Source organism: Mytilus edulis, chromosome 7 (assembly GCF_963676685.1).
Source record: "Mytilus edulis chromosome 7, xbMytEdul2.2, whole genome shotgun sequence".
NCBI lineage: Eukaryota > Metazoa > Mollusca > Bivalvia > Mytilida > Mytilidae > Mytilus > Mytilus edulis.
In genome coordinates this window covers 79,394,960-79,683,317 of record NC_092350.1, presented here as the reverse complement: position 1 = coordinate 79,683,317, position 288,358 = coordinate 79,394,960, and the positions used below count along the sequence as shown (strand labels likewise).

The 288,358-nt window shown below is 31.9% G+C and overlaps 15 protein-coding genes across 24 annotated transcripts; 9 read left to right on the top strand and 6 right to left on the bottom strand.

Annotated features, from left to right (window-relative positions):
- Positions 1-3,167: 3,167 nt before the first annotated feature.
- LOC139482303 (probable splicing factor, arginine/serine-rich 6) lies at positions 3,168-10,970 on the top strand. 2 transcript variants are annotated; one of them, XM_071266106.1, is made up of 6 exons: positions 3,168-3,326; positions 5,216-5,227; positions 5,893-5,933; positions 8,258-8,353; positions 9,314-9,495; positions 10,386-10,833. In XM_071266106.1, the coding sequence occupies exons 1-6, from the start codon at positions 3,206-3,208 to the stop codon at positions 10,687-10,689; spliced, it is 756 nt and encodes a 251-aa protein (XP_071122207.1). In that variant the 5' UTR covers positions 3,168-3,205; the 3' UTR covers positions 10,690-10,833. The 2 variants fall into 2 exon arrangements, with proteins under 2 accessions (XP_071122207.1, XP_071122206.1); XM_071266105.1 differs by lacking the exons at positions 3,168-3,326; positions 5,216-5,227 and adding an exon at positions 6,706-7,079 and having other exon boundaries at positions 5,887-5,933; positions 10,386-10,970.
- An 11,445-nt stretch (positions 10,971-22,415) lies between these two features.
- On the bottom strand, positions 22,416-33,717 carry LOC139482347 (elongator complex protein 4-like). Its single transcript, XM_071266200.1, has 10 exons — positions 33,435-33,717; positions 31,775-31,810; positions 30,996-31,117; positions 30,060-30,173; positions 29,584-29,699; positions 28,667-28,791; positions 27,571-27,728; positions 26,598-26,697; positions 26,080-26,186; positions 22,416-22,841 (listed from the first exon to the last, which is right to left on the bottom strand). The coding sequence occupies exons 1-10, from the start codon at positions 33,559-33,561 to the stop codon at positions 22,725-22,727; spliced, it is 1,122 nt and encodes a 373-aa protein (XP_071122301.1). The 5' UTR covers positions 33,562-33,717; the 3' UTR covers positions 22,416-22,724.
- A 72-nt stretch (positions 33,718-33,789) lies between these two features.
- On the top strand, positions 33,790-57,585 carry LOC139482346 (F-box only protein 47-like). 2 transcript variants are annotated; one of them, XM_071266199.1, is made up of 10 exons: positions 33,790-34,048; positions 40,019-40,222; positions 45,064-45,237; positions 46,325-46,401; positions 51,415-51,601; positions 52,247-52,417; positions 53,340-53,498; positions 54,408-54,550; positions 56,179-56,338; positions 57,322-57,585. In XM_071266199.1, the coding sequence occupies exons 1-10, from the start codon at positions 33,961-33,963 to the stop codon at positions 57,420-57,422; spliced, it is 1,464 nt and encodes a 487-aa protein (XP_071122300.1). In that variant the 5' UTR covers positions 33,790-33,960; the 3' UTR covers positions 57,423-57,585. The 2 variants fall into 2 exon arrangements, with proteins under 2 accessions (XP_071122300.1, XP_071122299.1); XM_071266198.1 differs by having other exon boundaries at positions 33,943-34,057; positions 57,322-57,560.
- Positions 57,586-65,173: 7,588 nt separating this feature from the next.
- LOC139482344 (lipopolysaccharide-induced tumor necrosis factor-alpha factor homolog) lies at positions 65,174-72,299 on the bottom strand. The gene is made up of 4 exons (XM_071266196.1): positions 72,172-72,299; positions 69,162-69,279; positions 68,147-68,333; positions 65,174-67,141 (listed from the first exon to the last, which is right to left on the bottom strand). The coding sequence occupies exons 2-4, from the start codon at positions 69,262-69,264 to the stop codon at positions 67,030-67,032; spliced, it is 402 nt and encodes a 133-aa protein (XP_071122297.1). The 5' UTR covers positions 69,265-69,279; positions 72,172-72,299; the 3' UTR covers positions 65,174-67,029.
- A 361-nt stretch (positions 72,300-72,660) lies between these two features.
- On the top strand, positions 72,661-87,978 carry LOC139482343 (syntaxin-7-like). The gene is made up of 11 exons (XM_071266195.1): positions 72,661-72,752; positions 74,528-74,610; positions 75,406-75,468; positions 76,199-76,268; positions 77,205-77,292; positions 80,613-80,687; positions 80,942-81,013; positions 81,873-82,004; positions 82,814-82,886; positions 84,913-84,995; positions 86,604-87,978. Exons 2-11 carry the CDS (start codon positions 74,538-74,540, stop codon positions 86,694-86,696), a joined length of 822 nt encoding a protein of 273 aa, XP_071122296.1. The 5' UTR covers positions 72,661-72,752; positions 74,528-74,537; the 3' UTR covers positions 86,697-87,978.
- Positions 87,979-93,272: 5,294 nt separating this feature from the next.
- On the bottom strand, positions 93,273-99,037 carry LOC139482302 (testis-expressed protein 52-like). The gene is made up of 3 exons (XM_071266104.1): positions 98,917-99,037; positions 97,512-98,086; positions 93,273-96,583 (listed from the first exon to the last, which is right to left on the bottom strand). Exons 2-3 carry the CDS (start codon positions 98,059-98,061, stop codon positions 96,285-96,287), a joined length of 849 nt encoding a protein of 282 aa, XP_071122205.1. The 5' UTR covers positions 98,062-98,086; positions 98,917-99,037; the 3' UTR covers positions 93,273-96,284.
- Positions 99,038-99,237: 200 nt separating this feature from the next.
- Positions 99,238-115,340, top strand: LOC139482301 (NK-tumor recognition protein-like). The gene is made up of 3 exons (XM_071266103.1): positions 99,238-99,369; positions 102,938-103,944; positions 112,184-115,340. Exons 2-3 carry the CDS (start codon positions 102,960-102,962, stop codon positions 114,382-114,384), a joined length of 3,186 nt encoding a protein of 1,061 aa, XP_071122204.1. The 5' UTR covers positions 99,238-99,369; positions 102,938-102,959; the 3' UTR covers positions 114,385-115,340.
- A 10,215-nt stretch (positions 115,341-125,555) lies between these two features.
- On the top strand, positions 125,556-129,655 carry LOC139482300 (proline rich transmembrane protein 1B-like). The gene is made up of 4 exons (XM_071266102.1): positions 125,556-125,662; positions 126,389-126,684; positions 126,990-127,115; positions 129,385-129,655. The coding sequence occupies exons 1-4, from the start codon at positions 125,653-125,655 to the stop codon at positions 129,535-129,537; spliced, it is 585 nt and encodes a 194-aa protein (XP_071122203.1). The 5' UTR covers positions 125,556-125,652; the 3' UTR covers positions 129,538-129,655.
- A 6,051-nt stretch (positions 129,656-135,706) lies between these two features.
- LOC139482299 (uncharacterized) lies at positions 135,707-143,235 on the top strand. Its single transcript, XM_071266101.1, has 4 exons — positions 135,707-135,828; positions 139,395-139,891; positions 142,302-142,418; positions 143,065-143,235. The coding sequence occupies exons 1-4, from the start codon at positions 135,810-135,812 to the stop codon at positions 143,218-143,220; spliced, it is 789 nt and encodes a 262-aa protein (XP_071122202.1). The 5' UTR covers positions 135,707-135,809; the 3' UTR covers positions 143,221-143,235.
- Positions 143,236-147,591: 4,356 nt separating this feature from the next.
- LOC139482342 (lipoxygenase homology domain-containing protein 1-like) lies at positions 147,592-222,901 on the bottom strand. Of its 7 annotated transcripts, XM_071266187.1 has the most exons (51): positions 222,554-222,742; positions 220,506-220,650; positions 214,592-214,729; positions 214,152-214,309; positions 211,803-211,949; positions 210,991-211,164; positions 208,812-208,977; positions 208,163-208,407; positions 207,427-207,562; positions 206,589-206,724; positions 205,614-205,716; positions 192,900-193,032; positions 192,115-192,507; positions 191,452-191,699; positions 190,993-191,128; positions 190,249-190,406; positions 189,581-189,619; positions 187,407-187,564; positions 186,245-186,318; positions 183,890-184,083; positions 183,278-183,470; positions 182,209-182,223; positions 180,444-180,604; positions 180,055-180,141; positions 179,010-179,361; positions 178,534-178,688; positions 177,876-178,009; positions 176,362-176,510; positions 175,858-175,962; positions 173,201-173,309; positions 172,574-172,761; positions 171,925-172,100; positions 171,395-171,511; positions 169,036-169,071; positions 166,120-166,282; positions 165,130-165,284; positions 163,905-164,117; positions 163,320-163,482; positions 162,953-162,985; positions 158,806-159,002; positions 158,200-158,389; positions 157,737-157,897; positions 157,027-157,113; positions 156,102-156,225; positions 155,477-155,707; positions 154,969-155,148; positions 154,468-154,603; positions 153,925-154,092; positions 153,324-153,439; positions 152,367-152,558; positions 147,592-151,673 (listed from the first exon to the last, which is right to left on the bottom strand). In XM_071266187.1, exons 2-51 carry the CDS (start codon positions 220,642-220,644, stop codon positions 151,492-151,494), a joined length of 7,743 nt encoding a protein of 2,580 aa, XP_071122288.1. In that variant the 5' UTR covers positions 220,645-220,650; positions 222,554-222,742; the 3' UTR covers positions 147,592-151,491. The 7 variants fall into 7 exon arrangements, with proteins under 7 accessions (XP_071122288.1, XP_071122291.1, XP_071122290.1 ...); XM_071266190.1 differs by lacking the exon at positions 189,581-189,619 and having other exon boundaries at positions 222,554-222,744; XM_071266189.1 differs by lacking the exon at positions 162,953-162,985.
- LOC139482298 (putative leucine-rich repeat-containing protein DDB_G0290503) lies at positions 197,301-203,145 on the top strand. The gene is made up of 2 exons (XM_071266100.1): positions 197,301-199,891; positions 202,112-203,145. Exons 1-2 carry the CDS (start codon positions 197,752-197,754, stop codon positions 202,210-202,212), a joined length of 2,241 nt encoding a protein of 746 aa, XP_071122201.1. The 5' UTR covers positions 197,301-197,751; the 3' UTR covers positions 202,213-203,145.
- Positions 222,902-225,575: 2,674 nt separating the features above from the next.
- On the bottom strand, positions 225,576-241,871 carry LOC139482297 (uncharacterized). 2 transcript variants are annotated; one of them, XM_071266097.1, is made up of 8 exons: positions 241,775-241,871; positions 237,853-239,246; positions 236,869-237,032; positions 235,817-235,984; positions 234,491-234,626; positions 233,262-233,378; positions 232,389-232,541; positions 225,576-229,143 (listed from the first exon to the last, which is right to left on the bottom strand). In XM_071266097.1, exons 2-8 carry the CDS (start codon positions 239,216-239,218, stop codon positions 228,350-228,352), a joined length of 2,898 nt encoding a protein of 965 aa, XP_071122198.1. In that variant the 5' UTR covers positions 239,219-239,246; positions 241,775-241,871; the 3' UTR covers positions 225,576-228,349. The 2 variants fall into 2 exon arrangements, with proteins under 2 accessions (XP_071122198.1, XP_071122200.1); XM_071266099.1 differs by having other exon boundaries at positions 236,869-237,020.
- A 96-nt stretch (positions 241,872-241,967) lies between these two features.
- Positions 241,968-250,084, top strand: LOC139482296 (uncharacterized). Its single transcript, XM_071266096.1, has 3 exons — positions 241,968-242,029; positions 247,306-247,511; positions 249,140-250,084. The coding sequence occupies exons 2-3, from the start codon at positions 247,359-247,361 to the stop codon at positions 249,953-249,955; spliced, it is 969 nt and encodes a 322-aa protein (XP_071122197.1). The 5' UTR covers positions 241,968-242,029; positions 247,306-247,358; the 3' UTR covers positions 249,956-250,084.
- Positions 250,085-252,983: 2,899 nt separating this feature from the next.
- LOC139482295 (E3 ubiquitin-protein ligase TRIM22-like) lies at positions 252,984-255,965 on the bottom strand. The gene is made up of 2 exons (XM_071266095.1): positions 255,881-255,965; positions 252,984-254,692 (listed from the first exon to the last, which is right to left on the bottom strand). The coding sequence occupies exons 1-2, from the start codon at positions 255,914-255,916 to the stop codon at positions 252,998-253,000; spliced, it is 1,731 nt and encodes a 576-aa protein (XP_071122196.1). The 5' UTR covers positions 255,917-255,965; the 3' UTR covers positions 252,984-252,997.
- A 17,084-nt stretch (positions 255,966-273,049) lies between these two features.
- On the top strand, positions 273,050-284,489 carry LOC139482293 (uncharacterized). Its single transcript, XM_071266094.1, has 6 exons — positions 273,050-273,120; positions 273,551-273,660; positions 274,755-274,915; positions 278,665-278,831; positions 281,943-282,115; positions 284,019-284,489. The coding sequence occupies exons 3-6, from the start codon at positions 274,832-274,834 to the stop codon at positions 284,057-284,059; spliced, it is 465 nt and encodes a 154-aa protein (XP_071122195.1). The 5' UTR covers positions 273,050-273,120; positions 273,551-273,660; positions 274,755-274,831; the 3' UTR covers positions 284,060-284,489.
- The last annotated feature ends 3,869 nt before the right edge of the window (positions 284,490-288,358 follow it).

Genomic DNA, 288,358 nt, shown 5'->3' with positions numbered 1-288,358 from the left:
AAAGCACCAGGGGAAAAACCAGAATATTTAAATTCAGTTTCCTATATTTTTTAGGATCACTGTATTTGTCAAAGTTGAAACGTGATACATTTTATAAATATACATTAGACTAAAAGTGTGTCTTTCTATTCTCTTCGTTGTAATCATTGATTTAATTGTACTCAAATAATTGTAATCATTTTGTAATCATTGTACCAAATTTAACTTGTGATTATTCTGCCTGTAATGGGTGTCTTTAATTGACAATAAAATATATTTGATTTGATTTGATTTGATTTGTAGACCTTGGTAAATGGTGTTGTTGATATAGTTGATCTCTGCTTTCTTAAATTCTTTTTTGCACTTTTTTTGGAAGCTCTTGTAGTCATTCCACTGCTTAGATCTCTTAGCGGGCTTATAGAGTCTTATTTTGCGGTTTAACATTCGTCTTAGATTTCTGTTGATCCACGGCAGCGATTTTCTAGATGTGCATACCTTTGACCATGTTGACGGGGTGTATTTGTCAATAATTGTGAATACAGTGTTGGTGAAGGTTGACCATAGTTCCTCTACTGGAGTGGCGGTTTGGGATTCCATAGTTGTTGAAAGTTGTTCCATTTCTTTGTAGATTGAGTCCCAGTCGGCTTTGTTGAACATGTATTTCTTACGCTTTGACTGTTTGATAGTGTGGAATTATGTCAAAGTCTGTGACTACAATATCATGATCACTGATGCCAGGAATGCTAGTTGAAGATTTACATAGTGATGGGTTATCAAGTTGTGAAAACAAGGTCTAGTATCTAGTTGGTTCTCTTTGTACTTGAGTAAGCACCAGATCTATGGAGGTTTCTAAAAGTGTTTGTTGTACTTCACAGTCTTGAGCGCCTGGTTTAACTACGAGGGTGTCCCAATCGATGTCAGGGCAGTTGAAATCCCTTGCTATGATCATTTGTTTATATTTATTACCGTCAGCAAGTTTGTTTATTGACTCTTTGAGTTTGATGATATCTTTGAACCAAAGCAAGACCGTAGCTACCCTTGAGGCAAGTGAGGCAATTGCCTCACTAAAATTTCGACACTGATTATACATATATATAAATATAATAGTCATTTGTTGTTCTGTCTCAACCTTGATTTCTATAACTTGTCATCATTCCTTTTAAACTATTCTTCCTGGATATAACTCAGCATCTCAACGGGTGATGTTTCTCAATTACATTAACCTAGTAACGATAATCATCATGCATCTCTAGTAATAAACAGGCTCTTGCAGAAAAAGGAAAAGCGACACTGAAGGTAAAGAAGGAATAATTCTAGTAAACTATTTTTGTGAACAGAGTCTGAGTATTGCATATGACTTCATTAGTACAATCCAAAAAAGATAAGTAGACTGACAAATCAAGTACTGGTCTTCGGAAGGGGGTAGTCCTGTCTGCGTATTCATTTCACGAACTTTAATCTTTCTCTTTACAGATAAATAAAATATAAATAATATGAAACATGCATGGATTATAGTTTTTATCCATGTTTCTTTAACCTTAAAAATTGAAAGAATATCCCACATTCCTATTTGATATTATTGAGGAATGGTAGAACCTTTAACACAGGATTTCGTCTTTACTTATTTGGGACTACGGAATTTCGATTCTTTATATTCGGGGTTTCGGAATCGGACACCCCAACCCCTAACCCCTAAATTTATAGATTCTGGAAGTAAAATACCACCAACTATTTCCAGAAATAATTGGAAATTACGGAGCTACATGTAAACGTCAAAAACTCCATTCCAATTTCCCCTGTACCATTATCAGACTTACTCAATAGATAGAATCATATACCTGTATCTTATCTCATTCTATTCCTAGTTTGTCTACTCTTTGTCAACATAAAAGCGAGTTTAATATTTTGTAACTGCGACTGTATGATGGTGCTTACAGGAAAGCTTAATTCCTTTTTGGAAACGATGCTGCTAACGAATTGCTGATGGAGAAGGAATTGGAAGAAGACATTGATCACTGTGTTGATGATAATGTGCTACCTTTAGAAACACAGACTGCCCGGAAACGACTAAAAACTTGGAAAAGAGCATGCATGCCGGTGGCGAGAGATTGTGCGGTCTTGTCATGCTCCATGTTCATCGCGATACTAATATATCAGCAGACCAAATTATGATTCTGAAACGATTTGACTGAACCGGCAATAGAAAAATTTGGCAAACTCTACTGAATCGATGCATGTTTGTTCTATGTTCTGACAGCAGACTCAAATCAGTGATATTTGGATGATTATCTTACATATAAATTTAAATAAAGTTGTTAAAAATTCATACCTGCCAACTTTTCAAAATGCCCATGGGGGTTTTACGTGCAAGATGGATCCCATAGTTCTACAAAACCATCAAGGGGGCCTTCAAATATATTTTAGTGTTGTTTTTTGGCTTCTTCATACTAGTACAAGCCTATAGCCATTATAAAATTTATTGTTTTGTTTAAATTGTGGACAAAATTGCTCTCTCAAAATTTCCATTTGCCATGGGAGCCTCCATGGGGGAAATCCCCCACAAATAGTGACAGTTGGCAGGTATGAAAATTTGGTGTTAGTAAAACATGTAAAAGTCTTAAAATATGAAAAAAATTATACAAAAAGTGTCCAAATTCAAAACATTATCAAACTCTCTAAAAATGCCTAGAATACAGGATTTTGCACCATTCATTTCATACCCTCCAAAAATTATTTTGCCTCGCTAAAATAAGATGCCTAGCTACGTCCTTGCTTTCATATATTTTTTTTTTAATAAAATAAATCTCTGTAGTTTTACTTTTGTCCAAATAATTTCACATTCAGTGACAAGCTCAACTTTTTCATCGGATACCAAGTTTGATTTAATACCTGTAAATCCAAGGGAGTCTCGGTCATTACGGTGAAATATGTAATTCTCTGGAAAAACTGCACAAGATTTTATACAGTTTTTCTCTGGGTTTAATGCCTTACATTTAATAATATCCTTAAAGTGCTTTGAGCAGTTTTCATTAAACTTTGGTGACTGATTTATATCTATTAAGAAAACCTCCCTGTAGTGTATTTTCAATGAATTTCTGATATGACAGGGAACATTATATTTTGAGGATGCGACAGGCGTAATGCGTAAACGGTACGAGTTAACTCCAGGCCGAGCTGTCTCGCACCTTATCATTTCATCCGGGCATTTCACCAGAAAGAAAGAAAGATGTCGCGGCGTGCAGAAGGCCAGCTTTTTATCGGTAGATTAAGTAAATCTACCAGAGTAAGAGACATGGAAGATGTTTTTGAACCATATGGACGAATGACTAGATGTGAAGTGAAATACGGTAAACGCATAAAATCTTTACGTTCAACCCTGAACAAAAACATGTTTTCGCCGATAATGTTATTCAAAATGGCGGCATTCATATTTATATTGTTTGTTTGTTTAAACGCCGTTCACTTGATCATGTTGATGCATCATCCAATATATGAATGCCACTGTAAAAAAAAGTATATTGAATACTACTAAAAAATATTTCAATGATATCGCAGTAGTTTGCAATTTAAAACAAACATTTACAAAAAGCCGAGCGTGCAGTAGTGCCAGAATAATTTTGCCATAATTTTTGTCAGAATACATTTTTGGTGCTACCAGTGTCCAGCTGAATATTTTTGACATTTTGTATAATAATTTGCTGAAGTTTTCAATAACATTGATTTTCAGATTATTCCTATGAAAGAACATTCAAAACAGATAGTGGGTCTCACTGGGGTCTAAGCGTGATGCGATTTTTTGTAAGCGTGACACGTGAAAGTCAAATTATTGTGTCGTTAAACGGGAAATGAGGTCTTGCGGGACCTGGGAAATGACAAAAAAATGAGAATTGCTTACATACATAGTCAGGGTTTCCCCTGGGTCAATTATTTTTTTCGCCACCTCTTTCGCCAAAACAATATGTTTTTCGCCACTTTATTATTTTTTTCGCCAAGTAACATAAATATATTTTTCCTGTTGTGCCCTTTTGTACTAAAAAGTAATTTTTACAACAAAACAAAAGCTTTTATCACATGAAATTGATCCCTCATTTCATGTGCAGTCATTACATTGAAGGGTTACTCTCATTCGAGGGGTTGTTCCCAGCCTTTTGGATAGATTTTTTCATAACGGCAGTTTTCTTTTCTTGACTATCGTAAATGAAAAAGTTGAGACGTACAACTATGCTTGAAACACGTGCATGTGTCACTCAAACGACTTCATTAAAGTCAAAGGATAAAAGGATTAAAGTTTTAAATCGGAGATTTTTCTTGCTTTTGAACAATTTTTGTCACAACAACAGCTTTCTTTTCAAAACTATCTTTAAAGGGAGAGATGTCAAAAGTTTGCTTCAAACACGTGCGTCGCAAAGATGTAAATTAATTCTGTATGTGACATTTATAGCGGAAGCCATTGACCATATCCTTTTGTGAAACAATTCAATCAACACCTTTATTAATTAGTCCTTTGTTGTCGATAGCTATAAATGCAATCAGCTGATTATTGATTTTCTGTCTAAATCTTAATGAGGTCAAGGTGAATTCCGAGTATTGTCTGATCGGGTAAAGTCCGAGAAACTCGAAAAAAAAGTAAATAAACAAGATGGAGGAAAATAAATCGGTTTATATATTTCTTTCGCCAAATTCTTTCGCAAATGACGAATTTTTATCGCCACAATTATTATTTTTTCGCAAATTGCGAAAATGGCGACCGCCAGCGGAAACCCTGATAGTGTAAGCGGGATACGTGAATCTGACATAACAGTAAGCGGGATCCGGGATCGGGACCCCCCAATGAGACCCCCTGATACGGATCCAGGTATAAGTTTTAAACTTCTAATGATCTGACCAGTTCAATGTTTTCTTTTTTGGCATCAATCCACAACAATAATTTTAACCACCTTGACTACCCACAGGGATAATATACATACATGACATATATACATGTACATAAACTTTAGCTTTTCAATGTATATAATACATTTCAGCTCGTTCCATACTTTCTTTGACATCATTATCTAACTTTTTCTCTTTATGCATGTCGCTGGTAATTTTTTTCTTGTGGAAAGATTGCACTATGTGAAATGTTGTTGTCATGTTGACAGATTACACATGTGAAACGAAAACAAATAACTCTAATTATACCTTTTACATATATAATGACAATGTTATTAAAGTAAGCTCTGCTTTATATTTACAGGTGCTGAAATGGGTAAGACAATTACAGAAGATAAAAAAATGTTACAGCTGACTTTATAACAGAATTATAGACATTGTTGTCAATTACCTATAAAAAGAAGATGTGGTATGATTGCCAATGAGACAGCTCTCCACAAGAAACCAAATGACTCAGAAATTAAACAGCTATAGGTCACCTTATGGCCTTCATCAATGATCAAAGCCCAAGCCCCAAAACCATAATTTTCAACTTTTTTGTACCAGTTGAATATGATGACAAAATAATATTTGAATTAGGAAATTATAATAACAGCTATCATTATCATGTGATCAGGTGTTAAACATTTTGGCTAACCATTGAGTGAGACAGCATAAAAGCAAGTCAAGGAGATCAAAAGGAAAAAAAATAGATCAGTAGATGTTGATGATAGACAACTGTCCTAATTGAAAGGTGAAGGATTTTGTCATTTAAAAAAATGCAGTATTGTTTGTTCAACAACAGGTAGCTTTTTTCCTATCTACATATTTTCAGTGAATTGTACCTAAGATTTAAGACTAAGGAAACAGTATTTTAACCTTTAAATTTACTTACTCCTACTGAAGGGAACTAAAAATCAAAATATCACTGACATGACTGGTTTATATTTGTATAAGATATTATTACATTATGTATTGTATTTTGTGCCTATTACATTTTAGCCTATGGATTTGTTGATTATGAAGATCGTAGAGATGCAGAGGTAATTTTGTCTTTGGTTCTCAAGGGAATAACTGGTTTTAGCATTTTTATACAAAGAGGCAAAATCATTCTTAGTATAATTGACTTTTAATGATAGGTTGCTCTTAAAAGCTACATTTAACTCTACTTGAAAACCTTTGAATCCATATATATAGGTACATGAGGATGCACAATTACATTAAAAACATACCTCTTAAAATTCACAATTTGATATTGAAAAGTGGAATCTTTTGTGATCATTGGATATCTGTTAATACATTGTAGTCTTTTGTGTAAAAATGCTAGAGCAAAGTCTCCATTTTTTGCCTTATTTAAATTTTGTGGAATACATAGTAAGTAAATGCCTCGAGAAAACAGGTGATACATTTCTTCTTATTTTGAAATTACAATTTTTTCTTCATTTTCTTTAAATTTTGAAGTGATTGACCTGGATGAAAAGATAAAAAGTATTTGCAATTACATGCTTATATGCTAAAATTTATCTGTTTTCAGGTACACTTTTATAGGTTGTTTGTTAAGATGTGTAATTCATTTAAGTTATAAATCTTTGCATTGAATTAAATGTTTTTATATAGATATATGACAATAAGGTTCTTCATCTATACATATTTAAAAGAAAAGTTGTTAGTTCTTTGAAATATTACTGTTTAAGCTGTTGTTAAAAGCAAGGATAAACTTTTCAAATGATTTTTTGTCAACATGTTTATAAATAGATGAAGAAATATTAAAAACATTAGAAATACATGTTTGATAATAATTTTCTGCAACATTAGCAGTGTGTCCTATCCATGTGACCATGACCAGCGTCAGTCCTGCCCAATGAACAGCATCCATGCCAAACCTTAAAGGAAGACCAAAAAGCCTTCCATGATAAATGTTCGTCTGTGGTAGACCATGTTGCCTTCCATTTGAGCCATGGCAAAGTTTAGCTCCTTCAAAGACTGGAGCCTTAATACCTTGTTTTAATCAGTCCCAGCAAAACCATTCATTACTCATCGACCAAACCATGGTACGATTCAAACCATCCAATCAGGTGTTCAGAAACTAACCATCCAATCAGGTCGACCGAACCATGGTCACATTTTGACCGAACCAAAGGTCATGCCCCCAGTGTTGGTATCCATAGAACCAGATCCAGGTTTAAACAGTATGTCGCTAGTTTTATATATATCAACTTTTTAATTTCTTTCTTTCTTTAAAAGATCAGTAAATTTTGGTAAAAAGCATCAGAAACTTTAAAGAGAATTTTATGATTTTATAAGTATGTCTTATAAATACAGAAATTGGCTTGTTCTTCTTTTAGTTTTATAATTAAAGAAGTTTTTGCTCTCAGTTCATATATTGAAATCATTTCAAGTGTTGAATATCTTTTAATTTTAGTTTTTAAATTTGCTAAAGTGATGTCATTTACATAACTTGACTGTGTAGAAATTACATGCCAAGAAATCAAAACAGATCATGTAAAAAAAATTAAAATCCATGAATAATTTTATTATGTAGCTTATAATTGATATGGAGGAGTACTGCTACAATACAAACTGACTCTAAGATATTCACCAAGAAATAATACAGATAGCATACATACATGTATCCATCTCTAGGTTAAATTTTAGCCAATTTCTGTATGACAGGACTAAAAACAGATGCCATAACAAATTTAGAAAACTAAAACGTTCTTGAAGAAAATTTAATAACATTTTTTTCTTCAATTATTTCTTCTCTTTCCCTGCACTATCGTCATGGTTATGTAGATGTAATCTTTACACAGAAGACATATTACATCATAGTTATTTATTACAGATGAACACAGAAATCATTATGCTTATTATTTGCTTTTGTTTCATTTATTCTACATTTTGAATGTTCCCCTTATACAATATTTATTGAATTGGATTTGCATGTTCAGTCATACATGGTTTGCAATACAATTTATTTTGACTGACATAAATCAGACTTTTTTTCAATATCTGATGTGCATTGATGCATGTAATTGTCCGTTAATGGAATAAAAAATAATTTCAACTTTCTGACATTCATTTATTTTTATTTCAACAAGGAATTAGTTATTTTTATTTCAAGATTAATCAAATGGTATTGTAGTGGGTAATGAAAAAAGTTGTAACAAGTGTTTTTCATTTACATCATATACAAGTTAAACAGTCTGATACGGTTGTGCTTTATCCCCATTTTTCGGTGTAATGGAAAACCCTGGATTGAGTGTTAGATCCCATTTTGATTAATAACTGAATTAAATAAAAATTTCTCCCTTTTGATAAAGTATTACTTTTGTGAAGAAAAACTAAAACTTGTACATTTCTTTTGCAGGATGCAATTAAGTATGAAAATGGTAGAGAGATATGTGGCTCAAGTATTATTGTGGAATGGTCGAAAGGAAGTCCTCGTCGTCCTGTTGTCAGTAGGGTAAGTCACTTTCACCTGAAAGATTCTGGACAATAAGAGAAATTGCCTCATAAACTGACCTTTCTTACTAGATATCTCAGGATTAGAGATGATGTTATAAATTAATCGCTCTCCACAAGTTGGTAACGAAAAATCTCAATTAAATAAAAAATCAGATCTGTTGATACTGAGGCATTTATTGAAAAATGAATGTGTGTTTAATCTCTACATCTTTGTCACATCTTTTATATTTATTACACCAGTATATATACATTACATTATCTCTTATTCATAAGATTCTATTTTCTCTTTTTTTGTCTGATGTGTCAACTCATCTTCTAATCTAACTGTTGCTTATACAGTGGTTACACAAATTTTAAAACATTCTTATTTAGTCTTATTTTACCATTTAAGTCGATTATAACATAACATATAGTCTTAAGTATAAGCTAAGATAAGATAAGATAAGAATTTTATTAATCTAATCAAGAACCCATAAAGGGCATCATTTTACAACACAATATGATTGGAAAAAGCAAAACAGAAAACTAATACCATACTATAACGTTATGGGCAGGATCAGAGCCTAACATAACATGTGTTTTATATAACTATTACATTAAATCTTATAACAATAAAATATTAAATTATTTCATATATTTTGTTTACATCTGGATCTTATTTCTAAACTTTTAATAATGTAATTTCCTAGGCACATGAGAGTTGGTAAATTTATGAACAGCCAGAAATATTTCTTATCATTAGTATATGAAGTTTTGAGTAAATTTACAAAGTTTTAAAAGGCTATGACTTGGCATGACGATAAATTCTGAACGTAGTTGACCTTTTGCTTGAATAATCTGATGTCATATTGAAATGTCGTAATGTACATATTTTCCATAAATTTTGTTTATAATGTGATTGAAATTAAACTATTAACAATTAGAAAGTAGAATTTAACCAATACAATCTTTATTTTAGCAACAAGGCTATGATGAGTGTTACAGATGTCACAGAACTGGTCACTGGGCCAGAGATTGTCCTGATGATCGTTACTATGGTTTCCGTCGACCTGGTGGTAGGAATGGTGGTGGTGGAGGAGGAGGAGGGGGCGGTGGTGGGGGTGGCAGATATAGGTCACCATCACCCAGGAGAAGGAGAAGGTACGAACAGTCATAAAATGGTCTATGACATACAGTCAAAAAATGTATTTATAAATATAAGGAGATGTGGAATGAGTGCTAATGAGACAAATCTCCGTCTAACTCAAAATTTGTTAAAAGTTATCCATTATTGTTCAAAGAACAGCCTTCAACACAGAGCTTTGGCTCATTCTGAACAGCAAATTTTTAAGGTCCCCAAAAAAATGACTAGTGTAAAACCATTTAAATATGTAAACCAACTGTTTAAACTATGCACAAAAGGAGAAACAAGAAACCATATTCATGAACAAACGCAACCACTGAACAACAGGTTCCTGGTTTAAGATAAGTGCAAACAAATGCAACAGGTTTGAATAGATGTCTATAAAAATTCTGTACATGAGCATTATAGATAGAAAATTTGTTAACAAAAATGAAACTGACAACATGACCAATGATCAAAGAATACGAAAAACATGCAACATTAAAATTATAAATATGCCTAGTCTGTAGTGCAACATCTGTCACATGAATTCAACAAGCAGTTTAAGTAATTACTCCTACACACAAAAATATCTAAATACAAAAATGATGTAGACAAACTGTAGATACAGTTGACAAATATTCCATCAAAAGAAATTTTCTATCATATATATATGCATGCTGTTCAACAAATGAAAGTTACATTTCACAAAACTTTACATCTCATCGGATGATTTCGAATTTTAGTAAATAATTCATTAGCTCTTGGTTAAGAACCTGCTACCCAAGTTTTCCAATATCATTCTGCCCAAAGAACTTTTGACAAAATGTTTTTATCTTTTATGGGAAAAAGGTATAGTTCTTACTGGTTTGAATTTCTATTAAATCAGTACAGGTATATTTTCACATCAAATTCTTTTGATTATCAGATCCCGATCTAGGTCCAGAGACAGGAAGAGGAGATCATCTCGTAGCCGCTCACGCAGCAGACGTAGGTCAGGGTCCAGAAGCAGCAGAGATCGTAGTCATGACAGCAAAAGGAGGAGAAGTTCAAAAAAGAGTGAATCTCGTAGTAAATCCAGATCCAAAAGTAAAAGCAGGTCTAAATCCCATAGCAGGTCTAGAAGTAGGTCACCTCTTGAGAATGTCAACAATGGTGGAGAAGATAGGTCACCCTCAAGATCAAGGTCGCGGAGTAGAAGCAGGTCAAAGAGTGTTGCGTCAGATAGATGATTTTATTAGGAGTTGTGAATGTAACAATCTTCAAAGTGCAGAGATGAAATGTGAATTTTTCTATGTTTTAAACACAAACATTACAAAGATGTGCAGACTGTTGTTTTTATTATTATGTAAATACATATCTTTTAGAAGTAATAATGTTTTACTTTTTGAAACAGACCTAGCTTGTTATGGTTTTACATATGTAATTTCCCCATGAAGTTATATAGAGAAATGAAACATTTGTGGTAACTTTTCAAAATGACGACTTTCATTGAAACAACAGAAAAAGAAAAAAAAATTGTATTGGATTTCACTTTCCTGAAATAACATTCACCAGGTTTCTTATAATCCTGGCAAGAGGTTGTGCTTCTGATTTTTGACCAGGTTTAATGTGTTCGTTAATTCTCTGACAATCATAAAAATCTGAAGTAAGAGCAAAGATAAGCTTGTGCAACAGTTAAATGTGTCGGTTAGGTTGATGACTTTGGTGATACTCACATTATAGATCTGTCTGAGCATGTTTAAAGTTAAACATAGGCCTATATTTTGGTACACATATTTTGTCTTCGCTATAGCCAGAGGGTTTACTGTACATGTAATGTGCAATTGGGAATAGTTCAAATGCTGTAATGGACAGGTTTTTGTCTTGCAGCTACTTTTGTTGCAGTAAGCACACACAAGGATTATTTGCAGTCCGCATCATAAACTTTATGTATAAAGCTTTAATACTTCAGAACATAGAAACCTGGGATGCTTGATACTTTGTATGAAGATACTTCATCTGTCATACATGTATATCTTCCTTTTATGGTTCAGTGCATTGCTAGGTGGGTACATCTCAGTCTGGCAAATTTTATCTGACCTTGACCTCATCAGGGTTCATTGGTCAATGTTAAGTTTTTGTGTTTTTGTCTTTTAATGCCCCAATCATGGGCATTATGTTTTCTGGTCTGTGTGTCCATTTGTTCGTTCGTCCGTTGGTTTGTCTGTCCTGCTTCAGGTCAAAGTTTTTGGTTGAGGTAGTATTTGATTAAGTTGGAAGTCCAATCAACTTGAAACTTAGTACACATGTTCTTTATGATATGATCTTTAGGATTTTAATGCCTAATTAGAGATTTTACCCCATTTTCACGGTCCACTGATCATAGAAAATAATGGTGCAGATGGGGCATTAGTGTACAGAGGACACATTCTTGTTTTCAAATATTTTAAGAAAAAGGTCGACCACATTTGACGTATGTTATAACTGTTAGGTGTACAAATCTGTCTGACAGTATTTATCTGAATTGTCACAGATCTTTGAACATGTTGAATTTAAGTTATAGTTGCAGTAAAACCTTTATCATATTGAAAAACAGACGAGACATTTAGTGTGCGTACTGTATATTACCTGGAAAGAACAGCAATTAATAAGATATTACACAACATTCAAACCAACACAGATTTAGACATTTAAACAAATCTTTCAAATCATGCATTGTACAGGTATCAATCATTGGGTCATGTAATTTGATACACTGATTGAAACTGACATCCTAATATTAAAAGAGCATTAGAACTGATTTGAAAGAGAAAATAAGGCAATGATAATGTATAATGGGGACTTGTCAACATCAAAACAAAGTGTTTTGAACAATTCAGTATTCTATAAACCGTAAGTTTACAGAAAATGAACAGATTAATTATATTTCATGTCAGTTGAAAAGCGCTGACTACTGGGATGGTGAAATGTCAACCGGAAGACAAGTTTTAAACTAATTTGATGTGTGCACAAACCACAGTTTGAAAAACGATTGGAAATCTGACAAGAAAGTAAAACTGGCCCAAAGACGGTAAAATATACTGACTGACTTAAAAACGCAACACTCATTTTGTTTCCCAATCATGTTTAATCCTTTTAAAACTACTTTCCATTTTTAGCTCACCTGACCTGAAAGGTCAAGTGAGCTTTTCTCATCACTTGGCGTCCGTCGTCCGTAAACTTTTACAAAAATCTTCTCTGAAACTACTGGGCCAAATTTTTTACCAAACTTGGCCACAATCATCCTTGGGGTATCTAGTTTAAAAAATAAGTCCGATGACCTGGCCACCATGGCTAAAAATAGAACATAGGGGTAAAATGCAGTTTTTGACTTTTAACCCAAAAACCAAAGCATTTAGAGCAAATCTGACTTGGGGTTAAATTGATTATCAGGTCAAGATCTATCTGCCCTGAAAATTTCAGATGAATTGGACAACCCGTTGTTGGGTTGCTGCCCCTGAATTGGTCATTTTATTAAGGAAAGTTTGCTGTTTTTGGTTATTATCTTGAATATTATTATAGATAGAGATAAACTGTAAACAGCAATAATGTTCAGCAAAGTAAGATTTACAAATAAGTCAACAAGACTAAAATGGTCAGTTGACCCCTTTAGGACTTATTGCCCTTTATAGTCAATTTTTAACCATTTTTCGTAAATCTTATTAATCTTTTACAAAAATCTTCAACTCTGAAACTACTGGGCCAAATTTAACCGAACTTGGCAACAATCATCTTTGGGATGTTTAGTTTAAAAATTGTGTCCGGTGACCCGGCCATCCAACCAAGATGGCCGCCATGGCTAAAAATAGAACATAGGCGTAAAATGCAATTTTGGGCTTATAACGCAAAAACCAAAGCATTTAGAACAAATCTGACGAGGTTTGATTGTTTATCAGGTCTGCCCTGAAATTTTCAGATCGATCGGACAACTGGTTGTTGGGTTGCTGCCCATTGGTAATTTTAAGGAAATTGTGCAGTTTTTGTTTATTATCTTGAATTATATTATAGATAGAGATAAACTGTAAACAGCAATAACATGTAGCGGAGCTAATCAGTAGCCAGGACCCCAGGCTAGTAAAAATTCCAGTCATTATCACATCACAACAGGGAGTAAATTGATAATGAACTTATGCAAATAAAAGCACATGGTAATTAATCTAAATATATAGGCATTTGGGAGGGGCTTATATGTCAATCATCTGTTGATACCAGTGTCCAGCTGTTAATCCCTGACCAATAGATAAATATTGTAGTCTTATCTTATTGTTTTGCAACAAAAATAATTTATATAACATGGAAGTGAACAAAGAGGAAGAAAAAATCTAAATTGAAAAAATCTACAAAAAATGAAATAAAATTAATATATGGTAAAGAGTGGGAAAGTATTTTTAAAAGCCTCTGACTGTCTGTATAAATATCTTCTCTTTGGTCTTATTCATTTAAATACAGTTTTATGCATTTTAACTAATTTTCAGTTTATGTGTTGGATTTTCAAGAAGAGTGTGGTCTAACTCTTGATCTTTTTATGAACATGTTTTTTGATGCACACTTTTAATGTTCTAGCTTATTTCAGACAGTTTATTTCTTTCTTTTTTTTTAAATTCAAATGAAAGTTATTCTTTATATATAGAGAATAATGATGTTAAACATTGATTATATGCAGCTGGTCAATCTTGTTATTCTCTTATCTTAAGACTGTCTGGAAAGAGGCGGAGCTTTGTCTATATTTAATAACTACATCACAGATGTTGGTCAAATCTGTGACGTCAGACTCCCGCCAAATGCCAAGTTAGTGTTGGACAGATCACATGTAATGCAAAATTTACAGCATTAGAGCATCAAAGACACAAAGTGTGTGGTTCTATTGATATAGTAATGGTATCAGAACACTCCTGGGGTGTTCCCAGTGGAATTTTTGTATTTATATTGTCTTTATAGGGGTTCTAAGGGGGAAATTCAGTTTTTAGGTCATTTCTCAGAACAATTTTTCATGAGAATTGTAAGGAAAAAATGAAAATAGAAACTTAATGATTACCCCCTTTGGCCTGACTTTGATATATATGATTAAAGGGTGTATTTTCTACAATACCGTGTCCCAGTTTTTGGATAATTTGTTTCTAAATGAATTTATAGGTCTTCAAAGATGAAAGATGAAATGAGGTTTGGAACCCAGCAGTTAAATCAATATATCTTCTTACTGGAGGAATATATCAAAAATCTAAGACACGGTTTTGTTGATTGTATATGGTTGATTAAAGGGATGAAAACAAATTTTTACTACCATTTGACATGAAACGTGAACGTGCTGCAACCAGACAATTTGACGTCAGAAACTCGTCTTACTGTCCTTTTGACAATGATACCGGTAGAAAGGATTTGTTGAAGACTTTCAATGATCAGATCAACATGAAGTGACAATAGAATTCGATTACGCATGCAATGTCATTTGCGAGACAAACCTACGGCCGCAACGTCAACTGCTAATCACATTGATGAATGTCATTTTGCACAGATTTATGCCATGAATGTTCTTATTAACTGAACTGCCAAATAATCGACTGCAGAAAAACATTTTAAGCCTTCAAGTTTCAACCGCAGAATTGCCAAAACCCGTTGTTACGAATGGAAAAAACGGAACAAAAAACGTGCCGAACAGAAGTGGTTGACCTTTCTGATAATCATTTCGTTCGTTTGATACAAGCAGTCATTGCTTTTGACGGTTACAAGTTAATTGGTAATGGGGTGCCAGGGTTTCAGTGTATGCCACTATATTTGAACGTCGAAAATGACGTAATCAATTCAACTTTCGACATGGCATTTTTTTTTATAAAACATTGAAGTAATGAAAGATCTTTCTGTTCACGAGTTTGTTTACAAAAATAAAGAATAATCTAGTGTTGCGTTTCTAAAGTAGGTCCGTATGAATAAAAGAACAAGTCGTTACGAAGAGGAGCACTGTTGGTTCCAATAGGAATGCTGAAAATCTATTGAAAAACAAATTAAATAAATCTGCCAAATGTATAACGAAAACAGAACAGTTTATGTAAATTATGGTATCCACTTTAGCGACAGAGCATCTTGTTTTTCATCTGTGGTTAAAAATTTAAAAAGGAGCAACGAACAGAACTACGATTGTTAAAAAGAGGGGCAATAGATACAAGAGGAACAGTCGCACTCATAAATCGAAAATAAACTGACAACGCCATGGCTAAAAATGAAAAGGACAAACAGACAAATAATAGTACACAAAAAACAATATAGAAAACTAAAGACTGATGTATTCGATCCTCTTTAGTAAGTGTACTATCCAAGTGAATTGTAAATACGTATTTCTAATCAAAAAATTAATGTTATATGTGATTTAAAAACAAAGGCGGTCATGTTGGGGACCGGGCTTTGTCTGCCGGTACAACACCTTAGTTATAATATTTAATAACTAATTGTGAAATAAAAGAGTCTATTGCTGCTGTTCATTTATGAAATTTACAGGTTTAACCTTACTCTATTACTTTTAAGATGACAGTCAAAACTAAAAAAAAAATGGAATAAAAATTAAGGGGCAATAACCCTAAAACACCTAACTGATAACATTGGAAATAAGTTTTAAAAAATGTAAGAGGTTTCTAAAAATGTTAGCCTGGGGTTTATAGTTATCATCTGGCTGATCACTGTTGAAATAACACTTTTAACATAGTTCCTGTATATTTGCATGTAACATATAACAGCCAAACAAATAAAGAAGAAGAATAAATGTTTTAAGGGCAATATTAAATAACTTCAAAACCGGTTGACAGACTTTCTACAATTGTCAGGGAAGATACATCTTGTCATACTGATCAATTTTGGTTTGTACATTTGTTAACCTAGCTCCTACAATTTTCAACACAACACTCAACAAGAGGCTGTCAGAGAGACAGCAAACAGAATTTTCCTGCAGATGTCGAACCCTGAACATTTGAGCAAGTATAGACGCACCATTTAAGCTTAAAACAGCTCTGAATTTAGATTGTGATTGAATATTTGATACAGTATGGGTTTGGGACACAAAATAAATATGGTCGAAGAACTGAAAAATTTGAAATTTGACATTTACCTATTCAATATTGTCCAATATCCAAAATCTATGTACATTGCTAGATCAGCATATCAAAGAACCCCAAGAATTATTTTTTTGATGAAATACTTCTTTGTTTAAACATATTTATTTATAGTGGATTGGGAAACAAGTTTTTGCAACTTATACTAATCCCTTTCCATTTTGCAGGTGAGAGTGCTGCCTCAATTGTAGTGGCATTAGCCTGCTCTTTTTCGTAATCTACAAGGGTGTCTTTTACGTGCAAGAGATATGGCTCTCTCTTAACACAGGTCAGCAATTTATCGTCCCCTTCCGACGGACTATCATCTTTCCTTAAGACCATACTTGCAAATGGTGTCAAAGGAGAGCCGAAAAATTCAGTCCCTGAAATTTTCTTCCCAGACGGGAATTGATCCAGGAACCTTTATGATGTAATTAGTAATGATGTTATATTTATTTTTTAATTATAATCAAATATAATTAATAGTTTTCAAATAAATCTGTCACTCCAATGATTGACAATTACCAAATGGTGTGTTATCTTGAAAAATCATTTTAAAACACTTAGTATAATCAAACTTTATTTGTTAATCAGTTGTTATTGGATTTGAACTGGCTGTCAGTTACTGCGAGTTCTCTCAGATCTGTACTTAGATTATGTTGTTATCGGATTTGAACTGGCTGTCAGTTACTGCGAGTTCTCTCAGATCTGTACTTAGATTATGTTGTTATCGGATTTGAACTGGCTGTCAGTTACTGAGAGTTCTCTCAGATCTGTACTTAGATTATGTTGTTATCGGATTTGAACTGGCTGTCAGTTACTGCGAGTTCTCTCAAATCTGTTCTTAGATTATGTTGTTATCGGATTTGAACTGGCTGTCAGTTACTGAGAGTTCTCTCAGATCTGTACTTAGATTATGTTGTTATCGGATTTGAACTGGCTGTCAGTTACTGAGAGTTCTCTCAGATCTGTACTTAGATTATGTTGTTATCGGATTTGAACTGGCTGTCAGTTACTGAGAGTTCTCTCAGATCTGTTCTTAGGTTATGTTGTTATCGGATTTGAACTGGCTGTCAGTTACTGAGAGTTCTCTCAGATCTGTACTTAGATTATGTTGTTATCGGATTTGAACTGGGTGTCAGTTACTGAGAGTTCTCTCAGATCTGTACTTAGATTATGTTGTTATCGGATTTGAACTGGCTGTCAGTTACTGAGAGTTCTCTCAGATCTGTACTTAGATTATGTTGTTATCGGATTTGAACTGGGTGTCAGTTACTGCGAGTTCTCTCAGATCTGTTCTTAGATTATGTTGTTATCGGATTTGAACTGGCTGTCAGTTACTGAGAGTTCTCTCAGATCTGTACTTAGATTATGTTGTTATCGGATTTGAACTGGCTGTCAGTTACTGAGAGTTCTCTCAGATCTGTACTTAGATGATGTTGTTATCGGATTTGAACTGGCTGTCAGTTACTGAGAGTTCTCTCAGATCTGTTCTTAGGTTATGTTGTTATCGGATTTGAACTGGCTGTCAGTTACTGAGAGTTCTCTCAGATCTGTACTTAGATTATGTTGTTATCGGATTTGAACTGGGTGTCAGTTACTGAGAGTTCTCTCAGATCTGTACTTAGATTATGTTGTTATCCGATTTGAACTGGCTGTCAGTTACTGAGAGTTCTCTCAGATCTGTTCTTAGATTATGTTGTTATCGGATTTGAACTGGCTGTCAGTTACTGAGAGTTCTCTCAGATCTGTACTTAGATTATGTTGTTATCCGATTTGAACTGGCTGTCAGTTACTGAGAGTTCTCTCAGATCTGTACTTAGATTATGTTGTTATCCGATTTGAACTGGCTGTCAGTTACTGAGAGTTCTCTCAGATCTGTTCTTAGATTATGTTGTTATCGGATTTGAACTGGGTGTCAGTTACTGCGAGTTCTCTCAGATCTGTTCTTAGATTATGTTGTTATCGGATTTGAACTGGCTGTCAGTTACTGAGAGTTCTCTCAGATCTGTACTTAGATTATGTTGTTATCGGATTTGAACTGGCTGTCAGTTACTGAGAGTTCTCTCAGATCTGTACTTAGATTATGTTGTTATCGGATTTGAACTGGCTGTCAGTTACTGAGAGTTCTCTCAGATCTGTACTTAGATTATGTTGTTATCGGATTTGAACTGGCTGTCAGTTACTGAGAGTTCTCTCAGATCTGTTCTTAGATTATGTTGTTATCGGATTTGAACTGGCTGTCAGTTACTGAGAGTTCTCTCAGATCTGTACTTAGATTATGTTGTTATCGGATTTGAACTGGCTGTCAGTTACTGAGAGTTCTCTCAGATCTGTACTTAGATGATGTTGTTATCGGATTTGAACTGGCTGTCAGTTACTGAGAGTTCTCTCAGATCTGTTCTTAGATTATGTTGTTATCGGATTTGAACTGGGTGTCAGTTACTGAGAGTTCTCTCAGATCTGTTCTTAGATTATGTTGTTATCGGATTTGAACTGGCTGTCAGTTACTGAGAGTTCTCTCAGATCTGTACTTAGATTATGTTGTTATCGGATTTGAACTGGCTGTCAGTTACTGAGAGTTCTCTCAGATCTGTACTTAGATTATGTTGTTATCGGATTTGAACTGGCTGTCAGTTACTGAGAGTTCTCTCAGATCTGTACTTAGATTATGTTGTTATCGGATTTGAACTGGCTGTCAGTTACTGAGAGTTCTCTCAGATCTGTTCTTAGATTATGTTGTTATCGGATTTGAACTGGGTGTCAGTTACTGCGAGTTCTCTCAGATCTGTTCTTAGATTATGTTGTTATCGGATTTGAACTGGCTGTCAGTTACTGAGAGTTCTCTCAGATCTGTACTTAGATTATGTTGTTATCGGATTTGAACTGGCTGTCAGTTACTGAGAGTTCTCTCAGATCTGTACTTAGATTATGTTGTTATCGGATTTGAACTGGGTGTCAGTTACTGCGAGTTCTCTCAGATCTGTACTTAGATTATGTTGTTATCGGATTTGAACTGGCTGTCAGTTACTGAGAGTTCTCTCAGATCTGTTCTTAGATTATGTTGTTATCGGATTTGAACTGGGTGTCAGATACTGCGAGTTCTCTCAGATCTGTTCTTAGATTATGTTGTTATCGGATTTGAACTGGCTGTCAGTTACTGAGAGTTCTCTCAGATCTGTACTTAGATTATGTTGTTATCGGATTTGAACTGGCTGTCAGTTACTGAGAGTTCTCTCAGATCTGTACTTAGATTATGTTGTTATCGGATTTGAACTGGCTGTCAGTTACTGAGAGTTCTCTCAGATCTGTACTTAGATTATGTTGTTATCGGATTTGAACTGGCTGTCAGTTACTGAGAGTTCTCTCAGATCTGTTCTTAGATTATGTTGTTATCGGATTTGAACTGGCTGTCAGTTACTGAGAGTTCTCTCAGATCTGTACTTAGATTATGTTGTTATCGGATTTGAACTGGCTGTCAGTTACTGAGAGTTCTCTCAGATCTGTACTTAGATTATGTTGTTATCGGATTTGAACTGGCTGTCAGTTACTGAGAGTTCTCTCAGATCTGTACTTAGCTTATGTTGTTATCGGATTTGAACTGGCTGTCAGTTACTGAGAGTCCTCTCAGATCTGTTCTTAGATTATGTTGTTATCGGATTTGAACTGGGTGTCAGTTACTGCGAGTTCTCTCAGATCTGTTCTTAGATTATGTTGTTATCGGATTTGAACTGGCTGTCAGTTACTGAGAGTTCTCTCAGATCTGTACTTAGATTATGTTGTTATCGGATTTGAACTGGCTGTCAGTTACTGAGAGTTCTCTCAGATCTGTACTTAGATTATGTTGTTATCGGATTTGAACTGGCTGTCAGTTACTGAGAGTTCTCTCAGATCTGTTCTTAGATTATGTTGTTATCGGATTTGAACTTGGTGTCAGTTACTGCGAGTTCTCTCAGATCTGTTCTTAGATTATGTTGTTATCGGATTTGAACTGGCTGTCAGTTACTGAGAGTTCTCTCAGATCTGTACTTAGATTATGTTGTTATCGGATTTGAACTGGCTGTCAGTTACTGAGAGTTCTCTCAGATCTGTACTTAGATTATGTTGTTATCGGATTTGAACTGGCTGTCAGTTACTGAGAGTTCTCTCAGATCTGTACTTAGATTATGTTGTTATCGGATTTGAACTGGCTGTCAGTTACTGAGAGTTCTCTCAGATCTGTTCTTAGATTATGTTGTTATCGGATTTGAACTTGGTGTCAGTTACTGCGAGTTCTCTCAGATCTGTTCTTAGATTATGTTGTTATCGGATTTGAACTGGCTGTCAGTTACTGAGAGTTCTCTCAGATCTGTACTTAGATTATGTTGTTATCGGATTTGAACTGGCTGTCAGTTACTGAGAGTTCTCTCAGATCTGTACTTAGATTATGTTGTTATCGGATTTGAACTGGGTGTCAGTTACTGCGAGTTCTCTCAGATCTGTTCTTAGATTATGTTGTTATCGGATTTGAACTGGGTGTCAGTTACTGAGAGTTCTCTCAGATCTGTTCTTAGATTATGTTGTTATCGGATTTGAACTGGCTGTCAGTTACTGAGAGTTCTCTCAGATCTGTTCTTAGATTATGTTGTTATCGGATTTGAACTGGGTGTCAGTTACTGCGAGTTCTCTCAGATCTGTTCTTAGATTATGTTGTTATCGGATTTGAACTGGCTGTCAGTTACTGAGAGTTCTCTCAGATCTGTACTTAGATTATGTTGTTATCCGATTTGAACTGGCTGTCAGTTACTGAGAGTTCTCTCAGATCTGTACTTAGATTTTTTTTGTAGTCTGATTTAGATACCCTGCCAGGTCCGGTCTGCATCTTCGTCAGATGTTTTCTGCTTTGCATTGATCTGACGAGTTCAGCATTTTATAACTGACTTACATTACTGTCCAAGGTTAGGGAGAGGGTTTAGTCACAGAAAACTAGTTTAATCTGTCACATCTGTATTTGCCTGTCCCAAGTTGGGAGCCTGTAGTCCAGTCCTGTGGTGGTTGTTGGTTCAAGTCTGTCATATTTGTTTTTTTTGCAAATTGTTTTATGATAATTTGGCTGCTAATTTTCTAAAGTTGTCCCCAGGACCTTTTAGCATCATGGTAATGTGATGCTATCTGAATTGATTTTTTTTTATAGATTGTGTTATGGATGTGATGCTGTAATTTTTAGAAACATGATGGTATTTTGAATTTCCTTTTTTACCAATAGCTAAATGAAATATCTTGGGAGAACACTTTCTCAATTGAGTTGTTTCATATTTTTAATGTCAGGGCCTTTTACAGCGGACTATACAGTATGGGTGTTTCTCGTTGTTGAAGGCTGTACCAGGCCTATAGTTGTTTTCATCCACTTCACTTAATCTTTGGTGGATAAATGTCTCATTTGCAATCATACTAAATCTCCTAATTTTTATATTTACTAAGCAAACAATAATGATTCAATCAATGCATGAAAACAACAACAACAAAAGATTATGGTAATTCCTTTTTTGTGTTGGAAGATAAACTTTTACTTAATCTAAATAGGAACAACCTATTTTTTGTCACTGTTCTCTATGGAATTTGTTTTTCCCTCAAAGATATAAAGAATCATTTTATTTATTTACACAAACTTTTACAACTTTTATACAAAACAAGATTGTCTAGTGCTTTATCAGATGTGGATCCAGGAATTTAAAAAGGGAGCACCATGGCAACATTAGAGTTAGGACCTGTAAAAATATGTATTAACCATACATTGTAGTTCCTTACTAAAGCAGCCCCTGTTAATGTCATATTTGTGGAAGGGAATAAATGAATAAAATAAATAAAATCTCAACAACCTGTCCTTTCAATAAATAAACCATTTAATTGTGTACTGCTTTGTTTTTTATAAACTAAACAGTTTCAGTCATGATGTCTTTTATTATCTAAACAAATGATGGAACACAATACCATCCAATAGCCACCATTTCTAGCACCTAAACTGAGTACTGGTAAATGGTAAATCCAGAGTTGCTAGATTTTCTATAATAATTAAAACTGTCATTCCAGAAAACTGTCATTCCAGATGACAAATCATATCACAAGTTTTGTCTTTAAGCAGACTCAAGTTTATCCATGTGGGTTTAGCACCAATCCTATGGACAGTTAAATCAGAAGTCTATTTTACTTTTGCCTGTGGAACCACATCCTGCTGGAGATTTTTTGTACACTGGATCTTCTTGAGGTCTACTGGCTGTTTCTGATAGCTCTGGAGGAAGGTGAAGTTTCTTTTAAAAGAAATAAAATTAAGTAATAATAAAATCAGAATTATAATCCATCAACAATTACTAAATCACTTGTCTTTATTTATGAGAAATTGCTCATTTTGAAAGTGGAGCCATCTCACAAACTGTGGATTTGAATTTTTCGTGGGTACCAATTTTCATGGATTGGAGAAAATTGATATTTTCAATAATATTTGATTACATTGATTTGACAAAATCTGTATACAAGCCTTCATAATATTTGCACTGCATTGAAATTGGATTTTTTGATTCACCTGTACTCCAAAAAACACCAGAATTTTTATCCAAAAAATAAATAATGAATAAACAGCATGTTGTTGAGATTCAAGAAACCATGTGATATAAAAAAAAAAATGCACAGTTTCTGCATATCTTAATGGCCTTTTGTGATACAGCTTTTCAGAGTGAAAATCTGAGTTTTAAACACAGATATTCATTCCTCGACTAACAATAACCAATTCCATAGTCTAATTATATTCTATGGTTCTTTGTTCTTTGTACATGTTACAGCTTATAACTCAATTAATTCTAAAGGCAGCATGTCCCATATCCTTTAATAGATTAAGTACTGTAAATACTGTAAAAGCACAAATTTTCGTGGGGGATTTAATTTCATTTATTTCGTGGATATTCTTATCCACGAAATTAAAACCCCAACTAAAATTTAACTGTAGATTTACATTATTTTATGATCTGACTAAATCTTATTGACATTATATAATTGATGAACATAAATGCAGACAATAAAATAAATAGGTTAATTGATTAGAAATCGATATTCAAAGGTTTTCTTTAAGTCAGATGATAATCCTAATCCTTTGTTTGTACAGTAATTAATAATCACCAAGAACTGTCAATCAATGTCATTTAACAGTCTAATGCGTCTGTAATGCCCTCAAGTTGTAATACATTTACTCTACAATCATTGTCCTTGGATAAAACATCAAAGGTGTGTAACAGCCAATTAGTGTGTGCAGGTTACAACACTTGATTAGGGAGCTACCATTTGATTTTTATGGGGGGGGGGGGGCTAGGATGAAATTTACAAAAAATAGGCAGGACAGGAGTTTTGAGTAAAAAAAAAGGCAGGATGAGACACTTGCAAAAAAAAGAGTCAGGACGACAATTTAGGTAAAAAAAAGTCAGGATAAACTAAAAAAAAAAAGGCAGGACCGAACAGAGTGAAAAATAAAAAGGCAGGACAGAGATTACAGCTAAAAAAAAAATGCAGGACAAAATTTTTCATCCTAGCCCCCCCATAAAAATCAAATGGTAGCTCCCTTAGTGCTCACTTTGACGTGCAAATTTTAACCCCACGAAAATTAATGTTTATACAGTATAGAAATTAATGCCAAGTTTTTATTATTGCAAAAAATGCAAAAAATGCGACAGAGTTGTAAACGCAATAATTTAAACTCGCATTTTGAAATATTTTATATATTTTATATATTCATGTATTTGGTTTTGATGTTATATACATATGTTATATTTGTTATTCTCGTGGGATTTTGTCTATGTGTGTTACATTTTAGTGTTAGGCCACACAAAATTAAGTAGTAGTTCTTTGGAAAAACCGCACCTAAATTGCCGAAATTAAAATAAAAAAATAAAAATAAATTTCCCGCACCTCACCTGCCAAAACCAAAAAATAAAAATAAAAATAAAATTCCCGCACGTCGAAAATAAATCCGCATTTTCGACGAACTCGATTCCGGTATTAAAAAAAAATCTTTATCAATTAAGCAATTGAAAATATGCAGTGTTTGTCATTTGTCAAGCATATTTTTGATTCTGATAAAAAAAGTTGCAAAGATGGAAAACGTGCTGATTGTTTCTGTGGTGAAACATTCAGACAAAAATAACAACAAGGCATACATATTAAAAAATACGACAACACAAACAAAATGTCGGACATTCAGGGAACTATATCAAGAAGCCATTGAACGATGTAGCGATGCACAAAGTGAGATTATTAATATTAAAACTATACAAATAAGTAGGTCGAACAGTTTCGATGATTCTAGTATCGAAATATCTGACGAAAATATGGTATGGTCAATATGTAATGACCTAAACTTTAAATATGTGCAGTTCACAATTGATGATGGATCTACTGCTACTAAAGATGCATCAAATTCAAAACCAAGTGGAATTAATGCATTTTCGGTACTCATGCTTGATATTTAATTGTAAAGTAGCACTAGCTAGAACCCCCAGTTTCCACTGTGCTTGGATTGACTGGTTAGTGATCCATATGCATAAACACAAAACACACATCATGCAGTTATGTTACAAGAAGCTAGCTAGCATACTACAGAGGGTGTCTAAGGACCAGAAGGTGCATATACTACAGATGAAAGCAGTGCATATTAAACGCAGATAGCCACATAAAGTTCATGCATAAAAAAATATGTTCAAAAGTGTATATTTGTGCAGTGTTAATTATACAAACAACAAAACAAAATGAAAAAGAATGCAGAAAGTTGAAATACATATAAAAAGGGAGATAATTTAATTATATCAAATTATGTCCCCTTTCAATTAAGTGAGTTGAAAATTCAGTTGCTTTTTTTAGGTAAAAGATATAAAAATTGAGAGAAAAAAAATATCGCTCGCTCCATATTTCTTCAAAATTTGATGCGAAGAATTTAAAAATATAAATTTAAATTTCGCTCGCTCGCCCCATTTATTTTGGGTAAAATCTCAAAGAACTATTAATTAATTTGGTGTGGCCTTATGTCGTTGTTCTCCTCTTATATTTAATGCGTTTCCCTCGGTTTTAGTTTGTTATCCCGATTTTGTTTTTTGTCCATGGATTTATGAGTTTTGAACAGCGGTATACTACTGTTGCCTTTATTTATATGAATTAAACAGGATTTTTCTCAAAATCATGAAAATTAAAATCGCATTTGAGTCTAAAATGACAAAATCGCAATAATAAATGCAGACAATAATTTCTGAATTTACAGTAATAGTTGTTAGTAAAAATTATATATTTTGAACAAGAAAAAGTTTTAATATATGTCTTTTTGGTATTTTTTTTTTCTCCTGTCTTTCCTTTTGTTTTGGCTGGGTTTTTGTGTGTGTGATGTGACTATATCATCCCTTGAATAGTAGCGACACCGCTGAAATTGACAGGTTTTAAATGATAATAAATATCCCTGATAAAAAGCTTGGATATGTGAAATGGTCTGTCTTTCTACATATTTACTTAATTTACCTCTATGGTAAATTTTTTCCGTCTAAGTTTGAACCCTAAATCTAATGTGTCTGGCATATGGCATAATAATGAGTTGAGTCGTGGTAACTGGTGAATTTTCAACAAACCTGAAACAAACAAATATGATCTTAGATTTCTTCCATGTGATATAGATATAAGTAGAGTCGATAAAAAGATTGGTCAGATGGCACTTCTATTACATGTAATTGGTAAAAGTCAGTTGAGAAAAAACAATTATAGGAAATAATCATTTAAATATTTATCCATGGTAGGAAAAAATAAAAATTGCCTGCAGATCCAACTACCCCCTCCCATATATTTATTTTTGGAACAGCCCTGAATATTTTTTTTTTCGCTCTTCTGTTTTTCTTTTTGTAAAACCGATCTTGTCGATATTTTCGCAATTACAAAACCATCATAAAATTCAGAATTTTCAATTTACAACAATTAATAAATGCTATTTTTAAGAAGGTATTTTTATTTCCAACTTTCTGATAAGAAATCGTAGAACAACTTACCATGATATTCTTTACAAGCAGGATTTTTTTCTGAACCAGCAAAACTTTCCAGTTGTATTACTGTATCACATAATTTTCTTAGTCTACCAACATATGCAGGCTGTAAAAACAAAGTATTCATTTATTTACTGTTGATTCATTTATTTTCAGTAAATTATTGTGCTCGTAAGTTGTATGATTGCAAGGCCTGGCCTTGAAGGCATAAAACTTTGCTCAGTGCTCAGAGCACAAAAATCATGCTCGAAACATGAAATCAAGCGTTTTGATTGGTTGATTCTTGAGTCTGAGTACAAAAATTGTGCTCGAAAGTTTTATGACCGCAAGGCCAGGACTTGTGTTTCCTATTAGGATTTCCTTGATATAAAATTGTTAATTACAAGAAGTTTAGGAACTAAGGAATGCTTAAAGTACAGTTGAAGTCATCCCTTCAAGAGTTTATAGGACATCATCATGAATTGTTGACCTTGATTGGTCACAAAATTTTTTTTTTTCTAGCTTAATTTATGACTTATGCCCTTAATTTTACTTACAAAAAAACATGTGTCACTGGAGGAGTAGGAACTGTTTACCTATTTAAAACACTCAAGTTTAATCCTAGTTTTTGGTGGGGTTCCTGTTTCTAAATCTTTTATTTTTGGTGTTGTGTTTTGTATATTTGTTTTTTTCCCAACATTTTTCTATTTGACCATGATGGCTATATCAAGTCTAATAAAATAAAATATTTTTAGTGTGGTTTGTGTTACTCAGTCTAATCTATAATTTTCTTTGTATTGTTTTGTAGACAGATGTTAATTTGTCTTTTTTTTTTTCATTTTATGCCAAGACTTGTTAGTTTCTCTTTCACTTATGAGTTTTGCCATCACTTTGGTATCTTTCACCCCTATTTTACTATTCTATATTGCCATTTTTTCAAGTCTTAAACTTATTATTAAAAGGATGACAATTTTCTTGTACAAATAACTTTATAGCTTACCTGAAATAAATGTGATGGAACAGTTATCATCATCACAGCAAAGGCCGATCTAAGTAAAGCTCGACATCCATATAGAAACCTGGGAAGTGAGGAGTCAAAGTTTTCACCCTTCATTCCTCCGTTCTTTCCCCACTGTGGTGAACCAAGGGAATGAATACCTGGAACAGAAAAAAATCACCAGATTAGCAATTGGCTGACAAAAAGCCTATCACTATGTACTGGTATAACAAAAATCAAAGTGCTTAAAAGCACTGAACGGTAAAGTAAAGATTTCTTCAATTTATCAGTGGGAAGTAAAATTAAATATTGCATTGGTTGGTGCTGATTTAACAGCTATTCTAGACAAAGGAAGTTAACTCCAAATTTTATAAAGATGAGGTTAATAATGACATAATTCATATTTTTAGAACAGATATTAGATTCCTGCACCTTGCAAAAGTTATGTAATTTTTTTGACAATTGAAACATCATTTTGTGCCTTGAATACTTCAGCATATACATCAAAAAGTTTCTGGAGGGGAATGTTCATAGATAGTATGTATAGAATGTTATGGTCAATGCACTATATGTTGTGTATCAAAAGAGGTAGTGATCAGCCTGTGAAGATTTAGATATCAAGTCAATGTCTTTACCTAAAAATCTGATAGAAAACGATATTGAAGCCCATCCCCGGCTGAATGTACACCGTTTAATTTTCTAAACTAAACAGACAAAACATTTAAAGCAGGAGAGATTATAATTTATCCCTTCTCTCCTATATGTGGTGAACCAAGAGAATGGATAATATAGCACCTGGCTACAATTCTTTATTAAACTATATATAGTGTTTAGTGATTTAAAAAGGTGTGAGTCTTTCAAGGGACACATGTGTAATATGCCATCTCCAACTAGTACAAGCAGAAACAAAGAATTCTATGTTTAGGTATCAGACAATCCCAAAGTCAGTCCAATATAAAGTATGGTATTAAAATAGATGGTGCATATTTTCATGATCAGAATCTATATTTATAGATTTCTGTTCAGACTTTTTTAAGGAGTTGATTCGTTTCAGCAAGTGTTGTTGTTATAACTTGAAAACTGAAAGCTTCAAATTTACCAATTCTAAGAATATTTCTTTTATCATGTTGTGTAGTTGTTGAAAATTTGCCATCATCTATCTTTTGTTTTATTTTCTCCAGCAGCAAGGCATACTTTTCATTCATAGATATTGACGATGAAGAACTGAAATAAAACATCCTTCTAATAAAAAAGTCAATAGAATTTTTAAAGTTTACAATACATTGTATAATTCAATGTTAAGAAATTAAAGAAAAGTATGTAGTTTTAATTACACTTTATGAGAAGTTATTGAAATTACTTGTTTAAACAAGGAATTATTTGAAAATAGAAACATTTAATAGCTAAGTTATTTGTAGAGTATCTATGGTTTTGAAAACAAAAGGGACTGCTTTCGCTGTAATCTCACCCAAGGGCAATACCATTTGAGGAGATCAAACCAAGAAATTTCCATAAGTTGATAATTGTCCTGACTAGTGAATCAAGTGTATGTAATGAATACAATTCGAGCCACATTGAGTTAGAAAATGTCTCAATATTAGTGACTTCCTACAGACCTTTAGGACTAGCACCTTTAAATCTGGCTCAGTGTGTGGGATTAATACAAAGTAGGATAACATTCATTTACTGGGGATTCTTTAAAATTTATGGGATACCAATTTTCCAGGATTTGGTTTGTTCAAGTGAACCACAAATTTAAATGTTCAACCAAATACCCATTTCCATAGGCTTGTTTGCAGACTTTCGTAAAATCACAAATTTTCAAATATCAATGAAAATAGAAAAAAAATCTTGAATCGTCGAAATATCATGAAAATTGGTATCCATGAAAATAATTGAACTCTACATTTTCATATTTCATTTGTCACTTAATGTCACACTACAATTAAACAATCACAGCTTTTTTAATTTTTTTTTATGTATGATGAAAATTATGGTCGATGCTTTTTATCATACCATGTACATAAATCTGCTTCAGATATTGTAGAATGATCTATGCTGTTAGTCAACTCAGGGTCCATGGTCTTTGTTAAATCATAATAATGTCCAAACTTTATAGATGTTGGGTTTGACTAAAATAAACAAAAGTAGTGTGGCATCTATGTTAATTTGATATGATATGGATATTGAGTTAATTTTGAAATAAGTTCTTGTTGAAACTTGTTTTAAATTAGGATTTTCATTATGGGCACATCTTAATTTTGATTCTGAGCTTCTGGTTTAAAAATAAAGGAAGAATGTGTCCAAGGGACACAGATAACCCAGCTTATAAATATATGGGAAATTCAGAAATTTGACAATTTAAAAGAGACATAACTTGAGATCTGACAGTGAAATTGACATAAAAAACAAAACACTACAAATATTGTTATTTTATATAATTAATAAGAATTTGAATTCAAAAGCCCAAGGTTTGCTGCCTTTTAATTTACCTGGTATTTAGGAAGATGTTGATATCTCCATGCTATTTTCATATGTTCATCTGATTGGTTGGTGGCATCCTCTGGTGGCGGTCCTGGATCATCAATGATAGGAGCAGGTAACTCCTTAAAAATATCATCAATAAAGTTTATCAGTGGACTTTTGGGTCTAGTCTCAAATACTAAATACAAAGAGAAGAAAATTTTCCTATTAAACCCCAAACTCTGTAAAACAACATTTAACCATATTGGATGCACGAATTCTTTATAGTTTACTATGTGGTATGTGTTTTACTCATTGTTGAAGGCCCAATGGTGACCTATAGTTGTTAATTTCTGTGTCATTTGGTCTCTTGTGAAGAGTTGTCTCATTGGCAATCATACCAAATTTACTTCTTTTACTATTTACAGGCTATTTCAAAATGTAACCAAATCCTTGTAAAATATGTTGAATATGGACAAGCATGAATTTCAAACCCTGTGTTATCCTCAAAAATTAGCATTACAAAAACAATCAAAATTACCATGTTTTTTTACATCTTTTCAAAATCATATAATAAATTTGCAATAGCTTTTCCCAAAACACATTGCATCATAATTTTTTATGAAGATATACATGTAGTTGCATATGTGTTTGGAATAACATTCATCAGGTACACCTAAGACCAAAAGTTTAGGAAAGATCTGAAGCATTTATGAGCATGAATCCATTGTTTATGTTCTGGTAATTTATAGCCAACTTAGGCCTTACAGTGATCTATGCTTGCATATATTCACTTCATTTGTACTCTGGTGGATATCCTAGGTTTCACATTAGCAATCATACAAATCTCCTCATTGTTATATTGAACAGAGTAGTCAAATTCATATACTGGTAATCTTAGTTAAGGAAATTAACACAATTTATAAACTGAAATCAAGTCAACATATAGCTGTATAAATACTTACCTTAAGGATTTGCTGAGGGTCTCTATCTGCACTTGTTAAATGCAAACTATGTCCTGTCATCACAGCTTCAGAACAGAAATACTTTAACATTAACCTGCCATAGTTACCATACGCATCTTCCTCTGGTAATAGAAAATTTATTGAGTGTTATGATATTTGTATATTTCAGATGATGGTAGAGCATATATTTAGACAAAGTACAGTAGCTAATGTTCAACTTTTTTATTACAAACTGACAGAACAACAGAGTATGTACCTGTCTAAAGTCAGGAGCCAGTAATTCAGCGGTTGTTGTTTGTTGCTGTATATCATATCTGCTTTTTCATTCATTGATTTGTACTTTTGTCCTTTGAATCATTTAACATTTTTCATTTAGGGACTTTTTATAGCTTACTATGCAGTATGGGTTTTGACATCATTTGGTCTGTGGTGGAGAGCAGTCTTGTTGGCAATTATATAACATCTTATCATTTTTTATATAGATGCATCAATATCAGATGGGGTTATTCCATACTCAACTGACTGTAACTTTTAAAATATCAGAAAATCTTAGTCTGGATGTACAGTAGATTACTCTAATTACTAAATACTAATTAAATTAAATGGATGAATACTATTGAAAATACTTATATGCTGTGCTCTACATGTACAGTTTATTAGAAACTGTACATTAATGGATTATCTAGTATCTATCTCATAACAACCTTTTTGTAGTAGAGCTATGTGAAATGAATGAGTGATGCTGAAAAGAAATTTACTTAATGGAAAAAATACTGTACCAAGTAAAAAGACTGTTCCTACTGCAACTCCTCCACCTGAAAACAAAAACAAATTCCACATTTAATTATAAACATTATACATTTATTCAATTTCAAGTCATACCTAATTCAAACTATAATTAGACAAACCACCATTTCAATTCATAATTAGGATTCACTATCTAATCAAGTATGAATCCCTTCAAATACTTGTGAAGTTTAATTTTAGATAAAATAGAGAATGGAAACTGTGAATTTGTCACAGAGACAACAACCCTACCAAAGAGCACATATTATTTGTCTGACATTAAATCTGGACAATCTTATAATTTAAACATTAACTGGTTAATGCTTACTTTTTAAGAGGAAGTCAGCGTGCCTGGTGAGAACTACTAACCTTCCTTAGGAAAAATAACTATACTTGAAGATTGGAGTTGAATGAAACTGCCATCTGCATGATCGGAACTCACAACCTCAGTGTTGACTAGTAAGTGATACAGTAGTTCAACATAAAAAACTCAGCCACGGAGGCCAAAGTAGCATTTAACATCCATGGGATGTTTAAGCCATACCCTGAAAAGATATATCCTCCATGGGATATTGTCAACACTATGTGAAGACATGAAGTCCATAGTTTTTTTTTTGGAATAAATTTTATTTATTAAGCATTGTGATATATATGTATATATGGTTATTTTAACCTGTAAATGTATTATGCTATATATATATATTTATGTACGACAGGCCTATGAAATTTTGAATACAGGTAGCGTGCTAATTGTGATAACATTCATTAGAGTAAGAAGTACTGTTTGTATTTAAAGTCGTGCAGAAAATTTATCAACAAGGGTGTAGACCATGTATTTATGTATGTGAAGATTAATCTTCAGTATATAACAGTTCATGCATTATATGTATGTATTGTTCATATTTTAATTATGCAATTCTCTTTTGTAGATTGTATGTTATTTGAATGAACTGATGCCATTTGTTGTAGTAAATGATACGTTGATGACGTTTTTTCGCCGGGAAATTTGAATATTCTGACACGAATGCAACTGAAACTGCGTAAGGGTTCTGTTAATCCACAAATCAAAATATGCATGTGATAGAAGAATAATTTCGGAAGAAAATGGGGGCTGTTGTAAGGTATATAGTAATTTATTAATATTTTTAATTATTTTTGATCTAAAGTAGGGAAGGCAATTCAAGATGGCGACTTAGATCCCTTTAGGTTTTTTCAGTATATGGATATGGATAGTAAACTGCACATTGCCAGAAAACAAAGAAATAGTGATGGAAACGTTAAATACGTTAATAAAGTAATGCAAATAGACAGGAAATAATAGAAAATAAATTAAAAACATTGATTTACAAAATTTTAATCTGCTAACCGAGTCCCTGTGGTTTCAAATACTAAGACTCCTGATCTCCAGTTACAAATAAAGTATCCATGGACAATACATTTTTAAGGGTATGGACGATATGGCGGTATGGGCGATGCATCCTTTGGACATAATGGAAGTGTGGCTGTCATGTCTCGAAGGCACAGAGGCCACTCTAAACTTGCATGCACAAATGGTAATATAATTTCAGACACTGAGAGACATAACCATGATAATATCTCCATAATTTTTCGATCTTAATATATTAGCTCATTCCATTTTATTTATTATCTAACCTATTATGCTATCTAAAGAAGGAATGCCTGTTGAAATTAGCAACTGGTTGTTGTACAAAGATGGTTTTGCTCCAGGAATTTGAAGTATTTTTGCTTTAGATTTCTTTTGAAAACTTGTTGATGTCATGATTTTGACAGAAACATATATGGAAAACCAAAAGATAGTTTATGTAGACGACTGTTTTTCAATTTTTTTTCTCTTTTATAAAAATTATCTTTAACTGTAAACCATGTGTCAATTTTTATGAAATCATCCAATTCAAATTAAGTCCCCTTGATTGCTACTCGGGTTTTTTCGGTCAAAATTAAGAAAACACTCGAGGACAAAATTGGGGGAACTCTTTAGTGAAGAGGTAGAAATATTCATTTGTCAACAAGTGCCCGTTTTCATTCTTTAAGTCTTTTAGATTGCTTTAGAAATTAATTTGGATAAATTATTGAAATGTCTTCATTCTTTATCCTTTCGTTGTTAACAGAATTTTGAAGAAAAGCGCACTGACATATCACTCTAAGGACTTTGAAAAGAATGATCAGAGGCAAAGCAGACGATTGCGCGCGACTGTCACCAGACGACACTTTTGGAAACTCAACAATGAATTTGGATTCCATCAGAAGTAAGACGTGTAAGACTGTTGACAGCATTTTTCTTGTGATTTCTTTACTTTGTTCATTTATTTATTGCTTGTTGATTAGAACTTTATGTTACATTCATCAATATTATTTATTCGGGATCGGTTTGGGGACAGAACGACCGGATACCTTGCGGAAAACATTTTGTGTAGTTTTGCCTCCAGCAAAATTTAAAAAACTTTCCACATTGAAATGAGGCAAGCGCTAACTGATTTATTCATGAAGCCATAATTTGAAGGTTGGACATGTTGCTTTTGCATGTTAATAAAATTGAGAAAGGAAATGGTGAATATGTCAAAGCGACAACCACCCGACCATAGAGCAAACAACAGCCGAAGGCAACCAATGGGTCTTCAATGTAGCGAGAATTCCCGCACCCGTAGGTGTCCTTCAGCTGGCCCCTAAAATATGCATAATAGTACAGTGATAATGGACGTCATACTAAACTCCGAATTATAAACAAGAGACTAAAATTTAAAATCATACAAGACTAACAAAGGCCAGAGGCTCCTGACTTGGGACAGGCGCAAAATTGCGGCGGGGTTAAACATGTTTATGAGATCTCAACCCTCCCCCTATACCTCTAGCCAATGTAGAAAAGTAAAAGAATAACAATACGCACATTAAAATTCAGTTCAAGAGAAGTCCGAGTCTGATGTCAAAAGATGTAACAAAAGAAAATAAATAAAATGACAATAATACATAAATAACAACAGACTACTAGCAGTTAACTGACATGCCAGCTCCAGACCTCAATTAAACTGATTGAAAGATTATGTCTTCATCATATGAATATCAGGTACAATCCCTCCCGTTAGGGGTTTAGTATCATACTATCATAAAATATATGAGAAGAACATAACCCGTGTCATGCCAACAACTGTTTTTTTAGAAATAAATGTGTTTAGTTCCGATGCAAAGACCCTATCAGTGAATCAATGTTAAAGCCAAAATATGCAATCTTTAATGACCTGACAACAGTATCGTAACTATATCCCCTTTTAATAAGTCTATTTAAAGGTTTTGTTAGTTTCTGAGGAGAATACTGACATTTTTGTGCTTTATAAAGAATATTTCCATAAAATTTTGGATGTGAAATACCTAATGTTTTATCATCAAAGACACCATCATATCTTCAAATTTGTTGGAAAGCATATGATAAAGCCGCTATAATTGTACACAGCTTAAAGCTGCTTTTAACTTAGATACAAAGTTGCAAGGAATTGCATGATCCTTAATTAGGGCCTCGCCTTTAGGCTGGTCGCCCTATAGTGATCAGTCTGTCCGTCCGTCCGTCTGAAGTTTACGAAATAAAATGCAAAAAAGAAGAATAAGTCCATAAAAATAATGTTTAATTCATTCATTAATGTAAGAAATACATCATTAATAATTAGGGCCCCTCTTTTAGGCGGGTCACCCTATAGTGATCAATCGTCCATCCGTCCGTAACACTTTATCTTTGTGTCCGCTCCATATCTAGAGAACCGTTATGATTTCATACTTTATACCTTACATGTTTATTAACCACCACCAGAGGGCGTGTCATGATGTATGTACAACTTACTAGGTCAAAGGTCAAGGTAAAAAAACTGGTTTCAGTTGACAACCCTCACAGTGTCCTGTGGTGAAGATCGTGTCCGCTCTATATCTTGAGAACCATTATGATTTCAAAGTTTATACTTGACATGTATATGAACCAACACCAGAGGACGTGTCATGATTTATGAACGACTGCCTAGGGCAAAGGTTAAGGTCAAAAACTTTGGTTTCAGTTGACAACCCTGTGTCCTGTGGTGAAGATCGTGTCCGCTCTATCATGTCTATATCTTGAGAACCATTATGATTTCAAAGTTTATACTTGACATGTATATGAACCAACACCAGAGGGTGTTTCATAATTTATGAACCACTGCCTAGGGCAAAGTTCAAGGTCAAAAACTTTGGTTTCAGTTGACAACCCCATGTCCTATGGTAAAGACTGTGTCCGCTCTATATCTTGAGAACCGTTATCATTTCAAAGTTTATACCTCAAATGTATATAAACCAATATCAGAGGGTATGTCATAATTTATGTACAACTTCCTAGGTCAAAGGTCAAGGTCAAAAATGGTCAAGGTCAAAAACTTGGGTTTCAGTTGACAACCCCATGTCCTATGGTAAAGATCGTGTCCGCTCTATATCTTGAGAACCATTATCATTTCAAAGTTTATACTTGACATGTTTATAAACCAACACCAAAGGGTGTGTCATAATTTATGTACAACTTCCTAGGTCAAAGGTCAAGGTCAAAAACTTTGATTTCAGTTGACAAACCCATGTCCTATGGTAAAGATACAAGTTTTTAATGCACATTATTCACAGCGGGGCCCACAGAGATGGCTCCCATCTCAATGATATCTAGTTACTTTTTATGAAAAACTGTAAATTTGGTTAAATTTATGCAATTTGATTAAAGAAAGGCCTTTTGGCTTAAAGCACAGTGATATTTTCCGTGGAAACAGGGAAAACTGGCATTTTCATGAATATTTGATTTCTAGGTTTTTCAAAAGTCTGCAGACAAGCTTTGTAATTTGCTGAAAATTTGAATTCATGTTTTGACAAAATCTGTATACTCCATTAATAATAGCGAATCCACAGTATTCAAATTTGTACTGTCAAGTCTAAAACCAAGCATAACATTTATCGTCTCGTATTGTGTTTTCAACCGTCTTACGTCTTCGACCTAATTCTATTTTCACTTCCCGTATGCTGCGCATGCCCGTATGACGTCATATTCGGCTGCTATACTTAGTAACAATAGCAAATGATACAACGTGTAGTGAAGATTTTTCAAATAAAGTTATTATAAATAAGTATTTATGATTTTTTATTTGATAACACATTTTTGTACCCTTTCACTAATACTAGTTTTAATCGGTCTAAAATAAACAAATTTTCTAAACTAATGGCAGAGGTCTTTTTGCAGGCAAAGTTAACTTCAAGGTCATTAAGTCACATGACTGTCAGGTGGTTAGTTGTAATACTTAAAGTTAAATTCAATACGGAAATATGCATGCTCCTTACAGCTTTTTACCGAAAAAATTAAATATCAGTTAATTTTTATTTACAGAAAAAAACAGTCTGTCAGTGGAAATTACAGACTACAGACAATACTCACCAACCTCACTTCACAATGCATTAACCAAAGTATTTAACAAAAACATGAATGTATAGAAGACCATGCAAGGCTTTCAAAGTCAGGGCCGTAACTAGGGTTCTTATTCAGGGGAGGCAGGGTTTTTGTGGCAGCCGAGTGAGGCCCCCAAGAGAGGGGGTTGGGGGCGCAGCTCCCCGCCGATTTTTTTCTCTCAGTAAAATGATCTAAAATGGCTAAAAATGACCCTTTTTCCTTCGATTTCCTTACATTAAGAAACTTCAGTATTGCTTGAACCTGGAAGCAATTTTTATGCAAAACAAAGTTGATATTGCTGTTCGGGGACAGTTGTCTTGATCCGTATTGAAAGCTGTACTTTGACCTATCTATAATAATATAGATTAACATTAAATACATTATGACCGAGGATTTTTTTCTCAATAAAATCAGTGGCTAAAAGTTAAATGACCCGTTTTCCTTCGATTTCCTTACTTTAAGAAACATAAGGATCCTGGAAGCAATTTTTATGCAAACAATTATTATCTGTATTTAAAGATATTTTTGTTAGAAATCAAACTGGTAAATTAAAAAAACATAAAAAGCAAAATCATTGAACGCACTTGATATTTTTTTTTTTATTGAGGACCTTGAATTTCAATATTAGTGAAAGCTGAACAAACATGTATATAACTACAACCAGGGACTTTCTATACTAGTATATACTTAGTATAGAAAGTCCCTGCTACAAGGAATGGGAGTATTTAACTACTAAGGCATTGGCCATAATGTTCTCGTACGAACGGGAGATGTTTTAATTCATTAAATCATCAGTTTGATCGCCTCTAACACTTTGATATAAACTTTGGTATCAAATTTATAACCAATTCCGGATTTGTAGGACATGTAGTTTCCGACTTTTACCTGTTTTTTAGAAAGGTCGAAAACACAAGACGCTTGTTTTTGTCAACAAAGGTGTCATCGATCTAATGAACTCAAATAAATAAATAAATTAAAGATCGAAATATATTTCCGATACAATTGTTATTCAATGCACATGACGTATCAAAATATTAGGTATGTCTGTGTTCGAACATATAAAAGTGAAATTCGGAAAAATATGTTAGTAGGTCGAAAATACAATACACGAGGATACATGAAATTAACTCCATACATGTTTGTACAGTGGCATCCATATTGAAATCCTCAGAAACCTTTTACTACTGGTATTTATATGTCTTCAGTAAATTGTTACAACGGTTGTTGTTCAATTTTTTTTAAACTTTAAAGGCACAGTAGAACTGCCTTAATTCAATGTATAACAGGATGTCATTCATTTCTGTTCATGACAAGAATTGGTCAAACTTTTGCAGATTTGTACATGTCAAAAAAGGTGCAAATATATCGCATAAGGGCAAGGTTTTTTTTTATTTGTTGGTTATGGATTGTAAATGAAATTATTTTTAAAGCAGTAAGCCAGTAACAACAAATTATTCAATTAAAGGGATGCTTTTTATGTCCCCCTCCAAAGCGGGAGTAAAGTTAATTTTACGTGAGGACTTGTTGAAACCTCTATGGAGTCCTTCAAATTTTATATGGATATTTCATTTAGCTCGAATACTTTAATTCCTCATTTATTATTGAAGCTTGATTTGGAGTTTTTGAAGAAATTTAGCTAGAATCGCTGTAGATGTCACATTTTAAAATAGATCTTCCTCAAACCTTGATCCTATTTTTCATAAGGCTTATTTTCAGAAAAAAAATAAACTAGACATTCCATGTTTTTTTTTAATTCCCTCTCATCCAAACAAATACATTAACCCTAAAATATAAATAAGAATGTCTCCATAGTAACTTTTCCTGAAATTAAATTTATTTCAGCATGTTACAGAAATGATTCTAAAAGAATAAAAATCTAAATTTAATGTTGTGTGTAACTGTATGGTAAACAAAACTGACCTTGAAATCCCAAATGGTGTAAAATACGCTAATAATTTTGCTGAACAAAACTTTTTTATATTAGAACTTAAAAGTCCCATTTAACATTGTTTAATGATAAGTTTGCCGTGTTTTTTTTAAATAGTTTTGTAACTTATTTATAGATGAAATGGACCCAATCAAATGAAAAAAATCTCAAGTTAAAGGTAACAGATATTCACAAAAAATTTGAAAGTTAGTTGTTTCACAGATTGAAACTTTTCTTGCCCATTTGGATACAATTTGCTGGACACGGGATGAAACCAAAATATCCTTGGTTTTTTTTTGGTGCTATATGCAACATTGTTTGCAATATTTACTATGCACCTTTTATGAGCATTATACCTTTTGGTCTGTGGGTCCATTCATCAGTTAAACACAGTTTGTTCTTCCGTCTGTCTTTCCTGCTTCAGGTTAAAAGTTTTTGGTCAAGGTAGTTTTTTTATTAAGTAAGTCCAATCAATTTGAAACTTACTACTACACATGTGCCCTATGATTATCTTTCTAATTGTAATGCCAAATTAGAGTTTTTAACACAATTTCATGGTCCACTGAGCATAGAAGATGATAGTGTGAGTGGCCTGCGTCCTTATACATAAAGGACACTTTCTTGTTTCACATGTTTTTGTGCTACAGCTTTATGCTCATTATCCACTATATTATTATGTTTCCTAAAAAAAATAAAAAAATAAAAAATAAACATGCAAAGAATGCATGAATTAGCAGATATATTTTAAGGTAAAACAGACCACGCAAAATGAGTTGTTATGCCAGACACTACAAGTCAGTCTTCTGCCAAATGTATTCTATAGAAAAGGATATTTTAAACTTTTTTTTTTTTTTTCAGACATGGATATAAAAAAGTTCTTACCCTGTAAAAAACTAAGAAGATCAAACAGACTTGAAGGAAAAGAAAAAATGTCGCCAGAAATTAAAAAAGACACCCTGTTATCTTCACCAGATGTTAAAGTTTGCATGAAGTCTGCAGCACTTGGATACTTTGATTTGCTTCCTTTGGAACTTAAATTTTATATATTGAGATATATGACAGGTATTTATGAATGAATTATTATATGAATATTATGAAATGTATGTTTTTACTCTTTCTTTTTATCATTCAGAAAATGGGGAAATAAAAAAAACTTAGAAAAGAAAATGTACACATCATATGACATGTACTAGCAAAACCAAGAAAATAAATGTAGCATCTTAAGCACTGGTATTAAAGAGATAATAGTAACTGCAATTACGATTATCCCAATATGGCGACGGTAGATATAGGTAAAATCTTTACACTCATTTTTCTTAAATGTAGCATGTTTTTGTCAATAGTTACTCAGCTGCAAGGTTTATCTATACCATTTCATCATATTTGAATCGTAACGGTGCACTGGAATTGTCTAAGCGCTTTGAAAATAGCCGTTGAAAAATTCGGGATGATAATCGTAACTCGGAAAAAAGATAATCGTAATTATGGTATTTAAAAATAAAAAAGATAATCGTAACTGGAAACTGTTTTATTGATATTGACACTAAAAACGTATATCTGATAGCATATTATGAAATTATGGCGATGAATTATTTACGAATCGTCCCAACATCTTATGACATTTCTTGTTATGCATATATAATGAATTGTTCTTATGAAAACAGCTACATACTAGTACATTATAAAATTGGAAGGGTGAATAAGCTTCAAGAAATTTGGAAATGGGAAAACACGAACTTTGTTAATATACAGAAATTTATTGAACTAGGTATGCCACAAAATATGTGAATGAGCGATGGAAATTATGATACATGACAATAATTGTCAGGCGACACGCATGTGTCATCATACATCAGATTTCTGATTAAGACAGTAAACAAAAAATAATTTATCCTGAAGTAAATAGTAAATATAGTTAATATTGTTTACATTATTTTTTTGTAAGTGGTTATATGTGCTATTTCTGCCCCCGGGAAGCCACTGCTGATTTAATTCTAGAACATACCCTATTATGCCATAACGAAGTAGGAAAGACATTTAGTATTCGTCAAAAACCGTTTGATGAGAAATTAGTGGCTACAGTTTTCATGTCACTTCGATCATTTTTCATAAATGATATCACAACTTAAAAGTTATGATGAACAAGGGATAACTTTGAAAAGTGTTTTACAGTGTCATTTCTTTTATAGCTGACTATGCGGTATGGGCTTTGTTCATTGTTGAAGACCGTACGGTGACCTTTATTTGTTAATTTCTGAGTCATGTTGGTCTCTTGTGGAAAGTTGTCTCATTGGCAAACATACAACATCTTCTTATTCATATTAGCTACTTCATGACTGTCACTGAAATTTCAGTATCTCAGATATAAACTATAAACAACACAAATTCAATTTTGAATTATGATAATATGACATCCTTAAAACATTTAATGCTATAAAAGACTAGAGAATGTTTGGCCCTAAATGGGATTCTTTGTGTATTATGAAATTAAGTAACGTGGAGTTCATTGACAAACATGGATTTGTGTTCTTTTATAGTTTGGTTAAAAGCCCGAAAATCAAAAAAATAAATTGATGTAGCTTTAAATTTTCTTACAAGAAATACTTATTCAAAGAATGACTGCAAAGATGAGAATAAAATAACGCTTATTCCGCAAAATTAGAAACAAACTTATTAAAAATTAATAAATACTCGGTATATGAAAAGTATGCTGCATACATATGCATGGAAGATATTGTAGAGAAAAATATTGAAGGTACTAAACAAGGAACATTTTTGTATTTGCATACTTGCCATATAATTAGTACTTTTCTATTAAATGAAAACATAAATTAGCCTTTCCTAATTTTCATGCATTTTTCTGAAGCACAAAATATTTGTTTTATTGCGAACCCTATCCTAGTTTTCCATAGATTCACCTGCAAGTTACCTGTCCATTTAAACTTTTGGCAGTTCTATTGTCCCATCTAACAAATACAACAGGTATTGTTCTCTGTGTAGTTTATTCACTCAGACCTTTAAATTTCTTCTAGTAGAAATATATCACTCATTGATTAATCTACCTGAGTAAAAAATTGAACTGTCAATGAAGAAAAAATACTTATACCAATACTAAGTAAGGACTCACAAAACTGCATGTGGTGTTGTATTTATTCGATACCTGGAGTAACTCGTTTTTAATGTGTTCAATATTACATTTGTAATACTGATTCAAAAATTAAAAGTTGATTTCTGATCAAATATTCAATATTTTTGTGTGTTTGATAAATAAAAAAATGAATATTATTATTTTTAAATTAAGGTCTTCATAAACATAAGTCTATAAATGAACAACAACAAAAACATGTAAATTCATTGGAAAATACTAAAAAATGTGTCTGAAATAAACTTTTTAGTATTAAACCAGATTTTATATTGAACAGATTGAAAATATATTAATGATAATATTGAATAAATACAATATTGCATACAGTTTATGTGAGTTATTAGAAGTATTTCAATAAAAAAGAAGATAATTTTTTGGTCAGGTAAATTAATCAATGAGTGATATATTTCTCCTAGAAGAAATTTAAAGGTCCCAGTGAATAAACTACACAGAGAACAATACCTGTTGTATTTGTTAGATGGGACAATAGGACTTACAAAAGTTTAAATGGACAGGTAACTTGCAGGTGAATCTATGGAAAACTAAGATAGGGTTCGCAATAAAATCTATAAAAATCTTTGTAATTAAACCAGTTCCGACTGTGATAATCTACATGTTTGGCCCTTTGATGTAATTTATCAATATACATATTTGTGGTTTTTTTTTCGTCTGTCAAATGCTTCGTAAGACTATAGGTAAGGCTAATAAAAACAAAAAATAAAAGTAACAATAAACAAAAGTAACAAAAAACAAAAGTGACAATAAACAATAGTAACAATAAACTTGTAACTATTCTAGATCCTTTACCATCCACACTGTTTAAAGAAACGTACTAAAATACATGGGAATTTGATCAAAACATTTGAATTTAATTTTTAAAATCATATATCAGTATAAAATAGAAAAAAGTGAATCCAAAGGAAAAATATGGACGGCTGAATTTATTGATAAGAACTAAATCATCAGCATATAACAGATATGATATATCATTATCATTTAACTTGGTTGGTTCACATGTTGAGTCAAAAATAGATGGTAAATCATTAATATATAAAGAAAATAATGTAGGGCTTAAAATACACCCTTGTTTTACCCCAACTTAGGATGTAAAAAAATCAGTGATACCTTCCGAGATCTTTATCAAGTACAAACCCTCTTTATACATATCTTTCATTATACTAAAAAAGGGACCATCTATGTTGTAATAAGACAATTTGTAAAAGAGGGCATCTCTATCAATAGTATCAAATGCCTTCCTGGAATCAATGAAACAGGCATATATCTTTTATGACATATGAAAATGTGGTATGCGTGACTTTTATTTTGAGCAATGAATTGAAAGGATTGCACTTTTGGAATATGGGATATAGCTTATCCATCCTTTTTCTCATCAATTAGAGATATATAGGTAAATTTATCCTAGATATTAACCTGTAAGTTTCTTCATTTATTTTTATATGCGTTAATGTCATCGTTTAAGTGAGCATTTACATTTTTAACACACAAAATACCATTGAAATGCTGAAAGACACATTTATTATGTTTCGGTTACTATTATCATATAAAGAAAATTACGATTATCAAAGAAGAAAAATACAATAGAGTTACGATTATCATCCCGAATTTTTCAACGGCTATTTTCAAAGCGCTTAGACAATTCCAGTGCACCGTTACGATTCAAATATGATGAAATGGTATAGATAAACCTTGCAGCTGAGTAACTATTGACAAAAACATGCTACATTTAAGAAAAATGAGTGTAAAGATTTTACCTATATCTACCGTCGCCATATTGGGATAATCGTAATTGCAGTTACTATTATCTCTTTAATACCAGTGTTAAGGCATTACAGCCCTTTAAAGACAATTTTTCTGAATTTGTTTAGTATTAAAACTGCTGAATCAATTTCAGCAAAACATAGGCTGAATGAGATTCAGAATATGTAGTATAAATTTTGTATTTTATTTCCTTGTGCGTTGCTTTTGAGGAAAATGTGACCGATATAAAGGACATTTGAATAGAACTTTTAAGACACTCATTAATATATATTGAAAAGTTTGAAAAGCAAAATTATCATTGTGGAAAGATTTTAAGCAAAAAATAATAGGTTAGCGATTCAGGCTCTTGAGAGACTCTTGTTTTCAAAAGTGTATAGAATATTTTTATCAACAGGAACAGATATTTTGCTTCAAACAAAGTTTCCAGAGTTACTAAAAATAAAAAGATGTGGTATGAGTGCCAATGAGACAACTCTCTATCCAAGTAAAAAATTGTAGGTCAAAGTATGGCCTCAAAGCCTTGGCTTAGTATAAAACAAATCAAACAGGAAAACCAAGGTCTAATCAATATAAAAAATGAGAACCACATTAACAAATGACAACCACTGAAAAAAAACACTTTTAGAGGGAACAAATATATTATACTGAGTCTGCACCAAAAAGTGTTTCAACTACTAGTCCGAAGACCAATATCCTGACATTTTTCTTATTGATCCAAACAAATTTTTGCAAAAACTTACAAGACCGAATGAAATTTTACTAGTCTGGGGCATCGGACTAGTGGCTAACCGTACAGACTGAAATTTATGTTGACATGACAACACAATAATAGAAAATCCAGAACTCCAGAAATTCATCAAAATTGATATGTTTCAGCATAATGTGATTCTTTATATTTGTTACAAAACTTTATAGCTTTATATTGAGAGCAATATGAACATTTATCTCCAATGTTATTAATAATTGTTTATTATTGCAGTTGAGGATATAAGCCTCCTAGCTTTAGGCTCAAAAGCCATGAGAAATTTGGTAGAAGGTTTCAGAGTTTTGTCCCCAAGTTTGACCAACAAAGTAATTCAACAGCTACATGCATCAATTCATCCACTGCCAACAGAAAAACTAGGGGATTTTCTGAGGACGTTTAACAGACAGGGTAATTATTAAATTTACAAGTAGCATTATCTTTTTTCTTAATTTCTGATCTTGTACAAATCATTGATAAGACAGAATGAGAGCATTCTGATGTGAATTAGTTAATAAGCAGAAAATACAAGACTTTAAGTCTGGTTAAGTGACTAGGGATTGAACTCTTAAACTTCCACACTGGAGAAGAGTACTTTGAACCATGACCACTGGGACAGTTATTTAAAATTTATAGAGACCAAGGGTGCGCTCGGTTGGCGTGTTCTGAACAGGTCCTCTCTGTTCTGAATCCAGATGTCAATCAAACGAAATGGAACCAGATGTATCCCATTGCTAGTAAACTCTGCCTTAAGAAAACTCGACCATAACAAACTCTGCCAGCTGGTATTTATATAAAAAAAAAAAAATTGAACACATCAGCATTGTAGATTGTGTTTCTTGTTGTTTTTGTTTAATCTTTTATTTTATTTTACTGAATTTATTACAGTAATATATACAAATTTATGAAAGGATAGCAAATAATTTGAATTTTGAGTGGCCAGACATAATTGCAACTGGGTTCACTTTTCCGTATGCTGGATCTTTTGGCCTTTCCAAACAAAACATGACATTTTTAGTGTCCAAATAAAAAATACTGACAAAGTTGTCAGATTATCATTATACGAAAAAGACATCAGACGGCCACTATAAAGTGTTATTCTTACAGAAAAAGAGTGTTTTATTGCATATTTCCCTGAAAATATTGCTTATATGATCAAGTACCTTGATATAGATTTAACCAATAATTTGTATAGTCGTACTATGCAAATCCTTGATTGAACAGATTATCAATTTGCATATTTCAAGTTTTTATTTCAGTGAAAGCTAAAGATTATTGTATCTATCTTTTTGTTCCCTTCTCCACCATTTTGAATTCTGTCTGCACTTAATATCTTTTCGGCACACTCGGTACATGTTCAGAACACAGTTCTGTCTTGTTTTATTCAACTTCCGGTTGATTCCATGCATTCTGATCGTCTGGAATTCACCAACCAAGCGCACCCCATAAATAATTTAACTACTTGGAACATAATCTGTGATTTTACAATATATTGTAGGACTTCTGGTCAAAAGAACTACTTGTTTATATGCCACAAGAGAGAGACTGAAAATAGTCAATGAATATCTAACAAGGGTAAGAAAAATACAGAGTTATCTCCCATATACTTGTTTTTCTTTAAACAGGTTGAGAACTCTAGATTTCCTGACATCAGAATATATTTTCATACTTATTTCCCAAATAGATCGTAAATATTACCTTGAAAAACTGACCAATCGACTCAATGAACTACAATGCATTGTGGGCTACTACAAACTTATTATCACTCAAAAACATGGGAAATAGATGGGAAAACTGTCAATTTATATAGTGGTGGGACTCTCAAAATACATATTTGTGTTCTGCGAATATGTTTAATGTAAAATATATAACATAATCTTCAATTTGCATGCTCAGATTAAAAAAATATTGTTTTTTGACTTCACAATTCAACTTTCTTTTTTGCCTTGTAAAATGTAGTTGAACAGGTTATGGCCATTGTTATGCATTGTACCTGTGCATTAATTGCACGTGAAGCAGTGAAATTTCAAATGAAGTGACTACTGTCCAGTATAAAAATCAGAGTGAATGTTATGTTAAGTGGCAGAAAATTAACTTAGTCAATTTATAAGTAAAATGCAGACAAACAGGATTTTTTTAACAAATTTATATCTGGATTCTATCTTATGATCATAAACAAACTTCTGTCGAAGTTTGTAAGAAATCAAGGATAGTTTAAGAAAGTAATCAAAATTTCAAAAACTTTAACCACAAAAAGAATATTTTTGGACAATGCTGACAACGAAATGTAGGATCGCTATGTCTCGCTTTTTCAACAAAAACTTCAGGGAGGGTTAAATCAATTATGTATACTTTTTGTTCATCGATGAAATCTGCTTGTTGCAAAATTTTTCCCCAAAAATTCCTGATAGGTATTTCTATCGTTGCTGTCGTTCTGACTTGTGTGCAATATCTTTTGAATTCTTCAGATCATAGTTGGTGCCGTTTTGCCTATTTAGACTGTCTAAACATGCTTATTTATACAAAAATCGTTTTACAATAAATAAATATGAAACATAGATTACAAGCCATAATTCATTCAACTTAATATTGTTGCATGAAACTTTTTTTCTAAATGGGTTTCTTTGACCACTAGTTTACATGTATTCCCCTGCTTACATGGTAAAGTAGAACTTCATAGTGATTGCCCTTCCGTCCAACTGTCAGTCTGTGACTCCGGCTGTCCCTCCGTGCGTATGTCAGTCCGACTGTCCTATTTATTGTCCTGTACAGTTTCAATTTTGTATCTTCAACTCTGACCCATAACCACTTATCATAATAAAATGAAACTATATTATATTCCTTACAATATGAATACCAAATAAATGCCAATTTTGCACTTTATACTTTTTTTTCATCAACATTTTCTAGAGATGCATGTGCTATGGTATTGCTTTATACAGGTGTATTCATATTGTATCCGTAACTCCTCCTAAACCATTTATCATGATTTAATGATTTTTTTTTCTTATATATTTTTAGCTCACCTGGCCCAAAGGGCCAAGTGAGCTTTTCTCATCACTTGGCGTCCGGCGTCGTCATCGACCGTCGTCGTTAACTTTTACAAAAATCTTCTCCTCTGAAACTACTAGGCCAAATTGAACCAAACTTGGCCACAATCATATTTGGGAAAAAATGTGTGGCGTTACCCGGTCAACCAACCAAAATGGCCGCCACGGCTAAAAATAGAACATAGGGGTAAAATGCAGTTTTTGGCTTATAACTCAAAAACCAAAGCATTTAGAGGAAATCTGACACGGGATAAAAATGTTTATCAGGTCAAGATCTATCTGCCCTGAAATTGTCAGATGAATCGGTCAACCCGTTGTTGGGTTGCTGCCCCTGAATTGGTAATTTTGAGGAAATTTTGCTGTTTTTGGTTATTATCTTGTATATTATTATAGATAGAGATTAACTGTAAACAGTCATTATGTTCAGCAAAGTAAGAATTACAAATAAGTCAACATGACGGAAATGGTCAGTTGACCCCTTTAGGAGTTATTGCCCTTTATAGTCAATTTTTAACCATTTTTTGTAAATCTTAGTAATCTTTTACAAAAATCTTCTCCTCTGAAACTACTGGGCCAAATTAATCCAAACTTATCCACAATTATCTTTGGGGTATTTAGTTTTAAAAAATGTGTCCGATGACCCTGCCATCCAACCAAGATGGCCGCCATGACTAAAAATAGAACATAGGGGTAAAATGCAGTTTTTGGCTTATAGTTATAACTCAAAAACCATAGCGTTTAGAGCAAATCTGACATGGGGTTAAATTATTTATCAGGTCAAGATCTATCTGTCCCAAAATTTTCAGATGAATCGGACCACCCGTTGTTGGGTTGCTGCCCCTGAATTGGTAATTTTAAGGAAATTTTGCTGTTTTTGGTTATTGTCTTGAATATTATTATAGATAGAAATAAACTGTAAACAGCAATAATGTTCAGCAAAGTAAGATTTACAAATAAGTCAACATAACCGAAATGGTCAATTGACCCCCTAAGGAGTTATTGTCCTTTATAGTCAATTTTCAACAATTTTTATAAATTTTTTAAATTTTTACTAACATTTTCCACTGAAACTACTGGGCCAAGTTCATTATAGATAGAGATAATTGTAAGCAGCAAGGATGTTCAGTAATGTAAGATGTACAAACACATCACCATCACCAAAATACAATTTTGTCATGAATCCATCTGCTTCCTTTGTTTAATAGTCACATAGGCCAAGGTGAGCGACATAGACTCTTTAGAGCCTCTAGTTTTTTAACTCTGTCACTGAAAGTTTATCTTATGGGTAATTGTGTTTTTTCACGGTTGTTCCGTTGCTGTCTTGTTGACGAATATCTGAAATGTTCGTGTAATCATCAATGGGTTCAACGACTTACAGAAAAGAGCGCTGACTTACCGAAAAGGACCGAAAAGGACCAAAAAGAACCGAAAAGGAACCGAAAAGGAGATCGAAGTTTTTTTGTAATGGAAGAAAATTAGCAAATTGCAAAATTATATAAGTCTATTATATTTTTCACAAAAGTTTATTCTTAGGTTTTGAAACCTTATACTGCGACAGGACTACATATAATAACTTACTGTACATGTGAAAAATTATAGGTAGGGTCGTTTTTTGTGGAGGTGTGCCTAAATTGGCAGAAGTTAGACAATACAGATGCCTATCTTATGGAATAGAAAACATAGAACAGACAAGAATTTTATCACGGTGTTGTTTACAAAGCGAAAGAAGCACGTCATATTAGAATTTAACTTTAAATAATAATCAATAATTATATGAATGCTCATTTCGGTTCTTTTCGGTTCTTTTTGGTCCTTTTCGGTTCTTTTCTGTAAATCGTCGCTCTTTTCTGTAAATCGTTGGACCGTCATCAATCATATTAAGCTAAATTTCGACTAAATTCAAACACTGGTTTCTTCACAAAGAAACAACTCTTTGTTAATCTGAGCATGGAACAAATACTTTATATCACGGACTGTAAATATGAATGCACAAAATGAAAAAATCTTAGCAAAATTGTACATCCCACAATTCAAGAAAAAAAGTGTTGTATTCCAGTAAATAACATGTGTTCTCAGATAATTGTAAACACGTATTACTCCATCATGCATTGTTACTCATTTAGTTGATTGGTCAAAAAACCCAGGTAAAACATATTTGCGTCATACGTAAATAAACAATTACATGTGCGAGTACATAAGTATGCTAATTTATGCATATCCATATAAGGTAGTGTTCCCGACCTGTTAAAGTATATATAAGGTAAATTGAATTAAGAATCTTGTACACCAACTTGATTCACAAATAATTATATAGGATAGCATATAAAAATAAGGAGATATGGTATGATGGCCAATGAGACAACTATCCACCAAAGTTCAAATGAAGTCAGTGTAAAATAGAAAAAAACAAAATAACAAAAATTATCAGTAGACAGCTCTCAGTCTCTCACAAGCAAAGTACCCTAAAATGTAGATTTTAAAGGCATATGATACACTGCAAGCACAGGGACTCATTCTACTGCTTCCACACAGCAATAAACCCAGATATCAATACAAAAATATGGAGATTTGGTATGATTGCCAGTAAGAAAACTATCCACCAAAAATGTAAAATTTATATATTTACTTGAGTGACATTATAACGTATAAGGATCAGTCTTAGAAAAGAGGAATATGAAATCTGTGCAGAGCATTTCCTTGTTATATGCAAATTCTTATATTGTTATAATGTCAAGTTGGTATACCAATTTTATCTTTTTACTGCAGTCTGAAATATTTGAATTTTTATTTTTTTTTAATTATTTTTAAAATTATTTTGCATGGTTTATAAGATTGGTATGTTTCAAAATGTGATTGTTGTAATTGATTTTGATCAAGAGGCTTATAAGGGAGAGAAGAATATCAGCAATAAACAAACAACAATATTTTTTGTTATTTATCAACATATAAGCACAAGATTAAAAAATAATATGTTTGTAATATGTTTGTTATATTTTTGTTGTACATGTGTACAATTCTAGCCAGAAAACTTATATCATAGATTTTTATCAGCAATGTTTTTATACCAGTTCAATAATATGTGCCAATCAATTATTTAAAAAAAAAGTAATGCCCCTTAAAATGTTAATTATATTGAAATTTGCATTGTAAGCACTCTCATATATGTACAATTTTTGCCATTTTTTTTATTATCAAAGTTAACATCAGTATTATAAAAATGTCACAGACAGTTTTCATAATAATCGATGATTAAATATTTTTGATAAGTCATATCCTTTAGAAGTATTCAATATATCTGAAAAATGCTCTCAAGTCTTCCATTTTCTAAGATATTTTTTTTTATAGATTGAAGATAAATATTTTTTTATACTTTGACCTTGGTCAGATCAAATTTGGCAACATGGGAGACATTAAAACTTTGTTCATTTATTTAAATGTATGATGGTGAAAATGAATTCACACATAAAATAGTACAAATACAGAGCTTGATATTTTCTTTTGCTAACATGTTTAAGTATTTATTTTTCTTCTTTTTCAGATGATGTGTGGAAATGCTTGTAAATGTGAAAAGATGTCCCGCTGTATATCATTGACATGTTTTGGTAAATTCCTACACACTGTAATAGCTGGATGGGACGATTCAGAATGTGTTAGAACATTTGACATCCTTAACAGTCATACTGCTGTCAATAAAAATGTTAAAATGATTGTCAACTCAAAACCAGGTACTTTGAAATAATTTGTATCTTTTTTTCATAACAAGTTGAAATCTCATGGTAAGGGCTGTTCCATAAAAACATACATCAGACCCTGGGAAGGCATATTTAATTTGTCTCTATGTGTGGGGTACGAAAGACAATATTCTTGGTCATATAAGTTTAAAATGTTAATCTCCAAAATTGCTTCTATGGGGAGTTTACTCTTTTTATAAAGTTCCTTACTTGGGTTATAGTTTTAAATGGAAAAATCTGAAAGAGGGACCGTCTCTTTTATTTGAAACATCTTTCTTAAGTTTTACGCTATACCACAAAAGGGCAGCAATATTTAGTTTTTTATCTACCCTTCAGTCATTTTGGCTAACAATTTCTGCAGTTCCCTGATTGTTGTTGTCTGTATCTATTTAACCTGGACTTGTGCTCTAATTATACATTTGTAATAAAAAAAAAAAGCACAATATTAATAAATTAATATTCTTAGCAATACTGTTGATATCAATATCCAGTATCAGAATAATTATTCCCAGCCTCAAAGAACAACTAGAGATAAATTTGGAATTTCATCAGATTATTTTTTTTTAAAGTTTTAACCAAAAAATAAAGCCACTTGACGCACATGTTGACTGAATTTAAAATGTGTGTGTTTCTTTTCAGGTTTACATAGCAGATGTGAGTATGAAATCAGATGTTACTTCAGGAGAATATTTTTAGACCACTGTCAGTCTATAAATGAAAGAGCTTTCTGGTTGACAAGAATCTTGAAGCCCTGGCCAATGGTTCACCAGTCTAGATTATTGTATATCCTGTATGGCCCAACATTAGAAGGTTAGTCAAAGTTTATATGGCATTACTCTGCATAGACTAAAAATAGTGTTTTGACTCCAAATGGGACTTTATACAAAACCCATTGGAAATATAATAAAGAAGATGTGGTATGATTGCCAATGAGACAACTATCCACAAAAGACCAAAATGACACAGACATTAACAACTATAGGTCACCGTACGGCCTTCAACCATGAGCAAAGCCCATACGGCATAGTGAGCTATAAAAGTATTTTGAACATTAATATTTTATAAATATTCTTCAAAACTGAGCCTAGTATAAAGAATATATATCTTAAAGCAAAACCTCTTTTCAAAAAATTCATTTCTAATAACATAGAATTTCAAATTGAAGTTTGTTTCCTCCTTTTGGGGATGGATGGTTATAAAGACTTGAGGAATATCAGTTAGCGATTCTGTTAAACTTCTTGTTTGATTCATATAAATGTTCTTCATCTGTAATTGTTCTATATCGAAGTTGATTTCATAGGTGGAAATGTTCGCTAATTAAAATAACAAAAAGTTGATTTATGAAGTTAAATGATAAAAATTATCTGTTGTTAAAGAAAACATACTACAATGCAGTTAAAGCTTGTTAATATAAGACAAAATGAAAAATAAAATAAAAGCATGCATCTTTAGTCCTTAGGCCAAATAAAAAAGTATGCGTGGTTCCAGTTACATCTGAAAAAAAGTTAGGGTAGGTAGGTAGGGATTTTTTTTATTTTATGGTTTTTTTTTACATTAAGTCTATGGGAGCAACATTCTAACTTAACAGTGCTTAATGAAAAATGACAATAAAATCTTTAGGGTAGGCTATTTTTAAGCCGAAAAAGTAGGGACGGTAGGGTTACTGGAACCACACATATATTTTTATTTGGCCTTAAATGAATTTTAATTGATGCTATATTTTTATTTTCAGATGAAATATTATGGTATGAGTTGTGTGAGAATACACCTATTGATTCAGAACAGTCAGCTAAACATTTTGGAGAGCTAGCTAATGCCTTACAGATCTTACATTGTTACCCTAAAGAATGGTCAGAAGACAATATAATCAGTGTTCTTGATGAACTCACAAGTGAGTCTAAGTGTTAAGGTAGTTCAAAGTTGTCTTAATCTTCAATGATAGATTTTTCTAACTTCTGGGTCAATTTTGTTTCAATTTGTTTCAAATTTCAATATAAAAATTGGGGTTCAAAGGCCTTTTTTATTTAAAATACTTGAAAATAGTTGTTTACAGGAAACTTAATTTCTCCCAATTGAGAATACATTAAACAATATAATTGGATACATTCAATGAGATTATTGTTTTTCTATAATACATCCTAAATATCAAGTGAAAAAAGGGGGTCACAGGCAAAAAAATCAAGAAAACACAAATTGTCTTATCAATTCAGTATAATTATCTGCCCTTGATTTTATATACATCGTATTTGTCTTATTAGATTTTTTTCTGTCAAAATATTAAATACACCTTAAATAATAAAACTATTATTATTTTTTTATCAAGTTCTAGATGTTTTGTTGTACTATATTGAATAATACTTGATAAAATATATTTAAACCAAAAACAATTTTATTGCAACATGCCCAGAAAAGACACATGTTCTTATAAAGTGTAAAAATTGAAAATACCTCATTCAAATTGTATATCTAATTAAAGAAAAGAACAAGTAATCATTCCAACCATTTATAAATATTACAAATTATTCTGTCATGATATTTCATTTGTAAAATGAATTGTAAAAATATGACAAAGGGAGATAATTTATTACTTTGTTATACAATTCATTGTAATTGTAGTAATATTCATTGATTGCAATACTTCATTAATAATGGGGTAATTTTTCAAACACTTTGACTAAAATAGATTTGGCTCGTTTAATTGTCATAAAGTTTTGAAAAAATATTTTATTTGATCTGTTTACAAAAATATAAAAATTGTGAGAAATTTGAACCATACAATTTATAGGAATTTCTTTTTCAGGTTCACCAGATGAGTGGCTTGCAGAGAATGTTGCACACTTGCTGATATTGTGTGGTGATGTCATAACGTCAAAAATGTTGATTAGCAAAGCAATTAATGGTAGAATTATGGAACTGTCCAGCATAACAACATCTTTCTGTGTGGTAGGTACCTGCTGACGTTGATGTATATTTTGTATACAAAGAAGGGGACATAACAGTGTATTACTGTCCGTCTCTCTCTGCCCATAACACTTTTCTGTTGCAGTTTTTTCAACGATTTCCAAGCCAAATCATTTTGCTATCAAGCTTCATCTGGTTATGCATTTCTTTGTGACAAGTTTTCAGTTCAGAATGCATATTTGTCAAAAAATGACATACTGGTATGGAAGGAAGGCTTTGAATTATTAGTAAAGTTCTCATTTAAAAAATTCTAATGTCATTAAAAGTTAAAATAAATAAAAAGATGTTACATTCCATACGAAATTATGAATCCTATAGCTAAAAATTAGGGATGGCAATGAGTACTCAAGTACAGTTTTAGTACTCGCATACTCGTTTGGCCGACATAAATCTTGAGATATTTCTCTTCACATTTTCACTCTCTTTAGTTCCGTTGAAATATCCCCTTCATAATACTAAATTAAATCAATTTATAATATGAATATGTTTATGTGAGGCTACTATTTGGTATAGTTGTACCAGCAAGTCCCTTCCTTCCAAGGGAATGTTTTCACGTGCACAACTAGTAACAAAAAATAATAAAGAAGTCAAACAGTCATTCGTCTGAAATTGTTGGCCAGATCATATTTCTAAACAAGAACAAAATCAAAGTGACCTGCGCTAAACCCTACGCAACTGATTAGAGATATTTTTAACGGTGTTTGTACACAGATCAACACTTTCAAGGATTAATAATCAACGCATCACAAGCAGTAAATATACCTTTGTTTGTTAATCAAGACTTCTATGTAAATGTGATTGGTATGAGATGTACAATTAAATTAATTTAATTACTCTGTATTGGAAACTATAATTGTATAATTTACAATTTAAAGATAGGCGATAGTACGAGAGTGAGCGCCAACATTCAAACCCAAAAGTCTAAAATAAACTGACAACGTCATTGCTAAATAAAAAAGAAAGTCCGACAATGATAGTGCAAAAAAACAACACAGAAAAGTAAGACTGAGCAACATGAAAATGCACAAGTAATTTGAAGTCCAATATTGTTGTTGACAAATTAATGAACAAGTCGTATTATAAAAAATACCAACTCCTCAGAAACAGATGATATATTGTCTACTCTGTCAGACTTTATTGCAATTTCATTCATGAACAAGTACACAAACAATAATTGCTATTATAATTATTATTTATAGGTTATTTGGAGAAACGGCAGTCGGTAATTCATTGTTTAATATTGACAGTACAAAATAAAATGAGGACCAAGCTATGTTTGTTGTTCGTTTGTCTTTCGTTTATATGTTTATGCAAGGTAATAACAAAACCACTGCATCTGACTTAAAATCTAAACTTTTCAATAAACATTTAAGATTCATCCGAGTACTCGTGAGTACCCGAGCATTAGATTTCAAATCTTTTCACATCCCTACTAAAAATATATTTATATGAAAATGATATATTTTTGAGTCATAGATCTGTTTTTGCTTTTTATTTCACAAGTATGTTGATGCAGACACTACCACAAAACAAAATCAGAAGCCCTATAAGAATACCAAGTTTTCATTTGATGAATTTTGTTTATCTTGTATGTTTGCAATTTTTTCCAGGTATGTGTGAAGAACAGTTTTAGTCTTTCATATGTTATGACAATGATTCAGAATATCTTGGATGCAATGGACAATGGCAAGAAGAGGCTTCAGTTCTTCAACAGTGTCATGGATATGTTTAGGGAACTAATTTTAGACATGCATGAATTTTCTGATCCAGGTATGAAATTCTTATGGGAATAATTGTGACTTTACTGTAAGTGTTGCTCTGCATCTAAATTTTGTGCAGTTCATTTAAAATTCTGACCCAATTGCAATTCTTTTGACAAACCAAACTGTTCAACTGATTAAAAACTTTTATCAAAACCACAGTCAAGTCATTCAACCCTTTTGCTGATGAATCTTGGTTTAATTTGGATTTAAACCTTAGACAGCTGGAGTCCTTGTTTACATTTTGTATCTTTCCTGCTGTTAAACATTGCGAACAAAAATTATTGTCCTCCGCTCATGCTTTTGCGGGGGGGCATAGAAATACAGAGCGTCCATCTGTCCGGTCTTGTAAGCACTCTCACAGGTACAATTCTTGCAAGTTTTTTTATAAACTTAATCTAAATGTTAATATTAGTAATACTTGACAAGTTCTATAATGGTGGCCTATCAACTTTAAAAAAAAAATACCTATTGCCTGACCAGTATAAAAAATTGTCAATACAATTTGTTTTACTGGGTAGTTAAATGACCACCTGTTGATAATAGCTCTCACAATACCTATTGTACAATTTAAATGGACAAATTGTATTGACAATTTTTTAAACTGGTCAGGCAATAGGTAATTCACTACCACAAAGGTCATTGGATAAGCACAGTAATAAAAAGATAAAAGATAAGAAGCTATTTAGTTATTGCCTTAGTACCTTGTATAATTAAAATGTATAAAAAGCCGGGGACATACGAACTCTGTCTTTTTTTCTTTTCTTTTTTTTCTTTTTTATCGTCCCAGATGAAAGTATAAACATGGAAATTCTGTTTGTTGAAAACAGTGCCAAAATCAAATGAAATATACTGGTTTCACTGGAATTTGAAATAAGGAATCTTATTTTTATTAAAGACTTTGGAAGAATTGAAGCCAGACTAGTATACTAGTTTGCCATATAATGCCTGTTTATGAACAGAAACAACTGGATATTTCCTCTTTTTCTTCAGAAGATACACATGGTAATGACATGTACTATATGGTGACGGCCTTGGCAGAATTTACAAAGAAAATCATTCAGCTTGCTTACAAAAATTCCATCACATTGTGATAAAGGAGGTCGAGAAACAAAAATAGTGGGTAAAGCATCGAAACAGTTTCTTTAACAAGCCAAGTTGTAAAAAAATTTCTTTACAGGAATTTAGAAGAGGTTTAGTCATTGGAATCAATCTTGAGCTGGAAACCAAACAATGTTATTCATTTTGAACTGAAAATGGAAATAGATAGAGTGCTAAACATATACAACTAAGAGTATTATTGTATCTACTCTAAAGAGTTTGTGTAAAAAGAGGCATGGGAAATAGAATGGCTTTTCCCTCAGTCAAAGACAACTGTCTTTTTTATTTGCTGGAAAAAAGAATAGACAAAAATATTGATGAAATGTAATGTGATGCTGAATAAGGATTGGAAAGTAAATGGTGAAAGGAATGGTCCTTTATGTTGGATGTGTAAAAATTGAATAGTCTGAAATTAAGTGTTTGTTACTTTTGTTTTGGGCAGAAGTTAAAGTACGGAATTGGAAAAAGCTTTTTGAACATCATGTGTTTTTAATTGGGTTTATTTAGAGACATTCTCAGTCCAAAGAGTGATATCTAGTCTGTATTTTAATCAAGTTGATATTTGTGTTCACACTGTTGGTATTTTTATTAAATGTGATAATGTCAAAGATATCTGTGATAAGACTTTGTAAATATATAATTGTTAATGTTAAAATACGATTGTTAATGTTAATATATAATTGTTATTAATGTTAACATACAGCTAGTTGTTATTGTTTTTAATGAGCAGTTATATTATATATATGTTTATTTCTTGTATGAACTGTCACTGATGTACTGACTTTAACAGGTACATTTACCCCTCTTAAACCAGCTTTAACTTCAACATATGATCAACTCTTCGATTCTTCCTTTTCCTAAAGTTGGACTATGATTTACATTGTTTCACTTGTAAAAGAAAGGTTTTTTTTTGCCCATAATTTATGCAAAAAACGCACACAAAACTATTTTATCAAATTGATATTGCCTTATTTCCTTTCTTACAGTGCTTATCCAGTGACCTTTGGGGTATCACAATAGCAACGGCTAAAACAGTTTACCAAATTGCAGTTTGATTTCTTCTCCCACAAACTAATCAACTGGTAAAATATTTTAGCAGATTGCTCAAGTGAAATGTTGTTAGTATGAAGTGAGTGCTGTAAAATCAAAAGTAATACTTACCATCCAGATCCAGTTAGTTGATATCTTTGTCATTCTTTTCAAACAAAAAAATGACTTACTATAGTATGAGTCACTTAATAAGAAGGTATAATTTTGACATGGAAACTTCTATCATAAATAGATTTTGTAAATAAATAGTTCAAACCATTGTTTTGTAGATGTATATTTTATAACTTTGTCTTCTAAGACAAAGTTATTGGGTAATTATGATTCGTATAATATTTTCTATACAAATTACTGATCTGCTGGCATTAAAGGGAAATAATTTTTATTGAGTTATTGTACACTAAAAGATTGATACCTTATGATGTTGCCTACAAAAAAATCATCAATACGTCTTGAATGAAAAATATTGAATTGCCAAATTAGGAGGAAGTTGAAGGGTACAAAGGTTTTGCCAAATACTGCTTATAAGTTATCTTGTGCTCCATGGTCATGATGGTAGAGAATCCTTAGTACTTTGAACAATGCAAAGTTTTGCAAAACAGCTGTTAATCTATAATTTTACAAAATCAATAAAAATGCATGTCAAAATAAAATTACTGACTACTGGACTGGTGATACTTTCTTAATTTACAGGGGAATTTGTATGATTTATAGAACTTTGAATGTGTTCAATAATAGGATTTTAACAGTTTTTTTTTCAAAATTTTAATCATCTTAAAAATAAATTTCATTGTTCTTAAATTCAAAACAGAGGATAAAAGTTTAATAATCATAGAAATAATGTTACAAACAAATTAAATAAGGAAAGTTGATATTTGTCAGACAAAAATTGTGACAAAATTTTGCTGATTTTCAGTAATGTAAATTATTTCCCTTTAATGGTAGCAGATAAGTAATTGCTTTAGAAAAATAAATCCAAATTACAATTATGCACTAACCTGTTGTTGGAAAACGCAGCTATAAATTATACATCTACAAAACAATGTTTTGAACTATTTATTTATAAAATCTATTTATGATAGAAGTTTCCATGTCAATATTAGACCTTCTTATTCAGTGACTCATACTATCTTAAGTCATTATTGTGTTTGAAAGAATGACAAAGATGTCAACTAACTGGATCTGGATGGTAAGTATTACTTTTGAATTCACAGCACTCACTTCATACTAACAACATTTCACTTGAGCAATCTGCTAAAATATTTTACCAGTTGATCAGTTAGTTGGAGAAGAAATCTAACTGCAATTTAGTAAACTGTTTGAGCCATTGCTATTGTGATACCCCAAAGCTTACTGGATAAGCACAGTAATTGAGTAAATAATGCAGTGTTATAATTTTTGGTAGCTTGTTGCTTTATTTCTTGATATTATTTTATTAAATTATGTGATGTTCATAAAACGTTATTTTTATTTTTGTTTAATAAAGATTTGTACTTTTGATATATTGCCATGTTATAAGACCTTGCTAGCAAACCACACTAATATTTGACATCTTGACTCCTCTTAACAAACAACTACCAATAAAATTGAGAATGTGTCAAAGAGACAACAACCTAACTATAGAGCAGACAAATGGGTCTTCAATGCAGCGAGAAACTCCAGCACCTGGAGGAGTCCTTCAGCTGGCCCCTAAACAATTATGTATACTAGTTCAGTGATAATGGAAAGTCATACCAAACTCCAAAATATACACAAGAAACTAAAATTAAAATTCATACAAGGCTAACAAAGGCCAGAGGCTCCTGACTTGGGACAGGCCTGGTTAAAAAAAATTGAGATCTAAAACCTCCCCTTAAATCTGTAGCTAAAAAAAAACAAACAACAATATGCACAGTAAAACTAAGTTCAAAAGAAATCTTGAGTTCGTTGTCAGATCAGATCACATGGTTCATTATGCCTGACACGGTACAGACACAACAGTTACATTTTTATGTGAGCGCAATTTCCCCATTTGCCTATCCAATGCTTGTGTTGTGAATTGACAAATTTCTGCACAGTCCAGCTGACCTAATGTTTTGTTTTTTAAGACTTTGGCTAAAATTGGTTTCAGAAAAAGATTTCCATACAGTCACATTGACCTATTGGTGGCCTTTCGGCTGTTTTCTGCTCTTTGGTCAGGTTGTTGTCTCTTTGACACATTTTCCATTTCCATTCTCAATTTTATTGATGGTTAAAAAAAAAATTAGTAGATGGCAACTGATTGTGACCTACTACACTAACCTCACCAAAAACTTAGGGTGAACAATAGGTGCTCCAGAACAGTAAGTTGTTCCTTCTAAACCAATTGTACTTAGTGTGTTACTTAAAGAAGCCAATTGACAGTTACCATTCACAATCAAGGGATAAAAGACAGGATTTGGCTACAGTATGTGTATCATCCGACACCAAGTCCACAACAGTCCACCAAATCATGACTGCATCCTTTAAACTTTCGAATAAATGACTTCAACTTTATCATTTGTAACCATCAGTTCAATAGCAAACTTGTAAGCATCAAGAGAAGAAAAAGATACCAAAGAGATATTTTAACTGATAAGTTAAAAACAAACTGACAACATCATGGCAAAAAACAAAATACGAAAAAAGCACAGCAAAACATAGAAACAATAGACCAAGAAACAAGAACCTCACGAAAGACAGGGTATGATTTCAGGTTGCTCCAAGAGTTAAGGAAATTCTGCTCTACATCTGGCATCAGTCATCTCACTACAAAAGGAAACGAATACTATATTTGCAGGCACTGTGGCATTGTTGCTTTACAGAAAAGGAAAGTTCACAATAGGAGAATTGAAATCTCTTTGTGGGGTAAAATTTATGTTCAAAACTAACTCTAATTGTCAATTTCTGAAAGTAGGTCCAGATATGATGAAGACTTAACTGAATCTATAGTATCCTTTATTTCATGTTCTATAGCAAATATAAACAACCGTCACCAAACTCTGAATTATTCACTGAGAGAACTGAGTGAATTAACCTCAATTTAACTGGTCAAGTAAGCTCTTCATTCTTACAGGTTTTCTATAATTTTCTACATAGAAAATGTCAATACCAAGTCAGGAATATAACCGTTGTTAAACATTTGTTTAATGTGTTAAGCTTTCGATTTTGCCATTTGTTTAGGGACTTTCCGTTTTGAACTTTGCTCCAAGTTCAGTATATTGGTTATTTTACTTTTTAGAAATGCTTGTGTAAAGGGGGAAAAAAGTCAAAAGTACATTCTTGTTTAAGGCCAGATGCAGCCCTATGGGTGTGGAATGTTCTTGCTGTGTTGAAGACCCATTGGTGGCATTGGTCTTTTTTCTGCTCTTTGGTCAGATTGTGGTCTCTGATACATTCCCTGTTTCCATTCTCCGTTTTATTATACTATTGTAAAAGAAGAAGGAGATGCATCTTTTGAATTTTTGAGTATGCCCACCTTATAGGTGGTAGTTTTACAGGAACTCTCATAAACTTCAATTACTGATAAAATAGAGGTTAACCAGATGCTCCGCAGGGCGTAGCTTTATACGACCGCAGAGGTTGAACCCTGAACAGTTGGGGCAAGTATGGACACAACATTCAAGCTGGATTCAGCTCTAAATTTGGATTGTGATTAAATAGTTGACACAGCATAGGTTTCTGACACAGAATGAATGTGTTCTAATGAACTTAAAAATTTTTGTTTTCTCCTAGAGCAATTCACTATGCTGTTGAATATTAATCCTCTCAAAAAAATGTTTGAAGAAATTTTCTTTTTTATTTATGAAATTTCAAATGAGAAAAATTGAACCCAATTTTTTTAATCACATTCCCCTTTCCCTTATTCCAAAACTAATCTCAATTAAAATTTCTAATGGAGTTTGCAACAATAACTACTCATTTAAATACATCATAAAATATTAAGATGTAAAAAAACTGCTTGTTATCACTGAATGGTAAAGATTATTTTAATTTATCAGTTGGTAGTAAAAAGTGAATATACATTGTATATTGTATATAACAAAGATTTAAGTTGATTCTGGACAAAGAAAGATAACTCCAATTAAAAAAAATCTTGCTATTGCACAATATTTTGCAATTAGATATTTCTTGCTTACTATTCTGGACAAAGAAAGATAACTCTAATTAAAAAAAAAATTGCTATTTCACAATATTGTGCAATTAGATAGTTCTTGCCATTGCACAATACTGTGCAATTGAAAAGACTTGCTATTGCACAATACTTAATATAATAATTTTGGATCCTGATTTGGACCAACTTGAAAACTGGGCCCATAATAAAAAATCTAAGTACATTTTTGGATTCAGCATATCAAAGAACCCCAAGATTTCAATTTTTGTTAAAATCAGACTAAGTTTAATTTTGGACCCTTTGGACTTTAGTGTAGACCAATTTGAAAACAGGACCAAAAATGAAGAATCTACATACACAGTTAGATTTGGTATATCAAAGAACCCCATTTATTCAATTTTTTATGAAATCAAACAAAGTTTAATTTTGGACCCCGATTTGGACCAACTTGAAAACTGGGCCAATAATCAAGAATCTAAGTACATTTTTAGATTCAGCATATCAAAGAACCTAACTGATTCATTTTTTGTCAAAATCAAACTAAGGTTAATTTTGGACCCTTTGGACCTTAATGTAGACCAATTTGAAAACGGGACCAAAGGTTAAGAATCTACATACACAGTCATGACAGTTAGATTCGGCATATCAAAGAACCCCAATTATTCAATTTTGATGAAATCAAACAAAGTTTAATTTTGGACCCTTTGGGCCCCTTATTCTGTTGGGACCAAATCTCCCAAAATCAATACCAACCTTCCTTTTATGGTCATAAACCTTGTGTTTAAATTTCATAGATTTCTATTTACTTATACTAACGTTATGGTGCGAAAACCAAGAAAAATGCTTATTTGGGTCCCTTTTTGGCCCCTAATTCCTAAACTGTTGGGACCTAAACTCCCAAAATCAATACCAACCTTCCTTTTGTAGTCATTAACATTGTGTTTAAATTTCATTGATTTCTATTTACTTAAACTAAAGTTATTGTGCGAAAACCAAGAATAATGCTTATTTGGGCCCTTTTTTGGCCCCTAATTCCTAAACTGTTGAAACCAAAACTCCCAAAATCAATCCCAACCGTTCTTTTGTGGTCATAAACCTTGTGTCAAAATTTCATAGATTTCTATTAACTTAAACTAAAGTTATAGTGCGAAAACCAAGAAAATGCTTATTTGGGCCCTTTTTGGCCCCTAATTCCTAAAATGTTGGGACCAAAACTCCCAAAATCAATACCAACCTTCCTTTTGTGGTCATAAACCTTGTGTTCAAATTTCATAGATTTCCATTCACTTTTACTAAAGTTAGAGTGCGAAAACTAAAAGTATTCGGACGCAGGACGACGACGACGACGACGCCGACGCCAACGTGATAGCAATATACGACGAAAAATTTTTCAAATTTTGCGGTCGTATAATAAAATGCTTGGCTTGAAGCTTGCAGAGGTCAAAACCTGAACAAGTGGGGTAAGTATGGACACAAACATTCAAGCTTCTTGTTGCATTGAAGACCCATTGGTGGTATTGTCTGTTGTCTTCTCTATGGTTGGGTTGTTGTCTCTTTGACACATTCCCCATTTCTATTCTCAATTTTATTTTAAGCTTGATACAACTCTGAATTTGGATTGATTTCTGCAACAATGAATGTTGTCTAAGAACTTCAGAATTTGAAGTCATTGCCTTTTATGGTCTAATATCCAGAAAATATAAATATGTGTACATGGATAGTTTCAGGATACCAAAGACCCCCAAGTATTCAATGTTGATAAAATAAAGGAAAAGTTCAATTTTGGACTCTTTAGACCTCAATGTAGACCAATTTGATAATAGGGCCCAACATAGACTCATCATATAAAAATAACCCCAAGTGTTCAAGACTTTGAACTTGGTCTAATAAGCAATGTATACACTATTAGAAAAGTGTTGATTTTGGTCAATTTTTCCTAAATGGTTGGGGTCAAAACCCTAAAATTGATCCCAATCTTCCTTTTTTGGTGAAGAACCTTGTGGTATAATTTCATTTAGATCCATAGACATAAACTCAAGCTACTGTCAGGAAACCAGAAAAGCCTTGTTTTTCATTCCATAATTCTTAAACAATTTGGGTCATAATCCCAAAATCAATCACAATCTTCTTTTTGAGGTATGGAACCGTCCTTGTGGTAAAATTTTTTAGATATCTATTCTCTTATACTCAAGTTATTGTCTGGAAATGAAATGTCTTTGGAGGATGACAACAACATCAAACCATTATGCAACCACAAAAACTTTGCAGTTGTATAATAATTCCGAGACATGCAGAATTTAGCAGACCAGTAATAGCATGTTTGTATGGTCATTTGCCAATAAGTTGTAAGGAATAAGTGCAAAGAATGGTTGGCCAGAGAGTATAATGTATCTAAACTAGATTCAAATGCACTTGCCAGGAGTCTGACAGGCTAGTTATACAGTAGATGAATGGCATAGACCACTCAGCCCCTCTATTGAAACAGAATCTGGAATTTCAAAAGCATTTGATGCAGTTTTCTATGTATGTTTTCTGGACTACTTGGCAATGGTGTTTTTACAATTAATTTTTTGTTAAAGAAGTAAATAGACTGAAAACATTTTTTTATTAACAAAAGATGCATAGTACATTTTCAACTTTTATAAAGAAAACTTAACAATAGGCAATCAATAGTATCATTACAATCAAGGCATTATAAGGTAATATTAATTGAAAGTGTTACAAAAATTATATTTGACCCTTTTACTCCCCCTGGAACAACTTTTATTATGTTTAATAAATAAAGTTCCCATGGCAATTTTAGTCATATAAATTTGTCAAATATAAGCATTATTTTCCTTTAAAGTTATTGAAATTTTTGCTAAAAATAGAAACAGTTCACACAACTGTTTTTATTAATCTTTACTCAATCGTATGTATCTTCTAAAAGTTTTGTTGTTCAGATAAATTGTTATCTACTTTTGTGTTCCAATAGCCTTTTTATTAATTCGGCGTTTCAGAATCTAATGCATTCTGGGTAATATTTTCAAAAGCATACACCAAAACACAGTGATTGGTTTAAAACTTTCTAAACAATGGAAATTCAACCAATGACGTGACGTTATTTTCATTTTGGTCTACGAACAATGAGATTACTCATAGTCCTCTAGATTATAAAACAGCTAATTACCCTAACAGACCAGACCTTGTTATACAGATCAGTTTGTTAGTTTTTTCCGTCACAGAGACATAAACTTTCTAAAAAGCAATTTGTGCAACTATCAAGTTTTCAAATTTTTTAACTACATTTAATTTTTTAAAGCTAAAACGTATGATACTTGTATTCATTTTTCACTGAAAATTGGTTAAAACACACATATATATATATATATATAATTCAATTATGGATGTAACATGACTTCTGATTTGCTGACATTGTTTTGTTTATCAGCTCATAGACATAATTTTGTCATCTGACCATGACGTCATCAACTTTTTTTCATGATTTACCCCGGCTTAAACTGGAATTTAGAATTAAATTATAATGAATGACTAATATTTTTTCTGTCTATTCGAAATAACACAAAAATGTGGTGCACACTTTAAAATAACCCACTAGACATGTTATTCAGTGACTGCACCACATTTTTGATGTTATTTTTTCATAGACAAAAAAAAATATTACAGTAATTCCTTAAATCACTATAAACTTATAATGCCTTGTGTGGGCTGAAGCTAATTTTGTCTATAATTGACAAAGGGAAGCAGTTTGTGTAAAAGTGTGTAAAATCAGAATAAATACAGAAATTTACAATTGAACTGCAGAGTTTATAAGAACTTAATTAATACAAAATAAGATAAAATTTTCTACTCAATTTAGTTCATATGAGGACACAAATTCATGCCTTAATGTCATTTTAAGAATTTTTAAAGACAAAAAGGAATAATAAATTTTAAACTTGTTACCCCTTTATTCTGGATTTGACTTGTGAACAAGACAAAAAAAATATGATAAAAATTTAACAGCATAACACAACAATAAATAATACAAACAAATAAATCTATACAATCATATTAATGATGTTAGAAATATATATATACATATATAAACCACACATTAATATTCTATACACATGGCTTTCCAAATCTCCCAAACAAAACCACAACTATTATTCTATAAACCCCTTTGAAAGAAGCATCATTTTTATTGTATTAGAGATTCACAATAAATAGCTGAATTTGTTTATAAACCAACAATGAGCCTTTATTTATAATTTGCATAATAAAAATATTGATTTTTTTACAATTACATGTATATTATATTCAAGCACCGGTTTCCTATTAATGTAATAAATTTACTATTTACATACAAAAATACATTATAAATATAAACTATTTCTGATTTTGTTTTATTGTCTCCCTTTGCATATCTATTATCTCCCCTGATTAATGGATTTCTTTGATTAACTTATTCTTCTGTATGTTCCCAAGTAATGCCCACAGCTTGGACAAATGTGTTTACAATCCTGAAGGTCGTCCACACAGAATGGGATCAAGCAGCAACCAAACCAACAACTAAAAAGACACAATTATAAATTGAGGATCGATAATTATCAAATACAATTTTTAACTAAATTAGTAATTTGTAGAAAAAAAAGTTGAAATAATTTTTGTCCTGTTCAACGGTTTGTTTTGCAGTCAATGAATCTATGTTCAGTCTACTTTCCGAGAGTTATGTTGTTCTTATTTGTCCCTGCTAAACCAATACAAAATCAACAGTCAGCAAAAAAGTCAACAATACTGATTGAATCTGATAAATTGTATAAAATCCGAACAAGTTACACCATTGTCATTGGTATGGGGAGGGTTCAATACTTGCAAAAATGTTAAACTCTGCTATATTCTGTAAAAGCCTGTCCAAAGTCAGGAGCCTGATGTTGGTTGCTGTCTATCCTGTTTCATTTTTTTATTGTTTGGCACATAGTTGTTTTTTTTCCCGTAAATTATATGACTTTTTTTATACTGTTTTTATAGCATACTAAACAATAGTGGTCTGCTCATTATTGATAGTCATGCAGTGTCTCAAACATGCTTCTTTGTTTTCTGGTGGATAATTGTCTCATGGGCAATCAACACACATCTTAATTTAATGTATAACTTCACAGCAATAAATTCTAAAATATATATTGCACAAGACACAACTTATTTATAAGTTATTAGTTAAGGTTTTAATCATTCTATAATTTTGCTTAATTGATGTTTGTTTTTGAATACCACTTCCACCTGTTCTTATTTTTGCTGCTGTTTTTTTTTATTGTAGATAAACCTGGAGAGCTTCTATAGGGAGAACCACTCACTTTAGCAGGAAATCTGGTAAAAGTAGTCAAGTGCTAACTGTAAGATTGGAGTAGAATGCACCTGTCAAGATGAAGTGCAGGGTTTGCACTCACAATCTCAAGTGTTGACAATATAAATACAGCAGATGAAATTGTCTCATTGTTAGTCATACCACATTTTCTTACTCTTTTAATTTAGACTACTAAGCCATCAAGATTCTTCCTTAAAATTTGAATATCTTACCCAAATAAACAAATGAGTCCTGATGCCAGCCATGTTAGTACGCCCGCTTCGTGACTCACACTGGTGGAGACTGAGGATCTACAGTTAGGACAGGTCAGGACTTTTGAGTATGGTCCAAATCCACTTTGAACCACAATCACTGGTTGGTTGGTTATAACTGTTGTAGGGTGTGGCTGTCCGTAGTCACCTGACAATAAATAAATTACAAAATTTCACTTACTTTAAACAGAACGTCAATTTGCTAAAAATTCTTATTTTGCTATAAATCTTAACTTCAATTTTGAATGGTTCTAGCTAAGGTGGGTCTATGAGTCATGGACTAAGAAACATTTATCCATTGTTATCTGGACTCATCATTTTAAAAAGCTGTTAAGTCCAAAAATGCATAAAGATTGAAAAAATATGTATCAACTGACCGCATTAAAATACTTTTATAACAAATGTTTCAAAATAATCTAAATTTAATGGCAAAAAAACACATTTCCTTACAAGATATATACGTTGTATTTTGTCATGGAGGTCAAAATAATATATCATGTAGCATTAGAATTTTATCTCCAGACTGTTGAACTTTCCCATGGCAAAAAATGATGAGTCTTTGGATTTCCATTCGAAATCTTAATTGAAAACCCTGATTTTTTTTGTAGGGATGAAAGAAAGACACATTAATGTTAAAAAAAAAATTGTACCAAAATTTTGAATTTAATTTGAGAGGAATGTTGTTTCAGGTCTCTGTATTATTATGCCTACATGTTTTTTGTCTTGCACTCCAGAGAAGATTTGTATTACCCTGTGTGGTCCTGCTCTAGATAGTGGAATACTTTTACCTCCAGAATATCAGGCATACATGTACTTTTTCTTTGTTCAATTCTCCAGAGAAGATTTTTATTACCTTGTGGGGTCCTGCTCCTGATAGATAAATGTTGTTACCTCCAGTTTATCAGGCCTTCATGTACCTTAGTGAATGTTTCTTAAGGATTGTTTTTACCTTGTAAACAGAATGTAGAATTCTTACCCTGTGGTGGGTATGCTGACTCATACTTTGGAGGAGGCTCTTGAGGTGGAGCTGTTGCTTGGTATGATGGGGGGTGGTTTTCATTTAACTTGTTGTATGACATCTTCAAACTGTTACACTAAAATCAGAAGATATATCTAAAATCAGAAGATATATATATATTATAACTTCATATTTAGAAACTGTATTCTTCCAACGCCCTTACATTTTGTATTTCACCAGTGCTATTTTTTTTACAATAGTGCTACATTGTATTTGAAAAGACAGGGTTACAAATTCATAATTATGCAATGATATGATTTGAGGGAAACAGTGATATTTTATAAGATATATAGAGTCTTGTAAAATATAAATAATTATAATTTGTTACATGAATGTTGTAGTATTTAAGTATAGCAATATAAAACAATGAGGGAAACCCATTCCATGAACTAATGCAAACTTGTATATTATACCATTATCAACTTGTAATAATCAGATTATCATAAAAGCTGCCACACCATAAAACTTTGATACATTCAGCTTATGGGTGCAAGAGCTGAGGGAAATTAAAAATCTTGAATGCAAAAATCCCTAGTCGTCAATGAAGATTTCATTCCAAATTTCCTCTAAAAGTTCTCTCTCAAAGTCTAAACAGAAGAAATTGTTGCAGCGTTGTGAGTCCTGTCAAGTTAACATGAAACAAATGAGTGAGTTAAGTCCAAATTATAGTCAAGATCGTAGAGAAAACATCGCCAGATGAATGAGGGTCGTAATGGGGGTACCTTCATGACAAATAACTGTAGACATTCTTGCCAAATGACGTTAATGGTTAATTTTGGTGAATGACAATAAAATGTACACATACACTGTCTTTAAGACGATAAAAAAAATCGACTGGTTTTGACAAATCACGTTAACATGACAATAATATGTTCTTTAAAATAGATTATAATTAAAGAACCTTAGAGAGCATGCTCACATACCCCACGTTCCCACATTGTCATTGGAGAAATTAAATAAGTGTAACAAAAAAAAGTTGTATAAGAAAAAATATTGAATAATAATTTCCTGTCAATATGCACATCTACATGTACATAATATGTTCTTATCTACAAGATGACAAACTGTTGCAGAAGTACATTGAAGCAAATAAGTTCAAAGCGGCGTAACTCCTAGAAAAAAAAAATCGTAATTTTCTGTCGATATGCACATCTATGTAGTATGCTCTTATCTACAAAGTTTCATGAAATTCTGTTGTGTGGTTTGAGAGGAGTTGAGATGACAAACTGTTTAAGTAGTACCTTAAAGCAAATAAGTTCAAAGGGGTGTAACTCCTAGAAAAAAAATGAATCGTAATTTCCTGTCGACATGCACATCTACATAGTATGTCCTTATTATCTTAAAAGGTTTCATGAAATTCTGTTGTGTAGTTTCAGAGAAGTTGCGATGACAAACTGTTGCAGTAGTACATTAAAGTAAATAAGTTCAAAGGGGCCTAACTCCTAGAAAAAAAATTGAATCGTAATTTCTTGTCGATATGCACAACTACATACATGTAATATGTCTTTTTTATCTAAAAAGGTTTCATAAAATTCTGTTGTGTGGTTTGAGAGGAGTTGCGATGACAAGAAACAGGAGGGACGGACGGATGGACTGACGGGTCAAAAACATTATACCCTCCATCATAAGTAATTGTAAAAAAAAAAGACATTAGCTGGTATTCAATAAAAGTTTTTCAAAAACATTCCATACATTGTCAAATTCAGCTATCTTTTTATTTTTTACAGCTTTCATTTCCAGTTCAGATTCTGTTCACCTAAAATTTTAACCCACTTTTAAGTTGTCCAGTAGGAATAACATCATTTCTTGTCAGTACAGAATACATATCTTTTGTTTTAAAAATACTTGCAGACATCATGGTATAAAAGCACAAACTAATCTGTAAGATCCTTTAGTTAAAGATATTGAACCAATTCTTGTACATGTTGTATGTTATAAAATGTTGTCACAGCTGTTATTAACATTTTTCTGTCACAGTAACAAAATTTAAGGGCATTACTTTTCCGATAATTGAATTGAATTAAATTTTATAGTTGATAAGATATGGCCCAAACTGTGTTTCATAGATTTTTTTCCATACAAACGTCACACCACATCTTACAATTGTGTATAACGTATGTAGACTTGACCTTTTTTTTCGAGCTAAGATTTGTTTACATTTGAAAACATGCTATTTATGAACCCAGGGGTAGTCCTATAACATATGACCTCGGGGGCATTATTTACTATTTCTATTTACTTTCCGGTATTTCTTTTTTACTATCAATAAGTTTTTTTGAAAATAAGGAAAAGTAGGCTAAAATCAGGAAATATTATTTTTACTGTTGTAAAATGCCCGAAAACTTGAACATGTTGAAATGTTGAAATTAATGCTTGCTTGAAGTGAGTTTTTAATCTGTCCTTGAAATACCGACAAGTAGAAAACATGTGCGATTCACGTAAACTACTTTTATTTTAACCACGCACATTGCAATTGAGAATTAACTGATTACTATACACCTTATCACTAATCCCAACTGACCCAGCTGCTTGAACTTTTGGCGCAAACAACAATCACTTTTCCATTGTGACAGACGTCAAAATTTTACGTGAACCCGTGTGATATTCACTAATGGCGGACAAATAGCGATAAGGCGTATTGAGAACAGATGACTACACGATATATGAGAATAAAATATATGCGCCTTGTTCAGAATATATCGCAAGACAAATGTGTCAACCCTAAGGAACAAATATTTGAAATATGATTGGTTGAATTACACAATTTTTATTCAGTGGACAAAAATTGTAAAAAGTTCATATGTCGAGAAAATAATTTCGTCAAAATTATCGATGAAATAATTTGTTATTTCCCTATCAGAAAAACAATCTTCTTGCAGTTTTACCAAAATTTTCAACCTGCAACTAACAACGCTTGTTTTTGTGTATATATAAATCTTCTTAAATATTCTTAAAGAATGTCAATTACCTGTCAGGGTGTAATGTCTTAAAATAAATTCAACTTTTCAAGTTTTGACGAAGAATCACACGATACCGTTCGGTTTGTAAACATCCAATAACCACAACGTAGCTTATAGACAGGGAAGGAAAACATATCAATATACACCTTATCGCTATTTCCGCTTGACCCGAGAATCTGTTCCGCTTGAACTATTGGCGTCATACAACAATCACTTTTCCATTGTGGCGTCAGACATTTTGAATTATGACGTCAAAATTTTACGGGACCCTGTGTGATGTCCAGTAATGGCGGACAAATAGCGATAAGGTGTATTAATGCAAGTAAACTTCTTATTCTGTTATTAGCGAAAAATCATTAGTTATCTGATGTTCTATTTTAAAATCATAAATATTCTATTTTTTCTTTAATTTTTGAATAATGTGCAGGACAATTCACAGGTTGTTTTGGTTGTAATTATGGAATTTAGCGTGATTTGCAGTTCAGTATTTTTCACATGGGACATAACTCTACCCATTTGTCATGTGATAACAAAAAATAGTTACTCAGATTTTGGGAGACGATTTTCAGGAAGAAGTATATATTTCCCGGTAATTTATACTGATATTTGACACATGTTAACAATGTTAAACATCTGTTTTATTTTCTTAGCATCAATGGTATTGTTATTATTTGAGATGATTCACAACATAGTCATGATAATCATTAGACATTACCCAAAATTATCTTCATATTTATATCCCATCTCTTTTTAAACTGTTAAATAGCTGCTAATTCTTTTAGGTGATTACACTCTAACATAGCTGCGGAACCGTAGCTCTCTGGTTCTTATGATATTTTTTGACAATCCACTAATAGTAAAAAATACCATTAGGACCTAGGCTAAGAACTACAGTTCTGCAGCTAACTCTTATTATTTATTAAAGTAACTTGCAAAAAAAATGTAGTCCAAATAATTATGACGTCTTACAAGGCTATTTTAAAAAAAAAGACATTTGAGAAAATTTTAAATAGCCTTACACGACATGCACGATGTCATAATTATTTTGTACTAAGTATTACTATGCTCATGACAGACACCTGTTCATGTTAACAAAAATCTGTTGCTCATTTCATGAAATATCCTGCGACAAAAAATACTCAAAAGTCATAAACATTTCAGTATATATCTAATGGTCAATATTATTTGTTAGATTTTCTCCTGAAAAGATGCCAATTGTCAATTTCAGTGAATTTTACTTTACATCTGTTTAACTTGTTTAACTTGTGTTTCTTCTAATATATGCAACCTAATTTTTGTTTGTGTTCTTTTTTTTTGTTCATGAACATTAATAATGTGTTAACTGTTGATACACACATATTTGTAGTCGTTTTTTTCTTCGCTATGAATACCACTGTCACTCTAATAAAAAATTTATAATCAATTTAACTATTGTCAGTTTATTGTCTTAATACTGTATGCCATAACCATGCATTTTAATGGTCTATTGTCTATTGTCTATTGTTTATTTAAATACAAAATATACAACATGATTTTTTTATAAAGAAACAAATCTTTGTAAAACTCATTCATGAATGTCATTTAACACATGTGTGAATTATAAATCTCTATTTGGCGATTTGCGATGTATTGTACAGATTTGAAAATTAGGTGCTTATATTATACCACATTAGCCTGTCACTTAACCAGGACCATTTGATCCTGGTCAATATAAAAGTTGCAAATTTATTTTGTCAGAAAAAAAGACAAAAGAAACCAAACATGCCAAACATGAAAAAGGGACATTTAAACTCAAAAGTAAAAAAAAAAACTGTCAATGCCATGGTAAAAAACAAGCAAAGACTAAAAGAAAAACAAAGTATAAAAAATTAAAAAAACACAACAAAAAACACTATCGACTAATCGATATAAACATTAACCCCTTAAAAAACATGGGTGCTTGGGAAGGGTAAGCAAATACCACTTCTAATGGGGCCCCATCTTGATGCTCATATAAGTACAAACTGGGAGATAAGTCTAATTCAGTAGATAACATTTGAGAAAAGAGGACAGGATTGCGGTTACGATATTGGCGTTATGAATTTGAATTTGGAACATAAAGGTCGCATGTGTGAAACTTATATTACATAATGGTCAACCAGATAGTTGATTCAAGTTTTCTACTGTCACCTGAAATAAGCCAACAAGTGACATAAACACACATTTTTTTTTATCAACCTCATCATACATTGTACATGTATATTTATTTTTGTAGGAAACATTGTTTTGTGTATGTTTTCTCAATCAGAAACATACAAACATTTTGTGGAACTCTCATTTGATTCAATTACATGTATAGAATTATGAATTAATTTTATTTTATAGATAAAACATCATGTCTAACTATGGAGCTACAAGAGAATATCGAGATGATCCAGGCTATGCACCATATAAAGATGGAAAGCAAGGTAAGTTGTCATAATTTGTGTTCATGCTCTTGTCTTGTTGTCTTAGGATGGTTGCTGTCTGTTAGACAACAACCAAATGCATTGATCTCCATTGTACATCAGTTGTTTTCTCCTTGCTGAAGCCTGGGCATCATCTTAAGGTCTCCTTATTTGTAAAAGGTTTCTTTAAAACATGCATCTGTAAAACTTTTTATTTCTATGATTGAGCAGAAAAATTAGAAAAATTAAAACAATATACAACGGCCATTGACATCAAAAATTTCTTTTGTGAATTAAACTTTTACATGCATAACATGCTGGAAAATGATGTTCTGATAAACATTCAAACACTAAAGCCAGTAAATTGCTATACTTTTCTCCTTTAAATTTGAGTCAATATTTCCATTATGAATTATCCTCTTATTCTTTTCCAAAACATGTGAAAATGGTTTTAATGTTTAATAGAAATAAGTGCAGAAGAATTTTTAATGCAGAGAGTTTTACATTTATAGTGAAAAATATGATGTAATACATCAAGTAGACAAGACAATAGTTTCATATGTTGTCCTCATATACATGTACATGCACAATTGTACATGTAACAATTTAATTCACAATTTTGCATGTGTATGTCTGTTTCTACTCCAGTTAAAATAAAATATCCTTACTTGTATGGGGATTGACTGGACAGTTGTAACTTCAATTTTATAGATCAAAGAAGATTTTCTTATTTTACATTATGTTTTATATTTGTAAAAAATTATATTTGCAAATTATATAGATGTGGATAATTTACACATATTTCATCTGTTACAGATGGAAGATTTAGTGACCTGTGTAGAGAGATTAGCGGAAACATCAGTACAATAAATAATGGAGGTTAGTATGATATATACATTGTTGGTTAAAAGGAAGTAAATAAAGATGACTGGCGCCACCTAGATTTTACATCCAAGATAATTGGTAGAAGTAAATTTATTTTCTGCTGCCCTGGTAATTAGAAATACAAATTGAAATAGTGTGAAATGGGTGTTGGCCATTGGTGTAGAAATAGCGAGAAATTTAGAGAAAATTCTCTGTGACAAACAACATTTTCTGTGCCAAATTAAGCAAGGGGTGTTCTTCATTCATAATATTTCGAAAATTCCAGAACCGTTGAGTACCCTTAAAAAATGCCATTTTTCTATCAAAAAAGCTGCGGCATGATATGTGTTTGACCATTTCAATTACACCCAAAGGTGTTGATAATTCAGAATTAGAAAATTTTTTCAATGGATCTTTGATAGTGAAAACGCAGGACCAAAAAAGGCTACCATTGTCGCCTATGTAAATAATTACTTCCTTGTAACCTTGTATGATGTAATTTAAAACCATACAACACCATTTTAAAGCAGCAGTCACAATTGCCAATGTGGTTAGTGTTTTATGCTTACAAATAAAGTTTCAATCAATAATTTATAGAAACAGTGAATTCAAAAACTTTTTGTTTACCAGTATTTGTTATAGTATTAAGGAACTCATATTGATCCCCAATTCAGTATGAATTTTGTTCTAATTTTACGTAATTTGTGCTGTGTTCTGATGAAGGAGCTATTTTTTTTACTTGTAGCAAATGCATTGGATCGTGCAATGAAAATTATAAATACAGAGAGGGATAGTCCTCAGATTAGAGACAGAATGTAAGTTAATTTGGATTCAGTTATTTTTGTGGATTGAGGAACTACTGTATTTTCATGTTTACTTGAATTTTTTGCCAAGTAGGCATAAAAAACTATGACAAATTTTAATTTTGTCGAACATTGAAATTTGTTGTTCCTTGTTATTCACAAAATCCACAAAAGTTTGTATCCAACAAATAATAATGAATCCAGAATACATATATTCTTTGAGATAGGAGGATAATTTGTTAAGGATGTTCGCTACTCTGTTTAAAAATAACAAGCTTTTTGTAAAAGACTGTTATAAATTGAAAGTATATAAATAAAGAAACAAAAAAAGCAGAAAAAAATGGAGGGTCTGTGGGCTGGTTTTTGAGATATAAGCCATTGAAAATTTTGCAGGAAATAATTCTCTCTAGATTTTTCTTTCACTTAACATTGGCACCTTTTTTGTTTAAAAATCTATGAAAAAATAACAAGGATTTCATAAGATTTTGAAATATGGCTTTTTAAATCATATGTAATAAAAATATGAAAAGAAAAATAGGGGTTAGTGGGCAATTTTTTTTAATGTTAATACATGGATAAAACCAGAGGATTCCGAAAATCTGGCAAAAATTCAAAAAGTAGAGGAGCAAACATCCTTAACATACTGTGGATTCATTGTTATTTGTTAGATTCATGGTGAATTACAAATTTTTATAAACAGACTTTGAATATACATTTAATTAAATAAGGTTGATAATACATGTAGCAGAATATTCAACAAAGTCTGAGACTTATAAGAAAGTTTCAAATATCTCACTGGTCTAAAGTATTTATTATTTTCCTTTGAAATTATATGGAAGCTTATTAAATTTACTAAATATATATTAGGCATACATGTGCTGAAACTGATCATTCTTTTTCCTTATAACATTTGATATTTGACTGTTAATATATTCTTTTCTTAAATAGCCATGACACTTCACAGAGTACAAACAGAATTGTAGTCGACACAACAAAGTTAATGAAAAAAGTGGCTGGCATTAAAGGTCTTGATAGAGTAAGCAATTGTTTCATTCAATATTAGATTTACAAGCAGAGCAATGAGTGCAAATTATGCTTGGAAGAAAAGAGATTATCTCAAAAAGTGGTGTAAACTCAATAGGGATAAGTAAGGTCTCTTTCGCATGTAAATCATGAACAGTAAGATTGACACCCAAACTGACAAGGGAACCAGAAGTAGATGGGCTATCAAAAAAATTTAAATTTTGTGGTTGTTTAAAAGTTCAGCATTGACCTCATTCTAACACTTTATTGTGTTTGAAAACAACACTATGATCCATTTTAAAATGAGAATGGAAATTGAGAATGTGTCAGAGAACGAATAAAGATAACCTGACCAAAGAGCAGAAAATAGCTTTGTTTAAATAGAATACACATGCAGTACAACATCAAATGCCAATGTAAATTGTTAATTAAAGGGAAACTTCGCAAAAAAATCAAAAATTGATATTATGTTTATTCTGTATAAAAATGCTCAAATTCATAGATATTAAAGTTTTATTCTGCTAGATAAGAGATCACCATCGGTTTTAAATTTAGAGTATCAATTCTCTGCGGTCAGCCATTTTGTCACCTTCTCCAATTTGCAGTCACGATATGTCTAAGGACCAAAACTACAGTAACCCGATGTAGTCGTAATTGCGTGTCGATATCTCGTCAATCGTACGGTTGTTTTATCCGACTAGTTAACTATAGTTAACTAACTTGATACGGAAAATTTTCTTCTTTTTTTTTAAATAACCATGATCTGTTATTTTTAGACTGATAATATAGGAATTTAATAGTGAAAAAGTCAAAATTTCAAATCATAAATAAGTCTTCCGTGAAACTGGAATTGTTTTCAAAAATCTAATTAGATCATAATTCTTTTATGTAATAAACTTTATTCAAATAAATTAGGATCTTCGCTCCACTGATCACCCGCATGGCTAAAGGTATTACTCCCAAAGATATTATAGGGGGTGTGAGGTGACACGTCCAGGTATTCAAGCGATTTCCTGTCGAGTTTGCAAATTCATGCATCGTTTCACTTCTTAGTGTATTGATAAGTGTACACGGCCGATAACTTATAACTTTCCATTTTGAACTATTAGGTGTATAATATACATCTCTATCTTGCGTGTCCGAAAGTGATATTACTAAACTCATACGCTTGTTTATGAATAACATTTCTGGTGAAAAGAAAATTATTTATAAAAATATAAATAATACCAAAAAAAAACAAAACAGATTTGATGAAATAAAAATCTATATACGTATTTTTTCCAAGGGTAAATTTGGTAAAATGTAATATATACTCGTTGTCAATGGTGAAGGCCAGAAATATTGATTTAAAAAAATGTATGCACTTGTCGACCATTCATATATACGCTTGGATTATAAGTTACGGACCTATAGCGCATATACATATACATGTATACATAGAACATAAGAAAGAAACATACATTTTGCGTAAATTGGGGTAAAAGTTTTGTAAAATGACAAGTCCACGTATGCCAACAGTATGTAATCATCAAATGACGATAGACTATAGTATACCAAAAGAAGAAGAAGAAGAGATTTAAATGCAGGTCGATATATAACTTTATTTGGCTCATCGAAGTTATGGACATTTATATATCAATTAGATTGTTCTCGAAAAAAGAAAGAAATTCACCATCATCACAATTGTTCCGACATGCATGTAATATATACGCAACTGGAAGTACACTAATACCGAGGGATGTGAATATTTTCCAGGAAAACTATAGAGTATCAAATTTTCAAATCAATTTCGGGATTTATTTTCTCTCTTGACATTCAATGACAGCAATTTAAAGAATAAACTGCTTATCCGTTTTAGTGGTATTCTTGCCAGTTGAAACAGACTTATAATTACATGAAAAAATAGGGAAAGATGACATTTAATTCGTTCATTTTTTTTTAATACATCGTTGGTCAAATAGCTAAAGTATTATATATAGTTACGATGTGAGACAAAGAGTATTTTAAGAAGGACATTCCCGATTATGTATAAATTTTGTTGATGTTTTTCACACTTGAAAAGCATATCTGTTCGTAATTTGATTCCATTCCAATTAGATCCTTTAATTTCCTGTCAATTTTTTAAAACATCTTTTTTCAAATATCTGAAGTATTCATGTGTTGAGAGATTTAAAATATTTTGATGAGCAGTTTAATTCCTAAATAGGTAATTAAAGATCACTTTGGATGGACTAAATTATATAATTGCAATTGTTAATGATCTGTTTGAATTATTTAAGGCTGCCGTTCCTAATTTGAAATAGTACAATTTTTAGTTCATAAACTCGTGTTTAGAAGGCTATTTTTATTTATAAATTCTTCAATTAAAATAATTCAGTATTTTATCGTTACTAAAGTAATCAAAAGTCATAATTCATTAAAAGTGATCTTATGCAAAATATAAAAATATACAACAGCTATCCAGTTATTGTGCGATCTTATTATTCCCGTTAATTAATTTTAATTATTTTTTTTTACATTCATGTGTCTGAAACTTTGTCAACTCCCGTTTACAATTGATACGAAATGTTGTTCACACCTGAAATGCCAGTGAACCGTGACGCCTAGATTTCACTGAATGAGGATCAAAAGATTAGAATTACATAATGCTAATCTTTTAATTACCTTGAGTTAAACTACGCATTCCACATTCTTTAGGTGTCACAAAACAATACACATTTTATTGTTTCCACCGTACAAGCTTAAGCAAGTGAAAATGATTGCTGGAATGAAGCAAAAAGGTCAGAATACAAACATGTATTTTTAATACACTATCGATCATGTCAGTTTCGTATGTTTGTTTAAAGTATTTTTAGAAACAAAATCATAAAAATGTTCTATTGTATGATTTACTTTTATTATTAAAATTCGTTTTACAAAATCCACACGATCTTATTTTAAAAGTTGCATGGCTATCATTTATTTTTCGTTGGTTAATAGCTACACCAAAAGTCGTCAATGCGCTTTAAATCGCGTTATTAGATGGTTAACGAACAAGACTTAGATGAGATATTTTCCCTCCCGGCATGCATCAAAGACTTAAACTACGTCACATAAGTCAGGAAGTTTCAAAAAATAAAATTAATAATTCCCAATTTTCTTCTTTATTAGATTTCATATCAAAATAAAACTTGGTGAATATGTTTTTTATGGTATTATGAACATAATAAGATGAAAAGTGAAAAATCGCGAATTATCCCTTTAACTACTAGCAATGACCAACATAGGATTTAAATAAGAATTATGGTAAAACTTCATGCATTTTGTTAACTTTTAAATCCTTTGATTTTATAGTCACAGAAATTACAGATCGACAGATTAAAAAGTGATTTTCAAGATTCAGTACAGAGATTTTCATCATTACAAAAGGTAAGTTATTTTCACTAAGGATAGATTGTTTGATTGTTGTTAGTTTTGAATGTCCAGTGACAAATATATGACTCAAATATTTGTTACGTTTTAAGAATGGCAACAAATTAACAATTAGCTCTGCTGAATAGGATGAAGGACTTTGAATTAAGACAGCCACTGGAAATGATGACATATTGGTTAATCCTGTGATTCTTATTATAAACATTGTTTTTGTTTTAATATATCAAAAAGGTTTTGTTTTAATATTTCAGAAAGCAGCTGAAAAAGTTAAACAGACAACAAAATTAAGTGAAAAGAAACCAAAATCTTCAGCCGGATGGTTGGTAAGTCTTGTTTCATTTTAAGGACCCTAACATTTTATACATATTAAGGGGACATACCGTAATAAAAAGTTTCACTTACCAGGGATGGATGCCGGATGCTTTGAAAGAGGGCTTTATTCCTTAAAATTGAATGCATACACACACTTTTTTTTATTGATGTAAAAAAAATATGTTTTTATGCCCCACCTACGATAGTAGAGGCCAGTGGCATTTTATTTTCTGGTCTGTGCATCCATTCATTCGTTTGTCCTTCCGTCCGTCTGTCCTTCTGTCCATTCGTCCCACTTTGTTTTTGGTCAAGGTAGTTTTTGATGAAGTTAAAGTCCAATCAACTTGAAACTCAGTACACATGTGCCCTATGATATGATCTTTCTATTTTTAATGCCAAATTAGTGTTTTGACCCCAATTTCATGGTTCACTGAACATAGAAAATGATAGTTAGTGCAAATTTATGGTTAAAGTTTTTGGTCAAGGTAGTTTTTGATGAAGTTGAAGTCCAATCAACTTGAAACTTAGTATACATGTTCCCTGTGATCTTTCTAATTTAAATGCCAAATTAGAGTTTTGACCCCAATATCACGGTCTGCTACACACAGCAAATAATAGTATAAGTGGAGCATCTGTGTACTTTGGACACATTCTTGTTTTCAAATCAAAGGAGGGACTGTTCACCCTTTATGCCCCACCCCTTTCTCTATTGCAACTGCTTTGAATCCTAGATCAAGGGATAAAGTATAAATTGTTTTATTGAGGTAATTTGTTGAGTGATATATTTTTATGATATCTGATATATTTTTATGATATCTGATATATTTTTATTTTATCTGATATATTTTTATGATACATGATGTATTATAGGATGAAGATGATGATAAATCTCCATTTGTTGAACAAGAAAGACGGAGAGAGGAGATGCAGGCTCAGGAACAAGTGATAGAAGATGATCTAGCATTAATACAGGATAGGGAAGAAAGAATTCGACAATTAGAAGTAAGTATCCCAAATTATTACAAAGGTTGCATTGAATTACTGTAATTTCGCAATGAAATAAATTATAAAAATTGATAATTTCACATGTGAAATAAACGCCATAATTGTACTCATATGATGTCATATAACAAATATATTCCACTTGTGACCAAAAATTACTGATAATTAACTATGCATTCATGAATGAATGTGTTTTCTGTGTCAAGTTGAATATTTTACGATATTTGAATGCTTCAATTTGTTATTCTATAATTAAGATTTGTAAGGCGATTGAAAGAAGATGTTCCTTAGCCTTGTACCACAAATTTTGTAGGGAATTCCTTCAGAGGTGTTGATTGACCTTTATGGAATAACCGTTTCACAGATAATATTGGATATGTTCCTTACGTCGCAACTACAATCCCTTTCCCTTTCATGAATGTGACCTACTGAATTAGACTATTTACTGAATTTGTTAAAACATGAGCAACAGAATGAGTGCCACTTGTGGAGCAGGATCTGCCTACCCTTCCGGAGCACCTGAGATCACCCCTAGTTTTTGGTGGGGTTCGTGTTGCTTATTCTTTAGTTTTATATGTTGTGTCATGTGCTCTATTGTTTGTCTGTTTGTCCTTTTGATTTTTAGCCATGGCCTTGTCAGTTTATTTTCAATTTATGACTTTGACTGTCCCTCTGGTATCTATCTTCCCTCTTTTAATCTTAATCAATAAATTTTTTTTTTAGTCTAACCTCATTTTGGTTTATTATTATCGTCTTTTAATTATGCATGTGTCGTCTTTGCTAACTTCAACTTTTTTTTATTATTTCAGGGAGACATTCTTGATGTGAATGAAATATTCAGAGACCTAGGAGCATTAATTCATGAGCAAGGGGGACAAATAGGTATTCATAATAGAATTTATATTTTGCATGTTTTTTGTCATTTCAAAATTTCAAAACCTACATTAAACAAAAATTAGTGTTGTCAAAATTGTACAGTTTTGCCTAATCAGTTATCAGATAATCGTTCAACCTATTAATCAGTTAACCGGTAGTTTAAGTTGATGTTTGAAGGCCTTATCTATAGTACCCTACAGTTTTATGATACTATGAATTGAAGTTTGTCCTTGTCTGTGAGTATTCCTGACAAAGTTTGACTTTTAATAATCCAATACCCATTATTTACTATGGCGTTTGTAATAATTTCAGATTGAAAAACAACACATCTCCTATATCTTGTTGAATTTAATATGTCTAAAATGATGACTCTCCAATTTTCTCTTGATGTTTCAGAAAATGATTACGGGCGTTTCAACTTGTATCATCAAATATACATTAATAACATTCACGTTGATTTGCATTTCACAAGTTTTTTAGTTGTTATTTCATTTAAAGTATGACAAAGCCTTGCACAATAGAGTTTGCACATTTAGATGTAGGTCTACGCAATATTAGATCAAAATTAAGAAGTAAATAGTAAAATATAATCAGATTACTGATTTAAAGTTACTGTTTAAAAAAACATGTGTACTAATTATCTTAGCTTAAGATCTCTGCCCAACCTGACAAGTTGTCTTGGTTCTAATCATTTTTTTATGCCCCGGCCGTAGCTTAGGGCGCATAAAGTTTTACCCTTGTCCGTCTCTATGTACGTCCAATAGTTGGGATTCCATTCTCTAACTTAAGTTTTACTCAACCAAATATAATGAAACTTATACACAATGCTAATTACCACATAACACAGGTAAAGTTTGAATTTGGACAGTGTCTGTTACGAATCTAGAGTTATACCCCTATACAAATTGAAAAATTTCTGATTTTTTTTGTTTTCGGTTCTCTTATTTAGCTTTGCCTCAACCAAATATTATGAAACTTATACACAATGCTTATAATCACAAAACACTGATCAAGTTTGAATTTTGGTGGCCTCACTTTTACTGTTTAAGGTGGCTAGGGACTATTCGACTGCGCATAATTTCACGCATGAATTACAAAAGTATTTGTCGTAATTTTTTTTAATATTTTGATTGATTAGAAATATTAAATCATTGTAGTTATGTGACTAATAGAATATTTTTGTTATTATCGGTATTTTTTAAGGGTCAAAATGACATTTCACCCATTTTTATCATTTTCCAGCCAAAATTTGGGTTGAAAGGCAAAATAATTTTTTTTCCTTATCGGTGACCTATGTTTTTTATTGACTCATTCTTTGCAGCTGTATTCCAGCTTTTCATATTACAGATTTGGAACAATTGTCATAGAATGTTTTTTTGATATTCCGAAAAAAATATGTCAACACCTCTATTTCCCCTATCATTTCATTGAAAAATGGTCCCTTTTACATACCTGTTTAAAAGTAAAATTATGAGCTTAAATGGTCCGTGACCCCCTATTTTTTTCGACCAATTTGATTCATTTTCTTTGAAGAATAAAATAACCAAAAATAAGGCACCTCTGATAGAAACTTCGAATACGCCCGAGCCACCTTAAGAGTAATGCCCCTTTACAAATAGAAAAATTACCAAATTATTTTGTTAGTTTTTTTTTTATCAACAATTAATATACTGGACAATTAATCGGTCAAATCAATTACCACAATGATAATTTTGTTCTAAAATTGAATAAGTTGGTTAACCGTGTAGAGTTTTTGGTATTTGATATTAGGTCCTCCCGACTGTTAACCTGTTAACATATTAACCATTGACAACACTAAAAAAATACATTTATAACAAACTAAAGGTATGGACATAATTGTGAATTGAACATGTGAAAAGTTGAAAAACAGGTCCAAGATTAAGTACAATATTAATTTTGTTATGTTTGTAAGACAATTAAAAATAATTGTTAACACTGTCACGGATAAATGTTGAAAAAATGCCTGGAGCCAGAGGGTTTGGAATAAAACTGTTATAAAACTCTATTACAGATTCTATAGAGGCAAATGTTGAACAAGCTTATAGTCATGTAGAACAAGGAACATCTCAGTTAGGGAAAGCTGCCGACTATCAGGTAAGGGGAGATAACTCATATTAGTGTAGAACAAGAAATATCTCAGTTAGGCAAAGCTACAGACTATCAGGTAAGTGGAGATAACTCATATTAGTGTAGAACAAGAAATATCTTCGTTAGGCAAAGCTGCAATCTATCTGGTAAAGGGAGATAACTCATATCAGAGTAGAACGAGGAATATCTCAGTCAGGGAAAGCTGCAATATATCTGATAAGGGGAGATAACTCATATCAGTGTAGAACAGGGAACATTTTAGTTAGGGGAAGTTGCAGACTATTAGGTAAGGGGAGATCACTCATATTAGTGTCAAACAAGGAACATATCAGTTTGGGAAAGCTGCAGATTTTCATGTAAGGGGAGATAACTCATATCAGTGTAGAACAGGGAACATTTCAGTTAGGGAAAGCTGCAATCTACCTGGTAAGGGGAGATAACTCATATCAGAGTAGAACAAGGAATATCTTAGTCAGGGAAAGCTGCAATATATCTGGTAAAGTGAGATAACTCATATCAGTGTGGAATAGGGAACATCTCAGTTAGGGGAAGCTGCAAACTATTAGTTAAGGGGAGATCACTCATATTAGTGTCAAACAAGGAACATATCAGTTGGGGAATGCTGCAGACTTTCATGTAAGGGGAGATCACTCATATCAGTGTTAGAACAGGGAACATCTCAGTTAGGGAAAGTTGCAATCTATCTGGTAAGGGGAGATAGCTCATATCAGAGAAGAACAAGGAACATCTCAATTAGGAAAAGCTTCAGACTATCAGGTAAGGGGAGATCACTCATATCAGTGTAGAACAGGGAACATCTCAGTTAGGGAAGCTGCAATTTATCTAGTAAGGGGAGATAACTCATATCATAGTAGAACAAGGAACATCTCAATTAGGGAAAGCTTCAGACCATCAGGTAAGGGGAGATCACTCGTATCAGTGTAGAACAGGGAACATCTCAGGTAGGAAAAGCTGTAATTTATCTGGTAAGGGGAGATAACTCATATCATAGTAGAACAAGGAACATCTCAATTAGGGAAAGCTGCAGACTTTCAGGTAAGGAGAGATAACTCGTATCAGTGTAGAACAGGGAACATCTCAGGTAGGAAAAGCTGTAATTTATCTGGTAAGGGGAGATAACTCATATCATAGTAGAACAAGGAACATCTCAATTAGGGAAAGCTGCAGACTTTCAGGTAAGGAGAGATCACTCATATCAGTGAACAACAAGCTTTTCTTGGGTTTAGTCTTTTTACAGATAAAAAATGGTGATTTTGCTGTTTATGACTTTTTATATTCCCAATAAAAATCCAATTGTTATACATAATGTTATGGCAGTCACTCCTTCAAGTTATTTTCAAAAAACAATTATAACACAGAAAAGTTGCTCACTTACACTTTTTCTTTTTTCATAGTGGTTTTGTCAATATGGACTGAAATAGTGTTAAACATTCTTCAATCAATCAATCAATCAATCAATCAATCTATCTATCTGGTTTGTCAAAGGAAGTGCATTTAATTTGATGTGACAAAATACCACATTGGTGCAACGAGACTATTTTTGTGAATTTTGATGTTACCACCCTAATATTAATTCTTTTTTTCTATTTTCAGAGGAAATCCAGAAAGAAGATGTGTTGTTTACTAATTATATTACTTATAGTAGCAGCCATAATAACATTAATTATCATCTTAGCAACCAAATAATGTTTTCATTCCTTGACCATAATTATCATTCCTAAATCAGATACATCTACATTTATAACAATTCATATAATTGTTCTGTAATTATTATAACATCTATAAGTTATATGTGTTCCATGTACTCCATAAGCAACATCTGTTTTCTACTCCATGAGCAACATGAGATATCTACTTCATAGGCTTCATGTATTTTCTACTTCATTAGCTACATGTGTTTGCTACTGTATAAGCCTCATGTGTTTTCTACTCCATACACTATATGTTTTACCACTCCATATACTACATGTGTTTTCTATTCCATAATCTGCTTGCGTTTTCTACTTCATAAGCTATGTGTTTTCTACTGTTACCACTATTTGTATCAATTATTGTAAACTTAGAGAATCATATAGGTTTTAATGATAAATGAATGATATCATTGTTAATGTTGAGATGTAATGATCCTGAAGGAAATTATGTGACAATCTATTTTATAAAATATTTTATGCTGTTTTATTGCTGAACTTCAAGAAAGATAAAAGTTACTTTATGACTTTCAAAGGTGTCCCATAATAAGGCTGATTTTTATGATATTTTATGTTTAGATTTTAGTGCAATATAATTATACTTTTTTATATTTCATATTATTTTTGGGTTTCCTAGATTTGTTTTCTATCGAAACCTAAATTACATTTTGAAATTTAAAAATGGCCTCCCCTGATTGGACACATATAGACCAGAAGTCAAATTGTCTCCCTTGGGTGCTTTAGTTAGAGATTTAACATGGAAAATTCAAATTCAAATTCAAATATAATTTCAAAAAATGACAAGAAAAATGTTTAAACTTTGCATTTAACAAGTTACATGCCTGTAACATTTAGATAATCTTAATTTTTGTTGGAAATTGCATGTATCTGTTTTGAATGGGTAATTAAAAACAAAATTTCAACTGCAATATTCTTTTTTGATACAAGAAATATGTTCTAATAACCTATATATATTACAATTATCATATTTTTGCATAATGTTATATATTTACTGAACAAATCATTTCATTATATTTTATTATTTGTGATTGTATGTTTATTTATTTGTATATATATGTATATATAAGTCTATGATTTTATATATGCGGTATTAATTGATCAGCTGTTGTGAGATATTTTGTAAGAGCTGTTCCTGGCTTGAAGTTGGCATTTGTAATATAGTATTTTGCTTTACTCTGAATCCATTCTTTGAATAGTACACAGATTTAAATGGAACAAGCCAAAGTTTTTATTGTTAATAAAAATATTGTTTTATGATACTTAGATTTTCATTTGTATTTTTCTTGTTTGTTACTTTCTATGATGTTTTTTTTCGTTTATTTTCTTCAAATTAACAAACTCTCCTGCTAAGAGAGGTTTATTTTCATCAAAACCATATTTTCCTGCTGGGAACACCAAAAAAAGTTTTTTAAAAAGTGTGAAAATGGATAGCAAAGGGGAATTTAAAGTAACTGAGTTATTTTTAAGTGAAATTCTTATAGACAATAAATTCAAATTATAATCGCACATGCTCTATCTCAAAAAGATTTTCTGCTGTGTAGTGTTCGTGTTCTACCTTTGTGTGATTATAAAAAAATCATCAGCTACCTATTTGAACATGTAATTTTATCCTCCTCGTTAATATTTCATGCATAAAATCTGTGAAAGACCCTCATGGATGTCAAATTTGGATAGTTAATGAAAAAATTTGGCAAGTCGTACAATGTCCACATTTTATTTGAAGACCAGAAAAATAAAAGGCTGCTAACTGTATCCTTGTATGTAAGTCTAGGAAACCAATCTAGCAAATCCAGTGTGGACACTGTTCTTGAAAGGGACTATTTGTATCTGCTCCTCTAATGACAAATGATGTGTTAATTGTGTTCAAACTGATTGTAAAATGATTTTCAACTATTTTATAAGTCCCCTACCAACCAAGTTGAAGGGGACTCTATGTTTGCACCAGGGATGAACACGATTACTGACAAATGTAATCGATTAATAATCGATTACATGAAGGATTTTTGTGCAATCAATTAATAATCGATTACTTCATCAAAAGAAATTACATTACTTTTCGATTACTGTCAATTACACGCTTTAAAATGTAAAAAGTTTAAACACAACTATGCTGCTCAACTTATTTAGAGAGGAAATTTAGAATATTTCAAAAACAGCTTTAAAGCATTTGCACTCTGTCTGTCTGTCCAGCAAATCAGTTTTCTACCCTTTATTTCTTCGTGCTTGAAAATATTAATTTGACATTTGGGATATTGCATTATCATAACAAGTTACAGATCAAGTTTGAATTTTGTATCGGTCTGATAATTTTGTGCAGAGTTATGGTCCTTCAAATAATCAGTTTTCCACACTTTTTTGTCATGCTTATGGATATTGTTTTGATATTTGTTAAAAAAAGTTTACACCATGACAAGTTAGCATTTTGTTCCAGTACAATTAATTTTTAACCAATAGGGGAGTATGTATTGCCATGCAATACTGCCTGAATGCTTGTTTCATCCCAAATTAATCACTCCATTAAACAGAATTCAGGCTTCTAACCTGCATAGATTTGGTACCTTTGGGACTAACTAAATCTGACCATATGTGGTATGGGCTATGTATGCTCATTGTTGAAGGCTGTATGGTGACCTACATAATTTCTGTATCATTTGGTCTCTTGTGAAGAGTTATCTCATTAGTAATCATACCACATCTTCTTTTTACATATAATGAAGGTTACTTTTGAATTTTAAAATGCATAAGTATTACTACATCAGAACAAAAAGACAATAACAGTTGTTGCTAAATAGAAATGACAAGATGACTTTTATTGTAGATTCCATTGTACTTAAAATGATATTGTGATCTGGTCATGTGTTTGTATAGCTGGTAATTTGGTCTCCATAACAAACTTTGCCTTAAAGGGGCACTAGCTACGAGATAAATAAAGAATTAGATATATTATTTTTTTTGCACAATCATTAGTAAAATGCAAATAGTGAAATAATAATTCACTTTTAACAAAATATGACAAAAAACATTGATTATGAATTATTCAATTGCAAGTGAGTAATTCAAATTCATTGAATCCGTATTCATGTGAACTTCAATTTAACCCCTTAGCTTGAGATAAATAACACGTGAATTGTATGTGTAAAGTTATTTAAAGGGACAGAATGTCAACATTAAAAGTGAAACAAAGGTAAATCATTTGATTGGCTGATTCGTTCCACAAATTATCATTTTGATACGGGTAAAAACGATGATAAACATTTATTTTTCATCTATAATATGAAATTAAATAGACCTAGAATAATCCAACAGCATGAGTTTGCTTAATCTATTTATATCTTTATTTATGTTTACATTGCTTATATGGTCATCAGATGATTTTAGAGGTCAACTCGATAAATAATTAGATGGCTTCTGACTAAATTACACACGAAAAGAAGCTACATCTTTTCATGTCCTTGCCCTGTTAATTGTTTATTTTAGACTTTTAATAGTTTGGATAAATGTTTTACATTGTTATAAATAAAATATGAGAATTTGATTAAAATCGGTGAACATGAATTTGGCAGCTAGTGCCCCTTTAATCTAATGTTATTAAGTTAAAGATAGAGTCACAGATTAGTCTCTCCCCAGTTCCATTATCTACACTCATTTCTGAAAACGGTTCTCTCAGTCAAAATTTACCTAAGACTGATTTTTTTTATATAGTTGCTGAAACATGAAAATGAGGTCAGGACCGTGGACATATGACAGACAGAAACTTCATAACATAAGGCATCTCTATATACCAAGTATGGTATTCTACCAACTAAAATATAAAGCTTTTCAGTACTTAGCTTAAGCTGTTGTTTGCTGATCACTTTCTCTATGTCAAGCTTTCGGCAACAGAAGTCACAGGCTTGACAAAAAAGACATTTATTATCTTCAACAGTGTATGCACAAAGTTCTAATATAGCAATAGCTGCTCCAAGTCTAGTCAAGAAAGGTTGTGAATAAAATGAAGACTGTTAAAGATCTGCAATCAGCACCAAATTCCATAAACTCTTGTCACTGAGATATGTCTCACTTTTTTGTAATTTTGATAATGCAAATGTTGAAATTAAAATAGCAATATGTTAACATGTTACATAAGTGAGGCAAATATTCAAAGTCGATGAACCATGACTGAAGGTATATGGTTGAACAATCTCCATGGAAATGAGATGTGCCAATGTTAATACAACTGCATACCAAATACCATTGACTTATCATAAGTAGTTCCCTTTAAACAAACCTGAACACAAACATTTAAATGTAAACTACATGTATATAAAATTTCAAAGTCAAAGATGAGGGGGTTGAATTTTACAATTTTCATGGAAATAAGACTTGCAATTACCAATAAATTCCATACCAAATATCATTGACCTAACATTAGCAGTTCATCTAATCACAAACTAAAACATACTTTTAGTTTTTCGCACTCTAACTTTAGTAAAAGTGAATAGAAATCTATGAAATTTTAACACAAGGTTTATGACCACAAAAGGAAGGTTGGGATTGGTTTTAGGAGTTTTGGTCCCAACATTTTAGGAATAAGGGGCCAAAAAGGGCCCAAATAAGCATTTTCTTGGTTTTCGCACTGTAACTTTAGTTTAAGTAAATAGTAATCTATGAAATTTTGACACAAGGTTTATGACCACAAAAGGAAGGTTGGGATTGATTTTGGGAGTTGAGGTCCAAAGAGTTTAGGAATTAGGGGCCAAAAAGGGGCCAAAATAAGCATTTTTCTTGGTTTTCGCACCATAACTTTAGTATAAGTAAATAGAAATCTATGAAATTTAAACACAAGGTTTATGACCATAAAAGGAAGGTTGGGATTGATTTTGGGAGTTTTGGTCCCAACAGTTTAGGAATAAGGGCCCAAAGGGGCCAAAATTAAACTTTGTTTGATTTCATCAAAAATTGAATAATTGGGGTTCTTTGATATGCCGAATCTAACTGTGTATGTAGATTCTTAATTTTTTGGTCCCGTTTTCAAATTGTTCTACATAAAGTTCCAAAGGGTTCAAAATTAAACCTAGTTTGATTTTAACAAAAATTGAATCCTTGGGGTTCTTTGATATGCTGAATCTAAAAATGTTCTTAGATTTTTTAATATTGGCCCAGTTTTCAAGTTGGTCCAAAATTAAACTTTGTTTGATTTCATCAAAAATTGGATAATTGGGGTTCTTTGATATGCCGATTCTAACTGTGTATGTAGATTCTTAATTTTTGGTCCCGTTTTCTAATTGGTCTACATAAAGGTCCAAAGGGTCCAAAATTAAACTTAGCTTGATTTTAGCAAAAATTGAATTCTTGGGCTCCTTTGATATGCTGAATCTAAACATGTACTTAGATTTTTGATTATGGGCCCAGTTTTCAATTTGGTCCAAATCAGGATCCAAAATTATTATATTAAGTATTGTGCAATAGCAAGAAATTTTCAATTGCGCAGTATTCAGCAATAGGAAGAAATCTTCAATTGCACAGTATTGTGCAATAGCAAGAAATTTTCAATTGCACAGTGTTGCGTAATAGCAAGAAATCTTCAATTGCACAGTATTGTGCAATGGCAAGTATTTTCAATTGCACAGTATTGTGCAATAGCAAGAAATATCTAATTGCACAATATTGTGCAATAGCAAGAAATTTTCAATTGGAGTTATCTTTCTTTGTCCAGAATAGAAGTTGAATCAACTTAAATCATTGTTTTATACAATGCACAATGTATATTCACTTTTACTACCAACTGATAAATTAAAACAATCTTTACCATTCAGTGATAACAATTTTTCTCATTTCAGATTTCTTAAATAAAAAGAAAATTTCTTCAATTTTTTTGAGAGGATTAATATTCAACAGCATAGTGAATTGCTCAAAGGCAAAACAAAAATTTTAAATTCATTAGACCACATTCATTCTTTGTCAGAAACCTATGCTGTGTCAACTATTTAATCAGTCCAAATTTAGAGCTGAATCCAGCTTGAATGTTGTGTCCATACTTGCCCCAACCGTTCAGGGTTCAACCTTTGCAGGCGTATAAAGCTGCGCCCTGCGGAGCATTTGGTTCTAATTGTTGAGGGCTGTAGGGTTGTCTATAATTGCTTAAATTCACTTTATTTGAACTTTGGTAATTATAGTTGTTTCATTACCAATCATACCACATCTCCTTATTTTTATATACTAAACGATAGAGTGTATCAAGGCTTTAAAAGCAAGAATGTACTGTCCATAGTATACGGATGCCCCATCCACACTATCATTATCTATGTTCTGTGGACCATGAAAATGGGGTAAAAACTCTAATTTGGCGTTTAAATCAAAAAGATCATATCAGAGGAAACATGTGTACTATATTTCAAGTTGATTGGACTTCATCAAAAACTACCTTGGCCAAAAACTTTAACCTGAAGCAGAACAGACAGAGGGACTAACCAATAAAAAAGACTGACTGATGACTAAGGAACAGACAAATGGATGCACAGACCAGAAAACATAATACCAATAAATGGGGCATAAAAATCAATAAATAACAAAATAGAGAAAATAGTTTATTCAGCAGTACAATGTATATGAATAAGAATGTTAAAATATGAGGTAAAAATATAAATATGTCAAAAACAATAACAGCAAAAAAACAAATACTGGAATCTATATTACATATAAAGGATACAATATAATCATTGGCTTATGATAACCGTAATGTCAGGTCTAGAGCATGTATAATATTTGTAGAACATAGGGCTAGTTGGTCAGCAGTAAGTGACCCTTTATGTCTGGCTCACTCAGAATATACTATTTCTACAAGAGCTACCAGTTTAAAACTACAAATGGTTCTTTTGATAAACAGAAATTCTTGAAAAGAAAACTACTAATTATGTACCCAAAATACAAGCATGCACCAATCACAATAACATTTTCTGTCTTCAGTAGAACGTGAAACTGGGGTCAAAAATCTAATTTGGCATTAAAATTAGAAAGATCATATCATAGAGAACGTGTTTAGTATTAAGTTTTAAAATGATTGGACTTCAATGCAACTTTATCATAAACTAGCTTGCCCAAAAACTTTAATCTGAAGCAGGACAGACAGAGGGACGAACCAAACAACATAATGCCCCTATGTGGAGCATAAAAATTGATTGAAATGAATTTATTTCTTATATCTATGACAGATTGTCTCTATTTTAACAATACTTTCAATTACAGGCAGTATGATTTATGTGTACCTTTATGTATGACATAGATAACCACTGATGAAAACAACCACATAATTATTAGACTAGTTATTAACCTCTGTTTACTGAGCAACACACACATATTAATTACCTAAACATACAGTGTTACATTTTATACATATAGTGTTTCTATTTATAAAGCAGCAGGTTATTCATTTTTGATAAAATTGATTGATTGATGAATGCATTATGCCACATCAGAACAAAAAGGCTAATATCTTTTTTGGTTGAAATTTAATTCAAAATACTGAATTCAAATTTTCAGTTCCATATTTGAAACTAAGCCAAAACAAACATATTTTTTATTTAAAAATCACTCTTCCAAAATAAAACTTCTAAAACACTAATGTATTCTCATTTTACCAAACTTAATACATGTACTCCCATTAACACATAAGCTTACTACTGAAAATGGGAGATAACTCATTATTTATTTTTTTTTATTGTGGAAAACTAGATTTCAAATCCATTTAAAATACGTATAATGTGTTATTTCAATCCTTTATGATTTTTTAATTGTTTGCATAATATTTTTTCTATAGTGAAGAATTTTATTTATAAATTAGACTGTCTGTTTCACAGAATTAAAAGCAATCTAAAAAAAGTTGACAAATTTTCAACCAAGTATTATAAATGTTCTATTTCAATCTTTTGTTACAATCAAATAATGATTTATCATAGTTTATCTTAATAAGCAGTATTCTTACTAAAAGCACTATAAATCTAATTAAAAAATTATGAAATTAAAGACATACAAAAATAAAGTTTAACACACTCTTGAATAATCTTGTGAAAAATACAATCATAACAAAAAACATTTGAAAGAACAATTCAATCATTTAAAAGCAAACAACAACAACTATATTGCAGTAATTTATATTATCAGGGGAAAATATGCTAAGTATCTGATCCCCCCTCAATCTCCTTAAAATACTATGGGGTGATGATTTTTTAATTAATAATCAGCGTTCTCCCCATGTATCATGTTGCTATTTGAATAGATTATAAAATGGAATCTTTTTAAAATTCAGTGTTATAATTTTATGGAAACAGATCCATTTCAAACCACATGGTGCTATTTGAAAATACAGTGGAGACCAATATGATAATTGCTACATATTTATATCCTATAATGTATATATTAAATAAAAGACTTATGGTTTTAATACTGATTTATTTTTGGCAACAAAAGTTTTTGACAGTTAAGTTATTGAAATTTTGACAAATGATCATCTACTAATGTATCTATTTTATTTCATTTTTATCTTTGGAACATCTTCAGCAGTTTAAATTAGTATTAAAGACTTTTATCCTTTATTTCTTGAAATAAAAAATTTAGAAAGTACAATAAGTAATACTTATTGATGGTTATTTGTTAAACATAAATTTGTTGTAAAAAAATCTTAAATAATAATAATATTGATTGTGTGTTTAAAATCAAAACTGACCATATTTCTGAACTGCTACAACATCTGACATAATAATACAACATTGTAAAATATTTACCTTGAAAAGTATTTCAAAAGTTTTCCATATTATTTTGCACAATGTAAAACATCTCAAATGTCAATAGTAAATTTTCAAAACATAAATCACAAAATGTGAAAAGATATTGCATCAACAAAAAGGTTGATCAAATTAAATGAATTCCAACAATATAATACAATCTACATCATGAATACACACACTATATCCATAATATGAAAAATTCAATTTTAAAAGAAACACTGTAATTATCTCCCTTGATCCCAAATTAAACAACATCTTAATTCAGCATTTATCTACAAAAACACATGTATTATGCCAGGAAATTTTTGGTTAGTACATTTTGTATTTTAAAAAAATTGTGTATTAAAAAAATAAGAAAGTTCAGCTGTAAATTTTATAGTTTTACTGTCAATTTATGAATTTTTTACATGTAAATCATGACAATAAAAAAAATATTGTGTGAACATTATGATGTTTCTATCCTTTTAAAGATTTTTTAAATAAGGAAGAAGTGGTCATCATAATTAAATTCAAATCACACACATTAGTGATTTTCACTCTAACTGGTGATTTTTCTCTTTTGCTAGAGTTTTTTAAACTCAAATGGTAAATTTTTTCAGATATTTAATCAAATTTGCCAGATGACTGAACCACAGTGCTATTAGAAAACTGTCATCTTTTCAGAAAAATTCTTTTTCACAGAGCATCTAATCTTATGACAAAAGTTCATTGTTTATTAACATTTTCAATTATAAGTTTAAAACTTAAACAATATCAAGTCATAAGATTTCTTAGTGAAAATAACTAAAAGTTTGAAGCATTAGTTATAAATTTTGAGGAATCGGGGACGGGAATGTTTGTGGTAAAGGTGAACCGTCAGGGTGATTCTGTCTCGCCATTTCTTCCAATGCACGTCGTTTCTTTATTCCTTCATTCACTTTATCATAGCTTGGATGATTAAGTTTGTAAGACAGTTTCCATAGTAATGGTTCTGAACGTGGAACATATTTCTGTCCTAATGAGTCTATTTTCTGGTTGGCCGGGGGTGGTGTTGGTGGGGCCGGCGGTGGTGGTATAAATCGGTGTTCATACTTCTTGAAATTTTCAGGTGGTAATATATTGCCTACAATAAAAACCAAATAATTATATTAAACAACTATTGAGATTATCTCTGACAGTTATATAGATCAAATTTATCTGAAAGGAAGGTAAATACATTGTAAATAGCTTCCTTATTTCTTAAATTGTAGATTTCATTAAATCTTCTCTTATTTTTGCTTAATAAATGTTAATTTTTAGCAACTTCATCAATATTTTTTTCCTTCAATTTATAGATGAGCAAAATGTGTTTATTGGTCATCAAGTTTCTTTTTAAAATTTTGCCTTTCAAATATGTAATTTTTAAACACAACATGCAATATACATGTATATATTCTTTGTCAATTATAATTTACAAAAGTTAACTATTCAAATTAACTTAAAGTACCTGAACCTGAAAGGCTTAAGCAATAGGTTAATTACAATATACATGTATATTCATTCTTTATATTATTTATGCACCTACATTTGTATCTCATTGGTGTTGGCTAATTACATTATACCTTTATACCAATAATTCAGTTACATGTATTTACATTTTGTCTTTATTCTGAAAATTTAGAGTAATAGAGTATAACAGTTAGATATCAAATACCCGCCCACTGTCACTATTTGCGGGGGATTTCTCCCATGGAGGCTCCCAAATTGAAATTTTGAAAGAGCAGTTTTGTCCACAATTTTAAACAAAACAATTAATTTACAATGTCTTAAGGCTTGTAAAAGTATTGAGAAGGCAAAAAACAACATAAAAATGTATTTGAAGGCCCCCTTGAAGGTTTTTTAGGACTATGACAGCCATCTTGCACGCAAAACCCCCATGGGCATTTTTAAAAGTTGGCAGGTATTTTTTGTAAGTTGACTGCAAGGTGTAAATTTGTGACTGGTCTGTTTAAACATATTAAAAAAAAAAAACAGAAAAAATGACTCTGACACATGTCCTCAATTGATCTTACCTAACTCGTCTAATGGTGGATTTCGAGCATCACTTTTTACTCGTAAACGTTTGAAATCTTTTACATCTGCTCTTGTCCTATTAATTGCCAGTGCCTCAAACTTTTCATTTCTGAATACTTTTGACTCTCGTAAATATTTATCAAATGTATGAGCACCAACTCTAGATGGAGCAGGAATGTTCAAAGGGTACATTGTTGCTATTATATCCCCAATTTTTCTTCCTTCAGCAGTATTATGAAAACCATATTCCTTTCTAAAATTTCTCCACACATTACTGTTGAAATTTGAGTCTGAATTTAACGGAAATGGTGGTGCATGCTTCCCTGCTTCCAACCATAGTTTATATCCCATATGAGGATGACCATGTACAAATTGTTCATGGTCTGTCCTAAGATAGTGACTACATTCAATGTCAAGCATAGATTTAGGTTTTCTCCTTGAAGCAAGTTTTTCTGTTGGTCTTGGTGTAAATCCTGTGTATTTTGGATTTTTTTCTCTCATTAAAGATTCCCTCTCCTCAATGGTCGGCATTATGACATTAGCTGACATCACAGCTTGTCAGAGGATGTATTTTCTGAAATGGAAAGAAGAATTATATTGGTTAACTATGAGTTAATTAGCCATCAATGGTCAAGTTTTATCAAGGATTTGTATAGTAAACAAATCTTTGGTTTTATGAACTTTTATCAAATGGAAAATAGTTTGGTAATTTAAGCATTTCAATAAGAATCTGACTGTCAGACACTTCATACTCACTATCTATAAATGAATACATTACAGTAGGAAGAAAAAAGCAAGGCTCAGAAGTAAATAATATCTTGCCACTATAAATAATACTTTTTTTTTTGTACATACACTTATATGGTCTTATATATATCTAGTCTGAGCGGACTTCAGAGTAATCTCTGACTAATATTATATATCATGTATATAATTGATGTTGTTTTTTTATTGTATTTTGTGTATTTTATTAAAACCATGGAAATTTCAATATTCAAGCGCAATGGTGTCTATGTGTCTTTGGATCTTTGGTAGAAGTTGCAGATGCTGTTCACCCCAAGATTTTTCTATAAAATAAGCTTTATTCTGTTTAACAGTTTAAATTTACATTAGGTTTACAAGGTTATCTCCCATTTCTGTATTAAAATGTGACCAAAATATTCTTTCAAATATATAATTTTAGTATTGTAGCTGAGCTGTAGTACATCGAAAAATATTAGTTTGTAATCTTCAATATTACTGTATATGTTTCATCTCAGACTACTGTAACAAGTCTCAGCTGCAGCCTCATCAGGTTTTATGAAAAAATTCAGATAGATTACAAAAAAAGACACTATAATTTACTTTGAAAGATAATAAAGTGAATTTAAGTTCTGACGTAATTTTCATTTACAAAATACTTACCTTTTATTTTTATAAAATTTTAATCATTTTTTATTGGTGAGCCATCATATCGTGAAATTGTATATACGTCGTCATAACAATTCTAAATCACGTCAAATCTCGCAGGTGCTTGTGCTCTTCTGTACGGTGAACACACTCCCGATAATTATTTACGTTAAATTTCATTTAAAAATATGTTTTAAGACGGTTAAGCTCAATTTATGATAGAAATACAAGGTTAACTATTTTTAAAGTATAAAGAATTAGATATTGCAAATGAAACATCGAATATATCATATAGAAAATAATATAATCTAATCTTTTCCGCGGGTACTAACTTGCGGTTTGCACCAACCCAACGAGATGCAATTTGTAAACAAGTTGTCGTCGGCATGCCACAAACTCTCTAGAGTGCAACAGTTTACCGGTAACAACTCTCAATCATCATCATGTTATTTAGCAAAAGATTATTAAGTGAGTTTTACAATATTATAAAAATATGAATTAACTAAATGACCTGTATATAAATTACTGTTAAAACTACAGATACATGATTTTATTTACATATTTCGAATTAAGGGGGGTGGGCTTCAACATGTTCAATAGACACTGTGTCACACATCTGTGTTATAGGACCTAGTAGTCTTAGGTTTCTGGTATGTCTGTTAATGTTTCAAGAATATTGAAATGACTGAAATATTAACAATGAATTTATTTGAATTCCAACTTTTGGTTTTTCACAGAATATGTACATGTAGGCATACAAATGTATAGATACATATGTATCTGCCATAATCTGGGCTTCATAACATATCATTGCCCAAATTATTATGAATGCAGAACAACTTGGGCCAGTGACAACTCGTAACAATTCCTCGAATTATATTGTTAATGTCATCATTTTACTTTAAAAATATATTCAATCTTCAACAATTGATAGATGCTTAATTGTCAATATAAATTGTCAAGCGTCCTACATGTACGTAAATGTATATATACAAATGTATGTTCTTCTCATATATTTTATGATAGTATGATACTAAACCCCTAACGGGAGGGATTGTGCCTGATATTCATATGATGAAGACATAATCTTTCAATCAGTTTAATTGAGGTCTGGAGCTGGCATGTCAGTAAAACTGCTAGTAGTCTGTTGTTATTTATGTATTATTGTCATTTTATTTATTTTCTTTTGTTACATCTTTTGACATCAGACTCAGACTTCTCATGAACTGAGTTTTAATGTGCGTCTTGTTATGCGTTTACTTTTCTACATTGGCTAGAGGTATAGGGGGAGGGTTGAGATCTCATAAACATGTTTAACCCCTCCGCAATTTTGCGCCTGTCCCAAGTCAGGAGCCTCTGGCCTTTGTTAGTCTTGTATGATTTTTAATTTTAGTTTCTTGTGTATAATTCGAAGTTTAGTATGACGTCCATTATCACTGTACTAGTATACATATTTTTAGGGGCCAGCTGAAGGACACCTACTGGTGCGGGAATTCTCGCTACATTGAAGACCCATTGGTGGCCTTCGGCTGTTGTATGCTCTATGGTCAGGTTGTTGTCACTTTGACACATTCCCCATTTCCTTTCTCAATTTTATATAGAACTTTTCTTCAAAGATGGTCCAAGTTGATATTTTTCGTTGTTTGTATAGTAAAAATGGGCATCATAACTCAACCTTTTTTATTTGTGTTATAGACAGCATCACTTCTCTTCAGACACAGTCATGTGACAGTCATTAAATCATTTATATTTATAAAAACTCCAATTTAATAATTTGTCTTACCAGTATACATAGTTGACATTATAACCGGCCTGAGTTGACTTATCAAATTGACTTTATAGAAGAGTTGACTTATCAAATTGACTACATGTATATAGAAGAGTTGACTTATCAAATTGACTTTATAGAAGAGTTGACTTATCAAATTGACTTTATAGAAGAGTTGACTTATCAAATTGACTATAAAATGTCTGAGTTGACCTATAAAGTATTGATAGTCTGGGTTGTCATTTTTGTAGACCTTCTGAATTGTCTCTAGGCTGAGTTTTCTTGCACCCAAATGGTATTAAAATGTATGAGGCTTTGAGAGGATATTTTCATTTTTTGCAGTAATGCCTTCTAACAATATCATCTCAGAAGCTCTGAAGCTATTGTTTTATCCTGGACTTTGAGTGTTCCTCTCAAATTTGAGACTTAATTTTGCCCTGAAATCTTCATTGACCGCCAGACATTTTACATTTTTACCAATATCAGCCAGAGTGCCTTTAGGCCAGAGGGATGATATTGGTAGAGGGTGGTACGGCATGTGATACGGATTTTGCCATGTTTTATACGCTTTATCATATATTTCAACAGAAGAGTATATAGGAATCTGATGTACAGTAGTTGTCGTTTGTTTATGTAATATATACGTGTTTCTCGTTTCTCGTTTTGTTTATATAGATTAGACCGTTGGTTTTCCCGTTTGAATGGTTTTAAACTAATAATTTTGGGGTCCTTTATAGCTTGTTGTTCGGTGTGAGCCAAGGCTCCGTGTTGAAGGCCGTACTTTAACCTATAATGGTTTACTTTTTAAATTGTTATTTGTATGGAGAGTTGTCTCATTGGCACTCACACCATATCTTCCTATATCTATATATGGACTGTTTTCTGATTCCTAGCTCCTGGGTTACCTTCAGTTCTACTTTTGTCTAGTTTTTAAAGAACTGCCCAATTACTCATCCCAAGCAGCTGGGTTACCTTACAATTTGCATGCTGTTGTTTTAAAGATATTTTGTTTATTGTATTTTTTTTTGGTGTGTTTTGTATAGGATTTCATTGAATTCTTTTTTATAGCTGCATTTCGTTTGTTAGAAATATGAAAACTAACGTTTGTGACGTCATTCAATAAATTGCGTCACGCCCGATTGATCATTCATTTAGGACACTTTTTGAGGAAAAATATTTCTGAAGAAGCTTGCATGAATTAAAATGGTGTTTATGTAAAAATTAGAACAAAAAATGAGTTGGGGTGTGAAAAAGGGTGCGATAAATAAAGGGTAGGGTGTGATAAAGGGTGCGCATCAAAAATATGCGACATGGATTAAACAGCAGGCTATTTATCAAATATTCAAAACTACTGTATACATTTACTACTTAATGTATGATAAATGATATTATTCTGTGCCAAATACTCTTATATTTTTCTGTAACAGACTTTAAAGAAAAAAAATCTTGAATTGTTCTACAAATGTCATTTTGGGGGCTTTTATAGCTGACTGGGATATGGGTTTTTTTCATTAATGAAGGCCTATATATTTTTGTTTACTAATACTTTAAATTTTTGTACGTAAATTGGTCTCTTCTGGAGAGTTGGCTCATTAGCAGTCATACCACATCTTCTTATTTTTATATAAGCAATTACCACCTACATCAAGAAAAACTTTTACACTACTACATGATTTCATTTTGACAGTTTTTTTGTTTATTATTTTTGAAAAAGGCATGACATTAATATTTGGTTGAATTATTTGTTCATTCATTTAAATAAATTATGCATGATCAAAAGTACATGGACTAACAATTATGATTCAGAAACATGATTGAGACATTTAATTGGCCTTCTCCATTTGTTTTATAAAGAAATTAAATTTATTTATTTATAAATTTACATGTGGCTTTCAGTTTATTTTCGACTTATGAATTTGAATGTCTCTTGGTTTTGTATCTTATTTGTTAGGCAGCAACCATTTGATTTTCTGGGGGGGGATATGGATTTTTTTGGAAAAAATAGTTTGTTTCCAGTTTTTGGGGAAAAAAATAATTTTGTTTTTGACCCTGAGAAAAAAAAATTGTTTGTTTCACCCTCAGCTGCCACTATATGTAATGCTAAAATTGAAAGAAAAAAATTGTCTTCGAATTGTCGCCAAAAAAATAGATTGTTTTTCGCCAAAGACGAAAAAAAAATCCCCCCCCCCAGAAAATCAAATGGTTGCTGCCTTACACAATTATATTTTCTAGTTTTTAACTAAAGAGCAGTTTTATTTTAAATTTCAGATTTGGAATCTTATGTTATAGAATGTCCAAGCTAAAGTCTGAAAAATTGATATTGCTAGAAAAACTTATTCAGAGCAGTTCTGACGGTGAAATAACAAATGAACAAAAAGATCTTTTTGTAAATCTTGTAAAAGAGACAAGCCCTAAAAGTCCCAAAATGAAGAAGAAAAGTGCAAACAACCCTGATAGACAGTCACGTCAAAGAGTTAAAATTGTAAGAGAAAATTCACATGAGGTCAAGGACAATAGTCATGGAAAGGTTATTGTTCCCCTGCCAGAAAATGGTCGTAGGTCAAGGTCACGATCAGGAAGTTCTAAATCAAGATCTGATTCCTCTTCAAGCTTTTGGTCTTCTGGATCACAAGATAGAGCAAGATTGGTTAAACCATCCTCAAGATCAAGATCATATTCACGATCAAGTGGGAGTTCTTACTCCAGATCTCGTTCACGCTCACGAACATCTTCTTCATCCTCATCCAGCTCTAGATCTCGTTCATCATCAGTGGAATATTCAAGAAAAAAAGTACGGGAAAGATCAAAATCACCATCAACCCCCAAATCTCCTGTAAAAGAACCAAGATCAGATTCATTATCATCAACACAAAGTGCCCCTGCTAAAACAACCATAGAAAGACATGTAACGCATGATACTGCCAGTGATTCTGGTCGTAAAGGAAAACGGAAAAAGCTTTTGAAGAGAGGAGAAGTTAGAAAATATCGGTCATTTGATATTAACCCAGATATATTTATTGAAGAGAGAATAAAACAAAAATACAAAGAACTTCATAATTTAATGGCAACTCAGTTTTCTGGTACCCATGCCCAGATGACTCAACAGCAATTTCAACAGATGCACAGTTTAAGGGACCAGTATATTAGTGCCAGTCATGGTTTACCTCCGAGTGGTGTACTGGTTCCCAGAAGTTTACCAGCAAGTATGAGAGTAAAGAGAGGTGCACCACAAGGTCTGACCAAAGTCAGGTCAAGGTCAAGGGACACTTTAACTAGTAAGTAAATTGGAAAATAATGTATACTGTGAATTCAGAAATTATTTTGGGAGTTAACATGTATATTAACTGTGATTTGGTTATAATCTCATGGCTTCACCTTCATTAAACATGGCAAAATGCTAAGGTTTCTTTTTAATTTCAATTTAATGGTACATGTTTGTGTGTTTTGTTTTTACACATATATAATCAATGATAATACGGTTACCTTACCTGTCAGGAGACTTTTATATATAAGTAATAAATTGTCGGCTCTACCTTGACACCATTTGGTCTTGAGAAACGATGAGAGTCCAGTGTAAGGGACTATACATGGCTGGCCTGTGTTAAGAGATAGCACTATCTGTTGCACTGTTGCACTTAAAAGACACCAATGTAAATTTTGAAAAAGAGCAGGCTAATGCCGCTACAAGGCAGCACTCACACCTGCAAAGTAGAAAGGGATTAATATAAGTTGTTATAACTTGTAACTGTTTCCCAATCCACTATAAATTGATATGTTTTAAACAGGCAACCTACATTTGCGCTGATTTTAAAATGACACGCATTACAATTGCACGGAGAAATGGTATTACGTTTACACGAATTTACCTGAACATGTAGATACCTGAGGTTTTTTCTACCTGTCATTTGTTTTTTGACTATTCTTTTGAACATAAATTGGTGATCATTTTGAATAAAATACAGCAGCTATCATGGAAAAGAACATTCAAAGAATAAGTATATTATAGGCATAAATAAAACGCAATAAACTTGCAGATGGTACAGTATCTATACGGGAATCATCTTTATCCGTCCTGGTCTGGTACTTGCAATTGTATTCTAGCGATTTGGGATAGTATTGACGGGAAATTTCACCATTTTGAAATTTCAGAAATTGTTGACCGATGAACTGGATTTTCTCTTTGTCTGTGCATTTCACAAAGGCTTGGTTATCGCTGCTGCGAATTTTGATGTATATGTAAGTAGTCCCCTGAACTTGTTGAATAGTTTCAACAAAAGTGTAGATGACTGGAAGAGTTGAATTAAACTGTTCATTGTAACTGGGACTATTATACTAATTGTAATGGCTATGACAAGAATCTTGTCCCTTGATTGTATATTTTGTTATATCATTGGGCACAGCCGTCCACGTTGGTGGTGGACAGTAACGTAATTTTCTAATAAGTAGTCAGCAGATTTGTTATTTTTTTCTTAACCATTTTGTTAAGTAAATTTGTTCAAATCAATTTCAGTTTGTATTATAAAAAGTTATGCATTAAATTGAGCATATGTTTTTGTAAAAATCCGCGAAAAATATATTAACTTTTCAATAGGTAAATTTCGCGCAGACGTGGATTTCTTCCACGCAAATGTATGACAAATCCGTGCAAACGTAAGGCTACATTTTAAACTAAGCAATATATGATATATTTCAATAAGTGCCATAACTGATACATGTACATGTACATTTTTAATTTGCAAAACGTATAGGTAATATTTTGAAATAAAACGAGAAATGTAATTGAACTTAACCAACAAAACTGCTTGCCAAACACATTATTCACTTACAAAAATGACTAAAAATTAGTTTAAAGTTATATATATTTAAATATAAATAATCCCTTTAACTCTTTTAATGTGTTTGTGCACTTAAACCGGTTAAAGATATTTTAGATATATCAATTTGTTTATTGTATGGAGGCGTTTAAATTGATAACTATATATATATATATAAATGGTTCATATCATTATCTTGGCAAATCATAAACATAAATACATATAAATAAGTTGATTAAGTATCCTTTTGTTTAATATTTTACAACGTTTTAAATTACTGCAGTATGCATATATATGTATATACATGTATTAAGGACATGAATACATGTATGTGGTTAAATTAATATGGCAATGATATATGTTTAAACGAAACAGCAATGCATTTCAATAAGCAACTCCAAATTTTCATTATTCACTAATAAGTTAAAAAATATCAACTATTCTTACCAAATGTAACATGTCCAAAGTTGTCTGTATTATTGGACCTTGATATTATTATTGTATTCAATTATTAGTTGGGAATTCTTCATAAATGTTCCACTTACCCCTCTGAAAAAGAAAAAGAATGCAATTTGTAAGTAAAATTTTTGTCAAAATATATAGTTCTCTAACTCCTCCAGGTACTCATGATCATCACTGGAATTTTGAAGTCAGTTTAGGGACTCGTCACTTTTAGCCAAACATTTTACTAGTACAATTGTATTTCGTAAAAAGACATGTATTATTTCATTTCCCATGACCATGATGACAAAATAGAGCAAAGGAATCACATCAAGTTTTGATTATTTTTAGCTCACCTGGCCCAAAGGGCCAAGTGAGGTTTTCTCATCACTTGGAGTTCGTAGTCTGTCGTCTGCCGTCATCGTCGTTAACTTTTTATACGACCGCAAAAATTTTAATTTTTTGGTCGTATATTGCTATCACGTTGGCGTCGTCGTCTGCGTCGTCGTCGTCCGAATACTTTTAGTTTTCGCACTCTAACTTTAGTAAAAGTGAATAGAAATCAATGAAATTTTAACACAAGGTTAATGACCACAAAAGGAAGGTTGGGATTGATTTTGGTAGTTTTGGTCCCAACATTTTAGGAATTAGGGGCCAAAAAGGGTCCAAATAAGCATTTTCTTGGTTTTCGCACTATAACTTTAGTTTAAGTGAATAGAAATCTATGAAATTTTGACACAAGGTTTATGACCACAAAAGGAAGGTTGGGATTGATTTTGGGAGTTTTGGTTCCAACAGTTTAGGAATTAAGGGCCAAAAAAGGGCCCAAATAAGCATTATTCTTGGTTTTCGCACAATAACTTTAGTATAAGTAAATAGAAATCAATGAAATTTTAACACAAGGTTTATGACCATAAAAGGAAGGTTGGGTTTGATTTTGGGAGTTTTGGTCCTAACAGTTTAGGAAAAAGGGGCCCAAAGGGTCCAAAATTGAACTTTGTGTGATTTCATCAAAAATTGAATAATTGGGGTTCTTTGATATGCCGAATCTAACTATGTATGTAGATTCTTAATTTTTGGTCCCGTTTTCAAATTGGTCTACATTAAGGTCCAAAGGGTCCAAAATTAAACTTAGTTTGATTTTAACAAAAATTGAATCCTTGGGGTTCTTTGATATGCTGAATTTAGAAATGTATTTAGATTTTTAATTATTGGCCTAGTTTTCAAGTTGGTCCAAATGGGGGTCCAAAATTAAACTTTGTTTGATTTCATCAAAAATTGAATAAATGGGTTCTTTGATATGCCAAATCTAACTGTGTAAGTAGATTCTTAATTTTTGGTCCAGTTTTCAAATTGGTCTACATTAAGGTCCAAAGGGTTCAAAATTAAACTAAGTTTGATTTTAACAAAAATTAAATTCTTGGGCTTATTTGATATGCTTTATCTACTTTGATTTTTGATTATGGGCCCAGTTTTCAAGTTGGTCCAAATCAGGATTCCATATCAAGTATTGTGCAATAGCAAGAAATTTTCAATTGCACAGTATTGCACAATAGCAAGAAATATCTAATTGCACAATATTGTGCAATAGCAATTAATTTTCAATTGGAGTTATCTTTCTTTGTATAGAATAGTAGTTGATAATATATGTTGGACATTTGCCAGACATGACTATGATGTCATTTTCTATTTTTATTTGCCAATAACTCTATGTAAATAACTTCATTGGAAATTTGCCAATATAAAATGTTGCTGATGAAGCTTTATCTAAAATGTTTTTAGATAATGTATGTTGGACATTTGCCAGACATGACTATGATGTCATTTTCTATTTTTATTTGCCAATAACTTTATGTAAATAACTTCATTGGAAATTTGCCAATATAAAATGTTGCTGATGAATTTTTTTTATTGTTTTATACAATAAACAATGTATATTCACTTTTACTACCAACCAATCTTTACCATTCAGTGATAACAAGCACTTTATTTTACATTTTAATATTTTATGATGTATTTAAAAGAGTAGTTATTGTTGCAAACTCCATTAGAAATTTGAATTGATATCAGTTTTGGAAAAAGGGAAACGGGGATGTGAAAAAAAAGGGGGGGTTTAAATTTTTCTCATTTCAGATTTCATAAATAAAAAGAAAATTTCTTCAAACATTTTTTTGAGAGGATTAATATTCAACAGCATAGTGAATTGCTCAAAGGCAAAAAAAAACTTTTAAGTTCATTAGACCACATTCATTCTGTGTCAGAAACCTATGCTGTGTCAACTATTTAATTTTAGATTTAAAAAGTTTGAAGAAATCTTTAATTGATTTGTAAAATCTTGACATTTGTTTTGTGTAAAAAAAAAACCATGTAATGTCAAAAATTTGATCACAATCGAAATTCAGAGCTGTATCACGCTTGAATATTTTGTCCATACTTGCCCCAACTGTTCAGGGTTCGACCTCTGCGGTCGTATAAAGCTGCGCCCTGCGGAGCACCTGGTTACATTTTGAACTTCTTCTAGAGAACCACTGAATGGAATGAAACCAAACATGGCATGAATGTTCCTTATGAGGTGCTGACCAAGTGTTGTTACTTTGTAGCCGATCCATCATCCAAGATGGCCGCCAGCGGGGGACTTAGTCTAACATAGGACCCTACGGGAAATGCATACAAATGACTTCTTCTAGAGAACCACTGTATGGAATGAAACCAAACATGGCATGAATGTTCCTTATGAGGTGCTGACCAAGTGTTGTTACTTTGTAGCTGATCCATCATCCAAGATGGCCACCAGCGGGGGACTTAGTTTAACATAGGACCCAAGGGAAATGCATACAAATGACTTCTTCTAGAGAACCACTGAATGGAATGAAACTAAACATGGCATGAATGTTCCTTATGAGGTGGTGACCAAGTGTTGTCACTTTGTAGCTGATCCATCATCCAAGATGGCTGCCAGCGGGGGGCTTAAGACCCTATGGGAAATGCATACAAAAGTCTTCTTCTCTAGAGAGAACCACGGAATTGAATGAAATCAAACATAGCATGAATAGTCCTTCCCTTATGAGGTGCTGGCCAAGTGTTGTTATTTTGTAGCCAAATTTTTATCTGTTTTTATATGATTTCAAAAACCCAAGTAGATCGAGTCAGGTGAGCCATACAGGCTCTTGAGAGCCTCTAGTTAACTTTTGTCTTAAAATGATGATATATTTAAAATCTTATCTTTTAGAAACTAGTATGTCTATAAAATATATAATTAACAATAGAACAAATTTCCTCAAAAAAAAGGGATGAAAGTAAATCATTATCAAATGAAATTTCAAAAAAAATGGGTTAATAAATTCATATCTCAAAAAGCATTTCAGTGAAAGCTAAAGTAAGATTTTTGGGTATTCCCAGTTCTTTACCTTTATTTAACATGTAGACTGTTTTAACTGCACTAAGTAAGTAAACTTGTATTGTATATGTAACCTGGTAATCCTTAAAACACACATTCAAAAGGTACAATGTACATGTACATGCATGACAATTTAAATACAGATACATGTAGGTGTAGACAAGTGCCAAGGATTACAAAATGAACCACTTGATCAGTTACAAATTTTGTAAATTTAGATAGATTTTGATGCGATGGATGCATATAGAAATCTAAAGTCTGTGGACACCAAGTAAATAGAAAGTAAAATTCTTAAGTAAAAGAAAAATATAAAGCTTCTTTAATTACTAATTAGGATTTATGTTACAAGTACATGTACATGTGTAGATAAAAGGATAAGGCAAAAAAAAACATAATGATATTTAAACAGGTTTTTAAGTTATTATAAGTTTTTGTTTCAGTGTGAAATTTACTGGCTTACAATTAATCACTGTTGAATCTTCTCTACTACATGCAGATTAAAAACCTGTATTTGTTGATGTTCTACTTGACGACATGATATTAAATGATTTCTATATGCATGATAGATTGAAATATGGATATACCTTGTAAGCAATTATAAAAGCTGATCAACCGATAGTAACTGCAGTTATTTGTACCTTGAACATGTTTGATGCACATAGAAACGAAGTTTTTTTCAATATTGTGCATATGCATATTAAATGAACAGAGATAAGTTTAAGTACAAAATGAAATAAACCAATATAATATTATATAACATCAGAATAACAAATCGGTTCAACCCACATGAAATTCCCATCTTTTCTTGCCCACATAAATTTACTTTGATCTTTTTATGCCCCACCTACGATAGTAGAGGGGCATTATGTTTTCTGGTCTGTGCCTCCGTTCGTTCGTCCATCCGTCTGTGCGTCCGTTCGCTTCAGGTTAAAGTTTTTGGTCAAGGTAGTTTTTGAAGAAGTTGAAGTCCAATCAACTTGAAACTTAGTACACATGTTCCCCATGATATGATCTTTCTAATTTTAATGCCAAATTATAGTTTTGACCCCAATTTCATGGTCCACTGAACATAGAAAATGATAGTGCAAAGTTCAGGTTAAAGTTTTTGGTCAAGGTAGTTTTTGATAAAGTTAAAGTTACATCAACTTGAAACTTAGTACACATGTTCCCTATGATATGATCTTTGTAATTATAATTCCAAATTATAAGTTTGACCCCAATTTCACAGTCCACTGAACATAGAAAATGATAGTGCGAGTGGGGCATCCGTGTACTATGGACACATTCTTGTTTATTTTTAATTCTAGGCAAGTAGTAATTGGTGCAAAACTTCTGTGAAAAAAATAGACCTTTATGAAAAATAGATTTGAGATCGCTTACAAATTCCAATGTTCATTATAAAATTACATTTCAAGAAATATAACTCCTGTAAAAATTAAAACTTAACACTGATTTTCGAATTCACACAAGACAATGCTGATGTAAAGCTATGATATGAAAAGATATTTCATAACAATCAAAAAGGAGATAAATTTGACAATGCAATTTTCTATTTATTTAACTCCCATTTCAAAGGGACAAAACTCTCGTTAGAAAAAGTTGATCAGCACAGATTTTTGATTTTGTCCATGGCATTGCAGCAATAGACCTTTGATATAAAATTCATTAATACCTGAAAGAATTGTACATGTACATCTGAAAGACAATGCAGTTTCATAAAAATTAAATTTCTAAGGGATAATAATATAACTTCTATTAAAATAATTCATCAACTTGTCTGAATCTTTGATGTACAAAATGTACATGTATATGTATAAAACTGTGATATAAATTTTATAAATATCTGGCAATCGTTATACTCTTTAGAGCACTTGCATTCAATTTTCTATAGAATATTCATTTCTCATGAATGTAAATTTATTCCTGTAAAAATAAGTGGTTAGCCATGATTTTGGAACTTGCTCGATCCATAAGTCGTTAGGGAACAAACAATTACATGTTCAAGATACAGGTAAAAATCGAATGATATTTCAAAATGTTTTCTTTAATATGGGAATCTTGATAGTCAAAAGCTGACATTATTAATCAAATTTTATCGACAATATTGCCTTGATATTAAAGGAGCAAGCAATACATAAATTTGCAATTAATTTTCTTCATACATGTATAATTGATAAAATTTGTTACACTTTAAAGTCAGACTTCCTGACTTGTAAAATGAAATTGCTTTGGTTAAAAGGGTACAAAACTGTAATTGGAAATTCTCAGCACCCTTATTCTTCGCATTTGGTTCGGACATGGTGACAAATACAAATAAAGACTTAATTACAAACACAAATCAATATCTGACTCTTTGTAAACAAGTTTGAAATTAATTTGCAGATTTAATGAAGTTGTAAATTATTTATTAATTAAGAGATAGAATTGATTTGTTTATGTGAGATTATCTTATTAACAAATGCTTACAATTGTATGCTTGGTTAGAAAGTTAATCAAGTGAGATAAATCAGATTTTTTTCTTAGAACAAATTTTAAAAATTTTAAAAAGAAACAGACATGTGAAGATGTACCGTACAAAAAAATTAAGAACACAAACCAATACAAAAACAATCTAATTGATAAACGGATAAATTCAACACATATCATTCCAATTATATTATAAGGAACTGTTGAAACACATGAGTTTTGCTTTCTCTCCATACATTTTTGTAGGAGCAATTGTTCTTAGGGCCATTTTTTTACTTGTATTTATCTATACAGGTATGACATATAAGTATACTGAGTATTTTAGTTGTGGCATCTATAACAAAATCCACATGTAGAGCAAAATGCAAGAATAATCAACTCAGAATTCTATTTCAGGTGATTTTGGTGACGATCACACATACATTAGTGTCCAGCGAGTTCAAAACACATCTGCTGCCAGAGAGGGCAAGGTCATTGTTGATCCTCGCCCAGTTATGATGAAAAAGAAGAAGAAAAAAGTAAAGAAATCAGATTCAAAAACAACACTGAATTCTACATTGGACAGTACCTCTGATCTCACAGGGTCAAGGACACTTTCTCCAAGATCAAGGTCAGACTACTCTGGGTCAAGAACATTGTCTCCAAGATCAAGGTCAAATGAACCAGAAATACATCACATTAAAGCAAGCAAAAATCCTGATTTAATAAAGTGGTTAAAACAAAAAGACAAAGACCACAGGAAAAAAGAAAAGGAAGAAAGAAAGAAGAAAAGGGAAGAAAGAGAGAAGTTAGTTTTGGAGGCAAATGAAAAGTTTGAACGCAGATTGGAATCTCAGAAAATTGTGAAAAAATGGATTTCAGAAAAAGAAAAAGACTATAGGAAAACTCTCAAGGAGAAAAAACAACACGAAAAAGAGCTTGAATTGCAGGAAAAAATAAGAATTGAATTGTCATCACCTACCAGAGGTATAACTGTACGTGCACAGACGGCACCATCACAATGGAAACAAAAGAGTCCTCGTCATTCATATAAAACCAAAAAAAATGGAGAAGCAACAGATAATGCAGATAGTACCGCACAGACAGTACAGGACCAGTTAGGGACCTCATCAGAACATCTGAAATTTGATTTAAATGATCAGAAAAGTCATGATCCACTGCCACCTACGTCAAAGTTTATGTATAAAAGACCTGTAGCAGGGAAGATTAAACTGAACATGAGAAATAGACCAATGAGTGCTCAGCCGAAACTACAGTCAACTCGCACGGAGAAAGAACATTGGCAATCAGCAAAGGACGAAAGTGATAAGAACTTGAGACTGACATATGATGACTGGGTTAATACAAAAAGGAAAGAAGATAAAGAAAAAAGAAAACAGGAAAAAATTAGACAGAAAGAAGTTCTTTCTAAATCTGATCCTGAAATAGCCAAACTTGTGCCGGAAGTTGCTAAAAAGAGAATTCATACAATGCTGAATGAAAGAAAATCAATTGATACTGGCATTAAACGGTATGATGCCACTGCAAATAGGTCATTTGGTGGTGGAAGTTTTGATGGAAGCAAATCTCCTAAACCTCCTTCAAAGGCTCATTCTTATAAAATGGCAGATGATAGACCAGGAACTGCAAAAGATCGAACAGTTGAATCTTTAAAAGTATCTGGAAGAATATACAAGAGACCAGGAACAGCGCCTGCTGCTGGGAAAAAAGTTCCTGTTCCCATGAGATCGCCATACTCGCCCGTTCCCTCAAGTGCCCCTGCACATGTTGAGGAAATTATGAACAGTGAGGATCAGGCCAATCCATTTATACTGCCCTTCCCACCAGAACAAGGTGTACCTACACATTTAGCAAACATGCAGAAAAAACTTTTTTCTGAAGAAACTTTGAGAAAAAGTGATCAGATAGAACCTCAAGGAGGTGAAGCATCCAGGGAACTGGTACCTTTAAATGACGATGTTGAACATACCAGTTCATCAGAAGATATTAAATATGATAATATTAATACTAAGTCACATGACACAAAATTGGAGGACAAAATTGAAAATGATACACAATATGTAAACGGAAATTCTGATGAAAATGCAACGAAAAAGGAAGAAAATGTCGAAGAAACTAATCAACCTTCCCAAACAAAAAAGGAAACACAAAATGTAAATATAGACACACATTTGGATCTTCCAGAAGAATTAGATGATGCAGATATTAAAAATTCAGAAGTGAATGAAAAAGAGCAGACTGTTGGCTATGATGAAGTTGACAGTAATAGAACTGATAATAAGACTGAAGAAAAAAATGAAGAAAATGGAAAAGAAAGACAGGATGACAATGCTTTAAACCAATCTAGTAAACATGTATCTTTTTGTGAAGAACCGGAAGTGTTTGTTAATCAGGAAGAGCCAGAATGGAGCACCGATACAGAAACTCCAGACGAAGATAATTCACGGTACACTACAAAGGAAGATCTGTCAACGTTGATTGATACGTGTGGTCAGTTATTAAATAAGGAATATGGTGAATCATATAACCAAGGAAACACTGAGGAGAAAGACAGTGATAAAGCATTCCTTACAGAAAGTCTGGATGATGATTTTTAATAATGTAATGTTTTTTGTACATTTTTTTTACTTCCAGACTTTTTAGAGTTATTGCCCTTGATAGAACTAATGTTCCAATGTTGTTTGTACAGAACTTTTTAAGGGTATTTTGGAGACAAGAGAAAGCATTTGGTAATTTTAAAAAGGAAACTTAGTAAAATTCCAAGCCATATTAAAGTTCCTTTGAATATCATAAACTAATAATTTTTAGCAGAAATAGTTTATAGTTATTCTGTTTAGTTGTTAGACACATTTCAGATATGAAATTACTATAATTTATTTTGTCTAGTAATTTAAGTTACTGTATAGTTTATGATTAACTTGAATGTAATTAATGTATTTGTCAGTGATGATGTAGACATGATACTGGGGGTCTCATTGGGGGGTTCCGATCCCGGATCCCGCTTACTGTTTTGTCGGATTCCCGTATCCCGCTTACACTATGTACGTAAGCAATTCTCATTTTTTTGTCATTTCCCGGGTCCCGCAAGACCTCATTTCCCGTTTTCATGACACAATAATTTGACTTTCACGTGTCACGCTTACAGAAAATCGGCAATCCCGCGTCACGTTTAGACCCCAATGAGACCCACGATACATGTATGAATGCAGTTAGATTAGTATGAGATTTTGGATGAGTATTTGATCTCTTGGAGATCACACATACATGTACAAACACATATACATGCAGAGATAGATCCTGAAAGGAGATTAGGTTTATGCAGAGTTAAAATTTGTTATGAATTAAAAAAAAAATCTGTATAGTAAAGGTTATGGTTATAATGAGGTTAATTCTGAGTTCACTTCTGGTGTAATATAGCATCAACTGGTAGATAAAATAATCTCCTTTGATGGTTCAATTTCTCATATTTTGTAGGGCTAGAATTTGCTGTCATTGAAGTAAAGTTATCTTCCTTTTGTTAGTAAAAGTGCCTGTTATTGATATTTCACTTTGCCAACAACTTAGAATGTTAATGAATAGTTGGGTGCTCAGGGACCCAGGCCATGTTATACATTGTTACTAGCTGAGGACTGTGCCTTCAATTACAGTTATATTATTTAGTTCTGTCCCAAAATGTGTGTGAAATGCTGTTTCTTGTGGAGATTTTAGTTCAAGGTACATGTAGTAGAAATACATGTATATGTTTTGTGAATGCATTGGTTCTGTAATAAAAAAAAGCACATGAATATTGGTACATACATGATCTGGTAAAAGATTCATACACACCTGGATTTATGTTTTCCTCATTTTGATCATAAAATTAGTATCCCATGAAAACCAGGAAATTTGTGGATAATTGCAATTTAGTGCATGATACTTGTAGCCAAGGCTCGGTGTTGAAGGCTGTACAATCACCTTTTTTTTTTTAAATTGTTATTTTGATGGAGAGTTGTCTCATTGGCACATTGCATTGGCACTCACACCACATCTTACTATATCATTCTATTCACAGAAACTTGGTTTTTGTGGACAGACATAAGTGAATGTTGCATTTTACAAATGTAATTCATATTATTTACTAGAGGATTCATGATGTTTTTTAATACATGTATAATTGTATATACATATTTTAATTATAAGATTTTTTTTCTGTAATATGGTTTATAAGTGGGATTGCAGAAACTTATTTTGGAATTTATTTTATGGATTGTTCCACTGTATAATGTGTACCCTTAACTTGGATTGTTCCATTGTATAATGTGTACCCTTAATTTGGATTGTGATATATCACAACATATTTGCCAGATGTAGATAGATATAGAGTGTTTAGATATTATAATATTATAAGTATATGTTATACATAGGTTTGTTTTGTATCTGTTTTTGTACTTTTGTAGGAAATCACAAAACATATCATTTATCAATACCTTGCCTAATATAATATTTTTCATCTATTGCATCATAATTGAAAAGACACTTTATTAATTGTTCATATTTATTCATGAAATGTGACTCTTTGGTAGGGTTGTATGTACGCTTAATCATTTGCCAGTTTACTAGTTGATGCAGTCTGGGAACAGTATATCTAACGGGAAATGAATCTTGTACGCTTTTCTATTTTTGTTAATATATATGTTCCTGATGCAGTGTAATTGTATTAAAAAAAAATAATATTAGTGCTATTTTACAATAGATAAATATTATATGATTATAATGATAAAAATTAATTAAGTTATTTAATGATTGAAATTGCAAACTAAATAAACTTTTGTTTTTATCTTAATGTAAGCCTTGTCACTATAAATCTAATAGCTGCCACCTCACATTTGAGAGAGTGAATTATATACATGTATTTAAATTTGTTTTAATTTTCATAAGTTACCAGGTAATATAAACCAAAACTAACAAGTCTATTATCTTTTAAACAGATTGAGGACACACTGTCTATAATGTTGTCTTATGTTTTCTTTTTTCCTGGATTCATCTTAAGGCTAAAAAGCTATTTTATTTTTCCTATATTAATAACTTTTGATAAAGCTAAGAAAAAACTTTATATGTTACCAAAAACTAACCTAGTAAATCCATTAAATGTTTAATCTCAGCCCCCCCCCCCCCCCCCCCCCCCCTTGGGAACAAAATGTGATACTATTAAGGATTTTATGAGGTTGGATACAGTACTTTTTATGCCCCATTTATGGGCATTATGTTTTCTGGTCTGTGCATCCATTCTTGTTATGTATGCTGTAAAATATTATGATATATTATTTGTTAACTGATGTACATGTATGAATATAATAGTAATTTATTGTGATAAATATTTTAATCAAATAATGTTTGATTTGCTCATTAATTGTTTTCTTGTTAAGATGTTTGTTTTTTATTAGTTTGAGTTTTATATAGATTTTTATATTTAGTACTAGCCGTCTACAGCTAGGGAGGCATTCCGTCCAGGGACCAGTCTAAAAAATTTCATGTTTTGTTAATGATTTTAAAAATAAAAGATAGATTACAACTTGTAATAATACTAATATACATTAAAATAATATAGAAAATATGGTTACACATCCACATGAGAAATGATGCCAATGAAATCTTTAGATTGAATTTTTTTATCACCAGGTAGATGTGAATTTATCAAAACATTTCTGGGGAAAACACGGTTATATGAATAAGAATATAAACGTATCTATTTGCATCAAACATTGTTATTTTGCCTTCTGAAGAATTTGGCTTCAATATTCCACCTTGTATTTTTATTTACAAAATTACCTTACGTGTATTTTTTTTTATATCAACCAATCAGACAAGACCTAGTAAAAAAAAATTATATATAGAAAAAACAAATTTTAAAAATTTGGTATTTTGTTTTCAAACTTCTATCAATGAGAACACAATTTTGCATGAATTCACATTAACATTTTTTTAGTTTTCTTTAAATATAATGAAAAACCTATAAAATAATATAAGACTGATACAATTTAAAACAACTAATATTGTGAAATTTTAAATTATTTTTGCAAAATAAACAGAGCCAATGTAATTTGAAATTATTTTTTTTTGTTTATTTAATGACTGTCAGGTGTAAATATTTAGACTTTTTAGAGTTTTCAAAACTTTTAATATATACATTTGATTAGACACCAATAGTTTTATTATTCAAGCAGTAGAATCTCTGTTTCATAGTAGTCACAGAATGGTATCATTCTACAATGTTAACTTTGTTTCTTTAAATAATATTTCAAAAAATATGTCTCAAAATAGTTTATTCATATGCATCTGCTAATTAGTGATTAGGATTATTTTCTTCTTTTAATTACCATTTATAAAAAATACAAATAACATCCATTTACATTTATTAAAAAAAGAAAGCCCAAAAAAAAGGGAGATAATCAAATATACATTCTTCAATATTATACTCTTTTGAAAAGGTTGCTCACAGGTCTCACCCTATTTAATTTGACAGTAAATTGTTTAAATATTTGTCTGTATTTTCAAAACATTTTTCAAGGTCATGTTATATGAGTTCGAATATCAAAGCTAGATATTTTTTTTGAGATGTACTCATGTTTCATCAACTGAAACTTGGTCTGTGGTGTCAAAATTAGGGGTTTTAGGACCTTTTTTAGAATATGAATATTTATTCCACAGGAATTTGGTATTTATCAATCAAAATTTTTTTTCTTTCTATTAAACATATCAGGATTCAGAAAAAAAAGAACCTGATATTTGATTTCTTTTGATATATTTTTAGTCTTATTTTTTCTTTCTGGTCAAGGGAGATAGCTCCATTCATCCTCCTACTTGGAACCCAAAAATGGTGTGTATAAGTTTATCTCATTTTTGTAAGAATAACAAACATTCAAAGAATTAAAAAAAAACTCAGTCATTTTTTATGATAGTATTTGTAGTCCATTTTGGTTAGAAACAAAGAGCTTGTTTTAGTCCTGTTTATTCTGTAACCGTCCTTTCAGCCAAAATTAATGTGATAGTTTATACAATAAAAAATCTTATCTGCAGTAGTTGTATTGATACTTGATTCTGTCATTTTTGTAACTTGATCATCCATACAGAGACCGAAATCGAACTTGATATAGGGAAAGTAATGTGGGGGCTGTGTTAGTTCACTTCTTTAAACTTTATGTTTAAGAAGGTGGAAGACCTGGATGCTAAATACTGTGTGTTCATATATCTTATGTTAACAAATTTTTCGTCTGCCATATGTCCAACTTCCTTAGCCTCATTTTTTTGGTTCAGAGACTGCTTGAAAAGAAAGGATTTTTTTTATCATGTGAATTTTTCATTAATAATGAGTAGTAGGATAACTAAATTTGGTATTTTGGTTCCTTGCAACACCTATATGTCAATCAGATAGGGTCCAACTGAACTTGAGCTCATTTCATGGAACAGTGATCAGTATTTAAGTTACATAATTAGGTCTGTTTCTCAATCTCAGATACTGCAATTAGCAGGTCAACTACATGAGATGTATGGAATGATTGTAAGGGTACATGTCAGAACAGGTTGCATCTGACATTAACTTCATTTTCATTGTCCATTGGTCGATGTAAAGTTATTGTGTTTTGGTCTGTTTTTCAAGTACTATTATAAGCAATAGGTCAACTATATTTTGTATATGGAATGAATCTAAGCTGTACAAGTTTGTCTTGCCAGTATCATCTGACCTTGAACTCGTGTTTAAGGTTATTGGTCAATGTTAGGTTATTGTGTTTTGGTTGATTTTCCAGTGACAACTGTCAATAGCAATAAGTTTAATGTATGGGACAATTGTAAGGTGGACTTGGCTGGCTCATTGTAATAGAATATTGATAGTGCTAAGTTTAATGGATACTTGTAGTAAAACCTTCAAGTTACAGACTTTTAACATACATTCAATGATAAGAAAGACAGGCTAGACATTTTAGAATGTGCATTCTTGTTAAGTATTCCTGCATATTAGAAATTTGTACTTCTTTGGCCCTAATTACATGGTCAATCTTTACACATGACATCCACGAAAATTACTACCAAATATAAGTTATCCATGGAATTGCATATGGAATTTGTGAATTCTTCATAGAAATCCTGTCATTTCTTGCCAGCCAAGAGCAGTATAATTTACCACATGTAGAAATTAAGATAGGACATCATGATGACCATTGGACCTGCCTAATCTTATGAAGCACAGCTTAGCACACCAGTACTCCCCTGAGGTTAAAAGTGGGTTCTTGTTACTTTTTCTTCAGTTTTCTATATTGTATTTTATGAAGTACAGTTTCTCAATAAAATTGAGAATGGAAATGGGGAATGTGTCCAAGAGACAACAACCCGACCAAATAAAAAACAACAGCAGAGGGTCACCAACAGGTCTTCAATGTAGCGAGAAATTCCCGCACCCGGAGGTGTCCTTCAGCTGGCCCCTAAACAAATATATACTAGTCCAGTGATAATGAACGCCATACTAAATTCCAAATTGTACACAAGAAACTAAAATTAAAATTATACAAGACTAACAAAGGCCAGAGGCTCCTGACTTGGGACAGGCGCAAAAATGCGGCGGGGTTAAACATGTTTGTGAGATCTCAACCCTCCCCCTATACCTCTAACCAATGTAGAAAAGTAAACGCATAACAATACCATACGCACATTAAAATTCAGTTCAAGAGAAGTCCGAGTCTGATGTCAGAAGATGTAACCAAAGAAAATAAACAAAATGACAATAATACATTAAATAACAACAGACTACTAGCAGTTAACTGACATGCCAGCTCCAGACTTCAATTAAACTGACTGAAAGATTATGATTTCATCATATGAACATCAGGCACAATCCCTCCCGTTAGGGGTTTAGTATCATACCATCATAACATATATGAGAAGAACAAAACCCGTGTCATGCCAACAACTGTTTTTAGAATAAATGTGTTTAGTTCCGATGCAAAGACCTTATCAGTGACTCAATATTAACGCCAAAATATGCAATCTTTAATGACTTGACAACAGTATCGTAATTATATCCCTTCTTAATAAGTCTATTCAAAGGTTTTGTAAGTTTCTGAGGTGAATACCGACACTTTTGTGCTTTATAAAGAATATTTCCATAAAAAATTGGATGTGAAATACCTGAACGTATTAGAAGTCTGCATGTTGAGCTATATTTACGAATGATGTCTTTATACCGATGATATATATCAATGTCTGTTTTGAATTTAAGAGGAATGGACTGAAAAAATCCTGTTGGCATCAGGTCATATATTATGGCAAATCAAGTTTCATGTACTGATATTTAATTATGATAAGTCGTATTTCATAGGTGAACATCATGGCAACTCATTTTGTAAATGTATAATATTGAAAAATAAGGAGATGCAGTATGATTGCTAATGAGACAACTCTCAACCAGAGACCAAATGAAATAGAAAATAGCCCATATATTGCTTTACAATGAGACAACTCTCAACCAGAGACCAAATGAAATAGAAAATAGCCCATATATTGCTATACAATGAGACAACTCTCAACCAGAGACCAAATAAAATAGAAAATAGCCCATATTGCTTTACAATGAGACAACTCTCAACCAGAGACCAAATAAAATAGAAAATAGCCCATATTGCTTTACAATGAGACAACTCTCAACCAGAGACCAAATAAAATAGAAAATAGCCCATATTGCTTTACAATGAGCAAAAAGCATACTACATAGGCAGTTATAAAAGGCTCTAAACAGTTCAAACTATCATAACGATTTCTGTACAAAATAATAAATGAAAAACACATAAAATACAGCAGAAAACGACAACCACTGAATACTGTCTCCTGACTTAGACAGGCACATAAAGAATGTGATGGGGTTGTTTGTGGGTTCCCAGTCAAATCCCTAACCTTGAACAGTGTAGTGACAGCACAACACATAAACAAACTATAAAAAATTGTAAGGGTTCCGCGGAACCAAGTGTCTCGCCTACTTTTGCTGTAAATCGCAGGCTTAACAAAAATGAGGAAAAAATCAATAAAAATATTCCTCTTGATACTATCTTTTGATTGTAAGAAGCTTCTGTCCAAGTTTGGTAAAAATCCAGGATAGATTATGAATCTAATAAATGTTTTAAAAACTTTAACTGCAGACTGTATGTAATGTTAACTGGAAGAAAAACTAAGTCCATTTAATATAAGTGAAATACAGATACACAGGTACAAAATATTAACAAAATTTCCTTCTAGATACTAGTAATAGCTTTTGATCATAAACAAGCTTCTGTCCAAGTTTGGTACAAATTTAAAATAGTATAAGAAATTAAGTTATTGATTTTTTTTTAATTTAACCACAGAGTGCATGAATGTGTTGTTTCCTGGCAGAAAATCTAAGTCCATTTAAAAGTAAAATATGGAAAAAATGGATTTATTTTTTTACAAAATTTACTTCTGGATACTATCTTACATCATAAACAAGCTTCTGTCCAAGTTTAGTGCAAACCCGGGATAGTTTGAGAAAGTTATTAAAATTTTAAAAACTTTAACCACAGAGTGAATGTAATGTTTCCCCGCAGAAAAAACTAAGTCCATTTATATATAAAATACAGAAAAAATGGAATTTTATTTTTACAAAATTTACTTCTGGATACTATTTTATGATCCTAAACAAGTTTCGTAGAAATCCAGTATAGTTTAAGAAAGTTATTAAAATTTCAAAAACTTTAACCACTGAGGGAATATTTGTGGACGTGTTGTGACGATAATTTCCTCCATCAGTTGTTGTAACGGGGATTTTATAGTTTTAGTTGGTGGATACTTCACAGGGAGGTCACTTATTAATGTTGTGATTACGGTTGTCTTCGATGGTTTCTTTACTGATGAACACGATGTTGATTCGCCTCCTCTCGTTTGCTCAGTTCTCCTACGGTTCTTGTAGGTAGAATGATGTCTGGACATCTGGGGACTACATGTCGTTGTTGTGGACTGGTTTGGCAGCGAGGGTGGGACTCGCGCCTTCTTACCATTTTTAATTAAATAAATAAGACAACTCAATTTGCTGGTTGGAACAAGGATTGTAATGTTTATTATTTCTTTTCTTTTCATTTTGATCATAAAATATCACAGTGCATATATCATACCAGAGACATATAATATTATATGTCTCTGATCATACATATTGACAATAAGATTATCATTTGACCATAACAAATGTATTTTTTATTTCAAATATTGCTTGAATTAAACTTATGAACTACGTTCTTTTTATTTGTTATACATGGAGTGAATAACCTCATGAAACGCATTTACTATATATTTTATATTTATATTTATATTTATTGAATTATTTCCTATTAATTTTCAATTAATTTCTTTCTTTAAATAACTTTAAGTAACAGTATATAACTTACCTTTTTAATGAAACAAATAAGACAACTCAATTTGCTGGTTGGAACAAGGATTGTAATGTACGGGCAGTAGACTTATATTTGCTTTTATAGTCACTGTTCATTACCCGAACATTCTTGTTCCCCAGACAAGATTGAGCTTCTTTTGCAAACGATAGAATTTGTTGCCAAAACATATATTGCTTCATAATATGCAAAATGTATTTATTTGTTTTTGAAAAGCGTTAGCATTATTATTTCTAAAATTAAATAGAATACTTTTTTTGGAAGAATTTCAATTTCTGATAATTAAAGATTTGTTAAATATTTATTAGTATCTTGTTTACGTCAATCTTCGTATCTAAACTTTTTGATTGGTTATTAATAACATTCTTGTGTGCCTTTACCAGAGACATATAATATGTCTCTGATGGCAGGCTTCAAAATTGATTGCAATTATGACACAAAACATAAGAGCACAGGAATATGAAAAATGTTCATCAAAAACTATTAACCTTGGAACGAAAGACGCAAATACAGAAAAAATAAATCTTAAATAAAAAATAAAAAATAAAAAAATATATATACACTGTATATATATATAAAACGTCTGAATAGTAGTCAACGATTTTCCCCACGAGGGCGCTGGATTGTTACGAGTAACGATACATGAACACAATAAATAAATTATATAAACGCCTAAAAAAGTGTACACAACAACTTCAAATACAAAAAAAGGTAACTATAAATGTAATTATTTAGAAATATTTTGGATAACAGATATCCTTCGTTAGTCAGATTCTGATGTTAAATGAATCATCTTTAAAGTCTTCTTAGATTAAACTTTTACTAAATCTTGAAATTTATACAATAAAAATGTCAAACCGAACACCAGTTAAGACGCTTGCATCATTCTAAAAATTTGTTAAACATGACATAGGTTATATGGCTTATTACAACAGAGAGCTCACATATATGCTTTAAATACAAATAATAATGCGCGATTAAAGATGATTCATTTAACATCAAAATCTAACTGACGAAGGATATCTGTTATCCGAAATATTTCTAAATAATTACATTTATAGTTACCTTTTTTTTGTATTTGGAGTTGTTGTGTACACTTTTTTAGGCGTTTATATATATATATAATATGTAATTACAACAGTTATTAATAAAGGAGTAGGTCCGGTAAGGACTCATTTTGGCCTCAAATTTCAGTTTCATCTGACGAAAGATTTTGACCACTTTTTAAAGACTTAAGTGTCTATTTCACTTGATGTAATTAGTATAAGTGAAAGATTTTAACTGATTTAGTCATTAAAACGATCCGATTCAAGCTCAAATATGAAAAATCTCTCAAATATGCCAAAAAACGTCACTTTTCAGATGGTTTTTGTCAAAAATAAAAGTGGCCGCATCCGTGTTCATCCACAACCTTTATATATGTTATGTATTATCATAAAATACAACTTACATTTCAATATAAAGGATGAACACGAATGCGGCCACTTTCGTTTTACAAGGAACCCGTCTAAAATTTAACTAAAATGATAGAATTTTGAAGATTTCAGTAATTTAGCATGACTTAATGGTGCTACAACCCGATATATGTGCATTGTATTGTCAAAAACAGCCCATATTTATGTAGCAGAAGCATTCAACTGTCCAATAAATAACTAAAAGTTTACATTTTAACAATTTTGTAAAACTGTTATATTTTGGGGCCAAAAAGGGGTCTTACCGGACCTACTCCTTTAAATTAGTTAGACATCTTAAAATAAACCTGCCTTAATTTTTTAAATATAAATTTCTGATATGACATTGAGAACTTATAGAACTTTATTCTTTGAAATTATTATTCTTATTGAAACGACGGGCGTATCATGCGATCGTGGCACAGCGGTTCAAATTATTTCTGAAAGTTCAAAAAGAAATATAGATAGAGAAAAATCGCGCAAAAATGTGGTGGGGTTGAACATGTTTGGTGAGATCTCAACCTCTACCCAATGTGTAATAAACAAACACACCGCAAAACATACAGGACATTTCGGTTCAAAAGAAGACAGAGTCTGATGTTGGCACAGGTAACTGAAGATGCAAAGATGCAAAGCACAATGACAATTATCAACATAGATTAACAAAGGACTATTAACATTTACTGTCATGCAAGCTGCAGACGTCAGTTCAACTGAACTGTCGGAACAAAAATGGCAAATTCTAAGAGTTGCCTAGCCTGGATACCAGTGTACCGCTTGTGTGAGAGCAGTTATAACTTAAACATTAGTTAAATGATGCTGATTGTATTTGATTTTAATAAATTCATTTTTTAACCGACAAAAATGTCAGTGCCTTTTCCTTACACGACGCCAGCAGCATTGACAGAGGACGTCCTTGACAACCGATTTGACGTGACTATCATACGTAGGACGTCCTTGACTCCAGTAACAGAAACACGTCTGCTGTAAGATGCAAAGAGGTAAATATTAATGGAATACTCCAATTAATATCATTTTGTTACCGATGTATTCAATACTTTACGGAATGAGTATACCTCATCCTCAATGTTCTGATTTAATTAATTTTGTATGCTGCTTTCCCCATCCTAATATGCACGAAGTATTTGCCACTGGAGGTTAGACACACATATATTGGTCAATGTTGCTATGTTGCTTTTCATCTTTCATCAATCTAATTAAAATATTGATAACGTAATCAGAGATCAATATTTTAATTAGATTGATCTTTCATATCGAACACATTTCAATATTTATACAAAAGGCATACGAGAAAAAAATGTTGGACAAGTTTGGTTAAACTTATAGAGACTCTCTTCGTAATTTTAAAAACATGAACATGAAATGAAATCTTTCTTTTTTATGGTTTTTAATTTAAATTGTTTTCATTTACTATATGGTCAAATAAGAAAAATACACAAATGTTCTCAAATGCATTAACTATTCGATAAAACTCTGTGTAGAATTTTGGAATAGACTTGTAAGAATCAGCTATATTATTGGTGGTCTTCGGATGTTGTTTGCTCTTTGGTCGGGTTGTTGTCTTTTAGACACATTTCCCATTTCCATTCTCAATTTTAAAGATATATAGTGACCAAATATTCAGGCCTTCTAAAACAGTTCTCGATGATGTAAAATATATGTCAGTTAAATTTCGTTATCTGAGTTCAACATTTGAATTTCAACAGGAACCATAACAACGGATACACAAGGACAGCCGATGAGTGGTTATGCTCCACCGGGACAAGGATTTGCCCCACCCGGTACAGGATTTGCACCTCCCGGAAGTGGTTTTGCGCCACCTGGACAAGGATTTTCACAACCATTAACACCCGCCTATCCTCCACCACCATACGCACAACCACCTCCTCCGCCTGGTCAAGGATATCCTCCACCACCATACCCACAACCACCTCCTCCGCCTGGTCAAGGATATCCACCTCCACCTCCCGTATACAATCAACCAACACCAGTTGGTATTGTTGTAAGTACAATAAATAAACGCTGCTTAACTTTACAGTGAGTCTCAACAGAGAGATAAGTAAATGAGAGAGGAAAAAGAGATACCATTATTGGTAGAGAAGGGAGAATTCAACTACTAGTAACCCAAATGCTGGTCGTACAGGTTTTTTTTTAATTCATGGTATTGTAAACAGCATTTTTTTCGTTTTAAAAAAGATTTTCCGTATAATAATTCTTATTTTATAAATTAGTTACATTTTGAATAACTTATATGCAAAGGTTTTATTGCCGTCATCAAATAATATGTCAATCGGTCTGCTCTATTAGGTTTTACCAGATAACGCTAGACAGGTGCAGAGAACACCTCCTCCAGATTGGACGATTCCAGCAGTAGTTGCATGTATTTTCTGCGCATGGCCATGCGGATTGGTTGCAATATTGGCAAGTAGAAGTGTAAGTTACTATTGTTTTTTTTGGTAATAGTTATTGACCAAGCAAGTCGGTATATATGATTTAATCTGCACGGCTCGGGTGACCCCGATTTTAACCCGAACAACAAGTTACAGTTCTTATATTATAAAAACTGACAAATATGCTTTATTTCAATGGGTTATCTACTTTTTGTGTAACTTATGTCTTTATATAATTTTACTGTGTAAACATTTTTTTTAGATTCAATGGTAAGTAATGCAAAGAGAAAACGATTTCATAAAAGGCAAAAAAAAAAGTTTAGAAACTTTTCTTTTGACCGGATTGTTTATGAGATTTCTTCATTTTTACTGGAAAAGTCGATTGTCCAAAGTTACTTCTTTTGACCTAGATAAATAAAATTTTCAATGTGTTTGCTAAATTCAAAAGTTATGTTTATTTGCACCTCTCTTAATATATATGTAGGACTCTTAAGTGCGATGGGGACGCTAAAGTACGATGGTCACGCTAAAGTGCGATGGTCTACGCTAAAGTACGATGCCTACACACGCTAAAGTGCGATTGTCCGCGAAAGTATAGACGTAAATAATAAACGTACAATGAATTATGACGAGAACAGTCGTTTATACAAACGAAAAATGAACATGCCGAAAGATAAATGTTTAAAATACAAAAAATGTATTTGATTAACAACTTTAAACGAAGGTCCATGACTTACTTAATTTAAACCTAACCGTGCTTTGTTGGCTGAAGTAAATGTTTTTTTCCGGGTTCTGGAAAGACTTTTGCCCTGCAGTCGACCATTTTACTATACAGATGAGATACAAAAATATCCTTGATCTTGTTTCTATATTAGAATTAAGCTATAACGGATAATTGAAATTATTGTTTATGTTGCAGTTTTTTTTCTACTTTGCGGTCCCCGTTCAAATATTTAAGAGACTTATTGCTGATTCAGTAGGAAGTAGGCATGATCATAATACAAGACAAGAAATAATATTACAGAAGTCAACACACGGACCCGTTTATAATCTAAATATTTCATCCCTGCAACAACAAAACTATGGAACACTCTTTACCTAAACATAAGAAAATGTGAATCTCTGTCATTATTCAAAACACAAATTAGTACCCAAAATAGTAAGGTCCAAGTGTATTATTATATAGGACATCGTTTTGGTCAAATTCTTCATGCTCGCTTAAGAATGGATTCAAGTTGATTGAATTCTCACTTTTTCGTTCGTAATTTAGTAGATTCATGCGTAAATCATAAATTGTCCGCTAAAACATTATTTTGTACAGTGTAGGAAAATATAACATGTAGTGATGCCTTTGTGTTGAAGGCCGTATCTTGACTTATAATGGTTTACTTTTATAAATTTGTAATGCAGTTGGATGAAAAGTTGTCTCATTGGCACTCATACAACATCTACCTATATCTATTGGTACTCATTACGAAGAAGAAGAAAGCTTGGCGAATATTGCATATATGCAAGCAAGCTGACTAAAAAGTCTTACTCTACAAGTATTAGGAAATAAGCTATGATCCCTCGAACCTTACTATATTGGTTCATTGCACTTTAGCGTGATATACAATCGTACGTTAATAAACAAAACAACCATCGCACTTTAGCGTCACGCCGTGATACACCATCGTACTTTAGCGTAGACCATCGCACTTTATAATAGCGTGACCATCGCACTTTAGAGTACCATCACACTTTAGAGTCATATATCATCCATTTGGGCTGTACTGTCTCAAATAGGTTATTATGGACCAATGTGAGTGATTTTCCAACCTGATAATCATTTCTTTCTGACTTTTCTCTTTTTCAGAATTATGAAACAAATCCCTAATCGTTAAAAATATTCTAACGAGCACGAAAAATTGTATCACTATTTCGTAAGCCCTGTTTTGTTTTAACTATCATTAATCGCTTTTGGTGGGTAACTGTGCTTTCTATACATATTAACATTAGAAATATCATTGTTCATTGTTGAAGACAGTACTATTTGCCGTCTAATGTGTATAGGTATTACTGTGTCATCTGAATTGTCTTCTATTTTCTTCTTTATTTAAACAATATTCCATCAACATGCACTCATATATTAAATACCCCAAAGCAAACACGAAATAAATATTTGGATGTCAAAGTGCATAGTTCAGTGTCACGTATTTATATATAAGGTTATGCTTAGTTAGATATATTTGGAACTCTGAACACACTCAATATTTAATTTGCGAAAAAACTGAAAAATAATTATGTTTAATATTATAATTATTATTTTGTAGGCAAAACAGGCACATGCAGAAGGAGATTACGTCTCGGCACGTGCGAAAGCTGAAAATGCCAAAAAACTAATAATTTTCAGTGTTGTAATGGGGATATTTTGCTATACCTATATTATATACTCACAAGTTTTAAATGTCACATTGTATGATTGACAAACACGTGTCTTTTTAAAAACGGAATTGAAAAAAAACTTATAGTAGTTCAAAGTAATGAAGACAAGTGTTATTATTTGTTAAGAATATTCATTAAAACAATTTAAAAAAAATATGATTGTGATAGTTTCTTTTTCTTTTAAAGTAGCAGCTACTCAAGTTGTCTCCCTTGAATATGCATTTGTTAAATTGTTGAACCATAATATAATTTAATATCCAGCAACACATGCCAAGAAATTGCCTCCGTTGAAATTCTGCAAACACCCCATAGAGCAAATTACATGCATTGGATGATTAATATTGACCATTTGGTATATGGCTGTGTTCTAAGCGACACGTACATGAAGGTCGTAAATTATTTGTTGAATGAAATCAAATCTTTAACTACTAATGGGTGCCGTAGGAGGTCGACCGAAATCTTTAGCGAGGATTTCTTGACATGATTATAAATGAGTTGATTAGCTGACATGCCAAGTAAGGCAACACCAATCGTATTTTATGTCACGATATATAAGAATAAGAAGATGTGGTACGATTTCAAACGAGACAATGGGACAACGAACTCTTCATCAGAGTCGTAGACATTAAAACAACTCAATGACACCGTCCGGCCTTCAACAATAAGCAAAACCCACGTCGATTAGAAAGCTATAAAATGCCCAGAAATGACAAATGTAAAACCAAACAAACGATAAAATTAACGGAATGATTTATGTACAAAACAATAAACAAAAAACAAATAGGATAATCAATATCAAACCACTGAATGTCAGGCTCCGGAATTTGGACAGACACACAGAAAATGTGGTGGGGTTTTCTGGTACCAACCTAAGATAAAGCCGACAAAGCTGCAATCAATGTTAGATTTGCTAACTTTTTGTCTTTTTCTTAGCTATAGAATGGAACCCATGCCTGTTTCTGAGACATCGTGTCCAGAACCCATTGACACTCGGCACATTAGGCTGTTCAAATACCACCAGCATAAAGGAGCGGTAACCTGATGCTTTTGTGACGAATAGGTATATATGTACAACTTTTGTTGGCCATTACGTATGTGCCTATGAGGGTCGACTAATATAGTGGTCGATGTTTTCAGGTCTGTCATTTTTTTGTTGCTTTGTTATATATAAGGCGTTTTTTCTCATTTTGATGTTTTCATGACGGGGCTTTTAACACCATGTACGGTTTTGATTTAGCTCAAAAGATCGTCTATAGTTGCTTGTATCTCCTTCATTTGTTCTCTGGTGGATAGTGTCTCATTTGTTCTCTGGTGGATAGTGTCTCATTTGTTCTCTGGTGGATTGTATCTCCTTCATTTGTTCTCTGGTGGAGTGTCTCAATTGTTCTCTGGTGGATAGTGTCTCATTTGTTCTCTCGTGGATTGTATCTCCTTCATTTGTTCTCTGGTGGATAGTGTCTCATTTGTTCTCTGATGGATTGTATCTCCTTCATTTGTTCTCCGGTGGATAGTGTCTCATTTGTTCTCTGGTGGATAGGGTCTCATTTGTTCTTTGGTGGATTGAATCTCCTTAATTTGTTCTCTGGTGGATAGTGTCTCATTTGTTCTCTGGTTGATAGGGTCTCATTTGTTCTCTGGTGGATAGTGTCTCATTTGTTCTCTAGTGGATTGTATCTCCTTCATTTGTTCTCTGGTGGATAGTGTCTCATTTGTTCTCTGGTGGATAGTGTCTCATTTGTTCTCTGGTGGATAGTGTCTCATTTGTGTCAATGATACAACAAATCCATATTCAAAATTCTAACAAAAGTAAATCGGTCGTTATGAATTTTCGATTTTGAAAAATCAGGTAAATAAATGTTATTCGTTAATTTAGAATAAAATGGACTGATTCAAAAAATTCATGTATCATAAAGATATCTTCCAGGATTGCTGAACGGCTTTAGCTATCAAATGATGTTTTCTTGAGTCTTTGTTATGTTAAACCATAATGTGTGCTTTATAACACTAAACGGAAATAATGTGTGCTTTATAACACTAAACGGAAATAATGTGTGCTTTAGAACACTAAACGGAAATAATGTGTGCTTTAGAACACTAAACGGAAATAATGTGTGCTTTAGAACACTAAACGGAAATAATGTGTGCTTTATAACACTAAACGGAAATAATGTGTGCTTTAGAACACTAAACGGAAATAATTCTGTAATAAGAGACACACACAAAAAGTACCATTGGATTATTAATTGGCGGTATAATTTACATTTTCATGACGAACACAAATATCTGCAATGAAAACATTAATGGCGTTCGTAATTTCTTAGCATGTTCAGTTACTGTACTTTTTTTAATTAGTTTTATCTCTGGAAAGTGGAATTCAACGACTGTGAAAAATATAAAACTGTCACAGTAAAAAAAAACAAGTTTATCAAAATATTGAATAGGAAATTTTCATTTTGATAATATTGCGTGGTATAGTGTGGTATACAAAGAAAATAACTATCAAAGTAAATCAAAACTTTATTTAGAGTCGGCATGCCACAAAACGATAAAGTAAGCTTTTTTACAACCTAAACATACATGAATATACACAATAAACATGCATAATACTAATATGAAAGCATAAATAACTAAATAGATATAGGAAGATGTGGTATAAATGCCAATGGGTGCTATAAACAGTTTCGTATAAAATAATTTAAAAAATTAGATTAAATATACATGTTTTGAGGGGAGACAACACTGTAAACAGTCTGTTTTTTTGGCAGTGAAAATTGAAAACTTATTTGCAGCCACTGTAGCTCTTTTCGGAGCAGGCGAACGTACCCTGAAGCATGATTTTTTTGAAAGACCAGGTAAAAATCTATGAAATTCATACAACTTTGATTATGAAAAATGTGCAGGTATCATGTCTTCAGGGGTGTGCACATGACCTGATTTCAGGTTTTTTAAGCTTAAATTATGCAATGTTTTTCCCAGTTTCTCTGGATAAAACTTTTTTATACTATTAAAAGTACACTTTTTTTTATTCCATTATAAACTAGAGAACATTCTGATTCCAGTGATATCTAGTTTTATACAAGTATCTTTATTAATCAGTCCACCACTAAGGGTCACTTATACATGGTCCCTCAAAATATGACGTCATAGAAAAAAACTGTTGATTGCACCCAATGAGAAAAATCTTCATCTAAGTCACAATTTGTAAAAGTAAACCATTTTAGGTCAAAGTACGGTCTTCAACACGGAGCCTTGGCTAAGACCGAACAGTTATAAAGGGCCCCAAAATGACCTTTCAAACGAGAAACCAACGGTCTAATCTGTATAAAAACACTTTTATGTTTAATACATAAAACATAAAAAAAAAATGAATATTAAGCATATACATTATTATTGTCATCCAAGACCCCCTTCCTCTTATTAACAGTTATACAAAAACGATAACGGTTTACTCTGCCGGTGTCCTATGGTAGCAATACACAGTTAGGAAAAAAACTTAAAATTGACACTCAAAATTTTTAAACACCCTCTTTCCCCTCCTGTCTAACAAAGAAGGCTTTATATGTGTGTTATGCATGTATATACTTATAGAAAGAGAATCTTCCATAGATTTGATTTCTAATGGTCATAAGGGTGACATATAATCCCTCTTGGGTGTAACCATGGCAACAAACTGCATTTCTTAGATACAAAATATAGCAAAAAAGGGGGGTGAACATGTCACAAAAGTCTCCAAAATTTGGTCTAAAGGAAAATTTCAATCAATTACAGTGATACCTTTCCTGAATCCATAGGTTTATATCTATCAAGTTGTCCTAAAAAAATCATATGCTTATCTGCTCGTTTTTCCATAAAATTGAATTGAAAAGATCGAGCGCAAAATCTTTGTTGATAAACACTACAATAATGTATGGACCTATGAACGGTACGGATAGGAAAATACGGACTGTTAATCATATAAATGGCCTATAAAACATGTTAAAAACAATCTTAATGTTCATATAAACCCACTAAGAAGGCTATATTATTCTTCAATTATCTAAAAATCAATTTTATTGTACAAAATCTTTCATATTTAAAAAATTCACAGGGGCCATAATGCGAAACTAAACTTCTAACTGTGTATTGCTACCTATAGCCATTCTTCCCCCATGCCAATTTTTCCGGGGGGAAAATCTGGATCGATTTAATAATTCCCCCGGGGAAAATGGCATGATCCAACTTTTCCCCATCACCGTTATAGGGGGAAAACGAGGATCAGGCCAATTTCCCCCTTTGCAGCATAAGAAGCTAGTTTTTTCCCTTTGTTATATAACATCGGAGACGTCAGTTAGAAATATGTATCCTAATAAAACAATATCATTTTTTTTTATTAGTTTAGCGGTTTCAAAGCTTCACGAAGTCGTATTGATATGTAATTATATCATATACATGTGCATTCATGTTATATTTATACACACGAAGCACATTCTGATGTGGTGATCAGTATCATCAGATCCATTCTCTCTCGTTAACCCTTGGTATCTTTGACCAAATTAATACAATTACTTAAACCATTTCTGGTCAGTTTGAAGATTTTTCCCTGGACAGGCGTCTTTGAGGTCTCTAACATACTATAATGAAATGACTTTACATGATAAATCATGTTTGTACCACAAAGTAAAAGAACCCATCAAAGGCATGGGTAGAGAAAAATTCTGATCGTCGCCTTAAAGTTTTCATTCAAGAGAAGTCCAATACGGATGAAACTTCATCAAACCTAGAGGAGATATGTACACCCTCTCCGTAACCAGCATGTTAGACGTGAAAGTACAGGAACTATCCCCATTAGTGTGAGCTATACAAGATCTACAAATATATCCCGCCTGCCCTAAAGGTGCATAGGGTCGACCACGATCTAGCATTATAATGATATAAATATCCACCAGAGTTACATTGACGTGGTAGTAAGTAATTAAAGGCCACCATACAGCCTCCAACAATGGAAGAAAAAACATATAGTTGGCTATAAAATGCCCCGACCATAAAAATTTGAAAACAATTCAAACAAAACTAATTAAGGACCTTATTGATAACAAAATAATTTACGAAAAACAAATCGAAAGACATGAACCATGAACAACAGCCACTGTACTACATGAGCATGGCTTTGGAATGGGCATTGGCACATAAACAATGTGCTGGCCATAAACTCAACCCTCCCAAATGAACCCAACCGAGGACAGCACAACGCATGAAAAAAAACCTGTAAAATATCAGTTACAATTGGCTTCCCTAAAAATGTTGGTACGGTGCACAATAAACGGTAATTTATAGACAGACTTGTCGACATATAGACAGGCCTGCAGTTGTTACACAATTGTGTAACAATACCCTGAAGCCAATAAAATACCAGGTCTACTGTGAAATAACATGTATCCGTCAGGGGTTAATTTCATAGTTTGACAATTAACCACAGACTAGTGATTACTTGATAACCAGACGACTATGTAACCGGCCTACAGCTATAGACATTTGTATGGACCATTGGACTATATAAGATCCTTCAATGGAATACAAGGACAGAATTCGACTAGACAACAATTCGATTAGGACAGATTGGTACCGGAGATTCCGCCAAGGTCTCCCCCCTCGTGGGTAGGCTGGAACTCATGTGCTTAATATCCGACAGGAACGAACTAGTTATTCCACTATACGACCACGTGCCCGTGTGAGATATTGAACATTCGAACAATTCAACTTTAAAGACAGTTTGTGAACATTCGAACATTTGAACTTTAGAATCTTTCTTGACTTTGTAATTACATAATAAAATTTATTTAATCATATTGACTTCGTCACACAGTTGAGAATGTAGAAAGACTAGGAGACACAAAGAAAGACAGATTTAATAGTTGACACATAGACAGACTGATAGACCTGAAGACAGACTTGTGTTATTGCAAAGGAACTAAAATTTTGTATAAATAAACCTTTTTCTAACACTGTTCGGTTTAATTTTCAGACGTGTATATAAGTACATGTAGAGAAATCTATAATATATAGGGGAAAAGTTTGGCATGGTGGAAAAGTTACTATATGTATACGTATTGTCAAATTTCCGCGGGGGAAGAATGGCAATGATCCAAAATTTCCCCGGGGGAAATATTGGCTCATGCCAGTCTTTCCCCCGGGGGAAAAACTGGCATGGGGGAAGAATGGCTATATAACAACGGTCAAGTTGTCCAATAGCGGCCCGGGGCAGGAGGTCGTGTGCGATCAAAACAATCGATAACGTCACTGTCCATATTCAGCGTCCTCAACAACCAAACTTGGAATGGACATGAAGAATCAAGGTATTTTTTTATTAAGTGCTGTAGTTCGTAAAACATTGCTTCTTATTAATACATCAATAATATTGTCTACTTAATTTACAAAGCACTTCTCAGAATTAGATAACATTTCCTTGCTTTTGTAAAGTGATAATTTTTAACAAACCTTTTAACAATTCAATTCAATTCTTTATTTACACTCAGACACAAAATATGTGTTACATGAGGACAAATTACAAATCAAATACAATAAATGACAGAATAGACAGGTAACTATTAACAAAAGTGTAATTTCTAAAGATAATAAAACTTGTATTAGATACATGCATCTTTCTAAATGAAAGTAGACAGTTTCTTAATAAATATAGCTAGATTATACAATAACTGACAGTGACACAATGACAGCATATTTTGCATTTTCAGTACAGATGGGTATATTGTATAATATTTCGGTATATATTTCTTCCGAAGTTCAGTAATAGAACTATTATTACATACATATAAATAATGATATTCATCACCAATACATGATTCATTACATAAGGTACATATGCGATCTGTTCTAGCGATGTTGTACCATCTGCCAGTTTCCATAGGAATTTTTAGGTTACATGTTCTCAGTTTTGAAATCCAGATTCTTTTATCCTCTGGAAGACGTAATAGATAATTTTCCAGACCAAACTGAGATTTAAATAACTTATAATATTCGCCACGAGACGAGTTATCAATATTACTGGACCACTTTTGAAGAAACTGATCTTGAAGAATCTGTTTTATAACGGGTTTGAAAGTTGAATAATCAATGTATTGGTTGAAAAACATGTAACCTAATCCTGAGTTGTCAAATATAGATTTTACAAATGACACCCATTTAAATTCACAAATACCATCAGCATGTATTTTGAAAATAAGCTTATACATAGAACTACTAAGTTTGTTTTCATTTTTAGCCATTCTACTCCAAAACGATAACATTCTTAATTTTACTTTAATTTCTAGTGGAAACCTTCCTAATTCTCCATATACCATAACATTTGGAGTACTTGATCTCACATTTAAAATTCTCTTGCAAAATTGTAGATGAACTTTTTCAATTATATCAATGTTTTCAAATCCCCATATTTCTGATCCATACAATAAAATAGATTCGACAAGATAATCAAACAATTTAAGTTGTAGGTCAATAGGTAAATGTAAATTTCGAATCTTTGTATAAACAGCAAAAAGTGCTTTTTGCGACTGTTCTACAAGCTTTTTCTTTGCACAAACAAATGACCCATTATAATTAAGCAAAAGACCAAGATATGTATAGCTATCTACAATTTCAAGAGATGTACCATCAAGTTTAAAATCAAAATCCATTTTCGATTTTCTTTTGCTAAAAACCATCACTTTAGTTTTACCAATATTCACACTAAGTTTCCACATTTTACAATAGTTTTCAAAACCTTTGAGAGCATTTTGCATTTCATCATAATTATCAGCAAAAATAACAGTGTCATCTGCATACAACAAAACAAAAATTTCTAAAAATACATGTAATTCATTATAACATTTTTCTTTAATTAATTCTAAAGGTAAAACATGAAGTTCTCTAAAGTAATCTTCTAAGTCATTTAAGAATATGGAAAACAAAAAAGGGGAAAGATTTTCACCCTGACGAACTCCAATCATACAAGGGAAGAAATCTGATTTCGTATTGTTGTACTGAACACATGATTTGATATTAGTATACATATTATATATAACTTGGAAACATTTTCCTTTTATCTGGCTTTTTTGTAATTTAAACCAAAGTCCAGTTCTCCAAATGGTATCAAAAGCCTTTCTAAAATCTATGAATGTACAAAACAATTTTTTACCAAAGGACAAATACAATGAAACAAGTACATGTATGACAAATATATTGTCTGTAGTTGAATGCCCTTTCCTAAAACCGGCTTGATTTTTAGAGATCAATTCCAGTTCATTAGAAAAGAAATTCAGTCTTTCGTTTATAATCGAAGTGAAAAGTTTACCCAGACAACTAATGAGTGTTATTGCTCGAAAGTTGTCAGGATCTTGTGGATTTCCTTTATTCTTAAACACCGGCTTAATTATACCCAGGAGCCAACTATCTGGGATAATACCTGTGTCTAGCACAATGTTAAAAAGTTTACAATACATTGAGATAAACTCAGGTGGGGTGTTTTTAAGATATTCGTTTAGAATGCTGTCAATCCCAGGTGCTTTACTATTTTTCAATTTTTAATAGCTTCAGCAACTTCTGTCTGGGTAATAATCCCATTTAATATTTCATCATATATAGGATTTTCTTGAATGACAGCATCTATATCGATAGTAATATCCCCAGGTTTCATATCGTCTTGCATTTCATCCTCCGAATTATCAGAGTTAAGATTTTTGAAATATTCTGAAAAAGTTTCGACAGATATATCCGGACTATCTTTTTTAGAGTTACTAAATTTATTCAACAACTTCCAAAATTGCTTCGAGTCGGATTTTGAAAAATTTCGCAGCTCATTTGCGCACTTATCTTTATATTTATTAAAACTGTTGCTCATCTGCTTTTTAAACTCTCTGGATCTCTCATTAAGCATTAATCTGACATTATCGGATTTGTCATGCTTAAATTTTGCCTTTACCTGATGAAATGCATCCCTTTTCCCTCGACAAGCTCTATCAAACCAAGGTTTATTACTATTACTCGATTTATATGAACGAATATTCGAGTTGCCCAATACACTACTGGCTGTCTGGGTCAACACATTGCCAAGGTCATTGACAACCAATTAACAATAGATATTATTTTCTATATTTTTTATTGTATACAATGCATTAAATTTATACTTACAATTGTATGGATTTAAATGTTTGTTTATAGTCATGGTTGCAAGCTCGTTCGTTTGATGTGTTTGAGCTTTTGATTTTGCCATTTGATTATGGACTTTTCGTTTTGAATTTTCCTCGGAGTTCTGTATTTTTGTGATTTAACTTTTTACAGTAAACACACTGTAGAAGGAAGTTTTTAACTTATTCTGCATCAATTCTAAGAAATTCTTCGTCATCTATATAAAAAATTGAACCAAGTCAAAAGTTTACATTTGAACTGGAATACCAAATTTATTTCTAATAGACATCTTGTATCTTTTTTCAGAGCTTGACTTTACTTTGTCTAGTCAAAATTGTATTGTATAACAATTCTAAAGTACAGTTATATATTAATGTCAACCTTAATTATTGATCCTTTTAGCTGTTCATGCATGCTCTTGATTTAAGGAGGATCAGCATTTTTTAACAAACTTATTGAGAGACAATGTTATAATTTTTACATGATTTGTATTTTACACAAAAAATATCACATACCAAGCTTATTTAGTTTGTTTATTTTTTCTCTATCCTCTACAATGTTCACATTAGATCTCCAAAAGTTTTAGTTTTACAAGTACTTTATTGATATGATGTGTGTGTCTGTATGCTGCATAGGATTTTGTGCTTTTGGTTTTTTGTATGGCATGGACCTTTACAAAACGAGGTTCTTAAGTTGCCATCATAATTTAGAATTAATCCTTGATCTTCTTATGTTATAGTCACTCCAGACGAAAGCATTGGCGGCTGGCAAGTTGAGGAAGTCTTCCCTCATAGTCGAGGATTAGATCGTCCTCCTACGCTCGGCAATGAAGTTTCCTTGGAAGAACACAATGAAACACAAAATAGCCAGAGGTATCCGGCCCAATATGCTCCAACCAGTATGGCTCAACATTATCGGGCCGGTCCAAGATTTCTCCTAGGTCCATGGACAAACCAGAATCAGCAGTTTAAGAGATATTCAGAACAGACCTATGTTCCAACACAACCTTCTCCGACTCCAAGAGTATCAGTTCGTCTTCGTCCTTCCACTCCTGAATTTACAGAAAAATATCCACAACCTGGCCTCAGGATTCAGAATCAACAACCTCCGTCGTATGAGGAATCAATTCAGCACTATTTTCCTCGGAGGCAAAGGAATCCTTCGACACGTTGCACTGTTCTCTATCAACCTCCAAGTCATCAGAAGGAAGGTTATGACATATCAGATGGGTCTGTTGTAAGTATTGATAATAATGATTTGTTAGGTAACTAACAGTCCTGCTGATAAAATGTATGCTCTGTCAGTACAGAGGTGGGGGAGTGACTAATATTAGCTAAAAGTGTAAGCATTGGAAAAATCCTCTTGTTTATATATCCTACATGTACCACTGTTTGGAGGAATTTAAAATGACAGTTAAACGCAAACATTGGAATCGTATTTTATTTTTTTTAATTTTGATAAATACAAAATTTTCCAGAAGGTGCTTTCTTTAAAAAAAAATTGTGTTTACACTTAGAAAGCAACACCATTCTTACAGTAAACCGATTAGTCGAGTATCATTTTGGTTGTCGATACCCGGTACAACTTCAAGCGATACTCAGTCGAGTACTCGTTGACATCCCCAATTAATATACATTTGAAACGTCGAAAGCATTGCAAAAATATTGAATATTACCTGGTACGACACTTCCTATTGAAAAATTTCCCATAATACATTAAATCCCCCCCCCCCCCAAAAAAAAAAAAAATAATACATCCGTGATCATACAGACAAACGAATATAAGTAAAACAACGCAAAAATTAAGAACATTTTTCACAGAGAAAGGCGAATAGAATAGTAAACAAAATATACTTGTTCGAGTCGTTATATATCAATTGGATATAAGCGTCTGTGAATATCGAACTGCCTGCATGTGACTAAGGTCGTTTTGCACCTTAAAGCCAAAACAAAACTATTTATAATGTGCAAACAGTGGAATTGTGGCCAAAAAGACCAAAGAGACTGGACGTATAAAGCACAAAATTACGTAAAGGACTTGAAAAGAAAAAAATATATCTATGCAAATTAAAATGAGCAATTCACATAATGGACAAAGTTAGTGCACCACTTATGTTTGAACGGCTAGAACTCCTCCGAAAACATTCGATATCTCATTAAAATAGTTTTTAAGTTTGTTGAAGGATACATTTTTCATAACCTACCTAAGTTCTCTCGCATGATAGGATTGATGAATTTTTTTTTTTTTTTTTTTTTTTTTGGCACAAAAATGCCCGGATAGTTGTACTCTTGTCTTTGAAAATAAAACTTTGCTTGACACATTGTAATTGACATATACGTGTAAAGCCTGTTGTTTTTACAGGATGTAATTCTATAATAAAAGGGTCGAAACATGGGAATAGTACTGATCACTCGGTAAGTCGGTTCACCTCCGAACAGCATCGCTTACCACCGGACACAACAAAACACCGCAAAACACCCGAAAATGATCTATAACTATGAAGAAAACAATATTCTATTATGTTATCTTATCTGTTTCACGTATTTTAGTAAAAGATTTAACAAATAAGATTAAAACGAAACCAATAATTAACACCAAAAAAGAGTAGAAGAATTATTTGATTGTAACTTTTTTTAATATTGATGAAATCAGGTTTAAATATCTAATAAGACTAAATCTTTCATTTTAGTAGATCGATGATACTGAATAATGATTCTGAATATATTTGTGTTTGAATCATTATGAGAGAGAAATCTAGAAGTATGTGATATGTCTATGATAAATATCACAACCATAGGTACTTGGGGACAGGACAATTTTTTTTGCCCTCCCCCTTTTTTTGCCATTATTTTGGTGTTTTTTTTTTACAGCTTAAGAACATAAATATTCACAAATAACTTGTTTATTTACTATTAACTACCAATTCCAAGTTTACTATCCACAACGGTCATTGATACAGTATGTGGAGAGCTCTCTATATAATATATAGAAGTAATTATCAAACTGATTAATAGAAAACGAAAATATAACGGATTTCGGAAAAAAGGGGGAGGGCAACAAATAAATTGTCCTATCCCCAAGTATCTATGGTCTCAACCTTCTATAAAATAATTGAAAACTGAAACCAAAAAGTATTGGAATCACAGATATTTCGTGTAAATGTTATCATGGTTATTGGACAACATTTTATTTCCGATATAAACAATTGGACAACATTTCATTTCCATGTGATATTATTGGTCAAATTTACGATTGGATCAAAAATCTGAAGAGATCTATAGAACAAGAAATACATAGACAATTCGAAAAAATCTAAAAGTCTATAACTGATATAATAATTGGCTAAACGCAAAATTTCATAACTTAAATGGTCTAGTTTTTTTTGCTTTTCGAGGACTGCAGACCGTGAGTTCCAATTATTCAGTACAGGTTAACTCCTGTAACCATCGCGGTACCATTTATTTATGACTGTCAGCAATTTTCATTACCAATTATATATTTGATTTTTGGGCAACGGATCTTTTATGATTCTAGACAATTAACGAACAAAACTTCCACTGTTACCATGGTTATTGACTGACGGAGTCCCGTTCTTGTACCTGTTGTAGTTTTGTTAACCATTAACTATGATTATATATATTTCCAGATATTTACAGACGAGTCTGTATTTAGTAGTCCGCCGATAGATTGGACAATACCAGCAATAATTTCCCTTGTTTTCTGTCCGTGCATTGGATTGTTAGCTGTATCAGCAAGTAAACAAGTAAGTCAATACTAAGAAGAAAGTAAGATAGATCAAACACAAATTATCGTTGGTGTATTAGCGAACGAGCTACGCAAACAAAACCGAAGGTGGACACATATTAGTAAGTGGCCATCGGTCTATCGAGGTCAAAAATACCTGGGGCATATTGTTATTAGTTCAAGACAATACCAAATAGAAATGGCTGTCTAAAATATTTGTCTTATCGCTTAACTCTAAGTCAATTGTGAAAGAATAAATCTGTACTCAGCAAGTCGTCTATAAAGAAAAAAGCATAAAACAAAGAAAACATACGACAAACGTTAACAATAAGTCCATTCCCAGGTTTTTTTTGGTGTGGTTCGTGTTGCTCAGTCTTTAGTTTTATATTTTGTATACTATTATTTGTTTGTTTGTTTTTATTTTAGCCCTAGCCGGTTGGCAGTTTATTTTCGACTTATGAGTTTTAACAACTAATGGGTGCTATAGGAGGTCGACCGGAACTTTTAGCCAGGATTTCGTTGCATGTATAGGCATCGAAACTTAAACCAAGTTTTGTACAACATTGTTGATTGACACTCATTATATTTTTATATTGTGAAAGTTAGAAATGTAAGACTAAATCATACATTGGTATATTCCTAATACATTATTGTTTTCTTTGCAGGCTAGAAAAGCTGTTGAAGAGAGTGATTTCGATATTGCTCACCAAAAAGCCAGAAGTGCCAGAAATCTAGTGTGTATTGCTCTGATGATAGGACTGTTGAGCTGGGGATATTTGATATGTTATGCTTATTTCTGGAAATACACTTACAAGGATTAAAATAATACCAAATAATTTTGTGTTACTCCTTTGTTTGTAAATTCTCCTATTAGTAAGTGTTCCTTGGTTAATCTATCCTATATGTAAGTGTAACTTTGTTTATTTATCCTCCTATATAAAAATGTTCCTTGTTTGTATATTCTCCTACATGAAAGTGTTCCTTTGTTTGTATATCATTCTATATGTTAGCGTCCCTTTGTTTTTATATCCTCCTATATGTGTGTGTTCCTTTGTTTGTTTATCCTCCTATATGTTCGTGTCCCTTTGTTTGTTTATCCTCCTATATGTGTGTGTTCCTTTGTTTGTTTATCCTCCTATATGTTAGCGTCCCTTTGTTTGTTTATCGTCCTATATGTTCGTGTCCCTTTGTTTGTTTATCCTCCTATATGTGTGTGTTCCTTTGTTTGTTTATCCTCCTATATGTTCGTGTCCCTTTGTTTGTTTATCCTCCTATATGTTCGTGTTCCTTTGTTTGTTTATCCTCCTATATGTTCGTGTCCCTTTGTTTGTTTATCCTCCTATAAGTGTGTGTTCATTTGTTTGTTTATCCTCCTATATGTTCGTGTCCCTTTGTTTGTTTATCCTCCTATATGTTAGCGTCCCTTTGTTTGTTTATCCTCCTATAAGTGTGTGTTCCTTTGTTTGTTTATCCTCCTATATGTTCGTGTCCCTTTGTTTGTTTATCCTCCTATATATTAGCGTCCCTTTGTTTGTTTATCCTCCTATATGTTCGTGTCCCTTTGTTTGTTTATCCTCCTATATGTTCGTGTTCCTTTGTTTGTTTATCCTCCTATATGTTCGTGTCCCTTTGTTTGTTTATCCTCCTATATTTTAGCGTCCCTTTGTTTGTATATCTTCCAATATGTCAGTGCTCCTTTGTTTGTTTATCCTCCTATATGTTCGTGTTCCTTTGTTTATTTATCCTCCTATATGTTCGTGTCCCTTTGTTTGTTTATCCTCCTATATGTTCGTGTCCCTTTGTTTGTTTATCCTCCTTTATGTTCGTGTCCCTTTGTTTGTTTATCCTCCTATATTTTAGCGTCCCTTTGTTTGTATATCTTCCAATATGTCAGTGCTCCTTTGTTTGTTTATCCTATATGCTAGTGTTCCCTTATTTGTATATACGTATGTCAGTGTTCCTTTATTTGTATATCCTCCTACATGTAAGTCTTCCTTTGTTTGTATATTCTATTAGTAAGTGTTCCTTGGTTAATCTATCCTATATGTAAGTTTTCCTTGTTTGTATATTATCCTACACGAAAGTGTTTCCTTGTTTGTTTATCCTCCTATTGCTTGCATGTAAAGTGTTCTCTTGTTTGTATATCCTTTCTGTATGTTAGTGTTCCTTTTGTTTGCATATCCTATATGCTAGTGTTCCCTTATTTGTATATCCTTCCATATGTTAGTGTTCCTTTGTTTGCACATCCTCCTATATGTAAGTCTTTCTTTGTGTTTCTATCCTATATGTAAGTGTTCCTTTGTTTGTATATTCTCCTATTGCTTGCATGTACTTATATCTGATCATTCGTGAATGTTTGTGATTTTAAATGGTATTTCACATTAAAACAAGAATTGTGTCAGAAGTTCATGAATGCCCCACTTGCACTGTCATTTTCTATGTTCAGTGGATAGTGAAATGGGGTTCAAAACTCTAATTTTGCATTTAAATTAGAAAAATTATATCATAGAGAACATGTGTACTAAGTTTCAATTTGATCAAAAGCTATCTTGACCAAAACCTTTTAACCTTGAAGTGGGACAGAGAGATGGATGAACAAATGAATGAAAAGACACATAGACCAAAAAACATGCCCTAAGCGGGATATAAAAATCATACATTTTATTTAAAACTATGATCTAGTTCACCAAACTAGAGGCTGTAAAGAGCCTGTGTCGCTCACCTTGGTCTATGTGAATATTAAACAAAGGACACAGATGGATTCATGACCAAATTGTGTTTTGGTGATGGTGATGTGTTTGTAGATCTTACTTTACTAAACATTTTTGCTGCTTACAATTATCTCTATCTATAACAGTACTTTCTGTGGAAAATGTTATTGAAAATCTTCAAAATTTTAAGAAAATTGTTAAAAATTTACTATGAAGGGCAATAACTCCTTAGGGGGTCAATTGACTATTTTAGTCATACTGACTTATTTTTAGTTCTTACTTTGCTGTACATTATTGCTGTTTACAGTTTATCTCTATCTATAATAATATTCAAGATAATAACAAAAAAAACAGCAAAATTTCCTCAAAATTACCAATTCAGGGGCAGCTACCTAACAACCGATTATCTGATTCATCTGAAAATTCCAGGGCAGATAGATCGTGACCTGATCAACAATTTTACTTCCATGTCAGATTTGCTCTAAATGCTTTGGTTTTTGAGTTATAAGCCAAAAACTGCATTTTACCCCCATGTTCTATTTTTAGCCATGGCAGCCATCTTGGTTTGTTGGCCGAGTTACCGGACACATTTTATAAACTAGATACCCCAATGATGATTATGGCTAAGTTTGGTTAAATTTGGCCCAGTAGTTTTAGAGGAGAAGATTTTTCTGAAAGATTACTAAGATTTAATAAAAATGGTTAAAAATTGACTGTAAAGGGCAGTAACTCCTAAAGTGGTCAACTGACCATTTTGGTCATGTTTGACTTATTTGTAGATCTTACTTTGCTGAACATTATTGCTGTTTACAGTTTCTCTCTATCTATAATAATATTCAAGATAACCAAAAACAGCAAAATTTCCTTAAAATTACCATTTCAGGGGCAGCAACCCAACAACGGAATGTCCGATTCATCTGAAAATTTCAGGGCAGATAGATCTTGACCTGATGAACAATAGTAATCCCATGTCAGATTTGCTCTAAATGCTTTGGTTTTTGAGTTATAAGCCAAAAACTGCATTTTACCCCTATGTTCTATTTTTAGCCATGGCGGCTATCTTGGTTGGTTGGGCGGGGCATCGGACACATTTTTTTAACTAGATACCCAAATGATGATTATGGCCAAGTTTGGTTAAATTTGGCCCAGTAGTTTTAGAGGAGAAGATTTTTCTAAAAGATTACTAAGATTTACGAAAAATTGTTAAAAATTGACTATAAAGGGCAATAACTCCTAAAGTGGTCAACTGACCATTTTGGTCATGTTGACTTGTTTGTAGATCTTACTATGCTGAACATTATTGCTGTTTACAGTTTATCTCTATCTATATTATAATATTCAAGATAATAACCAAAAACAGCAAAATTTCCTTAAAATTACCATTTCAGGGGCAGCAACCCAACAACAAAATGTCCGATTCATCTGAAAATTGCAGGGCAGATAGATCTTGACCTGATGAACAATTTTACCCCCATGTCAGATTTGCTCTAAATGCTTTGGTTTTTGAGTTATAAGCCAAAAACTGCATTTTACCCCTATGTTCTATTTTTAGCCATGGCGGCCATCTTGGTTGGTTGGCCGGGTCACCGTACACATTTTTTAAACTAGATACCCCAATGATGATTGTGGCCAAGTTTGGTTAAATTTGGATTAGTAGTTTCAGAGGAGAAGATTTTTGTAAAAGTTAACGCAGGACGACGACGACGGATGCCAGACGCCAAGTGATGAGAAAAGCTCACTTGGCCTTTCGGCCAGGTGAGCTAAAAACCTGAAACAAAATCAAGAAGATTTGGTATGAAACCTTCCCTCTGCACATTTCCACAAAGTGTAAATTGGAAATTTGTTCTCATAAAAAATTGATCATGTTTAAATCATTTAACTGATTGAGGCAAACAGAAAGTAGGATAAACTAAAATAATTTGAATCATATATCAGAAGGGAGCACACAGCACAGATGATAATGGATGGCTACAAATAAACACATATTCAGGATGAGAACATGTTACTTCTATATGAACATTAACCCTGCTTAGTACTTGATTGACATTCTCAGGCTGATTTTTCACATGCTAGTTCACTAGTTTTAACAGTCTGTAGAAAGACATGTTACCCTACTAAGACACAGTTTGTTTTATTCAGAAGCAACAAGTCTTCACTCTTAATCCTTAAAGCTAGATGCTTAGCATAAAAGCAGCAAAAATTTACTTTTTGGTTTTCCCCAGCTGGGGTTCACGCAGAACAGACATTAAAAGTGTACTAAAAATAGGAACAAATGTACAAGAAGAGAAACAACTTTATCTATCTACTAAAAATACCTGGTCCAACAAAACTGGCTGTGTCATCAGTGTGTCAGAACAGTTGGGAAAATTTAAGTTAACCATATTTCTCCCTTCTGTGACAGAGGGGTACAACAAGAAGTCTTGCCACTGAAAGGATATGGGGAACTCTCATGCCGTACAGATAAAAAAAACTGTATAATTCTTTTTATTTTTTTTATTTTTCTAGTTTAACTATAACATAGTTTATATCAACATTTTAAATAACATTTGAGTACTCCTAGCTTTAATTTACTCAAAATTGGATAAAAATATGACGGAATCTAAATTAAATGATTGTAAAATATATAAAAAATCTGAAATAAGACAATATGGGAATAAAAATCACAACATAAATAGTTTTGAACTGCAGTCAAGTTCTGCACACCTCATAAATCTAAGAATTGCAATGACATACTAAGTAAAGTACAGAATTCATGTAAAACAGCAGAATTATTATATATCATATAACTGGAATGATTCTATGGTAAAAAAAAATAAAAAAAATATTGAAAACCATCTGAATATTATTTTTAATTTACCAGCTTTGCTTAACAGAAATTATACCTAAACTGTATTTATATGACTAGTTAGTAGTATTTATGGAAAATATGTGAGGTCATTATTCTATTTCATAATAGAAATTTTTCAAATGAAGTGCACAAGGTGATAGATGCCATTTTTGGTTGAATAATCTCTTTTAAAGAGGAAGTAAAATACAAGGACAATTAAGTTACATTTGATCATAACAAACCGCTTGCTTACCATTCAGCCATAGTAATGTGTATCATAACTAGAAAACATTTTAAAGGACGGAAACATGTACAAATTACAACAATTATAACATGTATTCAACTTGTTTATGATAAACTGCAGTGGTATACTCTAAAGTAGGGTATAAAAGTATAGGTTACAAGTTCTTAAGGATATACTTAGGTGAAGTTAAGTAAAAATTAAGAAATTAAAATTGATACTATAAGCTGGTAGAGCATCAATTAAGGATAAAGATAAGCTAAAAATATTGATAGGTCATGGACCTCCTTTTTTAGATATTTGAGATCTAAAATATGGCGGGAAAAGGCTGACTCAGACTTTTACCTTATATTTGCATTGGTAAAATTTGGGTCTCAAAAGAAAAGAAAGAAAATCAAGAATCTTCTAAAATTTTGGTAAATGACCTTTCATGAGCTATTTTAAAGTCTTATATGAAAAAATAAATGGGTGTTATGGGGCAAAATATTTTACATTGTATTGTATGGAAAAACACCAAGGAGTGCGAACATTTGACACAAATTCCAAAACCTCACCTAAGTACATCCTTAATGAATTGAATATGGAATAATAACATAACATTTATAATCAACATATATATATCACAGATCAACATATGCAACTTCCCATCATTCATTTCTGTACACCAATAAACATATTATTACAGACATTTCTGTTAAAAAAAAAACCACTCTTGTTATGGACTCATCCCCAACATTTGACACAAGAAGGGGATACTTTGGTTTATAAATTAGCCAAAATTTAACAAATGACACTTTAAATGCAGAACCTTCTCAACTAAAACAATGATTTTCTATAGTTTTGTCATGGATTTCCATTTTATGAAAAAAATAAAATAAAATGTACCTATGCAAAAAGATAAATAATTTCAAAATCAAGCACTTATATGACAGTTATCATTGAATGGTCTTAACGGGATGTGTGTGTCAATGAAACAATGAGTTGACTTAGGCCATAATTAATTGGCTTTTCCTCAAATTCCTTTATGGCACATCTCAGTTTTTTAAATATATTTATTAAAATTTGGAACTTACATGTAAAAAAAAATATATACCCACTGCACTAAAGTTCCAAAAATCAATAAAACCTTGACAATCATCAATGTTTTCAATCTTTCTTTTTGTATCTGAAGAACAATTATTTGATTTGGTAGGCCTTAAATTTCCTCTTCTATATAAAGCTGAAGCCATTTCTGGAATCCAGATAAATAAGATTTATTATTACCTATGACTAGATTAATATTATATGATTTTTTTTTTTAATTATTCCTCACTGTCTGAAATGTACAATAAAAAAATATAAATTATATATTACAGAGATTAGAACTATATACAATTGTTATATACAAGTATTTAAAAACTGGACAAATAAAATTTTTGCTGCCCTAATTTTTTTCTGTTTGAAATCTTACTCCTCATTAATTTTCAATTTACATATTTTTAATCAGCCATGATAATATACAAAGCAAGCACTAAGATATTCTACTGAAATATTTTCCTTCTTGGCAATCTTGCTAAAGCAATGTTTGTGTCGCTATGTGTCATGGTTTTTATACAGCTACTGACAGACAGTAGCCTCGTTCAAGATTGATTATAGTTAAAAGCAGTGGAAAAATCTGTTTGACTTCTTGAAATAAAGCAAAGTCTCAAACTTGTGCACAAATTTTATCTGGAGAAGGAACAGATACTAATATACTGTCCAATCAGAATTCTTTTCTAAAAAGTATCACATGTGTATAATACGGTAAACCAACTTATTTTCGCAAAAACTGTATTTTTATGAGTACGAAAATAATGCAAAGATAAATTGTAGCACATATCTATCATTTAGGTATTCTTCATTCAAATACATCAAGAGAGTAAAAATAAATTGCTGATACAAATACATTAAAAAATTTAGAAAATAGCCTCAATGAATTGCAGCAAGGTCGTCTGGAAAGTGCCCAGAACGAAAGTATCAGCCCAAATAAGTTGGTTTACAGTATATCATTTTAATAAATAAATAAAGACCATTACAAAAATAATTTCTAGGCATATTCTTTCTTCTGTAAAAATCTGTTATATTCTGGGTATTCCATTATTTACATATAGTGATAAATATAAGCTAGTATTTTCCAAGTATATACAAAAACGAGCAGATGATTGAAAGGCAATAAATAAACAATATAATATATAATATTTACAATACTACACCATAAAGCAACATTAACAAAGTGATTGTACATATATATCAGCTATCACAATTTCTTGTAGATTAAAATCATTAGTAAAAATGTAAATATAAAATGTCAAAAAGATAAAATCCCTCAAAATAGAAAGGCTTTAGGCAGCAACCATTTGATTTTCTGGGGGGGGGGCTATGGTTTTTTTTTCTGGACAAATTATTTTTTTCGCAACAAGTCGAAAGCAATTTTTTTCTTTCAATTTTAGCATTACATATAGTGGCAGCTGAGGGTGAAACAAACAATTTTTTTTTCTCAGAATCAAAAACAAATTATTTTTTTCTCCAAAAACTGGAAACAAACTTTTTTTTCCAAAAAAAACCATAGCCCCCCCAGGAAATCAAATGGTTGCTGCCTTAATAAAACTTGAGACAGGCACAATAAAACTTAAATATTACAATACACAGAAATGTTTTGCTTTTATGAATAAAAGAATGTGTTCAGACCAAAAACTAAAACATAATTTGGATGTCATGCTATCGTGCAAATTTTAACAAAATATATATTAAATTGAAGCACTTGAGTTTAGGTGTATTGATGGAAATTTACATTGAGCATTTTAGTTATACTAAAAGTTGCATCCCTGTAAACTGCTATGTAAATTATTTTTGTGTGTTTGTTATTATTCATAAAAGCAAAACTTGACCGCAGACCACTGGAACAACAATAAATATTGGTCAATAAGTGACAATTTTATCAAATAAATAATTTCACATTATAAACAGTACAAACTGGACAACTTGGTTAACAATATTTGCCTTTATCGCAACAGCAACAAAATTGAATTGTTGAAAGTTCTTCTTCATAAAAGTCCATAAATTTGTCCCTGAGTAAAAAGCTTTAATCATGTTGTTATTTGTAAATCAATTCTTTATTCTAAAGCTTTTAAAAAATGTCACAGTTTCTGAATAAAATAGATCTGTATGAATCTCTGCTCAGTATTTGAAAATATCATGTTCCTCATATTTTTGACTCAAGTAAATACAAGTAGATTTCTTTCTTGCAAAGATATATTAAAGAAATTCATTAAAAAATTAGTTGTTAATAAATCTATCAGCTAGCCACTAAAATATCTCTAACAATTTGTCCATCATCTTTGTCTTTATCAAACCATCGATGACATTGGAATTCAGATGTAGCACTAGTGCCCTGATTTACTACTTCAACCTTCTCAAGGAACCAGCCAGGACGGAAACCAGAATTGTCATGCTCAAGTCGGACTTTTATTAATTCACCTGTAATAAATAATAAAAAGAATAGTGTTAGCAGCATAAATAATTGTTGTCTGTTGTGTTGGGTGAATTTGATTACTTAGAATATAATGAAAAATGCAACAGGGTTATAATTGCAATAGTTTAAACTCACATTTTGATTTTTGATATGAATTAAACAGGATTTTTCTCAATATTGCAAAAATTTAAATCACATTTTAGTCCAAAATGACAAAATTGCAATAATAAATGCATGCAATAATTTTTGAATTTCCAGTAAACCAAGAAGCTACGACTTGTATATGCTGACATAATGTCATTTATAGTTAGACAGTAAAATGGAGGGACAGAAGAAAACCGTTACACATCTGGTCTTCATAATGGGTATAATAATCAATTCACACCCCTTAAAATGTTTCTTTTCTTTTAAAAATATCTAATAACCATTGTGGTGGGTCTCATTGGGGACTAAGCGTGACGCGGGATTGCCTATTTTTTGTAAGTGTGACACGTGAAAGTCAAATTATTGTGACATAAAAACGGAAAATGAAGTCTAGCAGGACATGGGAATTAACAAAAAAATAAGAATTGCTTACGTTTATAGTGTAAGCAGGATATGGGAATCTGACAAAACAGTAAGCGGGATCCACAGACCCCCATTGTGGTTTGAGTTGAAAGTAAATCTTTGTGTATGACTCCATTAATTTGTTCACTTACCTAAATCTAGACATTCCAATGTGAATTTATCCACCTGGTTTTTCTCAAACAGATTACGGAAGCTTTGTTTGAGGGGACGTTTGCCACTATCTCCGTGTTCTCCAAACAATGTTACAAATACATTGGCATTAGTTCCTGCTCCAGACACGTCACCAGTGTATACTATTACTTCATACTTAATGGCAGCTAAGTCTACAAAAAATATTTTTATGATAAAAGTTCTTGATTGAAACTCATTTATCTTGATACAGTGTAACCTGCCTAATCTGACACCTGAGTATTCCAACATCCTGCTTTAATCGGCACATTCTCATGGTCCCAAAATATGCCTATTCTTGCAGAAAAAACCTGAGTATTCTGACACCCTGCTTAATCCGACATATTTTTCTCGTCCCCAGTGTGACGATTAATCAACCATTGCTTTTAAAAATTAGAAATTTTGACATGTTATCAAAATTATGAGAGAAGAAGGGGATTAAAAACTTATCTCTAAGTGCATTTTTATTTTAATCTGAAGATAACAAAACTTTATGATTTTTTTCTATTTTTTATTTATTTAGGAAACTTCTTTTATATGATAGTAATTAAGATAACCTACATTAAAAGGAACAAGAATGTGTTCAAAGTACACGGATGCCCCACTTGCACTATCATTTTTCATGTTCAATGGACTGTGAAATTGGGTAAAAAAACTAATTTGGATTTAAAATTAGAAAGATCATATCAAAAGGAACATGTGAACTAAGTTTCAAGTTGATTGGACTGCAGCTTCATCAAAGACTACCTTGACCAAAAACCTGAAGCGGGACAGAGGAACAAAAGAACAGATGGATGAACAAACGAACAAATGGACGGACGGATGGATGGAGAACGAAAGGACGTACAGACGATAAAACATAATGCCCCTCTACTATCGTAGGTGGGGCATAAAAACTATATAAAATATTGTTTACTTACTTCTTACAACAGCTATGTGACCTTTCTCTACTGCTTTGACCTTGACTTTCTTTCCATCTGCAAGGTCGTATGCCTCTTCAGATATTGGTAACCATGCATTTACTGAGAAAACATACCTGTAAAAAAGATAATTAAACATGAAATAAAAGTTAAAGATGTTGAAAACAAAATTTTCTCTGTCTTTTCCTGCCTGAGTTACAAAAGGTAAATACTTCATAAAACATACAATCAATCAACACAAATTACATTTATACACATGTTATGAAGTACCTCTGTTATATGGACTGCTATTTTGTAAAATGGATGGTTTATTTTAAAAATAAACTGTTTAGATTTTAAATTTCTTGACAGAATTATAATCTCAACATCGAGTTTCAAAAAATAGTTTTTCCTCTTGTAATTTATTGAAAAAAATAATGTTTTTATAGGATTCTAGTTGAAAAAAACTTTGTTTGTCACAAGAAAAAAAGCTCAAAAAAGCTCAATGGAAAGGAGTATTATCTTTGATCAAATTATGTCTCCATTCACCACTTCAATGTCTATCACATTCCTGCATGCACCAAAATACATTCAACCAACAAAAAATAAACAACCAACTTACTTGTCTCCAGAGACGGTATCAGTGATGCTTAACTTCTTACACAGCCACTGAGCCTCCTTGCCATTGGCATTACCTACAGGTATATCCTCTCTCTCACAGGCACCCACTGTTACAGACTTCAGTTTACCCAGAGGTTTACAGGAAAAGGTAAATGTGTTGGTTGTACCTCTGAAATAATACATAGCATTCATTACAATTTAACATTGTTTTCTATACAATATAAAAGAATTAGGCATTGCGTAAAAAAACAACCTTACACTACAACCGATGTACAACCTTCAACACAGGGTACATAAAAATACTGCATGCGCTTTGTTCATTGTTGAGGGCCTACAATGACCTGTAGTTATAAATTTATGTGTCATTTGGTCTCTTGAGGAGAGTTGTTTCATTGGCAATCATACCAAATCTTCTTTTTTTTATGGTTAAGAAAAACATATTTGCCTGGAAATATGTGCATCAAAGATAAAAGTAAAACAATACTAATCATGTTTTTTTTCTTCTAAAAAAAACTTTAAAAAAATTATGTTGTCTCTAACTCACCTGCGTAATTTTTTGTCAACTTTGCTGTTGTGCATTTTGTATTTCTTTGTTCCTTTTTCACCATCAATAACAATCCAACCATGATGCATTGTTCCAGCCTCGTCAACACCAGAGGTCTCCACTTCTAATTCATAATCTGAAAATTGATAGGAAATATTGTCTGAATTCCTTACAGACTTTATATTAGGTACATGCAATTGTATTTTTTATTTAAAGTTAAATGCAAAGAGTTTGGAATTTTCCTGCAGTATCTTTTCAGAGTCATTTGTATATTCTAAAATGCTTCTTCTATGCAAACCCTGCAATGTTATTTTTTGTTTGCATATTGTTCCTAAAAGATTTTATTTCCTGGTTTTACCAGCTAATAAGACTTTAAACTTTTTCTTTTGAGACCATACAACTCATTCCAAAATTTGTCTACTTTTCCCCTAGTTTACCTAGCGTAGGAACGTCATTTCTATTGACACCTCACCCCTAGTTCTATACCATAAGATAACTTACTGATGACCTCTTTATTCCCTGGAGATCGTGGTGTTGATGATGTACCACAAGTTAGCTCCCTTACAATCTGTTTGTCATCTTCCTTGGTTGACAGCCATTTATCACAGTGAAATTTATAAACCTTCTTTGTCTTCAGATCTTCTACCTCTATATTGGCTAAATGCCAGGCTGCACCAAGTCCTGGAATAAACAATTAAGTTTTCAATACATTTATGAAGGTTGAGATAACATAAAAATCATTTATGGTGAGCAAATAAATATATCAAAGAAATTGTTTGTCAAATATTTGAATATACCAAATTTGAGAAATATAACTCATTTGGGTGACTGGTCCTTTTCCTGTTGGTTTTGGCACAAAATGTATCATAATACATTATATAATTTATCTTTTTCTTAAACTTTGGAGATAAATTTTTAAACTTGTAAAATGTTTTCATCTCCCTTACACAATAAGGAAAATATTGCCAAAATGATGGTTAAATGTAGTCAAAAGTTAACAATATCTGACCTTTATTATCATGCCAGACTCTACACTTTGACATTTCTCCAACACTCAGCATGTCTTTAAATGTGAACACATCAACCTGGTCATTCTCAAAGGGATCTTTGAACGTCTCTGATTTGTCCAGATGTAACTGACCAGTATCACCATTGGCACCAAATAAAATAACATATACATTGGCATCTGTTCCTGCCCCTCTCACATTGGAAGTCTTCACACTGATCTTATAGGAGGTTTCTGAAATTATTGCAATACAAGTTATATCAAACTTAAACAGTATAAATAGTAAATAAAACATTTTCCAGATGTTTAGTAACTTAACATTAGTGTGCATTCCACACTCAATGATAAATTCCATTTGTAAAAATAAGATATGCTATTTTCATCAATTTCTAATAAATACACATACCCGGTAATTATATTGAAACTGCATTTAAAAATATTAATCCACATCATAATTATGTACAACATATGTCAGGCAAAAAAAGTATCTGCTCTTTAATTTTGTTTTTCGTTTTCTAGTTCATTTTTGTGATATTCACACTTTTGCTGTACTAAGCTTTATTATGGCACTTAGTATAATAAGTGATGCATATGACCCTCATATTATCGTAAAGTCTATAATACTTACTATCTAGAGCCTCTTTTCCCCTTATCTTAGCTGGAAGATCTTTGGAATAACCTTTCTCTTTACTCAGCCAATCTTCGTGAATAAAATTGGTCTTTTCTCCAGTTTTCATGTTAAATAATGCAATCTGTTAAAAGAAAAGATGAGAGATTGTTTCAAAATAAAGCAGTTATTTAAATAAAAGATAACAAAAGTTCTGTCCTGTTAAATTTTGAGGAAGAAAAATAAAATTTAGAAATAACATTAGAGCATTCTGTCCTAATATAGATGTTATTCACATTTTCATCAAAACTGTATGGTAAAAATAAGGCATTATAGACACAGTCATGCACATGAAGTATTTAAAACATCTCATCTCCACCAATATATAACAAAAAATATTTTTGGCTTTTTAAAATAGAAATGTAATTTTTGGAAAAAAATATTTTTCTTTATGATTTATTTTTTTCTTTGCTCTTGCTACATTCTATTCTTTTCTTTCCTAGGAATATATACAACTCATACTGACCTTTCCTAGGAATATATACAACTCACACTGACCTTTCCTAGGAATATATACAACTCACACTGACCTTTCCTAGGAATATATACAACTCATACTGACCTTTTCTCTTTCCTAGGAATATATACAACTCATACTGACCTTTTCTCTTTCCTATGAATATATACAACTCATACTGACCTTTTCTCTTTTCTACTCATACTGACCTTTTCTCTTTTCTTGGAATATATACAACTCATACTGACCTTTTCTCTTTTCTAGGAATATATACAACTCATACTGACCTTTTCTCTTTCCTATGAATATATACAACTCATACTGACCTTTCCTATGAATATATACAACTCACACTGACCTTTCCTATGAATATATACAACTCATACTGACCTTTTCTCTTTTCTAGGAATATATACAACTCATACTGACCTTTTCTAAGTACCATGATGCTCTACTTCCTTTGCCGCTTGTCTCTACTCTCAGTTTCTTCAATGGGCCAACATCTTCTATATCAAGCTGTTAAACAAAAGGTTTCATTCTTATCAATGAAGAAATGAACATGAATTAAGGATGACTCTTCATAAACATGAAAAGCTGAACAAAGGTTAATACTTATTCATCTAGTTTGGCTGTCTACTTGCATACAAATGTAATGTTAACTACTGCTACAACAGTGTAACATTATAGGAAATATGTATTATGTTTAGATGTGGCGTAAATTCCTTCTGTATCCCTGAATTGTCTGAATAATTTACTAGGCACAAGTTTACATCACATAATGGGAGAAAGGGTACAAGTTCTAAGGCAAGGATTTTTTGTGTTCTCAAAATGCAACAAAATTTATTTCTTTTTGAAAATGTTGATCAGTGTTATATAGTATCTTCGTTTTTTTTATGTTTTTTTTATACTTTGTCAGCCTCTTGTGGGACCAATATAAAGCACTGGTCTCTCAGATATTTAACAAGCTTTATAAAATGTTTTGTCTGAAAAAGTGTGTGATGTGTGTGTGTGTGTACCAAGTGGGAAGGAGTGTTACACGCTACATACCCCTAGTTCTAGCACCTATGTTTTTGCAATTAATCCTAAGCTTGCATAGGAATTCCACATTTCACACACTTTTTATAATATTAGAAACAAACCTTGATTAAATCCTCACTGCCTCTCTCAAATCTGTTTCCAGTCTTATCAAGAATTATAGGAGAGGAAGTTCCACTGGTACCAAATAAAGTTAATGTGATCTGCATGTCGGTACCAGCTTTCTCACGATCACCAGTTATCACTGTACATTCATAAGGTATCACTGCAAGAAGTTCAGGAAAACATTTATAATAAATTTTACAACAGATAATTATGAATACATTAATTCCAATCCATGATATGATTTACTAATTTCATTATATTTGTTAAAAGAATAAAAGAATTTTTACATTTGGTTAAACAAAATTACCAACAAGAGGCCTAATGTGAATCTCATCAGGGAATCTTTCCACAACTTTAACTTCATTATGTACTGTCACAAAAACAAGCTCTCTGAAAATTGAAATATAACTTTCGATAAAATCATCAATAACAATAATCAGAATATTTATTGCGTTGACTTACTAGGTTTATATGAGGTAACTGTACTGACTCCGTCATCCAGAGTAAACGTTCTCTCTGTCTTGCCGTCACTCTTGTCTCTGGCTAGCCAGGTTCCACAGTTAAATAGGAAATGTTTGCCTTTAGAAGGTATATCTATTACTACTGATTTAACAAACCATCCTGTACCAGGGGCTGTTCCGTCATGTCCAACCTGTCAATAACAACCACATTTCAATGGGTAAAATTACTCTAACATGACCTGTCAATTTAACTAGCAAACACAATTAAACAGGTAAAATTCCATTTTTTCTGACCTGTCAATAACAACCACAACAAACAGATCTTTCATTTAAGAATTTACATATTCTTGTATCCAATTTTTCATATTTGTTATGATATTAAGCTTATCAGCAGTCATCACATAAGAATTTACAGACAAAAATTTCAAACAGACAAAAATAACAGCTCATGTTAGTTTCATTCTAGCAGAAAAAATATCCGATTACAAAAACACAATTTTCTTGAAAAAGCACAATAATAAATGCATACAATACTATCTGAATTTACAGAACAAAATGAATTTAAATCAAATTGACCCAAATGCCATGTGTTGTGCCTTTCTCCTACCTTTATTTTTCTGACATCTTCCACATCTAATGCATCCACAGTGACAGAATCAGTACAGCCTGGTTCAAACTTCTCCTTGTCCAGGAACAGTTTACCAGTATGTTTGTTTTTAGGTCCACAGATATCTACGTAGACATTGCTGACGGTACCATTGTCATCTCCGTCACCCGTGGCAACACTAATCTTATAGCTCACAGCTGTAATATATAACATGAAAAATATTTATGGTGATAATTAATGTGTTTAAACTTCTTAGTCAATCTCATACAGTGTTCTCCCCAGAAATTTTGGATAGCATCACATTTTGCGTACAAAAAAATAACTGTATTTTTTTTAATTCTTAAACGTTTGTCGCGTCGCGTTGATGCTCTATTTCCTTTATATGTTTTAGTTTATATTGTTCAATTCATAACTGAGAATACAATTAAACTATAACCACAAAAACAGTTGTTTCAGTTTATGTCTTCTTTATTCATTTATAGTTACAGAATTATTTTTTTCCTCTTGTGCCAAATAAAAATAAATATGTGGTTTCAGTTACCCAACAATAAGTCAAATGAATGAATGGTTCATTATAGTTCAACCTGTATATATATACAAAACTAAATTATCTAGTACACAAAATTAACTACTTTTTATATTATATTAAGTAAAGATAAAGTAGCAAAAGAAGCAAAAAAAAATCAATTTAAAAACTTTTTTTTATCATGTTTAATTTATGAAATTCATTGTTTCATGCCACTCAATGAATTAGTCCCAGTTGTTTCTTATCTTAACATCAAAATCATATGTATTTTTAACAAAGTTATCTAACAAATAGTCTGTTAATGCGTAGTTTTCTCTCTTGGTTTAATTTTTCTGTCTACTGTCCATCTGTTGTCATTATCGTGAAAATGCAGAATTTTTGTCATATCTGGTCCGGTTTAGATCCGTAGTTTACACAAAAATGTGCAATGGCGACCGTAGTAAAATTTACGAAAAATGAGTCCGAGAATAAACATTGTTTGACAAGAGATTGTGAATGAATAAGACGCTTTTAATGCATTAAATGGATTAAACATAAACTTAAGCCAATTATGATAACTTTTTAAAGAAGTATTAAACTTATTTTAGCTCTAAACCAAAATTCTCGCTCTCGTATTACCGGAAGAGAAAGAAAGTAATTTTTGGAGAGTTGCACAAATAAACGACCTTTTTAAAAAAAATAAAAATCGTTTCAATCTTTGAAATTTCGTGATACAAAACGTAGATTTCGAATTGTTTTGTGATTGCATTTTTCCATGTCAATATTGGTGATTGCAGACACGTGGTATTGGTCATGTCACAAGTGTCAGCTTGGGATATTCGCATCCAAACAGTTATCACCCTGAGGGCAATTAACACCTAGCTATTTAATCTCTTAATTGCCTTTAGTGTCCGACTTAAAGGGATTACAATTAAAGGTGATATAATTTTTATGATCATAATCGATAATAGATGAAAGTTCAAAATTGAGGACAAGTAAAATAGCATCTTCAAAATAATTATAGCGTCGCGGGTATAATTATAGCGTCGCGGGAATTATTATAGCATCACGGTGAAAAAATATAGCGTCGCGGTACCGCGACGCTAAAACGGCCTGGGGAGAACACTATCATAACACTGTCAATTAGTAACAATTTTCATATTTTTTACATTTAACTAGCAATATACTGGTTACTTATTCAATTTTTGATAACGATAATTTTACCTGAAGCTGACACATGCATACAAATATTCTTTACATTGTGATTTCCTTATTATTTTATTTTATTTTAGGCTATTTTTCCCTATTCTTTTTTTTATTGGTTCATTTATTCTTTATAATTATTTATTTATTATTGTACAAATAACTTGGTGCCGTGACCAGTATTTTATACAAAAAAGAAGAGTCTCGACCAAATACCCAGACACAATCTCTGTCATTTTGAGATAACTTAAAAGTTGGTGTACTTTTTTCAAATTGTTGAAATCACACTAGATTCAAACTTGTATTGACTGTTTCATTGAATTTACTTCATGAATTTTATAACCATTTTTTTTAAATCAGAAATGATGCAGGTCTTTGCTGAAAACTAATTAAATAATGGTGACAGCTGTCAAAGAATTTCAATTTCTTTATGAAGTTAGTTTTGAGCTTGTGATCAATGTCAGGTGTGAATTAAAAACACAAGTAATAATGGGGCGATATCTTTTTGCGCCAAAAAGTAACTCATTTGCGCCACAACTTAATTGCGCCAATACTTCTTTTGCGCCACCTAATTTTCAAAACTATAGGTATCATTTGCGCCAATAAAGTAATCATCCTCATAAAATTATCCCGCTTTCTGGCTCGTTACACAATACAAAGTCATCATCTTTGTTTGTAACAACACCAATATCATCCAATATTCTGTGAAATTCTGCTTGACTTTTAGGTTGAGCCCGATGCAGTTTTATTCTCTCCATATACATTGACTGACGCACATATCTTAAATCTTTCTTTTCTAAATTTTCTTCTTCAATTTTGAAGAGCTCTGAATTTTTTTATTTTAGAAGGTCGCCCTGGCAACATATCGGTTGCTTTTCTTTTGCACGCAGTTCTCATAATTTGACGTTCTTGTTTCTGGACTTTTGTTTCATGACATATAATCTAATTCTCCATTCGAAATAATTGTATACGATTCATCTGTGAATAACCTAGCACAACACCACTTAACTGTACATCTCCACCTTATTTCTCCAGTTTTCCTTAACTGTTAAATCTCCACCTTATTTCTCCAGTTTTCTGTACAAATGCCTGACGGAATTTTGTGTTTTTCAACAATGATGACCGGTTTTTCCTCTATCAGACTTTATTTTCTTGAATGGTATATCAGACACTCTTGACTCGTGAAAAAATATTCTATTACTAAACAATTTATTTTTTGGTGAGTTTTCTTAAATTTGATGAGTGTTCAATTAAATCTTTAGTGGAAATTTTAATAATACTACATGTATGCTATAGGTAAAACATGTGCAGGTATGATATAAGTAAAAAATATTTACAGGTAAATGTGGCGCAATTTCATTTCATTTATTGGCGCAATTAATACCATCAAAATAAAAGAGAGTGGCGCAATTTATACCTTTTCAAAACTGCCATTGGCGCAAATTGATTCTGCCCTAATAATGATAAGCAATCATTAGCTATTAATTCCCTGAGGCGTTAATATAGTTATTAGAAGGTCTTCAGAATTATCATACTATACTGGAATGGTAGTTTTATTAAAGGAAAGGGATTAAAAACAGAATCATGTACAAAATAGCGATTAAGAAACCTGATCTCAATGAATTCACGGAAAACATTTCTGTCAAAAATAAAATTTGTCCTAAATCAAAATCTATCGTTTAGGACATATAGCTTTCAGTTTAGGTCATGACTGGCAAATTTGACTGTTTCCAGAACCTTGGTCTTGACACTAACAACAATGAATATCACCCAACAATTTGGGTTAAAATTTATCAACACTACTGCAATAAGCTATGTTACACGTCTTCAATTCTAAAGCAGGTTACAAATATAGGCATATACTAAAATTGATTTCCTTACCAATATACAAAGCAAGGAAAAATATAGCAGCAACATGAATGGATAAAAGGGAATAACTACATTCTACTATCGACTAATAATTCGTGATTTATAATCCCTATATTTTTGGTTTATGTTAAGTGAAAGACAGTAATTAAAGAATTCTCAAGAAACTCAAATTTTTCAGGGAAAAATAATAACAAAATAATTAAATTAACTTTCTTTAAAATGCAACTCCTTCTCAAGCAATTTGAACTGGTACTGTAAAGCCACAACATAAATAAGTCTACTGAAGCCAAGTTAGAGGGATTTTGACTTCTTTGCATGACAATTGTCTTTATAAGACAAATATTCAACGACATTTGTAATTCTTTTTTTCAGCACTGAAAGGTAGGCTAGCATGAAAATGTTTTCTAAATAAATACATCCATCATATATCAAATATATAGGCTTTTATTTGGGTTACCAAGATTGCCAAAAAAATATTGAGATCCAAACTTCATTTTAAACATTCAAAACAAGATATTCTTGTGCAACAATAACATATATGTTATATAATGCATTGATGTGCACAATTACCTCCACATTCTTTCAACATTTTTTTCCAACTTCCTACATATAGCATTAATATCAAATAAAGTAATGGTAAGAATAAGCAATATCTTTACAAAAAAATATTAACAAAATATTTAACGTAGCTGTGAGATGAAATTTAGTGTGTGTAACAAAAGAATCATAAACGAAATGTCTTAATAAAATTCATAATGAATTGGTGAAGAGATGAAATATAAAAATTTGACTTGTAAATCTTTAAAATCAGATAGTGTGAAAATAACAATCTACAGGAAATTATACAAACAAATTATGTGCATGGTTGCCAAGAAGGTCCACACTTTGTAAAAAGAATTTAAAATAACAAGGATCACAAAAATTCTGTGGTACATACGTTGTTCTCCCTCAGGTATTCCAACTATACTGGAGGCCATTGACATCTGTTTTCTACTCATCCTCGGACTCTTGGAACTCTTCATGGAGTCCAGACTCAAACTGGAACCATACTTCATGGTGTTGATAGACCCTGTGCTGGACCCCATTTCACCAGTGTAACCCTGTGTACAATAAAATAGTAAAGATACTTTTATGTTATAAACAAGAATGTGTCCATAGTACACAGATGCCCCACTCGCACTATCAATTTCTATGTTCAGTGGACCGTTAAATCGGGTTTAAAGCTCTAATTTGGCATTAATATCATATCATAAGGAGCATGTGTACTAAGTTTCAAGTTGATTGGACTTCAAATTCATTTAAAACTACTTTGACCAAAAACTTGAACCTGAAGCAGGACAGACAGACGAACAAACCAATGGACGACTCTGACAAAGTAACTGATGATCTACCATAACTCAAAATTTAGCTACCTTTATTACTTCCAACTTTCTTATTCTTACTTAAAGTTATCCTCTCTCTATTAAACCAAAATAAAGTGTCCTTAGACTATTCATAGATTTAACCTTATAACTTCACTCACCTTGACATAAAGCGACCTTTCAATTTTGCCATCATCTTTATTCTTTGCCAGCCATCTTTCACAGTAGAACACATATACCGCATTGTCTGTGGGATCTTTTATTTCTATCTTGCCTAAGTACCACGCTGATTTGAAGAAACTTGAATTGTCATGGCGGACCTTGACCTTGTATAATTTTCCAAGGTCAACAGCTTCAATTTTGAAAACATCACACTACAAACAGTAGAAAATTCTAGTTTAAAACATTGGTATAGTATTCTCTGCTCTAAACTATAAAACTATACCTCTGATCCCCATAATATGTTTGATAAAAGAGAAAAGATCCTGGAGACAAAAATCTTTTCCCTACTTACATGTGGAAAATTCTTTATACTAATGAACAAGATGTGGATCCAGAATAATGGAAAAGCAGGGCCCTACAAGGCAATGTTAGCATGTAGTTCTATAAGCCCCCCTTAAATCCTCCTCTGCTTACTCCATAATATATATTAAAGTTTAGAGAAGAAAAAACATTTTACATTGAAAGGAACCAAAAACAATAGTTGCCAAGTTCTAGACTGATACATATTTTATAAATTACATTGTATAGTTCTTAACTTAAGCTTTATTAAGTTATGAAAAAAACTAGATACATCTTTATATTTTAAATAACTATAAATATGCATTTTGTCAATGTATACACACAAAAGTATCCAATCCTGCAGTTTCAAAAATAGAATCATAGTGATGAGAACCAACAAAAATGTGTCCATAGTACATGGATGCTCCACCCACACTATCATTTTATATGTTCAGTGGACCATGAAATTGTGGTCAAAATTCTAATATGGCATTGAAATTAGAAAGAGCTCATCATAGTGAACATGTGTACTAAGTTTCAATTTAATTGGACTTCAACTTCATCTTAAAATAATGTGACCAAAAACTTTAACCTGAAGCCGTACAGATGGATGGACAAACTGAAGAACAGACCCACAGACAAGAAAATATAATACCCCTCTACTATGGTAGGTGGGGCATAAACACAAGTTATCAAATCCAGGTAGTTGATCTGACGTTTGATGATGGGCAGATCCACAGACAAGAAAATATAATACCCCTCTACTATGGTAGGTGGGGCATAAACACAAGTTATCAAGTCCAGGTAGTTGATCTGACGTTTGATGATGGGTTTTCAATGATATATTTAAACATGGTGTAGTTATAAATGTCTGCAGAATCTTACATGATTTCTCTCAAACTTATCCATGTGAGTCTCAGACTTGACAAGTTTTCTCTCTCCAGCGTCACCATTTTCACCGACAATATTGAGAAAAACATTTGCATCTGTACCAGCACTGCTCTCATCACCAGTAAATACACTCACTTCATAATTCTTCTCTGTAAAAGTATAGTCAATATTTGGTTTTAAACAATTTTCTATGTAAAAGATTTTTTCTGTTGTAATGTTGACACAAAAAGGTGGCCTTTTTCTTATTTTAAATGTAGAAATGTTTTTTGTTTTAATACTTTTAATGACTTGTGAAACAATAGATAAACTCATCACAGATACCCAGTAAATTTTGGAATATACGCCAGACGCGCGTTTCATCTACAAAAGACTCATCAGTGACGCTCGAATCCCAAATAGATGTGCAATGATGAATTATTCAAAGAAATTTATCCTAGTAAATCCTAAAGCAATATGAAATGACAAATAAACTTTATATTCACTAAAGATAAAGCTATGTATGATTATATAACATGATTTTCAATATGTTTTAATGCTAAGGGAAACCATTTGACCTTTATCTGGTCTTACCATTGTATATCTATACATACTGACTATGCGGTATGGGCTTTGCTCATTGTTGAAGGCCGTACAGTTACCTATAGTTGTTAATGTCTGTGTCATTTTGGTCTTTTGTGGATAGTTGTCTCATTGGCAATCATACCACATCTTCTTTTTTATATATATTGACTTTACAAATGTTCATTGCAAAAACCAGAGACCACTTGGAAAAATATTTGATAAACATTATGTGATTTAAATAGTTGCATCTGACATCCATCCTAATCTCTTTTGATTATAAAACTCAGAATTTAACCTTAATTTATACCAGACAATATGCAAATTAAAACTACCCCTCCAAACATTTCTCTTAGCAGGTTGACATCTTCAAAGGTTAAAAGTTTCAGAAAAAATATTTACAAAGACAAAAAGTATCTGACTTACTTTTGAGTTTATCCCTGAGTTTGACCTCTTTGACCTTTGACTGTCCTGATGATGTCATAACCTCTTGTAATTTCTGATCAGGAATCAACTCCCTTGAGGTACTGTAGTCATCTTCGTCTCTAGCTAACCATCGACCACATTGGAAGACATAGGTGTCAGACCCCTTCAATCAAAGTATTATTTTAAATTGTATTTCAAAACACATGTTATCTTTTATAATATGAATATTGGTGATAAAAAGAATTGATAAACACTGTATAAAATTGTTATTTTATGACCATACAGTACACCCTATTTACAAAATACAAAAATAATTCTTTATAATTTGTTTGAACAGGTGAGTGAATTATGGCATCCAGAATTGCAACTTTTGACTTTCATATTTTAATTATTTGTACATCTTTTTTGTACAAACGATAATTCGTACAAAATGATAAATTGTTGTTGTCTTTATTGTTTTATTTGACTTATCTATAGTGAAAGACAACTGTGAATACCTTTCTGTATCCACCCACTATAACCCAATCACACAATAACCACTGTTGGTTCACCTTGTTAAAATTCAAAATGATAAAATGTACACAACATATTGATTTTTCAAAGTTAACAGCTAAACACTTGTTGTAAATTTTTTTCAAAATCACAAATTTAAAAATGGACAGAACACAAAACGCATCTTCTACAGAAGACAAAGGTAATGCAACAATGCCTACAATTCTTTCTAAATGTATCTAACTTTAAATTTACACTTATTTTCATATTAATTTTTTTTTCAGAAAATTGAAGAAAAAAAGTCAAGATGAAAACTGTGAAATCATTTGAATTTAATCTAATAAAACAATTATCTACGAGAGTAAATGAATTCACAGTCATATTACTGGGGAAAGGTTAAGGGTATAGGACACTGAATACACAAAATCAGCATCACACTGACAACAAAGCAACATTTAAGAGACTTGGAGGGTTATTTTTGTGGGATGTCGTTTGACATTTACTTTTTTTTCTCAGTATTATATACAAAGATTTTATTCTTATGTAGAAAAATGGGTTTTAAATTTCTAAATTTTAGAAATTATGAAAATAAATGGTTGTGTCTCTTGGCTTTAAAACTTCTAGCCTCAAGATAACCCAAAACCTTTAAAATATGGTCAGTGTTCTCCCCAGAAATTTTGGATAGCATCACATTTTGCGTAAAAAAAATTATTAACTGTATTTTTTTAATGTCGTTTGTCGCGTCGCGTTGATGCTCTATTTCCTTTATACGTTTTAGTTTATATTGTTCAATTCATAACTGAGAATACAATTAAACTATAACCACAAAAACAGTTGTTTCAGTTTATGTCTTCTTTATTCATTTATAGTTACAGAATTATTTTTTTCCTCTTGTGCCAAATAAAAATAAATATGTGGTTTCAGTTACCCAACAATAAGTCAAATGAATGAATGGTTCATTATAGTGCAACCTGTATACATACAAAACTAAATTATCTAGTACACAAAATTAACTACTTTTTATATAATATCAAGTAAAGATAAAGTAGCAAAAGAAGCAAAAAAAAATAAATGTAAAAACTTTTTTTTATCATGTTTATGAAATTCATTGTTTCATGCCACTCAATGAATTAGTCCCAGTTGTTTCTTATCTTTACATCAAAATCATATGTATTTTTAACAAAGTTATCTAACAAATAGTCTGGTAATGCGTAGTTTTCTCTCTTGGTTTAATTTTTCTGTCTACTGTCCATCTGTTGTCATTATCGTGAAAATGCGGATTTTTGTCATATCTGGTTCGGTTCCGATCCGTAGTTTACACAAAAATGTGCAATGGCGGCCGTAGTAAAATTTACGAAAATGAGTCCGAGAATAAACATTGTTTGACAAGAGATTGTGAATGAATAAGACGCTTTTAATGCATTAAATGGATTAAACATAAACTGAAGCCAATTATGATAACTTTTTAAAGAAGTATTAAACTTATTTTAGCTCTAAACCAAAATTCTCGCTCTCGTATTACCGGAAGAGAAAGAAAGTAATTTTTGGAGAGTTGCACAAATAAACGACCTTTTTAAAAAAAATAAAAATCGTTTCAATCTTTGAAATTTCGTAATACAAAACGTAGATTTCGAATTGTTTTGTGATTGCATTTTTCCATGTCGATATTGGTGATTGCAGACACGTAGTATTAGTCATGTCACAAGTGTCAGCTTGGGATATTCGCATCCAAAAGTTATCTACCTGAGGGCAATTAACACCTAGCATTTAATCTCTTAATTGCCTTTAGTGTCCGACTTAAAGGGATTACAATTAAAGGTGATATAATTTTTATGATCATAATCGATAATAGATGAAAGTTCAAAATTGAGGACAAGTAAAATAGCATCTTCAAAATAATTATAGCGTCGCGGGAATTATTATAGCATCACGGTGAAAAAATATAGCGTCGCGGTACCGCGACGCTAAAACGGCCTGGGGAGAACACTGATGGTGCATACAGGAGTACTAAAATATTGCAAACATTTTGAACAAAACATAACAAACAACAAACAGTAACACAAAATAACTGCATTCACATAGCGAGCAAATATATAACAACTCAGGTAGCTGAATGACAAATGAGCATTCAGTTTTAGCTAGCAAACACAACAGTTAAAGGTCATTCAAATTTACCAAGCAACCACAAGAGTTGAAGGTCATTTAAATTTAGCAAGCAACCACAAAATTTAATGGTCATTCAAATTCAGGTAGCAACCACAACAGTTAAAGGTCATTCATATTTAGCAAGCAACCACAACAGTTGAAGGTCATTCAAATTTAGCTAGCAACCACAACAGTTGAAGGTCATTCAAATTTAGCTAGCAACCACAACAGTTAAAGGTAATTCAAATTTAGCTAGCAACTACAAAAACAGAAACCTACATCCACACTGGGTTTCCTCTGGAACTTTGCATCTAACTGAAGATTAAAATATAAGCATTTAAACTCAACTGTTTAAAATGAATGTAACATATATAATCTGTTTTTAAATAAAGATACATGTAATACAACATTCAATATAAAGATATAAATATGGGAATTAATAATAATTGTTATTAGTTGTAATCAAAAATAAAGAAAAAAGGCTTATTCAGAAACCCTATTTTAAGAATTGGTTCATCTTATTTGTCAGCAATTTTTCTTATATTTTTTCTGAGTTTTATGGAAAAACTCGATCCCTGTAATTTAAACTAAAAAAGTTGTTTTGATATCTTGAAATTGTAATAACATCTCTGTACAGATGAGGATTTAGGGGAGCAGGTTGTCTGTGTCACCCTTCCTTAGGACATTATTTAGTTGATCTTTTAGGGATTGACAGAAACATGACTGAAGCAAGTCCCTCTAAGGCAGCCGGGGGACCCCCACTTATGAAAATTTCTGGATTCGCTTATCATTCAACTGTACTTATGTTAATTTCATATTTTCCATTAATCTTAGAAGAGAAACAGAAACTATTCTAATAATGAAGTTCATCCCTTTAGCTTGGCTAACTGTGACAGATTTTACACCAAACATATGCACTAATGATGTAAAATTGTGTCATCAAAAAACCAAGTACATGTAGTTTGACAGAATATTAAGGTTTGGAATCAAGCAATTACCTTTTAAGATAAAAGCCATCAATATATTACTCAAAACATTTATATGATAAAACCCTGATGAGAAACACATTCTTCAAATAAAATTAAATGGATTCTGAATCAGCCTTTCTGTTACTATGACAACTAATATTACTATGGTTACAACACTATACAAACCTGATGTGCTGATCCCTTTAGAAGACATAAGATATTGAGAAGATTGAATGACAAGAACAAATCGCTGAATCATATTAGTCTGAGACATAGTATTAACAGAACACGTGTGTCTTTAAAGAAACATTAAAAATATGACGATTGCATGATGGCAAGAACTAGGAAATGTTAGAAACAGAAGTGTATTATTTCATGGTCATATGACAGTCCTCGTAATGACAAGTATGTGTAATAGTGGATAATAGTAGGAAATGTTAGAAACAGTAGTGTATGATTTCATGATCATATGACAGTCCTCGTAATGACAAGTATGTGTAATAGTGCATTAGTATCATGTTTCACTATAGAAGTAGTCTTAATTCTAAAGAAAATAAGTTTGTTAATGTGAGTTGTATCTAAAGATATTTATTTGTCTTTTGTTTGTACTAGTTTTCTTACCTTTTGTTTCTAAAATAAAGCAGGAGGATAATTTACTACATTGTAATTGTAATTCGGTTTTCTATTGGGTTTTATGCATAAATAGGGATTAGCATTGATTTTTTTTTAGTCAAGCGTTACAATAAAGGAGATTATTTGGCTTCCTGTAGGTTGTGGAGATGTTCAATCTTTGTTTTTGTCATATAATTTATTTAGCACTGTAACACTGACACAGGATAAATTGCTATTTAGTTTGAGGTTAGTTTAAAAGCAGTAAGGTCAAATCAAATTCTGATAAAATTGAAAACAAGCACTGAAAAATTAATGGTTATTTCATCTGAACTGATAGAAAGCTTACTTTCTATAAAACTACTAAAATTGATAATTTTCTGAACTTTCTCTTTCAATCAAAAATACTTTTCAGAAATCTCTTCATCTTTAACCTAAATATTGGGGACAGAGCTCTTAATGCAGCAGGAGCAGTTATAAGATTAAATAAGGCAATACAAATAGGTAAACGGACAGAAAGTCACAGGACAAAAAGTCACAGGACATAAAGTCACAAATTTGATAGGACAAAAAGTCACAGGACAAAACGTCACAAATAATTTTTTGACAATTGTTTGAATATATAAGAGAAATATCTTGAATTACTTACTTTTTAATACATAATTCCATATTAAAGTCAATGAAATTTATCATTTTACTTGAAAAAAAAAAGATTTATTCAATTTTAATCATGCAAAGGTCATATTTGGCACCATGAAGCCATTTAAGTGCCAATTTACTTCGACATTTAGTTTTCTTAACAATTATTTTATCATCTTTATATTTTTTTGATAAATTTTGCTCACAAAGTTGGTTAATATACAATACTTCAAGAAAAATACAAAAATGTTTTTGTAAAAATAAGCATTTTTTATTCAAAGAAAATAATCAGAAAAAAATGAATTGTGACTTTTTGTCCTGTGACTTTTTGTCCGTGACTTTTTGTCTGTGACTTTTTGTCCTGTGACTTTCTGTCCTACATTCTACAAATATCATTAAGCATCCTAACTAGTATTAATTACCTTATTAGAATCATGGAGTTTTCTGACTTCTATTTTGTCTAATTTCCAGCCTGCAGTCATCCCTTCATTGTCATGCCAAATACGTAACTTCTCTATAGAATCTCCAACATCCTCCATCTATCAAACAAAACATTATCAATCAGTTAACTAAGAGTTTGGAAGCTTTCACAGTTGCAATAACTATTATAAGTTCACAAAGTAATGAATATTACACATATTAAAAGGAGATTCCTTTAGAAAAAATAACAAGCATGTTCAAATTATTGAAATGCTTAACTTATCAGATTATTGGAAACATCAATTTATTAAATTATTGGAATGCTCAATTTGTCAAATTATTTTCTGCATTTATAAAAATAAAGCAAAATGTTTGAGTCAATGAACTCCAAAGTAAAAATATAGCAATTTTGTAACTTGTATGCAATCATCACAAGCAACTGAAGATTTGAATTCCGTCTAGTTGTGACAATAAAAAGGTTAAAATCTATCTCTCCATATCAATTTTCTATCATCTCTTTTATCACACTTACCTCCACTGTGAAGAGATCCATTTTGCCTCTCTTGAATTTGCCATCTCTATCTCGTTTAGAACACAATGGTTTCTCCTCTGTGATGACCTCCTTTCCGTACAGACATATATAAACATTGGCTGAGGTACCTGCTCCTCGTTCATCTGCTGTATACGTTTTGATCTCATATGGAACACCTGAAACAAGACAAAGACATTACTAAGTTGAAAAACTTGTGTCTATTCAATTTGTCATTTTTGAACAATAAAATATGTTTAAACTAATAGAAACAGTCATTCAAAATTTTAATAACAAAGAGTTCATGCGACATCATCCCCTGCTCAAAGATTACATTTCCGTGTTGAATGAATGGTAAATTTTGGTTCACAACATAATAACTATGGTAAAACTGAGACAGAATTGATCTACATTAATTAGATATGCCATTCAGATTCTGATACTAAATTTGTATACAGCATTTTTTTTATGTTATTGTAGAAATTTGTCTGTTGATCTTTGATTGCAAAAAAAATCATTTCTAATTTTGTTTAGCTCCTGTTTGGTAAAGTTCTGGGACTTGGATTATAAAACCCCTTTTTCTGGGTAAAGTTATCTTTCAATATATACTTGACATCAACAAATAGGTTCCTGTGGGAAAATTCTAACTTACAAGGATTATATTCGACAGTTTCCAATTCCTGTGGCCACAGTTCCCTTTCTAACTGACAATCGTCCTTATTGTCTGCCAGCCATTTGTTACAAGGGAAAGTCCAGCTACAGCCCAGAGATGGGGCATCTATGATAACTTTATCTAGGAACCAGGCAGCACCAAGTAAACCTGAGTTGTCATGGCCTATTCTGAAATGGAAATAATCAAAAATAGGATTTGCAGTATGTTTACACAGGAATATTTATGTTACAACTAAATTAGTCAATTCCTCTATATTTATTGAATTACTATTAATGAATTCATCTCAGTATTACCTACTTTACAACTGAAATCTTTGTTAACTAATTGTACTAATTTTTATCTGTTTAGACCATTTGTACCTACTGCATGTATCATCATTATAATTTTTTTTATTTAAATGTTTTTTTTTGTTTGAATTGTTTCACATATTCATGTCTAGGCCTTTTATAGAGGACTAGAAGTTTTCTCATTGTCCAAGGCCATTCAGTTGCCAACAGTTGCTTATATCCACTCTTATAATTAAATGGATAGTTGTCTCATTGTCAATCATTTCACATGACCTTCTTTTATAAATGTAATATCATCATAATGTTTAAGTATACTAACTTGATCTTCAGTAGTTTACCAATGTTGACAGCCTCCAGGATAAACTCATCAGTGTGACCGGATTCAAACTTATTTTTATACGTCATGGATGACTTCAAAAACATTTTATCTGTAAATATATAAAAATTGTATTCTCATATAAAAAGGTATATCTTAAAAATTATTGCACAGAAAAAATACCAAAATAATACCACATTAAAAATTTCAAAATACGGGAAAACTGATAAAATCATATTATTGTAGTAATTAAACAAATTTTTAAGGACATTTCCATTGCTGGCCATCTTCAGTTTCCTTATTATCCCCTTGAAATACATGGTAGACATTTGACTTTCACCATATGGTTTCCAGAATATTTACATATTTTCATCCTGTTTTATTAATTGCTTTGAAAAATAAGAATGATCTTGATCTTGATAATAATTACATTAGATGTATGTTTCATTATGATACGTTATTCTGATTGGTTAACAGCACATCTTGCGTTATTCCTTAAGCAATTGCATGACACAATTAAATTTATCATTCATGATGACACAAGGTCCCACAATGAAGTGCACAGGTGAATTAAATAAAAACTTGATAAACATCGTGTTTTCATGATCCTAGCTAAAAAACTAGAGGCTCTAAAGAGCCTGTGTCGCTCACCTTGGTCTATGTGAATATTAAACAAAGGACGCAGATGGATTCATGACAAAATTGTGTTTTGGTGATGGTGATGTGTTTGTAAATCTTACTTTACTGAACATTCTTGCTGCTTACAATTATCTCTATCTATAATGAACTTGGCCCAGTAGTTTCAGAGGAGAAGATTTTTGTAAAAGATAACTAAGATTTACGAAAAATGGTTCAAAATTGACTATAAAGGGCAATAACTCCTACAGGGGTCAACTGACCATTTCAGTCATGTTGACTTATTTGTAAATCTTACTTTGCTGAACATTATTGCTGTTTTCAATTTATTTCTATCTATAATAATATTCAAGATAACCAAAACAACAAAATTTTCTTAAAATTACCAATTCAGGGGCAGCAACCCAACAACAGGTTGTCCGATTCATCTGAAAATTTCAGGGCAGATAGATCTTGACCTGATAATCAATTTTACTTCAGATTTGCTCTAAATGCTTTGGTTTTTGAGTTATAAGCCAAAAACTGAATTTTGCCCCTATGTTCTAAAAAGTTTTATCTGTGGTGGCCATCTTGGTTGGTTGGCCAGGTCACGCCACACATTTTTTAAAATTGAATCACCAATGATGATTGTGGCCAAGTTTGGTTTAATTTGGCCCAGTGGTTTCAGAGGAGAAGATTTTTGTAATAGATTACTAAGATTTACGAAAAATGGTTAAAAATTGACTATAAAGGGCAATAACTCCTAAAGGGGCCGGGTCAACTGACCATTTCAGTCATGTTCACTTATTTGTAAATCTTACTTTGCTGAACATTATTGCTGTTTACAGTTTATCTCTATCTATAATAATATTCAAGATAATAACCAAAAACAGCAAAATTTCCTTAAAATTACCAATTCAGGGGCAGCAACCCAACAACAGGTTGTCCGATTCATCTGTAAATTTCAGGGCAGATAGATCTTGACCTGATAATCAATTCTACTTATGTCAGAATTGCTCTAAATGCATTGGTTTTTGAGTTATAAGCCAAAAACTGAATTTTACCCCTATGTTCTATTTTTAGCTGTGGCGGCCATCTTGGTTGGTTGGTCGGGTCACGCCACACATTTTTTAAACTAGATACCCCAATTGTGATTGTGGCCAAGTTTGGTTTAATTTGGCCCAGTAGTTTCAGAGGAGAAGATTTTTAGATTACTAAGATTTACAAAAATGGTTAAAAATTGACTATAAAGGGCAATAACTCCTAAAGGGGTCAACTGACCATTTCGGTCATGTTGACTTATTTGTAAATCTTACTTTGCTGAACATTATTGCTGTTTACAGTTTATCTCTATCTATAATAATATTCAAAATAATAACCAAAAACAGCAAAATTTCCTTAAAATTACCAATTTAGGGGCAGCAACCCAACAACGGGTTGTCCGATTCATCTGAAAATTGCAGGGCAGATAGATCTTGACCTAATAAACAATTTTACCCCTGTCAGATTTGCTCTAAATGCTTTGGTTTTTGAGTTATAAGCCAAAAACTGCATTTTACCCCTATGTTCTATTTTTAGCCATGGCGGCCATCTTGGTTGGTTGGCCGGGTCACGCCACACATTTTTTAAACTAGATACCCCAATGATGAATGTGGCCAAGTTTGGTTTAATTTGGCCCAGTAGTTTCAGAGGAGAAGATTTTTGTAAAAGTTAATGACGACGGACGACGACGACGACGGACGCCGGACGACGGACGCCGGACGACGGACGCCGGACGCCGGACGCCGGACGCCGGACGCCGGACGCCGGACGCCAAGTGATGAGAAAAGCTCACTTGGCCCTTCGGGCCAGGTGAGCTAAAAATGTAATTATAAGTATTCAATACTTCTTTTTGTAACTTCATAGGGTAGTAAAAGCGTTGACCGTGCATACATTTTTAAAATGAAGTGCTTCCGCGCTTCATACAAAATGTACTTCAGTCAACGCTTTTACACCCCAATAAAGTTACAAAAAGAAGCATTCAATTCTTAAATAAAACACAATACCTGTATGATCCTGATCTCCATACAGTACCATGTAAACATTAGCATCGGTACCAGCACCGGATACGGTTCCTGTCACTACCTTGGTGTAGTACGTTGTCATGGCAGCTGAAATAAATAAATGAACTATTTACAGTAACATTTTTTTTTCCATTTTAACAGATTACTAATTATTTAATATCATCATCAAATGTTGCAGAATTGTGCTGATACAGCTAATAATTATAAAATCTATTGATAATAAGTGTTCTCCATAACTTCTTCAAACCCTTTAAATAGAAATACCAAGCGAAAAATGGGAAATGGGAAGCTATAATTCGTTAAAATTTCTAGATGATGCTTTGGAAAAAGAACCCCACTAAGCAAACTGACCTTAACATCTCAATCTGATAATTTGTGATTAGGTTGAATATTCTATCAAAGATAAATGATACTTTTTCAGGTTTTACTTGAAAAGTCAAAGAACTAGGTAAACTAAAGGAATTTTCAAATTCTGCCAATCTTTACCTTTAATTTCTAATGCTACATCTTGTCTAGCCCCATCTTTCTTTCCTACTGATTTCTCCAGGACAGATTTGTCAACAGGAATTAACTCCCTTGAAATCTGACCATCATCTTTACCTACAGCCAACCACTTCTGGCACAGGAAGTAATACCTATAAATAGGTGAGAAAATATAAATAACAATCATATAAGATTAGTGTTAATTGTGAGGTGTCCATTGATAGTTTTATCTTGTAATGTTCTCATGGAGCTGTGTTTTTGTCTGTTATAACAATATTGTAGTTAAAAATGCTTTTTCTAAATTATTTTTTTTGCACACCATATCTTTACTTCTGAATGTCTATTTTGGTTAACAAGCATTGTTTTTTTGTTTACTGACTCTTGGATTGATATAACATTCAGTTTCATTGCATCTGTTTTCATTTTACACACAGAAGTCACATGAAAATATCATGGGGTCAATATAACTTAGACTTAGAGCACCTGATTTCACTCCCAGTTTTTAGTGGAGTTCGTGTTGTTTCTTATTTATTATTTAAACATGTAAATGTCCTTTGGTATTGTGAGTCTTTGTTTACTCCTTGGTTTTGATTGTTATTGTCTTAGACTGCATGACAATATCATGGTGTCAATACATCTTAGACTGCATGACAATATCATGGTGTCAATACATCTTAGACTGCATGACAATATCATGGTGTCAATACATCTTAGACTGCATGACAATATCATGGTGTCAATACATCTTAGACTGCATGACAATATCATGGTGTCAATACATCTTAGACTGCATGACAATATCATGGTGTCAATACATCTTAGACTGCATGACAATATCATGGTGTCAATACATCTTAGACTGCATGACAATATCATGGTGTCAATACATCTTAGACTGCATGACAATATCATGGTGTCAATACATCTTAGACTGCATGACAATATCATGGTGTCAATACATCTTAGACTGCATGACAATATCATGGTGTCAATACATCTTAGACTGCATGACAATATCATGGTGTCAATACATCTTAGACTGCATGACAATATCATGGTGTCAATACATCTTAGACTGCATGACAATATCATGGTGTCAATACATCTTAGACTGCATGACAATATCATGGTGTCAATACATCTTAGACTGCATGACAATATCATGGTGTCAATACATCTTAGACTGCATGACAATATCATGGTGTCAATACATCTTAGACTGCATGACAATATCATCATATGGGCAATGCCATGTTACCATAGGTTTTAATTATAGTGCTGGTGTCAAACTAGATAAATGTGGTAGACTTTTTTAATGGAAATCTATCTATCTAAATAACTACATCGCATAATTTTGTCAAAATAAAAGTGCATTTAAATTTTGATAGAATAATTTGTATGCATCAATTCCTGAAATTGCAAAAATGAATACCTCTTCCGTGTTCTCTGTTTATGAAATCCCATTTTAAGTAAACAGTATCATTTTTTTGAATTTTGATTAATGCAAAAGTATTTACGTTTTCTTCCTCCTGTTATCCACAACTTCAATCTTATCTAGGTACCAGGCTGCTCCTATACCTTTGTTGTCATGGCGAACTTTTAGTTTGACAAGTTTTCCTAAGTCAATGGCCTTTAGATTAAAGGTATCAAGCTGTAAATGAAACAAAACATATGTTACAGTAAAATTAATAAAAAATATGGGAACAGAAAACCTTCTTTCTGAATTTTATGCACTGAAATTGTGAAAATATCTGATTTTTCAAACTACTATTAATAATAATTCCTTTTAAAAAGAATTTGAATAATGAATTATTTAGGCTTTATTTAAGGAATGACTGTAATATTTTTTCTGTCTATGAAGAAATAACATAAAAAATGTGGTGCACACTGAATAACGCGTGTAGCGGGTTATTTAGCAGTGTGCACCACATTTTTTTATGTTATTTCGAATAGACAGAAAAAATATTACAGTCATTTCTTATAATTTAATTCTAAATTCCATTTTAAAACGTAGAAAACCATGAAAAAACGTTGATGACGTCACAGTCACATGACTAAATTATGTCTATGGGCTCATAACAAAATAACGTCAGCTAATCAGATGACGCGTTACATCCAAAATTAAATTATTTGAGGAATAAAAGAAAGAAATACAGTAGATAAACACAGACTTACTTTTCCTGTTTCAAACTTGTTCATGTTGTCAGCGGAATCTTTGAGAGGTCGTTCACCAGAATCATGTTTTTCACCGTACAAGTTGATAAAGACATTAGCATCAGTTCCTGCTCCACTTGTTTTACCAGTGTAAACTTTAACTGTGTACTCTACCTCTGTAATAGATATTAATGATTAATAATTTACAATGTAACATTAGTTTCTAACCTATGTATAATTTCTATGCATTTTTTTTTCATTTTTTCGACTGACTCAGTTGTCTCATTGCAGATAAATCAGGAGGATCATGATCAAGTAATAAACGAAAAAGGCCAGCAGAATTTTCATATACAGGTATACTAATAATTGTAGGTAGTCATGATGCTGATTTCACTGAATTCATTTTGCCAAAAAAATAGGAATATCAGCTACAAAAGTGTTGTAACAGAAATGAAAGTGATTTTAAATTCTTTAGCATTTATTTAAGCAGAACATACCCTCTAAACCATGAAGTGCTTTTCCCTGCTCATCAGTTGGTAACAATTCTCTCTCAATAGCTTTGTCATCTTCAGATGAATCAAACCAGCGGTCAACAAAGAACCAATAATCTTCTGTTTCTTCTCCGTCATAAACATCAACAACATCCTCTTCTTCAATCTTTTTCAAGCTGGGTTTTCTACTTTTTCTTGATGTGCTTCTGCGTCTTCGTGGAGTGCTAGATGAGCTTGAATCTGAATCTGAATCATCATGAACTTCAGCTAGAATTTCTTTCCGTCTTTCCTGTTCCGTTGGACCTTTCTTTTTTCGTCTTTTCTTTGTTCCAGCTCTTGGTCTTCTCCTAATAAGCACCTGACATGAAATAAAGAAGAAAATAAAATTTGGTATGGCAAGCTTCAGGAATCTCTGTTTATCAAAAATAAGAACCAGCTTTGGGATTTTAAAACCTGATATATCTTGTATCAGGATATTACAATAATTGTCTGCTTTATTTACAGAAATGCAATTTTTTTTTAATTAAATTTGATTTTTTTTCTTTTCAAAATATTTAACTTAATTTCTTTCAATTTTTTTGGGGGCATTTCCATACCTCAGTTCCAACTGCTTAAATTTGACCTTTTGTATAATGCATGTGAACATATGTGTTAGGTTATATTCACTAGTTGTACAGATTTACAAATGATAATAGTTGACACTAGAATATTCAAATTGTTTTGAAAAGACCTTTGAAAGTGGGGTGAATTGTCTAATTTCCATTATTATTTACCAATAAAAGATGTTTGGCTTAACCTAGATTTCATAAGGAGAAAAGTCATTTTTCAGGTCCGGAGATCATTTCAAGAAAAGAAGACTTTAAGACTGTCTAAACTTTTGAACAGAACATTGCAGATTTTAAGACAACAGGATCATATGTATTGACTAGTTATTGATTGACTTTTGAGAACAGTATTTTTTACTCTCAAAAACTAATTAAGGTCTATCCAGAACAAATATAACAATATTTAAATAAAGTCTACAATTCTTGCCCGATATAATGAACCTCACCTTATTTAAATGCCAACCAGATGCGAATTTCTTGGCATCATGTCCAATTCTGATCTTTGATATCTGACCAACATCTAATGCTTCAATCTGTAAAAAAATAACATATACTGCATTTCAAATATAGGGATACATGAATACACGAATATTAACCAGAGATATTGAGAGTTCCTATAATACTGGATATTTAATCACAAATATACTCTTTGTTCATATGTAGATAAAATTACAAATGAAACTTAAAGATGTCCCTTGACAGATTTTTCACACCTAGTCCTTACAATTTGTAATAGTAAAGTCACTGTGACCTACATTTTACACTTGATTAATTTTGACATTTGTCCTTTACTCAGAAGTCCATTGATATATGTAATTATGTCAGTAAAAAAAACCTTGAATATATCTTTCTGTCCCTTTTCAAAGTTATCACTCTTGTTGCGTAGTTGTGTTTTTTCTGTCTTTCCATCCACACCATACAGTTGAAGGAAAACATTAGCATCAGTTCCTGCACCAAGTTTGTCTGTTGTCCAGATTGTAACCTCGTATGGTATTCCTGCAAATATTAATATAATGGTATAAAACAGTATTTCAAAACCATATATTTATTAAAAAAAGATATCCAGATATGTAACCAAATTTGTAAATACAAAAATTTTGACATATGATATTTTATATAATGCATCATGTATTGGAATTATAATATTTGGTTAAAGTTTAATCAGTGGGAAACCTTGCTGAAATGTTTTTATGATTGATGCTCTGTCATTGAAGATTGATTGATTGTTGGTTGCTTAACGTCCAGTGGCAAATATTTCATGCATATTCAGGACGAGAACAAGTTCACCTGTCATTGAAGAAAATCAAACTTTTCATTAATACATTATAGCTCATTTGCACATATCTAGACTATGTTGTGGCAGCCTGTTCTTTATTGATGGAAGAAGCCTGAGTGTCAAGAGAGAACGACCAACCTTCTGTGGGAAAACAGGTTATCCTAGTAGATTAGGATCAAAGTTCTTTATTGATGGAAGAAGCCTGAGTGTCCAGAGAGAACGACCAAGGCTATGTTGTAGCAGCCTTTATTGATGGAAGAAGCCTGAGTGTCCAGAGAGAACGACCAACCTTCTGATGGAAAACAGGTAATCCTAGTTGATTAGGATCAGAGTTGGACACACCTTACACATACAAGGTTCTAACACACAATCAAAGCCCAATATTGACATGTGGATATTACAAAATTCATATGAGCATCATATCAGAAAACATGAGAAGTCAAAGACCAAAAGTTATTGTTTTGGAAAAATCATGATTTCTGCCATCTTGAAATAAATCCTTGAATAATTGCAAAGGCACATTATAACAGTAAACAAAGTTGAGACAATGCAAGCAATCTTTTATTTTTAATTCAGTACCAAAACTTCAAAAATTTATCTTAATCCAGTATATTTTGACAACAATTTTAGTCATATGATTTTTTATAAAAAAGCAAAAAGTTCTTGTTTTTCAAAACTTCAAATTCTGTAACCATAATTCTATCTTTTCCCCTTTTCTTATTCTGCTCTTCATCATTATCTAAATGACAGCTTATTAAATGTTGCAAGTTTAATAACATAATTATTTATTATCGCGAACATAAAAACATCACGACAAAGTGTGCTCAAATAATACCACACTATTATCAATCTGACTTTATGTTTTTTTCTTGTGAAATTATATAGTAAACAAAACATAAAGGGAGGTAACTCCCTTACAATAGGAAGTTACAAACACAAGGTTAAGCACATATAAAGGGATTAATCAACAGCACTGACAATTAAACACAAAAACTGAACTTATAAATTTTTAAGAATCTTATCATGAATTTCCAAATTTGTAATAATAATTTTGTAAAAGCTGCTCTAGACAAAATGTAACTTTAAGAAATATTGAGAATTTTATTTCAGGAAGATTTCAACAATAGACTTGTCTTGATTAACTAGATTAAACATTCAAATTATTTAACAGTAAACTGTTTATAAGCTATAAAATGTCAAGACATTACTGAAATTTAAAAGTATAAATCAAAAGTAGCATTTAACTTTTCTACAAAATAAAAAAACAATTAAAAAAATCTGAACTATTAACAAATACAGCACAGAACACAAATTAGTATCTCACCAATTCTGCCTGCTCCTATTATCAAATACAATACAATATTTTACAATTGTTAGTGTACTACTAACAATATATCAACTTTAGAAAATGCAACATAATATTATGAATGGTCCTTCACTACTTGTCAACAATCCAGTCAGTCCTTACATTTTTTCATTCTTTAGCATATGAGTATGACAATTTTTAGAAATTTCGGATGTCACTTGCAAATTAATAGAAGAGTAAACTTAAAGTTACTTTTTTTTGTGTGTGTGTAAATTCTGCGTTATTAACACATACAGAACATAACACAAATTAGTGTCTTACCATTTCCCCCTCCTCCTATTATTAAATACAATACAATTTTTTTAATTTGTGAGTTAAATACTAATAATATATCAATTTTCATCAATATAAAAATCAGAAGAAGTGGTATGATTGCCAATGAGACAACTCTCCATAGGTTACTGTACCACCTTCAACAATGAGCAAACCAATGTAAAGTACACCAACTAGGTTTTATTCAAACCTAATATTTGACTTAGGCATTTTAAATGAGAAACAGTGCAAGCAACCAGTCGTTCAACAAAATTGTGTCACATGGTTGTCTAAAAGCTATTTAGTGCCTAGTCATTGTGAAAGCTACTAGTGATTTTTAAACATTCTGTGTCAAATAGATGGGCAAGCATTCAGTAAATTGAACTATTTTTTTGTGACATTTATTCATGCACTTATTTCTTTTTTACATACTTGTAAAGTTAAGTTAAAATTATTTCTTTTTTTCATTTACCATGAAACAGCACAGAATATGATATCTTCCAAATTGATTTTAACAGAATTTCTAAAACAAAAAAAAAAGATGTAAAGCTGAAAATTTTCTCAGGAAATTGGCATTTGAAAGAGGCATATAACAGTTAAGGTATGAACAGGTCAAAAGAAGGAAAATATACAGAAGCCAGTTGTGAAGTTCAAAATGTGGATAACTATATCTTCAAAAAACACATCAATCAGTTTGTGGATTAGAAATAATATTGTGTAAAACCCTCATCACAGTCACACAAATTTAACTAAAAACAGTCTAGTTAAAACCTACGTTTTTCTCTATCCTCTTTGAATGATGGTTCAATCTCTATTTCTGACAAGTTATCTTCACTGTCTTTTCCAAGCCACCTATGACAAGCGAACACATACTGTTCACCTCTGGATGGGATATCTATTCGTACCTCATCCAGTAACCAGCTTGCAAAAGGTTTAGAATCATCATGTCCAATCCGGATTTTCTTAATCTAAAAAAGGATTGATTACTGAGGTAACTGTCGTTTCATTTATTTAAGTATTTATCAATTTTTGTGGTGTGAGAAAAAAAAATCTATTTTCATGGATATTTGAATACATGGTTTTGCCAAAGTCTGCAATAAAGCTTAAAGAAAATCTATAATTTGTTGAACATGGCTCGTGTTCATTCCATACAATAATAATTAATCTACAATATTATATTCGATATTAAATTTTACTGATTTCAAAATTCTGTGTGTATTTACAGACAAAAATTGAAATTGCATGTAAACAAGTGTTCAACATTCAACATATTCCCTTTTATAAGCCTCACTAGGATGAGCAACTAACTTGTGTCTATTTCTAGTTGTTGGGTTGCTGTTTGATTGACACATTACCCACATCTCCTTTAATTGATTTAATATCGTACCTTGCCAATATCTGAGGCCTCTAATTTAAAGTGGTCAGTTCTTCCCCTCTCAAACTTATTACTGGTATTTTCAGTTGTGCGTAGTTTAAGCTCTCCCGTGTCGTTTTTAGACCCAAATATTTTGATATGGACATTAGCATCAGTTCCTGCTCCACTCTCATCTCCTGTCTTTACATACACATTGTAGGTCGTTGCTGTAAACAAACATATATTAACATTTAATGTACACTGCATAAACCAAATTTTTGAAAATTATTTTAAACTAATATAAAATAGGATTTGTTTAAATAAGGATTGTTCCATTAAAACGTACAGGTAAAGCAATTTAAAAATGGGGTTACCACCTCCAGAGAAAAATTAGAATTTCAATTACATTTCCACTATGCAAAAACATAGATGACCTCCACCAATAGTTGAAATTTGGAACTGTTTTCCCTGGGTCCCATGTATTTTTTTATGCAACAGCCGTAACTTAGGAATATCATGTTTAAATAGGAAATAGAATATCAATCAGTTGTAATTTTAATGAAGAATATTTTTTAAGATTACTGTTGTATGCACTTTTGTTGTTTTTTTGTTAATCATTTTAAGCAAAGTTTCATAAGGCCAACTAAAATTAATTAGTAGATTTTCATCAAAATTTTTGAAAAAAATGGGGCGGGAGGGAGGATTTAATTTTTTTAATTTTATTTCATATGAAACCTTCTTGTCACGTGTTATTTGATCATATATGCAAGTGTAATAATAAGCTTATATCATGTAAATACATCCATTATGTATTGTGTATAAGACAATAACTATCAAAACCAAGGAGTAACCAAAGACTCATAAAACCAAAAGACATTTGCACCAACAGTCACAAATAATAAGTAGGAAACAACACAAACTCCACTAAAAACCAGGCTCCGGAAAGGTAAGCATTTCCTGTACTGTATACGGCACCAGTCATGTTATTTGTTTGTTCAGTTCGGTAATGATGGAAGGTTGTTATGACTGAGGAGGAATATCACTGAGATATGATTTCTGACACACTTTTGTCATAATGGCCAATCAGCTCATGATGGCAACCATACAATTGAGTGATGACCTTCATTTGATGATTCATAGCCCTGTCTTAGCAACTTTTGAGAAAGCATATTCCTCGTTCAACAAAATCAGCGTACATGTACTTTGAGCTAGCTCTAGAGTAACGTATCAATATTCAGACACATTTACTCCATATGCTGGTGCCGCTTTTTCAAAATCGTATTCAAGTATATATCTCTGATTGGCCACCACTGTTCTACATGTAATTGCCGCTTTAGAAACCTATTTTATAGTAAACAGCAGAAATGTGAGGAAATGCTCTCTTCAGTTGGACTACCTACCGTGATGAAATATATTTTGCTTTCTAAGCTATGTTTTGTTGTCCGAATAAAATGAAGCAAATCCATTGGTATGCAACACGAGTACGATAAACAAGTACAGAATAAAATGAAAACTCAAACAGTGTTGAAATAATAGGGTTGGTCCTTAATATGCAAGATGCAAATATAATTACAATGTAGAACAGAGTTGTTTAATGACTCTTTCGTGGGTATTTGGACAGAGGATGTTTGCTGGGTTTTTTTTTACAAAAAAACGAAAGGCATGGATAAATTTATTTCTAAGAGCTTGCTGTAAATTAATAAATAAAAAATGCGTATGTTTGTTGATTTTCTGAACTCAATATACGGTCATTATTCTAAAAAGTTCATGCTTGTGTCAATTATGTGTTCCACGATTCTGACGCTTTTGGGTTTCCTTCACAGTCCAAATTTCTTGACACAAAGTCATTGTATAAATAGAATAAATCCAAGGTGTTTTACTCGCAAACATTTGTCATTTGTGACATAGTGTACGGCGATTTGCGTTCTTGGACACAGCGAATATTTCACGCCCTTCTCATAATCAATCTTTTAATTTATTCTCAGTAAATGATGTTGTCATCATAGATCAGCAGAATATATCTACTTAATCATCCAATACGAAAACCGAAATTTAAAACAGGAAGTTTTACACGAAACGAAATATCGACGGTTACCGGTAACGGAAATGAAAAAAATCCGGAAATCGTAATTTTTTCAAAAATAAAAAAAATCGGGGCGGGAAGATTTCAGAGGGGCGGGCGGGATGAAAATCTATCAATTAATTTTAATTGGCCTAATCCTGAGAAAATAAACGTTAACAATTCAAAGCTATCTGAAGATATCTACAGGCAAAGTAAAAGCTATATATATTTAAGGATCATCAGCCTCAATGTTCAAAAATTCTCACTAACAAAACAAATTCAAATATCTGCAAAAAAAGGTCATAAAATGTTTATTGAATACTTACTGCTTAACAACTGGACACCTGTAGCAGTTATTTCTCTGACAATTTGACCGTCATCTTCATCAGCATCTAACCATCTGAAATAGAAAATACATAATATATAAGTTCTGTTCTTTATACAAACATAAGAGATACTTTATCGAAACAATTAAACTTTCTTAAGCGAAGAAGACCAAATAACTTGTAAAATAAAAACAAACTCTATGCATGATATAATTATATTGATAAGCTGTTTTTGCTTGATGTGTAGCGGCTATTTTTAATACAAACTAGAAAAGGAACAGGAAAATCAGACAAATCATTTGAAGATGTCATTAACAAAATAATTGAACTCTTGTTGCATTTGGTTATTCCTCAAACATAGAGATATTTTTAATTTTCCATGGACATGGTTTATCAACATGAAAAATAAAACAAAGGGAAACCAGAAATAATTTTATAAAACCTCAAATTAGTACTGATTGAGAATGGAAAATAGAGGCAGTTAGGGAACATGTATACTTAGTTTCAAGTTGATTGGACTTCAACTTCATCAAAAACTACCTCGACCAAAAACTTTAACCTGAAGCGGGACAGACAGACAGACTGACGGACGGACGAACGAAAGAAACAGACGGACTCACAGACCTGAAAACATAATGCCCATATATGAAGCATAATTAGCATAAACTTCTGCATAAAATTCATGACAGAACAAGAATGTGTCCATAGAACACGGATGCCCCACTCGCACTATCATTTTCTATGTTCAGTGGACCGTGAAATTGGGGTCAAAATTATAATTTGGAATTATAATTAGAAAGATCATATCATAGGGAACATGTGTACTAAGTTTCAAGTTGATGTAACTTTCACTTCATCAATAACTACCTTGACCAAAAACTTTAACCTGAACTTCGCACTATCATTTTCTATGTTCAGTGGACCATGAAATTGGGGTCAAAACTATAATTTGGCATTGAAATTAGAAAAATCATATCATGGGGAACATGTGTACTAAGTACAAAAAACTACCATGACCAAAAACTTTAACCTGAAGTGAATGGACGGACGTACAGACGGACGCACAGACGAACGGAGGCACAGACCAGAAAACATAATGCCCCTCTACTATCGTAGGTGGGACATAAAAATATGCCTTTGAATAAAGATATGAATTTCTAACCTTTCACATGTAAACGTTGTGTCGTATTTACTATTGCCATCCTGCTTGACAATGACCTTATCTAAGAACCAACCAGATCCAGGGTTCTTGGCATCGTGACCAATCACAATCTTCTTAAGGCCCATCAAAGTCACTGCCTCAACTTTAAATACATCTTTCTACAAAACATAATTTTGATAAATAAATATTCTATGCACAATAAGTTTTCTTTCTGTTCCTGTTTTCATCTGTTAGCTACCAATCTACAAATGCAAATATTAGTATATATCATTATAAGAATATGTTAATTAAACTACATTCTAATAAATTAAGTTCAAATTCTAATAGTAGAATACACAATATATTTTCAATATTTAGATATTCATAATAAAAATATGGTACTTTCTTATTGTTGCAAGATTAAAGATGGGAGATAACTCAAGATTTTATTTATTCAAAACATAATTTCAATGTGATTAAGTTGTAAATTCCTGTTTTCAATAATATTGAATTGACCAATAAAAAAAACTGTCTTTTCTGTTGTGGTAATATTAAGAAAGACTATACAAACCAAGAAGATAATTAATGAATATCTAACATAAAGGGTAAATAGCAATTTTCACAAAAAAACATCTTTTTTTTCTACAAAGAAAAGATAACCCATTAGCATTACCATAAGGTTCTACCAAGTAACATGACATAAAAGTAAATCTAACATATCAAATTTTTTTTTAAGACATATAAGAGATAATAAAGCAAATCTAGCAGGACCTACTAAATATCTAACCCTAAATAAAGCATAAAAATCTCTTCATTAAATTTTAGTTGGTTGTCATCCAAATACTGTAAATTCAGAAATTTTTAGCATGCATGCTTGACCAATGGCAAAAATGCGAAATAGAAATAATGCGATTGCAAAATTTTATACATGAAAATCTCTTCTGTAATTATAAATGCGAGATTTTATTGTTTGAAACCTGACAATGTTTCTGAATTTACAGAACAACACTTCAGAATCCCTTCCCTGCGCTACAAATATAACATGGGGGAAAAAAATTAGAAATAAATGATGTTATTTAAAACAAAGTCTTTTCTGATTTTTTCAAATTTGTCTTGTTATTGACCTTGTTAAGACTGGGGTTAGTTTAAGTTACTTAAGTCTTTCCAAAACCATATGAAACAATACAGAAGAATTAAATCGTTTTGTCATATGATAGATAAGCTTAGATGAATATAAGGGAAAAGGAGTTTCTATCTACACAGAAAACTGAAAAAATGTTTATATATTTTGAATCAAACAAATAATATCAGAAGCCACAGACCGCATCTTGAAAAAGCATTTTAGCAAAGCCTAGATAAATATAAGATAGCTATCTTTACTGAACATACTGCAAATTTTCATAAAAATCCAGGGTTAATATCTTTATTTCAACACTTGTGCTCTTCATTATTTTAACTTAGAAATTTTAATGCTTTAAAAAATGTCTAACAATAGTTTTCTTACAAACATCAAATTATCTAAAAGCCAAAACAGTTACTGCAACATGACGGGTGCCACATGTGGAGCAGGATCTGCTTACCCTTGCGGAGCACCTGAGATCACCCCTAGTTTTTGGTAGGGTTCTTGTTGCTTATTCTTTCGTTTTTCATGTTGTGTCATGTGTACTATTGTTTGTCTGTTTGTCTTTTTCATTTTTAGCCATGGCATTGTCAGTTTATTTTCGATTTATGCGTTTGATTTTCCCTCTGGTATCTTTCGTCCCTCTTTTACGGCATAAAACTTAGCTAACCTACAGTACACATAATCTAACATCTACTATCATGCATATTTTTAAACAATAAACAACAAGGACCTCTACCATGAAATTTCATACAGTTCTATTGCACACGTATACATATATCTTAGCAGTATTAAAAAAATAAAAGCTTGCCACATCTGTGGATTTTATAAATACAATGTGATTTGTGAATCTCAATTCTGAGTTTAGAATCAAATGATTTAACAAACAAAAATTCAACCATACTAAATAATTCTTCCATTTTCTAATTTCAAGCTTTAAATCATACTATCTAGTGAACAACATATTTTTTTACATGCATGCAAGATTTCTATGAGCCCATTCAACCATGGGAGATAATCATTCATTTAGGGGAGGTAACAATCTACCACCAATAAAAAATAATAATGTGATTACACTGGATGTTTCAAAACATGCTCCAACCTTCTCTGATGGCTGTGTGGGTATGACAAAATATAAATGTAGCAAAGATTAAATCTTTTATATAACCTATTGTCATTCTTATTGTATTTATTCTGGTGTTTAAGCAATAAATAAACCAATCTCCTTGTTTTCCTACACAATTTGTTTTTTTCATTCATTTTAAAGAAAGGTTTAAAAAGTTTAAGTGAAAGGTCATCTCAGAAATCAAAGTATATCTGATAAATTCATATTGATGGATGTAAAACTTAGAAAAGGGTCAGTCATGTCATACTAATTAAATACAAAGATTAGTTTCTTTCATAAAATCATTCAATATTTCGTATAAACATTGCAGTATCTATACTATTTAACTCAATAATGATAAATTATAATTCTTTGTATATATTATAATAAAGAAAGAAATATTTCCATTGCATTTTTGTTTTAAATGGAGCAATTTCATGTTTGTAGCAAGCAGAGTTCAAATAAAATACAATTGACTTGTATCAATAATTTCTGTTAGAAGTATTTCATTGTGTATGTTCTATTGTGCAATTTTCTACCATTTACAAAGATACTAAATATCATTTTATTTTGACTACACTATTCAACATCACAGCAAATTCCTAGCCAAACTTTATCTTTCTAATTAATATTCTTACCTGTCCTTTTTCAAACTTATTGATATTAGTGGAGACTGGATTATGTAGCCATCTTTGTCCTGTATCACCAAGTTCGCCAAATATGTTGATGAAGACATTGGCATCAGTTCCAGCATACTTTACACTGCCTGTGTAGATCTCAACCATATAAAACACCACTGAAAATAGAGAATAATAGTTTAAAGATAATGTTCTGGAATCTGTTTCATATCAAGTCTTTTTTTTTACTGAATTGTTGATATTAATAGAAAGAAAAGGAAATATATAATTTACTTCTTTAAAACTTTGGTTTTTTCTTTAAAATTATTTTGGTTTTTTTTATGTGATTTTTTTCTCTCTCAAAAATCAGATATTGATATTGATTTCCAGTGAAACAGGGTCATTACTGGTAATTGAAGGTGATAATGCTCTGATTTACAAATCTTCTCATGAATAATCAATAGAATATAAAGCTAGATGTTTTGGAGGGAATCACAGTAACTCATAGTGACCAGTTTTTCATTTGAATAATTTCAGTTCAGATAACCTTGAATGTTCTATTAGTATTTACTGTAAATTCATAAATATTGCAATGTTTTTTTTTATTGCAAAATTTGAGACAAAATGTGTCTTTGAAAAAAAACTTGTTCCTTAAATTCAAATAACATTATTTGTTTGCTACATTTCCTTTTTAATTAAAAATAATCAATCTTGCATTTGTTTCAAATGTTCAAAAGTTGAAAAATAAAAATTGAGCAACTTTACATGGAAGTGGCTTATCAATGTTTGGTCCTGTAGCTGGACATTCTCTCACAACCTCATGGTCATCCTCATCGTCTGCCAACCAACGACCACAGTTGTAATTATAACGCTCTTTTGTAAGCATCTCTTCCATCTCAACCTGTAATAGTAAAAAGATGAAACTTCATGCAACAATATGACACTAAATGTAATAAGATGACACTTAATGTAAGAAAATGACAATGAATGTTAAAAAGATGACACTGAATGTAAAAAGATGACACTGTAAATATAGGTAATTCTCATTTGAATCAAGGTAATTAAAATGTAAAGCAAGGACATATAAATGTTAAGAAAGGTCATTATGAGTAAATTAAGGTATTTTTTTTTATGTATATTGAGGTACTCTTAATGTGAATCAACTTTTGAATACAATACAAGGTCTAAATAAAAAAAATATCAACTTTTTTGTATATTCTATACCTTATCCAAATGCCATCCCGAGAACATGCCAGATTTATCATGCCAGACTCTGATCTTGTATGGTTTTCCAATGTCTATAACATTCCTTTTGAAGTAATCAACTTTCCCTTGTTCAAAGTTATCTGTTTTGTTTTCCAACAACATTTCGTCAGATTTTCCTTTTTCACCATATACACAGACGTAAACATTTGCATCTGTTCCCGCCATTTTCATGTCACTGGTGTAAATCCAAATATTCCATGGCATTTCTAAAAAGTTATATAGAAATGTTTATAAAAATTAAAAAAATCCAAATTAAAAACAAGAGCAGAACCCTACTTGATCCCTAGACTTTGATAAAGTTTGTGTTGCTTCGTCTTTGTTTTTTCTATGGTGTAATATAACTGTTGTGAGCTTTACAATGTAATATAGCATTATTGATAGAGTAGCACTAACATGCAATTAAAATATCTGACATAGTTACTACAAAATGATTTTTATTCAAATGACTTTCACAGTTTTATAAAGTTTCCATTAAAACACACTTATAAAATGTAACCCCCTTACCTCGAATAAAAAAGTTAAAATCAAAACTTGAAGATGTTTTAGTGATGCTGACTTGTAGAAACATGACAAATAATATAATGAAATAAAATCTTTTAAAACACTATTTTTCATACTAACTTTTCTCCCGCTGTTTTCGAACAGCTTTCTGTTCAAAAAGTGTTCTCTGAATCAACCCATCTTCCTGATCCGTAGCCAGCCACTTGTTACACAGAAACACTTGTTCTAATCCTGTGGCATAACATAACACAACAATTCTGTCCACAAACCAACCAGCAGCCACACCCTTATTGTCGTGGCCGATTTCTATTTTTGTCAACGGACTTAACAAAGTAGCCACATCAATATCAAATATATCTGTTTTGTTCCTCTCAAAGCTGCCACCATCCAGCCATATTTTACTACTGTTTTTCTCCTTGCTTTCTTTCCCAGCATGCAATATTATGAAAACACGAGCATCTGTTCCTGCATTTCTCTCATCACCAGTAGACACAGTAATTTTATAAGGAATACCTGCATGATACACAAATTAGTTTTATTGTAAAGAGAGGACTTTAATTTATTTTTGGTTATTTCAAATGTTTGATAAATATTTGGAAAGATTTAATGGTGTATATTTGAGTGTGCCTAGGATCTTTAGATGTTAGATTTAATGGTGTATATTTGAGTGTGCCTAGGATCTTTCTGGATTTTATTAGTTGTTGATTTGCTGCCTCATTGATGTTAACTACACATCTCCTCTTTGTTAAAACCAAAATAAAGTGTTTTGATTTTGATATTTAGTTTTATCCATTTTAATTAATCAGATTTATAAGTTTTCAAATTTCTTTCATTCATTTACTTAACCACAAGACCAGAAATAAACATTGTTTGGCAAGGGAAGTAATTCTTTGCCAATAAACTACCTGGGGCAGAAGTGGTTGCTCCCTTTCCCACCAACAGATCTCGTGATATTTGTCCGTCATCTTCATCTGTGGCAAACCAACGATTACACGGAAACTCATACACAATATTGTTCTGACAATCATCTACTATCACCTATTAATAGAAAATATCAAATTGTTAATAGTTTAGAGTTTAAAAGAATACATTTGGTCTATATAAGTTATAAAAAAAATGTGCCACAATTGTAATCCAGTTAAGCCCGATATACACTTCGATATACACTAAAGTTTAGTTTAAACATATTTTATTTGCGTAAATGTGCAAAAGGGATGAGACACAAGTTAATCAAACTTATAAAGTCTTCTCCCAGTAAAGTTGTTCTAATAATACTTTAGGCTTCTATTTTTGTTAGTTGGAGAGCCATGACACCATAAACTTTACGGATGCCATCACAAGTTGGTTGACCGTTATGGAATAACCGTTTCACAAATGATATCCGATATGTTCCTTACGTCGTAACTACAATCCCCTTCCCTTTCATAAATGTGACCTACCTAATTAGACTATTTACCGGATTTGTTATCTCATAAGCAACACGACAGGTGCCACATGTGAAGCAGGATCTGCTTACCCTTCCGGAGCACCTGAGATCACCCCTAGTTTTTGGTGGGGTTCGTGTTGTTTATTCTTTAGTTTTCGATGTTGTGTCATGTGTACTATTGTTTATCTGTTTGTCCTTTCTTTTTTTAGCCATGGCATTGTCAGTTTATTTTCGATTTATGAGTTTGACTGTCCCTCTGGTATCTTTCGTCCCTCTTTTAATCAAACCCTTTATTTGGTGTTATGTGTTAAAATCTCATACAGGTATTGTTCTCCTAAAACATTTGAAGTGACTCACCAGGTGAGTCAAATATCTTTTCTTTTTTTGGGGTTAAAATTAAGAATATATTATTATCATCTTTTTTTTTTAAACATACTTTCTAAATCTTGTTACTTGGGGGAGAATCAGTATAAAAAAAACATCCTTTCTTTAATGTTATTCTCCCCATGAGATTATATAAATCAAAATTAATAAATCTTTTGATAGTTAATACCAAGAAAATAAAATTAACATCTTTCTTGCTCAATAAATTATAATATTGCAAGATTATATGTACATGTATTGTAGAAAAGAATAAAGTTCAGCAATTTGAATGATTTTCTTAGCAATTTATTCCCTAGCATAAAATTAACTCATAATATAAATCTGGTACACAATGTAATATCATTCAAATGTTTTGCATGATTGACATAATTTGTCTTTTCATCATTTTCTCTGTAATTATGTAATATCAAAAAACATATTATATTTCAAATGTTGTATATTAAAGTTTTCAAACAAATTGTCCATAGTACAATTAATCTGGGAAGAATTCCTTCTTAGAACCTCTTGAAGGTTAACAGGTAGACTTGCTTTTTTCAAATTTTTGATTTTTTAAGTATAAATTTATATTTTACAAGCTCAATGTAATAAATTATTCTACTGACAGATTGTATGCATTGTAGAAAAGATAAAACACTTTACTTATGTCTTATCCATTTTCCTCTGAGAAAATAAAACCTAACAAGACACAGCTTTTATCAAAACAGAAATGTTTGGGTGTCAAATTATTATATTTTCTCATCTAAAACAGTTTATTTTCACAGCTATAAGAAAAGAAATATTACAGAAAACTGACCCTTCCCATAAATAAACAACATGCTTGTCTAATGATTGGGGAGATTAACATTTGAACATATTATTAGTTGATACAATGAGATAAGACTGAGCTAAAGACGTTCATCGGACACCCTTGTATTCTGATAAATCCTCCCCAGTTCACTGCCATTCAATTAACTACTAATTAGTGCAGCCCACTCAACAATTATGGGGAATAATTTGAAAAATTACTTCCTATAGTGAAAACTAGATTTTGCAGAACTTTTGTTACTAACTTTATTTTATTTGTAGACTGGTCCTTAGACATGAAATATTAAAACATGAGAATGAATTAATCCTACATATATGTATTAATAGAACTTCACCAAATTTCTTATTAACCTACAGAAAGAATGGCAAAGAAAGAAAAAAAAAAACCAATTTCACTTTAATGAGACTTTGCTATGATAATATTTTTACAATAAGAAATATAATATATATTTAAATGAAAAATGAAAAAAAAGAGGTAATTATTTGTATAAAATAAAGAATTCAAGCAATCCTAAAAAAAAAAATTTTTTTTAGAAAGCACATCTGTTTTCATTTTTATTTTTACATATTACAGTGAGTTGATTGTAGGTGTTATGGTAAAATTTTACCTATAGCTCAACCTGTTTTTAAAATTGTCAACACAATAGGGACATTTAAATTGACCAGTTGGTATTGTTAGATTTAAATCTACCTTGATGCTACCTGTAAAAAATTTTATTCACCTAACCAAAAGTTTCAGCATGCTTTTTTCCTGAACTTTTTTTTACCTAGGATTATTCTATTGAGAGATTTTTATTTTACTGTCATTCAAAATCTTATGAGTGATCAAGCCAAACAAGAATGACTATATCATATATTTTATTTTCTTGCAGTTACATGTAATTTAAAATTGCATGACCTAAAATGCACTACATTTCATCTAAATGTTTGCATAGCCACTACTAGCAGTGTTTAATACCCTAAATAATCCAGTCGTAATATTTCACTCACTTTAATGAAACCTCAAAATCATATTTGAATAAACAATTTCATTAATTTATTTACACTAATATTTGACATCTCATCCAGAATTCCAATGATTTTAAATAATTCCCAATTTTATTCATTTTTTTCTAAATCCATAGTATAAATTCTGATTAACTTCCAATTATATACATCCTAATTTAACAGGTGCAGAATCTATACATAATTCAGAATCATTTCCATTACTATATTCCAAATAGTTATCCTCACTTATATTTTGTAATATTTTATTTATATTTTTACTATATATCACCTGATTTTAATATATCCACAGTAAACATTTTATTTCATTTCCTATAATAAATTTCCAAATCAAACAATATTTGATTCAGAATTTTATAATGACTATTTCCAATTTCACATTCACTTTTAAAAAACATTTCCTCACGTTAGGAATATTTTAGAATATTTTACTTTTATTTTTCACTTTATCACTAGATTAGACTATATCCACTGCATTACTTTAACATTTTATTTCATTTCCAAGATCCCATTTAAATAGGGAATCATCTTAAATTTGTAATAGATCCCAAAATTAATAATGAATATTTCAAAAATCACATTTAAAGCCACAGAAACATGTTGGATGAACTCACACTATATCTCCTGTACTTGAATTCCAGTTTTGAAATCTTTAAATCTTTGACATAACTAAATCCCATCGTATGAAAAATTGAATTCCTTTAGTGAACACAGCATTTTATGCACAAAACTCCCACTAATATTATAATAGATTTCAAAGAAAAAACACAGCAAGGTATACTCCAAAATTATTTCGAATTTTATATGTACAACATCATATGTAAGCCCCACAAAACGGTTTGAATGAATTATTTCCTCCTTGATGTCCTTCATGACAATAAAATCTTGAAAGAAACACATCACATTTTAAGAAGCAAAATTGCTATAAAAAGTCTGAGTAGTGAATTCAAATAAAATAAATCCAATATTGTATGCACAATGACACCAAAAGATTTAAAACATTGCAAATAATAATCCAAAATGAGAATCTTGAAGGGTCATGTGAAGAAAAAAACAACATATCCCTCTGAAAATTTAAACTGTAAACACCCTGAACAGCTATTTCTTGTTTCACTGGCAGCTGGACAATACTATGTATAAGGGTTCGAATTTTAAAGAAGCATTTTGGTGTAAAAACAGTTTAAATTTTCAAACATAGTAATACATATTTATTTTAATCTTTTACTGATTTAGAATTTTAGGTAAAAAATTGATAAATCAAATATATCAGGGATTTAAAACAATGAAAACCAAATTATTTTCTTCCCTATCAATTTTTAATAGAATAATCCTAGGTAAGAAAATCTTCATGAAAAAAGCATGCTGAAACTTTGGGTTAGGTGAATAAAAATCTGTACAGGTAGAATCAAGGTATATTTAAATCTAACAATACCAACTGGTCAATTTAAATGTCCCTATTGTGTTGACAATTTTAAAAACAGGTTGAGCTATAGGTAAAATTTTACCATAACACCTACAATCAACTCACTGTAATTGAATCTGAAAGTGCTATTTTTTAAGGATTATAAACAATACAATTAAAGCACACCATTAACCTTGTATTGTATTCCTTTTTTCCCACTCTTTGGAAAGGTGACAAAGCTATTAGGTTTGAGAGGAGATCATAGAGAGCACCTCCCCATGTCTTAATAGCTTTTGGCAATAGATTACACACTGTAGACAAAGACTTCCCTCTAATATAAACATGTGTAAACAAGATCTTAACTTGATGAAAACCAAATCATATCAGTATAAGTGATGACAGGAATCCAGTAGAACATTTTAAAGAGAGCTGATAGTCGGAAGTAAATGAATAAGGAGAAATGAACATTAAGTTGAAATCTACACTCCTGTTGAGATGACAGTGATATGAAACAATTCTCTGATCATTATAATAAGGAGATATGTAGTCTAATCTAATTGAAAGTTGGTTTCTAGATGAATTATGTAATGTTTATAATTGAGCTATCTTGTGACTGAGGAAAGAAATTAAAGAAAATTTTCTGGAGATATAAATAGAGATTACTGTTATGACCAGCTCTTATTCCTGAAGGATTTATTATTTTAACAGTTACAGTTCTTAACATACTTAGAACAAAATGGAATTTGAAAGTATTTCTTGCAAAGAAATTTATAAATTTTTCTTCCTGATGGCATGGATTATTTTTGTGAATGGAGCCCCTCAATTAGAGACAAATGTCCAGGAGTCGTGTGTTTTAAGTTTAACGATTCCTAAAGACAGCATAAAAAGTAGTTGTAATATGAATGAACAAGTTGTACGAAAAATGCATTCCATGGAATCTCAATTCAATCATTTTCGGACTAAACTTGGTGCATTAGAGATTCGACTACCGGAAATTGTGTTAAATTCTAATCGTTATGGAGACAAAGTTGAACAGCTGGAGTTAGTTATTGCTAAAGAGTCAACTTATTACAAACATATGGATGAGAGAATAAAAGCTTTAGAGGAAGCAGTGGCCAAGGACAGAGAAGGAAGTTCTGAAAAACACATTAGTGAACCAGACACCCTACTTGACCCAATACGACCTTTAATTATGGCTGAACTGCAACAAATGAAGGAAGATTTAAGGAGAGATCTAACTGAGGAAATAAGAAAAGAAAAAGAAAAAGAAGAAAAAATTTCCAAAGAAACACTTATTTCGTCTATCAAACCTATGCTTTTGGCTGAGATGCAGTATGTAAAGGAGGAAATACTTAAAAGTATGAAAAACATGATGTCAATTAAAATTCTAGATCAAACCGAGGAAATTGGTTCCTCTGACGAAGTTGGTAATCACATTGTTGAAGATGTAGTTCAACCTGAAAATCACCTTAATATGGTGGCCGACCAAAGTGTTACTAAAGATGATGAGTCTTTACTTAAAGGTATGGCTCGAACTCTGCACAGTCTTGATGAGGGCAATGTTACCATTTTATCTAATAAGAAAGATATCCAACAGTTGGAAAATCTAACTAAAGAAATTGAATTTGTTGAAAAAACCAATGACAACTTTTCTGAGAAATCAGAAATTCTTGTAGAAAATTTACAGAAAACTATAGAAATTTTACAAAATGTTGCAAAAAATAATTTGGCAAAAGACCTCGATGAGAAAATTGACAAATTGAGTATTGAAATGGAAATCAAACTGAAATCAATTACCAATAAATGCAATGAAATATATTTGACCAAAGAAGTCAAGTCGAGTGAGTTGGAGGACAGAATTGATGAAATTTCACAAAATTTTACTTTACAAAATGAGAAGGTTGAAGAATATGTCAAAAAGTTGAACTTATCTGATGACCTACGAAAGATAAACACGTCCCTATCCAATGCAAAGATTGAAATGCAATCAATGGACAGAAGAATAGACAGTTACACAAATGATGTATACCTGGATACTAAAATTCAAACCAAAGTGGAAAACATCAAATCTGGCTTACAGTTATCTCTCATGGGTATTCAGTCAAACCTTGCTTCATATGAAAACAAACTGTCACATCTTGAAAGACAGAATAACTTATCTTCAACATTACTTAATCACTTCAAGAAAACACTTATGCATAATCATAATCAAACCGATGTCAACTTTGAAAACGTCAAATCTGAAATTACCGAAATAGAGAATCGTCTGAAAGAAGAAATGACGCAGAAAATGAACACGAAAAGTTTGGAGTCGAGACTAGAAGGACTTGAGACTGAATTTATGTTCTTTAGAGGCAGAGTGTCCACTTTGCAGAAAAATTCTACGATTGGTGACAATAAACTAGATATAAAACTTGCTGAACTGAACTCCAAAACACAGAGCATTGATTGGCAGCTTACTTCACTACATGATCATGCACAGAGAATTCTGGAAATTGAACGGAATCAAACTTTGATGAAAAATAACTATGACCTAATGCGAGAGGTGATGAAACTCATTCACTTGGAGCAAAAACTCAGACACAATCGTTGGATTGAGTTTAATTTCACTCACCATTCGTTGAAAAATTCTTGTCACAAACAACAATATGTGAAACGAAATCCGATATCTAAGAATGGACTTGGAGCTTACGTTGGAGTCCAACTGTGCACATCCACAAGATACAAAATATTATTGGGAAATTCCCTGGACGAAGAATTTCTGGACATTGGTGACCAGTACGGCCATGGACAGGATCATTGCCAATTCATTGGAGGAGAATCTGAGAATGGTGTGACAGTGGATACAGAATTCCCATCGGCTATGGGAATGAAAGGTAAATATAACATGTCTGTGGTGTTGGTTTGCTGTAAGTGACATTTCCCCCCACCCCCAATTCTTTTTTATTTATATTTTAAGCAATGGGTACCAACTCAATTTTAAAAATATTTTCTTAAAATTATATTTTTATTTTACATGTCCATGTTTTTTTTATTCATTTCACTTCAGATCATATTATATCTGTTCTGCTTTACAGTGTTCCTGAATTCTTTTTTTCTTGTTCATTTTATTTTTATGATTTTTCATTTTTCATTTTTAAAGAACAAAAATAAATTTAAATCCAGATCAAGCTCTTATAACTTCTAATCTAGCTACATGTTCCTTCTTATTTTCCTTTTTTTAAATTTTAATTTTACCCCTTTAACATTTTTGCTGCTATAACTAAGAGATTGTTATTATCTACAAGTGCAATCAGTATACTGGGGCATTCAGGATCATGGCAATTTTCAGTAAATATATAAATTAATAAGAAAAAGAAATAAAAGAAAGAGAATTGTAGAAAGTCTATTACTAATCCCTTGCATACAAATTTTTAATACCCCCAAAACCACAACACAGAGATTATTAATTTTTGCACCTAAGAAATAAAGACCTTGACAGAAAACAGATCAAGTCTTATTATTAATTTACAATATGTAAAACATAGATAAACATAGATATAACAGTAATTAGGGAACATGTTAAAGCTCTTCCCCTGCTCTCTGTGGTTGACCTTGGATTGACCTTAATGCATGTAATCAGTATTGCTATCAAATTCTATAATATGATATTACTTAAGTACCTATCAGATCCCAATAGGTTCTACATGGCAGATAAATGGAATAAATTATCTAGATATTATCAGGAATTTCTGTGGCAAATTACAACCAACAACCATGCACATGTTGTCATAATTAAAATATTTAACCTTGGATGGTTGTTTTTTTTAAATATTGGAAAATTCACTTAACTTATGAAGTGTTTGATATTGCAGCTCCATAGTAAAACATGTTTTCAATATTCAGGGAGCAACCATTAACTTTAAGGGTTCTTTTGAGTCAGAGTCAGAAAAATTTGGTATGGGGAAAATTGGGATTCAGAATATTTTTTTCATCAAATTTGGGATGAGAATATTTTTTTAGAAAAAAACCAATACCCCTTCCCTAATGTAGTTAAATGGTTGCTCCTTTAGTTCTTTCTACATATTTATGTCAATTTATTTACTTTTTTTACATAGAAATCAAATCAGGTAAGATTGTTTACCCCTTAAAAAAACAAAATTAGAAATGTAGCATATTTTTTTTTTACTTATTCTATTAGTTCCCCCATGTTTTCTTTTCTTCTTTATGGATTTTTTTCACTATTTTGGGTGTGAGGTACTAATATACATAGTAATTATACACAAGAGATTCTAACTTTGTTATATACAATACAGGAATTATGATTTTTATACAGACTTTACAAGATGAACAATCAAATCTTTTATACTTCACATTCTCTCTGGTGATGGAAAAAAATGCTATACCCCATTTAAGGAGGTAGACCTAGGTTAAGGAAAATAACTCTTAAAATCATCAGTACGTTTGTGTCAACCATTTTCAAAAACATATTCTAAGCTTCTAGGTTACATAGATTATTTTTAATCTGTTTCAGGTAAATGCTTAAAAAACATTGATGAACTTGACTTTTACAAACGCTTAATTGATTTAAAGAGTTATCTCCCTGAACCAAGGTCTACCCCCTTAATTAGTGGTAAAACTGTGTAAAATTCTATACTTCTCATCTGCTGTTTATCCAAGTTTCTTCAAAAGTGAATTTTGATATAAAAAAAAAAAGTATACAGATGATTTTTTTGACTGTATAATGGCTACTTAATAAAAAGCAGATTTTGATAAAAAAAAGTATGTACATGCAGATGAATTTTTGATTGAATGATAAATGTTATGCACATGATCAATTTACATACAAAATTGAAAATGTAAATCAAATAAGCAAACCAAGATTTATTTTAATCACAAGTTTAATAAAACAAAAGTCATATGCTGAGAAAAAAAATCATTTAAAAAATTTCCAGCATTTAATTTTATTGTGTGAAATTGCATAATTTATTAAGGCTTTAAAAATGTGTATTACAGTAGTACTATTTAATAACACTGTTTTGTTCTGATGAAAGATAGGTTTGGTTAAAGACAACCAACACCATGAACGACTTTTAATTACTATCTCTTTTTTTCAGCGTTCATGAGAAGACAGTGGGATGAGAAGCCACATTTAGGATTCCTGTCCTTCATGACACCGACACCGAGCTGGTATGAATGTGGTTTGTCCTTACCATAGTATCAGCAGGAATTGGAGAAAAATATCCTAGGATAAAAACTTTTGGCAAGTGCTAAATTCAGTGGAATGCAAAGTATGATGGAGGAATTGTGTTAAAAACATTAAAATATCATTCTGAGTGCTAAAGTTTATGGCATATTATAAAACACTGGCTGTACTTTTCATTATTTGACTTTGAATGAAATAATTGAAAATGAGTAAAATGTTGTACATATTAGTTATTGGATTATTGGATTGGATATTTTTTAAAAGGGAAATGGGGCGTGAAACTTCCATCTGTTCTATTCAAATAACATCTCAAATTTGTCATTTATTAAATACTTAGGTTTTAGAAAATCATGAAATCTGTAAAAATGAATTCAAATAATCGCAAAGATAAGATATATAACAACTTCTTGGGTCACATAATCTATTTTTATTTCATTATAATATTGCTGCAATCTGGCCCAAACAATTAGTGTTATCAGTTTCACATTATTTTAGTTTAGTATTTATAAGAGGACAGGAAATTACCAAACTGTTGCATCTGAATCATTAAAATGTTGTAATTGTTGGGGTAGAAGATAAGAGAATAAATCATGCATTGTTGGGGGTCTACAGAATTACACAATTCAATTATGAATAATTTTAAGATAAGAAAATATTTAACTGGTGATAAATGGCTGCATTCAGTGCATTGTAATTTCTTGAAATTGAAATTAGTTCAATGCACTTTACAGAGGTATTACATCTGTTTCAATGTTGATGGATAAAGGAAAGATGAATGATGAACTATCAGTGATGATGGATAAAGGAAGGATCACTTGTAAATAAGATTGATAGTCTGACAACACTGCTTATGTGCAACCTGTTTTGTTTTATAAAAGATATAAATTGTTATGTTATATTTAGAATTGATGTATATAATTATAAAACAAATCTTTTTTTAATTGATTTTTTGTTTCACTTCGTGTTCTTGGTATAAATTCTACTGTCTGTTACAGGCCATACTTTAAATATATATATATATCTACACAAACAAGAATGTGTCCATAGTACACGGATGCCCCACTCGCACTATCATTTTCTATGTTCAGTGGACCGTAAAATTGGGGTCAAAACTTTAATTTGGAATCACAATTAGAAAAATCATATCATAGGGAACATGTGTACTAAGTTTCAAGTTGATTGGACTTCAACTTCTTCAAAAACTACCTTGACCAAAAACTTTAACCTGAAGCGAACGGACGCACAGACGGACGAACGGAGGCACAGACCAGAAAACATAATGCCCCTCTACTATCGTAGGTGGGGTATAAAAAGTGCAAAATAATTAATCTTTAGAATCATCATTCTGAATTGATTGTCACTGAACCATATTGCTTCTTAAAAAATTCCAAATTGCAAAACTATCAAGATTTTTTTCAAAACTCATCATGCTTATGACCATATTGCATTTACAAGCAAAAAATCATTTTTGGAGAATGTGAGATCATTATTACTTCTTATGCAGTATACTGTAAAAGAATCAATTTTCATGGATTTCCTGGGTAGAGGTCATCCACAAATTTGAATATTCAACAAAGTAAAAATTATCTATCGGTTTCTCAAAGTACAATTTTTACTTAATCCACAAAAATTGGTACCCATTGGTAAATTCCTCCTTTGGATCTATCACCTCCATGACAGAAAGGAGTTGCTGTGTATTTATCAACTGGAGTCAGCTAATCTCTGTCATTTGAGAGTTATGTCCCTTTAATTTCCCAAGATCACAATAATAAATAAACATCTAGAGGTTCAAACATTGTAGTACAAATGAACAAGCACCCATCCCATATGCTATATTGCCGTGACGGTCTGGACAAACAATGAATGTATTCCTCAGATTACTACAATTCTGATCATGCTGATATCAGTTGAAAAATACTAAGGGTTGTCATATCAAAGAAAAAAATCAGACAAAACAAACAAAACAAACACTGGAAGACAATGCTGTGACCTACAGTTGTTATCTTTCTTCATCATATGGTCTCTGGTGAAGAGTTGTTTCATTTGCAATTATACCACAACTTCTTATTTTTATACAATCTAAATAGAATTCACTAGTTAATTATATCAAAACAGATCAACATTTTCTAAGAATAATGACCAATCCTTGAATCATGAGAAGAATTTGTTTCTAATTCTTATCATAGCTTAGATACTGCACATACATTTGGGTTGAACAGCAAAATTGAATCCAAACTGATGAGGCATAATAATAGATTACATTGATTGATTAGTGGAAAGGTGTTTAATATAAAAAAAAAGATATTGCCAATGAGACAACTCTTTACAAGAGACCAAATGACACAGAAATAAACAACTATAGGTCACCACTTTCAACACTTTTGTGTGTTTTCATGGCAATCAGTTTTAATTGGTAGAGGGAGCCAGAGTTCCCAGAGAGAATCAAATACTTTTTGTAGAAAAACTGACAATTCTAGTCAATTAAGATTGGAGTCCAGTGCGCCTGCCCTGTGCAGGATTTGAACTCTCAACCTTGGGTAGTGATACAGTAGTTAAGGACTACTTAGACAGCTCGGCTTCTGCACAAGACCCCTAAAAAAGAACAACTGACAAGACCAACACCACCACAACCAACTCCACTGAGAAAATAGAAAAACAACAAACCATGCATTGTAAGGATAGCCTGACTTGGTACACAATAAACAAGAATGTGTCCATAGTACACGGATGCCCCACTCCCACTATCATTTTCTATGTTCAGTCAACTTCAGTGGACCGTGAAATTGGGGTCAAAACTTTAATTTGGAATTAAAATTAGAAAGATCATATCATAGGGAACATGTGTACTAAGTTTCAAGTTGATGTAACTTTAACTTCATCAAAAACTACCTTGACCAAAAACTTTAACCTGAACTTTGCACTATCATTTTCTATGTTTAGTGGACCATGAAATTGGGGTCAAAACAATAATTTGGCATTAAAATTAGAAAGATCATATCATGAGGAACATGTATATTAAGTTTCAAGTTGATTGGACTTCAGCTTCATCAAAAACTACCTCGACCAAAAACTTTAACCGGACGGACGAACGGAGGCACAGACGGACGGATGGACGGACGGATGGACGAACGGAGGCACAGACCAGAAAACATAATGCCCCTCTACTATTGTAGGTGGGGCATAAAAAACCTACAAATACAAAATTAAGGAGATGTTGTATGATTTCCAATGAGACAACTAGTCACCAAAGTTCAAAAGCAGTGGCTATAAGCAAATTAAGTCCATCTACCAACAGGTGACTACTGATGAGCATGAGAATGGACATATTTTTGTCACTATTTTTAGAACAACTGATGAGTCAACGTAATCAGACAGAAAGATAGATTGGATTATGTAGATGATTGAGTACAAACCTTCTCTAAATACCATCCTGCCTTAAATCCAGTATTATCATGTCCTATACGAAGTCTTTCTATTCTTCCTAAACATGGAGTCTTCAAAACAAATTCATTTTTACTGGAAAAGAAGAAAACAAATTATAATGATACACACAAAGTTAATGTAGATGTTTTGATTTTAATATTCTTTATTCATGGAATTATGACTGTTTATTGGGTATTCAAATTGCGGTTCCATACTTTGCATAAAACAAATCAATTGAAAAATGAATGATATTTTTGATTATCTACAAAATTAAGTACCATACAAATTTAAATATTTTCACAATAATTTCCAATTGTCTTTATCTGTAAACCTTTAAATTTGCAGATGCTATTCAATATAAAATTTTGACACACAGATCAAAGCTTATGCAAAATGTTAATTTAAACTTTTATTTGGAACCTTTCATAGCTATATCATGACTGCTAACAAGACTTTTTATTAATAAATAAAACAGTTGAGTTCATGCTCAATTTCTAAGATATAATACTGTAAATTCAGAAATTATTGCGTGCATTTATAATTTATTATTGCGATTTTGTCATTTTAGACTTAAATGTGATTTAAATTTTTACGATTTTGAGAAAAATCCTGTTTTATTCGTATAAAATATTTCAAAATGCAAGTTTAAATTATTGCGTTTTCAGTTGCATTTTTCACAATAATAAAACCTTGCAATAATTTCTGAATTTACAGTATTGACTTTTGATTATACCAGGAACATCTGCCAACATTTTATGATAGCAAGATTTAGGGGTCGTTTGTCTGGGAATTTTAAATAAAGAATAATATTTAACTTTGTTTATGTTACCTATATAAAAGTCTGCCTGGAAGATGTTCCACTTGTATATTTATACACTTTAAAACTAAGAATGTCGAGAAAAATCTATGAATAGAACAGTCTTTCACTATGAAAAGGGATATAACTCTATTTAACATAAACAAACCTATTTCTTTTGAAGGCTTTCTTCAGAAAATTTTCTCCTGAGTCTCCCATTTCTCCAAACAATGTAACACAGACATTAGCATCTGTGCCAGCTCCTGGCTTGTCACCAGTAAATAATGTAACATTGTATTTATAATCTGTCAAAAAACAAACAGTGCTTAATTTAGTTACAGTATGCATATGATAAACTGGTTACAACAAATTTTCAATTACACTGAGTCAATTTATTATATAAAGACAGAGCAATTTTCATGAAGCTGTTTTCAATGCTAATCCTTTCACAAAACCTAACCATACAATTCTAAAGTGTTAATAAAAGTTCTGTAATATTCATAGAACCATGTCCTATTATTTCATTGATTTTTTCCAGGGAAATTCTACGTCCAGAATAATTTTCCCAGAATTTCTTGCTAGTTTTTCACATCTGTGACTTAAAGAACTTCATTTCTGAGAGTTGCTGATATGGATAAATCAAGAAAAATATATAAATGTATTCATTTCTCTAGATGATCCAGTCATAGCTTCCAAAAGCTATTTGAAAATTCAAAGAAGAACATTATAAACATAACTAGAAAATAAATAACACATTCTGCAGGTTCATTATTAATCTTGGGATACTAATGTTCTTCAATTTCCTGGGTAATTGGTATAAATCCAAGAATTTAAATGTCTCTTACTCACTTCAAGTTTTCCATAGACTTGGATGAAGACCTCAGCAAAACAACAAAATCTAATATCAACGAATTTATAATTTTCCCTCAATCCACCAAAATTGCTTCTCTGAAAATAAATGATTCCCCAGTATTACAAGAAGAAAATGATCTTAATTTACTACTTACCCTTGCGAAGTGCAAATTCGTCTTTACTTCCGACTAAATCTCGACTGATTTTGCCATCCCCTTCTGTTCTTGATAACCATAGACCACAAGGGAAAAAATATCTCCAGTGAGGGTTCTTTATATCTGTTACAACAACCTATAACATATATGGTAAAATTTCAATCCAAAACTACATATCCATAAATTTCAGCAATAAAATAAAATTGAGAGTGAAAAAGTCTGTTTTTTGTGTGTAACATAAACTTGATTGAACAGTTTCAAAACCAATGAAGAAAAAATTAAAATGAAACATTGAGAAAGCAAAATGAAATATGATACAAAACATAATTTATTTCTTTAGTGACAATAACAATAATGATAAATCAGAAATAAAAAATCAAATAAAAACTAAGGTTTATATCTCAATGAGAAATCACTCCAACAAGACATGTGAAACAAGAATGTGTCCATAGCACATGAACGCCCCACTTACACTATCATTTTCTATGTTCAGTGGACTGTGAAATTGGGGTAAAAACTCAATTTGGTATTAAAATAATAAAATAGGGAATATGTGTACTAAGTAAGTTGATTTGACTTCAACTTCATCAAAACTACCTTGAACTTTAACCTAAAAACAATAACCTGATGCAGGAAAGATGGATGCCCAGACCGAAAAAACATAATGCCCTTTGAATTTTGTCATTGAGCATTCTACACAGCTAAGATAAACATATAACACGTTAGAAGTACTCACCCTTTCAACATACCATCCTGGCATAATGCCAATATTGTCATGTTCCAGACGGACCTTCCTCATAGGTCCAACACAATTTGATTTAACTTTAAAAATTGTACTACTGTTTTGTTTGAATTCACTTTTTCCTCCTTTTTTCAATGATATTTTCTGTGTGATTCCTGATTTTCCATAAATAGTAATAAAACAATTAGCATTTGTTCCAGCTCCTGCTTTGTCCCCAGTCACAACGAGTATTTCATAGGCTGTGAAAATGTAAAAAATAATATTTTAAAATAGTGTCATAATACAAAGTTTTGTAATACATGTCATCAGTCAGTGTTTTCATTTGTTCCATCATATAATTTATGTTTTTTTTTTCCTCTCTGATTTCTGTCTGTTAATTTATGACTTAAAATACACAATCATATAAAAGCCAAAAGGACCCTTTTCCAGATGCCCAAATTAGGTCATTCTTTAAAGGAATTCCTGATTTATACCTTTTGGACTAAGGGAATGATAAATATTTTCAGGATTTTTAATTTTCCTAAATTCTGGATTTAGAGTGATATTCTTTGAGAATTTGGGATGACTCCCCTCCAACCCCCAATTATATGTGCTATTTGCATGATTTTCCCTTATCTATATATCATGCACCTAAGATACATACTAGTATTAGAAGAAATCATAGGATAGAGTTCTCTGGAAAGTTGCTGGTCTGAATGGAATAATGAAAACCATTTATTTACAATAAACACCCATCTCTTCTTTTTCTTCACATGTTCTATTTCTAATTCCTGTAGAAACCACGCTTCCTCTTTCGTTTTGGCATTTGTCTGAAAATAATTAAATATATTGTAGTTCTTGTGTTAAGAAAGAAAATAAAGTTGTTGCCGTTTGGAAATAATAACTAGAGGCGAGCCTGTATCGCTCACCTGACTCTACTTGGGTTTTTGAAACTATATAAAAAAAGATAAAATTTGGTTTAAAATTGCATTCCATTTGTATGTATTTCTCATGGGGTCCTATGTTAAACTAAGTCCCCCGCTGGCAGCCATCTTGGATGATGGATCTGCTACTAAGTTCCAACACGTGGTCAGCACCTCATAAGGAACATTCAGGCTATGTTTGGTTTCTTTCAATTAAGTGGTTCTTTAGAAGAAGACTTTTGTATGTATTTCCCATAGAATCCTATGTTATACTAAGTCCCCAACTGGAGGCCATTTTGGATGATAGATCGGCTACAAATTTACAACACTTGGTAAGCATTTCATAAGGAACATTCATGCCATGTTTGGTTTCATTCCATTCAGTGATTCTCTAGAAGAAGTTCAAAATGTAAAAAGTTAACGACGACGACGGACGACAGACGCCAAGTGGTGAGAAAAGCTCACTTGGCCCTTCATGGCCAGGTGAGCTAAAAACTAAGTCAAGAAAAATCATAGAATTTCTATTGTCTACAATCTGTAATTTTCTTTTTTAGTTGTTGCTTTTAACATAAGTAAATGATTATTACAAAAGTTATACACTAGAATTAATATATGGGAAACAACTCATATTTTACCAAATAATATCCATGATTTGGCTCATTTAAATAAAGATATGTGAAACAACTCATATTTTACCAAATAAAAACCCACGATTTGGCTCATTTTAAATAAAGATATGTGAAACAACTCATATTTTACCAAATAAATACCCATGATTTGGCTCATTTTAAATAAAGATATGTGAAACAACTTATATTTTACCAAATAAATACCCATGATTTGGCTCATTTTAAATAAAGATATGTGAAACAACTCATATTTTACCAAATAAATACACATGATTTGGCTCATTTTAAATAAAGATATGTGAAACAACTCATATTTTACCAAATAAATACCCATGATTTGGCTCATTTTAAATCAATTTATGGGAGACAACTCATATTTTACCAAAGAAATGTCCATAGTTTAGGTGGCAGGTACCAGTTTTGGTGTACCAGTACATGTGTCCCACACAGAAATTTTGCTATAGTTAAGCATTGACATATATAATTGCATTATGTGGACTAAAAAAAATAAATGAATGTAAATTCTAGGCTAGTGTACTACACATGTAAGTAGTTGCATACACAGGTTGGGGATTTCCTTCACACATGGGTCCAATCAGATGTCAAAATTGTGGTCTCCTCACTTGACGGCATCCAATCAAAGTGGGGGAAATATTCATTTTTTTGTAAACAAAAATATCTTGAGATTTTGATGGTAAGGATAGGTTCGGACAAGGCTATAATTCACTAAATATCCTTTATCTCTTGAATTTTGCCTAAAATTCTTGTCGGCTTTTAGCAGGATTCTGCAGGTGAGCATTAGATTGGTATCAGAGCATCACATTTTTTGCCATATTTGCAATGCATTTATAAATTTTAAAATCTGCATGCTGGACAGACACCCACATTTAAAGGTTTTCTATATATTTACATAAGCACGCACACATCTTAGTTCCTTGAAACCATACATTTTATTTGTATATAAGCTTGAATGAATTTTCAAGAAAATAAAATCATAAATCCATGAAATTCTGAAGATTTATTGTAAAATTACTGGTTTCTGCCACCTTAATCCATTGATGAATACATGGGAGACAACTCATAATTGACCTTACATCCATGATGTCCCTGTACTCTTCTGTCAGACAAATGCATTCTGGATAAAAACTATTGAATACATTCGCCTGAGAAAGATGAAATTTATACAAATGTGTGTGTAATGTGAATATTTATGGACGCCGCAGCCGGAATGTAGGATTGCTATGTCTTGCTTTTTCGACAAAAGTCAAAGGCTCGACAAAAATGTACAAACCTCAATATTAATGGACTTTAAATCCCCAATTTCTGGCCCTCTGACTTTAAAGATATGAGTACTTCCTTTAGCAAATCTATAGGCTACATCTTTATTAGATTTGACAGAACCAGCTTTCTTGGTTAATCTGTGTTTCTTCACTTTTCCTTTTGTTCCTTTCAATGTTATAAACACCTTTAAGAAAATAAAACAAAATACATGACAGAATCCTTTGCTTTATAATCATGGAAAAATATTTTTCTCTAATACATTTGTGAAACTGGAAAAGTAGACAAAAATATGACTGACACCAATCAGTTGGTCAAAATTTTAAAATACACAAAGTTGTCCTAACACGCTGTACTAAAAAGAAACCAAACTATAAACACAACCTACAGTAGTGTATGATATAATGATATTTGATGTTTTCCATGATTGAAGTCCCAAATCTATAGAGTGACATATTTACGGATCTACAACTGTGATCTACCTCTGTTCTTCCAACACTGAGTAACGGTACTGTGCAGTTATTGTGTAATGTACATTTGAGTTATTGTACTGCATGAAAAATCCTAATAAAAGCATGGATAATGGGATTACTATATCTAAACAATTAGGTATGTAACATCAATTTTGATTGGATGATGTCATCCATCAATTCCACAGTTGACAAACAGTTGGCAATTGCAGTCAATGTTTATATATTTGAAATGTTTTATTTTTAACATTTTAACGTATAGCATAAGAATAGGAATATTTAAAGAGTTGCCACCGTAAATTTTGGATTTGACGGTCACCAATTTTTATCAATTTCTATACACAGGATTATCTACCTTTGAGTCCGTACCACATCCTTTTTTATCTCCAGTTGTCACGGCAACTTTATATAGAACAGATTTATCCCCTCCGTCATCCTGTCCTTTTATTCTCCTCGTTCGTAAACTAGGTGAGGCACTTGATGGTCTGTTCCACATATTTCTCTATAGATTAAAAAAGGGAATTGTAATTAAAAAGATACAACACATAAACATGAACTATATTTATCATAATACTCCATATGAATAAGAAATTATTGATCATTTACAAGTTAAACGCAGAATTTATCATTGGGACAGATAAGTTCCCTACTTGGATATAACATTATAAGGAGACATAACTAAGAACTGTAAAAGAGAGACAACCCAAGTTGGAAACCATTCCAAATTTTGTGATTATAAATATTGTGTATAAGTTTCATAACATTTGGTTGAGGCAAACCAAAGTTAGAAAATGCAACTAGATATCATTGAGATGGGAGCCATCTCTGTGGGCCCCGCTGTCAATAACGTGGGGTAAATAAGTTGTATGGATAATCTGATATGAAGCATTATTTGAAGTTATTACATAGTCTCATGTGTGATTTTGATCTAAGATTTTAAGTTAAAACTGATAAATATTCTCATCTTACTTTCATAGTATAATAGTGATATGACTGCATGATGTGAACTCATTGATAACTACTCTAAGGTGACTTCTGGATATATGGATTGATGTTTGAACAATATGTTTAAAGGTGCTGCCCAATTGATATTTGTCACATATTTTTAGAATCATGCCTTCAATATATTATGACCCACCAAGTATAAAGTATGAAATATTAATGGTTCTCGAGAGGTAGAGCGGACACAATTTGTTAAGAACAACGAACAGATGGACAGACCGACAGACTGATCTTAGACCTAGGATGCATACATTATGACACATTCTCTTGTGTTGGTTAATATATATGTTAAGTTGAAAATGTTTGTCAGGTATAAAGTATGAAATAATAACAGCTGTCCTCTCAAAATATAATGTGGATCAAATTTGTTAGCGATGGACAGACCAACAGACAGACAGACCTTTGACCTAGGAAGTGGTACATATATCATGACACACCCTCTGGTGTTGGTTAAAATAGATGTCAAGTATAATATTTGAAATCATAACGGTTTTCAAGATATAGAGCGGACACAATCTTCACCACAGGACACAGGGTTGTCAACTGAAACCAAAGTTTTTTTGACGTTGACCTTTGACCTAGGAAGTTGTACATACATCATGACACGCCCTCTGGTGGTGGTTAAAATGTATGACAAGTATATACTTTGAAATCATAATGATTATCTAGATATGGAGCGGACACGATCTTCACCACAGGACACAGGATTGTCAACTCGAAACCAAAGTTTTTGACCTTGACCTTTGACCTAGGAAGTTGTACATACATCATGACACACCCTCTGGTGGTTGTTAAAATGGATGTCAAGTATAAACTTTGAAATCATAATGGTTATCTAGATATGGAGCGGACACGATCTTCACCACAGGACACGGGGTTGTCAACTGAAACCAAAGTTTTTGACCTTGACCTTTGACCTAGGAAGTTGTACATACAACATGACACACCCTCTGGTGTTGGTTAATAATCATGTTAAGTATTAAGTATGAAATCATAACGGTTCTCTAGATATGGAGCGGACACGAAAGTGTTACGGACGGACAGACGGACGGACGGACGGACAGACGGACGGACGGACAGACGGACGGACGGACAGACTGATCACTATAGGGCGACCCGCCGTCGGCGGGGCCCTAATAACTTTTTTTATATACCGGTATGTACAGACAATGGTATCACTAAATCCCCTCCCCATGGCAGGGGCATAAAAAAAAGGTCTCTATCATATCCAAAAATTTCCAAAATAAATTAAACCCATTGACAACTTTTTGGTTTTGAGATAATCCATTACATAAATATGTTGGACTCGAGACAGCACTTAAAAATCTCAACTAAATGTGGTTATAAAGCACACTTTTAATTACCAAATGCCTTTCCATATGAAAATATGTAATATATACTTTAAGGAACAGGCCCTTATTACTGAACATAATTCAAAATAATACACCTTTAACAGTTTTGACAACAGAAGACTATGAACTGAAACAGGTTAAACTGTTGTCTGCTCTATGGTTGGGTTGTTGTCACTTTGACACATTCCACATTTACTTTCTCAATTGTAAAGAACAATAAAAGAGGTTTACTTTTACATCATTTGGTCTCTGTTACATAGTAATCTCATTGGCAATCATATCCCATCTTCTACTATTTATATAAAAAAATCTATTGGATAATAAACATGATAAATTGGCAGTGTTCTTACCGATGATGTTCTCTGAACGCTAACAAATCTTCTTTCAAAGTAATCCAACAGATGTGGATCGTTCATGGGATCATAAGATGGAAGTGGGATGGTACAGCGACTGTCTGATGGGGTGTTGTTAAATAATGTAGAATTCATGTACGAGTAATTTCTTCTTTCTGTAAATATAATATCATGTATACATGCATTGTTCAAGAAGTCAAAACAAACAGTATAAAAAAGCTATTGTTCACTAATTATACCAATCCAAGATATGTCTTCGAAAAACAGGAAGTAGATCATATTCCTGAAAACATATCACACTGAATGACATAACCATATGAAGTTTAAAGGGATAATGGTGCTGTTCAGAAATGCCACCAAATTAAATTATTTTAGCTGAGATCATGTATAAATTAACCACTGCCACCAATTGTTACACTCTCAAGTAAGATACCAACCTGCATAAGGAGCATTAGGTGCAGCATTTTCTGCTAGCCTTGTCATGTAGTGCTGAGGTATTGGGATGTGAGGTTGTTTGTATGTTGGTGACCTCCATGGCTCTCCATAGTTTCCTGCTGTTACTCTTCTTGATGGTGCTGAAAACATACAAATACATAAACATATAATAGTTCAGAAGTATTTCTTGTTACTTGATTTTTATATCGATTAGACTGTTGAGGTTTCCCTGTTTGTATGTTTTTTTTTAATTTGTTAACAGTTTCACAAACTTTAAGATGAAGTTTTAATAAAAAAAAAAAGACCCTCTTGCTGATTGTAATGATAATACTGGAAACATATATACATTTCATGTATATTAAATATATTAGACAAAACAAGAGTATTAAAATTATAGGGGCGTTACCTATATTCAGATGGGTATTTTATGAGCAACCCCTTGTGAAGCTCAAGTTTGGGGGCCCACAGCCCCCTCCCTCCCTTTCGAAATCCTATATCTGCATATCTGATATTAGATAAGTATGCACAACTTACATTTCTATTTGTGTCATATTCTTTTCAAGAGAATTAGTCTTTCTATGTTTAAGATTTCAGATGAAATTAATAGGCCATAATGTGATACAAATATTCTCTGTCTTTACAATCATCCGAACTTTTAATGCAGAACATTTGTCATCAATAAAAACTTCTTTTTTATTATATAATCAATAATTTAAATTTTCAATTAAGATCATTGATATCTAAACAATGTGTTTCATAAAATAAAACATACATTTTTATTGGACCAGTGATAATTCTAGTTTGCATATTATTTTCTGTTGCTAGTCTAAGGAATTCAATAGCAGTTTCCATGAACAGATCAAAACAAATAAACATGTCAAGGAATTGTGTTTTTTTTGCCATTTAAAAGCATAATATCTATTTTTAGATTGTAGGAGTAGTTTATTTTCAAAAGATTTACATTTTTCAATATTAGTGTTGAGTGACCTTTAAGTATAAACAAGTCGATCTCTTTAAATCTACCAGGTATAATAATTTACTTTCATTGTCCGTCTCTTCATTGAAATTCAGTATCAAACATCAAACATGTCATGGACAATAACGAAGTCATTTAAATTCTCTATACAGCCTGTATATTGGTTACTAAAATCAAACAGGTATCAGTAGAATGCTTGCGTTCAATCAGAGGTTTTCCAATTACGACGAAAGAATAAAAATGCAAAAAAGACTTGTATACAATAACTGTTACAGACTGATGGCTAACAGAATGGAAATTGAAATAAAATGTATATATGTACATGTATTGACAACTCGTCTAAACATCAACCCAACAATGTTAGATCTGAAAATTTGCTTTTGCAAATGTTTGGTACTTCCCACGCCGGGATTCGAACCCATACTACTGTGATATCGCGACACCAAATCGCCTGCACTGCAGCCGTCCCGCTAGACCACACGACCACCTGGGCTCTAAAAAATAAAGCTTTCAGTGGCCGTGTGTTACCTTTCCTCGTCAGTTTTAATCTAGCGGCGTACTACAGTACATGATATATAAGGCATGAAGATGTATTGAAATAAGTCTCATATCTCTTTTTATAAAGATTAAGTTTATATGTAAAAAAAGCCTTCTGTGTATGACAATCTTGTCAATTAACTTTCTTTTTAATCCTTCATTTTAATGAATTCATCTATTTAAATGCAAATTCATAAATACCAACTTTGAACATATTTTTTTTAAACTGCCAAAGTTTGTCAATCATATATATTTTCTTTTATCTTTTTGCAGCAATTTTTTACTGTTTACTCAAGATGCATGATGAAGTCTAGACGAATGACTATAGACTTTCTGATTTTAATTTTGTTAAAATTTCAAGTTGCAATTATCTCATGCATACTAAGCACTTAAACAAATAAGAGTAAATGCAATAGCTAGGTTGTAAGTTCTCCTAATCTGGGGGCATAAATTTGAACTGCCACCATTTACAAAAAGGTCTGTTTGATTGGGACAGATATTTGATTGCAATAGACCATGTCTTGACTAAAATTACTTTATATACAACACTCACGAGACTATGAATCTGTTTATTTTGTCTGATTATATTTGATTTTCAAATACATTGCATTGCATTTATACAAGTCATTTAAATAAGGATTTTTTTCCAACATATAACAAAAATCATAAATTTAAGTCAACATGGGTGTGTTTTTCACTACTGGGTATAAGATAAGATAAGATAAGAATTTTATTAATCTAATCAAGAACCCATAAAGGGCATCATTTTACAACACAATATGATTGGAAAAAGCAAAACAGAAAACTAATACATACTTTAACGTTATGAACAGGATCAGAGCCTAACACAACATGTGTTTTATATAACTATTATATTAAATCTTATAACAATAAAATACTAAATTACTTCATATATTTTGTTTACCTCTGGATCTTATTTCTAACCCTTTAATAATGTAATTTCCTAGGCACATGAGAGTTGGTAAATGCTCATTTGTGAACAGCCAGAAATATTTCTTATCATTAGGTAGTTCTTTAAAATTAGTACAAAAAGTTGTAGCTTTATCATATAATAATTTCCTCTGTTCATCATATAATGGACAATTTACTGTAAAATGGGTCTCATCTTCAATAGAATTTGATCCATGTGATAAGCAATGATGACATAGACGTTGAGTTCTCTCTATGTATTTTTTATTATATCTATCTTTCTCAATTTAAGATCATGAGCACTTATTCTCATTTTACATATAGCTCTTCTTATACTAAAATCTTTAATTGATAAATAGGCCTCCTTTACAAAGTCAGTCTTGAGGTTGAAATAATTCTCTAATTTGCTATTACCTTGTGATAAGGTTTCAGATCTTTTGACCAACCAAAATGTTTTGAAACTATTACAAAGTTTACATTTTACAAATTTAATTAATTTATTGAGCTTTGTATCTAAATTTTGTATATCAAGTGATTGAAGTACATATTTCATAGATGAATACCAACAATTAATGTTTTCTGCATCTAAAATTTTATTACAAACATAAGCATCATAAAGTAACCCTGTGTCCAACTTGTTAAGCCTGTGTACATATTTTACCATAGATATAATGACAGAAAAATAAAGAGGAAATCTTGCAACCTCTGATAACACTGCTAAATTTGAGGCTTTCTTATTTACACCAAGAATATACTTTAAATATCTGAAATGTGATTTTTCCAAATAATCATTTATGTAGATTAATTCAAATAGATAATCACTTTTTTTCTTGCAAGCAGCAGAGTTATTTTTAAATGAACCCCAAATTTCACTACAATATAATAAAATTGGTTTTATTGTGTGATCATATAAATGAATTGCAGTATCAATACTTGGATTACAAGCTGACATGGATTTTTGTAATTTAAATTTTGCCTTTAAGGATTTTTTGAATAGCTCTTCTTTCCCCTGTTGAAAAAGACCACTAGAAGTAAAGACTATCCCTAAATATTTACATTTATTAACACATTCTATAGCCTCTTTATCTAAATAAAATGATTCCTTTAAAAATTTTCCAGGCTTGTTAAAAATTAAAACTTTTGTTTTGGACAAGTTTACATCTAGACACCAGTCAATACAATAAGTATGCAATATATCAAGTCGGTTTTGAAGACCTTTTTTAGTGTTTGATAAAACAATAATGTCATCAGCGTACATAAGACAATCAATTCTACGCCCATTGATATCAACAGCATCTGGACTTGGCTCAAATTTTGGAGGCAGATCGTTAATGAAAAGCTTAAATAAGTTTGGACTTAGAACATCCCCTTGTCTTACCCCAACTAGTGAACTGAAAGATGGTGTTAATACATTGCCCACTTTCACAGACATTTCATTCTTGCTGTACATATCTTTTAAAATAGTATAAAATTTTCCAGATATGTTATTTTCCAATAATTTATATTTAATACCACAGTGTATGACCCTGTCGAAAGCTTTTTTAAAGTCTTAATACTTAATGGACAAACAAAAAATCTTAATACTTAATGAACAAACAAAAAATCCTAAGTGTAACACAATTTATACAGATCGACCACCAGGATGAGCAGAGATAATTGAGATTTTCCCATCTTGTCCCTTAGTAGAACCAACTCTGTTATTTAGTAATGTCACACCACTTTGATAATGTCTGATTACTTTAAATACATTTAATGTCATGAAAGTATATATGATAGTCAAGAGATATGTGTATCAGTTAGAAAGATCAAAGCCAAAATGCTCAAGTACATGTATCTGATAACAAAAATCAACAAATAACTTAATTTAAACATGGCCTATTTAACATTGCTACAAATACACTGTTGAATTTACAATCCAGTAGCTTTAATAGAACTATCGCACTGCAAAAGCCATTCCTCATTAGATTCAGCAACATGAAATTTACATGATCAATTAGATGTCACATCTTTCAGTCAATTAATGTTTTACTGCAATGTCATTATGACAGGTAAAATTACAGGTAAAACTGAAAGTCCTGTCCGTCCTGTCGTGTTACTAAGTAATTTTTCAGACCTTTCTTCAATCTATATACTAATCAATAACCAATGTAGCTTTATAGCACAAAGTATCAACAAATTACATTGATTTTCTGTATTTACATTAGAAACAAGAGGATAAATTATTAAGGAGATTTATTTCCTCGTTAAGCATCTTCATGGATGTTTTATCACATTTGCCAGGATTATAACAATACTATCTATTCTATAATCAAACTGTTTGTTTAACAGGTTACAGTGACCCTATTGTAAGAGTGCATTCTTAATAAGGACAAGAAAAGACTATTGTTTGTTTTGTTTTATTGTTAAGTTGATGTCATAGTGACATTTACTGTAATTCTTATTTATCCTTAAAAAAAAATGAAGGTATTTTTGAGGTGCAAGAAACAATGAAAAAGTTACCACAAAAAGCATTGGGTCCGAGACCACCATTGTCGTCCCTTGATTTTCGTTGTTCACAAATATAGTCCCTAGTGTTGACAGTGGGTTACTTGCCATTAATTTTTATACCCCTTCCAAATTTATTTCTCCATGTTCACTGCCTCAAATTGCAAGAAGGGGGTTGAAATTACACTGTAAAAAAATTTGGGTCCAGAATTTTAAAGGAAAGTAGTGATTTGGTCCAGCTGAAAAAGGTTGAAAATGAGCACTTCGGAAGCTGTCAAAAGATTTCAAGACGCCCTAAACATAAAATTGGCCATATTTTGAGTTAGAGGCGATGAAGTTTTCTATAAATTTGATATAATTTGTCCCAAAAGTAGTACAACACACTGTAAAAGTTTCTTTGAGAAAGCGCAGGTGGGATTTTTTTTATTTTCATTTATGTTCTAAAAGAAATGCACTACGAATTAATTGTGTTCTCGGACCTATTGGTTATAACCAAAATGTCTTGCAAAAATATGGAAATATTATGTAAATTGAAGAAACTTATTTTTATTAGGTTCAACACATCAGGTTAATTCCCAATCACCCATGATGTCACTTAAATAATATTTAACTGGATCCAAGTTAAAAAATGTATTCAAGGACTGCTTGTCAGATCAAAATCATCAAATCAATAAAAGAGTAGTGATGGAAGTGAAACTAGCATGAGCAAATTCCTACATCGGTTAGAAATGAAATTATACCTTATATATAATATAATTCATAATTTAGTGTAGAGGTCTTTAGTGACTTCTGGAGGGAGGATAGAGAGAACTGAGTTGTATATCTAATTGTCCAATACTTTTTTGCGCTTTGTATTGCTGCTCTTCAACAGTAATATACTGTTACGATCTTTACTACAGCTAAATTAATTTATAAAAGCAAAATGACCACCAGTGTTCACATTTATCAGACTAAAATTTTCTTGATAGTTCCATGTGTCATGCACTTACCTGAATATGGTCTGCTCCTGACATTTTTGCTTGTTCCAAATGGAGGTTTAGGAGCATAACTCGGAACACCAGGAATAGGATGATCTGGTATAGTAAGACATCTTTTAACTGCCTCAGAGTTCGTAAATGGCTGCTGCATTTTAATCTGTAATGAAAGAAGTTTTATTTAACAGTCTCTTATTATTCATATTCATATATGTAGTATTTTTGTAAGGAAGACATGCTAATGAACAAAACTACATGTAATCCCTACTTGAAAATAATTCCATACCTTTTAATATCAAAAATTACTTATTTTACTGAATCTACCTTTTTTAACAATTCCTACTATACATTGTGTATTTAATTTACTTCTGTTATGGAATAATACTACAGGAATGCATGTGTATTGTTTTGACCTTTGATATTTTAGAAACACAATAGAAAGTTTATAATCTGATACAACTGATTTTGTTTTATTTTTTCTACTCCAATTTTGACTTGCATTTTAATCTTTTTTGAGTCAGAGCGTGTTGTTTAAGGTAATGAAAAGTCATATGATTATCATGAAGTTCTCATCAGAAAATAATGAAATGTGGTATGACTGCTAGTGAGACAACTATTCACCAGATATCAAAGGATATAAAACAACTTAGTTTCAACTGAGGTCATGATCACCATTGGGCCTCAGGTTTGTAATTTTTTTTTTTTTTTTTTAATTTCAATTTTTAATCTTGTGTTAATGTTATAATTTTTTAGGGGTATACATTAACATTGAGTGCTGACTTGAGACTGGCCAAGAGGTCTTTATTTTGCCTAAACAATATATATTAAAAACTAAAGAAATCTGACATTTCAGCAAGGGCTCACTAGCACATTTTTTAAGAAGCATACAAAGCAAATGTTCAAAAGTTTTCATAAATTTTGACACAATCATTTTATTCAGAATGTGTACTCAATTTATAGGTTCTGATCTGTAGCATTTACTTTGAAATTTTGTCACCTTTTGTGTAAACAAAAGAAATTTTTTAAAACAGTTTTTTTTTTAACAAATATATCGTACACATCTACATATAATGCACAACTGTGCAAAATTTTATAGCCTCAAACCTAAACTTTTGAATATTTTTTTTTGCATTTACAAGAATATTGTGGACAGACTGAGGCAGTCAAGGACAAGATAAAAATTATGGGGCAGCCAGGTCCTCAATATGGGGTCCCTTATACTAACTGAATGTATTTATTAATGTAGCAAATTGTATGACCAAATGGTAATTATATGCAGGTTTCAAACCTGCATGTAATTAAATTTTAAAAGTTACAGCAGTGTACAGTGCATGCCTTTAATTCTATATTGTAATGAATATTTAATAGAACATGAGAATCTTTACATTGAATGAATACCAATGTTATGACTAACAATTTTTTTTTAATTTCCAAAAGCATTTCATATATATGCAAAAAACAGTTTGATTACATCTGTATCTAATGATACATAACATAATGTTTGTGATTTAATATACTGTTAATTCAAAAATTATTGCAAGGTTTTTATTTTTGCAAAAAATGTGACAGAGTTGTAAACGTAATAATTGAAACTCACATTTTGAAATATTTTATATGAAATTAGAATTTAACAGGATTATTCTCAAAATCGTAAAAATTTAAATCGCATTTAAGTCTAAAATGTTAAAATCGCAATAATAAATACACGCAATAATTTCTGAATTTATAGTATCTCACATTCTCATGTCAATTATCCAATACTAAATTATTTTGTAGGAAATATAATTCAAAATGTGTTGTCCTAATAACATAAAAAAAATTAATAAATAAAAAAAATATGCAGAATTTTATTGTGCAAATATTCAATATAATCTTATTATTAAATATTAAATCTTTTATTTGGTATACATCATGTATAAATTTGTTAAGAGTTTCTATTTTGATCTTTTATGGTAATTGCACGTTATTAGCTCTAGTTTAAAAGACATATATGCAGCTGTCAGCAATCATAAAAGATGAAATCTATGCAAAATTTTAGAGTTGACACTTAAAATTAAACTTACTATTTGTAGCCCAAGTTTGAATTATTATTTTCTTAATCTCAGTTTATGACTCTCTCGGTATTCTTCCTCTCCATTTATGACAACATTAAAATTGTTTCTTTTTTCACGTGTTTTCCAATAAAATAAAACGGAAAATACTGTTGAGTTGATACTTGTTTGTAAGCGTTGCCAAAGATTTCCCACGCATGTGCAGAGAACGCGCACCTGCTTCCGGTTAAATCCGATTTTTTTTTGGATATCATTCCCTTTTCAGAGGATGTCAACAAGCATTCACCTTACACTATTGTTTCATATCTTCACCTTTCCAAAGGCGAATTATCCTTAAGCAACATAATTATCGTATAAGCAAAACTAAATTCCGTACATTCCTTGGATAGTTTAATCGGAATTACTTCCCTTTAGGCGGAAAATTTAAAGAATTCTACTTTTTGAATATCTATTGAGTAAATTGTTTGGTCCTCATTAATAATTGAAAAAAAATACCATTAGTATTCATTTTTAAAGTTTCCTTTAATCTCTCTTATAAAAAAAACATGCAACGATCAATTGGTTATTTCTCGCTATTTATTCAAAATCATATGTGAGGCTCTGGATGGGGCCTACAGAACAGAAAATGTGCACAAGGTGCAGAATGGGAGAAAATAATAAATAACGAAAAATAACCAATTTTTGTATACAAAGAGAAAAATGGGATACGTTAATAATAGAGAATAAGAGCAAAACTTTTTTCAATCATTATATATCATGAGGACGCGGGCCTGATGGGTTATTTTCGTACTTCGTGACCTGCACATTTTCGCAAACCTGATCTGTTTTTCTACAGATTTTTTTTTTGATATTTTCATTATTGGTGATCATGGAAATTTATTTTCTGTGAATTATGATTGACATATTCATGTCTTGGCTAGGATGAAAAATTTTGTCCTGCCTTTTTTTTTTAGTTGTAATCTCTGTCCGGCCTTTTTATTTTTCACTCTATTCGGTCCTGCCTTTTTTTTATTAGTTTATCCTGACTTTTTTTTACCTAAGTTGTCATCCTGCCTTTTTTTTTGCAAAGTGTCTCACTCTCAACCTGCCTTTTTTTTTACTCAAAACTCCTGTCCTGCCTATTTTTTTCAAATTTCATCCTAGCCCCCCCCATAAAAATCAAATGGTAGCTCCCTTATAATTGAAAGCATGTAGAAGTCTGTAGTATACTGAATTTTAATGTGTGTATTGTTATGCGTTTACTTTTCTACATAGTCTAAAGGTATAGGGGGAGGGTTGAGATCTCATAATCATGTTGAACCCCGTTAATGTTAGTCTTGTATGATTTTGAATTTTTGTTTCTTGTGTATAATTCGGAGTTTAGTATGACGTCCATTATCACTGAACTAGTATACATATTTTTAAGCGGCCAGCTGAAGGACGCCTACAGGAGCGGGAGTTTCTACTTTGACTCATTCTGCATTTCCTTTCTCAATTTTATAATTTACAAGTATCACATAAAGAGCATTGTCAATGATAAATAAAAATGAAGTCACAGTTAGAAGAGCCATGTACAATTAACAATAATTCCATACACCAAAAGTGGTTCTATCGCTTTCAGCACCCAGGAACAGATCAAATCACAAACTGTCATCATTGACCAATGAATGAAGTAAATGAGGTCAGAGTGACCCTGCAAAACAGAAATGTATACCTTACAATAATTCCCTACATCATATATACTTGACCTATTGCTTATAGTATCGAAGGAATACTGGTAGACCAAACCACAAAAACTAAACTTTGTCCAATGAACCATGAAAGTTGCAAGGAATTCATACTTGTTCCCCCCTTTATATATAAAGTGTTATATTAAGGTATAACTGAAATATTTTTTCTGAAACAAGTGCTAGTGAATTCATATACTAGTACCAAATTAAGTTATCCCATTACTCATCATGAGAGAATTTCACTTTAAAAATACTAGAAAAGCAATATTTTTTTCCATCAGTAATATTATGAAAATGATGCTTCTTAGGTGTACATCCTTAATATCAAGTAGTAAATTAAATGCATATTCAGGATATTAACAAAGAAGATGTTTCAACAAGCTGGACTACCCATGAGGGTCTTGCAAGGTGTGATATTAAATATACCTTAATTTGAACTGGAAAACCGAGCCTAGATGAATTTTTAATGTGCTAGTTAAGTCTGCTGAAAGATGTGTCACCCTACCAATACACCTTATTCTGAGCACACCAGTCAAAGACGCAAATATCAAATTTCATGTCTGAGGTTTAACCAATCCAGTGATCGAACTGACAACCTCCATCAAGACCACAGAGAATTTCTAATAAATTAAGACAGGTTAGCATTCCTTTGTCTCACTCTCAGCAACAACTTGTTGCAGGAGAGACAAACATGATAAAACAGAGACAGTATGTTTTTTGTGTGTGTGAGGCTTTTTTTTTTTAAACCTTTTGTCCATGAAAAGTGTTGATGAATTTAATCCAAATAAGTGCTTCAATAAATCAGGGATCAAAACTGTAATGGAAAAATAAAATCATACTCCTTATTCATTTGACAATTTGTCTGGTGATGTTAACAAACTTTGGATTTGAACATTTTTTATATAAACTTGCATAAGAATTCTTTTTTGCACAACACCTCAGAGTCTTTGAAAAAATGGCTACAACATACATGGCAGAGAGTATTTAGGTTATTTCACTATTGAAATCATGACAATTATTTTCTTCCTTCTCAATACTTAAAACAGTGGAAAACAATGATGGTTTTGTGAAGGCAGGTAAAATATGTCTTACAGTGAATTCATTATTATTTGTAAGACATCAATTTTTGTGTTTTTGTGTGTACCGGTGAACCACAATTTTAAATGTTCAACAAGTAACACAATTTGTAGAAGGTTGTATGCAGGCTGGCAAAACAACCAAATCATATATCCAAGAAAATGACAAGTTCTCCTCTATCCACAAAAATAAATGACACTAATTGCAGCCACTTTGAGACAGTGATATTTGTAATAAATTCAATAAAACAATATCATGTATATTTTATTGATTAACTGCTGCCAGATGAAGCAACATAACAACATAAAAAATTAATTCACTAAAATACTATCTTGCTCTCATTAGAATATTCAAATCTAAGGTCAAAATTTCATACATACAAATCTGCATTATGTGCCCATAAAAATTCTGCCCTAATCTTGTCCATTGTAGGACAGGTTCTGAACAGTCTGTAAAGCTTGAAAAACACCACAATAAAAAGATAATTATCATTTTTCATGCATTAAAAAGAATTTCATGAAAATCTAAGATTTAATGCATTTAGAGAGAAATTCTGTATTGGGAAAGTTTGAAGATATTACAAAATAATAATATTGTGAAGTTTCTATTAAATGATAAAAAAATGTTAATTATCATCTTCTCAGACTTTTAGTAAAACTGGGTGTCAAATTAAAAAAAAAAGTGTCAGAGAATAGCAACAGGGCTTGTAAATCTATGGGCATCTACAAAAAGGTTTTTCTTTTATCATATTAACCAGTTTAATTATCACAGCAGCCATGTTTGATGCAGTGTCAGAAAAACTTGTAATAATTTCTTATCGTCTGATAACATTCTGAAGCTAAGACATATAATAGTAAACAACTGTAACAAATAATCAGAGACTTATATATCTAAACAGCCAGTCTTTGTACAACAGAAGTACAAAGCCAAAAACAAAAATATTCTGGTATACAAAACAATGTATGTAGAGTGGAAACCAAACATATGAATAGAAGACAGACATATCTAAATATTTTCAAAAGAATATTAATATATATAACCTTCATGTCCACCCACTGGTGCATAGGAATAGATGTAAAAGTCTGTTTCAATATATATTCTAACCATTACAGATCTCGTTATATAAAGACTCATTGTAAATATTAAAATAATATAAAGATTTTATAGCACATTTCATAACAAAGGGTACAAAATTGATTCTGAAATATCAATTTTACCACAACTTCTAAAATGATAACTAAATGTTCATGTTATTGAAAACAGAGATACAAGAACAACCTTGATTGACATTACAGATTCAAAATAACTGGATACTGTACAACCAGTAGAAATGACAAAAATTACCATTTTTTTTTTTATTTCAATGAAAAAGATGAAAAGTTCCTTTTTTTTTGTATTTCTTCAACAATAAAAAGTGTAAACATCACTTAACACAACTAGTGGATCTGGAATTACCTTCTCTAGATTTTCCTAAGACCTAGAGTTTTGAAAAAAAAAGAAAATATCAAATGTTTAAGATTGCTAAAACAATCAGGACCTTTCTAAAATGACCACATTTGAAGATATTATTACTATTATTTAACCCAATCTATATAACCAAATAATAAAGAACTAGTTTATATATAAAATTAAATGCAAAAGAAACAGGAAACACACATATAATCATCGAACTTAAAAACGAAATTTAAACTGGTTGTACAATAATACACTTACAAAAATTGTAAATCAAAAAGCATAAGTATTTAATTCATATGTTCTAAATAAAACTAAATTCAGGAAATAATGACAAAATTTTTTCTTATAGAGTGAAAACTTTTCGAGGTCTACAGTTATCCTTACCTTTTTCAGATTTGCTGTCCATTAAGGAAAGCAGTTAAAACAGAGTTAATTATCTCCCCTTATTCACATATTTTATTTTGGACAGATACTTTATATAAACTTAACAGCCTTTTTCATTTGCTATGTCAGTTCTGAAAAAAACATTTGCAGTGTCCTTAACCTCCCTTAAAAAACATGATATTCTTCAGCTAACTTTAAACACTTTATACAACGATAATGTTGTACATATTCGATATTCAATGAATCATGTAGTAAATGAAAAAAAAAACACATTTAAATCAAAATTTTCATCAATAAATAAGGATCTACATGGAATGTAACTTCTGTTTGCACAAATATGGTAAAAAGCTATTGTTCCTTATTTTCTTAATCTTAATTGCATATACTGGATTTCTTTCATTTATACACTTCTACTACACAACATATAACTGATGGTGGTTTTATTCCCTTTAAACTACATTTTTTTTATATCATCAAACATAATATGAAATGTTACACTCATACAGATACAGAACTGAGACATAAATTTTATTCCATTAATTATCTGACCTGATGTGGCTCATTACCCAATGATATTTATGAAAATTTGTCAAACAAAAAGTAAACAACATCTTATTTATATAAATAAAGAAATGATTCACAAAATGTGAGTATTACCTCAAATATTTCCTTTTCAAAAAATCGAATGAAACTTATATTAGCCAGGCCCTATCAGGTTACATTCAATGAATAATACTTTAAACAGGCATGTTTGTCAGATTTGCTGTTTATTAATCACAGATAAATATTAAGTACTTATACATGTATATCATGCATTTGAATTTTATACTTATAAGAAGAAGTCTGATTTAGGCTCCAATGTTGAGACGACATGTATTTTAAATTTACATGTTTCAATAAAAAAATAAATAAACGTTGCTTTTACTAACATCATGAATATAGTCATAGGTTTGCAAAAAAAGTTATTGAGCCTAAATATGACAGAGTGTGGATTAATTAAAAGACTGATTCAGAAATCAATTTTAATTAATTTTGATTTTGAAATTTAACAATAACACACTTTACAACATGCTTTACATTTCTAAATATTATCTTTCATAAATCTATATTCAAATGGTATTGCTTTGACTTCAGACTTTCTATCCCCTACAGATATTCATTTCTGAACCAGCCTTTAACAAAATCAGCTATTATCCAAAGGCAACATATTTTGTACGGAACTCCAGTTCAAAGCAGATAGATCAACCGGCAACACATCTGCATCATCAACCATATTAGCATCCAGGGGATACTCAGCTAAAAACTTAGACAGATTATAAGAATTGTCATGGTTACCCATCTTGATAGGTGTAAGACCAATGAAATTCAAGTCTAATTTTGGCGAGGAACTGGAAGATGATGTTGGGGACTTTTTTGTTGTCATTTGTGGGGAACCTCTCAAACATTCTAGGAAGCTATTATCCAGAATATTTTCATTTTTTAACGGTGTAAGTCCTGAAAAAGGTGAAGGCATTTGAGGTAAAAATCCAGAGTGTTTAAGAGGAGTAGAGGTTATTGCACTTGATTCATCACATTTCTCAACATTTTCGTCGAGTAATTTCCTCATCGGAGTCGGAAGTTCTTCTTCTAATCGTGACACAAACTTTGCATATTCAGTTTCTTCATCTGAACTATCTTGCATTAATTCACGTTCTTTGGGAACTAACTTCTGCTTCCGTCTAGATCTAGTTCTTCTAACAGGTTGAGGATCTTTGGAATAAAGTTTTGGTTGAGGCAAGCCTGTTCTGGCTCTTTTGGCACATGTTTCATTGTCACTTTTATTACTTTCACCTAGACCTTCAGCCTCACTACTGCTCAGGGCCTGAGAATCAAGCCATGCCTGTTTCACAATGTTTGGTGGGGACAACAGTAATGAAGGAGACAATTTTGGAGCAATCTTTCTGGTTTTATTGCCTTTCTTTGAATCGGACTGAGAATCTGAAACAGATAAAAATAATAGAAATAATTTTCTACAATAGACAATTTAACTTTTCATTAGGTTAAAATTTCTTTATTCAAACAAAAGATGAAAATTAAAGCCTGTTTAGAAGTAAATGTGTGGATACTTCAACAGTCAGGTCTGTTTAGAAGTAAATGTGTGGATACCTCAACAGTCAGGTGGAGTACTAAAACACTTAATGTTAATTAAACTGATAAATTGTACAATGAAATCATATTAAATAAGAAATGCCAATTTAAGAAGCTTGAAAAAAAAAAAGATAAAAAAGAACAACATTTGCAAGTAAACTAAATTTCAGTAAATGATTTCAATTGCAAGTTTACTTTTCATGAACTTTCTATTAAATTGTATTATTTACCATAAATGATAAGGTAAAGTTTGAATTATATTTCAAATTTTCTTAATTTGCAGAAAGAAAAGTTGAATCAATGTAGTATAATAAAGTATTGAAGTTTCAGTATAAAATATCTACAAATTATTCGTAAAACAGCCATGAAGACAGTTGATGAGAAATTATCAAACAAATTGTTAATTTGACAAACAGATGCTAAGAAAAGATAGAGCACAAGAGCTGCCAAAGATATTAAGGGCATTTGATACAGATACAGGGGAGATAATGACGTTGCTAACGTAAATTGTTATTTTTGCAACGTCAAACTATGACTTATGGGGAAAAGATTCAGTTTCAGACTGATATTTATTATTCAAACTTATTTAACTTGAAAACGAGTTCATGGACCCCTCTTTTTTTAAAATACCATTTGGTTTAATTATGTGAGGAGATTATTTGTGTCAATTTTCATGAAAACGTAAATAGTGCAATTTTTTAAAATTTGATAAATATACAGCAAAAAATGATGTTTTTTTCTAGATTCATGAACATTTGATAAATATGAGTTATTTCTGAATAAAAAATGAATGAGTTTTAAGATACTTATAAAATACAGAAATAAAAAATTATTTAACAAAAAACAATTTGTGTTTATCATTTAAAACAAACTAGAGGCTCTAAAGAGCCTGTGTCGCTCACCTTGGTCTATGTGAATATTAAACAATGGACACAGATGGATTCATGACAAAATTGTGTTTTGGTGATGGTGATGTGTTTGTAGATCTCACTTTACTAAACATTCTTGCTGCTTACAATTATCTCTATCTATAACAGTACTTTCTGTGGAAAATGTTATTGAAAATCTTCAAATTTTAAGAAAATTGTTAAAAATTGACTATGAAGGGCAATAACTCCTTAGGGGGTCAATTGACTATTTTGGTCATAGTGACTTATTTTTAGTTCTTACTTTGCTGTACATTATTGCTGTTTACAGTTTATCTCTATCTATAATAATATTCAAGATAACAAAAAAACAGCAAAGTTTCCTCAAAATTACCAATTCAGGGGCAGCAACCGGACAACTAATTATCTGATTCATCTGAAAATTCCAGGGCAGATAGATCGTGACCTGATCAACAATTTTACTTCCTGTCAGATTTGCTCTTAATGCTTTGGTTTTTGAGTTATAAGCCAAAAACTGCATTTTACCCCCATGTTCTATTTTTAGACATGGTGGCCATCTTGGTTGGTTGGCCGGGTCACCGGACACATTTTTTAAACTAAATACCCCAATGATGATTATGGCCAAGTTTGGTTAAATTTGGCCCAGTAGTTTCAGAGGAGAAGATTTTTCTAAAAGATTACTAAGATTTACGAAAAATGGTTAAAAATTGACTATAAAGGGCAATAACTCCTAAAGTGGTCAACTGACCATTTTGGTCATGTTGACTTATTTGTAGATCTTACTTTGCTGAACATTATTGCTGTTTACAGTTTATCTCTATCTATAATAATCTTCAAGATAATAACCAAAAACAGCAAAATTTCCTTAAAATTACCATTTCAGGGGCAGCAACCCAACAACGAAATGTCCGATTCATCTGAAAATTTCAGGGCAGATAGATCTTGACCTGATGAACAATATAACCCTGTCAGATTTGCTCTAAATGCTTTGGTTTTTGAGTTATAAGCCAAAAACTGCATTTTACCCCTATGTTCTATTATTAGCCATGGCGGCCATCTTGGTTGGTTGGCCGGGTCACCGGACACATTTTTTAAACTAGATACCCCAATGATGATTGTGGCCAAGTTTATTTAAATTTGGCATTGTAGTTTCAGAGGAGAAGATTTTTGTAAAAGTTAACGCAGGACGACGACGGACGACGACGACGACGGATGCCAAGTGATGAGAAAAGCTCACTTGGCCTTTCGGCCAGGTGAGCTTAAAAGATACGTCTTGAATTTTGAGCAAATATACAAAGTTTCGACCCCATTTTACTCAAAAAGTAGCACATGAAGGTATATTTTTTATTACATATTTGATTTAATCAGGTTAAAAATAGTCTATATGGAATTTTTAATCAATATGTAAATACGGGATCAAAACTGTATCATATGCCCTTAATACAGGAAGTGTATGTAATATAAATCTTCTTCTTGTTCAAAAAGAATTGTTTTGAATGATGTGTGCCCTAAACTAATTAGAAACAAAAAATCATGAAAATAAACCTTTTTGTGTTGCAAAATTGAGAAATTCATTATGACATCAAAATCAATTTGCATCATCAAGGCAAAGCTATTCCCAACATTTTTTTTTATATAAAGGACAACATTTAGCAGGTTAAAATATAACCAATTGTGATATCATCATACCATTCTACTTTTAGTCAATTAACAGGGCCAAACAATCTCCAAATCATACCTTGTCTATTTAGAATCACCAATTTGTTCCTTCAATTTATGAATTAAAATAAATCAACAGTGCAGTATTAACCGGCAGAAATATTATTAAAATAAGAATGTGTCCATAGTACACGGATGCCCCACTCGCACTATCATTTTCCATGTTCTGTGGATCATGAAATTGGGGTTAAAACTTTAATTTGGAATTAAAATTAGAAAGATCATATCATAGGGAACATGTGTAATAAGTTTCAAGTTACATTAACTTGAAACTTATTACACATGTTCCCTATGATATGATCTTTCTAATTTTAGACTTCAACTTCATCAAAAACTACCTTGACCAAAAACTTTAACCTGAAGCGGGACGAACGAACGAAGGGACCCACAGACCAGAAAACATAATGCCCCTCTACTATCAATTATAGATGGGGCATAACAATAAATCTTGTATAATATAATCTAATATGACTAATAAATATTTCATACTTTCACTAGAAGTAGACTCCTGTGAACTTGTCAGAGGAAGATTTTGATTCTGTGCTGTAGAATTGGGTACATTTTGTATCGGTATCAAGGCATAGGTCTGTAGTGGTCCACTACCAATAGGCGAGGGCCGAGGTAATATTGGTTGTGGTCCAGCTGTCAATATAAAAGAACAAGATCAATAAATCTTCAACCACACATACTGTCTGCTGTTATGCATTATTTTACAGTATTGTTTTCAATTATTTTATCTAATAATAAGAAACAAATATAATAGTATTAACAATATATGGCAAAATATTCATCATCAACATTTAAATTGAAGAGAAAAGCTAACAATAGCTATTTGGTCCTGGTTTTCTGAAATGGCTTATTCTTCTCAATCAGAACTAGGTATAAGGCATACACATTTTTAACTTGTAATTTGTATTTTTCCTTAGATCAACTGTCAAATCCAGTCTATAAGTAGAGCATGAACTACTATTCCTGACATGCTGGACATAAAAGCTCACTGAAAGCTTTTAGCAAGGTTCCTGTGTCTTGTTCTTTTATACACTAAGCTAATCTTTCCTAGCAGCATTTCATTTCATTAATTTGACCAATAATTTGATACATATACTTTATATAATAGTACTTTCTAAAGCAAAGATGTACACCTTTAATACCAAGACTTCTCAACAAAATTCAGATTTTTTGACGAAAATAACAACCGGACTAGTTTCTCAAAAACAAAAACTCACATTTAAAATTGTTTGCATTATTTTTTATCACCATTTCATGAAATCTCAATTGTTAATCTCCTATTTTATTCCATTGCTCAACAACCAAAATAAATGCATACACAAAAATTTCAGAATTAACAGCACAACTTCATACCTCGTTTTCTAGCCTGAGATCCTGTACAAGTTGTTGAAGCTGTAGACTGGGGTATATATGATGGAATCACCGGTATCATTCCATTAAAAGGAAGAGGTGAATCGGATTTGACCTCATCTACAAAATATATCAAACAAATTACAAAACTTTTAATTTGATTCACATGTTTCTGATAAGATTATAAAATTCATAGAAATTTCAGGATTTATTTCATAGACTCCTTATTGATAATTTGATATTTTGTTTTTGCAACATGAGAGCAAGATGTGTCATTGATAACTGTTCAAACAGTTTAACAGTGTTTTCCCCAAGGCCTTTTTAGCATCATGGTAATGTGATGCTATATTTTTTAATGTGATGCTATCTGATTTTGTTTTCTTATAAATTATGTTATGAATGTGATGCTATAATTTTAAAAAGCAGGATGGTATTCAAAATTTCCCTGTTTTCCATGATGGTATCAGGTAAATGTAATGTCTGGAGAGAACACTGGTTTATTTCTATCATTACAATAGGTTCTCCCTAAGGATTATTTGAGTTGAGTCCAGGGACTTGTCATTTTTTGCCATGGCACATCAAACAGTGTGAAAATAAAATTGCATTGGTGTATAATTTATTACTTGAGTCTCAATGACAAAAAGATAACAAGGAAATTATTTTTAAACTTTTGTTAAAAAGTGATGATATATGTACCCCGATTATCACAAAGTTTGTGAAAACTACTTCTGTTATAAGTTGCCTGACAGTGTATATGGAACTTGTCTGTTGTGTGCACAATTCTCTAATATTTTAATGGAACGACATGTATGTAGAAATTTAATCTTTTGGTGCAAAATAAGAGTCAAATGTGGAAATGAGTGCCAGGATTTGGCCTATAAAAATATACATGGGACTCAGGGAAGATACTTCCAAATTTCAACTATCAGTGGTTGTCATCTATGTTTTCGCATAGTGGAAATGAAAATGTAATTTTGATTTGCCTCTATAGGTTGTTACCCTATTTTTTTTTTAAGTGCCTTCCCTGGATACCATGTATGACTAACGGAACATCTTAGAACACTGGTTGAAATAGCAACTGGATATGCTAGGTACAAGTTGACACAGTAATCAACTTCCGTTTTAGAATTCTCAGTCTACTCTAAAAATGTATTTATAGCAGTGTATACAAAGTATGATATTGTATTCATGACAAAGTTGCAGAACAGAATAAATTTTCTGTTAGTTCAAACCTTTTCTGGTATCTCTAACAGGACAAGACTTTAATTTCTCTGGACAATCATCCCTTACAGTCCAGTAGGAACCATGTTTCTTATTGGTTTCTCTTTCAAAAATACTGTACAATGACAAATTATGTCGGATAGAATTCTGAAAAATATATTTTATAATTAGAGACAGTGTATAAATCACATAGACAATATAAATTAACAGATGAAGGACAAAAAATATTCTATATGAATGACTAACCAACATATAAAGACCAAGAACAATGTGTTTAAATTTCAACACGCACAAAATCTTGTTGGATAATCAAAAATCATTGTTCAGTTATTATGGCGGTTTAATTGACCTTTTAAAAAACTGATCTTTTATTAATAGATTTCAATTGAATGCTTCTTCTTTTTATAATTTTATTGACCAGTGTGTAAAATTATTGACAAATGATTGACCAAAACATGTGCATGAAGTGTGGAAAAAACAAAAATGTGTGCACATAAAACCCTTTCACAACCCTACAAAACTATTAAAAAAGGCATATAATTAATTTTTCATGCTACAGCCATGAAATTTAGATTCAATACAATCTTTTACTACAAAATCAAATTAAGAATTTTAATGAAACATACTAATTTCTACACTTTATCCATTGGATGTTGGATGTGTACTGATAATTAATTTAGTCTTAGATAGAAGTAAAAAGATGTGGTATGAGTGCCATTGATTTTCATTACTTGTTATTGGCTTTGATCTAGATGTCAGTAACTGCGAGTACTCTCAGATCTGTACTAAGTGTTTTTTTGTTGTTGGGATGAACAAGTATACGGCCATTTCCACTCTGTTTTTGTTAGATGTATTTTTATTTGTACTTATCTGAAAACATGTCTGATGAGTTCAGCCTCTTTCAACTGATTTTTATAGTTCGTTCTTATGTTGTACTGTTACATCACTGTTCCAGGTTTGGGAAGGGTTGGGTGTGATCCAACTATCATGTTTATCACAGCCACATTCTATATGTATGTGCCTGTACCAATTCAAGAGCCTGTTCAGTGGTTGTCTTTTGTTTATGTGTAACATATTTGTTTTTTGTTCATTATTTTTTTACATTAGTTTTGCCATCAGTTTTCTAGCTTGAATTGTTTTACATTTTTTTATTTCAGGGACTTTCATAGCTGACTATGCTGTATTGGGTTTGCTCATTGTTGAATACCTATAGCTGTTAATTTCTGTGTCATTTGGTGTCTTGTGTAGCGTTGTCTCATTAGCTTAACTGTTATCTACTGACAACTGGACATGAAGCTTATTTTTTTAATGCTGAAAGACTAAATTTGCAGACCTACCCTCCAACCAGGTTTGGCGGTAAACTTGTAATAAGGAAATGTACTTTCTATCCAAGCACATATGTCTCGTAATCTCATTCTTTTGTCTTCTTTACTGTGCAGAGCCATTTGTATCAAGGTCATGTAAGAAAATGGAGGTCTTTTCTTCCTTCCACATTCTGTTGCAACCTGCAAAGAAATCTCATGTATTTAATAATGTAATAATTTAATTTGATAGCTTATCTTTCAGAATGATGTTCTTAATTAAATATTTGCACATATTTCATGGAGAAAAAAATTAACAGGAAAATCTTTGAAATCAGTCAGATAGGTTAAGTTGCATAAAATTTTAAAATAACGTACATTAAGCAGACTTTTTTTTGTCCTAGATTACAATTGTCTTTTCAACACAGTTCCTACATCTTTTTTTATAATGTTGTATTTATATTTTGTCATAGATTAAACATAAGTGTATGTTTACCTGTTTTTGATCAAGTTGTGCCATTTCTATTTATAGTTTAAAGAGTGTCTTTTTATCATGTAATGTTACACTACTGTCTAAGGTTAGTGTGAAGGTTGGCGTCTGTTAAACTTTTAATCCTGCTGCATTTTTATTCATATAAAAAGTTCTCAGTCAGTAGTCAGTTGTTCAGTGGTTGTCATTTATTGGTGTAAGTTTATAAGTGTTTCTCATTTTCTTTATAGAAAAGACTGTTAAATGTCCTGTTTGAATTCTTTTGCACGTATTTTGGGGCCCTTTATAGCTTGCTTTTCAGAGTGAGCCAAGGATCATGTTGAACATCCTACTTTTTATACATTGTGAATTGGATGAAGAGTTGTCTCATTGGCACTCATAATACATCTCCTTATTAGTATTTTTGTAGTGCTTGAACTTTTTTACTTTTAAATATTAAGAGCTTTGAAAAAAGAACTTTTTTACTTTTAAATATAAGAGCTTTGAAAAAAATTGCCTTTTCTTTATGTTCATTTGAATATTTTGGCTTGGGATGTATCACTTGATCCTTTTAGAGTTTAAACCATTTCCCAACAGCTACTTATCATTAATAAATTACCCGCATAATATCATCAGTACTCATTCGTTTCCATTGTACAGGTGTAGCACTATGGACAGACTTTGATGGATCAGGCTTGTCTGCCTTTGTTGGATTCTTCAACTGTATACCACCCAACCATTGGATGTTAGTTAATGATGTATCTAAGATCTCTACAAAAAAGCCTGATCTTTGTAAATGTACATGTCATGTTTTTTAGTAATTAAATAACAGTTACTATAGGAAACTAAAAAGTTGAACACCCTTTCAAATAAAAAATAAAAATGTAATAGTTACATGTATTGATTTCTGCATAGAATATAGGGAAAAAAATAACACAAAAACTTGTTTTTTTTTTTTATCGAGAATGTTATAACCCTTTCACTTTAGTACTTTTGCCAAGTTTTCAAAGAAGAACCAATGACAATTCATTGTAACATGTAAACAAGCTAAACATGGTAATGCAACGTGTGTTTTACTACTTTTCTGGATTTATTGGGTGTTTTTTTTACTATTCCCAGATAGGAAATTTGTTATGATAATGCCGGGAATGATACATACATGTATCTAAAAATTGTGTACATTTGTCTATGTGCAATTTGATGGTAACATGGTTATGACTCAACAATTTTTGTTCAAGAATGAAGATATCTTTACATCTAAGGCCATCAAAACAAAGTGTTTCTAGTTGCCCTGTCATTTTTTTAAGAAAAATATACAAATGTAAAAAATCAGTATATTTTGCTGAGCAAAAATAAAATGCTAATTGCTTCCTAAAATTGTCTGGGTCTTATTTAATTAGCACTATTTATGTGTCTAAGTGACGTGTAAGACAATAAACACATGGCCAGCTTATATTACTGGCGTGCTAGCCATTCAGTTGATGAAATGTAACCATATATCTGATATACAAATGTCCATTACAGTTTCGAACTCGAAAGATAAGTATCTCTCAGAAGAATTGTAAAATCGCTCTTATAAAAAAATAACCACAACTTGACAAACCTTTTTCCATAGGAACAGCAACAGAATCATTAGATTCTTGAGAATTAGTAAAACCAAATGATTCAGGGGATTTCCCAAAACCAATGGAATCATGGGAATAAATGTCATCTGTTTCCTGTTTTATACATGGAGGCAACATTTCAGAAGATCTTGGATTTATCAATTCTTGAGAGTCAGACATTGGAAGATGTCCAATGGTGTAATTAGATGTGTCTCCTTGTTGTACCATCACAACAGTCTCTTTCTGTTTAACGTCACAATGAATGACAACTTCTCCAATTTTTGATGTTGTGGTTTTTGGTTTTTGCATTTCTTTAAGAACTTCATTAATACTCTGTTGGACTTCTGCTGCATTTCTGTTGACATTTGGTAGTGAAAGATCTAATGGTTTTTTATTGGGGGCTTGTATGACTATACGATTTTCAACTTGCTCCCACTGAAATGGAGTTGATGACCTAGATGTGCTTTCTAATGAGGTTGTTGACGATGGTCTATTACTTTCATCATGTTCCAAATTAACAAATTTTTCCTGTGCATTTTCTGGTAAGGAAAAAGCATCTGCTCCAGTAAATTTCTTAGTTGAAAACACTGTAGGTGACTGTATTCTTGCAGAATTGTGGAGGCCTGCTGCTAAAGAAGACATAGGTGAAATGTTAGAGTATTGAGGTACAACATTTCTTCCTTCTAAATTAACTGAGGATGGAACCAGTATAATTTGCCTAGCTGCTGGATGTTGAAATCCCTGTTCTGTTGTTGGAAGAGGGCTTGGAGTGTTGAATTGTGAATATATACCACTACTGCCACCACTGAAGTAGCCTGAAGACCCTGATAAATTAAATTTTGAGGACATAGGTGTTGAGAAGGATGGAGGAATAACCATGTAACCTGCAATTGGTTCACTAGTCCTTGCATGGTGTGTTTCTTCATAACCTTCATCAATTTCTTGTTTGACTGTACATTTATCAATTTCCATATCAATATCATCGTCACTAAATACTTTGACAGCTGTCTTCGAGCTGTCATATTCTTCAAATTCCAAGTTTGAAAAGTTGATTTTGACATCCTCAGTTGAGGTAGATTTAGATCTTAAAAGTTTCTGAAATGAAGAGGAATCATTTTCGAGTTTAATATTTGTTTCATTTAGTATTCTGGAGGATGTCTTCAAAACACTGTTTCGATTAGAATTTGGCAACCCAGATGAACTGTCCACAGTTTCATTGTTGTCAAACACAACTACATATGCATTTCTTCCTCTATCTTTTATCACTTTCTCTGCTAACTGCTGTGGTAATGGGTACACAGTTTTCTTTGATGTAGCTTGTGAGAATTGGGGTCCTACAAGATGTCTTCCATGGTTGGATGACATCGTTCTGAAAAATCCTCTGATGCATTACCTGAAAGAAAAAAGAAAATAACTATAAAATAACAACATACAGGTAAATATTTGTCAATGTTCCACACATACATTGTATGTGAAGATTTTTCAAATACTGTTGGAAATGGAGTTTCATTTACAATTATCTTTTTTTGGCTAGAGATATAAAAAAAAAAATGAAAAGGGGAAGGGTTGAGCTCTCACTAAACATGTTAAACCCGCCACTTTTTAGCGCCTGACCCAATTCATAAGCCTCTGTCCACTCCTTTGTTAGTCTTACAATAAGTATGTTTTTTTTAAATTTCAGTTCGTTTATATGTTTTAGGAGTTTAGTATGACATCCATTTTAACTGAAATAGTACATATTTTCTTTTATAAGGTGCCAGTTGAAGTTCCCTTCCGGATTTTCACGCATAGTTGAAGATCCATTGGTTGCCTTCAGCTGTATTTTACTCTTTGGTTGGGTTGTTGTCCCTTTGACACATTCCCCATTTCAATTCTCTATTTTATTATTGTTCACAGAAAAGTTATGATATTCTAACCAGTTTTCTTAATTTGGTTATAATCAAGAATGGTCATTATCCACAAATGTACTATTTTATTGATATTCATTTGCAATCATAGATTACTAATATCATGGTCTTTAAATAAAAAAAAAATGGGGCAGAGTGAACTAGGTATAGTAATTTAAAATCTGACTCATCGAGTCAGTCTAGTCAAAGCAGGATTCATATATGCAGCGGAGTCCCCTATGTCGGCACGGCAAGTGGTATCATGCATTGGGCTGATTTAATCATACATGTATCTCTTTGACACATTCCCCTTTCCATTCTCAATTTTATGTATCTGCAATGTAAATTAAAAAGAATAGTTCTTGTAATTGTTTAGTCTTCATTATTCTTATTACATCTTTGAAAAAAATAGGGTAGGTACATTTAGGTAGGGATTTTTTTTTATTTTTATTACCTTTTTTTTAACGTTGAGTCTATGGGAGGAACATTCTGACTTTGACAGTGCTTATTGAAAAACGACAAACGGGTTAACAAATAGGGTGGTAACGTACAAGGAAACACACATCTTTTTTTATTTGGCCTAATATAAAATCTTTCCTTTTTTCCAAATAAGATATTTTGGAAGGCTTGCACAAAATCACCTGACAACTGTCATAACAGGGATTTCCTTAATTTTGGACACACATTACGCAAAATCTAGAGGGTGAAAACATATACATACAGAAGATTTTATTAAATAAAAGTATGTTATGAATGTGTTCACACAATCATGGTAATCAATATTATCTGATAAACTGGTTTTATTAATCTATCAAAGTGTAGTCACAAGTTTAGATGTGTGAATGCAACAGACTGCACTGTATACATGCATACATTTACCGGTTTTTGTGCTGAAGAAGCATATAACTTGCTACTGGACATTTAACAGTCATCTGTCATATCAACATCATGTTTTTAAGTTGTGCAGGAAGACTGTAGTCTCAACTAAATGCTCAAAGACTTTAATCGAGTAGGAGTTGGCAAAGTCTTAAAATTTGTTTGTTGTGTATTGAAATCTGAACTGATTTGAATTGGTAACTAACCACAAGCAGCATATGTTATCTTAAAATCAAAGCTTGAAGAAAAAGCATCGACACAAATCATTAAGGTAATAAAAGAAATTATCACTAATTACAAAATTTTCCTTTGATCTTGCTACATGCTTGCCGACTGATAATTTTCTTTCTCAGTGGAGTTGAATGATATGAAAATTATCACTAGGAACCAAGGATGCACGTGCCTGTTGTCATGAAATTAACAACGTCGTCATAGGTAAAATAGTGATAAACAGATTATCGATCATTGGTCATCTTAACTTAATTGCTTTTCTCACTTTCGCCATAGCCTACTGGCTCAAGCGAGTAAACAATCTTGTTGAGATGGTCAATGATAATCTATAAGTACAGTTATGGTTCATGATCAGGTATACTAAGAGAAAAAATCTTGAAATGTTCACCGATTCAGGTATTGTTTAAATAGTTTTTCAGAATAAATTTAACTTGTAGTATTTAACATATTAAAATTAAAGATTAATTCTGTGAACAATGGAATATATGTTCAATGTCAATTATACATTTGAATTTATGTAATTCTTTGCATTCTTTTATTCTTATGTTGTTTGTTGTTCTTATCACATTTTGTTGCCAGTCCAAAAATTATTTATTTTATGTGTAGTTCTTTCAATTTTATGAGTTGTATGAAAGTTGGAGTAAAATACTGTAAACAGTGATTATTATTGGAATATCTAATGTAAGTGCTGAATGGTTGACCGTCTTAAAATTAAATGTTACAACTGTAAGGAACTTTCTTTGTGCGAAATCTGAAAATGTCACCGCGCTCGTTCCATTCGAAGAAAAAACCGAGGCATCATGTTTGCTTTGCAGGCAAGTAGCCAGTTATAACATTTTTTTTGTCAATTTTAAAGTTTGTGTGGGAGACTTGAGGGTCCTGATCACATTTTGGTAATCAAACTGGAAAAAAAGTTACTAGCGTTTACATTTCAAGTCCGAGCTTGACTGTCATCCATTTTTTGAATTTTGGGGCACATTTAAAGATTGACCAATGAAATTTTGTCCACGAAGGATAACGTCATTAAACGAGACTTGAAATAAAATATCTTTTTGTAAAACTAAACTTCATTGGATAATTTATTTATAGCAGCAAATCAAATGTTTTAAAACAAAATGTGTATTGTTTACATATGGCGACCAGACAAAACACAGACATGTGGATGTGCCTTGACTTGTTTTTGGTTTGTGTTTGAAATACAAGTACCAAGCATACTGTTAAATGTTCATATGAAGCAGATAGTGCTTATCACATAGGACGAAGCACATATGAACAGTTTCAAAACTCAGACGATGCTAAATATGTTTAAATAAAACAATTTGTTTTGTTGATTTTTTTTTAAAACATTATAATGACTGTAAAAGTTAATTTGTAAGTCATCACTAAGGACTTTCTATTTATGGTTCGCTTGACTACATGTTGTTTCAGGTCTATATGCCCATAGAGACTGTTTGCCTTATTACATCTTAAATCCACCTTACTTAATTTAGCGATTTTAGTTTTGATAAGTTTAATTTATTATGAGGCAGGCGTTACCTGTGAAATTATTTTTTTTATATGATAATATGTAACACATACATGTGAACCTCCCGACGGGAGTATAATAATCCCGTTTTCATGGGTCTCTGTCCTCCCGTTTAGAAGAAAAAAATCCAGTGTATGAAATATTTCATGAATGAAAATTTTCAACCGCCATATATGATATTTGATAATTTCTTACTACCGTATGGGTGTAATTGACACCTGTGTTAAATTTTACCTGTAAATCAAAGAAGATGTATAATAAAATGGCTTCACTTAACAGCTTGGGTGTCAAAACATAATGGTAATCAATGCAATGATGTTTACCTCTGGCTAACTGCCGTTGTGAAATAAAAACTGTATTTTTTTGTTATTTCCCTTTGTTTTATCCCGTTTAACGAGTTCTGTGCCATAGGGCCGATGATCGGCCCAAAGTCATACTCCTTTCAGTGCCAAAGGGTCGATTCATCGGCCGATTGAAATGATGTTATGAACTACGTAATGTACTATGACGTTGGCGTTTTTGTGATAAATTTAATTCCTCTGTCTTGAAACATTCGCGCGTTTTTTTACCAATATTTAAAAAAGATGTGAAAGGGGAGCTTTTTTATGAAATTTATGAAAATAAAATTATGTAAGGATGCGTTTATAAATATATTTAAAATTATATAATATTTAGAACTATAGAGTTTCAAATCCACTCTTTTTTCCCCGACGCTATTGCAGTAGGCCATTTAGTATATTTATATATTCTAGGTTTACCTTTCCTAAACTGCCTATTTAAGCATTTACTTTCCAAAATTGTAAGAATATAATAAAAATAAAATTTTACATACATAAAATATAGAAGATAGAAGTTATTCAAATACCTTTACAAAGAACGGATTAGAAAAAGCGCAAAAAAAATCAAAAACTTAAAAAGATGAAAAAGTACGCAAAAAGTGCCCATGTTCCATTAAAACGCCACCAGAGAATTTTAATGCATGGAATACATTTCGTTAATTTCTTTTTGTTTTGCTGCGTTTAATTTTTCTAGGCTTTATACGGCATACTTTTATATAAATTTCAAAGGCAAAACAGTTAAACATGAATAATACAAGAGATACAAGGAAAATATTTAATATTGTATTTATCGTGTGAAAATGCAATGTCCTGTATAGCATCGTAAAAAAAGAGTATTGCCGGATTGTGCCGGCCAAATTAATATTCCAGGTCAACATGACACTTTTAATTGATACATGTAACATGTTTCCTAGTAAACTACATGTTCTTTGATCGGTGCATGTCTGTACTCATTTATTATTTATCCCTTCTTCCATTTGTCTTCCAAAATAAAAGATAGCAAAACCGCAAACAACATGAAAACTTTGTGAACAATTATACATTCAAAATTACAATCACAGTAAATTATTATTGTACGGTTGTCAAGAATTAATGAACACATTATTTTTAATATTAAGATACGATAGAAAATTCCTATTAAAAAAAACTCTGACAATGTTCGATCAGGTCTTTATTTTATACAATTAATTGTTTGATGACATTTCCGAAGATCATAATATAATAAGAACAAAACGACATTAGAGAAAATTGCCCGGTCGAAAAGAAGAGAGTGTTCTGTATGTTCTGTACGAAATGTCCCTGGTTGCAGGAAAGGGCCGAAACATGTATATGCATGTGTGCTCTCTGTCGTAAAATTGTTCATAAACCATGTAGTAAATATAAGAAACACGACAGACGATGTAACACCGACGAATAAAATATCTTTCTTGAGAAATGTTAATATGAATCTTGAATTTTGTATCCCAAGCTCATATAATGAAGTTGTTCATCAAAAATAATGACAAACTTTCTTTAATTTATAAGTAGTGACAAATTAATTTGCATTATATCTTTTCGTATTACCGAATTTTGACTCGGGAGTATATGATTTTTAGACAGGTTACCTTCTCTATAGTAGGGAATTTCTGGTATAAGTTCAAGTGAGGGCAACTAAAAGAAGTAAAGTCAAACTTAAAATCGGTGCAATTAGTTTTTCATGTTTCATGGAAAACATAAAATAGTGACCCCTCCCTCAAAAAAAAAAAAAATTACCTTATCTTGTTGCTTTTACTAGAACCGGGACCAGAATATCTTATTACACGTAACTTGTCTAAATATTATAACTTCGGAGTCAAAAATCGGTATTATATGTAAGAAAATGGACTATTAGTAAAAAAAGTTTAATTTTCCCGCCACTTGCAGTTAACATCTTTTGGCGCTATTATACCTTTACTATGACGTCAACGTTTTTGCGGTCTTGTTAAGACAATCAAAAACAGCATTGGCACTGAAGGGGTTTTGTTAACAATTTGTTTGGCAGCGAAAGGGTTAAAGTTATTTTACTTTTAAAAATGTAAATTGTAAAAAGAGTATAAATGAATAATATTTTAATCAAGTTATCATATAAGAATGGTAATTAAATGAATTTAAATGTTTTGGGACAAATAAAAAATTATATAAATTTATAAATTATTTTACGAATCTAGACTTCTTTTCAAGGATTAAATTGAAATTTATATAGTAAATCTGGCCATCTGTATTTCAAATGGAATATTTAAGTTGTACATGTACATGCTAAACTGAATAAAAATCCTTGTCAGTTTTACTTCTAACATGTCCTCTAGAATAGATATAAACAGTATAATAGGGTATTCATTCAATCAGCTAAAAATAGCCGAACATTTTAAACTGTTAGAGTCTTGTTTTCCTAGAAATATGACTTTCACAATGCTTAACGACTGTTAATGTTGGTTTTTTTTTTAAATTAATTTATCATGTTATAAACAAACATGTATAGCATATTTCTTTCTTATTTGTCTATACAGTTACCAATGAATGATAAGGAGATGGAGACATGAATACAAATCAATACCCAAAGAAAAGGTCATAATCAGCAGTGAACAATCAATTATCAAAAACAAAAAAACAAAACAAGAAACAGATTTTTCTAAATATTTTTTTTAATAATGTGAAATCATTCAAATAGAAAGGCAACAAGGGTGCTATAAACATATTACATTTTGATGGAAATTTGTACATTTAAATTTACGACAAAATTTATGTCGATAAAAAAACCTCCTGATCTGAGTCCTAATCTCCTGACCAAAATTTCCAAATCTCCTGATCTGAGTTTTACAGTCCATCACATGTATGCTTACATATTTGTATGTTCTAAAAGAAACAGAAATATCGTAAAATTCGTAACGTTTCAATATTGGTTCTGATGTTAGGGATTTTAGATGTGACTTTATTTTAGTCATTATGTAGTTTTCAATATAATCAAAGTGGTTTTAAATTACTCTGACGTTCAACAGCTGTTTTGGCAGAAAAATGTGGGCTGTGGGACGCCAGAGCTCGTCCCATATCAAAAAGTGGATATTTGCCTGTCTAAATGGATACCCTGCTTTTTGGGCTGACTGACAACCTTGGATCAATATAAATCGGACCTCAATTGGTTCATTTTTCATTTATCTCGTCATAAATGTAAGTTTCATCTACCTGCCAGGTAGATGAAACTTACAAAAAATGTACATAAATGAAGAGATAAATGAAATACGAACCAATTGAGGTCCGATTTATATTGCTTCAAGGTCGTCAGTCGGCCCAAGAAGCAAATAAGCAGCATATCCATTTTTGACGGGTATGTATCCACTTTTTGACCTCCCATGGCCCCAGCTTGTTTTGGCAAAACGGCCGAATCTCGAACTAAAACAAAGAGACGCTATATGTATCAGCTGTTAAACGTTTTTTTATCATCAAAGAATAATTAAAAGGAAATTGTTATTGTTCTCATTCCTATAAATTACTGATAAATATATATTATAATCAAAGTCTCATGACAAACGAGGCCAGGAGAAAGAAAGAGATTTCTGCGCAAATGTGGGATAATAAAATTTTATTTTTTGATAGTATAATTTGTACTTACAAAAAATTTCTTTCTTTTGAATACTTTAAGGTGAAATTACATTTTAATAGGGTACCACACACTTATTTTATTTTTAATTTGATTGGTGTCTTAATTATTAAGAACCCCCAGGGTTATCTGGTTATCAAAAGGGTACCACCACTAATTTTTTTTTTTAATGGTGTCAGATTTATTTAGAACAGCCAGGTAACCTCTTCTTTTGAACTTACTTGGTACTGCGTGAAATAAAGGTATATAAGGGAATGTGAGAGATCAGAGGTATGATAGAATTTTAGATGAGAGATCATGATCAGTATTATTATGATAGAGAGTAAAAAGGAGTACTTTCAGTAACAGACAGTCACATTGTTCAGTTTTATTATGTTATTCTATCTTTAACAGATAACATTGTGATTTTATTTGAGACTTTGAGTTTGTGGTTTGTTCTCCTAGTGCCATGGATTTTACGTAACTGACGCTACCTTACAAAAACACATTGACGAATAAGAATCCATACAAAACGACACGCTACATTTCATTGAATCATAAAATGGAAGCTGGTTTCATATAAAAATGTATTTTCCTTTCCTGAGAAAATGAAAGGGTGTGAGACAAGTGAGCCTGATACAGCTCGGCCTGTTTAAAAAAAAGACATCTTGAACCATCAATAAATCAACTCAGACCATCTATAATTATATTTAATGACCTGTTACATTAAGCATTTTAAATATAAAGTTCAAGTTTTGACGAAATAAATGATTTAATGAGAAAGACTGTGTCTGCATGATGATAAAAAATAGTCAAAACTATCAACCGAATAAAAATCTGACTCAGTACAAAACGGTTTATCTTTATAAATAGTCATAATATTTTCATGTGTTATTCAAACATTTGTGTATTTCTACATGCAGTATTTTTCATAAAGATACACTATCAAGCTAAAAATCAATTCATATAACTAAAACTTAATAGGAAGTTTGTTTTATTTTCAGAAGTTTTACAAACAGAAATAGATATGCAGTGATTGTGTCTTGCCTCTCCCAGTATGCCAAGGAGGAGAAAGTCATTACACAATAACAAGGCTCCCCTGATCTTCACAGAGAGTCCAGTAAACATACAGAGTAATGTCCCTTCACCAGTTTATTGTTCTAGACATCCACTCACAGCAAAATCAGTCCCTGTAGGGGATTTATCATGGGTAATAAATTACAGTAAGAATATAATAGCTAAGCAATTATACTCAATATGATGAGTACTTTTTTGCTCATTGTTGAAGGCAATATTATCTATAATGCTTCAAGGTTTTCACCAAGGCAGGTCCATGAGTCCTTGACTCACCAAAATCTGGCTGACTCATCATTTTGAAAACTGTTGAGGCCAAACATGCATCAAGTTCTACAATGTATCAACTGACCAAATTTCATCATTTTATAGCCAAATTAAGTAAAACAAGAATGTGTCCACAGTACACGGATGCCCCACTCGCACTATCATTTTCTATGTTTATTGGACCGTGAAATTAGAATAAATTCTCTAATTTGGCATTAAATTAGAATGATCTTATCAAAGGGAACATGTATACTAAGTTTCAAGTTGATTGGACTTCTACTTTGTCAAAAACTACCTTGACCAAAAACTTTAACCTGAAATTTGCACTATCATTTTCTATGTTCAGTGAACCGTAAAATTGGGGTCAAAACTATAATTTGGCATTTAAATTAGAAAGATCATATCATAGGGCACATGTATACTAAGTTTCAAGTTGATTGGACTTCAACTTCATAAAAAACTACCTTGACCAAAAACTTAACCTGAAATTTGCACTATCATTTTCTATGTTCAGTGAACCGTAAAATTGGGGTCAAAACTATAATTTGGTATTTAAATTAGAAAAATCATATCATAGGGCACATGTATACTAAGTTTCAAGTTGATTGGACTTCAACTTCATCGAAAACTACCTTGACCAAAAACTTTAACCTGAAGCGGGACAGACGGACGAACGGATGGTACGACGAACAGACGAACAGACGAACAGACGCACAGACCAGAAAACATAATGCCCCGCTACTATCGTAGGTGGGGCATAAAAAATAATCCAAATTTCAGGTCATCAGCTTGCTCTATTATGTTATCATGGTTATGGAAACATTAATGATAAATTAAATAACAATTTCATTTCTTCCCCTCATGTTACGTTGGAATCGCCATAGCCATGACTGAAAATATTAAGTCCCTTGACTTGCCCACCAAAATCATTATTTAGAACTCTTTGCTTAAATCAACATATTTGTGTTTGTTTGAAGGAGTATTTTGAATGTCCTTTGGACTAACCAAATTTATAAAATGTTATTTTCATTTTTCATGTAGCATTTCATTGTAATGTTTTATTTATACATATAGCAAGATGTGGTATGATTGCCAATGAGACAACTATCTCCAAAATATTAAATGTCAATTTGAATCTAGGTGAAAACCCTTAACTATGTAAGTTACAAATAAACACTAGGAATTACTTTTTTTTTTGTAGTCAAAATAATTAGTGTGAGGGTCCTTACTGCTGGGATGTGTATGAAAATCACTATAATATTATTACAGTGAATAATAACAATAACAAGAAAAAAATATGTAATCCAAATCTTTTCCTTCACTTTTTTTAGTTGACAGTAGTACACATAATTATGACGTTTAGGAAGGCTATTTTAATTTTTTGCTTTGACGCCTTCCTGCGATGTGGGATAAAAAAAAAGTCAAAATCTAAAAACACCCACAGCAGACGACATGATTATCTGGACTCAGTTGACAGTAAATAAATCTATATTACAGGTATCTCCACAATTCAGTGGAAACCAAGCATCAACCAGAAAGGTGAAGAAACAAAGGAAACGTAGGAGTACATCAGGCTCAAAATGTACATGCCATCATGGTTCCCATGGAAATCCTACTGGAGGTGCAAGCAACAAATATGAACCATTGAAATTCTTTGGTGAGAAAACACCCCCAGTAACAATTGTTGAAGATCTGTCATTTTCAGAAGAAGAGGAAAATGTTAATATTTCTCAGGAAACAAAATCACCATGTTTAAATCGAGCTGAGACAGCTTTAAAGAGGAAAAGTAGAAGTAAAAGAAAGAGTTTGGTGTTGAAAAGAAAGCTTTTGAGTGAAAATGATCTTTTGGTTAAACAGACAGGGGATCAGGATAATTCAGATGACAATTTTGACCTTGGTAACCATGGAAACGCTTCCTTTCATACACCTGTGACAAATATCATTCCTAGGGTCAAGGCTATTATTCGAAATGACCTTTCAGAGGTGGATGGGATTCAGCAAGAAAGTGATGACTTCAATGGAACACCTGTCAATCAAATCCCATCACCTGTCAAAAGATTGTTTACTTCTCTCCAAGAATCACCAGAAACAAATGTGTTCACTTTGATTAAGAACAGAAAATCTTCGAAAGCAAACAAAGATATGAAAAATAAACCTAACAGGCTTTTGAAAAATTTAAACACTTCAGTCTATTCTCCGTCTGGTCGAAACAACAATGGACATGTCCTAGTAGCAGACACACCTGAGGCAGATTATGGTATTCCTTATAGACTTAGAAGATTGAGAAAAATACGGACAAAATGTAATATCTAGGTCAAGTAATTATGTTAAAGATTCCAATCGTTCAATCTTTTAACTTTGAAAGGTATATTTGGCCTAAGAAACTATGAATTGTATAGACTTTTATTCCAGAAAAAAATGAAAATTTAATATGATTTTTATACGACCGCAAAAATTTTAATTTTTTGGTCGTATATTGCTATCACGTTGGCGTCGTCTGCGTCGTCGTCGTTGTCGTCCGAATACTTTTAGTTTTCGCACTCTAACTTTAGTTAAAGTGAATAGAAATTTTAACACAAGGTTTATGACCACAAAAGGAAGGTTGGGATTGATTTTGGGAGTTTTGGTCCCAACATTTTAGGAATTAGGGGCCAAAAAGGGCCCAAATAAGCATTTTCTCGGTTTTCGCACTATAACTTTAGTTTAAGTGAATAGAAATCTATGAAATTTTGACACAAGGTTTATGACCACAAAAGGAAGGTTGGGATTGATTTTGGGAGTTTTGGTCCCAACATTTTAGGAATTAGGGGCCAAAAAGGGCCCAAATAAGCATTTTCTCGGTTTTCGCACTATAACTTTAGTTTAAGTGAATAGAAATCTATGAAATTTTGACACAAGGTTTATGACCACAAAAGGAAGGTTGGGATTGATTTTGGGAGTTTTGGTTCCAACAGTTTAGGAATTAAGGGCCAAAAAAGGGCCCAAATAAGCATGATTCTTGGTTTTCGCACAATAACTTTAGTATAAGTAAATAGAAAACAATGAAATTTTAACACAAGGTTTATGACCACAAAAGGAAGGTTGGGATTGATTTTTGGAGTTGAGGTCACAACAGTTTATGAATTAGGGGCCAAAAAGGGGCCCAAATAAGCATTATTTTTGGTTTTCGCACCATAACTTTAGTATAAGTGAATAGAAATCTATGAAATTTAAACACAAGGTTTATGACCATAAAAGGAAGGTTGGATTTGATTTTGGGAGTTTTGGTCCTAACAGTTTAGGAATAAGGGGCCCAAAAGGGTCCAAAATTGAACTTTGTGTGATTTCATCAAAAATTGAATAATTGGGGTTCTTTGATATGCCGAATCTAACTATGTATGTAGATTCTTAATTTTTGGTCCCGTTTTCAAATTGGTCTACATTAAGGTCCAAAGGGTCCAAAATTAAACTAAGTTTGATTTTAACAAAAATTAAATTCTTGGGCTTATTTGATATGCTTTATCTAAATATGTACTTTTATTTTTGATTATGGGCCCAGTTTTCAAGTTGGTCCAAATCAGGATTCCATATCAAGTATTGTGCAATAGCAAGAAATTTTCAATTGCACAGTATTGCACAATAGCAAGAAATATCTAATTGCACAATATTGTGCAATAGCAATTAATTTTCAATTGGAGTTATCTTTCTTTGTATAGAATAGTAGTTGATAATATATGTTGGAAATTTGCCAGACATGACTATGATGTCATTTTCTATTTTTATTTGCCAATAACTTTATGTAAATAACTTCATTGGAAATTTGCCAATATAAAATGTTGCTGATGAAGCTTTTTTTCCTTATCTTATCTAAAAATTTTTTAGATAATGTATGTTTGACATTTGCCAGACATGACTATGATGTCATTTTCTATTTTTATTTGCCAATAACTTTATGTAAATAACTTCATTGGTAATTTCCCAATATAAAATGTTGCTGATGAAGTTTTTTTTTATTGTTTTATACAATAAACAATGTATATTCACTTTTACTACCAACCAATCTTTACCATTCAGTGATAATAAGCACTTTATTTTACATTTTAATATTTTATGATGTATTTAAAAGGGTAGTTATTGTTGCAAACTCCATTAGAAATTTGAATTGATATCAGTTTTGGAAAAAGGGAAACGGGGATGTGAAAAAAAAGGGGGGGGGGGTTAAATTTTTCTCATTTCAGATTTCATAAATAAAAGAAAATTTCTTCAAACATTTTTTTGAGAGGATTAATATTCAACAGACCATTCATTCTGTGTCAGAAACCTATGCTGTGTCAACTATTTAATTGTATATTTAAAAAGTTTGAAGAAGAAATCTTTAATTGATTTGTAAAATCTTGACAATTTTTTTGTGTAAAAAAAACTCATGTAATGTCAAAAATTTTATCACAATCCAAATTCAGAGCTGTATCACGCTTGAATGTTTTGTCCATACTTGCCCCAACTGTTCAGGGTTCGACCTCTGCGGTCGTATAAAGCTGCGCCCTGCGGAGCACCTGGTTGGAATTAAAAAGAAAACATTTTTACATTTAATTTTTCATTCCCATAGTATCATGACATCTTTTCATATGAATAATATAAAAGTTTAGAAATCAAATTTAAATCTAGAACACATTTTTCTGAGCTAGCCACATGATATCAACATAATTAAACATTCAGTTTTCCATCGAATCTTTTATTTTTAAGATTCTTTAAACATAGAGATAATTTATAATAATACATCAAATTGATTGAATGGTTGGAATCTTACAAATTTGTAATAAACACAATATTTTTGATATATTTGTGACTGGTGCAATATTTTCATGTTATCTTATGCAAATAATAATTTATTTTAGTACACCTATTGTTGATTGTTTATTTATATTTTATTGATAGCGCTGTTTTGTAAACCCTGCTCAGAATACATTGGTACACTGGTCAGCTTTGATGTCCAGTGTTCTGTACAGGCGACATAGCTAATAAGATTGTAGAAGAGCACTAGTAAAGAGAGCTTTTTGGACCCTGTTGTCTGTTGATCATGCTTTTTGTAAACTGATTACGCTTTCTTCTGTCCATATCACATAGATGCCCCACTCGCACAATTTTCAATGTTCAGAGGACAATAAAATTAGGGTCAAAACTATTAATTTTGCATTAAAACTAGTAAGATCATATCATTGACATATATTTTATGGAACATGTGTTCTTAGATTTCCACTTCATTAAAAACCATAACCGTTAGAGGGACAGACAGACTAATGACCAGATGCACAGACTGAAAGACATAATGTCCCTAGGTGTGGCATAAAAAGCGAAAACAATGTTGTTAAGACTTGGCTATGAACATTTATTCTTTTCTACAATAAACAAAAAGGCTGATCCACTTATGCAAGAAATGAGCAAACTTTTTGTGTGTTTATCATAATCAATAGCTAGAGGGCTGTCTTGTATGTCATCCCAGCCTAGAACATGTCTATATTGAGCTTCTTTAGGAGAGATCAAGATAATATAAGAAGTGTTCCGACTAGCAACCATAACATTGCCATGACAATCGACAGATATTCCTCCTAGAATTGTTTCTTCCAATTCAAATTTCCACTTAAATTCTCCTGATGTATTGTAACAAACTACAGCTTTCATTTTGGCGTCTGCTAAGTACAATTGGTCATGCCATGACGTTACATATGATTCATCAGAACAATTAAATGTCACAACATTTGTTATTGCATTGTCGTTTTGTAAGTCTAACTTTTGCAATCCTTTATTTAAAGCACAGAATACTAGATGCCCATCATGTAATGTTATTCCAAAGCAGCTTTCGTGTGTTTTGAAAGTTCTTATGGCATCCTGTCTACAAAGGTCAACTATTGTAATACAAGAATCTACTGGTGAGGTCACAGCAACTGTATCCTGGTCAAGATGTGTCACATCAAAGGCACTCATTGTTTCCAGAGAAATTGTCTTTTCAATTAATCCATCAATGTTTACCAATATAAGGCGAGCTGGTGAAAAATTACAAAACAGCTTCTTCCCACTGGGTAATATTGTACATCCCGTCACCTTACTACCAAAATTATTCATTTTCTGTATCAACTTTAGAGTACAGTTGTCAATAGACACATCAACCATGATTTGTGCTTGTTTTTCTCTTTCATTCACTAGGGAAATATTACATTCCTTTTTACTTATATTAATTTTCCCAAAACTTTGTATTCTTGTGCTTATTTTTTTAATTTTGTTGTTAATACTGCACGATATGATAGTTTGTTCAAGGGTTCTATCTTTGAACAAACTCTGGATATACTGTTCACAAGGAACAACTGTCTTTTCTATTTGTTTCATGCTTAAGAACACTTGAAGGTCTGATGCACATGTTTTTATATGCTGAACATTTGTCAAAAGTTCACCAATTTCTTTTTCTTTTCCCTTCAGTGACTCCGTGAAAGTTTCTATCTCTTCCGCAACCTTGTCTTCCTCTGTATTTAGCTGCATGATAAGCTTGTTCTGCACTTGATCTAGATGTTTGTTTATTTGAAGTCTAATATGATGAATTTCATTTTCTATATCTACTTTTGACTTCTGTATTGAAAACAAGTACCTTAGTCGGTTCTCCTGGATTTGCGTGATATTTTTCATCATTTCTTCCAAACTTTTTTCAAGGTCTTCGAAAGCGCTGGATGATTTGACATTTTGCACTATATTTTCCAATGGATGAATGTCCTTACAGTTACGATGATCTTTTAGTAAACATTTCCTACAACAAGGACTTTCATGATTTTGACAGTACATTTGGTACTTGTCTTCATGTTCTTCACAAAATGGTCTGATATTTTTTGTAAAGGGAGATAACTTGTTATATTCCACATTTGTTATTGTTTTGTGGTTTTTTGTTGCTCTAGAAAATTTGTGGTGATCCACACAAGTTTTACAAAGATGTTCATAACATTCTGAACACCAGACCACTGATGGTTTTGGAAGATTGCGGAGATCACAGATTCCACAAACAGATTTGTAACAGTCTGTTTCCTTATTCTGAAAAAGAAATAAAAGAGCCTTTGTTACATGTCAATAGATTTTAGTAGTAAAGAATGAGTGGTTTTAAACTGCATTTGCCAAGTATCACATGAATAAGGCAACAACCATTTGATTTTCTGGGGGGGGCTATGGTTTTTTTTTTCTGGACAATTTTTTTTTAAAACAATCTATTTTTTTCGCGACAATTTGAAAACAATTTTTTTCTTTCAATTTTAGCATTACATATAGTGGCAGCTGAGGGTGAAACAAACAATTTTTTTTTCTCAGAATCAAAAACAAATTATTTTTTTCTCCAAAAACTGGAAACAAACTTTTTTTTCCAAAAAAAACCATAGCCCCCCCCCCCCCCCCCCAGAAAATCAAATGGTTGCTGCCTAAAAGGATATGATGGATAAACCACAACCAAACACAATGGAGAAAGTAAACAAAAGGACATCTAGACATGCTAGAGGGGAACACAGTTTTCAACATTAGCAGATGTCTTTAAAAAAAAGTGTTGTTTATAAAACAAACAAAAATATGAACGATTGTAATCATGGTAATATGGTAATTATGAATAAAATAAAATAAAATAACAATTGTTATAAATAAAACCTGTGACTAATAGATGTTGAATCACATTTATTAGTCCCAGATAAAACAAACTAGATTATATCAAACTTCAAAAAATCATTTACTGCTATTTGCGATTCAAGTTAGCAAGAATAATATGGTTCTTAAAATTAGGGGACAATGTAATACTCATTGATCAAAACCACAAGAAAGACAACTAACATTGAAAAGGCATTTTCTCCTGGGTTTGAAAGAAACCTACAAACTTTATAGCTTCATTATATTGGTAACCACGTCATGTAATGGAATTTAAAGAGACGCTATCTACATAAAGCTTAAGACAAATATATGTTCATCACTCATAACAATGTAAAGCATCTTTGTCATCAGTGTGTGTCCACACTTTTCTTTAATGTACAATTGTAGAAATCACAAATTCATTGTAGAATTGAATATTATTTCGATAAAGAAGATAGGATATGGACTTTACTCCCTTAATTCAAACAGTATTTGGGTCAAACAATTTTAAAATGGAATAAATAATGCATATCTTTAAAATGTTATCAATTTGTTAATTGCTTTTAAAAATATATATTAACATAGAAATTATTATAAATATTTATATTTACTTACTTTGAATCTGAAATAGGACAACACCGATTGCAACATTGTTTATGTATAATTCATCTAGGTCAAAGTTCATTAAAGAAAACACACCTATATTTGTTAGTCATGTATCAACTTGAAAGTTTTAAAGTCGACAGCAAGCCAAATTTTCACGTAAACGTTCACACATGATTTAGTAAGCCTCGATTGATAACCAGCTGACAATTTTTATTTAAAAAATAGAGTACTCAGTCTGTAAAGTATTCAGTATTTTACATATTTTTGTTTTCACACACGTAAGCCTTACAATATTCACTGTGTATCATCGCCACCGGAAATTGGGTACTAACGAAGCGGAGAGAAATAGAAAAAAAAGTTAACAAGTTAAGAATTCATTCAATTTAAAACTTTTCCACTCATTTGATGAGGGTGCCGCTTCAGAATTGATTTTCTGATATATAATTCTTTAGATTATTAGGCCGATAAGTACAAAATTAATACAAGATTTTGTGTTATACTCCAAAACTTGCCACTTAGTACCGGAAAATTTTGAGGTCGATCGTCCTCTGTCGCCCCATTCTCACGATATTGAACTGTTTTTCATTATTTTTCCAGACACGTTTTTAGATTATTAGAGTGTGGCATCATATTTACTGAAATTTGTTGTCAAAAAGATGTTTTTTAAAGAATACGGACAAAAACATTGTTTGTTTATTGTACGGCGAATTGCAGGTCGTTGTACGGCGAATTGCAAAATAACAACTTTTGACTGTACGGCGTCTTGCAATATATTATAATTTTAAGAGGAAATTAATCACTGTTTAGATCATATCGAGTGACGATATTTTGTTGATATCAAAGCTTTACAGGCTTACAAATATACAAAATGACTTACTTATCAAACATTATTAAATATATGCCGTTAATTCCGTTCATAAGTCGTCGTTGCGTCCCGCTATTCGACTTTGCACAAAAAGTTTTTTTTTTCAACCATATTATCCTAAATACATTCATATATCGTTATACTATAACGACTGTTGTTTTATTTGTTGTTAGAGTGAAATTTTGTAAGTTCAATAAAATAAACCGCCCATTCATCTTTTGTTGGTGCTAGTTTGTTTGTTTTTTTTAGATAAAGCCAGGCAGTGGAGATGTGGTATGATAGCAGATAAGATAACTATCCATCAGGATCAAATAAAGTGTATGTAAGCAATTATATGCTATCGTATATACGACCTTCAACAATGAAAACTCGTACCTTATAGTCGGCTTTAAAAAGCACCGACCGAAAAATGTGGAAGGATTCAACAAGAAATCTAACGGCATAAGAAAACAATTTATGAAAAACAACAAATTTGATAAAGATGAACCAACGACAACGTGCACCGAACCACAGGATCGATAATTTGGACAGACACATAAAGTATTTGCTGGGTTAAATACACTGTTTGATTATTTAATTTCTGAAATGATTCATTTGTAAAAGTAAGATTCGAGAAATAAATCGTGAATTGCATTCGAATTAATTTTCTTGTCAGTTTCTTTTTGAAAATATATAATGTGTATACATCTTAAATGCTGTCAAACGAATGGTATTTCTATCTTATGCATTTTGTCTAATGCATAATTATATTGGGGGGGGGGGGGGGGGGGGGGCGCAATAGGGGGTCCGTTAACATGTTAACAACACCTCGATTTTGGTAAAAACAGTTAACAACAAATTTTAATACTGATAACAGTTAACAACAAATTTTAAATACTGATAACAGTTAACAGCAACTTTAATTTACCCTTTTTTCCAAACGAACCCAAAAGCAATGAAAAGGGGAAGTGCACTGGCGGATCCAGAAATTTTCATAAGTGAGGGCCCACTGACTGCCTGAGAGGGGGCCCGCTCCAGTCACGCTGCAGTGATTCGCTATATAAGCAACCCGGGCCCCCTGTCCCCTCCCCTAAATCCGCCTCTGAAGTGCATATCGTCAATGTATTCAAAAATTTGAATACCACTGTACAAAGTCGCAGAAATGTCAAGCTTTATAAGGAATCTTTTATAAAGCTGACTAATTTTCAGAATACACACGCAAGTACCATATTTTTTTATTGACACATGGACAGACAATTGAACGGTTGGAAAAGCAGACGGAGTGATGGACTCCAAGAAAAATGACTTTATCATGAATAATCGAAAATGCTTCAAACAGCAAAAGGGAGGCTTCTTCTGGTTATGTGTATTGTTGAGTAAATGTTTTATGTCAATCAGTCGTAGCAAACTTGGGTTATCGTCATGACGTAGGAAAGTGTAACAAACAAAAAGAATGAGTGCATGAATACTATAGAGCGCGAACATTTTTTTTTATGGTGGGGGCTCTCATAAATTATGGTAACATCTCAGGGTATTCATACGACTCTTTGCTTACATGATTTTATTAAGAGGAATTACGAAAGTTTACTGATTTTTATTTTAAATCATCAAAACTAGTGTATAAATCAGAAAGTAACATGTAAGGTGTCACAAGTTGAAGCACTCTTTCATCTCCAAGTCCCAATTATGAACTCTGAGGTGATATAAAAAAGCCTTGGTCCATCTTTACATTTCCGAAGTCTTAGACTAGCAAATTTGACATCAATTTGAGAACCAAGTCCTCATTTTTCGGCCTCTTCTACCAGGCCACACTGTTCAGTTATTTTACGGATTGCAAATTAAAAAGGTACTTCATTTTTCACCTTTCCATGCAGGTACTCTGGGTCAATGTAACTTATCAAACATTCCATATACATCTGAATTATTTTCATCATAGGACTGACCAGGGTTTTAGCTGGGTAAGAAGTGGCCCTTCCTTTTAAAGTTTTGGATACATTACAAATAGAAGCCAGAAATAACTACATTGGTGAGACGTATAGGGGGGCCTTGAGATATCCTAAAACATTTCTAACACTGCCGCATTTGTTGCACCTGTCCCAACTTGAGTCCGTAACCTCTGCTATATAGTCTTGTTTTTATTTAATTTTTAAATTTTGGTTCATTTATATGTTTCAGGAAACAAACATTGAACTTCTACCCCCTTTTTGTAGTTAAATGATTGCTCAGTCACTTAGGAGACAGCTTCATGTATACCAATACACAGTTACAAGTTTAGTTTCGTATTATGGACATGGTGAATTTTCTAAATATGAAAGTTTTTGTACAATTAAACTGATTTTTAGATAGTTGAAGTATAATATAGACTTCCTAATGGGGTTATATGAACATTTGGTTTGTTTGTAGCATGTTTTATAAGCCATTTTTCAGTTTGACTGACCATATTTTCCAATCCGTACAGCCATAGATTTAGAAATTTTGTATTGTTTTTCAACAAAGATTTGACGCTCGATCTTTTTAATTTAATTTTATGGAAAAACCAGCGGAAATGCATATGATGTTTTTTTTACCTCTTGATGGTTTCAGGAAAGGTATCACTCTAATTTATTGAAATTTTCCTTTGGACCAAATTTTTGAGACCTTTGTGTGACAGGTTCAACCCCCTATTTTGCAATATTTGGTATTAAATAAATGCTGATTGTTGCCATGGTTACACAAAAACAAAAAGATTATATTTCACCATTATAACTATTGGAAATCAAATCTATGGACGATTCTCTTTCCATAAATATACACATGCATAACTCAAATATTAAGCATTATGTGTTAGGAAGGAAGGGAAAGAGGGTGTTTAAAAATTTTGAGTTTCAATTTTAAGTTTTTTTCCTATGTGTATTGCCACCCCACCCTAGTGCACAATTTTCTCTCTGCGTTGGGTTGTTTTCTTCTATTTGGTCGGGCTTCTGATTATTTAACATTTTCCTCATTTCCATTCTCAATTTTATCAAGGATTTACTATACTCAAAGACTTTTAAAGACAGTTACATATATGCTGTTTATGTCTTTCTTTTGCGGAAGCAACGTAAAGAAAGAGATGGACAGCAAATTTTAATGTGATTCTTGTAAATAACAGTTAAGATGAGTTTACAGAGAAAATTATTTCAAAAACAGTAAACACTTTAAGTATTAAGTATGTAACAGATAACAGGAATCCCAATTTCAAATAAACAGTTAACAACATTGCAAATTTTAACAGAACAGATTACAGACAGTGGGTCGAAAACAGTTAACAGTTTAAATTTATTTCAAATAACAGTTTTAAACAAAACCTTGAAAAAGACAAAAACAGTTTAACATAAAAAGGTACATCCCCTCACCTTAGATATTTGAACTTAATACTTTATTTTCTTTGAAAGGACGGTAAATGAATATTCTAAAATTAGCAAGTTGCCATACAGTTGAAAACAAGTTGCCATACAGTAAATTTGTCAACACGAGCAAGTTGCCGTACCCTAGACTTTATTTTTTATGGTCTATATTCTTTAAAATACATCTTTTTGACAACAAATTTCAGTAAATATGATGCCACACTATAATAATCTAAAAACGTGTCTAGAAAAATAATGAAAAACAGTTCAATATCTTGAGAATGGGGCGATAGAGGACGATCGAACTCGAAATTTTCCGGTACTAAGTGGCAAGTTTTGGAGTATTACACCAAATCTTGTATTAATTTTGTACTTATCGGCCAAATAATTTAAAGAATTATATATTCGAAAACCATTTCTTAAGCGGCACCCTCACCAAATGAGTGGAAATGCTTTAAATTGAATGAATTCTTAACTTGTTTATTTTTTTTTCTATTTCTCTCCGCTTCGTTAGTACCCAATTTCCGGTGGCGATGATACACAGTGATATTTGAGATATTTATAACTGGAAGAAAAGTCATTGGGAACTTTTACTATACTATGCAAAGTGCTTTGTATGAACTCTTATTTTGAATTGAATATTTATATGAACTCTCGTTTAAAATAGTATATATTTCTCGTTTTAGTTAAGTTGAATATTTCTTGTTTTAAATGTTTATTCTTAAATTTAATGTTTCTTTATTTCAAATACCCAAAAAGATTATAGATTTACTATTTACAACTTAATCCGATGGCTGTCAAAAGTGTGAAAGATAATACATGTATCTTGCACTCAACTAAAAAAGAAGCAATTATCGCTATTTTATAAAGTTTAGCCGGAGGACAATAATATACGATTATTATTACATGCGATTGGACAATATTATAATACATATTTTATGAGAACCTTTTATAATGTTTAATACCCTTAACTTTGAATTAATGTAGGTTTTGTAAACTGTTGCTTTGGGCAGTCTTCCCCTGGTTTTCAAACGGTACACTTGTAAATAATTTTATATATACTGTATGCATACGGTCTTGCGTTTAAAGCAGCCAAAGTGCGATTATAGACCAACAGACTTTAATGTAACCTGTAACAAAATTCATGGGGTTATATATTCACAATTCGACAGAGGCAATTGTATCTAAAAATAATCTCGCGGCCTTCCATATGTTTACTATAATGAGCAATAATCTATTTTCTGTAAATCTCAACATATATATTTATCACTATCAGATGTCTATGTATAATCACACAAAACGCTTTTTTTTTAAATTTTATTTAGAAAAGTTAAACTGGTTCCCCACACTAAACTCGTTCTCATTACGTTCTGGAAAAGGTAGCAAAGTTTGATGGATTCCTTTCTAGAGCTGATTATTTTCAAAACGTAGACACGTAGTTACACGATGATTGTCACATATGGAGAAGAGTTTGCTCGCCATTCCGGAGCACCTGAGACCACCACCCTCGGGTTTCAGTGCGGTTCCTGCTGGTCAGTCTTTGGTTTTCTATGTTGTGTTTTGTTAACAATTGTTTGTCTTATGATTTTTTTCGGTTTCCCATGCATGGCAGTGGCGGATCCAGAAATTTTCATAAGTGGGGGCCCACTGACTGACCTAAGAGGGGGCCCGCTCCAGTCACGCTTCAGTGATTCCCTATATAAGCAACCAAATTTTTTTCCCAAAAAGGGGGGGGGGGGCGGGCCCCCTGGGCCCCCTATAAATCCGCCTCTGCATGGCGTTGTCAGTATATTTTCGACCAAGGAGTTTGCCTGTACCAAGTCAGGAATATGACAGTTCTTGTCCATTCGTTTTTGATGCGTATTGTGATAAGATTTTGCCATGTGATTATGGACTTTCCGAATTGATTTTCCTCTAAGTTCAGTATTTTTGTGATTTTACTTTTTGGTATCTTTCGCCTCTATTTTGTAGAAACTCTGAATGCGATCTAAACAAATAAATTCCAAATGGTGATGAAGGGTTTTAAAAGCAAGGCTAGGTCTTTTGAGAACTTTGTAATCCCTTGAATTTTATAAATTCTGCAATAAGCTTTTCGTTTATTGATCAGATTACGCGTTGTGGGGATGAACCCGCGTTATCATCGCAAATTGTGACAACTTATGGTGAATCGTATGAGGATTTTGTGTTTGAACAATATCAGCTAGATGAAAACTAAAGGCTTTGAATATATGAACGTAGTATAAAACTAATAAGAGAAAGTGATATGATTGCTAGAGGGACAACTGTCGTTAAGTCTAGCAATCAATTTCTAATAAAATAAAACAAATGTTATACTAGTATTAATTAAAGAACAACGTTATAGGTGGCACGATAGTATTTCCTGGTCTATAAGGGATATACTGATAGCCTTTTTAGGATTTTCACCACTTTCTAGCACTGCCAAAAATTCTACATACACAGTTAATTGAAGTACTTTCATTATACATTGTACTAATCAGAAATACATTTGACAATGTATCATGACCGTTTACTTTTTTTGCTATTTAAAAAAAAAAACTAAGACCACTACTGCTTTTAGGTCTTTTATCATGCAGTGAATACAAAATGTAAAAAAAATCTCAAAAATACATTTTCACCTGTACGTAAAATTATTTCATATTTTTCTACACCTGATTCATCCCTCAGTTTGGGAAAGTATGTTCAGATGATACTGTATTTTTTGTCCAATCACACTGTCAAGATACATTGACTTAAGTAGGTTACAAAAAAGAGCAACCTAAATTCTGGAATGCAAATACTACCGTGCTACCTAGCTATATGTCCTCTCAAAGTTAACTGTTACATGATGCCATAAAATATTGTCCCTGAGGAGAGGTTTTGATTCCACCCTCATGTGGTATACAAGAGACTATTCTAAAAAAGAAAAAGAAAACAAACGGTCTGCTTTCTGGTGGAAACAAAATATAACAGAAAATAGCAACTATCTTCAACCACTGCATTCCAGGTTCCCACTTTTGGACAGACCTAAAAAAGAATGTGTTGGTTTAAAAATGTAAATGAGTGCACAACCCCTTAAGCATAGGGCAGCGGTATATCAGCACAACATTAGCGACGTCATTAGCATAGGACAGTGGTGCATCAGCACAACATTGACATGTGACAGTAGTGTATCAGCACAACCTCCTTAACCTGGGACAAAGTGTGTACCATTATACAACATTAACCTTGGGCAGAAGTGTACCAGCGGCAGTGGCGTATCAGCACAACATTTACACAGCACAGAAGTGTATCAGCATAACCTCCTTATTCTGGAACAATGGTGTATCATCACAACATTAATTACATTGGGCAATAGTATACCAGGGGGCAGTGGCGTATCAGCACATTAACATAGGACAGTGTATACACACAACCTCCTTTATCTGGGACAGTGATGTATCATCACAATATTATCCTTGAACAGTAGTGTACCAGGGACAGTGTCGTATCAGCACAACAGTAATCTTGGACAGTTTTAACATGGGACAGTGATGTACCATCACAACATTAACCTTGGGCAGTAGTGTACTAGGGGCAGGAGTGAATCAGCACAACCTCGTTAACCTGGGACTGTGGTATATCAGCACAACATTAACCTTGGGCAGTAGTGTTTCAAGGGTAATGGCGTTTCAGCACAACCAACCTAATAAAATATTGATCTCTGATTACGTTATACTACATCTAATTAAAATAGTGATCTCTGATTACGTTATACATATTGATCTCTGATTACGTTATACTACATATGAGTATGTAGTATAACGTAATCAGAGATCACTATTTTAATTAGATTGCAGCACAGCATTAACATAGGACAGTAGTGTATCAGAACAACCTCGTTAACCTGGGACTGTGGTGCATCATCCCATCATTAACATTGGGCAGTAGTGTACCAGGGCTTGTGGAGTATCAGCACAACATTTACATAGCACAGTAGTGTATCAGCACAACCTCCTTAACCTGGGACAGTGGTGTATCATCACAAAATTAATCTTCGACAGTAGTGTACCACGGGCAGTGGCACATCAGCACAAAATTAACATATGACAGTAGAGTATCAGCACAACCTCACTTTACCTGGGACAGTGGTGTATCATCACAACATTAACCATGGGCAGTAGTGTACCAGCGGCAGTGGCGTATCAGCACAACATTTAAATAGGACAGTAGTATATCAGCATAACCTCCTTTACCTGGGACAGTGGTGTATAATCATAACATTAATTACCTTGGGCAAAAGTATACCAGGGGGCAGTGGCGTATCAGCACAACATTTACACAAGACAGTAGTGTATCAGTACAACCTCTGTAACCTTGGACAGTAGTGTATCATCATAACATTAATTACCTTGAGCAATAGTATACCAGGGGGCAGTGGCGTATCAGCACAATATTTACATAAGACAGTAGTGTATCAGCACAACCTCCTTAACCTTGGACAGTAGTGTATCATCATAACATTAATCTTGGACAGTAGTATACCAGGGAGCAGTGGCGTATCAGCACAACATTTACACAAGACAGTAGTGTATCAGTACAACCTCCTTAACCTTGGACAGTAGTGTATTATCATAACATTAATCCTGGACAGTAGTGTACCAGGGGGCAGTGGCGTATCAGCACATTTACATTAGACAGTAGTGTATCAGTACAACCTCCTTAACCTGGGACCGTGGTGTATCATCACAACATTAATCTTGGACAGTAGTGTACCAGGGGGCAGTGGCGTATCAGCACAACAATTACATAAGACTGTAGTGTATCAGCACAACCTCCTTAACCTGGGACAGTGGTGTATAGTGGTGTATCAGCACAACATTTATCTTGGACAGTAGTGTACCAGGGGGCAGTGGCGTATCAGCACAACATTTACATTAGACAGTAGTGTATCAGCACAACCTCCTTAACCTGGGACAGTGGTGTATCATCACAACATTAATCTTGGACAGAAGGGTAACAGGGGTCAGTGGCGTATCAACACAACACTTACATCAGACAGTAGTGTATCAGTACAACCTCCTTATTAAACCTGGGACCGTGGTGTATAATCACAACATTAATCTTGGACAGTAGTGTACCAGGGGTCAGTGGCGTATCAACACAACATTTACATAAGACAGTAGTGTATCAGCACAACCTCCTTAACCTGGGAGAGTGGTGTATCATCACAACATTAATCTTGGACAGTAGTGTACCAGGGGCAGTGGCGTATCAGCACAACATTTACATAAGACAGTAGTGTACCAGAGGGCAGTGGCGTATCAACACAACATTTACATAAGACAGTAGTGTATCAGCACAACCTCCTTATCCTGGGACAGTGGTGCATCATCACAACATTAATCTTGGACAGTAGTGTACCAGGGGCAGTGGCGTATCAGCAAAACATTTACATAAGACAGTAGTGTATCAGCACAACCTCCTTAACCTGGGACAGTGGTGTATCATCATTACATTAATCTTCGACAGTAGTGTACCAGGGGGCAGTCGCGTATCAGCAAAACATTTACATAAGACAGTAGTGTATCAGTACACTTTCCTTAACCTGGGACAGTGGTGTATCATCACAATATTAATCTTGGACAGTAGTATACCAGGGGGCAGTGGCGTATCAGCACAACATTTACATAAGACATTAGTGTATCCACACAACCTCCTTAATCTGGGACAGTGTATCATCACAACATAATTCTTGGGCAGTAGTGTACCAGGGGTCAGTAGCGTATCAGCACAACATTTACATAAGACATTAGTGTATCAGCACAACCTCCTAAACCTGGGACCGTGGTGTATCATCACAACATTAATCTTGGACAGTAGTGTACCAGGGGCAGTGGCGTATCAGCACAACATTTACATAAAACAGTAGTGTATCAGTACAACCTCCTTAACCTGGGACAATGGTGTATAATCACAACATTAATCTTGGACAGCAGTGTACCAGGGGGCAGTGGCGTATCAGCACAACATTTACATAAGACAATATTGTATCAGTACAACCTCCTTAACCTTGGACAGTAGTATATTAGCACAAAACTAACTTTGATCTGTAGTGTGTCAGCACATACACCCTTTTTTAACCTGAGGCAGTGGTGCATCAGCAAAACAATAATTTTGGGCAGTAGTACTAGTGTATCTAAAAAATCCCCATAACCTGGGACAGCGGTGTATCAGCACAATATTAACCGTGACCAGTAGTGTATCAGCAGAGCCCCTTTGAACATCGGGCAGTCATTCATCGGTACAACATCAACATCGGGCAGAAGTGAATTAGTAGATCCCCTTTAACTAAAACGGTGATGTATCAGCACAATCCCCTTAATCTGGAACAGTGGTGTATCAGCCAAACCTCTTTGACCTGTGCTAGAAGTGTATCAGAACAATCCCCAAAACATGGCTGTAGAAATGATTGCAAGCTAATGAACTTTCGTTTTTGTCGACGAAGTTTACCAGATCGTGACATTGATAAACAATAAAAATAGCACGGGGAAAGTGTGTGTGTGTGTTAAGTGAATTGAAAGAGCTATGACTTTTTTTTCATATATTTCATGTGTTCCCATTTGTGACAAAATACTTACTAAGGTTAATGCCATTTTCTAATTTCCCTCATTCATTATTGATTATTGTCATACACATGTATATTATTTATTAATACGTCAATTTAAAAGTACATCTCTTTGTTTATCTTCAAACTTTCTATTTCCTTTTTAATATGCCTCTATTGTTTTTGGGTTTCGATACATTTTCTCCGCTTTTAACATTGATTTTCTATTCTTTTTTATTTATCTTTAACAATTTTAAATTAACAGCCAACATTGTTATTTAAGTCGGTAAACACAATTTTGTTATTCTAAAACAAATCTAAGCGGACAATATTGATACGCATCTAAGTAAAGTAAAGTATAGTTTACGTTCTTCCTGCTGCAGAAAAAAACCCAATTCAAAAGCAATATTAGAAATATAAAAATTTGTAAGTACAAACAATTAACATGATTAGAGGTCTTTACTCTGAAGGACGTTCGCTACTCAGTTTCAAAACAAAAAGCTTTTCATACGCATCTAAGTTCTTTGCATAGTTTACCTTCTTCCTGCTGCAGAAAAAACCCAATTCAAAAGCAATATTAGAAATATAAAAATTTATAAGTACAAACAATTAACATGATTAGAGAGGTCTTTACTCTTAAGGACGTTCGCTCAAAATAAAATGCTTTTCATAAAACTAGAATTATTGATAGGGGATTAAGTAAGGAATCAAAAAAGCAAAAAATATATAGAGGTCAATGTGCTTGTTTTCGAAATATAAGCCATTGAAATTTTGGCGGGAAAAGTTCTCTCTTGACTTTTCATAGCTGTATCATTGACACGTTAAAGTTCTCAAAATATATGAGAAAATCACAGAGCATCAAACTATGGTAAATCCCTGATAATAAGTATTTCAAAAGTGACTTAATAACCCTGCCACATTCTGTATGAATGCCTATCCCAAGCCAGGAGCCTGCATTTCAGTGCTTGTCGTTTGTTTATGTGTTACATATTTGTTTTTCGGTTTTTTTTTGTGTACAGATTAGGCCGTTAGTTTTCTCGTTTGAATTGTTTTACATTTGTCATTTCGGGACCTTTTGTAGCTGACTACTAATTTCTGTGTAATTTGGTCTCTTGTAAAGAGTTGTCTCGTTGGCAATTACACCACCTCTTCTTTTTATATTAAAATGTGCATTTGGTGCACAGAACTTACAACCTTCTTATGTTCATGGCTTGATAGAATGATCTGAGGATATCTTCAGTCCATATTCCCGTTACATCTATGCTAGCATGAAAGAACATATATTGTGCCGTTGAAATCTAATAATTTAAACTTAAAATGTGTATTTTCTGCATGCAAAACTCTGATTTTTGTGAAATATAAGTCAAAGGTTTTCTTCCGCTGAATAATCCATGTGGTATGATTGCCAATGAGACAACTGTCCACAAGAGACCAAAATGACACAGACATTAACAACTAAAGGCAACCGTACGGCCTTCAACAATGAGCAAAGCCCATACCGCATAGTCAGCTAAAAAAAAAAGCCCCGATATGACAATGTAAAACAATTCAAACGAGAAAACTAAAGTAGGTTTGAATCACTTATCCGTGTCATTTTCCGTTTAGTTTAATGCAAAATTCTATTTTCAATCGGGAATCAGACCACGGGCGACATTCATAAGAGAACATATACTTCCTACTTTTTATTACAGCAATAAATGACCTTCTATTTAAGTTGAACAACATACGGATAACTATTAAAAAAACCTGATTAAGCATAAAATTTTGTCTGAAAACCCCTGTTGGACATGTTCATATCACTCAACACAAGTTTAAAGCTATCATCACGGGTATTGGCAGTCGTAGACATTTCAGACTTCTTAGCAGTGAAAAGATAATATACAGATAATCGTTCCTCGATTAATCTTTCTTTAAACTTCGAAGGTTTCGGTTGGAAACGGGGGATATAATGTATCAATACAACATTAATTTAATAGAATTATAAATGTTGCAAATTATTGTATTTACCAATTTCACGAATTATGCAACCATGATTTCAACTACAGGCACATAAAGAGGAGACAGCAAGGGAGGGATCCAATAAAAAAAAGCAAATTGATTAGGCTTAAAACAGATAACAAGGAATTTGAAAAAGGATAAAAACAGATAACAGTTGTCATATCTATCATCATGTCTGTAAACATGGTCAATATAATCTAACAGTTCTCACGGTACTCTGACAACACACAGAATCTTAACTGCTTTACACGCGTTTTCTGTATAAGAAATGTTAACTGTAGTAATATAATATCTTCATGTGTAGCTAGCTGCTTGTAATAATGTGTAGTTTGAAATAAGTCGTTAATGAATACATACCTATATATATGCCAATGCTATAACAATATAACAAGGTGCCAGATTAAAAAACAAATGGATTAACTACCAAAATGGATCAACTGAAACCACCCATAGCCTTAAGTATAGAGGGAAATGTATCCGAGAATTGGAGGAAATGGAAACAAAAATTCCAGTTTTTCCTAGACGCTAAGTTCAACGAAAAAGCAAAAAAGTTGCTATGTTCGCTGTTACTTCATTGTAATGGAGAATATGCCGTAGACTTTTTTAACACGTTTAATTTCGTGAAAGATAATTAACAAAATTGCACCATTGCTATTGAAATTGAAACAATTTTGAAATCCAATAAAGAACCAGACATATGAACGTTATAAATTTTACACGTGTTCAGAAAGTGTAGGAGAAAACATAGACCACTATGCCACAGAATCGAGTCACAGAGCTAAAACACAGAGCTAATAGTTATCAAGGGTACCAGGATTATAATTTGATACACCAGACGTCCGTTTCGTCTACATAAGACTCATCAGTGACGCCCAGATCAAAATAGTTATAAAGCCAAACAAGTACAACGTTGAAAAGCTTTAAGGACCAAAAATTCCAAAAAGTTGTTTCAAATACGGCTAAAATGTAATCTATTCCTGGGATTAGAAAATCCTTAGTTTATCGAAAAATTTAAAGTTTTGTCAACAGGAAATTTATTAAAAATAAGCCAAAACATGTGAATTTGGACAGTTATGCGACAGATTTATAAGAGACAGGATAGTAGGTGGTATACCAATTGACAATGTTCGTGGAAGATTACTAAGAATTCCAGACTTGACACTTGCAAAGTCGATAGATAATATGCCGCGCATCGGAAGTTTCAAAACATCAATTAAAATGAAAAAAAACAACAGTAAATGCAACGAGGAAAGACTACAAATCAGGACACAAACCAAGAGTGAAGCATCGATACAAAGATTATAGAAAAGACAACCCGAGAGACCAGAAATACGATTGCAAGAAATGCGGAATGCAACATCTACCTGGAAGTTGTCCAGCTTACGAAATAAACGTGTAACCAGTGCAAAAAGCCGAATCATTTAAAGAAGATGTTCAAAAACAGAAGAATACATGCTTTTGAAGAAGAAAGCGACATCGGTGACGAATTATACACTGGATGTATCGAAAATCAGAAGAAAAGTGAACAATCTTGGATGGTAAATTTGAATTTGAAAGGAAAAAAAATCAGAAGTTTAATTTGGATACGGCCGGGTGCGCAGGCAAATGTAATTCCGTACAAAGTATTGCAATTAGTGAAAGGAGATATTAAAATTATTCCAAGCAAACCAAGAGTAGTCACATATTCAGGTGAATAATGGACGTGCTAGGAAAATGTTACATTAATGTATCTAATAAAGATAAAATTAAAAGAATGGAATTCGTAGTTGTTAATTTCAATGTTCAATGTATCCATGGTATCTTAGGATTAAGTGCTTGTGAGAAATTAAATCTAATTAATAGAGTTATGTCAGTTGCGAAAAGTACCGAATCTATTTTGAAGGAAAATAACGATTTATTTGATGGAATAAGTAAATTAGAAGAATATCATCATATTTAATGGGATAAATCAATCAATCCTGCTATTCATCCACCACTTAGAGTACCGATTGCTCTGCAAGAAAGATTAAAACCTAAAATAGATAGAATGGAAAAATTAAGCATTTAGGAAAAAGTTGAACATCCTACTGAATGGGTTAGTTCAATAGTAATTGTAGCAAAGACAGATGGTAAATTAAGGATAAATTTGGATCCCAGGGATCTTAATCTTTCATATTGCCGAGACAGGAAGAAAATACCGCTAAGTTAGCAGGAGAAAAATATTTTAGTAAGCGTGACATGCGTGATGCATCGATCCAGTGGATTCTGGAACATAAAATTGGATTTAGAAAGTTCAAACCTATGTGCGTTCAGCACACCATTCGAAAGATTTAAGTTTTTATACGCCCGTTTACGCGACGAATGATTGATACCGTTGTCCGTCTGTCCGTTCGTCGTTCGTCAACTTGTCGGAGATTAGCTCAAAAACGCTTTAACCAATTTGCATAAAACTTTGGTGAATTGTTTATATATATGGACGTGAGCTCCCTTTCGTTTTTTTTTTTTTATAAATTTTAGATTTTACGTGTCTGAGTTATGAGGTTTTATTAATTAAAAAGGGGTGATTTTCCAGTTTTCGGACCGAAACTTTGGTGAATTGTTTATTTCTATTGATATAAGCTCCCTTTTGATTTTCATAAATTTCTAATATGACATTGAGAATTAATTGAACTTTATTTGTTTTTAGTCTGACAACAGATTTAATAAGTATTGCGCATCAACACAGTGTATTACACAACAGCACAGTGTGTTGCACAACAGCAAGCAATTTTTAATTGAAAATAAATTCAATTCATAATACCAATTTCAAGTTCGTTGACTACATTTATTCAGAAACCTACAATGTGTCAAATATTTAATTACAATCCAAATTCAGACCTGTATCAAGCTTGAACAATGTGTCTATTTTAGCCCCAACTGTTCAGGGTTGGACCTCTGAGGGTGTATCAAGCTGCGCTCAGCGAAGCAGTTTATTGAGACTACCATTTGGAATCAAATCTGCTAACGCCAACTTGCAAGACATTGTGGTGAATTGTTCATATCTATTGTCATGAGCTCCCTTTCGATTTTTATTAATTTTAGATTTTACGTTTCCGTAACAGAATAACAGTTGAACCCCTTGCCCCCTCCATAATGCAGGATCTTGACCTTCTGAAAACACCCATGAAAATCAATCACAATGTAACTCGTCTATGAAGTCTATTACCAATAAATAAAGACAACAGTAGTATACCGGTGTTCTAATCGTTTAATTTGGAGAAACAAATCCGGTTTACAAATAACCTTAACATTGTCCATAACATTTCTCTCGAAATGTGGCAAGTTATAGACCGAAATACTATCAGCCTAATTCCATTCAATACAAGGAAATTATGAACAACTGTTGATGGCGTCCGTAAAATGTTCGAAGAAATAGCTTTAACTTCAACACTTCAAACTCTTGGTTAATAAGCTGCAATGACAAGTTAAGGAATTCCTAATAACAAATGCAACCTCTGGAATATCGTATTAACTGGAAAGAATACTTTATAACAATTATGCAGGCTGTGTAAGAATTTTACTAAACATAACACCCACAGAGATTCCTGGTGAGTAACAGCCGAAGACATATGTGTCTTGTACACTTAATTATCGCCAGACATAACAACTAACAATCAATAAACACACAAATAAAAAACCCAGGCAATCATAATAGGCATTCACTGAACCAAGTCGGAAATATGACAGTTGTTATCCATTCGTTTGATGTGTTTGAACTTTTGATTTTGTTATTTTATTAGGGACTTACCGTTTTAAATTTACCGCGGGGTTCGGTATTTTTGAGATTTTACTTTTCCCGTTTGAATGGTTTTACACTAGTAATTTTAGGGTCCTTCATAGGTTGCTGTGCGGTGTGAGCCAAGGCTCCGTGTTGAAGGCCATACATTGACCTATTATGGTGTACTTTTATAAATTGTTACTTGTATGGAGAGTTGTCTCATTGGCACTCATACCACATCTTCCTCTATCTACTAAATAAAGATTGCGTGCAATTTCAATGTACATATATCACATATTAAGATCTCAAAATATTCGTTTTCCAACACAAATGTATATTCCTAAAATGTATGTGGTAAACCCGCACTCATACCCTCTGTTGTACTTATTTACATCATTTTTTTAAGTTTGGTTGTAAAGTGAATTTTCTGCATTAAATTCATTTAATGGGAACTTGTCATAACTTACGCGGGTTATTCAGTGTGCACCACATTTTTTCATGTTATTTCCTTATAGACAGAAAAAATATTACAGTCATTCCTTAAATAAAAGAAACCGACTACTTGATATTACACAAATAATGTGACGTAATACAATCAATTGACATTTAACAAGTAGCAATTTTAATTGTTCAAACATTCTGTTACCGTACTTGTCTCACCGTTTTGTGCAATTCTATTTGTCCTGTACCAAGTCAGGAGGTGGGAGTTAATTTAATCAAATAGTAAGTTTCTATGTATGTTGACGTTAGATTACACTTCAATGGTTCTGTTTGTCTATTGTTTTCATCTTATAGTTGATGCATTCCCATCGTTTTTAGTTTGTAACACGGATTTGTTTTCTCTCAATCGATTTATGATTTTTGAAGAGCGGTATATTACAGTTGGCTTTATCTATTGAACTTTAATTAATATACTAGTAGTTATACTGTAGTGATAGTCAACGTAACAGGGATAACATCATAGTTCCGCAATGGGTATTCCAGTTTTACATTTGGTCATTATTTATAATGGTGTTTTGTCTACAGCATCGCAAAGGTTTACCATGAAATTAAATCAAAACTATTTTGATCAAAATGAGATGACGTTTACAGCATTTTCAGTCATTAAATGTGCTTTGAAGTGTAATGAATTAAAATCCTGTACTTATTACAGCTACAATGCCATTGACGAATTGTGCCTGATTCATTCAGCGGAGATCTACGAAGGAAAGTTGACATTTAAATCAAATACTACCTGGCGAACATATGAACCTGTTTCAAAAGGTATTAGTTATCTTTTCTGAATAATAATAATAATAATAATAATAATAATAATAATAATAATAATAATAATAATAATAATAATAATAATAATAATAATAATAATAATAATAATAATAATAATAATAATAATAAATAAATGAAATTAAAAATTTTGATATACTGATAATTATCATTACAATGTTTGATTTACGATAATTTAAAATAAGATTTCTTAAATTTTTGTTCTTTTTTCACATTTCCTGAGCAGTGTGAGAAATATAGATTCTACAACTGCAACAAGTGCATTACGATATTTCTCCACTCGAGACAGTTAAATTTTAGTATTTAAAGCACGAGGCTTGCCCAGCTTTTCAAATAAGTCGAATTTAACTGTTGAGAGTGTAGAAATATCGTAATACACGAGATACAGTGTGGAATATGTTTCTCTAATGATTTTATCCTTTCTTTTTAAAGATTTGAGGAAAGTTGTGTACTTTTAATGTGACATGATCAGGCATGGTCGCCTTTTTTCATGACGTGACAATAAGAAAATTCAAAGGAAAACAAGAAAATTTAACGTCACAATTAAATTTCAACCAATCATTTGCCGAGAACAGATTTTTTACTAGTGAGGAGAAATATTTTTCTCACACCGGTCAGGAATGTAAAAATAGCACAAAAGTTTAGAGAAAAATAATTCTCATCACTAGTAAAAAATGTCAGCAAATGATTGGTTGGCATTTAATTATGACATTAGATTTTCTTGATTTCTACTGAATAAAAAGAACACAAATTTCTGCAAATGTTTTATTCGGACGGATGAAAATCACAGAGAAACAGATGACAGGGCCACTATATATAGGTTTATCTTATATTTCTCCACAGTTAAATTGTAGTTATTCAAAAAGCTCGCCTTCAACAGTTAAATGTTAGTTATTTAAAAAACTCGGCACGCCTCGCGTTTTAGAAATCAAAACTTTAACTGTCTCGAGTGGAGATATCGTAACACACTTGTTGCAGTGATGAAAACTATATGTAATAACCAGGTTATCATTGATGAATACAAATAGAAGAAATGGGAATTTATTTTAATATTTCTTTTCTTTTATGCAAAGTTAACAAATGGGGAACATTAATCTACAATGCTGTCGCTGGTTCAGGGATTAAAGTGTACAGGTCTTTTACAAATGGAATGTTTCAACCAGAAAAGTATGACAATACAGGAAATTTCCGTTCATCTGCTATAGATAACTGGAACAGTTTGAACATTAACACAGTGAGTTAATATATTCCAAGGTATTTCTTTTAACGATTCTGTAACTATGTCTGCATGTTTAAAAAAAGAAAAAAATCTATTTCAGGGTGTCTGTTGTAGGATGTTAATCTAAAAAAAGGACGTTACTCTTGATTGAAACTGCGAATATTGTCTCACGTAAATCATTTTTATGAATGAATTAATTGCTGTAATGCATGACGCTGATTTCCTGTCCTGGTTAATGTTGTGGTCTTTATTGTTTCTTTCAGCCTTTTTTTTCAAAATCTAGCAGGGAATTTTAAAATTTTGGCCTCGAGTATGCAATTGGTACCGTAATTGTTAATACTTAAGGGATTTTAATTGTATTTTTTGTTGGACAGAGGGAAAAGTCTGACACTACAGTTATATGACTATAGCAATTCACTCAAGATATGGTCACGATTTGCATTGATTTGACATAACGTGTAGAATTATATTGACTTTCACGCTGTTCCTAATTTGCATATTATATAATTCGTCTTATTTCTTCTGTTGATTAAAAGAAAATAGTGCAAGTTTATTTTAGAAAAATGTTAGCGAGTAGTATATACATGACTTGAATATAAAGAAATTAAAACTAGGCGAAAGATCCCAAAGGGACATTTATACTCATTGATCAGAAAAGATATTTAATTTTTTTTCAGTATGCTGAATTATGTGCATTTAAAAGTGAAAATAAACAATGCGTGCTGTAAGAGTTTTATATGTAAATGATTTTCCAATAGCCAGATATCAGGAATATTGTTATTACAGTTTAGATTTTCATTTTTAATAATTTCAATAAAACAATATCCATATGCCCGGATATAAGTACAAACATGATATGTCCCGAAATAATTTCTCTCGTGATTTTATATTATATCTTCTGAAATTTCCGTGAATTGATTTTCAATTTGTAAAAGGTTATAAGATATCAATGAAATAAATTTTTAATAATAATTTTCAAACGTTTGACAGTTTTTGTTTCAATTCAAATTATTATTTATTTTAATGATATTTACATAGTTACGTTCTGTCATCTGCACGTATTTCTATAGACTTTTAAATTTGCGTTATCTCCCAATGTAGAAATAAATTCCTCATAGATACCAGGATGAAATTTTGAATATGCGCCATACACGGTTTCATCTACAAGAGACTCATTCATCAGTGACGCTCGAATAAAAAATTAAACATGGCTATATATGCTAAAAAAATCATTCAGATATATGCAATTGACTGTATCGTACCTTTTTAGATAGTTAAGGTTTGTATGGGTGTCTTCCTCCATCTTGGATTGTAAAAAACAGAGAATCAAAGGTCCAGATTTTCCATCAAGTTAGCAAAATTTGATGCAGGAATGCAGATGTTTAATGTACATTTTCATTTAAAAGTACCAATTTATAAGAATATAACTTCTAAATATTGATATTTTTGCAAATGTTAATTATTTTTGGTTGTTTTTATTTTTTTTAAAACTGGCATTTTAAGGGGAGGTAACTCTAAAAAAGTGTATTTTCTGAAGGATGTATGGAATTTTCCTATTTTGTATTTTAGCCGAAAAAAACGTACGGTGACCCTATCTTTTCTTTTGATATTCTCAAAGCAGTGTCTGAAAGCTATTTTTTCCTGAAGTATTTAACAATTCTATCATTTTGTTTAGTTTCTAATCACAAAATGGTGTTTTTTCCTGTATAATCCATACAAAATGTGTCATTTTGTCCCGTCCTGTAGCTTGAGAAAATGCGCGGTGACCTATCATTTTTATTATATTTTTCAACATATATCAATAGATACAACGTTTTGGCAAAGTATGAACAAATTCTATCATTTTTATTTTAGACTCCCATACCACTTTAAATGTAAACTAATGCGACTGCAGTGTACCTTACCTGATAATGCAGACTCAAATTGAAATATGATACTAGTAGACGGTTTTTTTTTATATATTTTTTAGAGTATGTATCAACTATGACACCCTATCAAAAGTTCTGAAATTGACGAAGGATCATTGAATACACAAGAAAATTGCTTATATCTTACATGGTTGCACTTTTTGTTTTTCTTTTTATACTTTTTGCAATAATGTCAAACAGAAAGGGAATCGATTTTAAACAAAATCGCAAGTAGCATTTTGTAAGTATCTAATAATCATAATTATAGGGCATGGACAAAAAATAAAGTCAATCTTTGTTGTTGGGTTGCTGTAGCATAGACACTGTTTCTTTTGTTTATACAATAAATACATGTTTACTTAATGAGAGGAGTCAATTGGGGGTCCGTTAACAGGTTAACACACCTCGATTTTGGCAAAAACAGTTACCAACAAATGCAAAAATGCTGATAACAGTTAGAAAAGTGGGTTGAAAACATTTAACAGCTTAAATGTCTCAGATTACAGTTAACGACACATTGAAAAGGGCCAACACAGGTTAACATTATATAAATAACACATTGCTGAGAGGGTGATAGAGCAGATTGTTACCCCGAGAAAACATTGTCAACTGAGGCGAAGCCAAGGTTGACAATGTCTTTTCGAGGGTAAAAATCTGCTCTATCACCCTCTCAGATATGCGTTATTTAATTTATTATACTGAATATTCTGTTGTTAATGTCGATTAAATTTCATATTCAAAGTAGTGAACTATGACGTCTTGTACATAACAACCATCCGTATTTAATAAGCGCACACTTGATCAAGCGTCTCCGTGAAGGGTAATAAAGTATTTACCATAGGATAGAGTCGTATTTGATAAAGCGCAAACTTGATCAAGCGTCTCCATGAAGGGTTATAGAGTAAATTAACACCCTCGTATTAGCCAATCAAAATCTGGCATTTTTGACATGAAGTATAATAAAAAAAAGTTATTGGCCCTCCTTAATGTAGGTGATTGCAAACATTAAAAAAGAAGTAGGGTCAATATGCAGTGAAATAATTTCATACAATTTTCATAATGTCTTTCGATCTCTATTTAAATTCACAGCATTTGCTTATTTCAAAACAGATCAGCAACTTATGTACGCCACAAGAAAGCCTGATACATCAATCTTAAAAATGTATAAGAAGGCCATCGTTAACCAAAACAAAACATACGTTGGAAGTAAAGATACCCGGTATATGTGTTCTTTCGGATACAAATTTATTTCTATATTGATAACCGACATTCTTTAATGCAAATTTTAACAAAAACATGCACTATCCACATGTAATTCCTTCCATAGCAATATGAAGCTCTGAATAATATTATGGTTTTGTAGAAATATGTTAAATTACGAAACAACGAATTAAGTATAATTCAAATCCTTCCTGGTATCTGCGATGAATGTATTAAAGTATAATTCAAATCCTGTTATCTATGATGAGCTATGATTTGTACTCTTTAATATTAAATGTTATGTAGGATTCGATCCCTGCTAATGAAATACATACGAAGGGAAATTGACACTACCTCTTTGGGTTGGTTGTAAACTATCTATTTGTAAAACTTTTTGTTTTGTTTTAAACTAACTATATATTATCTTTTGTTGATTGTTAACTAACTATTGGTTAACTTTTGTTGATTTAAAAAATCTTTCTCCTCATTATTTATTGCGAATCTCTCAGTTTTTACTCTTCCTTATCGTTTGACGAGAGTTGAACGTCGGTAACTTAGAGTACTAGGCTTAATTCATTGTTAAATATCATATTTACACAGTTTCAATGCAGGTCATTTTTTAATTTTTTTCTACCATGTATTAATTATTTATTTAAGGTTACCATAGTTATCCATACAAATAGCTTACCAGTTGTTGAAATGCGCTTTGACATTCCACCAGGAACCAGTAACACTGACTGGTTCTCCCCAACATATGTTACGACCAATGCATGGAATGACTTACCTTATTACTTATACGAGTATTTGTACTTCTCTGTTCAAGGGTAAGCGTATTAGTTAATCATATAGTACATTTATTGGTGAAAATGGAACAGAAGAGTACAATGTATTAGTTATGATATTAAAAGAGGGGCGAATAAAAGATATCAGAGAAACAACAAACTCATAAATCGAAAATAAACTGACAACGCCATGCCTTAAAATGAAAAAGACAAACAGACAAATATTAGTACACAAGAATATCCAAAATATGCAAATTAATTACACTACTTAGAAATCTTCGCAGATCGTTCAATGAAAAGGAAATAGTAGGAGTGACATTTTCAAACAGTCATGTTCACGACACTGTATGGTCACAGTACAATAAGTCAATAGCGTTACAATATACTTATCCATTTACTATTTTGTTTAATATTAGATTAAGAAATATTTAAAACGAAAAACAGATTTTTTCAGAGGTAAAAAAGAAGAGGGAATTAAAGAAAGAAAATGTTATTAGCCATATATAAGATTATATCTTAGCAGTTAATTAATCAATTATAAAACAAAATATTTTAAAGGAAATGATATAAGACAAAAAAATATGTCTCTTTTGCAAAGAATGAACACCAACGCAACGGTATCCTGACTTAAAGGGAAACGTTGTGTTGTTTATACGATTGCGTACATAAAATAAAGCAAAAGACGATAGTTTGTTTCAAGTTTCTGGGTGATGCATGCATGAATGGGAAAAATCCCAAACTCTGAGAAAATTCAAAACGGAAAGTCGGTTATCAAATAGCTAAAAAGCTAAAACACATCAAGTTTAAGGGTGATGCATGCATATATAGAAAAACACTCGAACTCTGAGGAAAATTCAAAACGGAAAGTCGGTAATCAGATGGCAAAATCAAAAGCTAAAACACATCAAACGGATGGATTACAACTGTCACCATCCTGAATTGAAGAAAATGGTAGCTTATACCTGGTTTTATAGCCAGATAAACCTCTAACTTGTATGACAGTTGCATAAAATTTCATTATATTGACAACGATGTTTTAACAAAACAAACAGACATAATAAGTAAAAATGTCAAAACTAGGGGTACAGAAGTCAACACAAAAAGGCATAAAAAAAGCACATTAGCAACGCCTGTTGTGTAGTAGTTCTCCTCTTATATTTGATGTCGTTTCCTCAGTCTTAGTTTGTAACCCAGATTTGCTTTTTTCTCAATCGATTTATGAATTTCGAACAGTGGTATACTACTGTTGCCTTTATTTACGCTGTCTATGCTCCTATTCTTGCTATGAAGTTGCAACGTATTATGAAATTTGAACTGCGATTAACTAGTTTTGAAATTTTCTTCTACAATACAAAATTGTGTTCAATTTTATGATTTACCGTGGAATAGTTAATTGATTAATGGAACTGATAAGATAATATTTAGTGATTTTTGTTGCTTTTCGTCGAGGGAAAAATATTTTATGCAAGTTTAAAACGGAAACTAATCAACAATAAACACAAAAGGTAGACACTTCTATATATATCAGGACGGCAATTGGAAAATGAGTGTTACAGGATAATGAAAGGTGCCTTGCAACAGTCAACATACCAACCCCTCAAACAGTCGATGCAATGTTCCCAACGTGCAAAGATCCTGGCACTCTCTTTACATGGTTCATCAGATTAAATGATCTAAATCTGAACGGACTGACCTTGAACTAGGGTTATCAAGTTACGAAATGCATTTAGAACACATAAACAAGTCTATAATTTAAAACAATTTCATAAAAAAAAAAGAATTAGACAAGACGAATTTGTTTTCAATTGTGGGGATGTTTAGCTTCGTCAAATACACATTAATGTCGTATATGAATAAAACTTTAAAGTCATATGTCATTTCAATTTAACCAAAATTTTAAAGGCGTTTTATATATTGTATATACTAGATGGGCTTAGTTTTAATGTAAACATGTGAACACATAATTTCGGTTTTTAGGAAAATCCTTTATTTTATTGAGATTTAAAACAAATGATCGGATATTGCGTTATTGTTTTGCCGTCCTCTAATTCACCGACACCGTTTTCATTTTGCAGTGACCTTAAAATATCACCTCTAGTTAAAATTTTGGCAACCACATAATGGTGTACGAAAGGGAAAACTCGTTATGAAAGAAAAGTTTAACAAACGTGGAAAGAAGATATCATCAGTTGACTCTGATTGAAAAAAAAATACACCAAAGTATTTAACAACCGTTATAACAAGGTTGTGGTCATTTTTTTAATAAACTTCCTGTTAACAAAAGTTTAAATTTTTCGAAAAACTAAGGATTTTCTTATTCCAGGCATAGATTTCCTTAGCCGTATTTGGCACAACTTTTTGGAATTTTGGATCCTCAATGCTCTTCAACTTTGTTATTCTTTGGCTTTATAAATATTTTGATATGAGCGTCACTGATGAGTCTTATGTAGACGAAACGCGCGTCTGGCGTACTAAATTATAATCCTGGTACCTTTGATAACTATTGTATTACCTAATTGGATCGTATGAGCACTATACATAAAAATTAAACATCGCTCTATCATCTCAATTGTTTTTTCACGATCTTTGTGATTCTATGAAGACTGCTTGTGCAAGTCACAACCATAAACGGCCTGGTCCTAGCCGGGAGCCTGTAGTTAAGTCGTTGCCGTCGGTTCATGAATGTCATATTTATTGTTCGTATTTTGTTTTTGTTATAAATTAAGCTGTTTTTCTCAATTGAATTGTTTCATATTAATTCATGTTTGAGCTTTGGCTGACTATACGCTATTTTTTTCTTTCTTATCGATGAAGGCCGCATGATTGCCTATAATTGCTTACATCCACTTTCGTAATTTGGTGGATAGTTATCTCATTGGCAATCATACCTCAACTCCTTATTTTTCATATTAAATAGAAAAAAAATAAATAGCAGGCACACGTTTCGATTCATGTTCATTGAATAACGTATTTCTGTAGATTACATGTTACGAATTCGTATTTAAAAAAAACCGTACACAGATGTCTAAGTTGAGTATATTTCATTAACACTTTAATCACAAGAAACTGGTGTCATATGATTTAAGCATAGGTAGGATGCAACTAATTGAATACCTTCCACAATATTTAAAGAATATTTCAACACCTTTTCAGGGATTACTCCAGGAGGTTTTTCATATATAAGAACTACGATTTGTGTTACGCAACTGAATTAGGTTGGTTTGTCGTGGTGGACTTCTATGGTTACACCTGCGATTTTGACACTACAAATAATTACCCAGTGTTTAGATACACAGAAAACACGGCCGGTAGTTTCGACCATGATGGTAGGTATATATACTTATGTAACGAGTGTTAACGATGTAATTTATATAAGTAGCTAGTATATACCATTTATTTAACAATTAAGTAAAACAAGCAATTGGATATCCGGTGCCTTTTTGTCTGTTCAAATAATGTTCTTCATCGATATGTTTCTTAAATGGTTTAAATGAATGGAGGTGTATGTTACGTAATTTAAAATGCAAAAGCTCCACGTTCCTAAGTTAATATTAAAAAAAAAGTATTTATCGAGAAACACGAGTTCAATGATTTCTTATAAAATTGTCGATTAAAGACAAATGTACATGATTTTCACATTATTATTTTATGAGTAGTCAGATCATTGTTTTGATATGACGTCGCTAAAGATGATAAGATTATAACTCAGACGTCCCAAAACTAAAGTGCTATCTTTAATAGCAAATGTTTCTGTCTTGATATACAAATACGAGACCAGGCCTCACGGTCATAAAACTTTCGAGCATGATTTTCGTACTCAGACTCGAAAATCAACCAATCAAATTGCTGGATTTTATGTTTCGAGCATGATTTTTGTGCTCCGAGCACTGAGCAAAGTTTTATGCCTTCAAGGCCAGAACTTATCCATGAGTACATTAACACTAATACTTGCACGGTACGCTTTTCTAGTTACCTATGATATTTAAACAAATCACCTGCAATTGTAAAGAAAAGCTACATTTTTTTTTAACATTTTTTCGATTAAGATGGACACTTTTGCCACTATTGAAACAAATAAATCGATAAGATATCAATAATATTCAGAACCTGCATGAGGATTTTTTTTATCTAAAATAGAGCGCAACAACTCAATGCTATGTATCATTTCTTAAAGTCCGTGTAAATGATCTGATAACAAGCAAACTATAATGACAAGGGCCAAAAGTAAAACAAAAGTTAACACATGTCAAATTCGCCGTTTCAAATTCTAATGCACCCTGGGAAATATTTTCAAAAGTGTACACCAAAACGTCGTGATTGGTTAATAATTTCATAATCAATGTCAATTCAACAATTAACGTGACGTTATTTTAATTTTGAGGTACGAACGATGAAATTATCCATGATTCTTAAGATTCTGAAACGGCCAATTAAGTTGACCACAGATATATCTTTAACTGATTGTAGCTTGAATCATGTCCTTTTCATCAGTGGTCGTGATACCACCAACTTCTTATCTTTACAAGACAGTAGGACGGGTTCCTTTAGAGTATACCATACCTTTTAGTTTTAGAAATGAGCCAAAAAGATATACATTTTGGTGTTATGTCGTTGTTCTCCTCTTATATTTAATGCGTTTCCCTCGGTTTTAGTTTGTTACCCCGATTTTGTTTTTTGTCCATGGATTTATGAGTTTTGAACAGCGGTATAATACTGTTGCCTTTATTTAAGAAGATATCTTCAGTCAATAAAGGAAACAGTAATATGCCGCTGAAGTATACGACATTTGTTCATATCTATTTTTTTCTCCATAAAGCTATGTTTTTGACAAAGTTTAAGCGTCACAAAGAAATTAGTCCAAAAATGTACAGATAACGATTTATTATTCATTTATGACAATAACCAATCTGAAATTTAAAGGTGTGAAGATATTTGTTACTTTGCAACTCCAGGGGTAAAGTCATATATTTTGTCATACCTTCTCCATTTGAAAGAAAAATAAATGGAGCGAAGACAATTAATACATAAACTGTTACTTTCAAAAACAACGCAGATAAAGTAAAATTGTACACGATTCAACACTGAAGCCATTCCATCCACTGTGAAACAAGAGTACGATTGAAGGGATTAGGAAGTATTAGCAGTTGATGCTCGGCCATCAACATTCACTTTCATTTATAAAATTATATCTTCTATTTCTTATTAATTGTAATTGTATTTTTTTCACAGGTTACAAAGATGGAGAAGTATTTTCGATTTTCATTTCGTGACTATCAATACATTTGTTATAAAGAAGAAACACATATTATTGACGACAAAGGAATCTGATTACATTTCAGAAACTATCGAGATTACACTCAGCTTTTGATTGCGTTCGTGTTGCTTAGTTTTTGGTTTTATATGTTGTTTTGTTTACAGTTGTTTGTCTGTTTATCTTTTTCTTTTTTAGCCATGACAATGTCAGTTTATTTTCGACTTATGATTTAAAATCTTTCTTTGGTATCCTATGCTTTACTTTTAGTATATATATCACCATTTCGTTATATTTTCAATTCGAACTTAGATCTTAATTTTGATATTATGATTCCATAGACAAATTTAAGGATCTGCTATGATATATTTTCTATTTTTGGCTTGCTCATGAAGAATAATTTTTTTTTTAAATGTTCACTTGTTATTATCACTTTATATTTTAATAAATATTTATCCCATCACAATATCCTTTCGAGTCATAATAATAGATAGAGGAAGATGTGGTATGAGTGCCAATGAGACAACTCTCAATCCAAGTAACAATTTTTAAAAGTAAACCATTAAAGGTCAATGTACGGCCTTCAACACGGAGCCTTGGCTCACACCGATCAGAAAAGCTAAAAAAAGGGCCCCAATAATTACTAGTGTAAAACAATTCAAACTGGAAAACCAATCGAGCATTTTTCATAATACAATTAACAACGATACTTGAGTGTTTGTTGCACCAGAGTTTCATATCCAGAGTTCAGGGCAGTAAGTTACCCAATCTGTCAATGTCATTTAAAGCATTCGTACATGCTATGCCCAGGAACATTGATCACACAGTTTCAGTAACAAGCAGCTATTCAGTCAAGCTCTTGATGCATGAACATATACAAGTCACTATTAATCCCTTGTAATTGATTTATCAATCGCTAGGCGAACCCAGACGTAGAACATCTAAATCGCATGTATCATTTAAGTTACAATTTGATTTATGAAAGCGAATAAAAGCAAACAGTTGATCTAAGCGAGTATTTTTAGAAATCAAAAGTTTTAACAATAAAACATATCTCCTTTATGTCATTGGTATTGCAGGATCGTGATGTCGTTCTTTTTGGTTTATCAAAGCAACGCCTGAATAAAGAGTAAAATAGATATATTAAATGATGGTAATTAGCACATCCACCTGTAAAATAGTGTTTGTTGGATTTATATATATATATACAATAAAATTGAGAATGGAAATGGGGAATGTGCCAAAGAGACAACAACCCGAACATAGAAAAAAACACAACAGCAGAAGGTCACCAACAGTCTTCAATGTAGCGAGAAATTCCCGCACCCGGAGGCGTCCTTCAGCTGGCCCCTAAACAAATATATACTAGTTCAGTGATAATAAACGCCATACTTTTCCAAATTGTACACAAGAAACTAAAATTAAAAAAAAACAAGACTAACAAAGGCCAGAGGCTCCAGACTTGGGACAGGCGCAAAAATGCGGCGGGGTTAAACATGTTTGTGAGATCTCAACCCTCCCCCTATACCTCTAGCCAATGGTCTAAATTGAAAACTACGTTCAAACATATGATTGCGTTGGATAAAAACGCAATTTTTATACGTATTTATGTAAAACAAATTTCGTTGTAGAAGGGTCTAAATACAGCACAAACAACATTTTCCAAAAGACCAAAAAAAAAGTGAAAAAGTATATTTAAACAAAACGCATTTGACTAACAGGTCGAACAACTGATGTCCTGTAACCCTGCTGACTGCCATTGGCGATTGCCAAATAAAATTGATCACAAGATGTAACAAAATGGATCTTAATTAAAATTTAATACTAAACAGAAAAATATAAACTTGTGGCCAAGATGTTATGCCACAAACATAAGGTGTCAATATCTTTTTTGTACACCAGATCCGGATTTCGAATATATATATTAGCTGATGTGACATGATTGCTGGTGGTACATTTATTAATACGACACCGAACGACATGGATATATATATGCAACCACTGTACTTCTTTTTGAAGATACAAGATTGCAAGCGGACAAAAGCCCGGGTATGGCAAGATTTAAAACAATTCAATATAGAAAAAATAACGCCCGAATTCTGCTGTAGTAATTAAATGAAAGAAAATATTACAGACATCAACCAAAAACAACAACTAAATTTCAGGTTTCTGACTTGATAAATGCTCATGTTTAACACTTTAAAAAAAAACAACGGGACACTGGAGTAAAAACACAAAAATAAAAAAAACAACTGTAATGTTTAAAGGGCTTAACCATGTTAACTCATCAAATCTAGTACTCACTAGTATTCATTTTTGATGTTTTCTGTTATGGTTTCGGTTGGATAATCTGTTATGTCTTATTGATTTTAGTCCATATAATTATAATATTGAAATTCTTTAGACGAGTATTGTGAAAATGATTAAATAAAGTTCGAGAATACATGTTAGTTACATAAGCGCGTGACTGTTTTTTTTTATATCCTGTGGTATTTGTCGTTGATTTTAATATGTTCGTTGTTGTTCTGCAGTTTGCATGTTGTGCCGACTATAAAATTATTTGTTTCTGCATTTCTCTGGGATGAATGTTCTTGCGTTTGTTTGAGCTGTATTTCTGTTACGTAGTGTTGCCATTTCCGCGATATTATTTAACATTGTCATAAAGCTAGCTATTAAACCAGAATCAACCCATTTTTTTCTTCTTAAAATTTCCAAGTTTGGAATATAACAGTTGTTATCAAATAGTTCATTTCTATGTATTTCGGCGTTTGTTTTTTGTTGCACTTCTGTATTCCTGTTGTTCCTTTGTTTTCCTCTTAAAGTTAATGTATTTCCATCGGTTTTAGTTTGTAACCCGGAATAGTTTTCTCTCAATTTTGTTTTTTTACTTTTAAACACCGGTATACTTCTGTTGCCTTTATTCGTATGATTTGGATATAATCGATGATAGACAAAGACTACATTTAAAGATCTTACTTCAGTGCTCAATTGATAATCTTTTATAAAGATTATATATTTCATATAGTAGAACGTTAAATTATTCACTTCGATATAACCGATGTCGGTTAAAGACAACATTCAAAGATCGTACTTCAGTGTTCAATTGATAACTTTTTATAGGGTTTATTTATTACCAATATAAGAACGTCTAATCATTCACTTCGATATTAAAATTTTATAGACTTTGTTTTGTAATGTTAATATATGTAACTTTTTCTGATAGAGATAATGCTTTGCAGATTATAATATTAACGTATATTACAATTAACAGTGTGCTGACAGGTGTCTATTTTTGTAATTTTTGTAATGAGTATTCTCGATGTATTAATTTGTATACATTAATCGCTTTAGGATATCAAATCTAATAGAACTAGTAAAAACGGTCTAAACTCGTCTTTGTTCGCATAAATTGTAATTCAGTAAACTGGCTAAAGCATTATTTCTAGACTAAAAAGTTAAAATTGGTTTATGTTCACATTGAAACAATAGAGAAAAAAACAGTGTAAAATAGAATGGAAATAGTAAAGCTATATATATGGTCTACAAATATAAAAATAAGATAAAAGTTACCAAAAACCTCATAGTACGACAGATCAGAATAACTACAAAAACAAGGCTCTTAACAATTAGACATACGAACAAAATAATACGAACAACGGATGGTCAAGATATTAAAAGAAATGTTTCACAGTTGAAATAAAATGGTAAATTAACAATGTATGCCTATTAGAAAAGTCCTAGCAAGAATATAGATGCTATCATGATGCAATTGACAAACACACATTTTAGATCCCCAAAAGGGAAAGAAAAGATGGAAGAATTGTTTTAGCAACAATGTAGTCTATTAGATATAGCATCTTGTTCATTTATAAACCTATGGAACGGTAGTTAATCGATATAAATAAAGTAAACACTAGTATACCGCTATTCGAAATTCATAAATCGATTGAGAAAAAAAAAACAAAACCGGGTTCCAAACTAAAAGTGAGGGAAACAGTATCATAAATCGATTAAGAAGATAAAGCAAGATAAAAAAAAAACCCAGAGGGAATCTACAAATGGAACTAGACCAGGGTCGTATACAGGTTTAACGTTGTTTGCTATATATGCATCACACGCCATGGAAAGCAACCAAGTCGAACTGATATCAATAATGAATTGGGATAACACATATCGGATCGTTTGACCAAATCCAGATGCTGACCGTACATCTTATATGGGATCAGTTTTGTTTTTTCGTCCACGTATCTTTGTTGTAGCAGTTTTTGTACCCCATATTAAAGTACAAACATGAACTATGTTCACGCAATAAATCGGG

Excerpts from the sequence above, each read along its gene's own strand:
- LOC139482296 (XM_071266096.1), top strand. The coding sequence starts at position 247,359 with ATGCCAAGGAGGAGAAAGTCATTACACAATAACAAGGCTCCCCTGATC. Across the intron at positions 247,512-249,139 it reads CTGTAGGGGATTTATCATGG|GTATCTCCACAATTCAGTGG; the intron begins GTAATAAATTAC and ends TCTATATTACAG.
- LOC139482346 (XM_071266198.1), top strand. The coding sequence starts at position 33,961 with ATGATCAGAGGCAAAGCAGACGATTGCGCGCGACTGTCACCAGACGAC. Across the intron at positions 34,058-40,018 it reads TTCCATCAGAAGTAAGACGT|ACATGGATATAAAAAAGTTC; the intron begins GTAAGACTGTTG and ends TTTTTTTTTCAG. Across the intron at positions 40,223-45,063 it reads TATATTGAGATATATGACAG|TTGAGGATATAAGCCTCCTA; the intron begins GTATTTATGAAT and ends TTATTATTGCAG.
- LOC139482303 (XM_071266105.1), top strand. The coding sequence starts at position 8,259 with ATGCAATTAAGTATGAAAATGGTAGAGAGATATGTGGCTCAAGTATTA. Across the intron at positions 8,354-9,313 it reads GTCGTCCTGTTGTCAGTAGG|CAACAAGGCTATGATGAGTG; the intron begins GTAAGTCACTTT and ends TCTTTATTTTAG. Across the intron at positions 9,496-10,385 it reads TCACCCAGGAGAAGGAGAAG|ATCCCGATCTAGGTCCAGAG; the intron begins GTACGAACAGTC and ends TTTGATTATCAG.
- LOC139482298 (XM_071266100.1), top strand. The coding sequence starts at position 197,752 with ATGGAATTTGAAAGTATTTCTTGCAAAGAAATTTATAAATTTTTCTTC. Across the intron at positions 199,892-202,111 it reads ATCGGCTATGGGAATGAAAG|CGTTCATGAGAAGACAGTGG; the intron begins GTAAATATAACA and ends TCTTTTTTTCAG.
- LOC139482299 (XM_071266101.1), top strand. Across the intron at positions 139,892-142,301 it reads ACATATCAGATGGGTCTGTT|ATATTTACAGACGAGTCTGT; the intron begins GTAAGTATTGAT and ends ATATATTTCCAG. Across the intron at positions 142,419-143,064 it reads CTGTATCAGCAAGTAAACAA|GCTAGAAAAGCTGTTGAAGA; the intron begins GTAAGTCAATAC and ends TTTTCTTTGCAG.
- LOC139482293 (XM_071266094.1), top strand. The coding sequence starts at position 274,832 with ATGTTTCAACCAGAAAAGTATGACAATACAGGAAATTTCCGTTCATCT. Across the intron at positions 274,916-278,664 it reads ACAGTTTGAACATTAACACA|GTTACCATAGTTATCCATAC; the intron begins GTGAGTTAATAT and ends TATTTATTTAAG. Across the intron at positions 282,116-284,018 it reads CGGTAGTTTCGACCATGATG|GTTACAAAGATGGAGAAGTA; the intron begins GTAGGTATATAT and ends TTTTTTTCACAG.
- LOC139482343 (XM_071266195.1), top strand. The coding sequence starts at position 74,538 with ATGTCTAACTATGGAGCTACAAGAGAATATCGAGATGATCCAGGCTAT. Across the intron at positions 80,688-80,941 it reads GATTTTCATCATTACAAAAG|AAAGCAGCTGAAAAAGTTAA; the intron begins GTAAGTTATTTT and ends TTAATATTTCAG. Across the intron at positions 82,887-84,912 it reads TGAGCAAGGGGGACAAATAG|ATTCTATAGAGGCAAATGTT; the intron begins GTATTCATAATA and ends ACTCTATTACAG.
- LOC139482297 (XM_071266097.1), bottom strand. The coding sequence starts at position 239,218 with ATGTCATCCAACCATGGAAGACATCTTGTAGGACCCCAATTCTCACAA. Across the intron at positions 235,985-236,868 it reads GTACTGATGATATTATGCGG|GTTGCAACAGAATGTGGAAG; the intron begins GTAATTTATTAA and ends ATTTCTTTGCAG. Across the intron at positions 234,627-235,816 it reads CCGCCAAACCTGGTTGGAGG|AATTCTATCCGACATAATTT; the intron begins GTAGGTCTGCAA and ends TATATTTTTCAG.
- LOC139482302 (XM_071266104.1), bottom strand. The coding sequence starts at position 98,061 with ATGTCAGCTAATGTCATAATGCCGACCATTGAGGAGAGGGAATCTTTA. Across the intron at positions 96,584-97,511 it reads TCCACCATTAGACGAGTTAG|GCAATATATTACCACCTGAA; the intron begins GTAAGATCAATT and ends TTTTTATTGTAG.
- LOC139482301 (XM_071266103.1), top strand. The coding sequence starts at position 102,960 with ATGTCCAAGCTAAAGTCTGAAAAATTGATATTGCTAGAAAAACTTATT. Across the intron at positions 103,945-112,183 it reads GTCAAGGGACACTTTAACTA|GTGATTTTGGTGACGATCAC; the intron begins GTAAGTAAATTG and ends ATTCTATTTCAG.
- LOC139482347 (XM_071266200.1), bottom strand. The coding sequence starts at position 33,561 with ATGACATCAACAAGTTTTCAAAAGAAATCTAAAGCAAAAATACTTCAA. Across the intron at positions 27,729-28,666 it reads AAGAAATATTCTTAGAATTG|GTATTCATTCCCTTGGTTCA; the intron begins GTAAATTTGAAG and ends TTTCTGTTCCAG. Across the intron at positions 22,842-26,079 it reads GGAAAAAATTTACCATAGAG|AAACTTCACCTTCCTCCAGA; the intron begins GTAAATTAAGTA and ends TTCTTTTAAAAG.
- LOC139482342 (XM_071266187.1), bottom strand. The coding sequence starts at position 220,644 with ATGCAGCAGCCATTTACGAACTCTGAGGCAGTTAAAAGATGTCTTACT. Across the intron at positions 193,033-205,613 it reads CAGGATGGTATTTAGAGAAG|GTGATAGTAGATGATTGTCA; the intron begins GTTTGTACTCAA and ends TTCTATTAATAG. Across the intron at positions 189,620-190,248 it reads ATAAGTTTGAAAAAGGACAG|CCATCAGAGAAGGTTGGAGC; the intron begins GTAAGAATATTA and ends ATACCCACACAG.
- LOC139482295 (XM_071266095.1), bottom strand. The coding sequence starts at position 255,916 with ATGTTGCAATCGGTGTTGTCCTATTTCAGATTCAAA. Across the intron at positions 254,693-255,880 it reads TGTCCTATTTCAGATTCAAA|AATAAGGAAACAGACTGTTA; the intron begins GTAAGTAAATAT and ends TTTCTTTTTCAG.
- LOC139482344 (XM_071266196.1), bottom strand. The coding sequence starts at position 69,264 with ATGTCATACAACAAGTTAAATGAAAACCACCCCCCATCATACCAAGCA. Across the intron at positions 68,334-69,161 it reads GTCAGCATACCCACCACAGG|GTGACTACGGACAGCCACAC; the intron begins GTAAGAATTCTA and ends ATTTATTGTCAG. Across the intron at positions 67,142-68,146 it reads GGACTCATTTGTTTATTTGG|TTGTTGGTTTGGTTGCTGCT; the intron begins GTAAGATATTCA and ends GTGTCTTTTTAG.
- LOC139482300 (XM_071266102.1), top strand. Across the intron at positions 126,685-126,989 it reads CAACACCAGTTGGTATTGTT|GTTTTACCAGATAACGCTAG; the intron begins GTAAGTACAATA and ends CTGCTCTATTAG. Across the intron at positions 127,116-129,384 it reads CAATATTGGCAAGTAGAAGT|GCAAAACAGGCACATGCAGA; the intron begins GTAAGTTACTAT and ends ATTATTTTGTAG.